This window comes from Manis javanica, chromosome 2 (genome assembly GCF_040802235.1).
Source record: "Manis javanica isolate MJ-LG chromosome 2, MJ_LKY, whole genome shotgun sequence".
Classification (NCBI taxonomy): domain Eukaryota; kingdom Metazoa; phylum Chordata; class Mammalia; order Pholidota; family Manidae; genus Manis; species Manis javanica.
Window position 1 is genome coordinate 65,538,286 of NC_133157.1, and position 202,604 is coordinate 65,740,889.

A 202,604-nucleotide genomic window follows, 5' to 3' on the forward strand; every position below is an offset into this window, starting at 1 on the left:
ACAGCACAGCAGCTTTTAAAGCTCCTTCCTGGAGCTGGCACGTTACTTTCACTAGTGTTTCATTGGCAAAGCAAGTCACGTGGTCAAGCCTAACTTCAAAAGTAGCCAGGTAGCTCCCAGAGAAAGAGCTGGGGTATCTGAGAACAGCCCGAGTATCTGGCTACTACCCGAGGTTGTGAGCGGACCACCACATGCATCCAGTGCAAAGCTGGGTGTTACCATTAAAAGAAATGGCAGGGCCAGGAGTTCCCAGTTCTGCATTCACTAACTGTTCCTACTAAGCTTCAAGGCTACAAAATCTACACCCTCTCTACCAAGGAGAACTTCCTTCATCAAACTTTTTCTTTTTTTTTTTAATTAAAAAAAGAGACTACAGTTAATATACACAGAGAAGAGTATACACATTGTGGGCATATAGCCTGATGAATTATCGCAAAGTAAACCTAACATGTAGTGACTCCAAGGCTAAAAGGCAGATCATTACCTGGGGCTCCCCAGCCCCTTAGTCATCGCCCCTCCCCCATCCACCCAATGGTAACATTCTCCTGACTTCCAGCGCCACACTTGAATTATTTTTTACACTCATTCATTCAACTACTATTTGTCAGCCAAGCACTGGAGCTCCTCAGTCCTGACAGGCAGTGTCACAGCCATGAAAACTGATCTTAGTGACTTCCTATTGGACAGCTGGCTTTTCTGGGGGAGACATGTTTTAGACGGGTTTTGGGGTGGCAGTGCGCCCTTCAAACTCTTAGGGACTCAACCTAAGTACTGACTATTGTCTTTATTACCTGTTTATTTAAGCACAGCCAGTGATTCGTAACAGAGCAAACAGATCACTGCCAGATTCTCTTTGCTTCCTGACACATGAGAAATGGGGGCCTGCCCACGTGGGACTGGGGTTCCTACAGCCAACCTTTACACAGTGTGGAGCAGCCCACACCACCGGTGGTGGAGAAGCACCTGCTCAGTATTTTCCCTTCCTCTCCATCACACACCCTTACCCTCTCATGTAGTTCTAGGGCTGGGAAAACTGGATCTTTCTGGGTTGGGGAATGGGACACAAGTTTTGGCTCCAATACAAGACTGGCGTTTCTGTGGCTCTCATTATCTGAAAATTAGGGAAATACTTCCCATCCCCATGCCTATTAAATCATCAAAGATCTTAAGGAGAGACAGTGGACAGCTGGTTCCTAGAATGCCATCTCTTCCTCCCAAATGTTCTCAAAATCAGAAACATCTATAAAAGCACGCACCCATAAAACACTGCATTTTGCTTTCCAGCTTCTCTACAGAATCCTTGCCAAAACTCAGGCCAGTTACCTCAGGGGCACCGTTCCAAGTGCTGGCTCTATCTTTCACACGTCAAGATCTGCTTGTATCTTCCCAACTGCCCCCCAACCCTCCAGGAAATAACCAGTGACTTTGGCAGAGAGGGAGTGCGAATGTGTGCGGCTTTAGGACACCCTGGCTGGCGGTCCAGCCACATCCTTTTGTGGTAATCATCTTCAGCAAAATGTACTTTAAATATATTTTTTATAATCAGCTGGCTTCTAAATTGCAGCCAGGCTGAATAAAAACAGAGTAACCATATGATTAGTAATTTGCTTATGGTAGAAAGTAGAATAGTCTTTGGCTAAGCCCCAGGGCTTAAAAAGAACTGTGCTTTCAGTAAAAAAGAAAACAGAAAACTGTCTTTATTTCAAAGCCAAAACAACAGGTCATGCCCTTTTCCCTGTACAATAGCAGTGCAGCTTCACGAAGAGAAGGAAAAAATTAAGGAAAATACTCCCAGGAGCTGTTTACCTGCTCAACTGCTGTTACTCATGTATGGAGCCCCCACCTCCTGTTCCCATAAGCACAGAAAAATGGATCCCTGGCAGCCATGGTTCCTGGCCTTCTAGAAGTAACTACTCCAGGGGATGCAGAAATGCCACTGAACATGGAGGAACACCACACAAAGACGATGTTGGCTCTCTATGTGTCAAACATAATAAAGACGAAATGTAACATTTCTTGTTTGGTTATGGCTTTCCCCACCCCGCCTAACTTGTTTGGCACAGAATGCACGGGTAGTGTCTCAGGATCCATGAGGAATAAAATTCTAAGTGTGGACCACAGGCCACACTGAGAAACACCTGGGATGCTTGTGAGTGAGGGATATTCCCAGACCTAAAGAATCGGCATCCTGGGGGTAGGGACCAGACGCAGCATTTCCACCAGCCCCTTTAGTCAGTTTGAATGCATGCTGCAGAGGGGAAACATCCTAATATAAAAAGCATAAAATCATCAAAAAAATAAAAATATCTGTTCACAGCAGGCTTCCCCCCCCCCCACCGCAACACACACACACACAAATGACCCATTAGCATTCAAAGAAAGGTTGTGGTTAGCCTACTCATTATTTCCTTCATAGGAATAACAGCAGTTTTCTTACCTGATTCCATCTGCGAGGGTTATCACACATCTGTGGCATTTCATTTGCTATGAAAGCCAGGGATACAATTCTCATTAGAGTATTGGCAGCTTACAGGTCACTTATTTTTGGGGACTAGTGGTAGATAGTATGTTCTTTCCTTCTGGTAACTTTCTCAAGAAGCAACACTCCCCAGAACCCCCACCCTCAGTAGGTGCAGGGGTTAGTCCATTGAGTCATAAGAGTGGCAGGACGAGTTGTCAGTTTGTACTTTCTTAACAAAAAATCTCAAAGTTCCCACTGCTCTACTTCATTCATCTTGGGGTGGACACTGGCCTTCAGCCTCTAATGTCCAGGCCAAGGGTGTCTGGAGAAGTGCTCTCTGTCACCTAAAGACAGCTTTCTCTTCCCACAAGCCTGAGAACAAAACCAGGGGCCTCCGACTCCTACACTGGCCTCACAGGGGGACCCTGCCCGGGTGTCCTGCCGCGAATGCCTGTATGGACCTGCACCTCAGCAAACTGCAGCCACCCCAAGGGGGACCAGCAGGTGATTCTTCTAGTGTGCCAAGATCCCAAGATAAGAAGCATTCTCATTGACCATGTTAGCAGAGTAAACAAGGCACCAGCCAGCATGTTAGCAGAAGTTAGATATGGATTGAATAAAACCTTGCTCCATGATAAGACAAGTATTTGTTTTCTCTTGCAAAATTGAGCACCAGACATCTGAAATGAAGCCCACAGATGGAAGAATTCATTTTCTCAGGCACTGACAGTATTAATGCCTTCCTTTCTCAGATGGAACAAAATTCCCAGGTCCACAAACCCCCTGAGATACAGCCTTCCTTGCTCAAAAGGCATGTTATGCCATTAAGGGCAGAACACTCACAGCCCCACTTCTCTTCTTCAAGCACAAACACTTCTCTGCTTTAATTTATTGTGCTACGTCAGGTCTGAAGGAACTTGGGCTGAATAACTATCTGAAGCAAAATTTAGCCCCAGCCCCAAAGCTAGCAGATCTGTCCTGGGAGGGAAAGAGACGCTCATGACTCTGAGTAGCTGTGACCTCACTGTCACAGTTCATGGAAGGAGACTGTTCTGCCATGTGGTACTGGGTGAGCATGTCACTGCTCCGAGCCAGCTGGAATTCCCAATGCGGCTTTTCCTAGCTGCTCCCAGTTCTTCTCTAAAACACTGAAACCTCTGTGCCTTTAAAACAGGTTCTCTGGTGCAAGCATTGTGATGACACATGGAAAAATCTTTGCTGTCTTTCTTGAGCTCAGTAAGGAAAGAATAAATGAAAGGAAGGAAGAAGAAGGAAAGAAAAAGAAGGGTTAAGAAAAGCCTCTGGTATTTCTCCAGGGCACCTGGCTCTCACAAACGGCTGGGGGTGAAATTAGCCACCAGCAACTGAGCCCAAACCCCTAGCTGGCATTCTGGCTGCCATGCTTTTCCACAGTAATGAGATGGACTCAATCCCCTCTGCTTTTTAAAAGGGACTTGAAAACAGGTGCTGCTGGGCCAACAGCACACTGAAATAAAAGGTCTGTTGGGCTTCATCTCCCCTTTCTTAGCACTACAGGTTGCAACCGGTTCACCCAGCACCTAAAGTAGGCTCAAGGACTAATCCTTCTGCACCTGAGAAGAGGTAACTCATTGGCTCCCCTTGGAGATTACCTGTGTGATGAACTGTTTGCCTAATAAGGTCTTAAATTTCAGAGTCTTGACGGGCACCCTGAGTACTGAGCAGAGCTGTGGGAACGGAGCTGTGCTCTCAGAAGCTGTTGTCTCTTGTCGGGGTGCAAGACCAGTGGACTGGGTGCTTCACCCTCCCTGTACGATCCGTCCATCGATTTTTGCTGCCACTGCTGTAATTCAATAGGATCAGGACAGACAGCTGTCAGAGATGAAGCAGGGACAAGCAAAAGGGCTTAATGAAATTTTATTTTGAAAATATGGCAAGAGTCTAAGGCACTTCAAACATTTAAATACATGTAAGACCAAAGTACATGTGACATGGTATAAAGGAATCCATAAATACGTGGAGAAAGCTACACTATGTTTCTCTAGAGGCAAATGTATGGCCAGTTCCTCTAACACAATGCAACCTTTATCATTAGATACAGAGTTGTGCAATTATTAATAAAAATATGGTAATGTTACTTATAGTTCTTCATGTCTTTAATTACTACAGAATATAAAAGTTGAAAATACTGTGTCAATTTTATGTAGATGCCTTTTATATAAAAAGTCATATAATACATCCACCTAGATAAAACCAACTGAAAAGAGTTCCTTTGTAAGCTTATAGTTTTTGAGAGTTCCATTTTTATTTTTAAACCAGAAACCTACCAACATAGGCCCAAGCTGCTGATGATCAAAGTCATCTCGACTTCCCTTAAAATAATAAAAACAAAAGAAAAAAAGCAACAAAATGATCCTGGAATGGAATTTTTGAAGAGCTTTCCAATGGTTCCACATTTAGTAGATATAAATACTTGGGGAAATTGTAAAAACACCATGCCAATGAGAATCTGACACTTCTTGGCAGCAGTTGGGGGTGGAGAGAAGGAATAGAAGTTGCTCAGGTCGGGTTACAATTTCCTACAACTGTACATAACGGAGCAGAGACTCAACAGCAACAGAGACTGGGGTAAATAAAGTGTGCTCTACACAGGGACGGTGGCCAGGAGGGGTTGGTGCACGCCAGTGGCTATCTCCTGCTAGCTCAGCTTCTGCTGTGCAGCTCCAGCCTTCAGCCTGGGGCTTTTGTGTTCTGTTTGCTGGTGAGCTCAGGCACAGTATGTATACATTCAGTATCTGTCACCCCAACAGGAACAATTAGCAGCTTCATGGTGGCATGTAAATAGACGGCTATTTGCACATAATCAGTCACATGAACCTCGGTGGGTGGGGCCAGGAGATGTCTTCCTTCCAAGCCTAGGGGTACCCTGGAGACCAGGAAAAGAAAAAAACTGGGGATTAATAAGTGACCTCAGGCAGATGTGCCCTCTGTGACATAGGGACTCCATCCATGACAGCTGACAAGCACCGGAGGGCCAGAGCAAGGAGAGCTGTAACACAGGGCACAGGTCCACCAGCAGGGGACACTTTGGAGCGAGCTGCACTCAGCTGTGCCCCGTCCAGATGGCCTGGGAAGTCAGCTTCCCACTAAGAGTGGACTCTGGCACCACAGGTTGCTACTCACTGTCTGCTTTAGGAAAAATGACAGGAATGATATGTACTCATAGGCTCAGGATGTGCCATTTGGATAATTCTGTCCAGAATAAACCCTTCAAGTGAGGGTGTGAGAGTGTCTGTCTCCTGAGGACAAGCAGGGGTCCAGCCTCTAGTGCTAACCATTAGCATTCTGTACTAGCTCCTGGCATTCTGGGTAGGGCAAAAATGATAAACTCTTAAGTTCCAGATTAAAACTTCCATTTTCAGAATCATCATGACACCTGCATCTCCTATCAATTCCCCGAGGAAGGGGGCCATCCCGTCTGGTGGACTTCAGCCTGCTCACAAATGCCAAACGACAACACTGACCGGTGACTGGGCCTTTGCGAAGTTGATGTGGGCATACAGGAGAACGGCGATGTCCTTGTGTCCTGCTTCCAGAGCTATCGAGAGTGCAGTGCTGCCATCCTTCAGACAAAAAGAACAAGCCAGGTTGGGGGTCTCAGACTTTCAGACAGCCCAAGGGTAGGAAAACAAAATACTCTCCAGTAATTGATAAGGTTCCCCAAATTTGCTCAGTCCTTTAGGAAACTTTTCCAGACTGCGAGGTGCTAAGCCCTAAGGATACAAGGATGGATGGAGCACAGTGCTCACCATAAAGAAACCATTGTCAAGAGGAGAATAACCCCATTTCCTCTGTCCTCGCCTCACAGTGGCGCTCATAGGTCTGCACACCTGGATCTCAACTATGCAAGCTGCCCAAGAACTCTTATGCAACCATTCTACCCACCAGCAGGGGACAGTAGGGGGAGTTGGGGTAGAAACATACTTTGTCTCCTCTTCTGAAAATTACCTATCAGCAGGCCAGTACCCTGCTATACGTTTTGATGCCTTGCCATTTGTCAAAGATCTCTTAACTTTACTCTTGGGGAGAGAGCTGATCCTACAGCCCCAATCCCCCCTGTAGAATGCCACGAGTTACATCCATGAGTACACACTGAATCCAGGCCTACGGAAATGTATTTTATGGAAATAGGAGGGGAAACACTAAATATAGGGAAGAAAAATTTCCAAGCAGATGTTTGCTTTCCATTAAATTTCAGGGATTTAGATGGATATAAAGGAGCATGAAGGGGATTCTAAACACAACTTATTTTCTGTCTCATCTTGGAATAAGGACTCCCTTCTGGTCACTGGTCCAATTCTGAATCTTGTGGTCCCTCCCTTCCACTCTGTGGATCCTGGGAGACACTTTTCTTCCGGAGGCCAGTTGGATGCTTCCTACTCCTTTAAGGGCAAGGAAACAATTTGCTGAGGTGCCCAAGACTTCTGCAAGTCCCTGTGGCTCTATGGCCTCTTATACCTGTGTCTACAGCTGTTCTTTGCTGAGTAGGAATAAAAGCCAACAGAAAGCAAAACACATGAAACACAAACTGTTCTTGAGGCAAGATAAGCTGGGACTCCCTCCGCTCTGGAGAAGCCAAGGGAACTGGGTGCGACCGCAGTGCCGGTGCTCCAGGCTGCTCTTTCTGCTGGCCTGGCTCCCGGGATCTGATGGCTAACGCAAAGGAGGACACTTTCCCTTTAACATTTCAGTGTTTCAAACTGATGGAAACTCTGGCCCAAACCTGTGCTTCACAGATAAACTTCCAGAACAGAACCAGCCCAGCCAAGCCCAGCCTCTGGGACCTCTGGACCTTTGAGCCACGTCACCACTCAAAGGTTAGTTCCCATGCCCCATGCCTTCACCTGTTTGTACTCCTCCACTTTGGACTGGTGACATCCAAAGCAGCAGCTTTCCTTAGAACGTTTCCCAGGCGAGGGGTTACCAGGGAATGGGGACAGCCTGGAACGGTGGGGAGAGCTTGAGTGATGATGAGAACAGGCCGAGCAGGAGTGGGGAGCTGAATGTAAAGAGGCTGAGACAGCTGGATACCTTGCTGATGGAAGCTCACATCTTCACTCTGATGGGCACTAAGAAGGGCACACTAACTTCACTTCATTTGGGTGGAAAAGCACTTCACTGTCTTAACTGGTTCTAGTCACCCAGGAACACCAGCTTGCAATGACTAGCAGTCCAGATTTCCAAATGGACCAGGAGGCCTGGTCCTCTCTCCCTAGTGGACTTGCCTACACTGAATTTGGTTCTTTAGTGTAAATCTGTTTATTCCCTTTAGTATGCTGATTCCTATACATGCCCATCACCTTCTTCCTATAGTGAATTTGGTGAGTAAGCCTATTAACCCTCTGTCTTTGGCAAACTGATGACGGGAGTATCAGTTTGCACACAGTAAATGTCACCAAGCTGGGCCGTGAAGGGAGGTGGCCAGGATGGCCACACAAATGGATGTGTAGGAGGTAAAAATAAGCCCCCAAATACTCCCTAAGAATTACAGGAATGGAACACTTGTTCTGGTGATCCACTTGTTCTGGTGATCCACGTTACACACGTCTGCAAAGACATGAGTCTCCTTAGAGAGAAGCCAGAAGGATCCAGGATGGTTTGCTCGCTCTCCCTTGCTGAGCAGCAAGAGCTCCCTCCCTTTGTTCCCACTGGCGCTTGGCAGGGCAGCGGCCCAGCGGGAGAAGGCTTACGTTGTCTTCCAGGTGGCCACTGCACCCTGGCTGGGCCAGCAGCAGCTTGACGATCTCCACGTGCCCGTGCTCACTGGCACACATGAGAGCGGTGGAACCCTCGTCATCCTGGAGGTTGACATCAGCCCCACAGGCCAGCAGGCCCTTCACCATGTCTATCCGCCCATGACTGACTGCCAACATGAGAGCCGTCTGTCCTGCCTGTGGAAAGAAATGACAGCTGCCTTCAGAAGTTCACCCTGGCAGGGTGTGGCCTGCAGTGGGGCTCTGCGGGGGAAAGGCAGGAGGGAGTGGGATGGCAGAGGGAGAAGTGGACGTAGAGTTATTTGGGACTGGGTGGTAGTCGGCATGGAGAAACTAGTTTCTTATGAGCTGTAAGCTATGTTCACAAAATAATGAGTCATTTTTTCCATTTAGCTTGGTGGGTCTATTGTCTCATTATAGCAAGGAGCTGGAATGTTCAGAAGATGGTTAAAAGTTAAACTGAACACATCTGGACTGGAGACACTGTGCCTGGAGACAGGAAGCAATGGTCACCAGCGAGATGGTGGGGACTCCCAGTCCCAGTCACCCAGATGCAGGCGGATGTAGAGTTCACATGCGTACTGCTCTCAACAGAGGAAATGCAAGGCAAAGGAGGGAGAAGTTCCTGATGTGATGTTTAAGCCCATTTCACTGGCGTGTTTGGCCACCAAGGCCTGCCTGGCAGCTGCATGGACATAGAGCCAGACCAGCGAGTGAGCGCTCAGTGGTGGGAAGTGTGGCATGCACACCCCGGCAGGCCACAGCAGCCTTAGCAAGAGAGAGTACAAACCCAGGGGACAAGCATGCTCACCTGGCTGGCTTTGGCATTCACGTCCCCACAGCCAAAGAGTTCTTCCACAACACGCATGTCCTTCTCTGCTTCAACAGCAGCCAGGGCGGCCAGCATGATGGGGGTGTACCCTGCCTTGTTCTGGTGATCCACGTTACACACGTCTGCAAAGACATGAGTCTGCTTAGAGAGAAGCCAGTTGTCCCCATGAACTCAAGGTATGCGGTTTGGAAGAGCCCAGTGAAACGGCCTCAGGTGCTCCAAGGCCCAGAGGGACTTGGAAGGGAATGTGAGAGACGTTTACATAGCAAACAAAAGGAAGAAATGATTTTTCTCTTTCATGAGACCAAAAGCAAGAGAAGTGAGAGCAAGCTTTCGTAACATTTGTTTGCAACCAGTGACTGTACTACAGCAGCTTGGAGCTCTGGCAGGTTGTTCTAAGTAATGGTTACTTTGAAGAATAAACAATAATGTGGGGTCTAGACATTAATGGGTGTTGAGGAAATTACTGTCTTGAAATAAAGAAGGCAGTGAGAAGTACAAATATAGAAAAAGGATTGGGAAAGGCTTGTGTACAGAACGCTGAATGTGGCGTTACCCACTTACAAGCCACTCCTCCGTCTGAGACCCTGAGGCCGCTCTGATTTGTCTGTGGCCCTTAGAAGCAGAATTCCAACCACATGATGCCTAGGCTCTTGGAATTGTGGCCTGAGAGCAAACACATTAAGTCGTCTAAGAAACTGCCAGAGACTAACAGACCCAATAAGCCAGACCTTTCTCCATTCCTGTAATTCTTAAGGAGTATTTGGGGGCTAAATTATTCTGCAGGCATTTTTAAATTCCTTCAGCTCTTTCCAATAAAATGAAAGGAATGGGAAGTGCAGGAAAGCAGCTTTTATGTGTGACCAAATATAGTTAAAATGCTTAGGATGTTTCCATCAGGAGGAGTGAGAAGATACCATGAACTTGAATTCTAAAACAACTGCATACTAGGAATGTAATGGCATTTACAAAAGTGCAAAATTTTTAATACAGAGAAGGAAAAAGGAAAGCACAGGCTGTGTGATGGAGAAGGGGGTGAGTAGACATGCTCTTTGAGGCCCTTCAGGATTTGTGACGCTCAGTTCTTCACAGAGGCTATAGGATCCCAGATTCACAAAGGAACTTTATGGAGCCACAATCTTAGCCTATAATGGTAAGCAGTAAAAAGTAAATCTAGACAAGTAACGAACCAGAGCTATCCAACAATGGAATTGAAACCATTCAATTTACCAAAATATCTCATCTGTGCACACTGCCCAAAGGTAGATTAAATTACTACTTTCAGGAGTAATTCTGAAATCTTATTTTTACCTTTCCTGGGTATTATCCACTTTTCTGTTTAAACAATACCGTGGGCCAACAGTATCACCAGCTCTGTTTATAGTCTGGGAAGTAGGAAGGCAAGGAAGCTTGGGGTTCCTTCCTCTAAGAGGGAAGCCCTCTTATCCTAACATGGCCCCTAAAGTGGGAACAAGCAACCTTAGAAGAGAAAAAAGGATAAATCTGTTTTGTTTCTTCTTAGCATTAATCCAGTATCCTCTGGACTGATACAGTAGAAATACTGGACAGTTGGGTCAAGAAACAGTACAGGAAAACTGGGCAATTTTATTGCATATTCTAAATTAGATGTTCATATGTTCATATCATGTTGTCATTAATTATACTGAGGTACTGTGAATACTGTATCAGTCACACATTACAAGTAAAAATATGTATTTCAAAAATAAAAATGATTTGGGACTATATGACTAATGGACTGCTCCATTTGAACAAAAAGTTGAAAGCTCACCATTTCTCCAGGGGACTCCTCTATGCCTCACCCCCTCACTTCATGTTTGATACATTCTCTGGCAATATTCTGGGATGGCCAATTCCAATTGTAAACAAGAATTTTTACTGCTCTCATTACTATGGCTCAATTATAATAATAACACTGTCTTTGTTCTGTGCAAAGTAAATTTTGGGAGGAATAGTGCTGAATCTACCCTAATAGGTCCCAGTGTCTTTGCTCAGTCCCCAACCTGACTAACTGCACACCTCTGCAAGGCATTCAGGTGGGGGTCATGGTGCAAGGACAAACAGAGCACCCCACAAATACCAGAGCTCTGATTCTGGGCCTGTGAGCAGCACTCTGCCTCCTGAGAATGAACCCGCTGAGCCTGCACAATTCAGCTCAGGAGGGAATGCGTTGCACTTATCACCATGGGTACGCCTTGCCTGAACACACTCACACTGCAGCAAGAGGATCCTCAAAACATTCCTTCAAAACAGATCCTGAGTGTCCGTCACCCAGTTTTGTTTAAGTTTCAAGCCTCCCACAAGTGACTCAAGAACAATATTCTTGCCCCATCGTGTGGAAAAGCATGACAAGGATTTTCGGATGGTCACAGCACAGATGAGAGGACCAAGCAGCTTCTCTGAGACGAGTCACAACCTGAGCACAGCTAGAGAAGGGACCGGACAGGCGGCGTACCAGCGTCCAGAAGCAGCTTCACAATCTCGAAGTTGGAGTGGGACACGCTGTAATGCAGGGCCGTGTTCCCGTTGCCGTCCGCCATGTTGATGATGTGACTGAGGATGTCCGGGGAGATGGCCGCAAAAGCGGCGATGTAGTCCCCCACCATCTCCGGGATGGCTGACTTCTGACTGGATACGCGGAACCACTCGTGCTGGAGAGTGTTCAGACAGAACCTCTGCCAAAACACCAAGTAAGCGGCCATTAGTTCTTCTATTTATAGACCTTTCCTTGAGGCCTAGCCGAAAGCCCAAGAAACCAGGCCTTTTATAGCCAAAGTGGACACAGACAGAATTCACTCTCTAAAGAACTAAGGAAACCCAGCGTCCTAAGAGAAGCCTCTAACTCCAAACTGGAACATCCCTCCTGATAAACATATTCCAACTTCTATAAAAGAGGAGACGTGGCACTGCACACGGTTCACACTCTGGCTCTGTGCCTTGTAAGCTGTATAGTCCTGGGGAAGATACTTCTTCTGTGCCTCCGCTTCCTCCTCTGCAAAATGGGGGTCATAAAAATCCTTTCACAGGGCTTCTGATGAGGACAACACGAGGCAGTATATGTACAACAGAAGGCCTGGCTCCATTTATTACTCAACTATTAATATGCAATTATCTTGGCCTTCCACATGATTTACACAGTAATCAAGACAAAAGACATCACTTAATTATGCTGCATTCTTCCTATCCAGACCAACGTTAACGCCACATCCCCACAACACTAGGCTGGGAGACCGTTAAGTATGCAGCCAAGCCAATTTCCACTCCAATCCCAATTCCAAATACAAATGTTCAACCATGGAAAAGGAATAAAAAGCAGTTCTGAGCCAAATTACATTTCTCATTCCGATCATCAGCCCCACTTGCCCTCCTGTAGGCTATGGACACATGAACATGGCATGTGTTTCATGGATGATCAGGCCAAACACGGACCTCATGAAGGTCAATGTAGACTGGGCACAGCCATCGCTAGTGATGGGGGGAAATACTTTTCCCATGAGCCATCTTTTATATGAGTTTACCATTCATTTGTGCTTTGCTTACTCTTTAAAGGCTTAAAAACATATCCAAAAAGATGGAAAGACTCTGCCAAAAGCATCATAGCCCAGTAAGTCCTCTTGCTATTGAACAGGAGGATTAGGATGGCAGAGCTTCCATCTCTTTATCTTCCTGCTACAGATTATTCAGTCCGAGCCCATTTAATCACATTTTGGGCCACTCTGTGAGAAGGGTCCTGGCCAGGAAAGGATTCATCTAATTTTTCCTTTTCTTCTGTTTACTCTGTTCACTCTTCTGCTCACACATTCAGATTTCTATTTCTTTGGAGTCCTCCCACAGAAGGAAGGGAAATTCTGTTATCTGGGTGTCAAACTCTATTACTGCTATATCTTTGGTGTTCCAATATATGTCCCTGGCATTGTGACCATTCACATGTCCACTACTTTTCATGGTACGGCACTTTAAATACTTCTTTGCTGAATGAATATTCAATTGACTAAAAGGTACTGGTCACAGAGTGTGTGCCTGCCAGTATGCTTGGCAATCTGAGGCTGCAGAAATGTGAAGTCCTCCCGGAAGATCACATAACCTAGTATTTTGAGAACGGTAAAAGAAAGAATATCATGGCTATAAAGCTGGGGTCTGAAAGCACCAGTTTTAAGTTAATGTTAAACCTAGTGGGAAGTATTAATGCCTGAGTGACATTTCATGGTTTTAATATTTGTGACTAACATGTAGACAGGCATTTAGTTTATAATGATGGAGTTCAACATGTAGTTCTATGACACCATGAGACCAGGAAAATTATTTAGTATTTCCTTCTATAAAAACGGCTGCCTTGCTCCTTTTGAGCATGCTAATTGAATGTCAAGACAGTTAGTTCTGATAAATTTAAGTTTCTATAGCAATATAAACAAATAGGAGAAGATAGCATAATTTAAAAAAAAGATGCCACAGAGTAAGGTACTATTATTCAGTTGGGATAAGTAAAACACAGATCAGAACTCAAGACAGGTATAATCTAGTCCCAGCACTAACTAGTAGCTGCCACCCTAGACAAGATTCATAATCTTTAGGGCCTCAGTTAAAGCAGGAAGGGCCAGATAGAGTGGCCTCAATGGGCTCACCCACCCACACATTTCTCACGCTTGTGACCACCGCAATTCTTCAGATTGTGTTTGTTGTACAAGAGGAAAACAATTTGCTCCTCTAGGGTTAGATAATTCCATAAGTCTCTTCTGGTCCTAAAATTTTGGTTTCATAACTATAGTTTTGTGTGACTTTCACATCAACTTTCTCCCTAGCTGCTAACTTAACTCAACGTAACACCTATTAAATCTACTGCTAATAGGCAAACATTCAAATGCACATTACTATAGAAAATAACACAAGAAGCTACATTTTCTCTATGGGGAAGTACAGCTGTCAATCAGAAGGTCTGTCTGAGCTGTGAAAGAAGCCACACATCCAAACTTCACCAGTGACAAGCAACACACTTAGCAAGGGCATCAGATTCCCTACCGCCACAGAAATATTTATCTTTGCGATGTTGTGCTGTTCACGCTCACTAAGACAACCACCAACCTCTTTGCTGTTTGCTTCTGAATCTCTCAACTGTGAGAAGATGACAAGTGCAGTTATGTCTATGTTTAAAAATAGTGGCCGCCTGCATTCCACACCAGAACATAATACGCAGTTTCATAATTGAAAGGAATGTTGACCTCAGCCCAGATAGGTTTCTTTTAAAGACATATGCTAACTTAAAAAAAATTGGGATTCTGCTCTCTGGAACACAAGGTTCTGTAAGCAGAGGCAAAATGTGCAGAATGATGACAACTGATGGCAATCAGTCCTCCTTCTCTGAGCAAGTATATGCCTCACAGATGCTCCAGCCCCGAGAAAAGTACAGGGTGGGGAAAGGGTGTCTAAAGTTGGGCCAGAGGGAAGTGTTCACAGGGTGGTCCAGTGAGCAGGGCAGCCTGATGCCTACTGTGCCCACACATGCTCAGAATAGCCCTGGGGGGTAAGCATGCAGACAACAGCGAGGAGCAGGCCTGAGACACCGTGCCACTGGTGTCCACTTGGGCACTTTGTACAGACAGGGTGCAATGTCTGGAAGTCAGACTCACCATATCCTTGCTGGTCAAAGCTTTGGGGTCATTTATATTATTTTTCAATAAGTTGCATGCAGACAACATCTTTTCACTTAATTCATACCTAATGGGAAAAAATAAAAGAGAGCTCATGACTGGCTACAAAAGGAAAGACACTCTTCCCTCAAACTCCATACCCCTTTGAAAGACCAGAGGCCTGTGTCACCCCTGGCAGCCAGGGCAGAGCAGGGCGCTTGCCTGGAGGTGGGCCAGGCATCCCTGGGCATCCGAGGACTGACACAGCATGCTGAGCCAACACCTCCAGCCAAAGCTCCGGTCTTGTCATGATACGCATATGCAATATGCGTTTGGTCTTTATGACCTTATGGAATAATATTTAAGATATTTTGCTCCTCTTGGTCGAAGGCCGTAAAAACGTTTTTACTCTTAAGGGTGGAAGCATCTGAATTACCACATACCCATTATACTGACCAGTAAACCACATATCTGAACTCACATTTGGTGACTCAGCAAGTGTTTGTTTAACCCACATGAAAATGTAAACTTCAAAAATCAGAGGACATATGGCAAATAAATTATATTTCAATAAAGCTGTTAAAAAAAGCAGATGATAAGATATTGAGCCATTTGAAAATACTTGGAAATAGAAACTAAAAACACTTACCTTGTGTTAATGTAGTTAAACTTTCCTTTGCCAAATTAAACAGAGGTACGTTTTCTGAAACGTCCTATTTATACTTCACACAGTGAAAAACCACAGTGAAATTTCCATCTGTTCTCTTGTCTTATAAGCATTGATTCCATATTTGCTAAAAATCTTTAAACTTCACTACATCTTTAGGTACATGCTTCAGCCAACCAGAGTGTTTGATATTTCAGTTGCTGTTTATAACATTCCCAAATCCATCCTTGTGGTATTCCCAATCACTTGGTGAGCAACAAAATACAGCCATGTGCCTGCCTACATCATCTTTATAGTAAGCATGATCTTTGAGGCAAAAAAAGTGTTCCTCTTACACGCAAAGATCCTGTAGTGACAGTAGTGATACCTTTACCAAGACAAATGGCTAATGACAAAATCTGAAACCTTAAAAGAAATGGGCTAGCCACAAAATATTCTAACATGCCTTTACATATAAGGTGGATTGTTTAACAAATGAAAACTTCAGTGGTGTGCAACAGTTCTGTGTATGGTAGCTGCACACATAAAGTTAAGTTAACAAATAGTTGAAGAAAATAAAGGTGAAGTGTTGTCAAGCCCTACTCTTTGCTATTGTAAGAGATCTGGGAGACCTGTTGCACTTGTATTTATCAGTATCATGACAAGATGTATGTACCTCTAAGGAACAGGTAAAGTTTAGCTTTCCACTGGGGATTAAAAAGACCAAATAGATACAATTGTAAAATCTCCTAACCGGCTAGTTCTACTGCCAAAGAACATTACTGTTGGGAGTGGGAAGGGGAGGGGAGGGGATTGTACCACACCTCTCTCTGATTTCCACCTTCTCAGGTTCACATTCTTGAACCTGCATTTCATCTTCCACCCTGGCGGACTCGAAACCTTCAATATTAATTGCCTGGTGGCCTTCCGCCACTCCCCGAGTGTCTCCGTCCTCCTCGTCCTCCTCCTCTTCCTCAGGAGGGCACTCAGTGACATCACACTCGTCATCTGACTCGGAAGAAGAGCTTTCATCTGAGCTGGAATCATCACTTGAGGTTGTTTCATACCTAGGTGGCAATTGGGAGTTCAGGAGATGCAAGGTGTGCCCATAAAGACCCAGTGACAGAAATGTTTATGAAGGGAAAGCTGCCAACTGACTGCAGAAATTTCACCAGTGGTCTCAGACCCTGCACTTAGAAGTTCGAAGTGAGGTCTGTTTAAAAGCCTGGTGAAGAACGAAAGAAAAACAAAAGCCTGGTGGTTTTAAATGGGTTCTGACTTAAAAGGGATAACTTGGGTTGCCAACTGGTATCATATACCACTGGTGGAAATTGGGGGGGTGGGGGAGGTGTGTGTGCGGATGTGCATGTATAGTGTAAACCAAAGCTGCTTTATGAAAATCAGGTCTGCAGTTGTTCATTTTTTCTTTCCTTTTTTCTTTCCCTTTCATTCTTCCTATTTTGCTCCATTAATTCTCCCAGTGTCAAGATGAACAGATTATGTAAGTAACCAGTAGTTCATCTGATACATGCCTTCCAAAACCTTCTGGGTCACATTACCCAATAAAACTTTAGAGATTTGGAAAATTGGCACTGTTAAGCTAAATCTTTGTGGTTCACTTTACTATAAATATTATCTCAACTAACCCTGCACTACTGCCTCCTTGTAGAGACCATGTATCCACTACTTTGATTCACTTGTAGGGGGACACACAAGCTTAGCTATTTCCCTGGGCCAATTAAGAGAAGGACTAAACAACAAAAACATTCTATTTAGAAAGCAAAGAACTGCTAACAAGACTAGGTGGTTATTCAGGGGAAAGACCCTCCAGTTTTGTTTGTAAACATGGAGAGCTAAGCAAAACAACCCATTCTGAACGCCCGGATGTACCAGTGGCCTATGGAGTGACACTTTCAGTCTCCGTTTCTGCTCTGATATAGGTAAGCATAAGTTGTCCAACAATGCAGGAAACCTGCTGCTTTTGCTGAGGGCTATTGTTTTCAGATCAGAGGTGAGATGTAAATTGCTCAGCATCATCAGGTATCTTTTAGAGACTGATGTATCCTTAAAGATATAAAGAAAAGGAGAGAAGAGAAGCCCAAATGCACCTTTCTGAGGAGGATGTCTTCCATCACCAAGACGTGCACATCCCAGACTAGGTACCTTTAAATATGACTCAAGTAGGCAGAAGGCATAGGAGACAGACAGACCATGTATGAATGCTAGTACCACCATTTTTCCTTACCCTCCATTGATGCCAACAAATTGAAGATTCTTTTTTGCTCCGTTTGAATCCCTGTTGCCATCTTTTTTCTTCATGATGGATTTCAGTGTACTTTCATTGTTGGTACATACTGCGAAAAAGTGAATCAAAGTGATCAAAATTAACATAACTCAGACCCCTTGAAGTGAAGTGGATAGACAATCTTTCTTTAGATACATTTGTTTTCTTTCTTATTCATGTAATACAGATCTTGGCAAGCCTATATGAGAAACTTGTGCAAAATCCACTGGAAAATTGTGTACATGCAAAGAAAATAATTCAAAGTCCCTCACATGGAAAAAAAAGTCCATTAGTACTTCCAGACAAAACAAAAAGAGTGACAACTAGCATTTGTATCAGGCTTTACTGTTTATAAAGTGATGTCATATCTCATTTGATCCTCAAAAACCATTTAAGCACTAAAATAGATTATTATTCTTTCCCTTCAGTTGAGATAACTGGGAAAAAATCTGTGTCTGCCAGAAGGTGAACAGTGAAATGCTATTTAAAATGTTTCATAATTCACAAAATCAGATGGATTTTAAGGGGATTGCACAGCGCTTTAGTCATCTTAATTTAAGGATATTCTAGGCCTATTTTCCTACAACTGTATAGCTGTTCTTCCAAGTCAATTTATGAGATGCACTGACATTAGACTGGAATGCTGGTAGGGCTGGTTCTAGAATCCTGCCACTGGGAAGGACTCTGAGCGCAGAGAGTTACCATAGAGGCCAGCGGCCATCTGGTCGTCGGTTAAGTTCACAGGAGGCAGTGTGCTTTCCTGCAAGGAGAAGGCATCCTGGCTGCCGACGGGCCTCCCCAGCGTGGTCCCCGCCTCTTGCTCATGCTGGGATGTCTGGGTGTTTAGTGGTCCTCCTGACTTAAGGCCTCCACACTTATGGGTGCATTCCAAAGTATTGCCTGTCAGCAAGAAGGATGTAGAAGTATATGACGCTGAGATCAAACAAAATGGACTGATTTTTTTGCTGCTGTTGCTGTTTAATATTTTTGCAATGCATCATTTTCTCAAGTGTTTCCCCGTGATTTCTTTTTGCACACATGGCACTACTATTGAAGCCACCCAAACTCTAGCCCCCAAGACCTTCTTGACTCTTAACTTTTCCCTTTATGACCACATCCGCGTCTGCCGGGACCTGTCATTCTAACTCTGCAAGGCCACTTCTCTGCTCTCCGCTCTGGCTTTACCACCTGGCCTTGGCTTAGGCCATGGGCATAGCAAGCTGACGGCCCTGCGCCCTTTGCCGTATTCGCCCTTGCATAGTGCTGCAGAACAAAACTCCCTCGGCTCAAATCCCATTCTTACTCAGCTACAGGAACCCTGAGCAAACCTAAAAGACCCCCCACTACTCAGGAAATGGAGTCCACACTGCTTAGCCCGATACTCTAGGTCATTCACAACCTGGCGCCAACTTACCACTTCCCCAACTTGGCTTCTCACTATGCCCACAATCCTTTCCCAGGTAGGATGGCATCCCAGCAGAGGCACCACCCCAGGGCTGAGTGGAGACCCTGACCTCCCTGGCCACTCTCCTTACTCGGCTTTCCTCCTTCTCCCACCTGCATGCTCCTTCTCGCCTTGCACACCGCCAGATCCTCAGCACTCCCCCTTGGTGAGCCTTACCGCATCTCCTCACTAAAAATGACCTTCCCTTCTCTGAACTCTCACTGCCCAGCTTTCAGACCCTAACTGGATCTGTAATATGAGGTACAGATGATCTGTGTGACTGCCTTAGACTCACTCTCTTCTATAAATACTCTGAGGGCATAAGAACGTTCTAATCATCTTTGTTTCTCTTACCACATCTACTAAATGGCTTGTGCACATGTTAGAAACTTAATACTTATTCACTGACTGAAGAAGAAAAATTGAACTAAGTGATATTACATAACTGATGTATATAGGTGTATCAGAACTTTCAATGTGGCTGACATGGAAGATGTTTACAACATATGGTTACATGAGAAAAGTAGATAATAAAATTCTATGTATGGTATGATCCTATGAAAGCATATTACTATACACACACACATATATAGAAAAGTTATCTGCAAGCAATGGTGATTTAACTTTTCCCTGTACTTGCTATGGTGACTATTAATGAACTGTGTTCAAAATCATTTTTACAAAAACAATAAAAATTTTTTTGACTAGCAATTTCATTTCTAGAAATTTTATCCTAAGGATATATGAAAATATGTAGAAGGATGTTCATTGTTTCCATGGCAAAAAGTTAAAAAAAAAAAAAAGGCAGATTTCACAGTTTGCTAATAAGAAATACCCTCTGGTATATTTATACAAGGGATTCCATGCAGCCATTAAAAATGCTGATAGGGGTGGATATTTATTAACATAGAAAGATTAAGAAAGATTAAAAAATGTACTGATGAGTTTGAAAATAGGGTATAAAATAGCATGGAGAAAATAGCCTGCCATAGTAAATAATTATATGTGTACACATTAGAGAAAGTCTGGAAGGATATATAACAAACCTGCATAACACTGCTTTTCTAATGCTAAGGAATTAAAGGTTATAATTTTTTTCTTTGTTGTGTTTCTATTATCTCCTTAATTATACATATAAACATAAGTCACTAATACAAATAAAAATTGTAGTCTATCCACAATGTCATGTGATAAGAATTTGATCACAACTTTGTCTTTTAAAGCTCTGAAATCGCTTAGAGCCTTTGAAGAAATTTAAGTACTGACTGTATTTTGAAGCAATCAGAAGAAAAAGAACTATGACAATTTCTAAAATGGTTCTCTTCAAACTCCACTGTTCATAAAAATCACCTGAGATATTTATTGAAATACAGATTCCCAGGTACTTGCTGCCAGAAAATTATCCCACAGATCTAGGATAGGGGCCCAGTGATGGACATTTTGACATCCCCCACTGACCCATCCACAAGTAATTCTGATACTGGTGGCTTAATTTGGAAGCTACTGGTTTAAAACAGCGACACCAATAAAAAAGGGTAGAAGGAGGCAAATGTTCAAAGTGAGGCATTCAAGATCAGCTACATTTTCATTTTCAGATATCCAAGCTAAGAATTCTGAAGGCCAGGGAGGTTCAGTGACTTGGTAGCCTGAGGCCACTGAGCTCAACTAGAACCCACATTTCCTAATTCTGTAAACAGAAGTTTGTACACTAATCAATAGCATAATCCCCCTCCTCTAGGGCAATAGGCATGGGAGCTCCCCGGGAGATTCCTTCACAAATCTGCCTCCCTCACCAAAACACATACAATACTGAACACAGTCCTCCAACTAAGTGCTTGTGTAATTCAGCGCAAAGTCACAGATATTCTGTTGAGACTAGCAAAACAAAAAGCATTAAATATTAAGCTAGTTCTCATTTGCTAATATCAGAGGGAATTTGTCACCTGTATTGCCAGAAGAGTATTTTTCTGATGATGTTGAAACTCTGGCTGCACTTAAATGGTGCATAAACAATTGTCTGAACTTGGTAAGGCCCCGTCCTCATCACACAGAAAAACACCTGCATCAGCATAAGACTCTGACAAAGGACTGCTGTCTTCAAGTAAAAAGAAAGGTGTGGCCAAGAAGGCCAGAAATAAAATGGCCAACAAAATCCAGTGGCCTCCACCCTGGCTGCCCTGCAGAATCACCTGAGCTGGGGGGGTGGAGGTGGGTGTGTGGAGGCTTTAAATAGAGATGCAAAACACTACCTGAAGGTGGGCCCAAGAATTGGTATTTTAAGAAGCAGAAGCACCCCCATCCCCCAAGTGATTCAAATGTGCAGCCAGGATTGAGAACCACTGAATTAAGTTAACCCCTATAAAACTGGACAGCTGAAAAGAAGTATTGAGAATTGTCTCTGATTTTAATCCATCAAATTGGACTGTGTGAATTTTTAGGAATTACTGGGGGTTTATTAATGGCACTGGACCAGTGATGATGGTAGACACCCATGACCAACAGTAAATGCAACCCAAACAACATGGGTAAAACAACAGAAGTGATCTCAAAACACCTTCAGAATTCTGCAATCTGGCCTACATGCTCAGAATCCCCACCAGGTGGCAGCGGTTTCTGAAGACACAACTGGGGGATCAGTGAACAGGGGAGGCTGGCAACCGTGTCAAGTCTTCAGTAGTTAACTCCAGCTTATAATGACCATATATGCAAATAAAGCATGAGCTTCATTTGAGGACATGACCAGATTAGTCATGACTGAAAGACAGCAAGTGTCAGAAATCTCAGTGTTCTGGAAAATAAGAACACCTTCAGAGTATGAATTCTAATTCTAAGGCAAACTGGGCATTTCACACATGGATAATTAGACCAGCTAAGGCAAACTATAATAAATAACATAAAGTAAAAATAGGTAACATAAAATGAAAAACTTTTTTACTTTCTTGACTTTTTTAAGACAAATAACTCAATGAAAATAGAGCTGGAGGAGTTTTTATAGCAATCACCTCATTTCCTCTAACATTTATCCACCTAAAATGGGACATAGTTGGTGTATGGCATTGTTTCTAAATTTATTAGGAAACTGAATTTAAAAGTATATTAAAACAGATTTTAAAAGTTGTCCTGTTCGCATATTCCAACTCTCCTGGCATGCTAACCCATATTCTTACTTCTATTACCAAGTGCTTTCTGAAAACACAACCACGAACACTGTTGCCAGCTAACTAGTTGTGTCACTGTGCCAAATTTTCTGCTAGACGTGATTTGGTTTTTAAAGAACATCTAGCTTACTTGTCAAGAATTAGGTCTGAAATTTCTTAATTTTTACAGAGTCTATTCAGTCATTTAGGTATTTTCCAAAGTATAAGAATTCAAAGGGATCTGAAATAATATGTCTAGTTTTTCCATACAGAAAAGGGCTTAGGCACAAATTCACCCTTTTCAGCCCAGAAATTGGTTTGGGGAACAGAAAGGAGAGATTATTCATGAAAGATCACCTTCTTTTTTTGGTACATATTACTTTTGGGGGGAAGTATGCCACTTTGATGGAGGAAAAAGGACTATCACTTTCTGTTTCAAGGCTCACCTCTCAGAACTCTGCCTGAATGCCAACGCACGTGGTCACCAAGCTACTTACACTGAGATCTTAAATGGTCAGAGCTGCAGTCTAATAATTTCTAGGCCATTTTAATATTTTTCCTGGGAATATGCTGGCAGCTGTCTTGAATGTATCTAAAAGTGGACACTTAGAAATTAAAATGCTAGAGTGGATTAATGATCCACATCTCATTGCACATTATCGGAAGACTTGGCCCAAAAAACCCACATTGACAGGCTGCATCAACTAACGCTGGATTAAGCAGATGTGCTCTTCCAGAGACAGCTAAGGACCTCCTCTCCCTAATCTCATTTCCTCCCTAGACCTCAGACGGCTTGACTGAGATGAATTCTTCAGGCACTTTCTATTTGCACTTTAGATGGAGGCTAACATACACTGCATCACTTGTCATTCCCATTTCCGGTATACATGTCTTGGCTTCCAACTGGATTGCAAATTCTTCAAGGTACAGACCACTTTATATTTCTGCATAGTATACACATTGCAGAAGGTGGACACTGAACACACAGCTATCAGTTGACCTGAACGGAGAACGGGACAGAGCAGACTTTAAATGCCTTTCCTGAGATATGCATGACCTGCTGCTTGGCAAAATAAACAGCTGTAGCTATTGTCTAATACCAACAACTCCCTTTATCATTTACAGGAACTCAAAGTCATTTCAGTCCTCGAAAACTACCGACCTCCATTCTTCAGCCAGAACTGAAGTGCATACTTCAGGATACATTCAGACAATACAAGTCAAAGTAAAGACACACCTTTTTCCAGAGTGCATATGTGTTTCACTAACACCCATTAAAAATGATAAAGCATCAGTTTAAAGGAGTAAGGTTTTCAGACAAGTGTCAACTGAAATCCTCACAAAGGTGGTGGACAGATTTTAAATCCTTGTAAGAGATTTCCCTCAGGGGTGAAGTGTTTTTTCCCATGGTGTGTACCAGATGTCCTACATCCTATAATTTCCATCTTTTTGAGGGTCATCTATTCGTCTTGATAATCTGATGAAAATTAAGCAGTTTCTTCATAAAAATTTCAGACACAAACTGTTTATGAAGCTATGGGCCCCAGATTAGGAAGCCTCACTCTACAGCTGTTTATTCCAACAGTATTTCCCTGAAATAAGGCTTGGGTGGGCCTTTTGGGTGATAATGGCAGTGAGTGGCAGCAGAAAAATCTATGAATTTTAGGAAAAAACTTCCCCACTCAAGTCTGATGGGCAGCCTGGTAAAGAACCACGTTTTTGGAATAATTCAGATGAAAAGGGCCCCAAGCAAGAAAAGCTCATCCAACCTGCTCATGACACAGAAAGACATGGCAGCAGAAACCCTCCTCTCTGAAGTGGTGCTGAGGGTTCTGGGCAGCCAGTGTCAGAAGGCAGCTCCTCGGAGTTCCCGGTGAGCGGGCCTTCCACCGTATCATGCCATTACATTATACACCACAAGGTCCCGGAAATGCTGTTTGAATTATCTGATGCTTTCACGGCATTTATTAAAAGACAATTGAGATAAAAAAAAAAAAAAACAAGTACTAGGATGAGTACATGGTATCTTAATCGAACTAAAAGAAAACTAACTAGAAACGGTATTTTGTAAGAACTTCACTTCCCTGCTTTTGCTTTGGCTTAGATCTCTGCCCACAAAATTGCTCTCACACTTATGGGAAAGACTTCACTTTCATAAATTTTTTAAGAAACCCAAGATAACTAAGAGTACAACTATGGAAGCTGGTTTAGAACGGAGTTCTTTTGTTGAATATGAGGAAATAATTTTCTGTAATTTGTGGAAGGCAGTTAAGTTTCATTGTTATAGATTGTTTTGTGTTTGCTCAGAGACAGTTTTCTGTTTTTATAGTATTTGTAACTGCAAGTCATTTATCTAGAATTTTCTCTGTCTTATTCTCTCTTTTTAGAGGCAACAAAGGGAAAAAAAAGCAAACCCACTCCTCAAACTAAAACAATCCAACTGATTTACAGGAACGATAAACATATTTTCCTAACGTTTCTATGAAAACAGAAACTATTTCTTTTTACCTTTTTAATCCATGAAAACTTATTCAATTTATTTTATGTTTTCCCATTTTTCAATATTTATCTTGATAAAATTGTTAGTTGGAGAGGCATAATAATTTGGGGAAAAAGGTAACAGCCAGCCAGAATTATGAAGATAAAAATTCGGATTAAAAACAAAAGACCATTTGTACAATTTTTGTTTGGCAGTTTTGTGTCTTCATTTCCATTTCTGGAAGTACTAACACTAATAACAGCAATGAGAGCTGCAGTTATTGAGCATTTATATTCTGCAGATGAACCCAAATGTTTTACTCATATTGACTCACTAAATCTTCAGTTCAACCCAGCAAAGGAACAAAGACAACTTGTCCTAGCAGCAGAGAAAAACTCTAAACCCAGAATGTCTGGCTTTGGAGTCCAAACTTAACTAACAACTTCTTTAAAGTACTCAGTTCATCTAACTGATAGTTTATATGCTCTTTTTAGTGATGTCAAGCTCAAATTCTCTATCATTTTTTGGGGGAAAGAAAGTCTGAAAGGAATACTTTTCTACACTCCACATGCCTTTGGTATAGAACTGTATCCCAGACTGTGTGAGAGCAATGTCCTGTCCTGGACAGTGTGTACAGTAAGCAAGCCATGGGACATTTTGACACACTTTCACTCTCCATAGCTTGCAGGTGCTGAGAATCCCTGCTTTACTTTGTCAAGCTGCTTTAATTTTCGGCCTATATAACAAAGACCAGATAACAAAAATGTAATGCCCTGGGTTGTGTTTCTAACTTAATTCCTTCTTCATTAGAACTTTATAGCAAAATATTTAAAACACAAATGTGGTGTCAATTACAGAAATACTTTCAAGTTGTTCTTGAGGGGGAGCTGCCACTATGATCAAGTAAGTGCTTATAAAAGTATTTACACTTCTGTTCATGAATGCTGTAAGTCTTGCAAATTTTAGCTGATTAATTAGGTGTTCATTTGCAGGGTCAGATCTAAACTGTGATGTCTGGAGTATCAGTGTGACTGGGAATAGACCAAAAACACCTGTAACATAGCCAGACAAAACCTTCTTCCTGGTCCTGATACTCAGGGTGTCAGGGAGATTACTCCAATGGTACAGCTGAGTATTTTAGGCAAGAATGTGAAACGGAAACTCCGCTTGGGGAGGAGGGAGGAAGGCTGGCAGGAAAATGCTCTTATAATGGAAGATCTACCGTACCATCTCTGTCTGGAGGTATTTATGAGCTTTATTTTGACTTCAACATCTGACATCACAATTTTTAAAAAGAAGTGGAAACAGACATATTTTTTGTTACTCAGACTTTGCTTCAGTCCACATATCATTCTACTCAAAACTGACTCCCCTGTACATTTACTAGACTCCTTTGATTCCAAAAGGCAAACATCCCACATCAGCTGTCATGTCACATTCATTTTTCCTTCCAAAATAAACTGTCTGTTTCACAGCATTTGCTAAAAACCAATATTCAGTTATTAATCAACAACTAATATTAATTTGGAAGTAGAAGCCTAGAAAGACATAAAAGTGATCTGTTTCAGTCTATTTTAGCAATATCCCTTTTGGTTATAAAGGGAAAGAAAGAATTTGAAATTTTTGTTAATGGTTTACTTACATATAAGTCTATACTGCACATTTTCACATAAAATTAAATTTAATGCACTCTATACAAATCATTTGAAGCATTTATATTCATTGTACATGTAGCATTTGGTCAGAGTAGACAACATGGTCTCACTAGCTTCCCAAACCTCACACTACAGTTCAGCATATCAGCAAAAGCAGCCACATTAGACAAGCTACTAGCGCCACCACCGGTGACAACAAAGGCCTGTGTCACTGCCTGCCAGTGACGGATACCCTGACAACCTCATAGGATGGGCACCCTTTGAATCCCCATTTTACAGAGGAGGTATAAGGAAGGGTGACTTTCCTTCCCCAGGCCGGGCTGGTTTGAGAGCTGGAGTGCTAGGAATGGATACAGGCCTAGGGTGCCGTCCCACACTCGCAGAGGCACATGCAGCTAAGAGCAAGGCACGCCGTGTTCGTGAGGCTCGCAGGGAAACGGCGTCTGTCATAACACCTCCCATGGGAATATCTCAATCATTAGCTTCAATTTTTAAAAAAAGCAGAATGAACAGGAATCCCAATGAAAAAAGGAAACAATGAAAAAGACAAAATGTGAGTACCTATCAGAATGACGAGTGGGAAAGCACTCCCTCTCTCAGAGTTCTGCTCATCAGCAGCCGTCCTGCACCACCCTGCCTCAAACAGCTCCCACCCGGGCCACCACCACTCACTCTTCCCATAACTGGGATTCTTTTCTTCACAGCACGTATCACCTCCTGACATGCGTTAGGTCTACTGTTCATTGCTTGTGCCCCCAGCTGGAATGTGAGCCCCATGAGGATAGGAGCCTATACCTCTGCTTGAAATAGAGCAGGAATTCAACCTTTATTTGCTGAGTAATAAATTAATGAAATCTCTCTCCCCTCATGAAAGTTTTAATTAAAAATATTTTATGCCAGCATTTTTTTTTTTATTGGTGATACCCTGGTAATTGTGGTTACAGTGTAAGACTTTTTTCAGGCCATCCTGTATTAAAGAACTAGAAAATGTTTTATCAAACCAGCAGCCCCAGAAGACAGCCCCAACACTACTTTGCTTTCCCTGTTCTGGCCCTAGTCCCCAGCCAGAGGGCCCTGAAACTATCAGACAATGAAATTCCGCAGAGTTGCTTACAGATTCGACTTTTGGTCTGCATCTGATTCATTACCACTCTACAGCCTTCACTGTGGTTCCAAAAAATGGTTCCGGCAGTTCAAAACAATCCTTACCTCTTGGGAATATGTCATCCTGACCCTTCCTCATCCCCAGGTCCCTCAGAGAGCCACCTACCTGCGAGTTTACCCAGACCCATTTTGTGAAAGTCAGGGTTCCTCAGCTCTTCAGTGCTTGCAGACTTCATGACAGAGTTGATTGAAGATAAGGTGCTGATAAGCTGCGAGTTCAAGGAGCCGATCTGTGAGTGAGGTTCCCCAAAAGCTTCTGCCAGTTCACTGTAGTTCTCAGCCAACAGCGTCTGCTGCTCTGCCAGCAGCTTCTGGACACGCTCAATGTAGTGATCCAAACCTGTCATCATCCCCAACGGGGCCTGCGCCTGGGGGCTCTCCATCAGCTGTCCCACAAGCTCATCCCCAACACCCACGCTCCTGCTGGCTGGCAGCCCCACGGCCAACTGGGGAGGACCACAAGCAATGGTCCTCATTTTGAGGCCCACCAGATAGTTGTCATTGATATTTATCTGCCCCACACCTGACTCTTTGGTCTTCACAGTCAACGGCCTGTCAAACCCAGAACTGCCAGAGAGCACGGTTCCGACTCCGATGGACCGCAGCTTGGCAGAGTTGATGTCCCTGACGCGGCCTTCTCCTATCGCCACCGTCCGCATCTCCACCGGCTGCGTGCTGGTCTGCTTGTCCGAGGTGCTGAGGCAAGTGTTGGTGCAGGATTCTGTAAGGGTGGCCATCTCAGTGTTGGTGAACTGGTCCACCTGGTCCGAAACTGTACTAGTGTGCTGGCTTGTGGTATGAGGCACGGCCATGACAGCAGCTTCCACCTGGCTCACAGCGTCTGTGTTCACACTCCGGGAGGTGTACTCCTGGGGAGAGCAGACAGTCACGTTGACAGAGCAATCTCCACAGCCGATCGATCGCACTTCTTTGAGATTCAGATTGGTCTTGAGGAGCGTCAGGTTGCTCACAGACTCCTCCGTATTGCTGCCTGTTTCACACACGCTGACTTCCACACCCACGCTCTTGTCACACGTCTCCATAGACCTCCCAGCACATTGGTCACGCATTTCCACCCTTTCTTTAACAACCCACCAGTTCATGGGCAGCTCAGGCCCCAGCACTTTATTCTCACAATTGGGCCGGCAGGAGATGCCTACGCTACTTGTTTGCACAGAGTTCCCAACACATGTGTCAACCATGTCCACATGACTGCCAACCATTTGGTCTCTCGTCTGCACCACTGCTTCCACCATCTTGCTGAAAACAAGGGGCTGGGCCATCATGGCTTTGTCAACCTTTTTCCTCGATCTAGCAGCCTGCAGCTCTTGTTTGAGCTTAGTCATCTCCTGGTCAAGGGTGGTTTCTTTAAGCTGCACTTCCAGACAGCAGATCTTCCTCTTCAAGGCTTCTATAGTCTGCTGTTGCAGCTCAATTTCTCTGTCAGCTTCAGTAGTCACTCCAAGCATGGTCTCTGTCACGCCGACTCCAGTATTCGTCATCTCAATGACTGTCCCTACAGCAGCGTCCTTACAGGACCTAGAGCCCCAGCGGCACACAACTATGTCGTCCACTCTCTCAGCGGCACCCACGGCCATGGACCGGCACTCTTGGGACTGACACCCCGCATGCTCCCTGAGCTCCAAGGAGGTCTCCCCACTGCTGTCCTGGATCTTCTGCTCCAGGGCCTGCATGTCTGCTGTGAGCTGCCGAAACTCCTTTATCCTCTGTGTGCTCTGCTCTACACTCTCCACCTCTTCCTCCTCATAGTCAATGTATAATTCCCCACCACTTCTCCAGACCCTGGAGAGCTGTTCCAGCTGGGACGCGTTCCCTGCGCTATAGGACCGCTCCCTCACACCACCGCACACATTGTTCTGGGATGCAGCTCTTTGGTTTTTCAGTTGTGAGGCCAACTGCCTTTTCTCCTCTTGCAAAACAGAGATCTTCACCTGGAGCACAGGGATGGTTCTCACCTGCTCCTCAAGCTCCTTCAGGCGTTTCAGGGCAATGGCCATCTGCTCACGGATTTGCTGCAGGTGCATGGGGCTCACATTGGTCACTGGAGTGGAGATCCCTGAGCTCAGGGGGCTGTGACGGATGGAGCTCCCCATGGAGGAAGTGGCAGCAGCTGGGGCGTAGCCACCATAATCCCCATTGCCTTGGTAACCATTCTGAAGCTGGTGCATGGCAGGATTGTGGTTTCCAGAACCCATCAAGGAGGAGAGAGAGCTTGTAGAGCCCATGCCTCCAAAGCTGGCCAGCCTGGGCCTCCGGAACTCACCCGGTGCCACCTGCATGGTGACTCTCTCCTGTTCCAGTCTCCTCCGGGTCTCCATCAGGGTCTTGGTGACATGAAGGTTGTGCTTTGGGAGTTGTGGTGAGGGTGGTGGCAGCTGTCGACTCTCTGGAACAGTAAGAAAAGTGGGTGAGGTCTCCAGAGGGGCGGGTGGCCTTGGGATTGGAGTTGATGTAACCTGGCTCCTGTTCACGAGGAAGCTGGGGCACTGCTTGTTGTCACCACTGCTGGAGGAGGAGAGGGATTCAGTGGAAGTCCATATACCTTGCTGACCTGGGGTGGCCCTCGTGTCTGGGCATGGCACACAAGGCTTCCGCCTCTTCTGGATGTTTAGTTTCTTGATGGTGTTTCCTTTCTGTATGTCATCCACATATTTGAGGAAATCTAAGTCTAGTTGATAACCATAGGGCGTCTCCACAAAATAAGGATCTTTCTGTTCCTTGTCATGATCTCCATTTGGAACATCTGTTTCTCCTGAAAGAGAAGAGAATATTATAGTGTCATGTGTATTATACATAAGGGCAAAAACCAATTTGTGTATGTTGCTGTGCAGCCAGCCAGTATGACTTAAGAGCTGGCAGGCCTATGTTCTAAACCTGGACCTATAATTTAACAGCCGAGTCAATGAATTAAAAAGCCTCTGGGAACTTCAGTTTTTCCCCTGAGCAAAAATGGAAATACAACTATTCAACTGGTAAGGTTGCTAAAAAATATTCTACAATAATGATTTTAAAGAGCCAAGCACATAGTTAAGTCCTTACTTAAAAACTTTATATTTTAAAAGAATGCATTAAAAGACTTGAAAGCATTTTCAAGTAGATCACTTCTTTTGTCATCTACAGTACATGGACATATAGAAAGCAGTCATTAAGACTCCCATTTTTATAAAGCTTAATATGAGGCACAAGAAGTGAAGTTTCAGAATAACAGACCGAGTCAGTGCAGATCCAGGAAGCCTGGGATGTGAGTTTTCTCAGCCACTTTGCTTTTACAGACTGACTGCGCAGCCTTTCAAACGGTGGCCAAGCATGCCCTGGTGCTTCCCCACCTCCACAAGATCACAGTTTGCCTTGACACTTTCCTTGCAGTGACAGCTGGGACATGAGGGACCATGAGTAATTAACTCCAGCAGCATGGGTGCAAGAATACAGTCAGAGGACAGCCTTCAGCTCTACTTTGTGTCTTCCATTAAAAAAAAAAAACAAAACCCCTGTCCCATCTAGAAGAAAAGTTTTCTCTTCTTTGACTTCTTTTGGACTAAACACTACCTCAAGAATGCCCTGGAATCAGTGATATAGCCAAAGAAATGCAAAGGAGGATGAAAATAATGGCAAACCTCTATCCGCCAGGCGCAGGATCACATGGCATTTGGTAAACGCAACTTCAGGCTAAACCAAACATTTAGAAAAGGAAACACAAGAACCTTTCAAGGCACAGACCTTGCTGCTGACTGAACTGTGCATTTTCATTAAAAAGCAAGGGCATTTTTGTTTGTTTAAACTGTAGGATTAAGTAATGTGTTTTCCTAGAATCATAATAACAAGCTCTGCATTTTTAGAGCCATGGAAAGGACCCAAAGGCAGTAAGTGAAAATACAAGCCACTTGTACGCTTACCCCTATCCTGGCTACAGACGCCTGCCGGTGGCTATCAAGGTCCAAGTACTTGCAGCAGTTTGGGGTGCCTGCCTGCCTTTCCCTGTCCCTATACTGCACAACGTTTACACCTGATAGTGTAAACCTTTTGCCTCAGTTTCCGCCCTTTCCTCCAAAATGCTGTAAAGTACAAAAGACTGCCAAGCGGAGGAATAAAACAGTTTTCTTCCTGTCTCGACTTAAAACAGTATTACATCGTTCCAGCTGTTAAAATTAAAGTACTAGGTTTCATTTTTAAAACACGTGGCGAAAGAATTCTGTCTGCAAGAGGGGCTCAGCACCATCACTTTCTAGCCCTTGGTGAGCTGAGGAAGAGCGCCTGTGTCCGGAAACTGGCGCTACTGTCCCTACAGCAGCGTCCTTACAGGAAAGTGTCTTTCCTTCTCTTCCCTTTTTAACTACACATGGAAACGCGCTCGCTCAAAATATGCTGCCGGACCTGTTTTCCAGTGCTGTCTGGAATGCCACAAGCAGGGAGAAACTGCAGGCTCGGGTGTCAGACAGAGTCAGGCGGATCTCACCGACCCAGGCGGCTCCTCCAAACGGGGCCGCTCGGGATCCGGCGGGGTCGCGGCCCCCAGCGCTCCTCCCGCCGCGGCCGGGGCACCAGCCGCGCAGAGGAGGCCCGGGCCGCCCGCCCGCCCGCACCCTTCCCCGGCTTCCTCCGGCCCGGAACCCTACCGCGCGCCCGCTGTGCTCCGCTGGGGCCGCCCGCCCCGCCGCCCCGCTCACCAGCTTGCTCGCAGCGCTCCCCGGCCCTGCCTCGGGAGCCCTGGCTCCTCACCCCATAAGGAAAGGAGGTCCGACCTTCGGGTAAACTTAGCCGGGCCACGCGCGAATACCATAGGCCGACTTTTCACCAATGAGCCTCCCTCCGCTTGGCGACACCACCCCCAGCGCACTCAGCTGTTAGGCATTCCCTGCTTTCTTAATGAAAACAGGAAACCGGGATCTTTTGAAAACGTGGGTTCTTCATTCCAGTGTTGCCAGGAGTAAAAAATAAAGCCAGCAATTTAAACATCTGCACAGAGAGCCTCTGTCTTTGCTGTGCCAGTCATTTCTCCATGAAAGAGTTTGTGTTCCTTGTGTGGAAACTAAGCAGCTTCGCCCTGGGTCACCTGGGGAAGTTGGAGGCACAGTCGGCCCTACTGCTCTGCAGGTTCTAAAAGTGCGCACCAGCCCCTTGGCTCCAGAGCACTGTAAGTGACTCTCCTCGGCACTTGGTCATAACCAGTAACAAGTCATTAACCTTTAGCATTAATCTCAACTGAGCCTGTGCCACTGATGATAGTTTCTTTTAAAAATTTCTTTTAAAAAATCCACCTTTTTTCCAGTTACAAAAGTAGTTCATGCTAAATTAAAAAAAAAAAAGGTCATGTGTACATGCCATTTAAAGAGGAAAAAAAGGCAATCACATCCCACCATCTAGTGGCAATTGCTAATATTTTGGTATAATTCCTAGGTTTTCCTATTTCTTAACATAGTTACTTTTCCCTCTCAAACATTTCAACAGAAAAGATTAATTTTTGTTTTAGGTATTTCTCTTCAAAAATGTGTTTTTAAAAATGCACTGATTTAACATCAGGACTTAGAACATGGCAAAACACATCACATTTTTAGGTGAACCATAACTGGCTCATCTTCAGTTATTTCTGAAGTCACAAAAGGCATGCTTCATGCTGAATTATCCTTAAATGAACTGTGTGGGCTTCTAAATCTAGGAATCAGGACAGGTTAGAATTTAACCATGTTAGGCCTGATTATTTCTTAATACTGCTTAAATCAGACTATCCTAAGGACTTGTAATCCAAATTTCATTCTCCAGCAACTAAAAATACAACGTGTGCTCCCAAGGTGTCATTTTTACAAACAACTGTCCCCAATAGGAATTGTTCTACAATTAAAGATATGTCATTTATCTCTTGCTTTCTAGCATACCTTTATATACATTAAGACAAATATGACACTTACAGGGCCCTGATTAGTTTTCCCAGCTTCTTCCATGTATTTCCAATATTTTATATACATATATCCAATTTTATTTCCAATATACATATGTATATATTTCATATATGAATATTTTAATATTTTTCATATACATATTATCTTATCTCTTTGTACTAGGCTATAAGTAACTTCATAGCAACAAATTTAATTCAAAAAATTTTCTTCATTGCTTCCCCTTCCTAGCCACACACATCAATTAACAAGATGCTGGGGGAAAAGTCAATGCTTAAAAATGTTTACTGAAGGAAGAACTGAATATACAGAATAATACCATAAACTTTGAAAAAAATCTTAATCCTCTTTAGACACAAGTTGCTTATTTGGCATTAGAGTTAAGGATAATTTATACATGGAGTTATTTCAGTAATTATCTTTAGGTTGTGGAATCATGGATGGTTTTTATGTTGTTCTTTATATTTTATAAATTTTTGTAACACATATGTATTTGTCTTTTAAAAAATACAAGAAGTCACTGTTTGGAAAGCAAGAGGAATGTATTGAAATAAACTCCAAGAAAGTTCCCTTGGAAAGGGCAGATGGAAGTTCATTTGAATGGGGCAGCCATGGCAAAGACAGCCAGCTGGTCCTCAATGTGTTATCCCATTCTTTCACATTAATAGAACTCCCTATGTTTAGCTAGATAAACATAAAGACTCTGTTTCTTCAGCTTCCTTTACCATTAGTATGCTCATAAGTAGAAATGCCATGTAGCAACTCCCCAGAACCACCCTTAAAAGACACAAGAATAGCTTTAACCTCCTCTTTTTTGTTCCTTCTCCATCCTACTGCCTGGAATGCTGATGTGATGACTAGAACCCTAGCTGTAATCTTGGACCATGAGTTCACAAATAGGGATGGAGGAACAATGTGGTAGAAGGAACATGGGTTTCTAAGAGCTTTGGAGATCACAGCTATTATATTACTCCTAGAAAGCCCACTTCTATGCTTTTGTGTGAAATAGAGTTAAACTTCTATTTTGATTAGCCATTCTATATTTTGGGTCTCTGTTGCTTGAAACTAAACTGAATTCTGATGGATATATCAGTCTCTTTCCCATATCTTCCCTTTCCCTCACAAAAAAATACCAGATCTTAAAAACAAGAAAAATGCTAAATTAATTGGGGAGATGCTATAATAAAATTTTTTTATTACAAAAATTTTTGTTAATTCAAGAATAATTAAGTGTAAAAACAATAAAAAAAAAGAATCAGTGAGATATAAGGAAACACAACTGCCTAAAAAGCTTTTTGGATTAACAGAGCTATGTTTGCTTATACATAGACTAAAACCACTGGCTGTATCTGCAAATGGAATCCTGAAAGTAACAGCTTCCAACTAAATATTCTGGAATCAGAGGGCTGTCCCTGGTGTTTACAAGAATTTTCTGAATGTCTGGAAATCCAGTGGTGGAGGCTGCTCTTCACACCACCTCTGCCTTCATTATATAGCATTTATTTAAAGTTTAATTGCATGCAGAAAATGGTCCTATTCAGTGGAAAGAGTAGGAGGAAGGATTTATAAGAAATAAAATGAGATATGGTCTAGCTGGGAGACAAATGCCAAGCACCCTAAACATAACATTAATTTAGATCAGTTACAAAGGCATATTATCAAGAACAATATGATAGTATGTGAATAAATGATCAAAACAGAATGGTATTAACCAGGAGGTGAGTTTAGAAGACAAGGGAAGTGATAACAGAGTAAAAAAGAAAGAGAGGTAGACAGTAAAGAGCCAGGGCAGAGCCTATTGGAGCAGTTTCAGGACAGATGAAGTTAGAGGGGTAACTGATTATAGTAGAGGCCACCAGATTTGGGTCCTGGACCCAGGGAATCTTGTCCATTGAGATTCTGGCCCTATACTTAGGGACTAAAAGGCATCAATGAAGATTGTCTTGACAACTGTGTATGGATTAGGCTGAGGTAGGGAAAGAGATTAAATTCGAGGGGGCTGGTTAAAATGTTATAATCTCCAACTATGATGGGAGAACCAAATAAATAATTTACTCATATATTCAACTTATATTTATAATCAATATTGATTTTAAAAAGCAATCTTAGTAATATCCATCCATCTACTTACCTACCTACCTACCTACCTATTTTCACTTACTGTTTAACAGGCACTGTTCTAGAGCTGGGGAAACAGTGTGAACAAGAGACAAGGGCCCCACTCTTACAAGGCTCACAGTCTAGTAGGGGAAGGGGTATGCATGGGAAACGAAACAACAAATAAAATTCAAGACACAAGTGAGGCAAAGAGGTGGAATCATCAGAATTTGTATCAGTGCATTCAGGTCAGGGGATGGGCGGCTAACAGTGGGGCACACGGCTTCTCATGTTGGCATCATCTCTGAGCTGACCTACTTCCTAGAAACCAAGGGGCTCCGAGTCCCTTTCCTCCCTTCTCTACCCCAGCCCAGTTTGTACAGACTTCCTTTTGGAGTAGCCAAATGCCAAATGTGACAGCATCAACTAGTAACAACCCTCCAATTCCAGAACAAATTCCCGAAGAGAAGTTGAAATCAACAACTGATGGTAATTCTCCTCTTGATTTATCTGTTTACCACCAGTAAAACCTGGGTCCATGAGAGGGACCCAATTTACGGCATCAAGAACAACTTAAAATTTTCTTGCATTTTTTTTCTACATTAAAGTGAAATGGAGATAGGGCTATTTCAAAAGTAAATTATTTTAGATTCACAAATATTGTATGATTTTAACATTTAAAGGAAACTAAATGTACTGTCTAGAAAATATTTGCTTTGGGAAGACATAAAAATTAACATACTTCCTTGAAAGTAGAAGATTAGAAGGTAGTAGTCAAAGTACTAACCTGCTAGTGGTGGTTCTCAACTGGGGGAGGGATTTTGACCCTGGGGACATTTGGCAATGCATAGGAACATTTTTGGCTGTCACAAATACTGACATCCAGTGGGTAGAGGCCTGGGATGATGCTAACCTTTCTACCAATGCACTTCAGTGCTCAACCAGCCACTGTGAAAAGAAAGCCTGGTTTGAACCGTCTGTCTAACGCTCCATTGCCATTTTTCAGTCTTGACTAAGCCTGTGTTAAGCTGCCAGGAGCTGAGCTCCTTCACTGCAGCAGGACAGTCCCATTCTCTCCAACAGAGAATTATCCAGTCCAGAATGCCTAGAGGCTAGCATCGAGGCTGAGAATGCCTGTGCTCAATTCAGTGAGCAGAGTAAAAAAAAATTCACATATAGCAATTGAAAACCTGGCCATACACATTGTGCTCTTCAAGTCTTCCGCTTCCCAGTGGGGCCACAATATCATGCTCAAGTGACAGGGCGTTAAACATGCTACTTTTGAGTACAAAAACACAAAACACTTTTCTACACACTCTACCAGAGCAAACTATTCTTTAATACGAGCAAAAAACTCTGGAGGTTTCTGAGTTAACGTGGCCTGGTGAACTTTTAAATGGGTCAAACTCTGATATTATTCCTTTATTAGTTAGGATACAAGGACTTCTATGTTCTGGTTTTATGGCTGCACACTCTAGGCCCAATTACTGACTAATGGGGCCATGAAAAATAATTACATCCATGTGCTACAACTTCCATACTCTTTCTGTGTTTTTCTTCACCAGATATTCTACTTGACTGTTGAAACTGAAGACCTTTGCTAATTCCCATAACTGTATTATCTCCACTCACATGAAGCATGAAGACTTTGCGTTTGAGCTGAGTCAGTCCCTGAGAAGCACGCAATTATCATAGATTCCTATATTTTAAAGTGGCAGAGTGCAAGTATCCTGCTGTTGGAAGCAGTCAAAAATTCCACATCAGCTAAGGCTGGGAGGCAGGAAGGAAAACCAGTAGGATGAGCACAGGGAGAGAGGTAAGTTCTCAGCAAGTTAATCACTCAGCATATGAAAGTGACTGAGCTAGCAAATCAACTCTCCTAGGCATGCAACAGTGGGATAAAGAAGGCAGCAAGTGGAACAGGGCCTTCTGAACAGGCTTAACAGGAAACTTCTCCTGATGACACTGCTAACATAAGACTTTCAAACCCGTGGCGCCTCCCTGTACCAAATCTATGTGAGAAACACTGTTAGAGAACACATGATCGAAAGGAAAACAATGTAAGTATTCCTCATTCTGTTTTACGTATGGCAGAGGAGACTCTCTCTTGCTTTTTTATTTACTGAAGAGTTAACTTTAAGCCTGTTGTTTTCCCCTCCAGTTAACAAATCTATCTGTTCTCCAAATGATGAGTATCCACAGGTGTGAGGACCGGCTCTTCAAAGGCTGAATCCCTGTTCCATGGAGTTTACACTACCCACCTCATTTCAACTGAACTTCTTTTCAGGTTGCAGCTGCTTTAAACAGCTACCCAATTGCTTAATGCAAATAAAAAAATGACAGCATTAAAGAAAGCAAAAGTGTATACCAGAAGTTCACAGGAAACACCAGGCCAACTGACACATCATATGTAGCATACCTGCAATGTTACAGGCTTGATTTGTTGATAAGGATATGTTATGACATGGTATTATTTTCATATCCATAACTCTTCATAATGTCTTTTGGCTTCTCCCCACTAAATCTTCATATTTCCTCTCACAGCTGAGCGCATCTCTGCTTTTTAACCTATGCCCACAGGCATTAACCTGCACGCTACCCCTCTGCCTTTCATTGTTCCCCATTACTACCCTCTCCATACTGGCTTCATATTCTACCCCCGGCCCCAACCCCGGGGATGCTGATCCAGGGTAGATGCATATATCAGACTAAAAGATGGATTTATTCTTTCATTCAGTAAATATTTCTTAAGTACCTAGCATGTGTCAAACACAGCTGGGGGCTATGCAAATCAGACATAGAGCCTGTCTGGGTAAACTTTCAAACTACAGGGGGAGACAAGCACATGGTTGCACAAATGAATGAACAATTGTGGCAAACACTTTGAAAGTAAAATACAGGCAGAATGCCAGGACACAGTAGGGACGCCACCTGAGCTCGGGGAGGGAGTGTTCCGCCACAGCGTTTGAGGAGTCCACCAGGCACAGTGAGGGTGTATGTTTGCAGGGAGATAGGGCTGGGAGAAATTCTGGGCAGAGGTACTGGCATATGCAAAACCAGCCACTTTTAGGAACTGAAAAGTGGGCTTTGCATGATAACAAGGGAAGTCCAAAGTGAGGCAGAGAGGGGACCAAGCCCCAAGGTCCTGGGAGTAGGTTTCTGATTCTTTTGTGCACTGGGAAGCTGCTGAAGGGTTCTAAACATGGGAGTGAAATGATCAGATTTGCACTTTAATAAGCTTGCCCTGGATGGACACTGGAGCCTGTACTCAGCTTCTCTTCAGCATCTGCCTTTAGGTTCTCCACGGACCGTTCTAAGTCCCCATGAATTGTTCTCTCCATATCATGAATTCCTTTGCATTGTATGAGTTTTATCTCCCTGAGTAGGTAATAAGTGCTACCACAGTGTCAAAACCACCAGAACTTAGAACCTGCATTTAAGAAGAACTTCCCAGGGCCTACACCTTCCTCTGAAATATTGAGGAGGAAAGTAAGAAGGCCTAACAAATATCAGCTACTCTGGGCTGAGCTGGAGACCAGGATCAGGCTATGGACTCATCCTCCGGAGCTCTATCCATGACCTCATTATGCTGTTAGAAAAGAAAATATTTTTTCTTTAAACAAATGGATGACTCACTGCAGAGAAAATGATAGGACTTCCTTTTCTGAAGGTCACTAAAGTATGATAAATCTAATCTGGGAGGGACAGGTGTGGCGTGAGTGAGGGTCAGATTTAGCTCAGTAAGATGCAGAGCACAGACTTGCTCTGTATGTGAAACTCTAGCATGTGAACAGCAGGGACCGAAAGGGTCTGGGAAGCAAAGACAATGGCGCGGGGAGCTGGCAAGTGTCTCTGAGGAGGAGGAGAGACAGGGCACCCTGCTAGTCTAAGTACTCCCAGCCCCAGTCCCACTTCCTCATCCACACTGGACCAGGGGCCCACTTACCTAACAGGCAAGGCTAAAGACAGAGGATAAGGCTGGGAGGGTGGGGAACGGGGGAACACAAACAAACCACTCTGAAAATTCAAGACTTCTACCCACTAGATATTCTCTGACAAGCTCAATTTCTGGTCAGCTTGCCTCTAGAGGCACCTGAGCATCACTCTCCGTCTGCTTGACAAGGATCTTGCTGTAGGTGACCCCTAGTGCCTGAGGTGCATACAACATCTAGAATGCAGATATCGTGGGCTGACTACTAGTTATTCTCAATTGTCAGCACACATCACATGAACTATTTAAAGACAGTGTTAGGAGTCTGTCTGGCTTAGAAACTCTTTTGGGCTCTCACTGTCCAAATCTGGGATAATTAGACCATCAAAATAATATGATTTATGATGGTAAGACATTATAATCCAGTGACTAACTCAGGTATCTATGAGTCCATAATGTTACAATAAATAAATACAGTAGAGTGTCAACTAATGAAGAAATTATGGAAGTAGATAATCATCATTTAACAACCCTTAGAACAGTGACCAATTCAGTCAGGAAGCAGCAATGGGCCCTAAGGCTTGTGGGCAGAGACTTCCTATCAAAGAATAGATATTGGTACAACGTCACAATACTGCCCCACCAAATACTTATCAATCACAAAGGGAAAAATGGTCACTCTGCAATGCAGAAAGCTAAAAGCCAGCCACCTGGACCAGGCCATCAAGGCCAGCATCACATGCCCCTGATGTCATGCTCTGAGAAGAGCACAGCATCATTTCTATTGTGTTCCTGTCAGAAGGCCTGGTGTGAGTCTGGGAACATTGATGGATCCTACCTGAGACATCCGATAGAAAGGAAATTCTCTCTTTTTAAAACTGTCAAGGTCATGAAAGAAAGGAAAGACTGAGTATTGTTCTAGATTGAACAAGATTAAAGAAACATGGTATATGGATGTTTGTACACATGCATATACACACACATGTACACATGCAGAAAGAGATGGAGAAAATTAGGTAAAATGTTACCTGTCAGGGAATTTGAATCTGGGTGAAGGAGGTAGAGTTATTTTACAAATTTTCTGTAAGTTTGAAATTATCTCAAAATAAATGATACAAATAGAAGACAGACATAGATGGTGATCAATAACCTTCTTTCCCTTGTGCCGTGCCTTTTGGGCTTATGAATGCAGGCATCCAGACACCAGGACCAAGGCCAAGACACCACTGTTGCTCATGTGCATGTAAGACAGCCTGTTTTTGTTTCTGTTTTTTAAATCAGAGGCTGATGCCTCTGATTTCTCCTATTACATATTCTTTGAGGAATTTCACACTTGTTTGCAGAATCCCTGGAAACTTGAAGAGCTTCTCAATTATTTATCTTGCAGACTGATGTGTCAAGAGCCCCATTATAGAGAGTAAAGTCTATAAGCTCCTTTCTGTGGCATTGAAGTCTTCAGCAATTTAGCCCCAATCCAGTGCCTCCCAGTTTCCTTCCAATCCTTAACCTACCAAACCTATCTGCTTTTGCCCATTCTGTTCCCTCTATCTGGCACATTCTTCCCAACCTCTTCTATCTGTCAGAATTAGCTGTGTTGTCCTGGTCTAACCCAAGACCCCATCCTTTGTAAAGTCTTCACTTATCCCCAGCTACTCTGTCATGGAAAGAACTGGCCACCTCTGCCCTCCATTCTCCTAAAAAGAGTTTGCCTATACATACTGCCCTGTGTCATGGTCAGCAGGCACATGCCTACCTCCCCCAACAGACCAAAGGTGTCTTGAGGGGCAGGAATCAAGTAGTATTTCTTTATCACTCCATGCTAGGCACATGGTATGCTCAATATTTACTGAAATGAAAAACCTCACATCCAGGCATCTACTGATTAATCAGTTATGGTAAAGTTAGAGATGTAATGATTAAAAAGCAGGCATTCTGGGGCCAGACTGCCTGGGTTTGAAGACTGGCTCTGATACTTTCCAACCATTGCAAGTTAGATTCTGTTCCAACTGTGTAATTGGGAAAATAATAGAGCTGGTTCACAGTGTTGTTGTGGACCATTTAGAATGATGCCTGCAGTCTGTTATTATTATTTACTATGATCGGATCACCCTCTGTTTTGTGGTGAAGCACACAGCCCTGGTGTCCAATGATCCAGCACACTGCCCTCCACCCTGCTTTTTCCTCTACTCTCCACGAAGCTAGGGTTTGAAGTGTGTAGCAGTGAGTTCACCAAAACCTTAAGGATTAAGTGGGATTTTGCTTCCTAGAGTGGATGAGGGCGTTGCTGGCTGGGCCCTAGGGGGGCTGTGCAAGTGTATATGCACGCATACTGGGTCGGGGGAGCAGAGTGGGTGTGTTTAGCTGTAGAGGGAGCCCTAGTCCATGATCAATTATGCATAGGAAGCAGGTAAAATATAAGTAGACAAATATATCCCAACCTTAAAATGTGTATGATGGCCATGTAAAAATATTTCCTTCTCATAGTAAGAGGACAAAGAAATGTATTAATTTTTCTGAACAATCTCTCTTCTATCTCTACTGAAGTCCTAAGAGTAAAGCATTCCTTAACATACTGTGCAGAGACATTTGCTTTAGAAACAGTGAACTTGCCTTCTCAGCAATATCCAGAAAGGCTTGCCCAAATTGGAGAAGGTATATTCTTTTTATTTTTCTTTTCATAAAACAAGGACAGCAGCTCCAAGTATTTCCTAGTTCATGGACAAGCAGTGGGCAGCATGAGTCTCGAACTGCACAGTACAGCGGCCAGGTTTCTATGCATAAAATGAGGGGGGTCGGTAGGACTCAGCAATTTCCAGGACTTTCTTTCAGACTCTGACCTTTTCACTATACTTCACACTGAATCTCATGATATCTCCTGCTATGTAAAGAAGTGAAGAAAGAAATTAATTGCAGCAGCTGTCAGACCAGATGAGCTCAGGCAGACAGTGCCCGTGGCCTTGCTCTCTGCCCAATTCATTCAGCAGCCCCTTTCCAGTTGCAACATGACAGCTGGCATAACCTAATGACCCCAAATGCAGCTTCCCTTTGCTGCATCATCAGTCCTACTCTGGGCCTGCCATTAGAGTCCAGAAGCCAGGCTGCAGGTGAGCGGCAGAGAGGGAGGAAAGTGGAATGGCATGAGCTGTGTCTTAATAAAGGGCACATTGTGCTCAGGAGGCATGTGATGTTGCAGCAGCCTTGAGGTTTACACAATGGCCTTCTCCTCTGGGATTCATGCCAACTGTAAGATGCAGCAACTCTGTACCCCAAATCTGTCTCCAAATAGCCAAGAGGCCACAGGCACCCCATGCTTGCTCTTCAGCCTCTGATTTCTAAATCTACTGTCTAATTTAAAGAAAGACTGCTGAAATGTAGCCTAAATTTGCTGGGTATAAACAGAAGAGAACTATCTTGGGGACTAACTGCTGTTTTCCAAACTTTTCTCAAAAATAACATGCTTCTAAGTGAAAATAAGAAATGTGCCAGTTCACAGGGCAATTTTGTGAAAAGCAGAGAAGTAACACAAGCTAGGACATTGGAACAGAAGGGGCTTTTCTAACAAAAATACAGTTTTGGGGGGTTTTCTTGGGGGAAAGAAGGGTGGGTGGGAAGGGTCTGAAATAATTGTGTGAATCCTAGCCCTTATTTTGGCTTATAGTGTTCATTTATGAAAAAGAAACCAGCTTTAAAGGCACATTGAGCAGCTCTCCATTAGAAAAATAGCAAAAACCAAATGACCAAAAAAGAGATTTAGCAACAAAAAAGGAAATTCTGGAACTCAAGTATACCATAAATTGAAAACGCAGACCTTAGCATATTTGTATGACTTTCCACTACCATGACAATGACAGCATTATGTTAAAGCTGCAGGTAAAGCTGAAATTGTCACTAGACAAAAAAGCAAGTACTGCACTATCCTTTTCAACCTATAATAAAAGCAAAGTATTATAAATAACATGCACAGCTTGAGTTTATATTTCACCACCCTTACCCAAACATCACTCTCTCTCCCTATTTTTCTTTTTTTGGGGCTTTCTTACTTACCCACCCAGAAACAGAATAACTGATTTTCAGCGAGCAGGAAGCCATGTCTCAGGCATATTTCCCTTGTCATTAAAGGGACTACACACATTAGCAGGCAGAGAGCCCAGGAGCTGCTGCAGAGAACTTATTTATGCCCATTTGGAATTTCCTGACTAACAGCCTGTAGGCCACGGGGTTTAATTCCAGGACTCTCTGTGTCACTGAGACAGCAAAAACTACCAAAGAATGGAACTGCTAGCAAGGATCTAAACAACAACAAAACTAGGTAAAGGCAGACCTTTCTCATGCCCCTTCCAATTTTTCAAACTACCCTCATATTCTTTAGACACAAAATGCTAACTTAGAAATGCAGCTATAAATGTGTTAATTCTAGGAAGAACTTAGATAGAAAGACAGCAAATGTTTCCAATTCTTCCCTCTGACTTATTAACTCTCTGCAACCCTCCAGGGCTGAAAAAGGCCCACAGTCTAATTTGAGCCATGGTACAGCAGCCCTCTTAGGAAGGAAATGATTTAGTCTTACACTGACCCCAGGCTGGGATGGAGGCAAGGGGTTCCTTTTTTGGTTTATTCTTATTGAATACAGCATGAGATTTAAAAGCTAAAAACACTCCCATTTGTAGACCACTGACTCAAACTTTTTTTTCCCCAAATTCCCTTAAATATTTTGTCCAAATTAGAGCATGACTTTGGAAGAAACAGAATTAGTTCCCAGACAAGTGCATTCTGACGTAGGGTGATAAACTTTTGTTTCTGTTTTAAATAGTAAGAATGATATGTCCCTCTAATGGTTTAAATTCATCACCTTGGGAAAAAAAAAAGGAAAAGGTTCTTTTAAAACTGTTCTTCACCTGTACTAAGTACATTGGGTAAATGTGACTCTAGTAGAACAACATTTACTGAACTCTGTCTATGGGGCAAACAAGCAAAGCCAGTTCAGAACAATAAGTCAGAGATTAACAGAGATTAGAAATGACTCTAAATGGCCTGCTTTGTGAAATTCAAACCGTAACAGCTACATGGAGAGAAGCAAAGTTTTATAAGCATCTGCTGATCTGCCTAGTCTGACTGGTTCATCTTCTAACCTGCACACACCTCCCTCCCTCCGTTTGCCTTCTCATTCCATCCTCTGGGTCTGCACCTGGCAGCTGGATGCATTAAAAATGATTATTTTGGGGACAGACATTTTCCATGTGAAGATACAAAGATCAAACTTTTTAAGATGATGTGAGACTCATCTGGGCTTGTGTTACACCAAATAAACTGATTCAAAGAGAAATAACAAACTAAGAAAAAATGTGCAAGTGCCAGATACTTTTAAATATATGGTTTAAATAATTCCAAATTATTTACCCAGCAACTACCAAATTATTTACTCAGCAACTACATTAGACAAGAGATTTGAGTTAGGCCTAATTTTTCCTTTGGACTTAAAACAAACCTCTTTATTGAGATATTTACACACCATAAAATTCACCCATTTTAAGTGTACAATTTGAGAGTTTCAGTGAATGTGTACAATTGTGCATCCATGACCATATCCAGTTTTAGAAAATATCCATCACCCTAAAAATTCCTTTGGACTTGTTTCATCATTTGCTTTTAACAGAGTAATTCTTGTCTCTGCACTTTTGAGAATATTCTGGCATTATTTAGTCACACTATTATATTCTAAACTAAGTTTTAATATGAAAAGTCTTGATCTTAAAAATTAAACTGAAGAAAACATCTGCTGCAATGTTTCTTAATCCTGCAAAAGAGTTTGCTGAATTTTTATTTCATAAATATTAAGTAAGAACTTAAATATTAAGTAATAAGCTTGTAAGATTATAGATTATTCTATAAAGCAGTGGGAAGCAATTACTTTGTAAGTGAGCTTCTATGAAAGTGAGGTCTAGCAGAAAAAGTCACTGTATGCACATACATGTCTAGTTCTTTATCAAGGATGACAAGGGTTGCGATGGGAGAAGAATGACAAGAGCTGCTTCTGCCTGGAAACTGTCAGTGACAAAGGGCCCCACTGTTAGGAGAAAGACACACCTATCTGCCTTTACTCTCTCTCTCTGTATGTATAAAAAAAGCAGCCAAACAAGATCTGGGAGGATGAAGCTACACTCTGGGCTTTTCCTCTGACAGGTGGGGACTAGCTAGAAAGGCGACTCCCAGGGAGAAGGGAAATGGACTGACTGTAGGGAGAAGACTTCTGCGATGCCAGCTGGCTGAGAGCACTCCAACATGGTCTTTATCCCCAGGCTGGGGGTTGCAAACCAGTGGATGTGAACCCACAGCTCGTCTGATGCTTACAGAACAGGGTTACTGCTTCAAGACATTTTCTCCAGAGGGCCTGACCCCCAGTCCAGGGATAAAACCAAAGCGAAATGAAGTGGTGAGTGGTACCAGGGAGTTACATTTTGGACATCTTGAGATGCATACTTCCTGACATACCCTGAACTTGCCATCCTCTCCCAGCATGCTCCTCTTCTTGTTACCCCTTTCTTACCACCTGTCTAGTCTCGCAGACATAGCACAAAGGCACCTGGCTTATCTGTCTCGCAATGGTCTCCTTGCCCCATCTTCCCTCACCATCCACTGTGCACACTTCCGGGCCACGCTGCTCCAAGTGTTTCATACTAGCATGAGCTCATCTGACCTTTGCAGTCACTCTCTACGGGCAGGAGGATTATCAGCATCTGACGGGTAAAGCTTATGCAGTCCCCACTGCTACTCCACGGCTCTCAAACTGCTACATTGTGCTGAAAACCACAGTTTTGGAAGCACCAGGAGGGCAAAGATAGGTAGATGGGGGAAGAGAGCTGGCATTTCTAAAGGTGAGGAGGAGAAAGAGTATGCTATTTCCATGCTTTTGCTGGTACCATTCCTTTGCCCTCTGATATGCCCCACAGATCTTCTCAGACCACATTCTTCTAGTTTGTGAGGACCACCTAACATATCAGTTCTGTCTGCAGTTGCTCCTCATCCTTCTAGCTACCAATTCCATCTAGGCTCTCAGAGCAACTTGCTTTCCCTCTGCTCCAATGTGCACACACAGCTAACACCTCTGCAAGCTTACAGGAGCTTTGTCCTCTCCACCCCAAGTACTGTCATGCCTCCAGCACTGCAGGTGCCCAGGAGCCAGTCAGTCAACTTAATTCCTTTGAGTGTTTGCTTCCCTTTAAAGTGCTGTATGAAAATATCAAGGACTCTGCACTCATGTCCTCATTTTACAGAGGAGGCAGGAGTCCAAGCCAGATTTTACCTTTGACATTCAAGGTTTAGGTGCTAAGGCTGGACCCTCCCAGAGCAGGCACCCCCCCCCCCAGCACAAGTTCTCAAACCCACTGCACAATCAAACCACCTGGAGCTGTTCTTAAAAATGCTGGGTGGCCCTTCACCCCCACCCCAGTGAATCAGAATCTCCTGGGGTGGAGCCAGGGGCATTAGTATTTTTAGAAGCTCCCCAGAGGACTCTGCAGCAGCCAGGGATGAAAACCTCAGCTTTCAACCAAGCAGAATCTGCAATTCAAAGCATGTTCTTCCTTTTGGTCAAAGGAAGGTGACAGCCAAATTGGGGGCAGCCCTTTAAGCAATTCAAGTGCTCTCAGGGTCCAGACCACAAATTCAAATCCCTTCAGTGCCCAGATGAGTAATGGAAAGGAAGGGGTTGAGAGGGAGCTGCGGTTAACCAGAGAGCACCTGTCCTCTCCAGCTGACTGTGGCCCTGTGGGGGTACATGCCCAGAGATGCCACATCTCCGGACTTTACAAGAGAAGCCGGAGAAAGTGGAATTTTTATATGAAGTCACCTGATTGAAAAAGTCTTGGCAGTTAATTCAAGTTAAAACAAAACCTTGGGTTGGTAAACAGAACATACTCCCAGGCCTCAGTGTGACACTGAGGAAGGACTTCACAGTACCCATTTGGGCGCCGGTGCTAATTCCTGTGTCCATCCCTTTCATTTTCCCATTGTCCAGGGGGCCAACTTTTTCTTTCTCACTTCAAACTGCAAGAGTCCTTGTTGGAACAAACTATACAACATCTTAGTAAAACCATTTTAGTTCTATTGCAAACTAATCTTATCGCTTATGTTTAAATTTGGCTCTTTTACAACTGAGATGTTTCATTTAAGAAATAAAGACAAAGACAACAGCCAAAACAGCAGCCCAGGCTCCCTACTGCCATTTCTCTCACAGGTAAACTTAACGTGCAAAAACCCATACCTGCAAGTATTTGTCTTAGAGACAGACTGAAAGCAGAATGCTCTGCTATCGCTCTCCTGGAAGGCCTGCTTATTTCTGCTGCATTTATGAGTTCCCCCCCTCCACAAGCCCCTAAGGAATTCAAATACCTTATGATACTACTTGACCCATCCTGTCCTCTCACACCTGTGAAACACCAAAAGCTGGGTGTCCAAGCTCACTGCAGGGAGGAGGGCATGCAGGTGTAGTCCTTGGCTCAGCACCATGGCTCTGTTCCCACCGCCATCACAGCCTAGGGGGGCTGACAGAGCTTAAAGGGGTTCAGGAGGGCAGGTCCAGCAAGAGCTTCCCGCTCTTCCTTGTCCTGGTAGGTGTGTACAGCATTGGGTGTTGGTGGAGGGCTCCTCCTCTTTCACATGCTTGGCTTAGAAGGATCTGATTCTAAAACTTAACATAAGTGGAGATTTCCCCAGAGTGGCCACCATCAACCTGAGGTGGGTGTGCCCCATGGGGAGGGGTGAGATTCTAGTCAGGAGAGTGAAATCAGGGAGAGGACGCTATGCATGACGCGCCTCTCTTAAAAGGCCAGGAAATCCTGTCTTAGATTAGACCAATCAGCCTAGTCATTAGACCTTACCCAGCAAAAAGCATTTCCCCAAACACGTTTAAGGCTTAACAACTGGAGTCATTTCTACATGGCAGGGTTGCGTTATAGTCTAGGTTGCCCCATGATAATTATGTTCATCAAATTTAAACAAAAGACTGTCTCACAATATATTTTCATCTGAGATTTAAAATCAACATTTAAAAAGGCCAAAGGACAAAATGAACTGGGCAGGGGATAAGGGAATTAAAACTTTATAGATTACTACAAAGATTATAAAGGCTATAAATAGTAATAGACAAGAGGGACAGTTTATTTCCTCCTAACAGGGGTGATAGATCTGTAGAAACCTTCCCCAGAAAACTATGGGAGAGAAGGAGAGTAGACCAATCAGCCATATTCCACCTTAGAGGTCACCAAGTGGGGTGCTTATCCAGTTTTAACCAGGGTACCACCCTGGTTAGGTAATAAGCCCAAAGCAAGGGAACCGGAGCCCCGCCTCCTCTCTCTCTCTGGCTGGGCTGCTGACCAGCAGAGAAAGGAGCGAAGAAAGGCCATGGGAACTAGAAAGAACCTTCCAGGGCCTCCTGAACAATCACTTTATACCTGGTCGCCTCTGCCTGGAGGCCGAGGCATTTCACAGAGAGCACCACTGTACGCCTGCATGTGACGGACAGAAAGCAGATAGTACAACACCCACTTAGCGGTGAGGTTAAAGGATGAAGAAAGCAAGTAAGCGTGCGTGACAGAGTGAAAGCCACCTGCTCATTCACGAAAAACAGCCAGGCGAACGGGCTAGGAGAAAACTGCCAAGGGTGCAACACGGGAGGACTGGCAACTGGCAGGGCACACCCAACCCCACAGATTCTTAAGCAGGCATGTGCCTGTGTTTTGTTCTGTATTAGTTGCCCAGCATTATGCCAGCACAAAGTAGGTGTGATGCAAATATTTGTTGATTCAACATTCAGCCTGTTGACTCTAAATATGAAGGAAGCCACAATGGGCATATCAAGATGATAATGACATGCCTCTTGCCTCTTAAGACCACAAAGCTTACAGATTACGAGGCACACAACCATAACTCTTAATTAAAAGGAGGTGATGGCAACTGTTTAACAGAATACAAGGCTCTCTAGGAGGAAAGAAGAGGAAGGGGTGAATTCCCACTGGGACTATCTGGGAACACTGGCTGAAGAGGTAAGAGAGGAAGCAGGACTTGAAGGATAAGAAGGGTTTATAGTAGTAGATGTGGGAAAACTTAAAGGTCAAGATAATAGTGCTTTGAACAAGGCCACTTAGAAGGGAAGGGAAGAGGGTATGATTGGACCAGAGAACAGCAACTGGGATGGTACAGAAGCCCCCACTTCTTTCACAACTTCCTGGACAGAGCTGGTCTACTCCCTGGAGCCATGGAGGGCTGGGAGGGCCCACCGTGATTCCTGTAGGCATCAAAACTGAAGGAACAGAAATAGACCATGATTTCTGTCAAAGTAAGGCCAAAAACAAAGGCTCAGAACCAAGAGAAGGGAATAATTATAGAGATTTAAGCTGGTGAGAGCTAAAATGTTTGGAACGACAGGAAAGAATAAAGGAGTATAGAAAGCTCAATGCTCCTTAATCTTGCCAGCCATCCTTAACAAAACAAAATCACAAAGTGGTGAGAATGAGCAATGGTCACAGGGGTTGGTCCATTACATAGAAAAGGAAAACAACTCCCCTTGTGCCAAATGTGCTTCTGTGCAGTCATTTAAAAGCAAGCTACTGAATTAATGAATTCATCGAATTGAAGCATTTCTACCAAGTTTTGCATCATTCCTTCTAGGAGACACAGAACTACACCCCGATTTAAATTCACCACTATCTGGAAAGTCTACTTTTTCATCACTGAAGTGTTCAGAGGACAGGAAACCAGCGAATTATATCCATAGAAAAAGCCCCAGCTCTAAGGTCCTTTACCTTTCTGGAAGATTTTGTCACACGCTTCTTCATTTAAGTCAGTACGCTGAGTGGTGTCAGTTCCGGGTGCTGACTGCTGGTGCCCAAGTAACACCTGTGCACCCCCTTCAGAGCACCCATAGCTCTGTCTGTGTGTGACACGGCACAGCCCAGAAGGCAGTGCTCAGGGCCTGCTGGGACTCCTTACAGGACAAGCTGACAGGTAACCAACCACAGGCTTATGATGTGATGTGACCATTTCCTCTCAGAAGGCCAAACGGCTGTCCCGGGGGCAGATTTGGAAGCTGTGTAAAGCACGGTGCTAATGGAAACATCGGGTGGCACAGGGCTTCAGTGTTTTGCAATTTTTTCCTGTAAGCCGCACTGTTGGAATGGTCTGACATGCAAACCGCTCCCTCCTCCCCTCCCGGCCTGCAGACTTCCCGGTCTCCGCCCTGGTGCGCTGCAGAATCCGGTATGTCATCAGGCTGATTCAGCCCCTGAAGAGGTGAAGCCCCAGTATATGCCACACAAGGGGCAGCAGGTGCTTCTCCCTCCTCTACCAGGTCATGAGCGGACAAGTCGGTCTTTGTCCTCACTGCTGGGGGGATACTTGCCAAATGGGCTGCCTCAAAATGCATTTCCATGGTGAGCCCCTGATTTGAATGAAACATCCCAGTGAATGAGGAATGCTGGGAAAAGAAGTAAATCAGCTGTACCTTGGTGGATATATGGGCTTAGACAAGGGACATACTGAGAACAGAGAAGCGTGGACTTTTCTTAGTTTAAGGTAAAAGGAAGTAAGTAAGACTAAGGTTTTAAAAGTATTCACCAGTTGGGCTTCTGAATTACCAGAAATATCACATCTTTCAACCTCTTTTGTATTTCTAGTCTTGGAATACTCTCCCCTTTTCCTTCCAGGACTCTTGGAGGTGCCTCCTGTAAAAGACAGCTGATGGAACAGAGAGAAAGGCCCTCAGAGAAGTGGGCAGGGCCAGGAAAATCCGGCCAGGCAGGCTGAATCAATGTTTTCATAAAATTATTTGCAAAGCTGTTGGGATTTATCAAACTAAACCAAATATTTTGAGACTAAATTCAGAAAATCACACAGCTATCTCTTGATCATACCTCACAGACATTATGTCCAAAATAGAAAAGATCCTTCAGAGAGAAAACATTCCAATTAAGTGAAATCATGAAAAAGGACCTAAAATAAACTTCATACTTGTAGCTATTATTAGCAAATTGCTTCCATAAACTTCCATAAAACTACTCTAGTACCACCTCCTTTAAATAAAGGGTTATATGGTGAAACTGTAACCATGCCCACAGCCTCCAGTCCAGCTGGGAGCAATGTCACAGATCACTCAGATCTGGCTTGTCACAAACAAGATGGGGTAAAAGTATAAAGATTTAACCTTCAGGAGAAGAACAATTCCCATGAATCCAACAATTTTTTCCTTGGCCCAGTTTCCCCTCATGTCTATAGTTCTGCTCTTCTATTTGGTGGTTAGAACGGCCTTCTGAAAATTATGAAATATTATTGAATCTGAATATTCAGCTGTGGCTTGCTCCTGGAAATGCCAGAATTAAAAATCTGGTCATGGTAAAAAAAAAAAAAATCCTTAAAATAGCTGCATGCTTATTCCTAAGTTGTGAGATCACTTATCCATATGTAAATACCAGCTGAGATCACTAATGAGATATATATACACACACACACACACAAATGGGCTGCATATTTAAAAACTTTTAGTTTTCAGGCTTCCTAATGAGCTGCAACGCAAAGGCAGAACCAGGCTTAGCTTCTCAAACTGAGCATACTTTTTCTAAAGCATATGGAAATGAGTAAAGCAGTTACAGCAGTTCACTCCACAAATATCCATCAGAGAAGCCAAGAGAGGGAAAAGAGAATCATAAAAAAAAAAAAAACTTTTTTGACTTATAATTTCTATAACTGTTTGAATAAATCTTACCAATTTAATTTCTGGGTTGGGTCTTCCTTGAAGCTTTTATTAGAGCAGTCTACTCAATGCAACTTTTAAATTATGTGGTCAGAAAAGAGCAAGAAATTACTTCCTCTGTGATTTCGAGAGGTATGCTAATATTTTTTCATGGCAGATCAAATCAAAGAGCCTTTTGTAGAAAAGGACCCCAAAGCAGAAAGATGTGAGCTTTAGTCACTCATTTTCCAAGCCCATACAAAACTTTCTCAGAAACTACACAAAGGAGATGAACAGGAATTACCTGGGACACAGGAAAAGGCCAATCTGGAAAAGGAAGCTGATGAGCTATACTTGTGATGGGCTCAGCCAGCCCACCCAAGTCCTTCAAGACAGAGGGGAAGTACATAACCGGAAATAAGGCCCATACTCACGACAGGAAGCCTGCGGGTGAGCAGGGCACAGAACATTCAAATCCCTGTAGGAAGGGCTGTTTTAATCCTTTGCCTCAGTATGCCATTTCAGAATGAAGGCAACAGCTCAAGTTCTTAACAGAGTCAATCTCCCTGTTGGGTTTTTATTTTGTGGTTTTTCTTTCTTGTTGGCACCCGCAGAACATCTGGGCAGACATCTCCAACCAAAGGGTACCTTTGTCCAGCACCCAGAACTAGCAGCAGCCCGAATTCTATCCTTTCCACACCCAAGTAGGCTGGTACTCGCTGCAAGATAAATCATCCTTCCTCGGCTTAACAGGAGGGCTAATCCCTGCCTGAAATCAGACACTTAACCCATTATGACTCGCTCAAGGTTTGGAGCAATACAGCTTATAAGGTGAAGCTGGCTAAAGGTTAAAACCGAAGCCTTGAGAGTTTGTAAACAGGCAAGGCCCAACAAGGGACTCACAGAATCTCTCCAGGGCTGGGTGAATTCTGGGGTTCAAATTAACCAGACAGGCAAGACTCAGAAACCCAGGGTCTCCTATTTGAGGTAGTCTTGGCATTTTAAGTTATGAAACTCAAATGTACCAACTTCTTACTTAAAAAATTAACTATCTTCTCAAACACCACTGCTGTAAGAAAATAATTTCATTTATAAATGCAAGTGTAAAATTAACCTTCAATAAACTAATAACTAAGTTTCATTTAAAGTTGAAATGCATGATCTAATTAAATACAATTATTAAACACATCAAATAAAGGATGAAATGGTATGCTGTACTATATACATACAAGGTATCAGAATATGTTAATTTGGCTCTATGAAATAATTCACTCTAAGAAAAAAATAATTTGTCAACATAACCCTTATGAGGGAAGACATTTGATTCGAAACCATTCTACTCTGAAGTTTCACTGTAGTTCTGAAATACATAGTGTCCTTGACCTGTCCAATAAGAACTTCACAGATACCACCACACTTCCGATTTTTAATATGTCAACAGAATGTCTTGAACAAAGGAAAAACACTCTCCATATTTAACTTCTGGCTTAGCCACTAACCAACTGTGTGAGCTGGGCACGTTGTATTCTGTCATCTGAAAACAGGGAAAGGAGGTTGGACAGGCAAAATCAAAAAGACTCCTTCTAGCTCTTACCTATGTTTTTATGTTAGGCAGCTTTGTTTTACCCTCTTAGCAACTCTGCTGATTAACACTGAACACACCACTTCTGAGAGAATGCAAAGCACAAAGAGGAACACACACTTAATTCTCTTGCAGACTGAATCGGGACATCCTGGAAGGTCATGGAGGATGCCCCCAAATTAAAGAACCCCAGTTTCTAAGCAGCTAACCCTCTGCCTTCGGAGTAACGCTATTGCAGGCAGGTCTCAGACTCACCAACTCTACTGTGCTCTGACTCTCTGTACAGATGGTCTCAGAAAACACCGGGTTGGTTCCAGCCAGACCAGTCAGTGCAAATAGGTCTTGCCCTGTAACTGACAAGCGGCACACAGTCCTGCTGTCAGGTTCACTACAGTGGGCTCAGAGTTCTGTTTGAGAACTGCCCCTGCCCAGAAAAAATATTTACCCAACCGGGACTGGGCTGCTCTGCGCTGCAGCATTCTAGCTGCTTGGCCATGAGACTCTGCCTCTGTCTGATCGACCGGGTCTTATCAGTGGCCTTTGTACCTCATTTAAGATCAACATGGAGACAAAGCCTGGAGCCAAGTAACTGACCAGGGTAACAATATTCTATGAACTGTATTAGGCTAATTTAAAATGACAACCAAATTTTTAATGTAGCTCAGTAAGTACCTTAAGTAAATATATATTTGTCAGGAAAAAAATATATATATTTAGGCTGCGAAAGAGAAACAGCAAGAGGGGGAAAAAACTATCAACTTGCAAAGGCAAGTATTAGCAAAAACAAAGATGGTGATGGCAGGCATATAAAGTCACTCCATGTGCAAAAAATTATATGAAGTTCTACAGAGTCACAATTAAATGTTATATAAATTAAAAAATAAGGTCAGTTGATAATGCCCATCTATTTGTTTAACTGATAGGTGCAGGACAATAACGTAGTTCTTGCCCCAAATTCAAAGCATCTGATGGCCAAGCACAATGGCTGAACAGCCGTTTGCTAGATCAGGCGCTCAAGACAGAGCAGAACAAGGACAGGGATTTCCCCTGACATCTGACCCACGCTTTACACCTTGAAAAGTGTTTTTAGGGCTACTGTTTTATTTTTTCCTTTCAGCAATCCTGTGAAGAAGGTAGAACAGGTATTATTATTTTCATCTGACAAGGAAGCCACTTGTTATTTGGCTTCTAAAGAAATTCTAACCTCTAATTAAAGTTTCACAGCACTAATTAGCATTCAGAAGGGTACCGTCAGTGCATCCAGTTTACAAACATCAACTGGAAATTTGGGAAAAAGTAGGCTGTCCTATCCCTAAACTATGGAAATACAGCAGCAATCTTCCCAACCAATGACCTTCATTCACCTCCTAGTTAGCTATAAGAAAAGGGAACAGTCCCAAGCAATTTGGAGTGATCCTTCCCCATCAGATTAGAAATGACATTAGGGTACCTTTTGTTATACCATAATAAAATGTTTTAAATTAATGGAAACAAAACTGGATGAAGGCTCTGGGGAAAAACAGACCACACTGTGACAAATGATTGATATCAGCAGTGAAGAAGAAGATGCAATCTGGAAGGGGTACGCTGGTAAGGTGGCCAGGCTTAGCAAATAAAAATAGAGGACACCCAGTAAAATTTGAATTTCAGATAAACAACAAATAATTTTTAGTATAAGTATGTCCTGAATTTTATCTGGATACTCTGTCCACAGGAGACCTCAACTTCCACCGGAATGTACACTCCTTGCAGGTGGGGGATTTTGCTTGCTTTGTTCATTGCTGTATCCTCAGGGCCCAGAAAAACACCTGGTATATTGTAGGCACTCAATATTATTTTCATGTACTAGTAAAGTTTATTTCTTACGCTAGGTGATATGTACATAGGTGCTTATTATATAAACTTTACGCATTACACATGTCTGAAATGTATCATAATAACTTTTACAAATTACATCATTAATTTTGTGCTCTTCTTTTCAAATCAGTACCTTTTATCCAATCTGACTGAAGGGACTCATTGGGGAGTCAGAGTATAAAGGGCCTTGTGAATGGCCTCTTATCCAGTTTAAACTCTAACCAGGGATGTGAATGTGGGGTAATCAGTCCTCAGATGTGTTTTGCAGCCAAGGGCACAGTTTGGCCAAATGGAGCTTTTCCCAGCTATCTTCTTTGCTTCTGTTTTATTCCTAAGCCCATGAAAAGTTTTCTTTTGTCAATGCACTGACCACTACACACAGTATTTCTCCTGTTCTATGGAGCTCAAAGCAGTGATTTTTTTAGGGCAGGGCATCCCTTTTAGGCATAACACACTTAGGGGAAGTATAGTTTAAGAAAACATACTGAACATTGTACTTTTTCTTTAGAAAAATAAGAAAACATGTAAGTTACTCCACATTTAAGACTTCTACTAAACTACTCAACTATTTATCTTTTTCTAATGGGAAAGATCAGTAACCAGCCCTTAGTAGTTGCCATAAAGCCCTCTTTATCCCATCTTTAAATGTTCTTAGGTAAATTATATTTAAAAATAGTATATGTATAACCAGCATACACTTTTGCATTGAGTTTGGCTCCAAAAAAAAGGCAGGTACTTCTTTTGTAATACAAGTGGGAAAAGAAAATGATTTAAAATAATGATTTTTATAAGTATCATCCCAATTATGAGAAATACATAAATTTAAAGACTATATGGAAAATGAGCAAAACAGCTATTTTTGGTGTTCTTGTTTTATGTTTTTTAGACAATACTAAACTTCTATATTTTAAAATCTTCTACAATGAGCATTATATGTACACACATGTATATATAGTATATACATATATGTACCTGTGTGTACATGTGTGTATAGTGTGTATACAAATATACACATGTATATAATATATATACACACTTACACACACATAAAATTAAACTAATTGTGCATGACTGATTTGCTAATCAGATTTGCTTACAGTCTAACAGAGGTTATGTGACCAGAATAAATGAAAACTCTCCCTTACCTAGTCCAGATACCTGTCTGCAGTAAGAATTCATACCCTGATACTCCAGAAATCACAAACCAGAGAGCTTTCCTTTGCTTCCAAGCTCAATGCCTGGATCTGTTAGGCAGGACAGTAGGGAGAGGAACAGAGGTTGCACATGGGTTATCAGACTTTAGGGACACAGAGAAAAGGGACACATCAGGCCAGGTCAAGCTGGAAAATGCATTAGGGGCAAATGGGGTAGGTATCTAAATCTTTGAAGACAGGATTCTGCCAGAGACGCCAGAGGGCTGAGGCCCTGACGCCCGGTAAGTCCAGGTCCCCCTCCCTCTGAGTGAGGGCAGGAGGGGAAGGGAGATCATGGCATCACAGGGGCTGAAACCACCCAACCCACAACACTCAAGAAACTGCACAGTCTTTCCAGCTCTTCTCTCATCAGGTGTTTCACTAAAGAAACAACCCTGATGTTTCGTACTGTCCTTAGGGAAGTCACTCCTTCTCTGCAATGTCCCAGGGGGTGGCAGAGGCGGTGACGCTGACAAGAGCACAATCTCCCAGAAGCACTGTGAGCAGCCTGTGTGGGAGAGCAGGCAAGGCCTCCTGGGCACCACGGTACAGTGTCCCTTAAACATGAGATAATGTCATTCGCTGACAGCAGTCTTGAACATAAACTATGAAAGTCCCAAGAAGCTGGGTGACAGAAATGACAAGCAATGAATGGACAGAGGAAGATCAGTTGTTCCAGATGAAACAGTTGACTTCACCTGGGTTTGGTGTGGGGCAAGCTATGGCATTCTCGCCAGAGGGGCTGCTTGCAGCTGGGGTCGCTGGAACTGAAAATCATGTATGTGTATGTGTTGTATATGTCTACTCAGAGGTCTCTTCCTCCTGCCCTGGTATTTAAAAGTGCTCTACAGCTTACATAGCACTTGTAAGTATGTTTCCGGTGCTTTCATTGGTTCAAACCCTGCAGGTGGATATATTTACTGATGTTTTACAAATGGAGAAATAGTCCTGCCTCATACTTCATGGATAGCGCTGGATGTGGGACCCGAATGCAGGTCTCCTCACTCTATTCCCTCCTCCAGTGCTCAGAGCCAGAGGGACTCAGGTGCTCCGTAAGAATGGCCACATACACAATTACTGCTCCTGTACATGCAGCTCAGGGCCTCAGCCCTCTGGCCTCTCTGGCAGAATCCTGGTAATGCACAAGAGGGAGGAACACCTGGTGTACTGTTTTGAAGAGGCGGTCATATCTTTCCATATACTGTCTCTTATGAGGCTTTTCTCTGTATTTGTTCTATAAATTTCTTCCAAATCTTGGACTAGATGTGCAAACTATATAGGTCTCTAATATATCCAAACTAAGACTGAGAATACAAGTCTTTGTGGTTCATAATATGGCTTGCTTCATATTCCTCTCTTTAGAGAAAATGCCCTTTTCATCCCTCATGTTGCAAACAGAGCTGCTTGGGAGTAGGTGCTACGAATTGTTTTTCAGCATCCAAACTCATGTCCTCTCCCATCATTCGATTCTTCATAAAGAAGTGCAAGAGGAGTATACACATGATACTTGGATCGGCTTTCAGGATTTCACGTTCATCTTTCAACACTCCAATGGAACTGATGTGGGTGATAATTTACCTAACCAACTTCTGTATATAAAGACCAATGATAAAAGCAAATCCTCTCAGAGATGAAAAAACAAAACACAACTTAGACAGAAAATTGCTTTGAAATCCCAGTTATCTAAGCAACATGCCTTTGTCTAAACATTTTTTTAAAAATAAGAAATCAGTTTGCACAAAGACATACACTTACACACACACATGCACATGCACACACTCCAGAGCACAGTTACCTGAGGCACAGCCGTTAACCTTTGTGATGTGAGCCATGCTGGCTTGAACCCAATGACAGATCCAGAAAGGTTTGGGAAGTCATGCAAATTTTATGCATCGAGTTCCCAAATGCATTCAACCTGCAACAGTAAAGAGAGCTCCATCAAAATGCATCGTTTAAAAATATGTACACTAAACCTTTGACTTCTAATTACAAAGATGACTGTTAATGAGGAGAGCATAACAGAATAAGGGAGACAGCCTCTGGATCAAAGTGGTGGCTGCCCTGAATCTGGCCACGAGGTGTTCAGAGATGACCAGCCAGATGCACCCCTGGACATAACAAGCCGGGCTCTAGACAGAACACTTCCATGGGGGCTAACACTGGTTCTCCAGCAATGTAATTTCTTTAGGAAGTTAGCCCTCAAATGCAAATGATCTGCACATGTGTATCATTCTGTAGCACTTTCCACACTATTTTTGGTTTTTAAAGTTATCTTCCTTTCCAAATGTTGGTTCAACAGTTTCATTTACTTGAATGCAATTTCAAAGCAGTTGCTGCACCAAATATTCACATTTTTTAGAACACTGAATTCATGAGAACTTTTTGAAATATATCAAGTCTTTCACTTACCCAGTCTTCTAAAACATAAATTGATCGAGTCAGTCCCCCTCTTAAAAAAAAACCCTCAGGAGCTCCCATTGTCTTGTTTGATGCACTTCAAGTGACATAGCACAGCACATAGTTTTGAAACATTAGGATTTGTGTTGGGCAGCACACTTCTTATTTTATATTGATTCTCTACTTACACGTGAACTGAGATTGCTACAAGATCTATTATAGTCACAAAATTTAACACAAACAAAAAACAAAAAACAAAAACAGAAAAAGAGCACTGCTCCAAACTTTGCTTTTTCAGAATGAGCCTTTTGAAAAATGCTGGCAAGGGAAGCAAATACTGGCGCAGATAGAAGCAGTCCCCTTCCAGTGTGCCCAAATACTAATGGCAGACTCACAAAACCTAAAGAATTTGAGCTTAACAGTTTCCAAGCTGAGAATTAAAGTGTTAATTCAGAAACCCACATGGTCTCACAACAACAGGAGAATGTGAAAATAATAACATATCCCTACATACTGGATTCTAATACAGCCACTGAAGTCATTTAAGATCTGTTAATCATAGGTAGCTAAATTATTTTACAAAATTAATTTGCACAGTTAGGTAAGTTAATACTGAATCATTGAATAAAATACTCAAAGTACATTGATTAAAAAACTGTGTTCTATCATAAACTGAATTTGTTAGAAATATGTGCACATATTTACACATTTATTTAAAACAATTAGAAGTAAATACACCAAAATGTTGATTGTGGTTGCTGTTAGGTGATGTAATTATGGATGATTTTAGCTCCTTTATTACTTTCGTAATAATAATTATTAAAAAAAGAAACATTAGGTACTTCCTGTCAACTCTGGCTTTATTTACTTTAAAGTGCATTGGAGAAAGAAAAAAGCATTTAAAAACTGTTATGCAAAAGGAAACTCAGACCACAGACATGGAGATTGTAAGAGGTCAGAAATATAAGTAAATAAAAAGGAAGGAAGAGGAAATGGCTGACTGCTTTGATCACACAAGGTGAGAATTTCTTGGTACAGAGCTACTGAAATTTCCTTCACTGTTTGAATGGATTTGCACTGCAGTTCAAAGGGAATTACAGTGGAAGCACCTCTGTGCAAACGGTGAAGGACGGGGTGTTTCACAGACTGCTACTGGCAGGCGCGCTCCTTTGCACGGCATTTCCCAGCTCTGGGGACTACCGGTGAGCTCACCCGCAGAGACTGGCTGCTCAGCCTTCCACCTAGGCCACTAAGCTCCCTGTTGGTGCCCAGTTTCTGGGCTCTAATCTCTCTCTGAACAGAAGCTGGTTCAGGCCCACAGCATTGAGTGTGGACAGCAATGACCTCTGTGCACAGACATTGCTGGCTGATCAACAGGCAGGCTTTAGGGGGACAGTGAGCATTATTTTTAGGAATGACTATATATGTCTGACAAATATGTAGATTTGTTAAAAAAAAAAAGGTGGGGATCAGGAAGACTGAAGGAGGAGTGGGGAGATGAAGGGGCAAAGGAAAGGAGCCCAGCTTCTAGAATTACTCAGCAATTATCTTTTTAAAAGCCAACAACAAAATTTGTTAAGCAAAGACCTTTACTAGCACCTTTCTACCCCTTTATTTCTGTACATTTGCTTCATAATGGCTTGTAAATACCACCATTTAAACTCTTGAGGGCAAACAGAAGGCAAGAAGAAACAAGCTGCAGGTGTTACCGGTGGGTGGGTGAGGTATGTGTCAAGGTATTTGGATGGAGATGTGCCCAGAATCTTCCAGTCAAGCTTCATAAACTTTGGTCCAAGGTCCTCTCCTGTTACTGAACTGCTTTCACCTGGCAGAAGATCTTTATCTCAGATCCAATTTGGTCTGTCCCACCCTCTCCCAAATTGAACAATAAAATCAAAATGAGGAAGAAACCTAAAATTAGGAACTACAAGCATATCACTGGTAAAACAACAAGACATGCTTGTCACTGGGTGTGGATCCTGGCAGTGTCTGTGCAAAAACAACCATTTTATATTGTGTACTCATGTTCCCCAGTTATTGTGCATGCCTGACAGGTGGCCTGAAAGTGTGAGAACTCAGTCTTTCTAATGATATGTGGATTCTCATGTCAGTGCATTGTCTAAACCAGCAAAGGCTTGGCCACGATCCATTCTTTTACTGATCAATAAACTACTGCTTTTCTGCCTCAGAGAAGACTGCAAACCAGTAAATCTTAAGTGGTACAATGGTCACTTAGCTCTGCTCCCTATGAAAAAGCACTTCTTTAAAAGGATTTAGGGAAATGCATCAATAGAGAAAATTAAGAATTTGTCTCCACTCTATTTCAAGGGACTGATTTGCATTGAAGAAGGTTTTAGTGGTTTGCCAAGTATGGTGCAGAGACTAATGTAGACCCTGAAAGAATTAACTCCATGAATACTTTGCATTCTCTTAATAGGAAACATGTGGAAAAGAACTCTCTACATCTTCTCTAAGAATGCATCAATGAAAACAAAGAGATTAAATTGAGATTTGATATATACTCCAGGTGACCACTGCCAACCAATCAAACACCACTGCCCTGGTTAGGACCAAGATGATGGTGAAGGCATCAGTGATGACAATGCTAGTGACACTCAGTGATACTGGAGTTCTCATCACTATGAGTGACTGGTATCTGAAGTGTCATCTGCTCAAAGGCACACCACTATCTTCAGTACCACTAAATTAAAAAAGATGTTGCTAAACAGTGATAAAATGCATTCTAAAAATTACATTATTTGTAAGATGCATCCCATCCTCATTCCAAGTAAAACGTGAAAATTGTGCACCTTTAGAAATGGTGTAATTATGTTATGCTCAAGTCACTTTGTAAAGCACTTAACAGCTGTTGCCTTATTTAGACTTCATGACAACTTTATGAAGTACTAAAATCCTCTCTCCCCACTTTACAGATAGGAAAGTGAGGCCCAGGGAGGTTTAGAACTTGCTGAGGACCCACTTAGTGACAGAGCTGCATGTGGAGCTAAGCAATTCCGCCTAAGAGCTCAGGCTCCAGCCCCTGTGGTGTGTGTCAGAGTGAGGGCACTGCCCCTTTAACAAATAGGAGCTTACAGCACAGTGGGGTCCCTTCCAAGGTAGTCACCTGAGGGATGGACATGCTTATGGCAGGGATGCTTTGCTGAGATTCCTTTTAGACAGAAAGTTATGCTTTAGAAATGTATGTAATATTGTTTATAAAACAATTACATTTCCAACTTTATTCCTTGAGATTATATGTTTAAGAGCTTGAAAAGGCACTTACGTGATGCATGGGAAGTGTCTTGGTACCTAGTCATTACACTCTTCTGGACTCCACGTGATTATCAACTTTGTTCCTTAGACTTTGCTATAAATGTCATTTGACTCTTTCAAAAAACTGAATACTTTTTCAACTGAAAAATATTTGCCAACACTGAGGATAGGTGGGAGGCTCTCAGTGGAATCACAAGAATTTAAAACCTGGATAGAATTAGGGCAGTATAATTGGGACAAGAACCTTGCTGCACAAAATGACATTTATGAAAGGGGAGACAATCATTTTGATGTGGAAGTTCTAAAATGTCTTTTGTAACATGTTACAGCATTTTTCCTTCACTTAATAAAATTAAGGAAGCCATATAAATAACTTTACCTAAAACCTGAAAAGACAGAACATGCAAAAAATAATCAGTATTTACTGTTTCACAATCCTAACCTAACTGTTGTTACCACCTGAGACTATTTCTTTTCAAGTACTATTTGGCTATATTTTAATTACCTTAACATGTTTTAAAGACCTACAACATCCTATAATTTGTGCCAGCTACTATTTTGTTTCTATTTTGGACACATAAGATAAACTAAAGCACTGTGCCACTCCCAGAAGTTCATGCACTTGTGCTGGAAGCAGAGACACAATTAAAGAAGAAAGCCCAAGCACAGCAGTGTGTACACAGTTCAGTGGATAGTGAGGTGGTGAGGTGGTCTTACTTTGCCCAAAAAGGGTCAGAGTGGCCAAAAAAAGTATTCATAAGAGACCACTTGGCCTATGTCTAAAAGGATGAATGAGTGCTTTTCACGGGGAGAAAGCTGGAAGGGCATTCTAGGCAGAAGGAACAGCACAAGCAAAGGCAGGAGACAAAGTGCATGGCAAGTAATGCTGTGGCTAGAGTACCATCTGCTTCTGTGAGGACTCAGCCATAAATGAACTGCCTGAGACAAAGATGACATAAAGACACTGCTGCTAACCAGAAATCTAAAAAAAACCAAACTGAAACACACACACAGACACCCTGGTAGAAAATGGATAGCTCATTTATTTTGTTAAATAAGTCAGCAGTTCAGTCATCCAAAAAACTACTTGAGCTATTATACACTATGATTGTCCACATATTTCTGTCAAGTGTTTAATTAAAAGTATGTCTGAGTGCAAGTTCTGCTTACAGTTCATCATCAGATTATCTTCTGATGGTTTCTGATACTGGCTCCTACCAAAGGAATTATGGGGAAGCATTAAAAAGTTGTTGGGTTTTTTGCAACCAAATTACCTAATTATGACCCAACCCCATTTAGCCTCTTCAAATACAGCAGGCAGTTTTCTTGGTATTGGGTGGGTATAGGTGGAGGGAAATAATTATCAATCAAGATCTAAATTAGAATCCTACTGGGATACTGGCTTTCACTTATAAGGTAGAAAAAAGTTCGGGTTTTGTCCATGAGAGACATATTATGCCATGTTTGTTCAAATAGCTCTATTTGCAACCTTATTCTTTGGAGAAGAAGATTTGGGAGGCTGGAGGAAGTACTTACATCACAGGAACAAGTTAAAATGCAGGTAATAAAGAGAAAATATGGAAGAAGCATCAGTAAATAAATTCATTCGTTTAACGAGTGCCTTTGATGTACCAGGCACTGCTTTTGGCACTGGGGATAGAGCAGTGACAAAGCAGATGCCCAATCACCCCCTTTCCCCAAAATAATCTAACTAGAGATCTGTGCTTTAGCCCAAAGATAATTTATGCTCTCAGTGTGCTTAACAGATTAGCTGTACTAAATCCAATTCCCTACCTATCTTTTCTGCCTTATTTTAAATGAGTTCCCCTGTTAAGATCTGCCTCCTTGTGCACCAAAGTGGGTAGGGTGTGTCCAGCCCTCCCACAGACCCTCCCTGCCCATCCATATGCCCTCTTCACCAGGAAAGTACATCAGTATCCTTCCAACAGTGTGCAGAGGGCAATGGTGCTGACAAACAGGTTAAACTCATCGCAGAGCCTGCAAATACTTTCAGAGGCTTGCAGTGGCTCTGCTCCAGCTGGGTTGCTGGAACCCACACAGCTTCCTGAACACTGAGAGAGAATCGGTGCTGGCAAATTTTCTTTCCAGGAAATTTTTCTGGAAAATGAGAGTTTATCAGATCATAACAACCTAACCTGAAAACTAGCTGCTCGTCTGCAAAAAAGACTGGAGAAGAGCTGACAAATGAAAATTAGGATATGGAAGCATTGCTTTTTTAAACGTCACCACCCTTACATTTTTTGCTGATTTCTGAGGAAATTAATTTGGTGGCTCATAGAGGCTCATGAAATAGTATTTATTAACTTGCTTTCATTCATCTTCAAAGGACTTAGGGAAAACAGACCACAGCAGAGACCTAAACCTTGATTTTATAAATATGTCCATATTAGTGATCCCTTGCACTTCCTCAGCAAGCTGTCAACTGGTGGTGGTTCATGAGTTAAAATGTTATCGCTTTCAACTATTCAAATACTAAAAAAACAAATGTAACAGCCCAGATGTGAGAATTGATTTAGTGCAGTGTGGAAGGCTTCTGTCCACGTCCTACTTGTTTAAAATGTGCACTTCTCATTCACTTACTGCTGTAGCAAACATTTTTCCTTTAATGCCTGTGGGATTGGATTCTTACATGATATTTTCTGTGATTATTCTTAAAACCAATCAACACTGTTACTGACAAGTGTAAGGGTTCTAGGGAATGTGACTAAGAGGGGATCATAAAACATCCTTAGGTTCCTAACCCTCACTGAGGTCTCAGAGTGTGGTTCCCAGACCACCAGCTTGATTTTCTGGGAACTTCTTAGAAGTGTAAATTCTCAGGCCATCCCACACCGAGTGAATCCTGAACTGCGGTGCCGCCTGCTGTTTGCATTATAATAAACTCCCCAGGTGACTCTGATGCTGGCCAGAGGTTCTCAAAGCTGCTGCTTAAATGATGGACTAATTGGGAAAAAATTAAGTCCTAAAGCTCCAAGAGCCAGGAATGTCCTCTGATCTTAAGAAAATGGTACCAAGTAACTTAGAATACCTCCCCTAGGAAGACGGACTTTTTTTCCATCCAGTTATTCAAAAAATATTGATTGGGTACTCAGCATGTAACAGGCACACTGCTGGCCACTAAAGTGATGCACAAAATGGAATCTGTTCTGCCTTCTTGGGGCTTTTGGCAGGAATCACATCCACATACCAGCAAATCATTAACAAATTACACTAAAATGCCATAGCATTTAGCTAAAGAAAGGACAGGTGAGAATAATGGAGGCCAAAGGTTTTAGGATTCAAAGTTGAGGCTATGGAGACGGATGGGAATGGGTGGTCCATCCAGAGCAAAGGCATCTCTAGGGAAAGGACACTGATGCTGAGATTTGGGGATGGGTAGGAGGTAAATGGGAGAGTGTGGGAGAGGAGAATGGCCCAGGGAACAGACCAACACAATGCACCACACAATTTTCCACAATGGCATGTAAAACAACTCAATAAAGGAATAAATTTCTTTTCAAAAAATGGTGCTGCAGCAGTTGACCATATATTGGTAAAATAATGAACCCTGATCATAACTTTTCACCTTAAACAAAAACTAATTTGAAATGAATTATAATCTTGACTGTGGAACCACAACAACAACAAAAATAAAACTACAGAATTTTTAGAAGAAAACAGAAGATCTTGAAGGCCAAGGGCTTGGAGAAGAGTTCTACACAGGACACCTATAAAAATGAGTAAAGGAACCCTCATTTAAAACAGTCAGAAAACCTGAAGGGGGAGCTCTCATGCACGCCCGTACTACCATTGAAGCTGCATAACCAGCAAAAAAGGGAGATAATTCTTATCTTGACAAGGGAGGGCATTTTTCACATGGGGATTTTATCACCTCCCAGCTCCAGCACCAAGACTGTAACCAGCCAATGAGAAACCACCACAACCTCAAACTCCTGTTTTTCTCCAACTGAACTTTTATTCAAAACAACACTCCCTCTCTCCCAATTTCCTCCTGAAACTTGGTAAAAACTGACCTCCCTTTTGTCTCTTCAGACTTGTCTATGGTTTGCCATAGTTTGCTTTGTCCTGAATTGCAATTCCTCTACTATTCCCAAATAAACTCACTTTGCTAGTAAAATCCCTGGCTATTTATTTTTGAGATTGGCATGCCAAAAGACATGAAAATACAAATTGATGAAGTGGTCTTCATCAAAAAATCAAAATGGTCCAAAGGCTCTGGAGCAGTAAAAAAGCTTTGTGCATTTGAACAACTGAGTTTATTAAGAGGGAGAGAAAGAGCTTGGGCTGAGAGGTGAGGGGAGTTGAGTCTAGATTATGAGATTTCCTGGGCCTTGTTGGCCATAGTAAGGAGAACAGGTTTCATTCTAAGTGCAAAGTAACATCACTGACGGCTTTAAAGCCCAAGAGTAACAAAATAAACAATCTGATGTCTAAGTATTTTGCTTAGGCCTCTCACTATCCTTACGGAGAGGTAGGTGGGGCTTCTTTAGTTATATTATCGTGGGGAAAGGACACTGGGCGCTCCAGGAATGCTTTACTCAGACTTCACATAGAGAATTTCACTTTGAAGATATAACCAGCACTTTGATTTTACTTTTGATTTTTAAAAATTTTATTTTCTACTCTTTCCAGCAGAAAAGCTTAGCTATGCTAAACAGAAATTTCCCAGATGTTCTTGTGTTTTCCCCAGAACAAATTCCTGCTCATTTAAGAGAAACTTAAAAGAGGTCAAGTGCCTAAGCTCAGGAGATAGTTTACAATTTGCTGCCTGACAAGAGTTCCCAAAATGTTAAACTGTGTTGTCAGTATAGTATACACACTGCAATTGAAAACTGTTATGGGAAAAGCTGGAACCAGAAACTGAATCCAGAGAATTAAAAAGGCAGAACTAGCATCTACTGTGTTCCAGCCACCTTCAAGTTCAAGTTGTCTTTAACATAAGATACAAGCTCTTCTAGCTAATCTTGAATGTTGTTTTCCTTTAATTGAAATAAATCTCACTTAAGCTTTTCTCTTTTTTATGTAGGAGACTCAGAACATTCTCTGCTTTTCTATTGTCAGGGGCTTTCCTGCTGGGACAAGCACACTGTTTTCGTGACTTAGCAAAAGTACGGCTCAAGTTCATCTGCCCATGTAAGGCGGGCAAGCACCAGGGTGCAGTGTGTGGGTGGGGGTGTTGGCATCTGCCATGGAGATTTTATTTAAAAATAGGAAATGACTAAAAATCCTTGTTTCCTGCCAACATCCCATCCACTGTGAAATGCTTTAGATAATAGTACAGATACAGCCTGACCAATGACAGGCATGCCCAGGAGGGAGAGCCTTGTTCCCTGGTCATCATGGGAAGCGAGGACCCCTGGGGCCATTCCCACCAATTTCAAATGGTCAGAGGCCACAGGCATAGCTTCCGAGGGCCAATTCACATGTTGTCAATCACCTCACATGTTGTCAATCACCCAACACTTCCACCACTTTCAGCTTGGAAATGCAGCAGCCTGAGGAATCCAGGCTCCCTGCAAGTCGGCAGGGGGACTTAAAGCCCTTCCTCCTCACCCAGAGGCACCCTTCTTCCTTACCCTGCTTCTCTGGTTTCCCCTTTGAAAAGACTCTGACAGCAATGTCTCAACTGACCACACTAGGAAAACTGTCAGAAACTGGAACCTGCCAGAGAAAAGGCTTCAGCCCTAACCCCGCACAGAAAGGGTGGGCTCAAGCCAAACACGTAGGCTAAAACTATGTCCCAAGAAGCTGGCTCCAAGCGTGTGCAATCTGACAGCTCTACAGAGCCAAAGGCCATCAGCTCCCCAAATGAGGGCCCTGGGCCATTACTGAACATTGAACCTCCTGAGCACTAATAGCTAATGTGCAGGCTCTTGGGCAGTGTGGAAGCTGGAAGTCATGATCTCCACACTCAGACAGGGAACACTGAGATGGAGAATTAGGGGGGAGGAAGGGTCTGCTAGTATATTTGTAGTATATTTGTATTGTACTAAAGCAAAATTAACCCCCGAATGTTTGTCTGAAACTACAGGTATAGGATAGAAGCATAAACAAAAATTTCTAGCCATCGGGAGGAAGGTAAACGTTCATTAATAGCAAAGTATCTGTTATTTCTAATTTAAGGTATCTGACATCTCAATGATACTTATATTCAATCTACACTGTTTTTAAATAATATTAAAACTATGTGTTAATAGGCATTTACATATGTTAACACCTTCTATGCCCTTTGCTACTCAAAGTGTGGAAGCCAGGCCAATAGCAGGGGCATCTCCTTGACTCATTAAAAAGCAGAATCTTGGGCCTCACAGCATACATACTGAGTCAGGATCTGCACCCTAATGAGAGGCCCAGGTGACTCATCCACACAGTGAAGTGTGAGAGGCACTGACTTAGCCTATTTTTCCCATCAGGCCTTATGCTTCCGAACCAGTTACCTTCCATCCTGACTGACCCACAGTAGTGGGTGGGTCACAACTTGGCCAATCTATGGAATTACTGTCCAGGCCCCACGATGGACCAGTTAAATTGCTCTCTGGGGATGGAACCAGGCAGAAGTATTTTTAAAAGCCCCCCAGGAGAGTTGAATGTGTTATGCTAGAGACTATTACTCTATCCCAGTGGTTCTCAAAGTGTGGTGCCGGACTGGCAGCCTCACCATCATCAGGGAACTTGCTAGAAATTCACATTTCTTTCTTGCTTCCCTCCTTCCCTCCCTTCCTGTCTGGTCTCTCCCCCTCTCCCTCTCCTTTCCTTCCTCTCTCTCCTTCCCTTCCTCCTATTTCTCTCACAAACACACAGTGACTATACTTATAAAAAGGGAAGGCAATAAAACTCCAGAAGTTGTCAAAAAGCAGGCATTCTGGTATCTCTTTTGCACAATATATTTGACACTTGGAAAAAATATATTTGTGTTTTCAAAGGATGGCCTAAAATTCACTTAAAAATGAAGATGAAGCCAGGAAGATATACTTCTAGGGGCTAAGGGAGTCACAGGACGAAAGCATGCAATGGATGAGGAGACTGGTTTTGGGTGGTAAATATATTCTACTGTCCCATGGTGATTTGAGGGGTTTACCCAACATCAGTAGTGTTTCCCCAAATCTGACAATACAGCATCCCAGGATACTCCCCAGAGCTTTTGGTTCAGTGAGTCTGACATAGAGTTGAAAACTGCCTTTTTCACACTCATCCCTAAGTGATTCTTGTTATCAGAGAAACTGGGAAAACACACTGCCTCACAGGACCTCTTATTCCCTCGGTCACTTTTTCTCAAAGGTGGGCCTGACCAACAGCGTCAGTATCCTCTGAGAACTTACTAGAAATGCATATTTGTGGGCCCCACCCTGGCTCTTCGGGTGGGCCTATAGGTCACTGAGAAGACAAGTCCTGCCGCTGATTTGACAACTACTGCACTCGGTCGTTTTCAAAACTCTTACAAATCTTTTAAATGGAAACTACCTGCTTGTAGTCAAACACCTTGCTTATGGTGAAAAGCGCAAAGAGATGCTGGCCTCACCCTGTGCCTTGGCCTGGGTCTTTCTTAGGGAAAGGATTGTCCTCTCCCAAGGAACAGGATGAAGACACCGTGCTAAGACAGTCCTTGGCTGTCACTGTCAGTTATTCAGGAGGACAGGAACAGAGTTAAGCACGCTGCCAAAGTAAAAGCACTTGTGCTAGGGTGGTGGGAGTGTTAAAAAATACCACAAACTTTTACTTTTGTTGGAAAGGCAATATAACAGCAATAAGAAACAAAGAAAATACTGCCTAATGTGACACGTTGATCTTAGTTCCTCTCTTCTCTCTCTTTCCACACTGGGTTTCTCAAGGAACACTGGCCACAAAGGTGTGAAAAGAGACTCACAGCTCCATTATGCCCAAGTGCAAGAGAACTACTTGGAAACTTGGGGCACGTAAGATAACATTTACAGCACATAGACAGGTTTCAGAGGGTTCTAGAAACCCCCAAAGTCAAATGCAAAGCTTTGTGGTTTTTAGAAAACACGTACTGTTTAACAAGAGGTTTGCTGCCTTTATTAGGTATCCAGGAGAGGCCCGGACCCAAGGCAAGTCCAGATCTCTTTATTTCCACATATTTCACTATAAACAGATCTGTACAAAAAAGACCTAACAATTTATGTTCTAAGATATGAAAGAAAATCTATTCCCTTACCTGGAAACCTCTTTTCCCCTGGCCTTAAAAGTTGCTGTGAGAATAGGCACTTATCCACAACAGCAGAGAGTGTGGTAAGCAAGGTAGCGGCCCCAGACCGGGCCTGAGAGCCACGTTTTCATTTTGACTTGGCCTTGAACCACCTCCAGGACGCTAGGAAAGTTACTTAAATGCTCTGAGCCTTCAATTCTTTGTGGCAGGACTAGCACAGCCCTAATGACCCTTCCAGGCCTGACAGACATTCTGTCTGCTCCTCTAAATCCCAGGTTCCCCTGGGTCAATGTTGCAAAATAAAGTAAGACTGTGACCCTGTGGGACACTGTGTATGGGTCAGCAGGACATGAGGCTTGCCTCACAAGCCCTGAAGGCCCTGGCAGTTCCTCCTGGCACAGCAAGGACCACTCAGAGAAGTACCAGCTCAACACCGAAGAGACGCTCAGCAGCGAGGCCCTGGCCCTCCCCTACTCTGTCCCAGAGTGGCTGCCTTTTCCCCACCCCTTCCAAATGAAGTTATCTTTTCTTCTTCCATGTAACAGTACTGAACACTCGACATTCAACAATGAAGAAAAGTGTAAGAGAGAAAATGAAAAATCAGCTATATTCTACTATTATCAGTATATCCCACTAATCAGTACATTCTGTTACTATCAACATTTTGGTGTGTAGCTTCCCAATTCTTCCTTGGGCCTATATACATGTGTGTGTATATATATATATATATTTTTTCCCCAAATATGTTTTTTTTCCAGTTCTTCTATTAATTTCTGAGCAGTTTTTTAAATTAATACATTACAATCTGTTTATCCATTCACCTGTTAGGGACAACTGGTTTCCAGTTTTGGACTATTATAAATATATCTACCATGAATATTCTCACATAAATCTTTCTGGAAACATATGTTTAAATACTTAAGGGTAGAACTGCTGGATCACAGAGAACTTATGTTTAACTTTGTAAGAAACACCCAAACTCTTTTCCAAAGTGGTCATAGCATTTTACATTCTTGCTAGCACTGTCGTGAGAGTTGGAGTTGTCATACATCCTTACCACCACTTGGTGTTGTCAGTCATGGCTGATCATCTCATTGCCATTTTGATTTGCATTGTCCTGATCCCTAATGCTACAGAGCATCTTTTCATGTGCTTTGTAGCCAACAGATATCTTATTTTGTGATGAGTTTGGAAATCTTTTGCTCATTTCTTACTGGGTCATTTGTCTTTTTACTATTGAATTACAGAAATTCTTTATATATTTTAGGTAAGAGTCCTTTGTTAGATTTACAACAGTTAAACACTGTAAATACTTCTAGCAGGCTGTTGCTTGCCTTTTCATTTTCTTGATGATTTTTGAAGAACAGAAGTTTAAAATTTTATAAAGATCAACATACCAGATTTGTTCTTTTATGGTTAGAGGTTTGGTGTCTTGTGAAAGAAATCTTGCTTGTCCCCAAGATGCAAAGATGTTATTTTCTGTTTTCTTCTAGAAGCTTTGTAGTTTTAGCTTTTTCTTCAGGTCTATGCTTTACCTCAAATTAATTTTGAGGCAGGAGTTGAAGTTCATTTTTCTCCATATGAATAGCCAACTGCTTCTCCATATGAATACTTTATTTCTTTTAACATTTACTATGCCACCTTTCAAAAACCTATCTCTCTCCTTTTTAATGGGTGCAGAATGTTCCCTTTCATATTTATGCCATACTTTATTTGACCTTCATTATTGAATAGTTAGATTATTTCCATTTTTTTCATATTAAAAGCACTGTACAAACATACTTTCACATACAGTTTTGTGTACTTGCCCAATAATTTGCTATGGATCAATTCCACAAAGTAGATTTATGAGATGAAAAGATACATCCTGTACATTCTGACAGGTAACATCAGGATGCCCTACAGGAAGGTACCAATTTAAACTCTGCCCAAAACCATGTGAGGGGTCCCATGAAACTGGATCCCAGGCCTAAGGTTATTGCTTTTAATACAGTAAACATAGCCTTCAAAACAGTACATCAAAAATCTCTCTGTATAATGTGTTTCCATTAAATTTGAATTTAATAGAACATTTCAGTTGTCCGACACAGGACTTGATGTTTATTCTTCATCCTTGGCTCAGAGCAATTTATATTTTATAAAACTTTACTCCTGTATACAATATCAACATTGTCTCTGAGGGTAAATTAATAGAAAATTTTTAATTCTCTTTTCCAGCAGTCTAAGAATGAGAAATCCTTGACTGACGTAGAATGCTTCATTACCCATAATGTTATATCTGCTTGATGTGGAACCAATTAGTCAGAACAAAGAGATGAATAAATTCCAGACTTCTGTCCTAAGACTGCAGAGGTCACTGTGTTGAGAGAACACACTTAGTCAAATACATATAGTTGGGTCCAAATTACCTTCTGGAACAGACATGTCTTTATCCTCTCAAAGAGGTATCTAATACACACACATAATCCCCTAATAAGCAGATGCTTGGGTAAAATGTTGGTAAACCACAGAATAAAGTTCTAGCTATTGCTGCCACTGTGAAGCCAGATTCCTTAAATTACTATCATGTAAGCAAAAATTAATACAGCCAACTATGGATTGTATATAACACAATTTTTTGAAGCTATGAAACAAAGATATGTTTTAAAGGAAGAGAGCTAGGAAATAGGGGAAAATACAAAATGTATATATATTAATACACAGATATTTTGGAGGTGCCCTCATAGGAATAAAACCACATTCTTAGAGATATAAAAATGTATTATGTGCGGTGCTGTGTGATCATAAATCTCTTGTTGCTCCGCTTTAACAATCCACAGGGCCCTGAAAACCATCTGGCTCCAAATCCTTCTTTTGTAGATGTGGACATTTTGTGAAATAACAGAATATAGTCCCACAAACTAGTGAGTGGTGGTCCTGTGTCTTTATTTATAGGTATGAAGAGAGGAAGGCACAGCTTCTCTCCTATGATGGAAACAGGAGGGAGTGGAACTTTCCTTTCTCAATTTCTTCTAAGTTCCTATTTATTTTCTTAGTCTTCTGCCCCCCACTCCTTTCTTCATAGCTCTTAGCTGATGCAAAAGTATCCCGTTGCTGGAATTCCAAGTCCATGAAATGTATATTTCTTTATTCTTTTCATTAGTGGGAACACTGGGCCTCTGAAGGGGATACCTTAAGATTTTTAGAGGCTGGGAACAGTATTTGAGCCCTCACTGGACAGTGCCTCCTGCTCCAGTCCCTCAATAAAACGCGGACCCTCCTGACGGCCGAGGGTTCCCTTTGTGTCAGGCTCGCTTCCCTGTGGTGCACCACTGACATCCAGAGTTGGAGCCCACCAAAGCACACGTTTTCTGACAGCTCACTATTCAAGGTGGGGCCCATGGTCCAGCAGCACTGGCGTCCCCAAAGCTGGTCAGAAGGCTTGAGCCCCCCATTCCAGACCTACTGCATCAGAATCTGCACTTTAACAAGAGCACCACACCGCGTGTGAGAAGTGCTGTCTAACAGAAACCTTTACACTACTTCCTGCTTCTCTGGAAAGTAAAATGGGGCCAGCAGGAAAATGACCAGGATTTCTCTTCATATTTTTGACCTTCCATTTTCACTTTGCAAAATTTAAATCACACACACTTCTTTAGGGCTCATGAGCACAGAGGCCTACCCCAAACTCCAATGTATCTGTCAGCAGAGGAAGGCAGAGTTAGGCACTTGCTTTTAACCAAGCCTAATTGGCATTGGAATGTTTTCCCAATGCCTTATTATGAAAATATTGGGATTGCTGACAAGAAAACAGTACAGTATCCTCTTGACCTTTATACAAATTTCACATTTAATGCTCAGGTGAAGGGACAATTTCATTCCATTATACTGGGGGTTTTAAGCAGGCACACCAAGTGGCACTTTAAGAATTTTCTTGCAGAATTTTCGCTCTCTAAGCTTTTGTACCTTCCAGTCCTGCCTTCTCACTCGGAGGGGGGAGAAGGGCATGGCAGCATGGTGCAATGCAAGCCCACCCCTCTTAGCTGCAATCTTTCTCCCCTCCCTCCCCTTGACATGCACCACCCCCTGTGCAGGCAGGGAAGGGGTGAGAGATGTGTTTTACACCTCCCTTGGTTGGCTGCCATGGGTGAACAATGGCCAGAAACAGGATCAATACCATCTTAATGCTCACACTGAATGAAAAGCTTGACGAGTCTTTAAAAAGGAATGTCAGCCTTCAAGCTCCAACAAGCCTTGATAGAATTAAAATTGTTGAAGTGCCAAAGCTGCTGTTCTGAACCAGGGTGGACAAGCACATGTTTTGGTCTTAACAGCTCAATAGGAAGCCTGCTGTGATGTGCATGATAGCAGACACTATTGACTTCAATCTGTGAGCTGCATTCCAGAACATCATTGGACCAAACGCACACTGCATAAGTCAGTTCAGTGCCTGGGGTCAGTTATCACAGATCTTTAAATTCCACTAAACTGTGGCCTTCTTGTTCCATTTTTTAAAAAAATACCTTGAGCCAGGGTGACTGTATATATAACTTATGATCCAAACTGGGACACATTTGAGAGTGCTAAAATGCTGACTGGATGGGATGTTGGGACAATAGGCATAAACTGAGACTGTCCCAGCAAAAATGGGACATATAAACACCCTCCCTTTAAAGAACTCATAGAAAAATGGGAGAAGGACAGGAATACCAATAGATAGAAACACTGGGAGATTGCTGTAAAGACACTCTAGAAACCAACTATGAAATAGGCATCTTATAGATATCCCAGTGCCATGAGGCTTAATACATTCTTAATAATGAGATATGATAAAATGCACTATGATGTTAAGAAAGCTGATAGTAATGTGTGATATTAACCAAGGTTGTGTTATTCTCAAGGTCATCATGTCTTAGCATCAATGCCACTAAAACGATTTTGAGAAGGAAAGCCTCGTAATAATACCATCTCAAACATTCTCCTAGGAACTGCATTCAACACAGAGGTATACTGGTTCCCTTTACCCTGTCTCATAACTGGATTATCTATATGGTTTCAGGATAAAAAGGCTCTCACCTTCTATTTTAAACCAAACATGACAACAGGCATGCCCACACTGTACAATAAGGCAGTGTTTTCACATGCATTATCTTAGCTAAGATTCAAAACCGCTTTGTGAAACACTCTCCCCCTGTAACAGATAAGGAGACTAACACTCAGAGAAGCGAGCTCCCCTGGCACATGACCCTGTGGCAGCACTTACTGACCTTCATTCCCCACATGCCACCCTTCCCCGGGGCTTTACGCTTTGCAAGTGCCATGATTATGTCACCATAGTTTTCTGGGTATCTAGCACTCACAGCACAATGGCCAATATTCAAAATTATCTTTAATTAATTAAAATTAATTTTGAATGAGTGAATAAATTTCATAAGAAAAGAAATTGGTGCCTTTTCTGTTCCTGTCTGTGTTCTCATTTCATGACCCAGAGAAGGAAAATTTCATAGATACGGAGTGTTTTCTTAAAATACTGAGATGCTGCTATTAAAGGAAGATGAAGGAAACATGGAATTTACTACTATGTGGCTAATTCGGCTGGAAGGAGAAGGAAAACCCAGAAATGGCAGTGTCTAATAGAGAGATTAGTAGGTGGGGTGCAGATGAAAGCAGAAGGTTGAAAGGAATGAGACCAGAGAAAGCCTTTCATTTCCCACCTGATTTCCTGGGACTTCAACGATAGCTCTAGGAAAAACACTTTCCCCAAACTACCCACTGGAGGTCTGGGATTGGGGCTAGTACTTCATGTCTGATACATATATGTGTGGGTCAGAAGAACCGAAGCTGTTCAGTGCCTTCTTTAGTATTTGTTCTTTTGAGTCAACAAGGAAAAAAATAGCTCGGAATGCTTCATGAGATTGCGGTGAGAGCTTTTGCTCCTAACATTTCCCTCTCAGTGCTTCTCCTCACTTGACACCAGGGGTGCCTACATCTATATTAGGAATGTTCTCTCCAAGACCACTGCCTGAAAGCAAACTGGAATGGTTTGGAAAAAAGGAAGAAAGAAAATGAATGGGGATTAAATACGTATTTACTTGGGAAAGAGTGCAGACACTAAAAAACGACACTTGTTTTCTGTAGTTTTCATTAGTTTGAGACCTGACCAGTGCCAAAGATAAACAGTTACACGGATTAAGTTCATGGAATGGCAGAAAAAAAAAAACACAAAGAGATAATAAAGTGACAGTCTTCTTAAAGTTAAACTTCTGTAATTGCTTATTTCTCATACTTCATCAATAAAATAAAAGCACAATATGTGTACTTATTTACAATGCCAAGAAATATTATAAAACATCATTATGTGAGAATGACATATGTGTGCAGAACTTAGTTGTTTAGCTGCTCTGTATGGAACACTAATGAGAACAGAAAATAATCAAATAAGTAGATAAACTATCCAAAAAACAATATCCATGAACGTAGCTTATACAGAAACCCTAAATCCATACCCAAATTACTCTTCTTTCACATATTTAAGAAGGTCTATTAAATTAGGTTGTTTGCCTCCCTCTCATACCCCCATAGCCCTGGTCAGATGATGAGGCCATAGGGACTGCTTCTGAAAGTCATAGTAACTCAAAGGCAAATTCCTGTAACAAGGGAAGGGATTTTTAAATGATGTTTAAAGAGCAGAAATGTTGGAGCAAACAGCTCTTTAAGCTGTACAGTTCTTAGAGACATTATTATTCCAGCATGATACTATAATTATGAGGACAGTGACAGACCTAAGAGAAGCTCAAGTTATATTCAATATATTTTTTAAGGAAGTCTGTACATATTTAATCCATCTCAGAACATTTTCACAAAATGGTTCAAGTGAGAGACGGACAAAGAACACATACTTAGAGGGGCAAATTCTGTGCCATTTGGAAAGCTCAGCTGTCCAGAATGGTTTATTCTCTGATGGACAAAAAGAACCTACATTTTTACTACAATTCATTTTTAAATATTTAAAAAATATTTCCCATAGTGCCTGGTGATATGCATAATTTCCAAAGATCTTTATTGTGACTGTTAAAATAGGTATCCTAAATAAACTTAGAAAAAACATAAAAGTAAAACAAAAGGCCCAGCAATTAATTATTAGGTGTCTGCCCTACCCTGAATTGTTAGCCCCTGGGGTCTACCATCACACTTTAATCCTCTTGCTGTTCCTGCACACAGTCTAGTCTAGTGCTTAGCACATGGTAAGCATTCAGTAAGTGCTTATTGAAATAAATATTGAATTTTGTGCCAAGCCATATCATTAAGGTCAAAAATATAATTTGTGGTCAAATCATGAAAGACTTTAGCCCTCTGCCTTGTTTTTGTTGCATAGACCAATCTGTGTATATTAAGTTTACACATTAGGAATTTCCTTTCTTAAAAATGCGTCCTTATTTCATTGATTATTAATGTAAAGCCTAATTCTTAAACTCCTAAAAATTTCAGGGTAAACTCCTAAAAATTTCAGGGTAAAAAAAAAAAATTCTTTTTTACCCAAATTAATAGTAACTGATGTTTCACAAAACAGCAGCACAGATCATAGATACTTATCATCTTGTTTGAAACCATAGTGTCCACCCTGATTTACAACCTGTGCACTGTTTAGCTGCTTTCCCAGAGGACAGCAGAGATTCTGTCTACAGGCCCACCAAGGCCAGGATCCACTGAACTTCTGTTCCATAACAGAGGGTATAAAAGACTTGCTTTATCACAGACACTGCATGGAGAAGACCCAAAGAGATCACAGTAGGGAATGATGCATGCTCTATGTAAGAACACACCGCAGACGCACTAGAATATACATTTCCCACATGCAAAACAAACCAAAGCTAAGTCTAGTTCATTTATGTGAAAAATCCTTCGCTTTTAAACCAAATTCTCATGGGAGAAGCCCCCTAAATTTGGACCAAAATTTTGAGTGAATAATAAATTAAACAAAACATATTTTGAAAAAGATCTTACTCTGCAAAATAAGCATTCATAAAGCTGATTAATACTCAAAGTTGTTTTTAAATAGCAAAGAAAAGACCTGAAAACAATCACAGTAAAAGTTAGTCATCAAAAAGACATTTAAAGACAGTGGCTTTGAAACGCTTATTAAAGTTATGGACCTAATCACCAGAAAATGCAGCTATATATAGACACACACACACACACCCCTGCATGAGATCTCAAAGGGAGATGTTGTCACCCCCCCCCCCAACAGATTCATGGCTCAAAACTTCTGTTTTGAAGTATAAGATCTTTTCAAACTATGATCTGCTCAGATGCTTAAAAATGACCTTCCCTTTGCTATTTTTGTTTCCAAAATAGGCTTTCCTCTTATTTGGTGTTGTTTATAAAATGGTTCCTAACATATTAAATTTGGGACTATAAAATAGGAGACAAAAAGAGACATTTACTCAGTTGTAAACATGCATCCAAAAAAAAAGATCTTGGAGAACACCAGGAATACACTTACCTTCGCCATCCCTTCGACATGGGCTTATGGGGAGGAAAGGCTGCCAAGGAGAGGTGCAAAAATTAAACTCAAAATACTGAAAGGAGGCACTGATTCTCTTCCTGTTATAACAGAAGCTTGCCAGATGGAAGACAGAGAAGAAAGGTGACGAGTACCTATTTACTGTGAGTGTCAAAGACGGCTTTAAAAATTCAAATAAATTTCAAATAAGAATTATCTGCCACAAAAGTTGTGATCTAGCTTTGCATTTTTCTCTCCCTCAAAAATGGTGAATTCTTTTAGCTGACCACTCATGGAAATGCAAACCATCTCTCAGTTCTGGGGGCTGGGTGTATCCATGAACCAGGAATTTTGGGAAGGAAATTCACAAAAGTTAAATTTAGGTACTACTAAGATTAGCAAAATCAAACACCTGTTCAAAACCAGACCTGCCCCTAAACTGCACTCTCCTCTTTCCAGTTTTTAGTTTCCCCAAATGTAAGTCAACTCAGAGAGGTTGATGTGAAAATTATGCCTTCTTAAAGTTCCAGAGGATAAGGAATTTGCCTATTACCGTCAGAGGGAAAGGCCATTCTCTCCCACTACCTTTGCCCACTGCAAATGAGGTGGCTGAGGAGGCCTCTGTTTCCAGTTCCCTAGGTCTAGGTTTCTATGCTTTCAAATTCTCTGGAATCCCAATGCCTAAACACCCCGACCACCACTCCACTCACGATGGTGGCAGTAACGATCATACATATAGCCATTTCACAAAACAAACGCATCTCTTGGAAAGGATATAAAGGGTACTGAGAAAAAGGGAGGATTACCAGGATGGCTCTATTTTACTTCCGATGACCACAGTAAACATGAATAAGGTGGTTCTCACACAGGAGATGAGTAGGTTAAAGACTTTCACTTGTTTATCTGATAAAGACAGAGTCTACACACACATGCCTGGACTACCTCTAAACATATCTAACTGCATTAATTATCACCTCCATGGGGAACCTGGTTCCTTACAGCTGAATTTCTCACCACAGCAGGGCTTTTCCCCTCACAGGGTTACATTGTTTCAGGCTTAAAGTATCATTGGTGGTAAACAGAAAACTAGGTTGGGTTCTCAGTATGACTGTGCAACATCTTTTGAAAAACTGACATAAAAAATGAACATTGTCTTTTAATATGTCATTGCAACACAGGCAAACATTTAAAAATGAGGATGTGTGTCCCAAAGGGGAATTTCCTTTAAAACAGACTTCGCCTAACTGAGCAGTTAGGATTAAGTTGCATGGTTAAGAGTCTTATATTTCAGAAAGCCTAGTACGGGTTGGGTCCATCACTGAGGTGTGGAGTTATTCTAAAATGCAGCTGCATACAGTGAGAACTAGAGACTTACCTAGAGTCTGAAACACACACACACACACACACACACACACACACACACACACACACACACACACACACACACACACACACACACACACACACACACACACACACACACGGCAGAAGGGTGTGACACTATTTAGTAGAATTGTCCCAGATCAAATTTGAATATGGAAAGAAGATGGGCTCTTGAAAAACTAATTACTGCCAATGTTAAGAATAACTGAGACAATGTTATTAACAGGTAGGTGTATATTTAAGTAAAATTGACTGAAATGTAATCCTAGCTAAAGTTTAATGTTTAGCATCCAATCTGTGGGGGAAAAGGCCTCTGAGAATGTTTTTATGGGACTCCTTAAGGAATGTAGGACTTTCACTGAGGTATGGTTTTTTTAAGTACTATGCATTTTACAAAGCTTCAAAATCATTAACCTTAAGCTGAACGCATTAAAATACAGAAAAAATAAACATCAAATCAATTTGTTCAGCCTTACATTAAAAGGAATGTACTGCCCCTAAATTTGGTCATTGTTCTGTCCCTTTTTCTATTTGTTCCTGGCAGTGGCACAAATTGGGTGGCAGAGAGAAGAATCTCTCCACGAAGGTGTCAGAAAATTTCAGTACTCACGTGATTCAAGGAATGGACAGGAGAGAACTGTAAGAAACCAAGCACTTCTTCAACAGCAGAAGCCCAATTCAGCAAGTTTATGCAAGACAACAAAGGCAACCTCTCTCAAAAGAACAGACAACTGAAAGTTTGCCCAGAACCTGGGAGGAAAGAACCAACATATCCTTTGCCAAATATACTGCTGCTGATGGACACGACAGATAGGGACAGGTTACGGAGCTCATAATGTGAGCGCCAATGGTCAGGACATGTTTATGAGACTCGGTTTATAATGCTTATTCTGAACAAACCAGAATATCGCTGACAAAGCAAAGAGGGTCAAGTTAGATGCCTTCCTGAAATGTAAGGCTGTGGCCAAGGAGCAAAACCTCAGGGAAGGTGCACGAAGGGAGAAAGCAGAGGTGGCTCATGTGGCCTGAGTGAGACTTCAGCCAAGGAGGCTTTCTTGGTACCACAGGTAAGACAAGCAGCAGCAGAGGCATCTTCGAGTGAATGCACTGCCCGTGCCTGCTTGGTGAGTCCTGTTTGCAACTAGCCTCTGACACAGAGGGTGGGTTGATTTGCAGTTCGTGTTGTTACACCGAACATGCCAGGGTTCTAGACAGTGAGAGAACAAGATATCTTTCTTCATGATACTGGTCTGTCAAAAGAACTGCAGGCACAGGGAGATTTTATGATATTTCCTGGAAGTATTAAGATGTTTAAGAAGTTGGTGAAAAGCCTTAGATAATTACAGTGTACGTGGACAAAGAACCACACAGTTCACTTCATGGATGAGCAATGTCTTAATCTGCCACTGATGATAGCCAACACGTAACTAAATAACTTTCCTCCCAACGACTGCTGCATCTACACCTTAACCGCTATCTTGGATAAGAACCCCTGGATCTTCAGTTTCAGCATCCCCAGCAGCTACTGCTGCTTCCCAAGCTAGGATACAGAATGGTATGTATCTGTATGTGACCTGGATGTGATGCTTGGTCCTTTTGCAGCTATTCTGCCACCATGCAGGGCAATTCTAAGACACAGTGGCTCATGGTGGAAGGCAGAATAGAATGACAGTAAGAACTGGGGTCTTTCATGATATTGAGCCCCACATGAGAACAGATGGTCCCTGACTTACAATGGTTCAACTTGTGATTTCCTTACTCTACGATGATGCAGAAGTGATATGCATTCAGTAGAAACCCTACTTTGAAGTTTGATCTTTACCCAGGCCAGGGATATGCAGTATGATGCTCTCTTGTGATGCTGGGCAAAGGCAGTGAGCTGACAGCTCCCAGTCAGCCACGAGATCATGATACCCATTCTGTACCCATACGATGATTCTGTTTTTCACTTTCAGTATAGTATTCAATAAATTACAGGAGATATCAACATGTTATTATAAGATAGGCTTTGCATTAGATGATTTTTGCCCCATTACAGGCCAATGTAAGTGTTCTGAGCGTGTTTAAGGTAGGCTAGGCTAAGCTATGATGCTTGTGGTTTAGGAATATTAAATTCATTTTTGACTTACGGTATATGCATTTTAGGATGGGGTTATCAGGACATAACCCCACTGGAAGTTGAAGAAGATCTGTACACCAATTCCTGGGTTGTTTCTCATATCTACAAGACAGGGGTTCTCAAAGTATGGTCCCCAGATGAGCAACATCACCTTCACTAGGGAACTTAACAGAATGACAGTGAGAACTGGGATCTTACCACATATGCTCAAGCCTCACCCCAGACTTGTTGAATAGAAATCTTACGGTTAGGGTCCACCAATCTGTGTTTCAGTTAAGTAGCTCTGTGATCTAATGCACTCCAAAATTTAAGAACCACTGCTGTAGGAAACACTATATGTGACATCAGGTATCCACCACCATTAGTCACAATCAAACGAATGCCAAACCACACAAAATGGGTTAAGTACATACCATTCTGCCCTCCATTTTCTAAACAAAGTATTATCACAGATGAAGAAAGGCAAGAGAGACAAAGGAATATTCAATAAATTCTCAAACAAAAGCTTTCGCTTCATTATTGTGTAGAAATAAAAAGGATATTGGTAAGTGTCTGAAGAAAACAGAAGACCTAGGAAGAGCAGACCTAAGGATGAATTGGGCTGAGAGAAAGACCACTATTCCAATTAACCAAGATCCTCTTTTTTTTTCTGGTGAAAGTGAAACTGAGTTGTTGGAGGAGTGGAATAAAGAACAAATTGCCAAAATAAAAGGTGGGGGGTGGGGGTGCACATAACTGGATGACATAAAGACTAGACAAAATATTCCTGAAAGGTGCAAAGGTTTGAACAAGGGACTAGAGACAGGCTGCAGAAGCCTGAAGTGGTTTGGCAAAGGCTCTGAGGGAGGGGTTGGCTTTCTGGCCTTTAAGGGAAGGTGGAAGGTTGATTAAGCACTTAAAGAACAGAACGCACAGCAAGCAGGAAGCTGACAAGCAATGTTCAGCACCTGGGCAAAACTACTCTGTTGATGGAAAATGCCTGGGGCTCCATGACATCCTGTAGTACCCTGAATGCTGGGGCAGAAGGGAACTGTGCAGGTGCTTACAGTCTTGGCAGGGAAGGAAAAAAAGGAGATATTTAGATACTGAACACAGAGAAATAAGCATATAGCTAATGTGATTAATGTGCTAATGATGAGAAACTGTAAGATATGGCACTGATCTGGACAAGAACCCAAAGAAGTTTGAAACTATTCTGATAATTTTCACCAAGAAGCATTTTGCATATGGATATCTAAGAGCAAAGTAATCAACCTGGCTGCCCATTAACATCTCCTGGAGAATTCTTAAAATCCCATTTTATAAAAACAGACTAGGCCCTACCCCAGACCAATTGACATAGAATCTTTGAATATGATGCTTGGATATGCATATTTTTAAGGAGCTCCTCCAATCATTCTGATGTAGAGTGAGGACTGAGAATCCCTGGGGAATAGAGAGAGGCATAGACACGCCTCAGGGACCTCAGTATCCAGCTGGAGAGATATGACCTTCACAGGTGCCACATGAGCAGAACAGAGGAAAGGCAAGGGAAGTTCCATGGAGCAGAGGGGACCTGGATGAGGACTTGGGGGTGCCTAGGATTTGGAGAGGCTGAGAAGTGGTTTGGTGGTAGGCAGGTACAAGGCTCTGTACAGCCACCATGTGGAGGAAGCATACACACAGGGGAGGAGAGAAACCCTGCAGTCCTGATGGTTGACTGTCTAGCTCTGTTCTGTCCAGGTTGGTTACCATAGTAACCTCATTTTCCTAGCCAGTAAACTAGCTTAGGAAATGACATGTGGCTCAATTCAATGAGGTGTAAAGAGACATTCTTTAGGGTGCTTCTGGGAGAAGTTCCCTTACTCTTAAAAGAGACAGACAATGCCTGTCTGAGTGTCAGCCATCCTGCCACCAGCAGATGGTAGACAGGAGAGCAGAGTGACAGTAACAACCTGAGCCCCTGGTGGTATCACTGAGCCACTGAGTCAGTCAACCTCAAAAGTTGCTCTCTGGACTTATGTAAAAGATGAATCTCTTTCACTGCATAAGGTCATTTGAGTTGAGATTCTCTTGGGCTTTTAGTTGCACCTGAGATATTTTCAAACAGTATGACTGGAAAGATGAGTTGAAATGAATCTTTAAGGGCTCATAAACTGGGTTCAGCAACCTGGATTTTTATGCTTGTGCAAAGAGACTTTATTAATTAGGAGTCTTATAAATAAGAGTGACATTGTTGATAGTAACCTGATGGGAGGGAAACGAGTTGGGTTACTTATTAATAGTCCATAAAATGTTTCATTCCCTCCCTAGTTTTCTTATGGGCAGTAAAAGTGAGTGTAGAAGTCAAGGTTGGGCAGAAAATGGTACAAAAGCTCATAAGATGTGGAGGGAAACAGCCAACTTTCTCAGCCAGTTTGTTTTGCTAAAATACTCACTTTCATGATCTTCTTTGAGGTGCTCAGGCACCTTCCTGGTGATGATCAGTTAGAAACTAAACCGACAATATTGCTCATTGGAATGGAAATGTCCCTCTCCCTCTTCATACACAAAGACAGTCAATGTGCAGCCACAGAATTAACTTTACAAGCCTCATCCAAAAGGAAGACATTGCCCTGTGACCTGAAGGTTGCTAAACCTGCACTTGAAAGCAAAAGTTATAAAAATATACAAGCTGTTTTATTTTACACGAAACCTCCACTGGCACCAGTTACAATGAATGTAGTAAGTAATTATCTTCTCCATGTTGCCAGTAATTATCTTCTCTAGCCAGTTTTTAAAATATTTCCTAGTCGACTTTTGATTAACAGTACAATTACTAAACCATTGATCCCTTTTAACCTCTTCTCTTAAAACCCCAAGGTAAACAACAATCATCAAGACAAATAATGACATTCTATGGATGTATCTTCCCAGAAAGCAAAATCTAGGGGGATGGATTTTCAGTAATATTCTTGGCTAAGAAAAGCTAGTTGCCAATATGTGATGTTATAGGAAAATATGAAATCTGACTTTAACAGGAGTTCTTGGCTTGACCAACTAGTCATCCTTAAATTGAGGGCCAAATATCACCTCCTTTATAGTCAACTCTTTAGGAGACTATTAAGGGCTAGAAACAGTGTGCATCCTAGGGAGATGGATGGGACACAGTGTAACAGAAGGGGAGTCATGACATAATATAATGTAACTGTACATTAAATACTTACCCTATTAGTGTGAGCAGAGAGCTACAGAAACATAGAGAAGGGGTAGATATTCCAAGCTGGATGTGGGAAAAGGTTATTAGAGTATTTCATCCTTGAACTGATTCTTAAAGGTGAGTGTGTGGGCTCTGAAGGCAAGGATGTGTAGTAGACGTCAAAGCAGACATACAACAGACGCACAAGCAAGAAGAGACCATGGGATGGGGTGTGTGCCAGGGAACTGTGGGGAATTAAATATTCATGGAGTGGATGACGAAGGGCTTAGTATGTCAAGCCTTGGAGTTTGGATTTTATCTGGAGAGCAATGGAAGTCACCTGAGCTCAAAAGCCACAGGATGGGCTTTGTTTTAGGAATTCCCACTGCTCTGGCTGGAGTGTGGAAAATTACTTGACCTGTAGAGGAGGAATGCGGAAGCAAGGAGACTCCTCAGGAGCTGTTGCATTGTGGAAGTGTAAAGCGACAAGAGGCAGGTCTGGGCTGGAGCCTAGCGGCGTGGGATGGTTGAGCCCAAGGGTAGAGCTGCCAGTCCTGAGAAGGGCAAAAAGTCTTGAATCTCAGGGTGGCAAACCGTGGAGACCATGAGCTCTTCTGGTTAAGGTTGCCCAGGAGGAAGCCCAGGAACCATAAAGCATTTCAGTTTTGGGTGAGCCACATAACTTGCATAAAAAATTCTGTTTGATGTGCACAAACTGTACTGCATAGTTAATCTCTTTCCAACTCATAAATTCATGCTTTTCTTCTCAAAAGCAAAGCAGTAAGAAAACATTTATGAGTGGGTGGGATGAGAAACATATTAACACTAAACAGAAGCAAGAACAACAAAAAAAGATATGTATCACTCCAAGACCTGCTTACACCAAGCCAGGTAGTCCCATCAACCAGTCATACCCTGACTTGGCCTTTTTTTTTCTTTTTTTGAAGCAGAGTGTAAGTTTTATTTGGTTACTTAAAGAGAGAAGTGCAGCAGGCAGCCTCAGCAAGGAGAGGCGCCCTGAAAGGTTGGAGAGAGAAAGTTTAAGATTAAAAGGTTACACACTTAGAAAGTGCGGACAACATCAGAGAGAGGAGCCAGACTTGGCCTTTTTGTTAGAAATCCCTCAACAACCAGATTTAGACTAAGCTTTCTGTAGCCTCTCACTTCCCTTTTCTCACCTCCCTCCTGAAACTTGTTTATGCTTTCAATTGTTACCTTTTATTCGCACCATTAGTCCCTTTGTTGTTAAAATGAGCAGTCATTTTCCACTAACAGATGAGCCAGTATTTACGAAGTGCCTAGTACAGTACCTGACATAGAGGACACTCTGTAAGTGTTACTGTTTTTGTCTGCTGTTTACAGCACTTCCCCTCCCTGAACATAGGCCTTGGGAGTCCAGCAGTCCAATTCTCCTCTCTACTTTGTTATACACATTCTCTCTACAGACGCATAGGAGGTATTGTACCTCCAACATGTTTGTACTCTAGATCACAAGGATGAAAAACCTTAACTGAGTGAGCACTGAGCAGCTATTCAGGATCTTCCCTGGGAGAAGGGAGAATCAGGTATCATTTGTTACTCATATTTGCTTCAGAGACCAATGCAGTATCTCTCAGGACATGTGTATGGATATTTATAATTTCTTTGCCTGTTATGTGCCCAACAGGAGGTATGAGAATGTTTTTACTAAATCAGAATATGTCATCGCTTTTCCTAGCAACTCATGTGAGCAGATGGCAAATGACTATTTTTATGACTTGTTTCTCTATTTCATGTAGAAATATTTATTAACATTGTATTTCTGTCGCATGTGTGCAACCAGCAAGAAACCATGTTAGGCAGCTTCCAGGAAGGCTGGGAGAAGGGAGAATGAATGATGATCCACTCTGGCTTTTGTCTTGCAGGTGAGCAAGCCTCAGCCCAAGGGATGGGGAGCAAAGAACACCCACTTATTCCCCTGAAGCCAAAAAATGCTAAGCTCTTAAGACAACATCAACAGCCATCCAGAGTGACTCTGCACCAAACACCACATTTCATCCAATTTGAGCTGTCACCATCACAAGATGGACATTATTTTATGTACCACTGAGAAAGCAAAGGCATCCCAGTCAGGGAGTCAAACAGGGGAGCCCCACATGAAACTGGGACACCAACAAGCCACTGAGAAATAAGCCTATCATGCAGAAAGGGACGGCAAGGAGGCTCTGGAACTGGTGCGTGGTGTGGGGAAATCTCCCCTGAGGAGGTGAACCTTAGGCAGTACTCTGTGGGTATGCATTCCGAATTTTAACCACCAGAAAGACCCAAACACCCTGTAGGTAGGGACTCTAAACCCTGGTCTTAGCCCAATAGTACCCCTGGTGATGGGCAGGGTCAAACTCCTGAAAAGAGGTGGACTTCAATGACGACTGTAAGGTATATCCTTATTTCAGACATGTTAATGCATAAAAATATGTGCATCTGGGAATCGATGTAGAACCCTCACCCACTGTGGGGAGCATCTTGGGACAGGCTCTGCAGCTGAGAATACCAAAACAAGAAAGAGGGAAGAAGAAACCCAAGTCCAAAAGGAAGACAGGGGTCCAACAGGCAACCAACTGCAGGAGATGACAGCAGAGGGGAGACAGGCAGGGCAGCCAGGGGCAGGTCCTGACAAGCAAGCTGGGGCTTGGGAATAAGCCTCTGTCCACTTAGTCTTCTGGCTTCAGGAGCCAGGAGAGAAGGTCTTTCAGCTTTTATTCTTCATCAATAAAACCAGAAAATACCTTCCCTTGGATTACTGAAGAAATGAAATAAGCAACTAAATCCTAAAAATATTTTGTATACTACAAAAGCACTGTGGCCCTAAAATATCATACTCATTATTCTTGCGATAAATATTTTGAATGCTTCTTTCATCAGATCCTGCGTTTTCTTATTTTCTTTTTGAAACTTTCATTTAGTAGAGGACTGTGCATAAATCAGGCACTTTGTAAGTCCATATTAAGTGAATAAGTAATTAATGCTGATATCTGGCCCCAGTCCTACTCAGCCCTAAACCTTGGGGGCTGGTTACCCCCCCACTGCTGAAAACAGAAAGAGGAGGACAAACCAAACCATCAGTTCAGGGCACGATGTATTTATGCCTGAACAAGTATACATTACCACACATCCATTCTTGGGCTCCCACAAACTAACACCTCAAACAAAGCTAAAATACTGGCTGGGAAGACAGAATATTTTCACAGCAACAGACTGAAGGCAGATTCCAGGAGGCAACTTAATAACACGACTGGACAGGAGAGAAGACAGGCAGCTCTGAGATAGAAGGGATCATTTGATGATAGCTGTTCACCTCCGTATCATCCAAGAGTCCCCTGGGGAGAAGAGACCGATGTCTGCATCTGGAATACCCTGGCATTTCCTGGTCAAGCTTATTAACCAGGATCCACAAGGAAGGGAGGTCCTGGCCAAGGCATATGCTTGACTTGGGAGGAAGACAAGGTACTCCTAGGCTACGTGTGAGAAACTGGGTTTCCATTTCCAACCTGAGTGGTCGTGGGTACCCTAAGGGGGCTGTGGTTTAGGGAGAAGGATAGGAGAGAGCAGAAACTTGTTATCCAGGCTCTGTCCTCATCTATTACATGAGCCCAGCTGGACGTGCCCATAAAATGAAGAGCAGGACAGGATGAGCTAAGGCGCCATCTATACCTCACATGTCATGCTTTTAGGTATTTAAGGATGACAGGACTGAAGGAACAGTAGTACTCTGTGCTGTTTATTCTCTGTTGCCCATCCCCCTTTTTGGGTGGGAATAAGGGGTGGATCCTAAGGAAAGAACAAACCAAATAAGTAAATATGAAAAAAGACAAAAATAACTAGAAAAGAAATTTTTCAGAACAGAAAAAGAAATTAAGCTGGAAAGAGAGACTGGAACACACTGATACGCACACACACACTGTGGACATTAAAGAGCAAGTCCAGAAGCTTGAATGCAACGCCAGAAGTTTCTCAAGTAATTTAAGTGTGGGCTTAAAAGAGACTCAGGATGTAAAGGATAATTTGGGGCCATAGGAAGTGGTTAAAATTGGGAAATGAATTGAGTGGTGGGAGATATGAGCAGTCCAGAAATAGGGTCAGATTCTCAGGGTCTTATACATAGTGTCACACACATATAAGACACACTCAGGAGACTGATCATTTTAAAACATGAGTCTATGTTTGTCCAAGGAGGCCTGAAACTTCTTCCGATTTTATTTTATTCTGAACACTTATTTCCAGTAACTCCATTTCACGATATTTCTATGGGGGCTATTTTAGTCAACAAACCAGGAAAAGGGGGAGACCTGTCCAAAACACTAATTTTTAAAGAGTAATCAGACAACCTCAAGTTCTGGTCTTTTCTAGAAACTCCTTGCAGAAGCAGATATAAAGAAATAAAGTACTGTTACAATGGGTAACTATCAGAAGACCCAACCCACATGTTTCCGGCTTGAAAGAGAAAAAACAAACTTTGGAGGCTGGAGCTTTGCTCAGTAAAGAAAAATCTTTGGGGGCAACTTGGAAGCAAGGTTTATTTCACCTCAGTCAGGCTGTCAGCCAGCATTTTTGTTGGACCTAAATTCTTAAAGATTTAAATGTTTCCTGTTCTCAATTGTTGGCTTACAGCTAAATCTTAACAGTTCTTATCTGGGGGCCCTACTTGATAAGGACTTAGGAAAATGTACTAAAAAAATGTTCACACAAAGCTTTCTCAGGACAGTAGTGGTCTTTTCAGGATGTAAAGGATAATTTGGGGCCATAGGAAATCTGGCCGTTACTGCTGATGTGCAGGAATTTGCTGCCCCACAAGAGATACCTCTGTGGGCCTGTGGGCTCTGCCCTGGACATTAGCAATCCCAAATGCCCTACACTCTTCGTAGCACCTTTCAGATCCCACAGCGTCTTACAAATAACAATTTCTGAGATCTTCACATTAGGCTCCATTGCCATCTTGTAATTTAGAAATTAAGGAATAAAAAGGTTTTTAAAAAAAGTTAAATAGTTTGCTCAAGGGCATAAAGTAAATCCATGTCAAGATTGAAGCTTTAATCTGAAGACTGTCTGGATGCCCACTCCTTGATTTGTACTTGGAGACAGGCTCTCTTGGGCAGTTTGGTAAGGAAATTGTATTTGTTTTCTTTTGTTTCTAAGGTGCATTTGTAAAGGAGGTATTGGTTTCTTGTTGTTTTATGCTTTTCAGATGCTTCTATGCAACTCTCCAGGAACATACTAGACTCATTTGAAATTTCAGTAATTACTTGCATTTATTGTTTGCTGCCATTGGATTTCAAACTTCTTCCAAACGAGGACCCATGCTTTACTTAGCCCTGCTGCTGTCTTTCACCACACTTAGAGCACAGCCCCAGCACCCAGAGCCTGAGAGCAGCATGCAGCGGTGAAATAGCTTCATGATGACTTGCTTCTTTTTGCTCCAAGGGATGGCTTTTTCAGAGATTGAAAAACAAGTCATCAATTCCAAAAAACTTACTCAGGCTACAGGTATTCCTCAACTGGCTCATACGAGACTACTCCCTATCTCCTTCTTTTCACCCTTTGTGACGTCCCATGACACAGCAGAAGAGCAAAAGCTCTAAAAGCAGACTGTATCTAGAAGCTTAAAGAAGGGCTGCAAACAGTTTTAATGAAAAATAAACTTCATAGTAGAAAAGATGAAAATGAGAACATTTCGAGCCTGAAAATCATGACTCAGCATTTCTTTGACCATCCTGCAAGTTCTGCGTTCTCTCTGTCTCTCCCTTTCCCAAAAAGCAGCTTACATACAGGCCACCAAGGATGGAGAGCAGTGGGTCATGAGCCCAAAGACCCCAGTAAACAGTATGAATTCTGCTGATAAGAATCTATGAAAAACTAATCATCTGAACTTGTGTATCTTCTGATAGCGAAGAAAGTGTGAACAGGATCCATGGGTGCATGGATTCCAACTAAGTTTGCCACAATGTGTGACTGACAGAGCCTTAGTATAGGAAGAGCTCCTGGGGAGCTGGGCAGCTTTAAGATGCACACAGGCTTTATGCTGGGCAGTCCTGATGTGATTCTCAGCTCTGCCACTAGTTGGCTTGAGACTGCAAGTGTAGTTTTAAACTCTGAGGTTTCCTGATCTGCAAAACAGTAAGTAACTAAAAGCATACTTTGCAAGGGGATGATAAAATGTGAAGTCACATGTATAGCACCAAGCACACAGGGGATGTCCAGTGAATGACAGGGGCTTGCACCCAAGCAAAAGCTTGGCCCTCCTAGAGCATTTACAAAGCCAGGTGATAGTCCACCCCTCTGCCTCCTCCTCTGGCCTGTGTGAGCTCTTGGAGGGCATAGTCCAGACACCTGACCCAGTTCCCAAATCAGGAGACTGGGATTCATTAGGTCCAGGGTGAAGCCTGGACACGGATATTTAAAGAATTAAATCCAACTCATTGGAGATTCTGATGATGTACAGTCAAGGTTTAGACCCACTAACCTAACCCAATAATCCCTGAGCTGTTTAGGACTAAAGCAGCAAGACGTTACTCAACAAATGGATTCCTGTTTCCATTTGGGGAAGAGGGAACAATCAGTTATTAGGCTATTTTACTGGGTACAGAATTGTGCAAAGGCCAGTTACATGCTGACCAGATTCCACAGAAGTTTAGGCATGAAGGGGAAAAAAAGGATAAACCTAGAAAATCTCTTCCAAAAATCCTTCTAAACTTCTTTTGTGGCTCTCCCTACAAACAGTAAAGGGGCTATTTGCTCTGTTAGCTTCAGGAGCTTTGAAATGGTTAAAAAGCAAATGAACCCAGCAGATTAGTTTTTAGGTGTAATCGGCCTGTTTTATCTTGTCATTTCTTCTCATTACAGATTTCCTAGGGCAGCTTTTGGGTGTGTGCCCCCCACCCTTGCTCCCCATGTGGCTTAAGCAACACCACAGATCTCCAGGGCAGACCAAAGCCCCCTGGCTGAGCTTTCAGATTTCTTCATTCCCATGTCTGGACTGTATCCCCTCCTCTGGCAAGGGCACAGCCCACATGTGAAGGTCAATAGCAAGATGCCACAGTGGGAAGGAAGGGGGGGAAGCAAACAGACAGGGTAGACTGTGGGATTTGAGCTGCACTTGTGTTAGGCTCTGCTTAGGAAAGGAGAAGGTGGCCCATGGTCTGAGAAAAAAAAAAGAAATGAGCTCTAGCTGGAGGACATCTATTAGTCACAGGAATGAAAGAAATGGATGACTTTTCCTCTCTAACTGCCTAGAACTGCTGTTCCTTAAAGATTTAAGAAGAGAGCAGATTTACCAGCAGGATTGAGGTCTAAGGCTTTGAAGTCTTTTTGTTTTTTTCTTCCAATAATGGTCCACATAGTCAGAAATCTCTGTGTGGACTCAGACTGTTGTGTGTCATGATGACTGGAGATTTTCCACATATGCTAAGTCAGTATTACACAGAACCCAAATCTGACTCAAGTGCACAGGGAGGCTTTGCTCACACTTATTATATAGTCAGTAATGCTTCATAAAGCTCAAGTTTAATGAGACAATTTTAGCAGAGCTGATATCAATAGTTCAAAATTATTAATTTATCTGTTTGCAATTACTAACCATTCAGCTTGCTAATATGTTGCTGATCGCTGTCAGTTTTTCAATTACTCTTATCAGATGAGATCCAGGAGTAAAATTCTAAGCCAAATATATTAAGTTCCCTAAATGGTCTGGTAGACTCCAGGTGAGCAGCCTGAAAACAGAGGAGAGACTGACTTAAATACCTTGGATTTCTGATGTTGGCATTCTGAAAATATTCTGGCAATTTCGACCTTAAATGAGGATTTAGATAGACCAGATGAGAGAAAACAAGTAGAGAATCTGACACAAGAGGCTTAACTCTGATAAATCAAATGATGATTAATTTCCAGTCTGAAATTTGATCAATTCAATTAGGAAACTGGTACTCTATATTTAGGGTGAGAGCAAAATTGTCAATTGGGCTCTAGTCACTAAAAAAAGAAACACTATTTTTTCTGAACCTTGTATTGCTAATTCTACTCTATCCCAAAATTTAAATTTAAAAAAATGTTTTGCTTTTCTTGCAAGAAAATTACTTTGTTGCTTCACCTTGGCCAATGAAATCAGATTTCAGGTGGTGTGTTGTTTGAAAGTTAGTCCTATTCCAAGACAGGGTGGGAAAGGATGTGGTTAATGACACTGCATAATAGCACAAGAGCATTTCAGAAGACACCAGTACTGCCCAGTCTCCTGGCCTGCCTAGCCCTGAAGCAGACAAAGGGGAGTACAGCAGAACTCAAACCAGCTAAATATACTTAGAAAAATAATCTCACCTGAAGAAAATACTGTTTATAATATTTTGAAATTATAGCAAATAACTTGCATTTTAGTAATTGCCATTTTAACATGGGATTATATTGTACATAAAACCCTTGAAAATTACAGTAAAGCTGACTTGCAGAAATCTGTGTTCTGTGGTCTGTATGCATCCCATCAACTGAAGGCAAAGTTACTTGTGGATCGTCAAGTATCCTATTCCGCTTTGTCCCCAGCTGAATGCTGGAAAGCTAGTACAATAATATACAGCAGCTCGTTTGATTCTGAAAGAATGGCAGATTGAGCTATTCTGAATTAATGTCAGCTCTTCCTAGTGTAAATACTATTTGTCAAGTTTAAAGCAATAGGGCCAATCCAAATCTGATGATATGCAAAGGGTCAATTATGTCTAGCCCCCAGTCCAAGGAAGAAATGTTGACTTCAGGCTACCTAGCTCTCTCCTGCACCATCTTCCACCCAAAGAGATCAGTTAGATTAATCCCTGCGACGCCTCTAAGGACTACTGTATGGCTTGAAAAACAACATTCATAAAATTGATTCTCGAGGCATAGGCCTCCAACCCCCAAATTCAAAAGTATTATCAATCTCCCCTAATCTTTTGAGACAAGTGTTGAATCTGAAGAAAAAAACCGAAGATTCAGCTCTACAAAGATTTCACTAACCTGGGTAAGTGTTTCTTTAAAAAGAGAGCCTTGTACTTTATGTCAATTTTTTTCTCCTAAAGGTGCTGTGGATTTTTATCAAAAGATAACAAATGTAAAGTCCAGAAAATGTTAAGACCATGTTTAAAAAACACTGTAAGTCACAATAAGCAAAGTTTGGTCATTAATTCCCAATTTCTCCTCTTCAACAAGCTTATTCTCTGTTTTAAGGTGGCAGGGAAAATTGTTCAAACTACTAGAAGCAGACCGTATTTGGGATAACAGGGTGGAGCCAATTTTGCCTCCGGACAGACATGAGTTGTGAGGAGCCAGAAGTGAAAAGGCTGCCTCCCCACCCATTGCGGACAGGCTTTCCCAGTGAACCAAAGTATGTGTTCCCAGATGACAAATTTGGGTGTTGGGGTTGGTGATTTTTTTCTTTAATTGAGCAAGATCTATCTGTCATCATCATTTATAAGATTATTTCATGAATGTCTACTGTGTGTGTGAAACAGTGAATTAGGAGCCTAGGAGTAAATATGATTTTTTAAAACCTGCAGTCTTCGCTTAAAAAGAATTATGTGCTGATGAATATTTTGACAACGCTTGTTTCTTGCATCAAAAATGTGATCTGGACCTGAGAACCTGCTACCTTTCTCAGTTGAATACCACAATTTTATGCCCCCTGGGGTCGAGATCTGTCTATGTTTTTCTCAGGAATATTGTTCTTTACCCAAAGGAAGCAGGATTCCACAGACAGCATTAGCAGGAATAATCTTGAGGGGGCTGTGTTGTGTACAGGGTGGATGACGGCAGGAGGCAGGTGGGCCAAACTTACTTCTTTGATAACTGCCCACTATAAGCTTGGCATCCGGAGGGTGGTTCCATAAATACCAGTGACTGACAACAGCCAGGATTCATTTCTTCCTCCACTCTGCCCACACCCTCTTTCTCTAAGATATTCTGTTCTATAAATGTTTTCTTTTTGACAAAAGTGCTAAGTCTCAAGTGGAGCCTACTTCTAGGAGAAACCTGAGCAGGAAAGTGGAAAGCAGAACAGGCAGCTCAAAGTGCACATAGGTATGTGTCAGGGGCTGGCCTGCCGATCTGCAGTTCTGCCAGAGAACATAGGCACAGAATGTCAGCCTATCTGCCTAAGCTCGCAGTGGGAAAAATTCATCCTGGGGAGCAATTTTTCCTACCAGCTATTTTGCTTGTGCCTCTCCCCACAGCCAGATGAAAGAAGAGTAGCCAGCTGGCTCCTTATCACCGTGCAGTAGCTGTACAGGTGGTACTGGGCTCTGCCTGACAGGCTGGCTTCCCGCCAAGAGCAAAAGTAACTTCTCACACTGAACAGATAAACTCGCACGAGCAAGGACTGCCAGTTTTGAGAAAATTCATAAGGAAATAAAACCCAGGATATTAGACACTTATCATCCCCTCATTCCTTCTTCCTGATCCTTTTCCCCAACTGGTTCCATTTACCTTTTGAGGACAAAAGACATGTCTGATTTTGAAAAATGAATGTTTAACAGTAAAGCCAACAAGTAACAGTTATAGAATACAAATTGTTCGGCCACCTCAATACAATTAGACACAATAAAATAACTTTAAAGATAGCTCAAATATATCATGAACTTTTTCTTATACTTTATTAGATATAATAGTAGATTCCTTGCATGAATGAGAAACAAAACACTCAACCTAACTGACCTGCCATTCACTGGTGGGACTATATTGTGGAAAATGGAAAGAAACTACTCTCTCTTGGGATAGTAAGACTTTCTAGGGTGGAAATTGCATTTTTAGACATGTGGTAGTTTCATCGCTCCTTCTCCTACTCCAGGAGGAATTACCTATCTCCACCTGGTAGGACTCAAGAGTGGCTACATGATTTGCAATGCATGTTATTACTTTCAGGAGGAAATTTGAAGAGCTACCAGGGAACTTCACCTTGCTGTTCTCATCTTCCTCTGCTCTGAAGCTTAACAATTACATAGGCAGGGGCTGTTCCATCAACAGGCCAAGGTCTGTGCTGAACAGAGACATGACTGATGCACAATGCATGGGTGTAGAAATCAGCTTTTGTTTTGAAAGCCACTAGATTTGGGGTCACATAGAGTAACTACTATCTTGACTGATACTGAGTATCTTACACACCTACTATCACTTAATAAATACTTAATAAGGCTTGGCTGGATGGGTGGATGATAGGAAGTATTCAGAAATTGAGTGGTGAAACTTGGTAGCTATCAATTGAATATACATCAAGTATTTCTTTTCAGGTTGTGGAGACAGGGAATCTTTTGGTTAAATGACCCGCTTGCAGAAGCGGCAAGCAAAGGTTTTGTACACTAAAATAAATCTGGGTTATGCAGTTTGACAGCAATGTGAGCAGCATTTGAAGTGTCTAGTCTAACGATCAGCACAAGATTGGCCACCTTTAACCCTGCTCCAGACATGAGCAGAGAGACTATCAACTAGCCCCTTAAAAGTCACTGAATAAATGCCAAAATGGCTTCACTTTAGTCCCCATGGATATATCCTACAATAAGGTAGTTCTAGGGGCTGGACCAGAGTTAAAAACTTAGTAACCCAAACAGGTCACCCTGATTACCTAAACCTTCAGATTCCATCTTGATGATTGGATCCTTTAATATTAAACAGCATTTTATTGCATTTCAGTCGGGGGTGTGGTGCTAGGCTGATGCTGGATGGCAAGGTAACATGGGTGTGATATTTATAGACATCCTGGCCACTCCTTATTATGAGAGACGTTGTGCCTGAAGAGGCTTTTCGGGCAGGCAAACAGCACAAACTCAAGGGCAGAAAGTGTGTTATCAGCCGTCACTGCCTCTAGCGCCTGACACCCAGGACCAAGGCAGGCCAGCGCACCCCCACCCAGACTCCGCAGAGGTCCTCCCTCCTCTCTCCCTACTCCCGAGTCATCTGTTAGAGCCAAATGCCTCTGGGGACCCCATCTATCACTATCTTCCATCTTTAGACATCAGAGGTAAGATAGAAAATTTGCTCCTCCTGTCTTGGACATACTTCATAGTGGCCTATCTTACACCCAGGGCTGGTTTTAACGGCATGCATGCAAAGAGCACCCAGGGAAGTACACTGGGCACACGCCCACCAGTCAAGTCTTTACCAAGAGGACTAGTCAAGTCTTCACTATGGACTAGCCCTGTGCTTGGCACAATGACAGCATTTAGGACTCCTAAAGTCCAGGACTTAAGCTAAGGGGCATTCTTAGTCCAGTTGATGAAAAAAGACAAAGACAAAGAAAATAAGATTGCTTCTTCTCAGCTGGCACTATTTAGATACGAAAAGCATATCTAAATGTGGGTGCGCACACCATCACTCAAGAGCAGGTAAGAGAACATAGGCAAGGCTCCCCACGACTCAATTAAACTTCTAAGGGAGGAAAAAAGGGATGTCTAGCAAAAAGGGAGAAAATATGATGGTCTGATGGACTAAAAGCAAAGATTAGAATTCATCCCTAAGTTATTCATATATTAAGTTTCAATTAAAATGCAAAAAAAGATACTTTACAGTTCTCAAGAAAATGATATTAAAATTCACATAAGAAAATAAGCGGTTGTAACTTTAAAAAGAGGAGGGGAAGCAGGGTGGAGGAGATGAGACGATCTGCACATCATGTGTAGGCTAAATAGAAAGACAATAAGGAATACAGGAAAAAGTACACCATGAGGTTATATAGAAAGTATGCCATAAAACCGTCTGTTGACAATTTCATACTATGCAAACATTGTGCTTATGTAGAATTAATCAGAAACACAACCCATGAATAAAAACAAATGGATAGAAGTTTAAGGTGATGAGGTTGTGGTTGTATTTTACAATATGAAGTTATTAATGTGTATTTGTCATGCCCTCTAAATTTCACAGGTTCCCTTACTTACACCAAAACCTCCAGCCCAGCAGTTCTCAACCCTGGACAGTAACGCCTCCCTCCTTCGCCCCATCCATTGACACATGGAAATGTATGTGTTATTGGTAGTGCTGATGACGAGGGGCACTTTTGGCAGTTATTGGACAAGGACCAGGGATGCAGAATGCGTTGCAACATGTGGGACAGTCCCACATAATGAAGAGAAATCCTATTGACAACACCCAGGAGCGCTCCTGTTAAGAAATGGTGACGAGGCACCAGTTAAAGATAAATTTTTCTGACTTCTCACATGCTACCCAAGACTCACTATAAAAATCCTAAAATTCAAAAAAATACCATTCATTTTATACCATTATGATTTTAAAGTAAATGAAACTTTTTCGTTAAAAAGAAAGGACTGAAAAAGAATGTAGTCTCTCCTCAATGATGAAAATGAATAGAAGATTTTTACATTAATAGAGAAAAATCACCTTATTTCCTGAGATAGATTATATTGCTTTGACATTAAGTATAATAAATGAGCAAACACTAGGGTCTACAAATCATCTCCACTTATTAAACATATTTTTGCACCCTACACAGCTGGTCCCAGAACTGTTGTCAGTAACTTCGACCCTGTGGCAGCTAAAGATTCAAGCTGGAAGCGGCTGGAAAGTGCAGCTGCTGGCATGCGCAAATGCTCAGCTCTTGTGATCTGCCCCTTGTGAAAATGTCCCCTCTGTGCCACCCAGACATGCTTGCAGCTACTATGACAGACCTCCTCCCAGGCACTGAAGAAAAGGGGTAGAGAAAAATGGGGAAATTCTCTTCCATGTGGCATGTAAAAATGAGATCCTGTATGTTCAATTAAATGGTTTCTCTACTTTCCAGTACTCAGGTCATGATCATACTCAACGTCCCAAAAGGCTGTTGGTACTGCCATCTAGTGAACACAGTCCTTGTTACACCAGAAAGTCACAAAAATTAATTAAAGAGCTCATGGGCCCATCTTTCTCAGGTGTAGTTCAGGAATTGTAGCAAGTATCCTCTTTTTAATCTCTTTTGAAGTATCACTTATTTTGCATTGAGAAGAGGTAAAAAGATACTAAAAGAAAGTTTGTAGTCTGTGTATTATTATTCTTTGTAATTAAACTTTAAAAATCAGCACAATAGTGCCTACAGGCAAATTCTATTTTCCCATTAAGACGGAAGTTCTGCTCTAGCCCTGGCCAGGACTGTTACAGCTGTACTTAACACTGGCGTGCTGCTGATCGCACAGTCCACTTCACCTGCGTGGTGAGCACTTGAGATTTTCCCAAATAACTAGCACACTGGATTTTAAAGACCCTGTGAACTCTGAATCTAGTCACGATTCTCTCTTTGTCTTGGCTGCTCTTGAGAGAGCACTGAGCCAAATCAGGGGCCTGATTTTTGTAATATGCTGCCAGCATATCATAAAACCTTACACAACACATGCCATCTCCATCTTTACTCATTTCCTCTTCTTGCTATTTCCCTCCAATATCCTCATCCACTGCTTTTAAAATTTATTTTGTATACCCTTTAAGCCTTTATTCTGAAACAAGATTGGGTACATATAAACAAAGTCCATCACTGTTATTTGTTGTTATGCGTGTCTGATGCTGCCATAGGGATGGTGATCCTGTGCCCCTAGCATGGGGGTTGGGGGGAGCAGAGGTCACAGGCCCTGGTGATTCCTGCCGTATGTGACTCTCAGGGTTCCCTCTGCACTTGCTAGCTCTTATTAACAGAATGCTGTGGTCTAAAACTGGGGTTCACCCTAGTGCCATCACCAGAGGTACCACTCACTTAATAATTGTTATCTTCTTCATGTCCCAGGACATCTGAGGATGGAGGTTAAAGTCATCCTCAAGACTTCAGGCTAAATTCCTGCAGCTTCTTCAACTGAAGGGACTGCTGCTTTATTTCCCATCCCACAAATCCACTGTCTCCTTGTTTTTACACGTGAGGTTTGTCCCATTCCTACATGTATCCCAAATCACAGTTTTTTAAATATAAAAGTTTTTTTTTAACATAAAGGTTCATTCAGAGGAAGAATATAGACTGTTATAGCAACAGGACAAAGATGATCATACTGAAATCCCAAAGGCTCTCCCTTCTGCCTCAAGAAACAGAGGACAAATAGGAGCTCTTACCACCACCTTGGCACACCTCATGCTTATCTGGTAAGTCCTGCCTACATACTGCTGGACTGCATTCAGTCAGTGCTGCTTAGTTAATGACCTGCAGTAAGAGTTCATCACTGGGACACCTCAGACATGGTATCATAATTCCCTTTCTCTGTATTTTCTCCAAAATATGAACTGCCCAAAGCACAAAGCAACGAATAATTTTCTGATGGTGAAATGGAGTGTAGGAAGTATGAATGGGTTAGTGTGGAAGGTATTATAGGTAATATATGTGTTCATTATACCAAAAAAGAAGTTTTTATTTCAGAAAACCTTATTTTTATATGTGTGGCCATGTGAACACTAAAGTTAGATGGCCAGAGGGATGAAGATAACTGAAATAATACTGAGATGAACTATCAAAAATGCCTAGGAAATTAAACTATGGTGTCATCTGAAGGTCAGAGAATTAGTATCCAAGGTTCTGAACTTTAGACATACTCCTATCAATGGGATAAATATTCTAGTATCTCAAAGAGTGAAGTGAAGCATAACTTTCTCAGTAGCTTCTTTGTTTGGGATTCAGCATGTGTTCAGGGACAGACAGGGGTTTTTATTCCCATTTTAGTCACCACTTGAGGTCTCCACCTCTTCCCATCTGTGTTCTAGACAGAATTTTGGAGATAAGCTTAGACACTCAATTTACAAATTGGAAACTAACACAGTCAGTGAGGAACTTGGCCTGGTAAGCAGGACCCTCAGTGACAACTATATGTGACTTATTAAAAGATTCCCTAGTTTGCCTATTATTTTCACAGGCAGAAAGCTGTGGCCTGGGCCCAATACTAGCAAATGCAATTCTGGGGACTGGCAGCTGACATTTCTAAAGGCCAAAAACCCATCATGCAGGTCAAGCCAACCTTCCCTTCGGATGAGAGATGGAGGCAGGACAAGCAGGCAGAATGAAAGGTAGCCTAACTATACTTTAGCCAGCAGGCAAACAGTGAGCGCATAGGACGCAGAAGGTGTCCCCTTTCAGAGGCAAGTAATTCAAAGCAACTCAGAACAACAACCAAGTCAGAGAAAAACCCTGCATTATTCTCCTAGAGGCTCCTGGAGGAAATTAACATATTCATAAACAGCAGTTTTAAATATGGCTTCTTTCCCTTTGTTTATCCACAATTCCTAGAAAAGTGTGAAACGAACATGAACGCAATTTCTGCCTATGAGTCTAGAAGGTGAAATCAGGTGTCAAAGATAAAGACAATGTGTCATGGACTTACATCCAGAAGCATGTCCTCTCCCTAGCACACCTGAACTGCCTCCCTCACCCTCTTAGCTTTCCCAGTCAGGTCACCACTCCAGGGCCTGGAATACACAATTACTCTCTTATCTACAAGCACTCTTCAATGACCCTTAGACCCGGCAAAGCTGAGGCCTGCTGGTTCCAGCCAGCTCTTGGTCAGAGCCAAGGGGGCATGGATCTCACTCAACACTACCTGATACAGGATACTGCACTTTACCAAATCAGCAGTTACAGAAAGCCAACAGTGGGTACCTCTACATCTTGTTCAAGGAGGAACTATGCATTCCTTTTTTAAACTCATGCAGATAAACCAGTACTTCATTTCACTTTTCTAATACAGAGTTCACAGTCGCCTCTTCTGTATCATTCACTCATCAGAACTATGTTTTCTCATTCTATACAATCTTTGCTTAAATCAAGCCTTATAATCATGGTTCACTTTAGAGATAGGACTGAGACCCCATGGAGAATTTTAATATTTAGTTTACATACTTCTATACCATTCTAATTTATTAGGATGATTATGTATTACTTTTACAATCTAGAAAGTCTTTGAGAAATAGAAACTCTCTAACCACATCAAAACCTGTTCATACCTTTGACCCAGTTTTTCTTACGAATTTATCCCAAGGAAATAATTTATCGCAGCCAGAAGATTTCACTGCAATACTGTCTAGAGTAGCGAAGAATTAGACACAATCTACATTTTTTAACATTAGAAAAATGATTTATAGATTATGGTACATTAATGCAATTGCATATCATTTGTCATTATTATTGTAAAGGTTTTATAAATGAGTGGAAAACTGGGCACTTTAAGTAGTATTCCAAATACATCACATAAGTAAAATATAAACTAAAATACATAAGAAAGATGAAAATGTGTTATATTAGAGTGATAGAATTCATAGGTAATCTGAAGATATTTTGTTCATTTTTCTTACAAATAAATACAAAATACTTCCTGACCAGTAATCTCAGGAAAACTAATTTTGCAATAGTTCCAAACTAAGATACTGACCTACCCCTCCTTTATTTAGGGTTAACTTTATTGGGATTTAGATGCTTTCCTGGATTTTACTGAAGTCCACTAACAGAAATGAAAGAAGTACCAGTTGGGTGAAAAGGTAGCCATAGCAGGATCAATGTCTGCTGAATCTCCTTAAAATGGACTTGAGGTAACAATCAAAAGTTTAGGGAATTCTCCAAGTATTTACAAATAAATCTATTTGATTTATATGCTATAAACTTATCGAAGTACTTTCTTAATTAAAAGACTGAATGGCATTATAGTAATACCACCACAGTGAACAATGTAGTGACATGGTAAATTTACTCCAGGCCAGGACAAACTGCTATGTATGCGGGCAGTCTTGTTTGCTTATTTGCTTTGTTTCAACTAACTTTCTCAAGGGGCAGAAGTCAAGTGTTCTTCGCTTTGGGTTTTCAGAGCATAAGGACTTTCAATGATCTTACAGAGGCTCAAGTTCCAACCGGTAGCTGGGCAAGGAAGCCCAGCAGGAGGCCAGCAGCGACCCAGAAAGGGCACAACAAATGTGAGTGTGTACTCCTGTGTTATTTCCCAAGCTTGCATCCAAGAAAATGCTGTTATTGAAGCAATGTGTATGAATGCATCCATTATCCCACTCAAAGTCTTTCTTAACACTGGCTTGGTTCACCTCCCTTGGAGACTAACTGGACCATCAACTGGGGTGGAGGCTCTTAAATAACCTTATGAGTTGGCTTCATTTACACTGCTTCTCAGGTGCGGTTCAAGAGGCACACCCTAAAAACTGATAACTTTCACTGATAAACTCACAGGAGGCTGGCCCTCCTGTCAAGCCCGTTTACCCCCTTGGCTTGAGGAAGGAGGCTAACCAAACCCGCCAGGACAATGGCTGCACTGTTCCTGAAGTAGAGACAGTGGCCAGAGCCCACCTTCGTAAACTTCCACTCCCTTGACAGTGCCCATGTGCAAGTGCCCTTGACATAACTGTCACCATCTCATGTGCTCCATGACACTTTTCTATATAACTAGATAACTCTGGTCAATAGGGATATTTACAAAACTATTTCTTTTAGGTCTTTAAGAGAATACATAAATATTAACAAAAGAGAACTCATCTACTGTCATGTAAAACATGATACACATCAAATTATTGTACAATTCTGAAAGCTTTCTTTCCTTCAAAGAGTCCATTGTATTGGACAAATCACACACACACACATACAAACACACACACACACAGATATTTTAAAGGAAAAACTCCTGTTACACTACAGACACCAGGTAAGGGAGGCACGAACATGAAGGAGGGTGCTACAGTGCTCCCAGAGATCAGCATGCCCATTTCAGTGTTTTTCCTTTGCCTACAATTCCCTGCCACCCTACCATAATATTCTCTCGCAGCACAGCCAGTTAGGAGAACATGGAAAGGAAGAAGTTAGAGGTTCTTACAGCCCTGGAAGAAATTTTTTCTAGAATTCTACTTCTGGTTGAAGAAAACAAAGCTGGCCCTCGTGGACACGGGTGAGACAAGTATGTGCAGCTGATCCTAGGCTGGGTGGAATCAGGAATCTGTGCAAGAACCAACAAGCCCAAAGAGAGGTCCCATGGCTAACAGACTTAACCATGTTTTCAAATGGATTATGGTATGTCAAATTAAACCTTAGCCCTATTCTGACCAGCCCAACAGCAGGCAAAGGAATGAAAGACGGTAAAAGAGGGTGCCATTTACTAATGACCAGCCGAACACCAGCTTTAAAAATAACCCATGAAAATCTTAAAATTGGAATTTAAGTTCCTGCCCCGAAGTTTTCCCTGGGCATAAAACACTCAAAAATAAAAATCTGAGTAGACAACCACACTTCCCCAGTTTCTTACTAGTTTTTAAAACAACTGTCTCATCCCATCGATTCCACTAGAATGTAAACTCCTTGAGGACAGGGGCTTTGCTTCTGTTCACTGTTGTTTTCACAACAGTGAGAACAGGGTCTGGCACACAGCAGGTGCTCAATGTGTATTTGTTGAGAGGATGAATACACATCAGGACCTCATTAATTCCAGTACTCCTTTTCAGCTGCAGTGGCCAAATAAAAGCTGTGACTTATTGTTGCCTCTTTTACTTTCAATTTTTTGTATTTTTATATTATAAATATATATTTAAATAAAATACACTATAAATAAAATTCAATGCCATATGTGGGGGGAAAACTCCATGGTTTTTCTCCCCCTATAATCCTTTAAAGAGGAGAACATGCTTATAGTAATTTCACAGAATTAACTGAGTGGTGACACCCAGAAGCAGAAACTCGGGATGTGACAGAGCTTGTTTAACCACCACCGACGCTAATGGGAAGGGAGTCAGGACACACGGCCACCTAAGGACACAGGCATGGTGCTCCCCACAGATGGCATCTCACTACCATCTCTCCCTTATCCTTAAAAAAATTCTCACCAGGTGTTCATCCACTTACAAAGCCACACTGGCACACCATTCTGGGCACCAAGGTGCTGTTGAGAAAGCTGCTCATTTCCCCACATTCACCATTGGAAGGCGTCCTCTGTCTCCTCTTTTCCCCTGTCTTTATGCTCAATATAGCAGGCCTGGACCATCCCACTCACTTTCTGGGTAAATCTGATCCTGCTTGGTTTTGTTTTGTTTTGTTTTAACTCAGCATTTTTCTATGGCATGGCACTCACTCACAGCTATTCACTATTTGATCTCTCTCCACTTTCCAGCTGCAAAGAGTTTATAGAAAAGTGTGTGTGTGTGTGTGTGTAGAAAAGTGTGTGTGTGTGTGTGTGTGTGTGTGTGTGTGGTTTTTCCCCCTAGTGTTCATGTTCTCTACTCCTTTATGCCTTTGCCCAGGCTGATCACTTCACCTACCGTGGGAGAGCTTCACTAGCTTTTCCTCCCTTGCTTTAGGACCAAGTGTAGGCATTTCCTCTTCTAGTAAGTCTTCCCTAGGGCCCCTATCCATGATAGATGTTCCTTCTCTGGTTCCGTAGTACCCTACACATAACTTCAAAGAGTTTACCATACAGTTGAGGTTTGTTTTTATAGTTATGGTTGTTTATTTTGGTTCTTTCTTCAATTAATTCATTAGTTTCTGTAGGGAGGATGGAGTCCCCTATCACTGTACTCCAGCACTGGTCCACGTAGCACATAATACTACCCCCAAAGGGCTTGGTCCAGGCATGAGTAACTGAATGGGCTACAGTTTGCTTGTACATATGATGCTGGTGACATCCTGATTTTATGGGAAATGGATGTCTCAAGGCCCCCCCTTTCATGACCTGGAAATTAGATGTTAAGTCTCCCTTATAAGACTGGTCTAAAGAATCACTGATAGGGAAGATCAAAAAGTGACTGGCAAATAGGAGGAAAGCCTTTAGTAACATACTTTCAATGAAGCAGCTCTTTGGCAAAGTTTTTATCATACACTTGTACTACATACTCTTCCCCTAATATATTTAGGACATATTCTTAGAGCAGGATATTTTCTGTAAAATGTATTTTAGACTCTTTAGCAGATGGCTCCAAATTGCTCCAGATCATAATACTCTGAAATTGCTTACTCACTCTTGGGAGTTCAGTTTCCCTGTATTTGCTGTTCTTACTACTACTTATTCCTCAAGACGCAGAACCAAATGTCACTCCCAGAAACCTTCCTTTATCACACTAGACAGAAAGCATCCCTCACCTCCTCATGCCTACAGCACTGTGTGTCTCATTCATCTCTGTATCATCCACCACAGTCTGATGTCATGCCTCGCACATATACTGGCAGACGGTCAACAATTACTGTAGCCAAGAATGGCCCTTCCTGTATATCCCTGACTTATTTATAATAGAGAAACACTAGAAACAGACTGAAGACCCAACACTGGGGGGACAGCTTAGCAAGAATCTTGGCACACAACACAATTGCATATCATGTTCCTAACAAAGATGACCATTATACAACTTCTGCCCATTTACCGACACGTTCACATAAAATAGTGCTGGGTAGAAAACACATGAAAACAAAATAAACCCTGGCCCCAGCTCCTTAAAATTCCTAGATGTGCATTTAAAAGGTAATTTGGAGTTAATTAAACTTGACATGATTAGCATTTTTAAGCTTATATTCATATTATCATTGACACCCATCTAATATTCTCCTGTATTTAATATGCAGCCAGAAGAGCCTTACTAATTTAGAAATCATGAAAAAAGCATCCCCAATGACCAATGGCTGGGAATCATCTTACATATGTTAATGTAATATTGTTAAGCCCAATTTTTCAAAAATGGACTTAGAGAAGCTTTACTAACTATTCCATACCTGCTTTAAAACACACCCTATCTGAAACAAAATCGAACCAAGTCATACAAAAAGCCTACCCTCCAAGCTGGCCTCTGTACCCCTGGGTTTGCTGAGAATGACAGATTCAGTGGATGGGAGTGTTTGGCCAACCCAAGGAGCGTAAACAAATGGAAGAGGAAGGGATGAGAACAGAGAGGGGTGGAGGGAGGGAGGTTCTGTCTCCTACGTGTGCCCAGGTCCTGGGGCCTTCCCTCACAGTACCTGCAGCAAGGAGGGCAGCATTCACCCTCCCTCCATGAACCTGAATATCTCATTGCACCACAGTCACCAGGCCCAAATGCCCTAAAACAAGCACATTCTAATGACAAGATAAAATACCATGTCAAAATGTATCCAACTTAAGGGAAGTAGACTCGAGTGTGTTCTACTTATGCCAATTCCCCCAAATTTTTAAGAGTCTGCAAATGGCAAAGACTTAAAAATGGCACATATTTGATTATAGGAACCTTTTTCCTGTGATTTCATTTTTTCCTTAGGTGTGATTTCTAGTCACTTCCTATCACCAACAAAAACAGACCAGGACTAACCGCTTCTTCCCAATATAGCTATTTCTTCAATAGTTTGTTACAGGACAAGAGCTTTCTCTGAAAGATTATCTATAAGTGGGTGGATCTGTTACTTGCCTCTGAGGCATGTACAGTAAATACAGAATGCTCCGACAGTTTTCAATTTCATAGTATAAGCACCACTTAGATGTAAGTTACATGATTATTTTATATTCAGATCTAATAGCCAAATAGTCTTTTAGCTTTTAAGTTATTCGACATTGCTGTGTTTATGATCTCCACCTTTCTCTTCTCAGCCTAAGGGACCTTTCAGACTATGTGACTGGATATCTCCTTCAAGTCCTAAATCATCCATCACAACAAAACCCTTTTACATCTTAAGCCTAACAACTATGACCCCACTTTTCCAGAACTTGTGAGGCAGGTTTTTAATTATATGTTGGATGAAAATCCATCCTCCTCCTTTTCTCAAGACTTCCTTCTTCCAAAGAAGATCTCCTCATGAAGCAGCACAATCAAAAGCTCACATCTTAGAGATTTAGGAGGGCCAAACAGAAGAGGGTTTAAAGGTAGGGCTTTTTATCTATCCCCAGTAAGTTTCCCCATTGCATCAGTTTGCTGGGCTTCCTGAATCCAAACTCTGTACAGTGTGTCTGGGTACAGAGTGAAGCCAGGGGCATTCAAACTAAAGGTCACGGAAGTTACAACCGACTCATGTTTACAGTCCACATACTGTCATGTTTAGCACTTTATTTTCTTTGCCACTAGATAGGAACATTCCACAGCCTGATTTTCACTCACAGGAAAGCAAGAAAGTCTAAGAGAGAAGTCATATTCAGCTTCACAAAAGGAAATGATTGTACCATCTGGGAGCAATTACCTCTCCTCATTTCTAATATTTTACATTTAGGAACCAAAGCCCTCACAATAGCTGAACCACCCCCCAAAAAAACTAACAATAAAATTTATTTTAAAAAGACTGAAATATTTCAAAATTTTAAAAATAATTTTAAAGAAAGGCAATTCTAAAGGCATTCTCATCCTTACTGACAAGTGTACAGTCACAGGATGCTATATGGAATGAACACTGAACTTAGGTAAAAATTCACACAGTTCTCTGGTCTTCTAGCTGAGCAATCTTGGATGAGTCATTTAACTCCCCAAGTTCTGTTTCTAAAAACACTGGAAGGTTTCTTTAAGGATCAAATGAGATGGCATTGCAAATGGTCCAACACAATATCTGGCACACAGTGTCCATTCAGTAAATAGTTAATATTAGCATCATCATCATCTTCATGTACCATATCTCCAAGAAAGGTATGGAATAAAGAACCAGAACAAAGAGAGCAATACTTGTTGGTGCCTTGAATGTTAGCTCTAACTTTTGCCTTAGACACTAACATATCCATGACCCCCAAGTCAAGATTCTATAGGATGAGAAGGCTTTTTGCTGAAATCAAGAACTGACACCCTATCTGCCTCCTCAATTGTGACTTAATGAAAAAAAAAAAAAAGGATCAAGCATAGTACGCTGAAAGTAATTTGGGGATTTTTTTAAAGAAAAAGTTAAACAAGGGCATTTGTTCTCTTAATTCATAATAGGACACATATTATTACTTCTTACTATAATAAATAAAATATTCCTCTGTTATAGAAAAAGTAAAAGGTAAAGAAGATGATGGATGTAGGAACTATTAACAGTAAAGAAATACTAAATGTAAATGCGATGTCTCTCTGCATACCTAGAGTTACAAGCACCAGGAATGCGTTAACACTACTAACCTTTATACTGGATGCAAGCACAACAAGATGTTCTCAGTAAATTCCTCTGACTGAGTGACCACACAATGATTAGTTATCAAAGCTACCTTAAGCTCTTCAAGATCTCTTATCCAGCAAAGATAATTTATGCATTTATAGGTCAGAGTCAGGCAGGCATATTTTCAAAACATAGTAACACCAGGCTTTATTTGGCAGCTGGAGTACCTAACCCCACTCCCTAATTATGGTATACCAGGGGTGGGAAGAATATGGACATTTCTTATAAAATGCCCAAGTCAAGAGGAAAATGTCCTTGGAGAAGATTCATCATTTAAAATTCTGTACAAACCCACTCCTCTTCCATCTGTATTTTGAAAGAGGAGCAAGAAACTTTGTCCATATATAAGAAACAGGTGGTTAAGACCCAAGAATGATTTTTGAAATAGAGCAAAACACACAGGAAGAACATTACCACTATAGATGAATACACTTTGTAACTATTAAACTCCCACCAATCACATATGGAACATGCATTGACTTACTACTTCATTTTCACAGAAACTTACAGCCAGAAGAGTTAAGATATAATATAGGAATATGAAAAATTACAGAGGAAAAAGGGAATTGCACCAGAATCTCATCTAGGCAAGATTTTACAAGAATTAAAAGCAGTGGTCAAAAGAAATTACTCTGGATATCCAAGGAAAAGAGGCCTGCAATGCTTCTAAGTAATAAAAGTATTTTAATCAATGGCCTCTGACTGTAACACTTCATAAAGTTATACAGACATATCTTATCAAAAATTTTGTGCCACATAGTATCTATACAAAAATAATTAATTTTTAAAAATAAATCAGGATAATTAAACTGGACTTAGTAAATACTCTAATAGGAATACCAGTAGTATTTATCTTCTATAACTAACAGAGCACCAAAAGTTATTCTTATTCTTTTAAAATATGGAATGGATTAAAAATGAGTTAAAAATCCATGAAAAGTTATCAGAGGAACTGGTATCTGAATGCTAACCCTAGTTTTCAATGTGAAAACGTTTTGCCACAAAAAGTTAACCCATTTCATTTATAGTTAAAATACCCATTTGTCCACAGGTCTCTTTACAAACACTTATTTAATAACCCACTATTAAGTGGCCTGATCAAAATGACTCACCATCTATCAGAGTCAAGAGCAAGTTTCAGGCCTACTACACTCATGCTCACAGGGAAGAGCTCAATTTAAAACTGATGGAAGATAGAAGAAGTGACACCCCCACTGCACTGTGCACACCCAACTACTGATAGTGGTTTCTAAACACCATTCTTCAATTAAAGGACCCCAGGCTCCTTGAAGAAGTGACTGATTCTAGTGCTAAGACAAGGAAAATAGAAGAAAACCCTGAAACATCTGCAGGTGCTACAAAGTAAAGAAATACTTGAAAAAGGACAGGGACATGTCAGAGGACATTGGGGACAATCTGAAGAACATGTCAAAGGACAATGGGGCCAATCCCCATGCCCAAAGCTGGAACAATTTGAGCAACAAAATAATAAGGATAGTACTAGATTAGAACCTTTAGAGTAAAATAACTATCCATGATGCCATATTGATACATGTATGAAAGGACAGTGCTTCCTTATAGAAGAATTCTGATAAATAAATAAATGTATAATGAAAAAGGGAGATAAAAAAATTGTTTGACAAATAGTACAGTAATAATTACTGCAGGCAGTATCTACCAATGAATGCTAAAATCAGTGGATGAAAGCTTGAGGAGAAATAGGATATTAGCATAGACTCAATGTTTCTGCCCCCAAGAATTTATTAATTACAATGGGACAAACATCACTTTATAGTGGAGAAACCCAGAAGATACTATCTGAATCAAGTGATCAAGGTTAGCATCACAAGTAACACAAAAAATTGACCTCAAGCAACTACTCCACGAAAAACACACATAGCTACTTTTGTGGTATTCTTCCCCAAAATGCATAACTGTGGTTATCTTTATTCCTCACTTCCATTTGACTTTCTTTTCTTTGGGCATTTTTCCAAAGCATCTTCTTTATGTTTTACTTAGCTAACCATGAAAGGTATAGAAAAGGGTGAGACATGAGACTCAGACACAGAATATCAGAGTGACCACCCCCCAAAATAAAAATGGTCTGCCTTCTGGAGGTTAGCTAAACTTTTCAGTTAGTCTTGACCAAAACAAAGTCTTGAACTTTAGAACATGTTAGCAAATTCCCTAGCTGGTCTTTCTTGGATGATGCCAAAAAAGAGAACACTGGGTGTTGACAGAATCTGTCAACAAGTATCTCATATTTTGGAATAGCTGCCAGCAATGGGTGCTGGGATAATGAAGGATGTGTCAGGAGTGGGGTGGGGTGTGCAGAGGGCAAAAGAGAGCAAAGCCCAGGGAGAGCATATGCATTACTAGCTGCCTCCTCACCTAGCAATATGAAGTTGGACAAATAATGCATTTAAAAACACCTTGTTTACATAGCTCAGGAACATACCCAAAAGGATTTTCTTATTTACATTCTATTTAGGTTATTGTTACCACATTGTATGGAAATAAAGAGGGTTAGACACATCCTTCTTTTCTCCTTTTTTCCCAAGCATTTAACTACCCATTGTGGTGTCCTTAGATAATAGTGAGTAGAATCTATGCCCAGAGCAAATAGGCACTTACAGAAAACAAAAACAAAAAAAAGGTCTTCCCGTCTGTCAAAATAGATGCATGTGTGTAATATGTGAATATCTTTTGCCTCAGCAATTCTTATAGTAAAACCTTAAAGACATTCTCAATTGTATACATTGATATAGGTCCACTATTGTTAAGTGTTGCATTGTTCATAATAGAAAAAACTGAAAACACACTAAATGTTCATTAAAAGAAAATCCTTATAGTACATCTGTCCAACAGTGGATATAGGTCCACTATTGTTAAGTGTTGCATTGTTCATAATAGAAAAAACTGAAAACACACTAAATGTTCATTAAAAGAAAATCCTTATAGTACATCTGTCCAACAGGGTACTCTGCAGCATTTAAGAGGAGTAATGTAAATCTAGATGTATTAACAAAGCAAGTTATTTATAATCTATATACTTAAGCAAAAATGAGTAATTAGTTAAAGTGTAGACAAGTGTATAAGTCTATTCAGAGGAAAAAAGTTTATTTGCATGCATATGTATATAAAATATATGGAAAGATGTATATCTAACTTAACTAGGAGCCACTCTAAGGACTATTTGGAGGGACAGTGGGGTTCTTATCTGATTTTTTTAAAAGCCAGTAAGATTTTTTAAACTTGTAACTTAAAAAAAATGAAAACAAAATATAGACAGTTGTGTTTTTATATACTGGGAATGAACAATACAATCTGTAAGAAACCCAAGGAACAATTCCATTCACAAATGTATCAAAAGAATATGTAAAAATAAATTTAGCAAAGGAGGCAAAAGACAGGTGCACTGAAAACTACAAGACTGCTGAAAGAAATTAAATAAGAAATAAATGGGAAGATACCTGTGTTCATGAATTAGAAGACTAATATTATTAAGATGGCAAGACTACTAAAAATCATCTATAGATTCAATGAAATCCCTATCAAAATTTTAAAAACCTTTTTTTGCGTAAGTGGAAAACCTGATTGTTAAATTCACATGAAAGTGCAGGGAGCTCTGAATAGTCAATGCAACACCGAAAAACAACAAAGGACTCACAGTTCCCAACTGCCAGCTAACTACAAAGCCAGAGTAATCAAAATAGTGTAGTTCTGGCATAAGGATAAACATACATACTAATGGAACAGAATTAAGAGTACAGAAATAAATCCTCACATATACAACCATTTGATTTTTAAAATGGGTACAAAGATAGTTTGTTCAATGGGGAAAAAACAGTCTTTTCAATAAATGGTGCTCAGACAACTAGATATCCACATACAGAAGATTGAAGTTGGGCTCCTATCTCATGTTATATGAAAAATTAAATCAAAATGGATTAATATACTAAATATAACAGACTAAAGCACACAATTCTTAGAAGGAAACATAGGGGTAAATCTCCCTGACTTTGCATTAAGCAGCAATGAATTCCTACATATGATACCAAAAGCATGAGCAACAAAAGAAAAAAATAGATCCCTTGTTCTTCATCAAAATGAAATTTGTACACCAAGGAACATTATGGAGAAAGTGAAAAGGCAAACTAAAGAGTGGGAGAAAATATTTGCAAACGATGTATCTCACAAAGGTCTGGTATCATGTCTAGAATATATAAAGAACTCTTCAACTCAACAACAAAAAGACAACCCAATTTAAAAAATGGGCAAAGAATTTGAAAAGACATTTCACCGAAGAAGATAGGGCCCATAAGCAGACAAAAAGATTGATCAACATCATTAGTCATTATGGAAATGCAAATGAAATCACAATAAAATACTTTATATTCATAAGGAAGGCTGTGATAAAGTAAAAGAAAGGACAAATAACAAGTTTTGTCAAGGATGTGGGAAATTTGGAACCTTTGTGCACTGATGTTGGGAATGTAAACAGTTTGGCAGTTTCTCAAAAAAGTTAAATAGAAATATCATATGAATTAAATAGCAATTCTATCTCTAGGTATATGTTTAAAAGAATTGTAAACAGGGACTCAAATACTTACATGTCCATGTTCACAACCATATTATTCACAATAATCAAAAGGTGGAAAAGACCCAAATGTCCACCGATGGATGAATGGGTAAACAAACTGTGGCGTGTCTGTACCACAGACTATTATTATTCAGCCATATGCTACATGCATGAACCTTGCAAACATGCCAGAAAATGAAATGTGAAAGAAGCCAAATACAGAAGGTCACATACCATATGACTCCATTCATATGAGATATCCAGAATCAGTAGGTTCACAGAGCAGAAAGATTAGTGGTTGCCAGAAGCTGAGGGAAGAGGGAGCAGGAGTTCCTGCTCAGTGGGTACAGGGTTTTGGGGTAATGAAAGTGCTTTGGAACTAGATAAAGGTGGCAGCTGTAGGATACTGTGAATGTACTAAATGCCGTTGAAGTGTTTATTTTTAAATTGCTTACCTTTATGCTGCGTGAATTTCATCTCACTGAGGATGAACACAATTAAAAGGAAATAATATGAGACCAAAACACCAACCCCTCACTGGGTTACTTAACCATGGAATAGTGAGACAGAGGTACCAGTGTGGGCAGGCATTTTCTGCATTCAGATGCCTAAGAATACTCTGGTGGGATAAAGAACTGTCACCAGGGACTCTAAATAAGCTCTGGCTCCAGGGCAGCAAAATGATCGACTGTCTGAGAAATAGTCCAGGGTAAGGGCTGAGAGGACACCCAGTCCTGGCTGTCTTCAGTCCCTCCATCCACATTTAATCTACAGGAATAGACACCCAAAGAAGTCCCACACCCTCCATTACCAACGGGGAAACACCCATGGCTGCTTCCATGACCCTGCTTACAGGACCCTGGGAAGGGACTTAACTGATGTGGTATAAAAGCTGTTTGTTACCATTTTACCAGCCTCTAGCCTCTAGAAATGAACATTCTCCTATTCTCTCAGCACAAATCTGCTCATGGGCCATCCATCCAGAAGCACACCCTAAAGTGCTGCAGGATCCTTTGCAGTTTATTCTTCAGTTCTGGTTTGCTTTTTTATGGTTAAGTCAGGGGGGTGGGGTGTGCCCACAAAAGTGGTAAGTCTCCTCTTCCCAGTACTGTCATGCCAATAGAAATTCACGCCAGGGAAGGCACTATCCTTAGAGCCACTTATTTTCTGGGTCACACACATTAACTCTTGGTTCATCCTTCTCCAAAAAGGTACAACTGCCTTTTAATCTAAGCTATTTGCTTTGGCCATTTCAGTGTGACTATTAGGAAACAGGTGGACTTCAAATCAAAAGGCAGGTTTCCAAAACTTCTTAAATCAAACTGTTCCTGTAATAAGAAAAGATGACATGAAGAACTTATATGTCTTTGTTAATCCTCTTGATTAACAGGACATTGTCAATACAAAGTGGGTAACCCAAAAAAATTTCTTTTCTATGTTAGATGAAGCTGGAATAAGAAGGACCAGGAATTTTAATTTTTCAGTTTTTAATGTTGGCTTTTTTCAAAATTCTCCTAATTTTAAGTGCCATTATTAAGCATTACTACTTGTATTTTAAAAATTCTAGAAACTAACAATTCAAACACTGTTCAGTATTTTTGAGTACTCAAAAATATCTATACTTGTAGATCTGAGTTTAATGGAATAAAAGAATGGTCATGAATTCTCTACTTCACTGGGTCTGAAGACATTTTATAAAACATAAATGATCTCAAGCTTATCAACAATTTAAAAGTCTAAAGAGTTTCTGCTTCATTTTAATCCTTGGCAGGGCTGGTTCCCATCAGTTCCTCAAGGGTTCTTGAAATGAGAACTCTGTGTTAAGGTAGAGGATTTAGGGATTTACAAAGTCAAAAAGAAATCATAACTCCTACATTTTTAATCATCCATCCTCCTGGTGTATGATTTACCCCGTAATTCCCACAAGAAAATGAAGAAAGTTTTGAGGAACGAGTTATTCTCAATGTAAATCTTCAGTCAGCCTCTGTCAATCATGTTAGCCTTTTCCCCTGGTTAGCCTTCCTCCACCTTCTGCCTGAAAACTACACTACAATTTAATTGCTTTGTGACTTCACATTTTATTAAGAGGCAGAAAAACATAAAGAGCTAAAACAAGGAGATCAGCCCATTGCCGTAAATTGTCCCCTTAAGCAATGAAACTCACCTCTCTAGTGTAATAAGGTGGGCACTGTGAAAACCCCAACAAGTGCAATTCTCCCTAAGTCCAGAGCCCCCATCACTTACAGAAACCCTCACAGTTCTCTGGACTGCAGTGCCATAGATCAGGGGCAGCCAACTGTATGCTTCTAATGCCCCTGTGAAGGGCACAGCTCAGGGAGTCACTCTGCTCTCCCCCCTACTCCCCCCTACTCCACCCCACATTCATCTTCCATTCTCATGGAACCAAAAAAAAAAAAAAAAGAGAGCATGATGAGAGACAAAGTTGTTAAATATTTTATAACCTGACAGCACCCCATCTGCCATCCTGTTTCCCCAGAAATCAAACTACTTGTCATATAATACAATGAAAACATTTTCACTAAATGTGCGCCCTCATGAATTAGAATTTCTCCTTTCCCACTCAACTGTCTTCCCTCTTAAGTCCCTATCCTTCCTCTGTAGTGAAACAGAAATCTTTACCAGATTGTACCACATTCCAGAATGTGCCTGAGCCCCTGCCCTCTGGAAGATTACATCCAGTGATTTGCGCAAACTAAGCAGAGCCTGGTGTTTAAAGCCCTGGGAAAATAACAGTTAGTAATTTCTCTTAGATGCTGCCAGCCAGAAAACAAAGGCTTAAGTGTTTCAAAAGCCGATTGATGTGTATAAGAAAGTGATTTCATGGCATTGTTCAGAAAAAGAAATCAAGAGCCAATTATTTTTCTATATACATGCTTTATGGTTTGATTATATGACAACAGATATGTTTTATTTTTGTCATTAGTTTCAATTTTAAAAGTTAAAATATGGAAAAGAATGACCAGTATTTCCAAACCAAAAATTAGAATACATGGCCTGCCAAGCCCTCATTTAAATGCAGGAGGCAGTTAAAGAAAAGTAATTTGGTCATTGGAATGTTGTAGTTTCCAGGTTTCAATAGTTTTTTTTACAAATAGGAGTCAGAATATCTAAAACAAGATTGCCTAAAATATCTAGCCAGCTTAGTGACATTAGCTAATGAACAAATGGAACAAGTCCCTAAATTGGTAACATTATGCCTTTTTTCCTCATGGAAGGTAAGTCACAGGAGCTGACCCCAGGAGCGTCTTCATGGGTACTAGGCCAGCAAACACATGAAGACTTTGGCTCAAGTCGATGAACAGTTTCTGCATTTACCTTTTGCAAAAAGGACAGAAAAACAAACAAAAGAAACAAAAACAGTGCCAGAGTCCCTAAGGACTATAATTTGGGTTGGAGCTTTCTTTAAACAAATTACAAAAATTGCATTTGGCTGCGTATTTGGGAAAAAAAATAACTTTCATTCATATTTCAATTCATACTTTAAACTAAGTTTCATGCAGATGAAATACTTAAAAATGTGAAACAAAATCATAAAACCACAATAATAAAATGTAGGTGAATTTGTGTGCAATCTTATGCTTGGAGATGGTGATACTCATTCATTCATTCTACAAATATTCTATGCTAAGCACCAGAGACCTAGCTGTGGACCACACAGACAAAGCCCCTAGTCCCTGTGGAGTTATAGACCACAGGGGGGAAACAGAAAAAAGTAAATAAAAGTAATTACATATTGGTAAGTGCTCAGAGGGGAAAAACACAGGATATGAATGAGATAGAGAATACCGGAGGGAATGACTCATGTTGGACAGGACGGCACTCTCTGGGGCACAAGGTAAGCTGAAGCCTGGAAGATGACAGAGGTACCAGTTAACCACTGATGGGCTCTTCTGTGTACAGAGGGGTCATCTGAGAGCTTTGCATACATTAACCCACTTAAGCCTCCCAGCAACAGAGAGAAGTACTATTGATGATGAGGAAGAGGAAAAGTAACTTGCCCAAGGACATAGGCCTAGTGAAAGGGGAAGCCTGTTCCAGAGCTCTCTCAGAACTGCCTGTGAACAAGGAGTAAGCCACAGAAATGTGTGTGGCCACGTGTGTGTGTGTGCATATGTGTGTGCGTGTGTGTGGATGCATACACATGCACAGCACATGTTCCAAATAAAGGAACAGCGCCTGCAGAATCCCAGGACCAGGAGAGAGGGTGGCATGTTTCGGGAATTGAATGGAGGCCAGGGGAGCTGGAACGCAGTGTTCAAGAAACAATGACAGCAGGAAAAGCCCATTCACACCGGCCCTCATAGTCAATGTACATTGATTGCTTTTAATTGTAAGCAAAATATCTAAGAAAAAAATCTGAATCATAAAATTAAAATGCTGACTTGCTAAACTGTCTAGTAAAGGAGGTCATAGGCAGGAGACTCAGTGAAGAGTAGAGTTGAATCGGAAAATGCTATGGGAGACGTTTAGCATGGGCGTTTGGAAGCGTCAGCTAGTCTAACTCATTTTACAGACTAAGGAACCATCTACCATCCCCCACTTCACTTACCCATTGCCTGACTATCAGCACAGCTAACAAAGGTTTCTAGAACCAAAAAAGAACTATTGCTTCTTGTTTCTCTACTTATTAGAAAACCCTGCACCCCCAACTGGAGGGTGTAAATGTGGTCACTGCAGTAGTAAAGTTCTGAGCGAGGGGATCTCAGGACTGCAGACGGCCTGACAGCCACCCCACACAAGGGCTACTATAAATAGTTCCCCTCTCTCAAATCCAAAACCCCAAACCCACCACTCCAAATCTCAACAAATATTTTCTTCTTTCTGTGTTCAGGAGTTATATTCAGGCCCTAAGTTTGAGTCCGTTTAAATATTCCTTTCTACCACAAAGCACCTGAGTCTCTATCCTCCATTTCTTCCCTCCCTCCTTTCTCCCCCGCACCAAGATGAAGCCCCCTCCCTCATCTCCTCAGCAACCCTGTGGGCCCTGCACTCTCCCTAGGTTCCCCACCTTTTTATGATCTCTCTTCTACAGCTTCCTTCCCCCATCCCCCCAACTGGGTCCCTGCCTCCCTTTCAATTATGTCCATTTCCTTATTCCAACTCTGCTGCCTTCGCCCAGGAGACATCTCATTTGCTACTCCATTTCCCAGTACATCTGTAGAGCTGGGTATCTACACCTGCCCCTCCTCAGCTTAGCACTATGTCAGCAAGCACCGAGGGCAAGGGCCTACAGTCAGAGGCTTAGCGTACACGCCCAGCTCTGCCACTGACCACTTCCATGGCCTGAAGTGGCCCAGTCACTTCATTCCCCCAAGTCAATTTCCTCCTCTGTAAAACGAGGTTAATAATAGCTGTTTCGGAGAGACTGAGATTCTGGCCGCTTGGGGAAAGCAGGGATCCATATCCAGCTGCTATGGGACAAAGAAAGGGCAGGTGGTCTGACAGACTTCCTAACAAGGATGCCCTTAGCAGGAGGGCTGCTAAAGGGGCAAGGATTGCACAGAGCATACTGCTCAGGAGAAAGGACAGGTAGACAAAATTGTCCAGGTGCACTCTGCCCAGCAGGTTGAGAGCTTTCACGATTTTCAGGTGCTCCAGCTCTCTGGCTGGCTACACAGCAGCTCCAGGGAACCCTCCGTGATAGGCAGCCTACTGTGCCTTTCACCCAGCCAGCCCCACCTGGCTTGCAAACCAGCAAACCCTACCCTGGTGTTAGGCCAGCCAGAGGGAAGATCTGTCTACAGTAACTGCAAACGCAAGGCATAGAGGCTTATGCCTCTGTGCTTGGCCCACTGGTTCAGGCAGTGGAGACAGGCATAGTGGCTGGGAAGCAGAAAAAAGCTCGTTCCTACCCCCCCCACCCCGCCCGACACCAATACCAGTCCCCTGTGACCCCCGACATTGCTCCATTGGCTGAGCATTTCCAAAGAGTAGAGCTTCTGGACACTAGAGGGCGCCATATACAAATATGAAACACCAAAGGAACCTGGTTCAGAGTAAAATTAATATAACTCCTGAGAAAGATGGCATGGACCTCATGACTCTTCCTGAAAGGGAGTTCAAAATAAAAATCACTAACATGCTAACAGAGGTACAGAAAGATATTCAAGAACACAGAAATGAATTCCAGTCAGAGAGCCAATCATTGAAGACCACAATGGAGGGGATTAAAAGCAGATTGGATACGGTGAAGATGATAAATGAAATAGAAACTAGACAAGAGGAATAAAAAGAGGCTGAGGCACAGGGAGAAAAAAGGATCTCTATGAATGAAAGAATATTGAGAGAACTGTGTGACCAATCCAAATGGAACAATATTCGCATTATGGGTACCAGAAGAAGAAGAAGAGAGAAAGGGATAGAAAGTGTCTTTGTATATGCACATAAATGAGCACTATGCCATCATTTAAAATGATGTTATAGAAAAAAAGAAATAAGCACTTTGTTAAGGGAAGGAAGTATGTAAAAAAAGCCCAGTATGGGCTTTGGTATCAAATTGGTTCAACTCCTGAGTGGGTTTACCAGCTGTGTGAGCATGGGCAAGTCATTTAATTTCTATGAGCCTCAATTTTCTTATGTTTGTATGAGGAGAAGAAAAGTCACAATTTACAGGGTTCTGAGAATTAATAAATTAATGTATGTAAAGGGCTTGGTACAGAGCCTGGCATAGAACAAGCATGTGATAAATGTTACTCATTTGCAACAATCCAGCAAATCAACACACACATATCATTAGATATTTGTAATACAAATAATATTAAAACAAATATTACAAATAATGCAGAAGTTTAACACTGCTTGTCTCTGCAAGTGGAATAACAAATTTCTTTTCTTTTGAATTCTCTGTATTTGTATACTTTCTTTACCTGAACAAAGCCAGCAGTATATTAATATTTAAGTATCTCCATTTTTTCCCCAATGGCCTTAATAATACTCCTCTTAATCTATTAAGTTTCTCTAGTGTAATCTACTCTATACATATTGGGTTTATGGAAATAGGGGACTTCTACTGATTTAATCTGAAGAGTAATACATTTTCCCTTTTATTCTTCAGAGTCAGTCAGCTTGCTCATATTTCATCCCATAAAAGTCTTTTCTGCAGTCTTATACATTTGCAGATTAAGAGCCCTCTGAAGGGATTACTAGAGCATAAAAGGTAGGAGGAAAAAATGGACTCAATTCTCTGAAAAGCAAAGTTAAAGGCGGCAAACAGGACAACTTCATGATAGTTATACGGAAAAAAGTATACCTTACCTAAATCATGTAAGGCCAGAAATTACTGCAATAAATATATCAACTCCATGGACAATTTCCTAGTGTGGTCAAAAGATGGAAGTAATTCAATAATTGGTCAGCAGTCCATCCAGTACTGTGACAATCACTCTGAAAGAAAAAAAGAATCTCGTTGAGGGAAATGTTATGGAGCAATACTCCTTTCTAGGCTGGAGACCATAGAAGAGGGGAATAAATTACCAGAGACAGCTATGGAGTGCAGAAACCAAAGCACAGTCAACCCATGTCCCTGTCAGGCACAGAAGGGGCAGGCCAGTGTAAGAGGGAATCTAGGATACCAGGCAAACGGGAGTTACCCTGTGCGTTAGATAAAGCTAGTCGTTTGCTCTAGGGGTATCTCAGCACCACTTTAAAGGAAAGGGCTGGTTCCCCACAGCCTTTCCCCTTCAACTCCATTACTGTTCTCTGTGTTTTTGTCAATACATTCATAAGTCAGTTCATGAAACCCATCAATTTTTAATTTTGATATCTCTTGTCATTTCAGAATCAAACTGCTCCATAGTGGTCTTTCTCTTAAAATTAGCTCCAGGAAAGGTTTTCTCTGTAAATGACAGTTCCCTGGGATTAACAGCTCGACATTATTTTTAAGTCATCCCTCTCCATCATCTTCCCACACTGAGATGGGTCTGCTGTCACCTTCTCTTGAACCTCTACTGCTCTCTGCTCGTACATTCCTATGCCCCCACTACACCAAATTCTCTGGTGCCCTACGACAGCAGCCTCTGCAGACCACCTGTCCACTCTCTCTTGCACAGCAACTGCTTTCATCTTAGTATCTGTGTAACCTTGAACAGTTCCCTGTCTCCTGGGTCTCTGTTTTCTTGACTATAAAATGAAGAACTGATTTCAATGTTCTTCATCCCCACTGTGCTTTGAAGTCAGACATTCCTGGGCTTGAATACTGGTGCAGGCACTCTGAGAAACTTAGACTGAGCTATGTTTCCTCAAAACTCAGTTTGCTGAATTTAAAATGAGAATTCTGACATTTAGCCTAACATTGCTGCAAGAATAACAACTGTGAGATCTTGCACCTGAAACACAGAAGATGATCAAAAGAATCAGTTACCTCCACCCTTATAGGATACCTCCAACTCTAAAGTTTTCTGGTTTTCTAATTTCCAAATCCAGCATTCTCTCCCATCTATATCCATGGTGGTGGTAATGTTCTCTTCCATCAAATGTAAACTCCTCTGCTGACTTTCAGGTTATTCTACTTTATCTTATTGTCTTCCAGTTTCCAACAAAACACTTCAGTCCTGGTCAGATAAGTCTTGTCATGTTCCAAAGGACACACACTCTTACACCCTGTCTTTACACCTATCATTCCCCAAGCAAAACATAGCTTTTCTTATTCCCCCTGTCAAGGTCCAGCTTGAGTCCTTGGCCTGAGCAATGCCTACCTTCCAGACAACATAAATAACCATCACACGGGTTCTTAATGCTATTGTTCACTGTTTCGTGTTTACTGAGCTTAGTTGTCCAGCTTGAAAGGGACTATTCTGATGGTTTTAAGTCACTTTCACCTCACAGTGGACCACAGTAGGGTTTTTACAAACCTGATGTTGTTTGCATGAGCTCTGCAAATGGCTTTTGAAATTTATAAGCCTCTGTGCCTTGAGTGATGATTCTTTTATTAACTCCAATATTTTTATTTGTGTGGAGAGGCTCACACAAGGAGCTTATTCTATCAAAGAGCAGATCATTCAAACAATCTAGGGGGGACTTCTCATGGAGCCAGGAGTTCTTAAGTACATCCAATGTCTGTAGACTTTGTGTCAGAGTGAACATGTTCTGATTTCAAAAACCACTTTTGACCGAATCCCCTACAGTAGCAGGGATGACTCACAGTGGGGAAAGATGACTGGCTGCTGGGCTTTTCCCTCAAGAAAGGTGGTCATTGAAGATCCAGAACTCAGTGAGGGTTCTAAGGGGGAACGAGCAGAAAACCCAGTGAAGGAACAAGGGAGATAGAGTAAGAGCTGATGGAGACACAAAGGGACTGGTTACAGGAGAGCATGACTCTGAGGGTGGAGAGGCAGACTACCCCCAGAAAGTCAGCGACGCCAAAGGTTGGGCATGGGATTAACAAGATGTCACTGGATTCAACAATTAGTAAGGGGGTCATTGGTGACCCCTGAAGATGGCTTTTGGTAGGACTGGCATGGACTGCAGACTGTAGGGGATTGATGAAAAACAAGGACAAATGGAGACAAGCAGAGAATACCCTGTCAAGAACTGTAGTTATTGGCCAAAAGGTTTGTGCTGGTCATTTTTCTACCTTGAAGTTTACCCGACCCATCAGCTCCCACCCCTTTGCTCTCTCACTCCTTTGCTCCTGCCTCTCCACAGACACAGAGCTTGACTATGAAACGGACAGACTGCAAACACTTCCATCCTCCCTCTCCCAACACCACCTTTGAACACCTGGTTTTGGTTCCCTAAGAAACCTTACAGAACTATTCAACAACTGTACACTATCATGTCTGAACATCTAAGCTGTGTTTTCCTGATTTAGGTAAATGACACTCATTCATTTAACAGAGGAAAACAGACTCAGACACTAAAATGTGTCAGATCAGCAGAACAAAGTACACATTCAGTTAGATACTTTATGACCACCTTTGTGTAACCTGTGTGATTTATGCTGAATTGCTAAAAAGGTAACTTTAAACATTGTTTTCCCTGCAAACTAGTGCTTTTCTTTACTGTAAGTTTTAAAAAATCAAATACGAATAAAGAAAAAAGTTGTAGTACTACCAGCATGTTTTGATTCTACTTCCACCTTGGTATGCAAGCATAGCATATTTATAAACATGATACACAAATGTGTATGCATATACAATTTTTTTTTATCGAAAGTGAATCATATGGCAGCATTTAAAACCTGCTTTCCCCATTTATTCTGATGGAAGCGTTGTGTCACTTAATAGTCTCCTATACCTTTAATGTCTGTACAATAATCAATTTTAATATCTAATATCAAATGTAATAAATTCTCTTGAAGTATTTAAGTCACTTCCAATTTTTGGTTATACAGATAATGCTGAGATGAGTATCCTCAAATGCATCACTAATTATTTCCTAGGGATAACATTAGGGGTCAAATGTATGGAAACTACATGGATTTGATATTGTTGGTAACTTGCCCTACAGAATGACTGACCCAGTCTGTGCTCCAGTGGTCTATGAGTGGTAACATGAGTGGTATACTTATCCATGCTTCCTCTAAAACTGGGTAGGAGTATTTTTTTTAATTGTCCTGTTCTGTAGATTTAAAAAGTTCACTTCCATTAGCATATCTGAGGTTGAGCATTTTTAGCTTTTTTGCTCTTCTTGTGTATGTCCTTTATTTTTCTGCTAGACTGTTCATCTTATTCATTGGTAGTACCTCTTCATCTATCAAGGGCATTAGTTAACTTGATACCCTAATAATGAAGAGAGGATGGTATAGTAACTAAGAACCTCTGGCTGCAAGGAATAAAACCAATTCAAGCTTATTAGGGCCAGAGGGGATCCTTATATAAGGATCCTAAGAGGTATAAGGATATCCTTAAGGATACCTCTGTACCCTTGTATAAGGGTACATGAACTTTGTTCTACATGTTGCAAGTGGTTTCCCTCAATTTTTATTTTATCTCTAAAATGGGAACACTAGTACTTCCCTGATCTGTTTTAAGGGTTAAGGAAAAAGCAGGAAAATTCATGAGTGGAAGTAATCACTGTTAAAAAATTGCTGTCTCTTACTAAGGAGCCTCATTCTTTCCATCCTTACAATGAGCCTATTTAATTAGGCAGGTTTCATTTTCCTTGATAGATAAAATGTAATAGGCATCTACAGTTAGTGAAGTTATAATTTGTTATGCGACAAATAATCTCAGTATTGATCCTAAAAAAGATATAACAGTATTACTCCCAGCTGTGTTTTTAGTAACATTTCTTTCTTAATGGTAATCCCAGGGACTACTCCAATCTCTCTGCCAACAGTAAACCAGGTTACCAGTTTCTGTATCATCCGTTCTTTTAAGTTTTGCATTAGTAATCTCTCTTCTCATTCTGTGACCTTACTATTTAGTGCCATTCTGGTAAACAAATCAATATTTCTGTTTAGGAACCAAAGCTACTTATCCATCACTATGGACTCAACCCCTCTTCTGTCCCCACCCCAGAGGTACTTTACTTTGCAACATTTCAAGTACTCTTAAAGGTTCTTCAGCATTTTCCCTTTAGTAAAATGACGTCTATGGTAACAGTATACACCTGAACCTATGCTTTTGCTAGGGGTGAAGCAGCGCCGTGCTGCATAAATATTTAATGTACAGCTTGTACTGAAATTCTAGATGATGAGGTAGTCACAGATCCTCCATCAAATGCTACTTGCCCAAGACAGCATATTTTGATTAATGTTCTGTGCAAGCTTTGCATCTTCTATAGGGGTCTCCTTGATTTAATCCTAGATATATCCCCCCAAAGGTTTTTACTTTTTCACTCGTTAGTTGTGCTGCGGGCAAGACAGCACCTAAAATAATGGCAAAGGATGGTAGCTGATTGCTGAGACTGGCTGCATTCACAATTAGCTCGTCACTGAGAATCCTGAGGGTGAAAGTACACAGTGTGTGTGAGGCAAGCAGCTGAGATTCTTTGCAGGAATAGTAACAGAACTAAATCATCCATTGTCAGAAAAGGGAAAACGAAACCTCTCCCCATATTTTTATGAATTCACTGAAGATTTATAGAAAACGCTTAGGAATTTGAAAGCTTCTTTTCTGGCATAAACAACTTTGCAGACTGGCCTTGGAAACAGCCAACCAACAACAAATGCCTCTATTTTGTTTGGGGGGAGGACAGCCCACAGACCAGTAGTCATGAAGAAGAGCAGGCAATGCTCCCAGCTGGGATCTGACCACGGGCGGCCACTGCTGGCTGGCTGCAGAGGAGGCAGAGCCCACGGCACTGCCCGGCTGCAGCAAGCACCAGCACAGTGCCGGACTCCGCCGCAGGAGGCTTTCTCAGCCTGTTTTCTCTCTGGACTTCCCTCATTCACAAGGGTAGAGGGCTTTGGCTTCCCTGCTGCAGGGAGGCTGTGCTCAGGCTTTCCCAAAGAGAAAAGGGCTTGAGATGAGAGCAATAACCCCCAGACTGACAGAAGATTCTTGGAGGAGGGAGAGGGTGAGAACTGAAGCAACAGAGGCCACACCTGCTCCTGGGACACCCTCTCAGACATGCCGGAACCCCAAGGGAATGGCAAGATGCTGAGCTTGGACTCCTCCTGTGACGAAGTGTCCTCCCAGCCTCAGATACAGCCAGGAGCACCAGGGACCAGTGGGAACAGATGACCCAGGGGGCCTTCCTGACCCCCTGACCTGCAGTGAGGAGCTGGAACTTTGGCACAACCTTGGGAGGGTAGTGTGGGAAGGAGACCTAAGGTTAACTAGGGTTAACCTTGGTTAACCTAACAGAGGTTAACCTTTCTACTACCCCAGTGGAGAAGCCGAATTCATTTAGAAAAATACAGTTTTTTGCCCCCCCTGCATTTGTGGACTAAGATTCATCCCCAATTCATATTAACAACAGAATAAGCTAATGAACTAATGAAAGAACAGTTATTTTCGAGTAACCTAGAAAATGTTCCGACAAGGTTATTTCACTTCACTGGTTTCCATCAGGGGACCAGAATGTTATTCAGAATAAAGAATGCTTTTAGAAAAGAGACTCATGACATTTTTGTATCATGCAGGCATTTCACCAAGAACTTCAGCCTAGCTCTTTACCACTATTTAAAGTGTCTGCACTGGCAGAGACAGGTGTCACTGGAGGCATTAGCTGCCGACAGCCATGAGGCCTCAAGGGGTGGGAAATTCATTACATGACCCTGACTCACAATCTGGCCCAAGGTTTTCAGGTCCAACATCTGAATTTTCTTTGGCGCCAAAGATGATTCCTCCCCCCAGAGTGTGGGGTTAATGGGTAACCCACAGCGACATGTTACAGGTATGCACAGGGGAATGCTTTTGTCCCCTCTACGCGAACTACTCCCTTCTCTGGAATTTTCTGACCCAGCAGGGGTCAGAGGCAGACCTCCCGTTCTGCCTCCCAGTGCACACTCCTCACCCAGACTTGGCTCACGGGACCACAGAAAGACATCACACCCAAGCTGGGCAGGACGCTTCTCTCCTAGGCTTTGAAGGTGGCTGAGGAGCTGCTCCAGATGCAGGTGGACCTGTGACATGGCCCTGAGGCCACAAGGCAGTCAGAGGTGGTCTGCAGGAAGGTGAGGGGAGGCTGACAGCAGCAGGCATGACACACAGTCCTTCAGTTCCCTGGGCTTTCCTGTCTGTGGTTCTCAGCGTCCTCTGCAGACCTGGCTTCAGGGCTTCAGTATCTGGAGAAAACCCTCAAGCTGCCTTTGTTTCTCACAGCCACATTCCCAGATGAGTACCACCCTCTCCCTGGTTCTACGGGATCAAGCAGGGCTGTGCTGCACACGCACGGAATCCGACCAGCAGGAAGAGGACACAACAGGTGTGGAGAGGGAAGGAGCGAGGTGCCCTCTGGGCCCTCCACTGGCACGTCTCCCAGGGACCAGGCCTCCCCTGCCCATCTCCACCTCAGTGCTGCTTGGTGTTCTCCTTTAGTGACATTTCATATGTATCTATGTTCAGACCAGCATCTAGTCCATTTCTCCCATTTTCAGTTGCAGACATTTTATTAAACGAAGACACAGCAGGAAATCTCCAGGAGTTCCGAGTACTCAGATCCCAGTGCCCACCCCTTGCATAGGTTTATCACCAGAAAGACGGAATTTTTAGCATAGCCTGGGGCCTGCATTTCAGCAAAAAGTTAAATATTATACCGAGGTGGGAGAAAATACCTAGAGTAATACCAGTTTTCTCACAGAAGGGGTAGGGTCTGGAATAATCTGTCCTATAAAGATCCAAGTACAATTTCTGTATATGGTAAAGAACAGTCCAATTAGGTGATTGGTAATTTATTTTCAGTTGTCATACTTGATTTTTCCTTAAAAACTGGCTTTGATGTTGTAACAATGTATAAATCTGGGTGTTTACAAATCTATGTATATATTCTTTAAAAAAAAAAAGCAGTGAGATATGTTCTTAAACTGTATATACTGTCCCAGGAGAAAAAAAAATTAAAGTAGATGTAAATTTCCCCTGCTATCCAAAAGTTCACTTTATACCACTTTGTTTTCACAAAAGACCTGCAGTAGCACCTGTTTTCACCAACTGACAGAAATGGGAAGAGGATTTCTTCTTTTTTGAAATGGTAATTGCTTCTTTGCCTTACTCCATTTTGGCCTGTGAAAGGTTTCATAGAACACTCTACTTTGGGATAGTGGGTAAAAACCTGTATATTTAATTTTTAAAATTCTGAAGAGAGGATCAAGAAAGAAACTTTTATAATATGAACCAGTCAGAAATGAAATAGTTAACTGGCCATGTAAGCCATACTGTTAATAAACACAGTTTCTTACACTCTATGGCTTGGCAAAGTCCAAAAATAGAAGTCACACTTGTGGGAGTGCATGAGAAACAAGGGGCACTCAGCCGTCCAAGCCATACGCCTTCCTAGTTATCTAGATGGAGAGAGTAGGAAGAGTATTTCCATTTAAAGCAAAGAATACAAAAGGTGATGTGCTTTTTTTAATGGTCAGAGCAGAGGGTGCTATCCTCTGATGGGGATACCACTTGGCTCAGATCTGCCCTTGACACCATAGCCCCGGGACAGAAGGCTCTACACCCGCCAGTGTTTTTCTCTCTCCTCTCCTGGTTCTCCGTGGAAGAAGTGACCTCATCTGGGGATGAGGTGGCAGGAGGCCTCCCCGCTTGGCCTGAGTGAGGGAAGGCCGTGCAAGCAGGTAAGGACCAGCAGTCAGGGCTCTCTACCAGAGGCTCTGAAAGCTGCCATACTAAGCTTCAATGTGCTCTCATCCCCAAAGTTTAAATGGGAAACATTTTTACTTTCCCAGAAAATTACAATAAAAGTTTCCATTAAACAATCAAACCTTTACTCCTCATGCCTAAAACCAGTTGTTCTCAAATATTAGCATAGATCAAAATCACCCTGGGGACTCATTAAGGCCCAGATTGCTAGGCCCACTCTCAGAGTTCCTGATGCAGAAGGTCTGGGGTCGGGCCTCACAGTGTGCATTTCTAATAAATTCCCAGTCGCTGCTGCTGGGGTTGGGGAAGGGGAGGAGCACCGTTTGAGAAAAGCTGCCTTAAACAGAGAAGTGAGCTCTCTAGGAGATGGTAAGATCTGTGATAATAATATGGATATTCATTCCACAGACGTTCACCAAGCACCTTACCTTAGGTAGAGGGCATCCAATGCTGTAAAGGACGGCAGAGTTCCTCATCCCTTCTCATACATGCCTGAAGTAAAATTACCGTTCCAGGAAGAAGCATCAAGTTTATTAAGAAACTCCCTGTATCTCCAACACAAGCTGCATGCCCTGATCGATGCATAGCCCCCAAAGTGAAATGGAATCTCAACTCCCAGCGATTATCAAAGACCCAAAGCAAATGGCCAAGACTGCTCTTGAGACTAAGATTATGACTAGAAAATGATGAAGTACCCATGAGGCACAAGGGGCATACTAACGGCACACACATGACCAAATCCAGGAGACCTCAAGGAAAGCCAGGCACAGCACCTGGCATGGAGAGGCAACCTGGGGATGAGCAGCTCCTCTTCTGCTCCCTTACCTATCTTCTCTGTACCTTGAGAAGTCAGGTTCTGGGGCCCTATTAGGGTGCCATGCTGGGGCCTCCAAGGAGGCTGCTCCTCTGCATCCTACCCTGCCTGCACCCGGACCCTGGGGGTGCATCACCTCAGCAACCTTGAGCATTTGAACTATATCAATAATTACAGGAAGATTATATTAAGCAAGGGGTTCTCAAACTTTAATATGCATCACAAGTAAATGGAGGGCTTTTTAAAAACACAAACTACTAGATTCATATCTCCAGTGTTTAACTTAATAGGTCTGGGGTAAGGTCTAAAAACTTAAATTTCTAACAAGTTCTCAGATGATGCAAATGTTGCTGGTCCAAGGACCATACTTTGAGAATCACTACTTCAGGTTATTCCGTGCAATTAACGAAAACACTGTCTTCTCTATTCTCTAATTATTTGATTACATAAAACAGAAATCTCTTTTGTAATGGACTAAGAATGTGGCTCTTGTCACTGACTGTGTGACTTATCTCAGGCAGGTACTGTACTTCCTCTGTGCTCTAACTTTCCATACATAGAGACGACCCACCTCTAGAGTTGAAGGTTATTACTCTGTGATTTTAAAGAAGTTACCAAGTGGAAGCTGCTGCCTTGTCTTCTAGATCGCTGTAGACTGCTTAAACTGAAATAATGTGTAATATTTAAGACAAGTGCCTGATACTCCTCCTTCACTACACAAGATGGGAGAAATCTTTATCTCTGAAAAACATAAAGCCTAGCAAATGTAAGCCTTTTCAAAACTCAGAATAGTCTGAGAAGATGCTTGTAATTCTTCCTCATGAAAACAAAATGACTTGAATCAAGTTCATTGTGTGTGTAAAGACAAAGCAAGTACTCACAGGTGTCAATTTTAAATATATATACACTTAAAAAAGAGTATACTGTCAATCAAGAATTACAAAATATAAAGGCTTTGTCCCTGTGGAGAATAGGGTGGTATGGGAGCTCATTTCAGTATTAACAATCAAATAAATGCCAGACTTCTCTCTCTGGAAGAAAAAGCCGGTTTTCCCAGATTGCCCCAGTCAACTGGGTCACACAGTAAATATTTTACATGCCAAGGAAATGTTCTCCCAATCCTCACTAATTATCAGTGCCCTGAGGCTGGTATTTCAGCACAAACAGAGCTGGCGCCCTGCCCACTCACCATCCTACTGATCCTTACCTTTATGGAATGTTACAGGCACAGAACCTCTGCCACCTTTCCCAAGAGATGGGTAGGTCTGAGGTGGGCCTTTCAAGTATTTGCAGCCCAAGGGCTATATGAGATGATAGTAGGCATGCATCAGTGATTCCTACTTCTGCAGGACAGGATGACTCCTTCCACTCTAGACACACCCAGGTGACCTGCAAACACCCTGGAAGCAGACAGCAGCAGTGGAGGGGCACAGCCTATTACTCCCCTCGGCCTGGCCCCTGTGAGCAGCACCAGGCCTCCTGATCTGCGCTCTAATTAAGCTATCTGCAATTACAAAATCAAGAGGTGCATTGTTCATCTGCAGTTAACCCAGTGTACTATTAAACATTTTTCAAGTGTGTACGTGTCTCCGTTACTTTGTAACGTAGAAGGCGGACCTTCCTCCATCAGTCACTCTTAACCACAAGGAGGTAATTGCTCTGTTTTTTTTTTTCACTCAGGATTTTTAAAGCAGACATTTTAGGGGAGAAGGATGAGTTAAAGAACACTATCAACCAGTTTAACATTTTCTTTAAAATAAAAACAGCTCAATGCCTTTGACTTCTATAATCCCTACTCTTCCCACCTTGCTTTCTCACTGATAATGACTTATGTTACTTCTGGGCTTAAAAACAAAAGGTTCTGATTTTTATTCATTAGACACATTTAGAGATGAGAAAAGCAGCAACTTTAATTTATTGATCTACATTCACAAATTACCTTTCATGCTTTGACTGTAAGGACTGTCCTTTACCAAAGGTAAAGGCAGGAACTCATTTAGGACATTAAGACAGCGCCTGACCTGATGGTGCAGCATATATCATGAATTCTCAGACCCTCTTCCCCTTTCCAGTAATTAAAATTTATACCAGCTCAAAAATTTCTCTCAAAACATGCTAGAAAGAAAAGATAATTTCCCACTGAGCCTAACCTTTACTATATCGGGACCTATTTTAGGGTAACGTTTGACAAGATTACAAAGGATGAGAAAGCAAGTCCTAGCAAGATCTGCCATTTGATACTTCACCTTGTTCTAGCCCAGAAATCTGATTTGTTCTGAAATCAAAATTTCAGAAATTTTCTAATATAAAGACAGAAACATCATTCTTCCAGAAATAGCCATTGTCATCTCATCAGTTAAAATGTTCCAATGCAAAGGATTCCCACTGCCATATTAAAAATTCCTGCTTGATTTGTGACAAAGGAGCCAAAACTATATAATAGGAAAATATATAAGATATGTAAGAGTCTCTTCAATAAGTGGTGTTGGGGGAACTGGACAGCCACGTGCAAAAGAATGAAAGGCGACCCCTATCTTACACCATACACAAAAGTAAACTCAAAATGGATTATTAAACACCAAATCTAAGACCTGAAGCCATATAATTCCTGGAAGGAAACACAGGTGGTAAGCTCCTTGACATAGGTCTTGGTGATGTTTTTTTAATCTGACACCAAAAGCAAAGGCAACATAAGCAAAAATATATAAGTGGAACTACGTCAAACTGAAAAACATCTGCACAGCACAAGAACCCATCAACAAAATGAAGAGGTAACCTACTGAATGAGAGAATATATTTGCAAATGATGTATCTGATAAGGGGCTAAAATCCAAAATATATAAAGAACTCATAAAACTCAATACCAACAAAATAAATGTATAAAATAGGAAGATCTGAATAGACATTTTTCCAAAGAAGACATACAGATGGCCAACAGGTACATGAAACGATGCTCCACATCACAGTGAGGTATCACCTCATACCTGCCAGAATGGCTATTATTAAAAATACAAAAAATAACAAATCATGGGTGAGAATGTAGTGGAAGGGAACCCTTGTTTGCACTGTTAGTGGGAAGGTAAACTGGTGAAGCCTCTATGGGAAACAGTATGGAGGTTCCTCAAAAAATTGAAAACAGAAATACCATATAAGCAGGCAACTTAACTTCTGAGTATTTATCTAAGGAAAACAAAAACATCAATTCAAATAGATATATGCACCCCCTTGTTCATTGCAGCATTGCTTATAATAGCCAAGATATGGAAACAACCTAAGTGTCTATTGATGGATGAACAGATAACGAAATTGCCTTTTAAACAAAAGTAATTGCCTTTAATTTTTCTGATGTAAGTGCCTGGGGACTAGACATCTTCACTGTTTTCTTGGTAAAATGTGTTCTGTTTTAAAAATATTTCTTGATTTAAAAGTGAAGCATGCCTATTTCCTTACCTATTAAAACAAAAACAGCAACCTGTCTTGTTCAACAACATGTGATCTCATTTCCTAAATGTCAACAAGCAATACATTCCTAAGGTTCTAAATTTTATATTTTTCCCATGTAGGTGCTTGTAATTTTCATTTAACAAGGTTTCTAATATTAGAACAATTCCATTAACGTGTGTTACCAAAGGAACACTATGTAATGCCTGCATTACCACAACCTCTAGCAATTGTCAGCAGTCCTATGGGACACTTTTCTCTGGCTCTGGCGTATACATAGCTGTATCAAGTGTCACTGTTTGCCTTGGCGATAATGCCTTTTCTATGGAGAAGACACATGACACCACCCTATCACACAAACACCCCACAGCTGAGATGGTCTGGGATGGCTCATGCAGCTGGCTGGAGGAGCACTAGAACCATCCGTCCCATCCCTAGGGTCCCCATCTACTGGGAAACAGGCATCACACACCACCACAGGAGTGGCCATTGCTCACATTTAAAAAAAAACAATTTGGCAAAATGTATCAAGAGTCTTTAGAGTGGTTATAGTTATGATATACACACACACACACGTTTATAATTTTTAACCCAATCACTTCATTTCTAATAATATACATTAAAGAAATGATGTTTAAAAAAAATCCCACAGATTTAGGCACAAATACATTCATTGTTCCATTATTATAACAGCAAAATGTCAGAAACTTATTTTATTACTAAGCTATTATGCAGACATTTTACATGTTCATGAAGTCTTATGAAGAACTAAGCCAATGAGTATTAAAGAACAATTAAATTCACATGAAAAACAATTTAGTCACCATCTAGTTTATATATATATATTCTAAAAGCTTGCAAAAAGTACCTATTTTCATATGCACAGTATACATGACAATTAATGTAAGTTAATGGAAGCAGGTGATTTTAAAAAATAAATGAAGTCTCCAATGCTCAGTTTTCATAATAAATAGTGTGAAACAGGATGTGCCCAGATTTTATCAACAGCATTAAGAAAATTATTTCTGCCTGTTATGATGATGAAAGTTCCTCTCACAGATTAACTTTGTGGTCAGAACATCATAGGGACAGGGCCTAGGTCACAGATGGGATTTCTAGTGATGTGAGCCTTGATTTCTTTCCATACTACAGGCTCTACACCCAGCTGGGCCCACTGACTTGTAATAGTGCAGCCAGGTGGTGAGACTCAGTGATCTCAAAACTGCTAACCATGCTAGGAAAACACATCAAGGCTTCGTGTTCAGGGCATGCTAAGGACACCATGTTTTCATGGTAATTAAAATACAGGTACAGATTTCTTAAATTAAGTCTAAGTTAACTCTACAGTGATGCATTTTTTTTCCAAATGTCTATACATAATTTACTATATACATTTATGGTATGATTATATAAACCAAAGAATTCAATAAATTCTGCAAAGTAGCAATGATAGACCATACTCCAAGCTCAGATCAAAGCAAAACCTCACAGAAATAAAAGGCATTTAAACAAAAAAGCCCAATAAATGAAGAAACTATTCTCCTAAATAATTACTGTTTCAAAGAAACAGAAATCCTAATATGAGAATGTTTTGAAAAAAAATAGACTTGGGGTGGCGACAAAAACAAAGAAATAATTAAAAACAGAAACCCTGCAGCTTTTGTAGGAGCTAGTCAAGGTGAACAATGAAAATGATGCAAGCCCTAAGTAATTAAAATAAGTGAACTACACATCCGAATGAAGAAAAACACTCAACTCCATTTATTAGAAAAAATACTACAAAATATTTCAGCCACAACGAATGCATTAAGACAGAAAAAAAATGATACATATAAGAGGTTGTTTTAAAAAAATCTCAAGGAGGTAATTCTCTTGTAAGTCTACATAAAAGTGAATACAGTTAGAAAGAAGAAAAGTGCTATGACAGACTTGGGGGAGCATAAGAGAATGAGGAGTAATACAGAAATACTAAATTATGCTTTCCAAAACAGAGGTGACATCATGGAGGAGCTGCAGGAAGACAGCAGGCCAGTGAGTCAAGCAGTTGAAACAGTTGGGTGCCAGAAAGATGGAGGAGAGACCTCTGCCCTCAACAGCCTTCTGATGTCCCAAGTTCCAAGCAGAACTAGTCCAAGATAGAGACTGTAACTTAATAAAGTCACACTGGAACCACCCATCCCCCCCAGGGGGGCAGGTCTATATGGAGATGCCATTACACCCTGCCATGGGGGTGGACATTGGTCCCATTTTTTAAAGGGATCAATTGGGCAAAATGTATCAAGGGTTACATTTTTTAAAATAAACGTGACTTCTGACCCTATTGATTTGCTTCTAATAATACACACTAAGAAAATATTTAATAAAAACCTACAAATTTAGAAACAAATACATTTACTGCCCCACTGTTATAACACCAAAAGTCAGAAACTTAATTATTTAATTATTATGCAGATATTAACAAGTTTATGGATTCTATTAACATAAGAAAATATTTATTTTATAAAAAGTAAAAACTGGGTATGAAGTTAAAAAGATTATACAAAAATATATACAAGTGGCTGAACGGAAGTACACCAACATATTAATAGTGTTTGTCCTTGGTCTTAAAACAGTTTTGGAAGACTGAATTTTAAAACCTCTGAGGCTTAAATGTGCTGAGAATGGGTAAGATAATGCATGTTAAAGAGCTTACTACCATCTGGCATACAGTTGGTAAAGAAAAATTGTGGTATCATTAGGCAGGATCACCTTCTACCTCCTATTAGACTAGTCTGTGACTTTAGTTCACAGCTTCTGAGTTTTGTCTTCCTCTCTGTAAAGCGGGAATAATCACAGTTACCTAATAGGGGCATGAAGATTAAATAAAAGAAAGAATGCAAAGGTGCTATATAGGCTTAAGCACTTAAGAAATGTTCTCTCTCTCCCTTTCCCTTTTTCTCTCTGGCTCTCTCTCTCTCTTTGGAAGACTATAAATTTTGTTCATGCTGGACAATTTTAAGCCAGTTTAAAAATTAATTCTAAATTCAGTACCTCTTGGCCATTTAAAGTTATAGAACATATGCAACCTTCTACACTTCAGGAACATACTCAGATGAGAAGGTCTGACTCTGACAAGCTCATGAATTGCTCCAGGTGCCCAAAGTCTTTAAAATGGGCCAGGCTTGCACTGAAGTTGCACAGGGAAGGCACCCGCAGACTGCTACTTTTCCAAAGGAATCATTCCCATGGATACATAAATAGATTTCACAGTCCCAAACATGTGCTTCATCTATACAGCACTTCCAAACTAGGAAATGTTACACAAGTTTCCCTTGTTGGCTCCAATATGCAGAAGGGACTTAGAAGAAACAAGTCATGTTTTGCACAAGAAATCTTTAAACCCCTGTCTGCACGAAGCTGCAGGAGAGCAAACATGAAGCCTTTCCTTCCTTCCCACTGCAAGGAGTGTGAGTTAAGATGAAGCTGCTACTATTTTCTCCCAGTAATAACTAAACAAGAAAGGTGGCGGTGGCAGGGGTGGAGATCTTCACGGGAATAAATGATCTCCAGCTCTCTGGCTTATTTAATTACAAAAACTTTCCTTAATATGCCTAGTGGTCTTTAAAAGAATATAGGCATGGATGGGCAGAGGCAAAACAGAGGACTTTGGTGTCTCTTCTGCACTCACAGACATGTATCTGTACACGGGTGAGGCCAGGCCTGTTCAGTGAAGCTGTCCCACCCATACTCCTTGCTGCCTGAGCACCCATGTTTGTGCCACTGTTTCCCACTTGCCCCAGCCACCTGTGGGGAACAGAGTGACTCTCCAAAAGAAGCCAAAAACAATGCTGTCAAAGAGACTCCCATGAGTTGAGCTGATATAAGGTCAAATTCATAAATGACAGCCTGACCCCAAGAATTTGAATTAAGCATAGAGAATAAGCAGTTAGCAGTGAGTGCACCTGATGAAAGGGCGCTAGGAGGTGGGAGAGGAGCCAGGAAGATTCAGGGCTGGGGGCAGCCCTAGATAATGAGGAGGCCCAAATCAGGAGTGAGTAGAAATAAGCATATATAGTGCCTTGTAGATTTTAACTAGTGTTAATATGAAGCCATCATGGTTGTCAATATATTTTAAAACACTGCTTTTCAGCTTCCTTGTATTAACATTGTGTGATTTATATATATATATATATAAAATCAGTATAAAATGATCTGAGTACTTATCCTCAAACTAGACATGTATATGTATATAACTTATAAGTATCTATTTGGAGGACATGTACTCAAACTGTTTCACACGAATGGGGAATTTAAAAAGTTTAGAGACTTCTGACATAGAAAGCGATTTTATTATATTGGGAGACAGAGGTGAGCAGTTAGGATGCCAAAAAATGAGTAAAACATAGACCCTGTCCTCTGGGATCTCAGGGACCATAATGTGTTATATGTAAGTCAAAAAGAGAATCTGCCATTTTCACCAGGTCTCCAACAAATATTTGTTTGCACCCATGAGTACCCTGTACTGCCCTAGATGTTTTATATCACTTTCTATTAATCAAACGAGCTACCAGGGCTGAACTGATTTGAGATTCTGATTTAAACAAAACAAAAGGTACCTCTCCCTAGCAAAGCACACAGAAACATAATTCTGTATTTCGTTTCACTGATATTTCTCCCCTAAACTCCAAGGATAAGACACTGATGATTCTACTGCCTATGTGAAAATATAGAAACATATATATATATATATAACCATGTAACCCTAAACTAAAAGATTTTATGTTTAAACAATGCAAAGCACTTAGAGGTCTATTCATAGGCTTGTATTTTCAATAATATATTATTAGTGGCAATGAGAGAAATCCCATCAGAAATAAAACAGCACATCTATTCTCAAACACAATGCACAGAACTGACACAGACAGAATATCACTCCACTTACACAATGGCTATTCAGAACTCTTAGTTAATGCAATAGTCACAGTTTAAGATGAAACACAATGCACAAAGAACACAAATATAGACAAAGTTGCCATGTTAGGGATGTGGATAACAGAATTCGCTTCCTGGCAACAAAGACTTCAGTGAGTGCTATATGTAAATGGTTTAGAAATAAAAATAAAGTCTGATAAAATATTTCATCAGTTTGCTCTTAAATGGTTTTATGCAACAGAGCTACAGTAGACAGGTTTGCTTCGTCTTTTCTCTTAACCAACCAAATAAAGTACTTGATATAATCCCTTTTTCATGTTTCAACATTGCCAGCCATTGCTTCTCAGGGCCAAGCTGCAGCCTGCGAAATGCCTCCTTTCACTGGCTGATTTCTACAGTGCTTTTAGATTGCAGAAATCTGCATTAATTCCCATTCAGACTCTTTAACAATTAGTTTACTACAACAGAATGACTGACACAGTAAGACTGAAACATGACATCTCTAGATAAAATAATCACCTGGATGCATGTAAAAACTTCCACAACATTTTTCAAAGGATATTAGTCCAAATACAAAATACTGTCAGAATCCCTTCTACATGATCTGGGACTTGGGGTAACCCAACTTCTTTAATGGGTTGAGTTCTAACAGTAAGGCAGTTTGGTGGGAAGTACCCAAAGCCTTAAAGAACAAAACAGAAAAAGGACTAACTTTGGGTCAGCGATTCCCCTTTTGAGAATTTGTTTAAGGAAATAAATAACTTAAGAAGAACCTAGTGATGGGAATATCTCAAAGATGTTCATTGTAGTGTTGTTACTTGTGATATTGTTAAGAAATAGGAAACAATCAAAATGACTAATGTTTTGATAAAATAAGAGTGCATTCATATAATGGAATGCTCTGCAGCTATTAGAAATGATAATATAGATGTATATATAATAACATCAAATGATGCACACACTGTATTAGGTGAAAAAAGCAATCACTAAATACTATACATAATTATCTCCATTGTCTGTATGTATACACAGAAAAAAAATCTTGTATTGATACAGAAAAGCACATGTTCTTAGGTCTAACCACAAGTTTCACTTCTGTCCCTGAAGCTGAGAAATAAGTTTGCTCTCCTTTCTCCCCAATAGCTTTTCAACTATTCCTGGATAGTTTCTAGTCCATGTGCCTCCCTGGTTTGCCCTCTTAAAATAGAGAGCTCCACACTGAAAGCAAGAGACACTCGGACGCAGGCTGACCAAGGCAGAAAACAATGGGATGACTACGGCCGTTGTTCTGAATACTGAGATAATCATGCTGCTGGAGATGGCCAACTATGTCAAATGACTGGCTAAAACCTTAAATCTTTTTAATAAGAACTTGTACTGACCCAGGTCTCCCCATTCCACAAACACACACTTTTTTTCTTTATCCTACATATAAGGAAGTTGCCTACAGTAGAGTTTACTTGCATATATTTGCTCATGTAGACTGCCTTCAGCTTTTGGAGGCTTTTTCTACTTTGATTTCAGACATCTACAGTTGCTTAGCTTCCCTTCCAACACCACGATCGATATAAATTTGATCCACCCAGCTTTATCAAAGACCACTTTCTTAAACTTGAACACCATGTCATTTTGGAAGGGCTACTCAAATCATTTTATTTTATGAATTTAAACCACTCTGATATTAAAACAAATTTGGGTAAGTTAAAATATAAAATATGAAGTGGATTCACCTTTGTGCAAAAACAAGAAACTCCAAAGACATTTAGCTCCTGGTTATGCTTCCCACATCTCCCTATAGCCCCTGCCTTCAATTAACTCTGCAACTTTCACGCTTCCACACCCTCCAAAAACAAGTATAAACTTTCTTCTCCTTTAATGGTACCTTGATGGAAAAATGAGAATAGCACTGGCAAGAGAGGAAGTTGCACAAAATTAAATGGTTCATCGGCCTTCAACACATCTAAGCATCTTACAATTAAGTTCATATTTTCCAGTTTATCCATAAAGGGATTCTAAGAAACTTAGCCGAACACTTGGTTTTATACTCAAACTCTCTCTTTTATTAAATAATTGATTTAAAAAAGAAATGAGGTTCATTTAAGGCTTGTCCTTGGGACCTGTGCCAACTTCTTGGAATCATTGACTCTTTCCTAAGGAATCACAAACCATCCCTTCTTCCCTTTATTCCATTCCAAGATTACTTCACACCTGTTCTTTAGAAGGCACTGAACCGCGTCTATGAGAGATAAAACAAGGAGTTATCAGAAGCTTATGTTCTAGGAGGGAGAGAGAGGTGACACACAAGCAAAGAACACCAACACAAGATAAAAATGCTTCAACAAAGTTCTGGAATAGGGAAGCACTGGCTTGCAGGCGGGAATGGCTCCATCTGGTTGGACCACAGTATGCGTGAAGGGTAGCAGGGAAGGTAAGGACAGGGTACATGGTAGATAGCCACAAACATATTTAAATGGAAGAAGACTCTAGTTTTGCTAGGGAATCACCTTTCTGGGCCATAGTTGGAAAATTTTACCATTTCCTATTTCAGAAAATTAAAATGTTTTCAATTTCTAAAAATCACCTGTCTTTTCACTCTTTTTGGTCTTTCTTCTGTTCTCCAAGATTGTCAGAAGTTCACAAATCAGAAAATATTATGTCCTTATACTATTGATAGCATTTTTAAGTTTACAAAGCATTTTCAAATGGGTTACCACTGGGTAAGACTTTCAAGTGTCCTAAGATATGATGAAAATGGTCCTGGACTGGGCCTACGTATTTGGTCAACTCCCTCTACCATGGCATCCACCTACTTTTATCTACATTTATTTCGCTCTTTCCAATTAAAAATCATTTCCAAGAAATTCTAAATGGCCACTACCCTTTGAAAAATACATAGGTCCTCATCACTAACAGATTATGTATTTGCAAACTGGCCTGCTCATTAAAATTTGTTTGTAACCCCAAAAATCAATACTCAAGGTCATTCATGGACACGTGCAGAGTGGTGATATAGTTGAGTCACTCCAAGTACAAATTCCCAGCTGAGGTCAGCCAAGGTGATGCTCTGCGTTCTTGTTTCAGCTCTCACGCTGTAAACAAGTGTCCTTTTCACAATCATTTACCTTCACTTCTGTTGCATTTCTGTGTTTTGTTGGCAATTTTGTTTTTTAAAAGATAAATAAAAATAAGGAAAACTAAGGTGATTCCCAGACATAGCGCCAAAGTGTGGTGTATGGTTCCTAAGTGCAAGAAGGCTTGACGTGCCTTCCAGGGAAAATCTGTGCATTAGTTAAGTTTCATACAGTACTGGTGGCCCCAAGCTCAGTGTTAGTGAATCAATGATACATACAGTGACCCCTGAACAACACAGGTTTGAACAATATGGGTCCACTTAAAGACAAATACTTTTTCAATAAAAATTTTTCAATAAAATATTCCCTCATATGCACTGAGGGAAGGGACACACAACAACTAGCTATGATAAATCTGTGAAATTAATTATGTAGCCAATTAATTTTTAATATTCTACCTGTTTAATCTAAACAAAGAGCTAGGGCTTGTGTATAGGTAGGTGTGAAAGCTTAGACTGCAATAGGGTTATTAGAAAATCTTTTGGAGGTTTCTGACAATTTGAAAAAACATTTTCTTTTCTCTAGCTCACTTTTGGTAAAAATACAGTATAACATACACATATAACATACAAATTCTGTGTTAACTGACTGCTTTTTTTATTGGTAAGGTTTCCAGTCAACAGTAGGCTATTACCAGTTAAATTTTAGAGAAATCAAAAGTTATATACAGAGTTTTGACTGCCTGGGGTGGAGGAGTTGGTGCCCCAAGTCCCAGAAACTCACAACATGGCCATGTGTTGACTGGTTGGTGAAAATGTTATGACCAACCAGCTCACAGGAATTTTTTATTCCCTTAGGAACAGTGGTTCAGTATTCACTAACTCAGTGCTCACAGTACTTTACAGAATATAACTAATGCAAATAATGAGAACAGACTTTGTAATGGGGGAGAGAGAGGTTTCCTCTCAATTTTTCCTTTATTTCCTACTTATTTGCTACAACTGGGTATAAAGAACTCCAAGTCCTTTGCCTATCTTTCCTTACTATTCTCTGACTCAGGACCCTTTAAAATTTTTCCTCTATCCTTTTCAAAGGGTGTTGGCACATTCTAGACTTGGCCTTCACCTCCTTTCACAGCACCTGGCTAATCCTCTGTTGGCACCTTTGTACCCAGACATCCCAACCATCTTTTGTACAGGTTCCTTTCAAAACAGAGCTCTTACGACAATTCCTGGCTGGCCTCAGTGACTTCTCGGGCTGTCTCCTCTACTCTTCCTTGCCCGAGCCTTAGGTCACTTTCCCAAGCAGTCTTCTACATTAGAATCTCTGGCCGTGAGATCCTATCTACATTTTTGCTAATTGCTTGAAACTCATTTTTTCGGTAGCCACTGCCAAAAATCCCCTGCCTTCACTCAGGGCTGACATGGACATTTTCCCCACTGCCGTGCAAGCAGCTTTTAGAGACACACCTGGTAGGCTTCCGAACCTTCACATTCCCTTTCCCTTTCCCTTTTAAAAACATTTTTATTATGGAAAACTTCAAATATATATAAAAGTTGAAGGAATAATGGATCCAATATACCCATTTTGAGATCTTTTTCATGCATTCCCCATCCCTTTCTTGCTTTACTTTTTGCAGGAATATCTTAAAGCAAAACCAAGACCATGACTCTTTTCACCCATAAGAACGTCAGTGGGCCTTTGTAACTGAGAAGGACACTACTTTTTAACATAATCACATGCCCAAAGATCTTGTCAAATCAAATATTTCATATTCCAGTACAAGTCTGGACACAGCACATCTGAATTTCTTAAGCCCTCCTAACCCAGCCTATGTGATTTAACTTCCAGCCGAACAGGAATCTTAAACTTTTAAGTTATTGCAGTTAATTCTCAGACACTGAAAGACGAAGAGGAGAAATCCAGCAAAGTCTTTGGCACTGAGATATGTTAGAGTAAAGACAATCCCCAGGTTACACAAATTAGAATTAATATTCTACTCAACTGGTTTCTGAATCCTGATTTATCTTTACTTGAAGCATTTAACTGAGCAGTGTGGGCATTCTGTCATACATGAGCAGAGTGGACACAGAGCTGACAATGGGGACATCTGGAAGTCATGTGTCTTGTGTATATGGTATGGAGGAAGGAGAAGTAGGTGACCCCATGGCTTTCCCAGTAGTAGGGATGGCTCCAGAGTCACTGTACCACTCTCGAACCCATGGACATCAGGATGCCATCCTGCTTTGGATTGTGGACATGGTCTGAGACTAGAAAATGGCTTTCTCAGGGACTAGCGGCTGGCCCATCTAGTTTCATTAGCCCTTGTTACTGTCCCTAATGCTAGTGATTCTTAGAGTGGGGTCCCCAGACCAGCCACTGCATCACCTGGAAACCTGTCAAAAATATAAATTCTCAGACCAATCCCAGACCTCCCAAATCAGACAGTCTAGTCTGGGCAAGGGGCCCAGCAATCTGTGTTTCAAAATTAGCCCTAGGGGGATTCAGACTGGCATTAAAGTGGGAGAATCACTGATATAAATGATATTTTTAAAGTGATCATTCATTGAGATTGCCATTGTATTTGGGTTTTAATTTCCATTAAACCCACTGAGTAGTTTATTGATCATGTGATACTCCTATTAAAGTAAATTCAAACAGAAGGAAGCATTGAATTTATTGAAAGTTCAGTGTAAGAGAGTGATGAATGTGAAAGGCAGCAATTAACTTCCCTTTCTCTCATATGTGGTCTCTGGAACAGAATCATTATGACAGTTAATGAGAAAACTTCATTACATTGCTCGGATTTACTTGATCTCCTATCTTACACTGGTTCTCAGTATTTGAGGTCACTCCCAACAAGGACCTAAAACAAACTCAGCCAGGAAAGCAGACCTGCATGGGGCTGAAGGCAGGGACCCCAAGAGGGCCTGAGTTCACTTCTCAGCTCTGAGCTTTGACAGCTTTCTTCTCACATGGCTTATTGATCTTTTAATTATAACAGAAAATGTCTTTTAATATTAAGGTGTCAACTGCCAAAAGGAAGGGGAGTATTCATTTGAATGAATTGTCAGAAACTTGCCACCTGGATGCTCTTGAAAAACTGATTTAGCTATGTTAAGCCTTAGTTTCCCCAAATGCAAAACAAAAAATTACAGTACAAGCTTCATCATAGGGAAGTCATGAGAATCAGAGATCTAAAGCATATTGCCTGTTATAAAAGGGCTCTCAATGAATGACAGTAATTGTTTCATTATTGACTAACAGTACTATTCAATTTTAAATACTTCTGAACATAGTTCAGTCTCTAGAAAGTAAAAGTTGCAAACATCTAAGTCGCTTTCTACAGAAAAGCACCTGATGAATGATTCTTTAAGGTGACAAAACTACAACTGCATTCGTTTCTAACAAAGGATCCCCTGATATAAAAATAATCTGCCATAAAAGCAGTGTATACAATATCTAACCGCAAATACCCTGAGCAACAGAAAATATTTCAAAATATTTTTTTGAAGGTCCTTAAGCTTTCACAGAGGGAAAGGCCAAGGCAGAGTACGGACTTGAGCAGTTTAGCCAAAAATATGATTTAATGAATTCAAGAAATTACATTTTGGCAAGGCTGAGGTAGGAGGCTGGAAAAATTCCAATTTTCTGCTGGTTCATTCAAATGAGTACTCCTCTTCCTTTCTGCAGCCAATAACATAATATTAAAACATACTTTATGTTATAATTAAAAGATCAATAAGCCATGTGGAAAGAAGGCCATCAATTAAGAATTGTTACAGTATGTTTTGGGTTGACTTGAACATCATTCCTGGATATTGTTTAACAAACTCTTAGGAGACAAAGCTTTTATCTACATATAGACCTGGATTTGAGCCCTAGCTTAGCCATTCTTCCAGCTAACTGATCCTAGGCAAGTCCTGGAGCTTCCTAATTCATCTTTCTGTTTCTACTTTTGTCCTCCTCCTGTACCTTCTACAGCAGTCACAGGATCCTAATCTATTCCTTAAACAGGCTAAAGCCCCCTTCCTACCTCAGGGCCTTTGCACACAGTGTTCCACCACTGTTGCCCCCTCAGGGCATCTACTCTCAACCTTCACCTAGCCAATTCTAGCAGTCCTTCAGGTCTCAAATCACTTCTAGGGAAAGCTGTCCCAGTCTAGGCTAGATTAGATCCTCCTGTTATATCCTCCCTTTACTTATTTTTGGTAACTTTTGTCTCAGTTATAATTGCATTGCTCTTTTGTAATTTTCTGTTAAATGTTAGTCTGCATAATCAGACAGCAAGCTCCATATAGGCAGGGATCGATCATGTCTGTTCACTGCTGTAGCACAGGATCTAGATCACAGGTTAATAGCAATCATTATAAACAGTTCTGCAAACCAGATTAACCACCAAACTTCACAGGGTTAAGAGGTAATACAGTTTTGCACCAGCTGTGTTTTCAGACATGCAATATTGTCAGATAAGAAAATAAATTCTTTAAATATTTCTCTGGTTTCCAAAAGCAGAATCAGGTAAAAGCTGAAAAATAACTTTGGACCCACAGTTAAAACAACCATTTATATTCAGATTAAAAATTCTGAGAATCACCCTTATGAAACCAAATAACCTGGCATTAAATAGCACCATGGGTAATGACTGTGTCCCCCATCTAGGCAATCTGGATAAGGGAAGCAGGCAAATTTGACTGTTTTCTTTTTGCTCCCATGGCTGCCTCCATTCTCATCTTACCTTTTGCCTTTACTGTAACTGGGAAAAGCCCTGGGGGAGGGAAAGAAGCTTCCAGGTCCCCTGATCACAGTCATTACAGGAACCCCACATGCGGGAGTAACCATGAATTGCCATCCCCCTTCCTGTCATATCCTTCACCCATCTCCTGCAGTTGCCCATGTCAGCTTTCCTCCCTGGCTCCTCGTCCTTGTCTAGCTTTCCCTTAGTCTCTCCCACTCAACTTCTCCCAAGACGTGAGACTGTGACTCGGCGGAAATGGGCGGACTCAAAACCTCCTGGAGCCACATTATCTTGAAGAAACTACAACACACATGGTAGGAAATTAATTTGGAGTCTGGGAAAAGGGGAAGAGGTAAAGTAAGTCAAAAGATAGATAGTTCAGGGAAAGAATGGAAAAAGAAACTGGGTAAAAACCAAATGGTTATGGAGAAAAAGCTGCTGAGTCTTTTCTTATGATTAACTCTCTCCCTCCCACAACCCCAAAACCAAGAGTTGAGTCCTTGCCTCTCACTTCTGAAGGAATTTAATCTGATAAAGAAGTCCAGGTTACTTACTGTCAGTGGTGTTTTGAAAAGATGGCTTTTCTGTTCTTGTTGCTCAGCCCAAAGGAATATACTGCTAAGATATATTACTTAATATACTGTTAAGATGGGCAATCAGGCTTGTGTGTGGATGTGGTGAGAGACAGGTAGGTTGCACCGAATTATTAAATAATGAGTGCTTTTTGGTAATAAACACTTGAATGGCTATCATAAAACCCAACAATCAGAGCTTTCTTTAGATTATAAATACCTAAAACAACACTAAAAATTTTGACCTCAGGGGGAACCTACCACAGATTTATATAATCTGCTTATTTTATGTAAGTCTGCTTATTTATGCCACCTGCAGTGTGACTTTTTTTGCAAACAGGAACTTATTATACTATCTGCACCAACCCAGTGATACTGAGACTTCTGATATTCCAGACATGCCCACCTCACTCCGAAAGGCCTTAGAGCGATGTGGAGAGAGAAGACTAAAGCCCTCTCAGGAGGTCCTCCCCAGGGAACTTTCTGACCCCGGGGCTTTGTGTGTGCAATCCCCCAACCCCAGTTAAGGATTATTTTGCCCTCCAGAAGCTAACAGAAGATGAAAGCAATCCCAGAAAGCTCGCTTCCTCCAGACAGACAATAGGCAGCCACCTGCTCAGGGATTTGTTCACCAGCTACCGAGTTCCTATGTCATGGAGTCACAGCTACTTGCACCCTAGAGGACAAGGGGGAGAAGGAAACAAAGGAGCCAGGTGGCCCAGGCCGAGGGGGCAGTGGGGGGCAACTCTCTCACACACCCCCTGTGCGGCCAGGGGCTTGTGGAAGCGAGGTTGCTCCCCATCTCCAGCTGTGTGCTGAGCCAGCTGTTTGAGCTCCAATAGTAAAAGGAAGGAAAAGAGTCTTCTTTAAGGACTGCCTGCTCTTTTTTTCCTAAGGAACAAAAACTGCTCAACAGGGAGCAGAGCACGCCTTGCGACCCTGAAGAGCTTTCCTCTGTCAGTTTAGCTCCATCCTACCATGAACTCCTTAGCAATTCTCCACTCTCTCTAGGTTTTGGAATAAGAGGCCTGGAAGAACTATCAGAGTAAGAGAGAGGAAGAAATAAAATCAGAAAAAAAGTTAAAAATTCACATAGGCTTCATTCCCCTGTTTCCCCGAGGAATACGTGGAAAAAGGCAAGAAACTTCTTTGGAATTACTGGAGGAATTAAAGTGGAAAAAATTTTACATGCTCTCATTTGCAATTTCATGCAATATATAGCTCTTTAATCAGACTAAGAAATTCCTGTCATTTATATGTTTACACTCACCTTCCCCTTATTTTTGATGCATAAATATAACATGGTCATTATAAAACATCTTAAATTCCTAATTTTAAAAAACCTATTTAAGTGATTACTGTCATTTCAAAAGAACCTTACCATTGCTAACATTTTAGTATATTCCTTCGCATTTGTTTCTGTGCAATCATGGACATAAACATACATGGTGAATTACTGAGGGAGACATTTGTTTACAAAATATTCCTCATACCATACCTATTGGATTTTTTTCATAAAAGCTGTGAATATCTGTTTGGTCAAATATCACAGATTTGTTTGCATTCTCTTTTCAGACATCCTTGGCAAATACCCATGCTGTTTACTGTTGAAGTAGCCCTGCAAAGGAAATGGGGCCTCTCTATGTGCTGCTGAAGGTTTAACAGCCTCGAAGTACCAAACTGATGTAAAGCAATCACAAAATCACGACTCCTCCCTGTATCACTGACAAACCTTTAGAAACCCCTCCTGAGTTAATAACTAAAATAACACTAAGAAAGGAGTTTGGATCCTCTCCTAGATAATCTTCTTCTGCTGGTAGTCTGAAGTGGGAAAAACCTTTAAAAATCCTTTTCACTGAGGGCTTGTAATATGGTTTAGAATGAATGTTAAGATTATGATGGTTAAGGATGATGGTAATTACTTTCTCTTAATTATTTACCCAGAAAAAATATTCTTTCCTCAAGGAATTATCATAAAGAATTTTTAGGATACATAATCAAAGAATTTGGCCAAACCAAAAGACAAATAAGAAATAGTTTTCTCAACTACAGATACCCATATGCTACTGTAGTTACAAAGAAAGATTATGAATTTCATAGTAGGGAGAACTCTGACAACAGATAAATGTTTATCAATATTTCCCACTCTCTGGATTAGGGAAAAGTTTAAAAGTGTGAGATGATCTCAAGCTCTTTTGTAACTATATGATCAAAGACTTTGCCGTAATTGGAAATAAGATTTTAAATCAATATTCATTAGCCTAAAATGTCCTGTTTCCTGCCCACCACCACTTTTCCCTTTCAGCATGGACTAGCTCACTGCAGAAAGTTAAAAGCTACACTGTATTTTACTATTTTATGGGGTTATAGACTGAGTTAGGCTGAGGTAGGGTGTACATACACAGATACACAAAAGGCATGCTTACACCCGTCATATAGTGGTACTCACCATGCAGGAAGAGAATTCTTATCATCAGCCCTATATTTTCAAACTATATGAAAGACAATTTAATAGAAAGGGACCTAAAATACATCTCTCTATATAGCAATTAATTCAGAACGAATATGTCCACAACCAGGGAATGTCTCACGTTCACCGTGGCCAGCAGGTCATTTTAACCCATCTCTGCAGCTATCACCATTTTACAATTAAGACATTTCCTGTTCTGAACCCACACATTCTCACTGTCTTGTACACTCTTTTCCAAAACTTAATATTAAGCTTGTTTTCATTCTTTCAAGGGCTTTAGATTTGCCTACTGTTGAAGGGTAAAATATTCCTGAAAACAGAACAGGCAACTTTTCTCTTCAAACTTACCCAGGACTCCACATGGCTGTTCTGTGAATTCAAGTGCCTCCCCACTGATGGTATGTTACAATAAATTTTCTTGTTCATTGGACCCAAGACACTGTCGGCCTCACGTTAGAGGGGTTCACAAAATTTAGACAGCAACCTTTTGTACCGTGCAAAACACAGATCATCAAATGAGCAGCCAGCGTGTCCCAGGCACTCTCCTCTGCTGCAATTTGAGAAGCCTGAAAAAGGACACCCAGAGAGGGAGCTGCTCATTAATTCTCCTCCTCACCGGCCCCCAGTGTTTCAAACAACTGATCTGGGAACACAGTTTTGACATTGTTGAGATAATGACTTGATTTGTTCCTGACATGCTGGGAGAGCCGCTGCAACTCTATCTGGTGAGAACCATTTGTACTCCTGACTTCCCAAAGTCGGAAGCAAGGCTTGCTTCCAAAGAAAAGGAATACTTCCTGTCTTTTTTCCAAGCCCGAGAGTCAAGGGGCTGACTGACTGTGCATTAAAAGCCTTATCAACCTGACACTGAGTTATGGGCCGCTGTAGATGAGCCAAAGCAATGTCCATCTCTTGGTATTCAAAATAGAATTTCCTGACCGATGGCATTAAAATACAGATGCCTTACAATGTGCCCAGAAATGGAAACTAGGACACAAGACTACCTTGCGTTACAGTACTTGGTGGCGGTGGGTAGGGGGTGGGGGGGTGGTGGGGAGGTGAAAATGGCTACAGGAGAATGAACAGTTGAAAAGCTACAACCCAATAATTAAGAGTTATATGGCAGAGAGGTGGGGAAACAAGACAAAAACGGCCCCAGATGAAATCGTGGCAGAGCATGCAAAGACACTGTTCTCAGGTCCGCCTTCAGCTTCCCTCCCATACCCTCCTCTTCACAGAGACCTTGAAAGGATCACCCACACCAAGGTTTCTCAGTCTGTGCACAACTGCCTTTCCAGGCTGTGCGTTTCTCCACTGTGGGGGCATCCTGGACATAGTAGGGTGCAGCATCCCTGACCTCCACCCATAAGATGATAGTACTACACACTCCTTGCTTCAGTTGTGACAACCTACTATGTAATCAGACATTGCCAAATATCCCCTGGGTAGAGGGGGCAAAACTGTCCCAGAGAACTGCTGATCTACCCAAAGCCACCCGGCATGGTGGGTTGTGGGGTGTGGTCTGCACACCAAACAAGGGCACCAGCTGAGGTGGCAATGGAGCCGAAGTCTCACCCGTGATCCACTCCCAAGTCACAGGCCACCCACAGGCGACACACTTGCTTCAGTGTCCTCAAAGGGCCACACCAGCCGCCAGCAGAGCACTGCATCCACACTTCCTGTCGCTCTCTCCTCGGGCCCTGGCCATTCCTCCACCCTCTGCTCTGTGCCCAGCAACCCTCCAGCCCCAGAAACTGTTCTTGCTGCCAAGTGCACCAGATCTGACCCAATTCTCATGGCCCCACAGGATCAGACACCAGTAACTAGTCCCTCCTTGACATGCACTCTAGCGGGTTTCCTCTGACCTCTGGCCATCCCTCATCATCTCCTTTGCAGGCTGCTCTTCAGGGTTCAGACCTACGCCCTCCTCTCCCACTCCAGGCCTTACCCTGAGCTTGTGACCTTGTTACTTCACAGTCACGATGACCACTCACATGGGGGAGACTTGCAGAACTCAACTCACTGTGCTCACTCTTCAGATGCACATTTCCAGCCGACATTTCCTTTGATGTCCCGCAGACTCCACAACTCAATCTGTCCAACCGATCGTCATCCTCCCCATCCAGCCTCCCAGGTGTCCTTGCCCTGAGTAGCAGCTGGGCCTCCCAGAAACCCAGGATCTGTGGTGACTCTTCCCTCTGCCCACTCAGTCAGCTTGCAGAGACCCTACTCCTCACCTGCTCTCTGGCCCCAAGGCCCCTGCCCAGGCTGTTCTCTCACCTGGGCTGCACTCCAGGTGCCCTGGACTCAGGCCATCCTCACATCCCTGTGCTGGAGGGAATTTCCCAATCTGCATTCCTAATGACATCGCTCACCAGCTTAAAACTCTTCAAAGATTTCCCACCACCCTCAAGATAAAGTTTAAAATTTCTTAACATGGTTTACCAAGCCCTTTGTGACCTTACCCTAATATCCCTATGCCCGACTCCACCCTCTAGTCTGAAACGACAGACTTAACTCTCTGGTTCTGAACAGAGGATGCTCTCCATCCTCTGTCTGGAAGAGCCTCTTCCCCAAATCTACCACTTCACCCAGCTAACTCCACATCACCTGGCAGGTTTTAGCTTACACTTCTCTGACCCATACCCTACTAGTGTTCCCAGTATAATGTCTCCATAAGGCCTGCACTTTCCCTGCCAGAGCACTTACTATTTGCCGGATTCTCCAACTAAATATGCTACTTCTCCTTTCCACCACCCATCAACTTCACCCCCTTACTCCTCCTCAGCTAACTACTAATCTCAAATTTGTTACATCTCAGCATCAGTAGTAAGTATTAGTACCAGGACTGTAGAATGCCCCTCTCTGCACCAGATGCTGAAGTGACATTGAGACATAAACGGGACATGAAACTAGCCCTCAAGAAAAATATCAAGGCGGGGAAGTTAGGTAAACTGAAATGCCACGCGTACTAAGCAATTCATCTACAAATGCTAATTATGAGGGCAGCCTGAGAAAATGGCTTGTTAGGAGATGTGAAATCGAGGCTGAGTGGAGACAACCTGGAAGCTCCACGTGGAGGATCTGGACTCAGATTTTGAAGGCAGTGAGGGGCACATCAACAGGCTCAGAAATTTACTAGAGAAATGTCACAATTTTTAATGATTAACTGCTTCTTCAACCCACTGGAGTCGTCATGCTTTTTCAAGTGAAAATTCTGTAAATGGTCCCCTGCTAGTTTTCCGGGGGCCCAGACAACATGACGTGGAACAGTCACTCTTGTGGCACGAGAACTACGAGTCACAAGGTCTGTGCTGACACTCCCTCCATGAAAGGACAGGTAGCAATGGGTCCAAGGCCTGGGGTTTTTCAAACATCAATTTTCTTGAAGTAGATACAATTAGAAAGAAATACTAATAAATGGGGTGGGTGAAAAGTTAGCTTCATGTTACATCTCATTGCATGTTTGTACATGACATTTAAAAAGGGGAAGATTTTCAACCAACAAACTTTACAGGTATTGTTTATGAAGTACTTACTGTACCAGAAGTCTTAAAATATGCCCTCAGTTGATTCTGACAGCCATCCTCTGAGCAGAGCAGTATGATGTCCATTTTACAAATGGGAAACTCAAAGCTCTGATCCAGACAGACAGAATTCTTTGCCAAGTCTGACTCCGGACCCTGTTATAAACTGACTCTCAAACAAGTAACTGGCCAAGAAATAGCTTTTGCCAAATATTACCTAACTGCTGAAACCCACTTGTTTGAAGGAACTTCTGCAGGTATCTGTAATTATGTCAGGAATGTTCTAACTTGAACTAGCTGCTATCAATTTAGCTTTAAAAATAGCTCTGGCTGAAAGCACACGTGCCTCTTAAGTACTTCAGATTGTTTTGTCAATCATAGTTACCTTTACTGAAAAGCTGTAAGATTTTTTCTTCTTCCTGGAGAGCTGAGAACAATCCCAGAATGCTTAAAATGTCTGCCTCTCCTTTATATGCAACTTTTTACCAAAAAAAAAAGGTTGTTTGGGGGATGGTGGGGTGTGTCCTAGGCCCCTGGAACTCTGTGCATGATCTCATAACCAGTTGTCTGGGAAAAGAAGACACTGAGCAGTCATCACTTGTCAAACACTTCTCAACACCATCAATCATCCTAAATGAGGCACTACTATTACTTCCATTTTGCATATAAGATAGTAGAAGCTGAGAGAAGTCCAAGCTCTTCCCACAGGAAAGCCTGTGTTCCTTCTGCTCTCCACCCCATGCTGACTCTGCCGGGCGCTGTCAGGGCTGCCTCCAGAGCTCTGCGCCAGGACCAGAAAGGGCCACTACCTCAACGAGGGGGAGGCAGTGCAGGGAATCGACCCAAGAGTCAATGTTTTAGCTACTAAGGGCAAAATGCCATGCTAAGTGAGAAAATAAGTGGAACAGACCCTCAGAGAATTACATCTATGTGCTGTGTAAAAGACATCTCTACATAAGTGGAAAATAGAAAACAGTCCCTCTAAGGGTTTCTCAGCCTCAGCACTACTGTCAGTTTGGGCCAGATTGTGGTCCCGGGGACTGTTCTGCTCCCTGTAGGATGTTTAGCAGCCTCCCCAGCCTCAAACCACTAGATGCTGGCAGCACCCTCCCTGGAATCATTAGTGATCACAAGTGTCTTCAGATGTTGCCAAATGCCCCCGAGGAGCCCAAACCCCACGTGTCCCCAAAGCCCCTTGAGAACCACTGCCCTAAAGGAGCCAGGTGCTGATATACAGAAATCGCTGGTTATTTCTGGGCTTTATCTGGGTGAAAGTTTTCAGGGTTCTTTTTCAACATATTAGGACATGAATCAATCAAATGTAGAATTATAATCTTAAAAGAAAAAAGCACCCCCTCCCCCAACATACTCATTCTTCAAGGACATTAGTAGCACTTGAGACAATGTTTACATTCTCCCAGACCTGGGGTTTGTTGAAAAATTAATTTACCCCATCCATGCTTTGATCTTTCAGTAAATTATTTCCTGAGACGAGATTTAACTTGGTAGGGCTCTACGGGCTAACCAGCTGTCAGAGTAGAACTGGCATCAAATTCCAGGTGGTAAATTCCAGGGGGTAAGCGGAGAGGGGGCTTCCCAACCCCCCAGAGGGGACCCTGCTCAGTAACACACCAAATGCCACAGAGGAGTTCAATATTCCCCCCCCACACACACACACAAAAAAAAAAACAGAGGTTAAAACTATAATGCAGCTTAGCTTTGTGTTCAAAGGAGAAAGAGCCTTTTAGGAGGTGGGTCAGTTTTAAATAGCAGCACTAGTATTTCTGTTATGAAAGGTTTTTGTTGCTTTAGTTTTATTTCTTTATTTTACTATGAGGAGGAGAGTCACAACCCAAGTGATCTCCTCGCGCCTTATGCTTACAAGAAAAGGGAAAGAGGAAGCTTCCAGTCTCCCAACAGCTCTTCTTCATCTCACACCTGTCCTGCAAGGTCTATGTTACCAACCAGATGGAATAGATGAGCCTTGAATCAAATGCCTGTTGCACGTGCTTTGACCTACAGGAATGTTGGTTGCAAGAAACCATGTGCTTGACCTACAGGAATGTTGGTTGCAAATGAAGACCAGAGAGTTAATTTTACTATGTATTTATACCTCACCTGTGTGGTAGGCAGAATAATGCACCCCACCACCAAAAGATGCCCATGTTCTAATTCTCAAACCTATGAGTATGTTTGGTTACATGGCAGAAAGGTTTTGGAGACATGATTAAGGTGAAGGATCTCCGCAGTGAGGAGATTCACCTGGGTTACCCAGGTGAAGCCAATACAGTCACATGATTCCTTGAAAGCAGAGATCCTCTCCCTGGCTGTGGTCAGAGAGAGCAATGGGATGACAGAGGATGCAGCAGGAGAAATTTGAAGCATAAAAGAGACTCAACTCACCGTTGGCAGCTCTGAAGATGGAGGATGGGGTCCTCCAAAGAGCCAAAGAATGCAGGGGCCTCTAAAGCTGGAATAAGGAGGAAATGGATTCTCAAGAGGCAGAACCAGCCCTGCCCACCCCTTGATTTGATTCCTGTGAGTCCTGTGTTGACTTTCTGACCCACAGAGCTGTAAGATAGTACATTTGTGTTGTTTTAAGCTTTCAATTTGTGGATTTGTTATAGTGGGAACAGAACACACACACAGATTTTGGTCCATACAAGTGGGGTTCCACTGTAACAAATGCCAAGAAGTGTGGAAGTGGCGTTGGACCTGGGCAGGGGAGCAGAGTGTGAAAGAAATTTTAGATGGCCTTGAAAAGACCTGTTAGTAGACACGGGTGCCGAGGACTGCTAGAGAGGCTCAGGAGGGAGTGAAGAGCATGGCAAAGAAATCATAAATTACCTTAGGATATACCTAAATTGTCAAGAGCAGAGGAAAGCTCAGATACTACCATGCTGCCGCGTGCTATGCACCAGGGAAAGTAAAGCCCCAAGGTGGGGAAAAGCCCCTGACGAACCAGAGGGACAAGCTGCTGCCCAGCAGCATTACTGTTCAGTGAGTCTCACTTCACAGGCGTAAGGCTGCTGTCCTTGGGAAGCTACTTCCGAGCCACGTGGCCCGCGGCAGACAACCTTTCTGAACTGCACTTGGGGATGATCATAGGCCCCACCTCACAGAACTGTGACAAGGATTAAATGAAGTCATGCATGGAAAGCCTAGCACGGTGCCTAATACAGAGCAGACACCCAAAAATGTGCACTATTTTTTTCTGACCTCATCTAGAGGGAAAATGATGGGACAGGAGTATGTCCTTCCCTTCGCCCACAAGAAAGCCCTGGATGAGTCTTCCCTAGGGAAGATTTAGGGCCTCAGCATAAAAGAAGGAAACAAAGCAAACTTGGATGTTCAGGAAGCCAGTGCTACATAAATCAAAGGCAAGGTCTGGGGACTCAGTGGGGCCATTCCAAAACACAATGAACAGATGGACTGAGACATGAGGAAGCTGCCCAAGGCAGTAGGGAAAGACAAAAAGAGGTTGAGTTGTTTCTCTGGGTGACTCTATTGCTGGACACTTGCCAACTGCAGTTTGAGAACATTGGACAGAGCTACTGTGCCACTCTCGGTGCCAAGTTGGACAGGAAGTGATATGGCTGGGTCCCACGGCCAAGAAGCCAGCAGGAGGGGGCAAAGGGGTATCCTCAAAGAAAGACATCATTTTAAATTCTCCACAGCCTGGCTGTCTACCTCAGCCTCCCCTCTCCCCCGCCTCCACCCATCTCCATCCACGGATTTATAATACACAAGGAAAATGAAAAGACCACAGTTGTTCCACATGGGCAAGGCACAGCAAAACTTCACAGAAACTTATATAATTTTCTACTTAGGAAGAAGGACAGTTGTTTTTCCTATTATAAAGTCTTTTGAGCTTTAGTATTTTCATAAGGTTTCTGGGAGAAGATACCAAGGGGAAGAAAAAAGATATGAAAAGCATTTGAAGATCCTTTCTGTCTCTTTACATCTGTACCCTTGACTGTAAATTACAGTAGTTCATTCTCCTGAATTAACAGTGTCAGCCAGCAGGCTACCACATAACAAGGCAGGGGGAATTCACCGTAGGAATGCATTCAGATAAAACCAAGTAGTGAAGAATTAAATCTTCTCTGCCAGTATGTTTATAAGGCATATATGTCTTGCCAACACAATCAGCATTTTCTGCTGTAGACATGCATTTTCCCCCTTTCTTTCAAGCAACTCTCCTGGTGCCTGTGGAGAAGACACATCTTACATTACTTTCTGTTGATAGTAAAGCCCACAGCCTCCCCAGCAATGTGACTGAAGCACAGATTTTTACAAGTCAAGCACATGTACCCACTGAGCACAATAATGCTTTCAAAAAAAGAACAAGTTTCAAAAGCCCTCCCAACAATCCCATTGTTTTGAATTCACAAGCTGGAAAAATGTACATTTCTGCATTACATTTTCTGAATTTCTACAAGCTGGGTACATCTAAATGTTCATTCTTTATACTCCCACTATTTATTACTCGGTGCCCTTTCCAAGTAAACCCAGAGAGGCAGATGCATGTGACAACAGAATTGTATTGCATCTCTGCCCACCCCTTTTCTCTGCTCCTCATGCTGCCAACCTCTGCTAACCCCAAGGGATAACAAAGCAGAGTGGTAAAGAGGTGAGGTGACTTATATTCTTCACCTTATCGCAACCCAGATCTGTAGAATGTGGGAGTGCCAGCTAGTGAATCTTCAGATCCTCCTAAAAGTATGGTGTGAGCCCTTAGTAATTTTGTTGTGCTTTTCATAAACATGGGAAAGGGGAGGTATGGCTTGGAGACAGTTAGATAATGAACTTAGCTACTGAAAAAAAATTCCAGTGTACTTTTCAGAGAGGAAAACAACATAATGGGTAAGAACAGTTCAGAATTCACATGACCTTTGCATCTGCCTCACTCACTTTATCAGGAACTAGAAATGCCTCCCAGTTTTGATGGACGGGACTGGAAGAACCAGCCTCTGTTAGCCCTGACTTCCCACCAGGCAGTGTTTGCCTTCTGCCAAGATGGCCCACACACCAAATGCAATCCTGTGAAAACTGTTCAGGATTCAAATAAACAATTTAGATTCGGAAGATCTTGAGAGTGTGTTAGAAAATAAAAACATATATGTATGTACAAAACTTTCCATTTTATATGCCTTTTGCAGGGGCACAAGAGTTTCCCTATATTAAGTACTGAGCCTGTGCCAGACATGTTAAATGCTTTTGCATTATTGATCTGTTCCTTAGGAAGGACCCAGGAACAAACTGTCTCAGTGCTCATTCCTCACATGAAGAAACAGAGGCTTGTAGAGTTCAAACAACATGCCCAGAGTCACAAACTGGCAGACCTAAACTCTGAACCCAAAGTCACGCTTTTAACTCAGGATTAACATCTATGACATGCTGTGAGTAGCAATGGATTTTAAAAACTGCTCTGACTCCTCCAAATTGCCCTGAGGGTTCAACAAATTTTACCGACAAAATTAATGATTATCTTCTTTTCTCAACAACCTTTGTTCCTGCATATGAAAACCTCACACACCCAGCTTTGCCTCAGACTGGCAGTAAGTCACAACATCTCCCTGGCATTGGCTTCAAAGCAATGCAAATATTCAAAGTGCTTTCCTCTTCAAAGAGTCACTCTTCCAGCAGCACAACATCCAACTCCAAAACTGTTGTGACCAGCAACTGCATGGTGCCAGATGCAGTATCTAGGGCAAGTTACCCAGCCTCCACCACGGCTACCTCCCTGCTCCCTCCTGCAGCTGTGTACACAAGGTTTATTAGGCCAAAACACCAGTTTTGCTTTCTGGCAAAGAGATAAGAAAAACATAGTTAATTGAGTTGCTACTGTTAGTAAGGAAGTCTCTTACTAACTCCAGAAATCTGAAAGGGCATTTCTTCATAATAACCTGAGGCAGTTTTATACACTTGTAGTCAAAACCAGTGATTAAGTCTGCATTTTAATCCCAGGCTTAACCAGCAAACTGCATGCTCATGCCAAGTACCTTGGTGAAGACTTTCAAATAAGAAAATTTAGCTTCTGATAAAGAAGGTGTGGTACATATATACAATGGAATATTATTCAGCCATAAGAAGAAAACAAATCCTACCGTTTGCAACAACATGGATGGAGCTAGAGGGTATTATGCTCAGTGAAATAAGCCAGGTGGAGAAAGACAAGTATCAAATGATTTCACTCATATGTGGAGTATAAGAACAAAGAAAAACTGAAGGAACAAAATAGCAGCAGATTCACAGAACCCAAGAATGTACTAACAATTACCAAAAGGAACGGGTCTGAGGAGGGTGGGTGGGAAGGGAGGGATAAGGGAGAAAAGGGGGCATTACAATTAAAATATAATGTAGCCTGGGGGGTCACAGGGAAGGCAGTATATACAGAGAAGATAGGTAGTGACTCTATAGCATGTTACTACACTGCTGGACAGTGACTGTAATGGGGTATGCGGTGGGGACTTGATAATAGGGGGAATCTAGTAACCATAATGTTGTTCAAGTAATTGTACATTAATGATACCAAAATTAAAAAAGAAAAAAGAAAATTTAGCTTCTGAATATCACCTCCATATCCAGGCATTAAAACATCAGAAAGCAGAATGATGGTTGGTAAAGGGGAAATGGGGAGTTAAGTGTTTAATGGGTGCTGAGTTTCTGTTTGGAAAGATGAAAAAATTCTTACGCAGGATGGTGGTGATGGTCGCAGAACAATGCACATGCTCTCAATACCACTGAATTGTACACTCACAGTTAAAATGGTAAAATAAACAAAAAAACAGAGTAAATGCATTCAAGTAAATGCTTCTTGTTTTGAAACCTGTCACTCACAGGGAAATAAAGGCACAGCACCTTTTAAATTGATCACTGAGACATCTCGGGCCCCCTGCGGGCACTACAGGAAAGACTTTAAACGTGAGTGAATCCGCTTGAATTACCTTTTCCTCTGTATGCACTGTGCGTTCCGTGGAGCAGGAGTGTCCCCAGAGCTCTCCGTGGAGAGAACCGGCCACACAGGTTCAAGGGCCCACCCGTTATTCCACCATCTCATCGTATAGGCTGAATGTTTGTGTCCCCCAGAAATCCACATGCTGCAGCCCTGACCTTCACTGTGGCGGCACCTGGAGGGGGGTGCCTTTGGCTGGGGATCAGGCTCAGGCGGGCCACGAGGGGAAAGCCCACAGCCAGATTAGCCCCCTCCTAAGGAGGAGCCCCTCCTGTCTCTACCGCCCGGCACAGCAGGGGAGGAGCCGTCCACAGCCGGGGAGCAGGCTCTCAGCAGAGCCGGAGCACGCAGGTGGAAAAATGTACATTTCTGCATTACATTTTCTGAATTTCTACAAGCCGGGTACATCTAGCTGGGCCTTCCCAGCCTCCACAACTGGGAGAACTGCAGACTTTTATTAAGCACCCCCACCTACCCCTCTGCCTGTGGTGGTTTTGTCAGAGCGGCCCGAGCTGACCAACACAAGCTCACTCACACCGGAACTATGTTTGTCCTCATACGCAGTCAATGTTTCTAAGTTTCCAAAACGGCTCACTCACGAGCATGCATTTGGGGCTGTATAGTTGAGGCGAGCATATAGACAGGTTCTCTTCTTTCTCGGTGTCAGATTGTAACATGGCAATCTGACTCACACACACACACACACACACACACAGAAGTGGCGACTGTCTTTTCCACTTCACAGGCTATTTCAGAATAACACTGAAGAGGGCTGCCAAGAGGCGGCCAAGGCTGGGAATGCAGCGGTCCCACGCAGGCTCTGTCTTCCTGTCGACAAATAAAGCCTCGTAACGGAAGCAAAATCACTGATGCCGCTGCACAACAGCTGACTACTGACACTATACTTCATCACCTGAGAAAGCACTAGGAGTTGCATCTCAAAGCACTCTGAGCCCCTACCATCAAGACTCCTTATCTCTCAAACGTATTTATTGACCTATTTAATCATTTTTTCCCCTTCCTCAAGGCTAAATGTTCTGATTTGTAAGCCAATCTTGATCCTAAAAGTGAATGATTAAGTACTTCTTTTCACTGTTTTGGCATCTTGTTTCCTCCTCATTGGAAAATAATAAATGTAAACCTTGAGTTAGAAAACCCTGACCTTTACCAACCTAGGTCAGGGTGCTTTTTTTTTGAGTTACATAGAATTCTGACTGGTTTCCTTTAAATTCTGCATATATCGTTTTTAACTGTCACTGCAAAATTAGTGGTTAACATCAACACCAACAAAAATAAAATAAAATAAAAAACAATTATCCCCAATATAAAAACGTGTTAGAAAGTCTTTATTAGAATAGTGTACAATTAAAACACAAACAGCTAGGTAGATCAACAGACCAGAAAAGCCAAGAAATGGAAAGACAAACATGTTAAGATTTAGTACATAATAAAGGTGGCATTTTCAATCAAAGCAGATAAATGGATTCAAATAAATGGTTGGGCAAACAAGGAGCCATCTGAAAAAAGGTAAACTGGGATCCTTACTAAAATAAATTCAAGACAGATGAATAACTTAAAAATAAAAACTGAAACCAAAGAAGTACCAGAAGAAACCCTGGGCAATTAAAAAATAATAAATTTTAGAGTGGGGAAGGGCCTTTTTTCTTGATGGCATTAAATTAAAAGGCTTCAATATAGGCAGCTGATAGATATGTCTACATGAAAATGCAATCTAAGTCAAATGAACAATAAATTAGAAACAATTATTATCACAAATAAAGGGCTTGTTTCCCTATACATAATATGACACAACTTGATAACAGCCCAATAGCAAAGGATAGAATAGTTCACAAAAAGGTAAATACAGCTGGCGCTTATGGACTCCTGAAAAGATGCTCAACCTCCTAAAAGAAATGCAAATTAAAATTACATGAGGTACTATTTTTTACTTATCAGATCAGCAAAGATTAAGAAGTTTCATAACATACCTTGTTAGCAAGGATGTAGAGAAACAGGTACTTTCATACCTTGCTGGTGAGAGTATATATATATATTAGCACAGCTTCTATGGAAGACATTTGGGGCAATATCTGGTCTAAGTACAAATGAACATATCCTTTCACCCGGTATTCATATTTAGGATTTTATCACATGTGAGCAAAACAGTGTATGTACAAAGTTATGCCTATAGCATTGTTGCATATAGCAAAATCAATAGGAAACTGATTCAACAAAATATGGAGTATCTGTAAAAAAATACTATGATGCTTAGTACTTTTCAAACTGTAAAAATATAGGAAAAACTGTACCTGTGTAGATGACTCCCAAGACATAGGCTTACATGAAAAAAAGCAAAGTGCATAACAATATGGAAAGTATGTCATTACTTTTGATTTAAAAGAAGAGGATAATATGATAATATATGCATACACACTTTTTATATTTGGAAGGAAGAACACTGATTCCTCTGAGGAGAGAATATGATGGTTGGTGATGGGGGGGCTTTTTATTTTATTCTTTTATATCTTTTAAACTTGAGATATGTATAATCTGTTTGAAGGTTATTTTCTGATTTAGCAAAATGGTTGTTAAATATAGCTGAAGAAATTCACCAGAAAATGGAACAGAAAGACAAAGACCTATAAAATGGAAGAGAAAAAGGTAAGAAAATAAGAGGATTGCTTCAGAAGGACCAACATTTGAAAACAGGAATTCAGTCAAGAGAAAGGAAAGTTATCAAAGATAATTTGAGAACTTTTCCAATAACTAAAAACAAGTTTCTAGATTGGAAAGACCACTCTGTCCAGAAAAATCAATGAAAACATCAACCAGAATACCTGAGACTAAGAAAAGATACTAAAAGTTTTTAAAGAAAAGAAGTGGGGGAAGTTCCAGCTTTCATAACATGCTGGTATTTTAGGGAGGAATCTTTTCAAAGTTCTGAGGGAAAAGGATTTTCAACCTAGAATTATATACTTAACTAAATTGTCAAGAGTGGGCAGACAGGGACAGTGCAGACATGCCAAATCTCAAGAAATGTCTCCCAAGTAATCTTTCTCAGAAACTGCTGACCTCTACCAATACAACAGACCAAGAGAATCCACAAGGAGAGATGGTACCCTAAGATCCAGGGAAAAGAAATGATGGGCATCTCTAGGTTGATGGGGACACTTCATAAGGGATGCCTTCTAGAGGAAAAGATCAAGCAGATACCTACCCTGATGGTTTCAAACATAGAGATGGGAAGGTTAGGGGTGAATCAGTGATAGGTACATAAAGTTAACAGAACAGTTACTAACTCTGGGTGAGAACAAGTTGTATGAGGAAGGAAATATTCAAACAATATGTCTCAGCTGTGAATTATTTTCATAGTCACAATAATATAGACATATCTTAATCACATAAAAAATTATTTACATTAAGGATATCTGAGACACGAGTGTTGGGAGATGTTGTAAGAGTTACAGTCTCATTTTCCACAGTAGAAAACAGTAAATAATATCCAAACTTGAATTTAAAGAATGAAAAAATAACAGTCTAAGGATGTTTTCTCAAAATACTTCCATTTCACATGTCTACACTAATTGAATATCAGCATATTCTAAAGTTCAACATTAGAAGAAAGATAAGTCATTTAATAAGTAGTTACTCCTAAGGGGAAGAAATCAGGGAAGGAAAAATGAGGCAGAGAGCTACTGTTTTCATTTCCAGGCCTTGGAGAACTTGACTTTTTAAAGGATAGAAACACACATACATAAAATATTGTTAACATTTTTCATAGAGCCAATATCCAAGGTTTCATACATGAGAATCAATGATGGGCTAATGTGCACTGCCACAAAAATAAAACCATATTCCAAAGCATCCAAGAACTGTCTGGTTTTTGGTCTACTGCTACTGGTTCTGACCACCAACTCATACCTGTAAGCTGGGGACACAGGCATCACCCTGCTGACCCTGTCCTTGGAGAAATATTCCCAACACAATGCCACCATGGCCACGTTTCTCAAAGAGTTAAGAATTTTTCAGATTTTTCTCATTAACTTGTAATTTTTATAATTTTAATGACTAAGATCACAAAATAAAATCAGGCTCCCAGTATTTTTGTGTTTTCTAACACCTCATTCTTGTGAGAGGTAGAGTTAGGGGTATGTGTGCGTTTGCATACAGAACTTAATTGAAAGCAGCACATACAGGAAACTAAACCAATTTGTAAGAACCAAATGGCTTTAGGTAATCAGATTTTAAAAACAAACTAAAACTATGGATGCTTTAGTGACAAACTTGATTTGCTTAAAAGTATTGTGATTTCACTGCTAAATCCCCATTTCCAGGTCTAATGGATGAGCAGCAGCCGTGGAGCAGCGAAAATGGCTTACTCTCCTAGATCACAGTGCTAATGTCACCACATGCCTGCTTAAATAAAAGTACACACTTACAAAAAAAAAAGTACAACACTTAGTCATTAACTCAAATTTGGGCAACTCAAAAAATATGAAATTCTACAGATTTTTGTAGGCATCTATGTGATAGAACTTGCTAAGATTGCCCAAATTCCAAAGCGAGTTCTCCGAAAATTTCAAGCAAAGTTGAAGCTCCAGGGAGAGATTTAAGCCTATGGCTTTGGAGACCCCCTAAAACTAGCCCTAGTATCTGAAAGCACATGCTAGGACATCAGCTCTTATGTGTCCAGACTGAACATACCACCATTAGTTTAATCCTTTTGGGTTTTAGACAACAATTCCTTTTTTGAGCTGCAGCAAGAATTTCTTCAAAGAATACGCTATCAGCAAGTAGGGTCCTTGGGTTTAAGAATCAAGTATTTAGGATTAAGAATAATAGTTTACAAACATATTAATACTTGCATAACTGTAATTCAAGCAAATAAAAGCCTACAGAGAGACCAGCATACCCAAAATTGCTGTTTCAGAGCACTGAACAAACAAGTAAGTTGTAAACTACCTGAAACAATGTGCTGACCTGTCTGAAATGCAGCAGAAAAGCAGCTGGAAGCTGACATAAGCAAGTCTCTTTAATAAACTGCTTCTCCTTTGTGGACTGGATCTGAATTCTTACTCACCACTTACTCCTAAAGTTTACTTGAAAAGTCTCACAATAAAAGGCATAGTTATTATCAAAAAATAAACCTAAAGAACCACAGAACTTTTCATCCTATGAAAGCTGGGAGAAGACAAAAGGAGAGAAGAGTTATATTATTTTATCTGCATATTGAAGTACAACTGAGCATAAAACTTAATTCCTGGCATCCTGGTAGCTGGAGCAGGAAAGGAAATGATGAATATACAATTTTTATAAGTGGGAAGAAAAAGCCCCTGTTCATCACAGAAATAAATGTTTTTTCCTAATAGTTGAACTGAAACATATATTTCCTCATATGAGGGATTTTGAATGGTAGAGTAATTCCTCATCAGCAGTTCATTCGATATAAATACCTACCAAGTGCCTTCAATGTTTCCAGGCTCTGTTCTAGAACTTGGGACATGTCAGCCAGCAAACCAGATGAAAATCCCTGCTGTGGGGAAGTCTATATACTCTACTACGGTAGACAGATAATTAACAGAATAGGTGAATTATATAATATGTGATTATGCTATGGGAAATATGGAAAGGCAGGGCAGGGGAGGGGGGATGAGGAGAGGCAGGAGAAAGCAAATTATAATTCTGAACAGACAGTCAAGATACTGAGATGGTGACATCTGAGCAAGGACCAGCAACAGGCAGGCAGAGACATGGGAAGAGCATCCTGGCAGAGGAAGCAGCCAGTGCAAAGGTCCCCATAGGGAGCATGCAGGCAGGCTGAGGCAGAGCAAGGGGCCTGGACAGCCAAGCGAGGGACAGGACAGCACAGAAGAGGGGAAGTTAGTGAGTCATGAGGGACCAGGTCAGGGAAGCCACGGAGTTCACTGTGAAAACTTTTCCTTTTATGCAAGCAGGGAGCGAACAGAATGTTTGCACGGAGAAGTGCCACAATGTGACTTTTGTTTCTGAAGGTCATTGTTTAGAATGGACTGCAAGGGCAGAGCAAGTGACTGGTTATGTGGCTACTGCAATAATCCAGGTGAGAGAGGATGGTGGCGGGAAACAGGGAGGAGGAGGCAGATTGGGATATATTCCTAAAGTAGAGTCAGCAGGATACATTAATGGATTGGAGATGGAGATGAGAGAAAGGAGAGTGAAGATAAACAGAGAGTTCCGGGGTGTTGCCATCCAATCAAGATAGGGAAGACTGATGGAAGAACACATTTGGGCAAACCAGGAATTTGGTTTCGACCATGCTGAATGTGAGGTGACTGTCAGACATCCAGGCGGGGATATGAGGTAGCTGGAGTAGAGGAAAGAAGTCAGAGCCGGAGGAATAAATGTGAGGAGAACCTGCATAACTATAGCAGCTAAAGCCACGAGATTGGACAAGGTCACCAGGGGAGCCCATGTTCTCAGAAAAGATCAAGGACAGAGCCCTAGGGCCCTCCAAAAATCAAGGAGATGAAGAGCCAGCAGTTTCAAAACTGAGACAGAATGGCCAGTGAGCAAGGAGGGGAACCAGCAAGGGCCAAAAAATTTTAGTATGATCATGCTTTATATTATCCATCAGTATCAGAAAAAGGCATCAAGTTAAAGTCCAGGAAAGGCACTTCTTTGGGGAGCAAAAGCACATCAGTCCGAGTGTTCAGCTTTTGGTCAGTTTGGGCTTGATTACCATGAGCTGCCAGCTCCAGGGGAGGGGCCTGAAGGACAAGCCAGCGCAGGTCAGGGGCTGGAGGGCAGACAGACGGCGAGCGCCACTAGCCCAGGAGCATATTAGAGTCTGGACAGTCAGCTGGCTTAGATGTCGAAGTATCTCACTGAGAAATACCAACTCCAAACTCAAGAGTTAGTGTGCACTCCCTTACCAATCCACCCTGCATAAGCACCTGTTACACCATTCGCCTTCTGCCAGTCTTCCTTTTCTGAGTCCTGGGCGTGGAAGGCAACCCCACAGCACACCAGGAGCCCCTTCCTCAGAAGCTAAAGGACTCAGCAGAGTCTCTTGCCCTGAGACTGAGTACATGGGACAGAGACCCAGTAATACACTGTGCATGCACAGCTGCTTGTGAGAACAATGAAGGAGACAGCACAGAATGAAGTGGTACCTAGTTCACTCTCTCTTTCTGTGCTTCATATGAGAAGGACCCTCTTATAAATTTTAAATGCACCAAGTAAACATAATATATGTATTTATATCCAACCTTGCTCCAAAAAGGGCTTCAGGCAATGCTCAAAACTAAAGTGAACTATATACACCTTAATTTTTAATACAAAAAATATTAAATCCAGAACAAGCGAAAATATAATGGAATAGTAAATGACGCCCAAACTAGTTAGGAAAAATGACTACCGTGAATTTCTACATGGTAGTTTAACAGGATATAAATTTCACCAAAGCAGTAAGGAAATCATAATCTCTTACAAGATTTGCTTTGCTCAATAAATCAAATGTTTTCCCAAGAAATGCCCCAGCATCTTCTGATATTGATGCATAGAGCAACTTATCTAATGAGTCTTCAAAAAAGGCTGCTGGGAGACATGAAAGGGATCACAATGTGTGAGTTTCCTGCGACTGTTCTTTAAACTATTTCCTACCCCTCAACAATGTAGGCTGAGGACATAATACATACTAATTCAATAAAAGAAATTAGAGGGAAAAGGAAGTGCAACAGTGCAGGTACCCAACATTTTGATGAAACCAGTGTGTAAAATCCTTGAGAATTTCATGAATGAACACTATTTCTCAAAAAAAGTTTTCATTAAGAGTTGGGGCAAGTCAAGTGCTCAGGAAGATCCCAAAGTGCAGCATTCTGTTACCAATTGAGGGTTAGTCCACCTACCTTAAAAGTTGACCAATTATAGTTAGTAATACTATATTGTATCTTTGAAAGTTCCTAGTAGAGTAGATCTTGGAAGTTCTTATCACAAGAAAGAAATTGTCACTATATGTGGTGATAGTTGTTAACTAAAGTTATTGGGGTAATCATTTTACAATATATGCAGTTGACCCTTGAACAATGCAGGGGTTAGAGACACCAACCCCCAGTGCAGTGGAAAAATCTTCATGTAACTACTGACTCCTCAGAAACTTAACTACTAGTAGTCTCTTATTGACTGAACACCTTACTGATACATAAACAGTCAACACACACATATTTTCTAGGTATATGTATTATCTACTGTATTGTTACAATGAAATAAACTAGAGGAAAGAAAACATTTTTCAAATTGTCACAAATCTCCAAAAATAAATATTCACCAATACATTTTCTAATATATTTATTTGAAAAAACTCTGCATATAGATGGATCCATGCAATTCAAACATGTGTTGTTCAAGGGCCAACTGTACAAATATCAAATCACATCATACACCTGAAATTAATAAAATGTTGTATATCTCATTTTTTAAAGAAGTCAACAAAGCAGAAGAAATTTCTGCATTCCTGTAAAAATTACAGAACTATGCAAGACTCTTAGCTAAATAGATGGCCCCCACTTTATATAAAAGGATATGAGTGTGAACCTGTAGAAATGGTCAAGATGCCCCCCAACAACAGAAAGAGTTATGAATCTCCCCAGCATGTAGAGGACGAATAACCAACCATGGCAGTGAAGTTCTATACCTCACAGTAAGTACAATTGTAATCTGCCATCCTTCCTCAAAGGATTATGATTTTGTACTTTTTAAATGACAAGGCAAGTTCCCCAGTTAGGGTATTTGCAACAACTTAGCAATTTCACTTTTGAAAGAGAAATACCAGGGCAGATTTACTAGGCACTAATAAATTTTAGTTTTGCCAATGGGCTCTATCTCAGCTCTCCTCTTTCAGCACCATCTGCCCTTAATTGGTTGCTGAAACCCTATTAACTCAGGCAATTAAACAAAAGACAACAGACCAATAAGATAGCAGTAACACATGGAAAATCAAAATGTAAAAGTCAAGAGATTAAGAAGAGTAATTTCTTGGTTGACATATAGATCTAGACCCTTGAGAAAAAAATGAATGGAAAGTTACCAAATTGTGGGTACATCTCTCCAACTCATAAAAGATTAATCAGTCCTGTACAAAAACTAGATGCCATCTTCCATATCTAGGCAGAGTTCTGAAGCATAACTTTCAAAACAAACCCTGAAATACAGATTTAATCAGTTATGAAAACTGTTTCTGAATCAGCATACAGGCCATTAAACCTCTTTGAATTAAATATTGTTTCCCATTGTGGTAGATTATGTTGTTTCAATTATTGGCTGCCCTCTCTATAAAAGGATTAGACGTCCCATTGTCATGTGACTTAGTGTCTCCTGATGGAAGAATTCATGAATTACACTTCCCTAGCCCACTGTTGGTAGGTTTAGCCAATGTGGCTTGCAGAAGTGAAACACAAGCAGAAGCATTAATAACCATGAACAGATTGGTCATTTTCTCTCTTACCCTTTAAGATGAGATCATGTCCCAAACTTGGAGGGCTCGTTCAGGCTGGATCTAGAGTAAAGAACACCCTTGGAGCAGAGCCATAACTGTCATGTAATGTGAACAAGAAATTAAAATATGTTGTTTTAAGTCACTGAACATCACCTAGTCTGAGCTGAGATGACCCATCACTTCATTTTTAAAAATGTTTTAAAATCAATGGAATAATGCATGCCTAATGAAGGTGGAAAGGCACATAGGTCTTACTGACAGTGAATTTTCAAGATAACCATATGCATGACAAGTATAATAAACTGAAAATAACACCTGCCTTTTTGTAATTAAAGTTTTTGCCTTAAGTGCTTTAGGGGGAGCGGGGGAAACTCCAGTGACTTGATTGACAGACCTTTAAAAGACCTTGTTGAGAACAATGGTAGGTTCCAGGAAGATAAGGTTCAAAAGCTCACCCTTCTACAGTTATGTAATTAATCTCTAACTGATGGGGGATAAAACAAGGATCAAGGTTATAAACTTAACTGGCCTACCAATGTTGTAGCAAAATAAGGAAATGTAATTGCCTGGGACTTCGACGGGCTGTAGAAATCACATCCAAAAAACACCAGGTTCATTTTAGCACTTTAGCATTAGTCCCTGCTGGCAAGCTTCCCAATATAAGATCTGATGATGCAAGTACTTTTTCAAATGACCAATTAAAACAGAACCAGAGACCCCAGATTCAGGACTGAATCTGGATGAAAATGACTACATCTCTCAAATTGATTTTCTAGAAGCCAAAGAAAAACAGTGCTCAAAATTAAGATTCCTCTCATAGCTACTCTGATGAAAATATACATTCATTCACTTAAAAACTTCATTTCTGAAGGAAAAATATTCAATACCACCTCTTCCAAATTTGTGATGGAGTCTTGGCTAGCTGGAAATCCAGAGAAACTCAGAATACTTCCTAGGACTAAGCTGACCCAAATGAACAGGCAAGAGAGAATGTTATACTCTGCCTTGAAAAGTCCTGAATCTGGGGTCTCTGGTTCTCTCCACCAGGGTTAGCAAGTCCATAATAGGTATCAGGTAGGTTATTTGCAAAGCTGAATTCAAATCAAGTTAGTAACAATATTTCCTGCAATTGGATACAAAGTTATATCCAGAAGGTATGAATCTTTATGCATGTGGGAAATTATTCTATAATCCCCAAATGTTACAAGGCTACCTTCCCAAGGCTAGTTTGTGGTGGATCTTTTGATAAAAACAAAGCTCAGGGAGATGCTTGAAGAAATCAAGGTCAAGCTGCTGGGCTGTCCTGTTTGGAAGCAAACATGAGAGAGTCTGATTTGGTTGTGAGGGAATAAAGAATTTCCTGGGGACTCAGTTCCCTGTTCCAAATAGTGGCTGGAAATGATGGGAGGAAGCAGACATTCATTAAGTGAGTATGTGGTAGGATGGCAACCATTTTCTTCCCACACACACTTCCCTTTCAGAAAGATCCAGCCATTCTTAGCCTTGGCCGCTCTGTATCTCCTACATGATCCCAGCCTCTCTGCTCACAGCCACCTGGACTACACAATGGCTCCTATTCTCCATGGTGAACAAGGAGGCTTGGGCTAAGCCGGTCAGTGAACTGTATGCCATGGAGAAGAAATCGGGCTTGAAATGGGGGTCTTGATAAGCAAGGGCTGGGATGCTATTTTCTACTACATGCAAGCTGAAGCAGAGAGAAGTGGTCTCTAGAGAAAAGCCAAAAAATAGTGCAAACGCAGAAGACAAGATACCATGAGTATCTTGTCTCAGAAATCACAGTTTCAGACCCCAACTCCCCAGTTCCCAGGATGAGGCTGGGCTATCATTCTCTTGGGTTTCACTGAATTCCTTCCAAGAAATTCCTTATTGTTGATGCTGGTTTGTTTAAGCCAGTATTAATGGAGTTTCTCTCTTTTGCAGCCAATAAGCCTTACTGGTTTATTAAAATTTTTTATTTAAATGTTTAACAAATTTTTTTTAAAGAATAACACACATATAATAAAAGATACCAATTTTACTTATCATGATGAATTCTTACAAATGATGTCTCCATGTCATCAGCAATGGGGTCAAATAAAGAGAACATCGTTAGGACCCAGAAATGCCCATACTCCCTTCCCAGTCAATATATCCCCAGTACCACTCCCTGCCCTGTTTTTTTGTCACCATGGTTACTTCTGCCTCTTTCTGAGCTCTGAACAAATGAAATCATACAATATGTACACTTGTTCCCAACTTCTTTTACTCAACAAAGTATCTATGAGATTCATCATGTTGTTCTGTGTAGTGGTAATTTGTTCTCTTTTATCGCATTGTAGTACTTCATTACATAACTGTATCACAATTTACCCATTCATGGACATTTGGATCATTTCCATACGTTTCTATCATTCTATTATGAACATGCATGTAAATACTCTGGTGCACATATGCACTCATTCCTGTTGGACATATATATATATACATATCTATGAATATAATTACTGAGTCATAGAATATGTTCAACTTTATAGATAAATACAAATAGTTTCCCAAAGTGTTTAAACCAATTACACTTCCACTAGCAATGTATGAGAGTTTGAGCTTTTATCTCCATTAATATTTGGTTATCAGGGTTGGGGTGGGTTGGGTTTGTAATTTTTAGCTATTTGGGTAGGCATCTCTTGGTATTTTATACTTTTAATTTGCATTTTCCTGATGACTGATGACACTGAATGCCCTTTTACTCATTTTTGAAATTAGGTTTTCTGTTTTTCTTGTTGATTTGTAGATGCTCTTTACATATTCAGGACAAGTTCATTGTTGGATATTCATATGACAAGTATCTTCTACTTTGTGACTTGCCTTTACACTCTTAATTTGTACTACTGAATGAAAGTTCTTCATTTTAACGGATATAAGAACAGACAAAACAGTACATGAGAGGTGCAGACCCAATTTGTTGTGTCTATGTAGCCACTGATTTAAGTTAACTAGTTAATTGAAAGGAACCCAGCCTTTGCATAGGCCTTGGGCTGTAAAGACAATGTTACTAACTTCACTCTCCCAAAGCCTCCTCAGATACAAGGAATCACCAATTTAACAATATCATGATGTAGTTTATCAAATGTATTTATACACTATGCTCTGGAAACATTGTGGTGTTTGGTGAATGGTTTGCACTACCAGCCCTTAAAAGTCCCACAACAAGCTTCCAGCACAGCAGAGCATAACCAGCAGTTCTGCAAAGCATTTCCCAGAAGAGGTATTCAGAGCACTTGGGGTCCCAATACATATCTCATCTCTCCCCATCCCAGGGACCCCAGGGACAAGTACTCCAACCTTAACCACCAACAGCAATCGCCAGGAAACCCATTATCCTAACTACCAGTCAGTTTCCTTGGCTGGGGCAGCAGGAGAAGCAAGAAGCTTCTCAGAGTGATCCAGATTTCAACAAAGCTCTGTAAACTTACACACCAATTACTCCTTGACCTTCTCAGCAACTCTGCACAGTATCTCTTGTTATCCCCATGTGACAGATAAACACAATTTCGCTCAGCCAAAACCGTGGGAGAGTTTGCAGAGAAGGGAGAACGGTGGTGGCCCTTTATGGAGTTGGGGTATCCTACTGGGTCCCAGGTCCTCTACCTTTTACTTGTACCCAGGGTACTACCTCCTTGATCCATGGGTGCTCTCTGGGATCACAACCCTTTCTCTTCTCCTCTGGCCATAAGGAAACAAGACAGGTTTTTTGTGATATTTTGTTTTGTCTGGGAGTTTTATAGTCAGGAAATACTGTATCTTAGGTACCTCCTTTAACCTCCCTCCTTCTCCACCGCTTACACAATGTACACTTAAATGTGATGGCATGATGGTATGAATATTCCTCTTCATGCACACAGATGCAAAGAAAACATGGCCTGGCAGGAAGCAGCAGAGTTGAGACTTTACAGCCCAAACTTCTAACCACTACCCTATCAGGTCACTTCAATTTGACCAGTCTAAAAATAAAGGTAAAAACGGGGAAGAAATGGGAAAGGAAAGGCTGCCTTAGGTCAGCTTGAGGGTCAAGGAGAGTACAGGAGATGCTCCGGATGAAGAGTTTCCATGGATTGGACAGTCCAGCCCAGCCGGAGACCCATGCTAATATGCAGAGATCAACATGCGGGTAACAGATTTTCATCAGGACTCAAAGCAGCTAAACCAGAAAGCACAGTTATTGGGTCAAACTGGATGTGAATCCAGAGGTTCGTAACACTTTTTCTTTGAAAGAAAAAGTTTCCAAGTAAATGATTCATCAACTAGATAAACTTCAATTGCCTTTCAGCAATATTTTCTCTTAGCAAAGTTGACAGAGCAGGGAAGAGTGACAGTTTTTTTCCCACTGTACACTTTATTTAATTGTTCTGGGCTGGCTAACAGTCCTCAACGTCTCCTTACTCATTCTTTACCTCAAGAGGTGAACTGCTGGCACCCTTCCCAATACCAGGCGGAGCTGAGTCCTGACACAGTAGCCCTCTGTTTCTGAGTGAGATACTTTGGTTCTCCAGAAGGTGTCAAAAAGCTTCAGGAACACCTGGGATATTTCACTGAGGGAAAACAAAGGCCTTCCATTTAGGTTTTCCCTGATTCCCATGAGTATCTCAACAGTAGCCTTTTGTTTCCTGAGGTTGCTTAAATAAACCTAAAAGACAAACAAAAAGAAACAGTTTTCTTTCTCTGCTGGCCTAAATACTGATTAAAACTCTCCTGAGGAAACAGAGTCCACTGGATTTGGGGAGAGTAACTTATAGTGCCCTCATAGCTCCAAATTCCCAAACACACAAGGAAGGGGTATGTGGAGAGGAGTGGTGGTGAACAAAACAGATCCAGAGACCTGACAGGTTGGGGGTCAAATCTCATAGGACAAATCTCCTTATAAGCAAAATGTTTAAACTTTAGCTGATGGAAGTATAGAATTCCGGATCACCTAAAGGATAAGTGACCACCCAGTGGGTACCTAAGCCACTGATAATTGATGAATCCGTACCTTCAGGCAAGATGTGGCAGCCTTAATGTATTAGTGATATAATTATGCATATTCACTCAACAAATTTTTTTAATGTCTATGAAGCATAATGCAGTCATTCCCCTTCCACCTCGCCACTCCATAAAAAGTCCCTGCTCTTCCCTCCAGCCAGTGCCTGCCACCCACATCACTGTCATTCCCAGCGTTATGAAAAATGCTCAGATCCCACTCTAGTGCCACTGCTCCCCTTTCCTCCCCCACAACGGAAACATATCAGAGCACAACTAAGTTCACGCGACTTCATTAGAGGGCTAATCTTGAATTTCCTCAACTTAAAAAAATTAAAACAATATCCAAAAACTTTCATAGCAGTAAACAATTACAATTGCTTCTCCCAGTTAGTGAAAATGTACCAGGGCTAAGAAACTGAAATGTAGTAAGTAAGCTTCAATCACTTCTCTCCCAACTTTGATAGGGATTCAGTAAACTCTCCTCCCACTCCTGAATTATAACTTTTAAGGAAGATCAAAGTGTGGTATCTCTGGAGGCAGAGAAATCTTATTCTGACCTCAAGGTCAGAAGCCTAGATTCTCCAAAGACCCTTTAGGTTATGCCACCCAGGATTTAATCTTGCCATCAACAGGCCAAACAGTACCCACTAATACTTAAAGGTATTTAAGACCAGTAGTGTCTATCCCTTGATCAGCAATACCCCTAATAATATTTACGGGAAAATGCAACAGGAGCACTGAATTAGGACAAAGCTAGGTTGTCTACAAGAGACATGCAAGCCTTAAAAAGAAACAGTTGAGAAGATAACATAAGTGCCCTAAATAGAAGCTGAAGGATGAAATTTCAAAAGGCAGACAGGAAATAAAACAAACTCCAAATCATATGTTAAGCCTCATTGAAACTACTTGTTTCATTTTCTAAGAAACAGCAAAAACTTTTAGCCCTGCTGCTGAAGCCGTCACAATATCCAGCTTACTCCTGTGTTGACAACCCTTTCTTTTTTTCCTTTAAAAAATTATGCACTGAGAACTCAAATTTTCTTTTACAGTTTCATGTGGAAATTTAATTCCCGGCCAACTGCAAAACATGACTCAAATTTCCCAAAAAGCCTGACACAGGGAATGACAAAAATTAAGAGATTGATTAAACAAATCAGAAAAGTTGAAAGAGCAAGACAGCCTGAGCAAAATTTCAGTATTCAAATATACTAAATACCTTAATTCTCAGAACCAGTAAAGTTCATTCATAAACTCCTGTTCTTTAAACTTTTATTAGCAAATCTCTTGAGATGCATCTCCCACCAAATTAAAACCCCCATAAGAAATGAATTTTATAGGATGGAGAAACAGAAAAGCTAGACTAGTTGACACATTAATATAAAGTTTCAACATAAATTCTTTAACTGGCCGAGCTTTTCCATCTCATTATACAATAAAATATATGCTATAAAATAAAAAGAATATGAGCCCTTTCTGGGGTGCTCATCTTCATTAGTCTGGGGAATTCAATAACAAACATTTACCTAGTTAGCTAAAATAAAATAACAGAGAATGACAAGCACTGGCAAGAATATGGAGCAACTAGAACTCACGCACCACTGTTGGGAGTATAAATTTATAAAACCACTTTGACAGTTTCTACTACAGCTGAACTATGGGACCTAACAATGCCACTCCTAGACACATATCTAACAGAAATGTATACTGATGTTCACAAGAAGACATGCACAAGCTTGTTCATGACAACATTGTACATACTGGCCCAAAACTAGAAGCAACCCAATTTGTATACCTCCAGTAGGACAGGTAAACAGTGGTATATTCACACAATGGAATACAATAAAGCTATGAAAATGAGCAACCCATAGATACATAAAAGAACATGGATCAGTCTTACAAATACAATGTGGGGTGAGCGAAGCCAGACACAAAAGAGTACACACACTGCTCTGTGATTCTACATATATAAAGTTCAAAGACTGACAAAGTAATCTATGACATTAGAAGGATACCTTTTGGTAAGAGTAGTGGGTGGAAGGCAGTATGACAAAGCTTGGGTCCATGGGTTTATTTGTGAGGAAGAGAGATATGGGGGTACTTGGCAGAAAAGTGGGTCAATAGCATCACATAATGGGGACCATCCCAGCCTTAAAAAGGGCTAATGTCAAGCAGTTATTTTTGTAATTGCTTATAGCAGGAAAGAGCAGCACTGTGAAGAGTGGGGGGTGGGCATGAAGGATGGATGATGGATGAATTTAAGCTTGATTTCTACCTTTGCTCTAATTATTTTTTCATATTTTCCTCAAGGTCAAAGGGTGAACCAGTCAGAATTACCAACAGAAACCAGACAAATTTAGCCAAAAATGTAATGCAGATATCAATAAATTTATATTCTTGCCTCTAATCAAACAAAAAATTACATAGTATCCAAAGAAGTTTTATCTGCAATATGCGATAAGTGTAAATCAACCAGAACAGAGCATCTTGTGCTTCTCAGAGGATAATTATAAAACAGGATTAGTATGTCTTCTGAGAGCTAAACTAAGCCCCATTGCTCAATTCCATTAACTAAATGAACTGAAAAAAAAAAAAAAAAAACCTCCCAACAGGGCTACAGGCTTCCTGACACAGAAATACATACCTGTTTCCAATTAACTGATTGCTTCTGTAATGAAAAAAGCATGAGGACACTTATTCCCGACAGGTTTTTCTGATGTATATATCCATACACAAATACCCAACTCAACAGTGTATCTGTTTTAAGATTCTTCTTCAGCGAGAGTATCATTTGCTTCCAGCATCCATACTTTAAATGCAAAGCTCAAGGATGAAAAGGCCAAACAGGTATCTGAGTTTAAAAGCCAAAGAAAGAAAATTAAAATGACTGGATTTCATCACCTGCTATGCTCACACAGAGTACATGCTCACAAGCTGGAGTGCTTTAATGAGGGCCTCGTTGTCAGGCCTTCCCCATTCAAGACAGCTCTGTTGTCTTCCTCCACTGCCCCTCCCAAACACACACACTCCAACAAAGCCAAGCGTTCCATCTCTCCACGGCTTTGTCAAATGTGAAATGCTTTATTTAAAATTATAAAGTAAAGGAAAAAAGAGAACTAAAAATAGTACGAGAAAAACAATAGGGTATCTAGTAAAATTGAGAGCTACAGGGAGAGAGAGAGAAGATCAGTGGGAGGTAATAGAAATTTCCCTTCTTCCTTAGCAGGTAGTTAACAGATATTGCCAAGTTTATGAGGTCAAGCATGGACTGTGACAACTTAAAAAGAAGGCTGCAAATTCTTTGATGATCTTCCCATCCAGTGACAGGTCTATGTCCCCTCCCCTTGAGTCTGGGTGGGCTTTGTGAATGATCCAGCCTAACTTCTGAGGTTAGATCATAAAAGACCCTGAAGATTTCAGCTGGTTCACCTGAATAACTCATAGCTCAAAGCAGTTTGTGTCCACCTTAAAAGTGTTTTGGATGAGATTTGGGTAAAGCAGATTGCTCTCCATAATGTGGGTGGGTCTCATCCACTCAGTTGATGGCCAGAATAGAACAAAAAGATTGGCCTCCCTGAGCAGGCTGCCTTTGGTCTTCCCCTTCACCATTGGCTTTCCTGGTCTCCAGTCTGCTGGCCCACACTGCAAATTTTGGAATCAACAGCTTCTAAAATCACATGAGCCAATTCCTTGTAATAAATCTTTTTCTGGGAATATATACACACTCCACTGGTTCTGTTTCTCTAAAGAACCCTGATTACTACCTGGGGAAAGCCGGTGGCCATGCAAGTAGCCTGACTATGTGGGACCACCACACTGAGGTCACCATGTGTTGGTGCTCTGGCCAACAGTCAACACCAAGCCTGACCCTCCAGCCTCCCCTGCCAAAGTATGCAGCACAGAACAAGTCTTCCTGGACCCTCCAGACCAGCCCACTCACCAGCGAGGTGCTATGCAGGGACCTCAATCAACACTGCAAAGCACAAAGGCAGCCAAACCCTGCTGAATCCCTGACCCACAGAACCCATAATACCCTGAAACAATTGTTTAAGCCACTCACTTTGGTTTGTTCAATGATAACCACCAAAACTAAAAAATAGTTAACAATTATCACACCTGAGAAGAGACTGTAGCTGAGCTGGGATCAGAGGAGTGATGGGTGTTTTTTCATCTTGACCCCTTCTTTTTTGTTTGCATTATTTTATGTATGAATATTACTTTAGAAATGTAAACAAAACATGTTTAGCACTTAACTTATTGGGTAGCAGGAGTCTTTTAAGTGCTCTCTATGTGTTTTAACTCATTTAAAATCCTCACAATAACCCCACGAGGGGGGTTGCTTTTAAATCCCCTTATTATAGACAGGAAATCAAGAGGTTTGGTAACTGTGCCAAAGGTCACACAGCAAGCAGCAGAATGTATTTCCAAACTAGTTCGTCTGGGTCCAGAGCTACAACATTTTCACAAATATCACCACGCTGGCCCAGCAGTAACCAGCCACTGGAAAAAGGGTACAATCTCAAATTGCTATTCACTTGGGTCTCCAAGCATGTGACTGACCACACTATATGTGCCAAGCCCTGCTGGACCACCTTTCTTCCTCAAAAGGAATGCCCTAACCTGCAATGCTTTAATCTCTACCTGCAACACAATTTTTGAAGACCCAATCTCCCTAAATATCACTAAAATCTCTCAGCAGTTTCTCCATACCCTACATTTCCAGAATGAGCCATTTATATCAGATACTCTCATCCTTCTGCACCCTATTGCAAATTCCATACCTTTGCATTTCCTCACTTGCTCTGAACTCTGTAAGGGGCTTAGTCTCTGACTTCCCCAACAGGGCCTTGCATAAAACAGAAATGTAACTGTTATTCATTAGAGCTCACTGATACTGGTTTATTCCAAATGAAAGCTTGTGGAGCAGCCTTCACCTGGGAGAGATTTTTACTGAATTTTATTTGAAAGTGAAAGGGAGGAGTTAAGAGTATAACTAGGCAAAGAAACAGCCCCCTGCACGGTATCCTCTGGAAACGGTTCATGCAAACCAGAAGATCCTGACTTGAAGGCGCAAAACAGGTTTTTTTCCTGTTTTTATATTAGTTTGTTTATTTTCACTGTCTTCCAGAAAAAGAATGGTAAGGAAAACACTATCATCAATATTGTCCAGAGTAGCCTGTGCACTGTTAATCTCTCTTCCTGAAATGTCTCAGTAGTCCCTTTTCTTCAGAGATACCTGCAACCTAGCAAATTTCCAAAGATCCCCTAAACCTCATCTTAAGTCTTACTTTTTAAAGAAGCCAATACTACTATCCAGGCAAGAAAGACCTCTTTTAACTCAAACCTTCTATATCTGTTAAGTGAACTAAACACTCCTTTGTCACATGTAAGTTTCTGCTTACCTGGTATTTTAAGTTTTATATATAATTTCTGGATAGTCAACAGCCTAATGGTATGACTCCTCTCCTAGCTCAGAACCTTTGCAAAAAGTATCGTATAAAGAAAAACAGTGATGGGTAAATAATATTACAACAACAGTTCTGCTTACCTATTTATAAAAAAGATTATCAGGGTCAACCTCACCATTATTTTGAGAATTGCAATTTAAACAAATGAGACACCTTTTTGTAGGTAACATATTACCCATTTAATGATTTCTTTAAGCAACTGTGTACTAGATGCAAGGACAACTCCAGTCTGCCAGTAATATTTAACAATAAGGATCCAGAGCCATAAAACGGGAAGTCTCTAGTTTATGAAATAATCTAAAAGGGGGGAAAACTATATGCATAAAGATTATTCCTGAAACAATATATACTAGTGAAACTCTAAAAAATTAACACACATTTCCAGCAATGGATTAAGTGAAAACATGTGCTTGGGAATGTGGATGCATGCAGGACTTAGAAAGTTGTGGAGACTGAAGCAGTATTTAGATAGATAGTTAAGACATAAACAAAATATAAAATTGAATACTAAGATTATGACACCATAAAAATATGAACAGACATTGAAAAACACTGCAGGTGAACACAACAGAAAGAATCAGTTTGCTGAATGGAATAAACATGGTTACCTTTCGTCCATTTGCAAAACTCTCTTAAGGATTATACTGCTTCTGCAATTTAAAAAAGATAGCTGAGAACTCTCTTCATTCACTGCTGGTAGAAGTATGAAACACACAACCACTTTGAAATCTGTTTGGTACTGTCTTCTAAACTGAACACTTGATTAGAACTGAGCAGTTCTACTCCTGAGTACATACCCTAAACAAATGTGTGTATGTGTATCAAGACATGTACTAGAATGCTCAAAGTCATACTATTCACCATAGGCAAAGTTTAGAGACACAAATGCCCATCAACCCTAGAATGGTTTAATTGGCATATAGGCACAGAGGACTACTGCACAGCAATGATAATGACTGAACCACGGCCACATGCAACAACATAGCCACATCTCATGAACATAATTTGGAGAGAAAGAACCCAGATACAAAAAAAACATACTGTATGATCTCCGTATATAGAGCATGAAAACAGGCAAAACTAATCTATTGCTGGGGCAGTGGTTACCCTTGGGGAGAAAGAGTGACTGGAAAACATTATGAGGAATCTTCTGAAATATGGCAACATTCTGTTTCTTGATCTCAGTGCTAGTTATAAGTTTATGTCCGCTTGGTGAAAATCCATCATGTTGTACACTTAAGATTTACATGTATGTTATAGTTCAACTCTAAAAATTACTTTAAAATAAAAATATGGCATAAGCCAAGCCATTCATGCAGCAATTGGCAGAAAATACCCTGTAACCAACTTGCCTCCTTTGTTTGACTGGAGGGCAGAGTGGTGGTGGTGGTTGTATAATTTGGATGGCTTCAACTCTACCCACTAAAATATGATGTTTAAAGCATGCACAAATAATCCAACAAGTGCCCAAGCGAAGTGTTTGTAGTTTTTCATTGAGATCCCCTTCTGAATGGGCTCCCACTTACGGACCTCCACTTCTACCAGCACTGCCCCTCTCAGACTTTCTCCTGCTCCCCTCTCTAATTTCTCGAGTCCTCCAACTAGACTTCACCCATCCTCTTTCTCCTCCCAGAGCAGGAGTTCCTGCATGAGCACATTGGTTCACAAGACTATTTGCCAGCACGTGCCCATACTCACAAAATGAACCGAAGTATTGACTCTATGGATTCTAGTGGCCATCTGCCTGTTTCTTTCCTTGGGGCCTGTTTGATCTAAAAACAGAACTGTTTTTAAACCTTCCGTCCTTGGTTTTCTCTAATACTCCCCTCAAACACACACACACACACACACACTCAAAACAGAATTCCCTTTTGCTGAGGTAGAACATCAATTAATGATTTGTGGATGTGGCAAATCTAGAGTGCAGAGAGCACCCTGTGCCATATGGGGATGAAATGCATTCCTACTTCGTGCATCTTTAAAGGAGGCAATTTTATTCCTCCACTGGCTGCTTCTCCTCCATCCTCACTAGAGGACAGTCCTTACTTCATTTTTCTTCCACCGCTTCAGCAGCAGCACCTTTCCCCAAACTGAAAAAAACTGAAGTTAATTATCACTCAGCTTTCTCATTCAATCTCTATCTTGGGAAAACTTCGGCTGTAAATGAAGGAGTGGGAGGCTGGGGGAAGGGGAAATAGGGCGTGACTACTAATGGGTATGGGGTTTCTTTTCTGGACTGTTCAAAATGTTCTGGGATTAGATAGTAGTGATGACTGCATAGCTTTTGAATATACTAAAAACCAATGAAATGTACACTTTAAAAGGATAAATTAATGGCATGTTTATTATATCTCAATTTTTTTAAACAAATATGTTTAGAAAAAAAGTGGGAAATTCAACTTTTTAATAAAGTTAGATGAAAGGAACAAACTAGTAAAGATAACAGCTAAGTACCACCTACAATCAAGCTGAATAAACTCATGAATTAAAAAAGAGGAAACAGGCCCTGATTTCCTTCCAGTTCAGAGAGGGTGGGGGAGAGGGTGGGATGAAGATGGGGTAAAAAACTGCACAATTACAGATCTGGACTATTAATCTTCCTTAGTAGTCTCAGGGCTCTCGTGACGTATTTCATTCATTAATACGAGACAAACCTCCGTGGAGAGCTGTACGGAGGGCGAGCGCTGGGGGACGCCATAGATTATTTTTAACTAACTCAGCCAAAATCTTCACCAAGTGACCCTGGTGCAGCATAGCCCTTGCTGACCGGCAGGATCCACCAAGAGCTGCCTCTGAAAGTTCCAAGGGCGACCCAAGTGGAGGTGGCTGCAGTGGTCGTGGGATTCCCTGCACATTTGCCCAAGTGGCATGGTAGTGGGGGGCGTTCAGGGATCGCGTCCGCCACGGGCACTCACGTCCTCTCTCCACCTGACGCCGCGGGCTCTCCACAAGTCCGCGCTGTCCCCTCCAGGCGCGGCGGATCGCGGAGGCCCAGCGCTCCCACGCCCCTTCCTCCACCTCCCGGCCCCTCCAGCCCCGGCCAGAGCCATCTCGGAGTGGACACAGGGCGTCCCGAGGCCACCTGCTGCTCAGCACGGAGAGATAAAGGGGTCAACCGCCACTCCCTCGCTGCGGAGCGGCGCCGAGAACTTCACCGCATGCCTCCTCGGAGAGGGTCTCGCACCCCATCCTGGACTAATAGAGGGCCCGGGGGTGCCTAAGGGCGGTGCGCCCGCACCCTCCCGTCGCCCGGTTCGGACTTTCCCGCTGCCCGGACCCAGGCGCCCTGGCCTCGCCTTCCAGACCGTCCCGAGCCGCCGCCGCAGCGCGCGCCAGTCCGAGCAACCTCTAGGACCCCGTCCCTAGGCCCGCCCTGAGGCCCCCGGGGCAACCCGGGAAAGCGGGAGCCCGCGGGGGCTGCCCTCCGCCACGCCACGGCCACTGTGCGCCGCGCAAGTTGCCTGGCTGGGCGCGGGGGCCGGCCCGGGGCAGGGGTCGGAGCCCGGGCGCCCCCGCGCTGGGGAGAAGGGCGGTGCGCCGCGCCCGGCCCCACTCACCTCCAGGCGCTCCTCCCAACCTGCCCCGCCGGGCCCGCCGCTCCCAAACTCAGCCGAGGCGCCAGCACTTCGCAGGAGGGGGCGGAGCGGAGAGGGAGGAGCCGGCCCCGGCTGGCAAGCGCCAGAATTAAACCCCGAAAACGGGCTGGGCCGGCAGCCACTGCAGGGGCGAAGAAGTCGGCGGAGACTGGCAAGCTTCAGACACTGACTGGGAAACGCCCGAGGCTGCGTCCCGGAGCCGGGGGGGAGGGAGTCCCAAGCGGCTCCCGAGAACTCAAGGAACCCCCGCTCTTCGCCGCGCTTCTTTGTACCCCGAGGCCAGCCGGCGGGCGGGCGCCAGTGCGCCTGCGCGCTTTCGCCACTCCGCCGAGCCTTGAGGTACCTTCGCGCACCTCCGCCGCCTCGCCCCGGCCTGGCGGGCTGGCTTCTGCACCGAGGAACCATGCGGAGGAGCCGCTTCGTCCCCTCGCCCTCCCCCTGCCCAAGTGTGTTTACTTCCCACCGCCCCAGGGCAAAAAACCCAGACCCCAGGGCAACTTGCATCCGTTCAGGTCTATCCTGTCTGACCAGGAGAGGCACCAGGACCGGGTAGGCTGGCACCCTCGCCTAGCGTCTTTTTACTGTCCCCACCCTCCACACCACTAGGAAATCACTCTGCGGCTGTGGGTTTGTTTTTTGGCCCCTGGTGAGACAGGACTCCGGAGTCTGCAGGTGCCAGAGCAGGATCGTCACTGGGGCAGCCAGAAACCTTCTACTGTTCCCTGGACTGGCCTTGTTTCCTCCGTGCGTTTGCCCCTGCTCAGCTGAGGGACAGACTCGTGGAAGGGAGAGTATGCGCGTCCAAAGGGTGTTCGCGGGACGCCAGAGAAGACGCAGCGCCGGCATCGGGAGCTGAGAACCCACTTAGGAAGTCAGACACTCCATTCAGAGCATTCCCCGTGGGTGCATGAGAGATGGGTAGGAATGAGAGGCTGTGACTTGAATCTTCTTACAAATTCAATGTTGTTTGAATAAACCGAGCAAGAGCTTGGCGACAGGGCGGGAGGACTGACTTTACAAAAACCAAGTATTACCAAGACAAAAAATACCATTAATGCCAGTTCTCCCATCACCGATTTTCTTAAGGGGGTGGGGGCGTGTCCTCACTGACCCTTCCAGAGCGACACGCCCAGCGCGTCCTTACACTTCTCACAATATTCTTGCAAGTGCGTTCAAGTGAAAAGTCACCAAACCTAACAAGGTGAAATGCTGGCCTCTGGGGAGTAGAGGCTGTGAAATTGATGCTTCCCTACTTGTTTACGGCAAAGCACACCTGCAAATGCCTGAAACTGATGACCCCCGCCTGTTAAGAGGACAGGCAAAGGACAGCTCAAAGGTACCTAGGGACATGAAATCTCATGTCTAGTCTCAGCCCCTTTGCAACTCAGGGGGTAACAGTATGCAAACCTGTTTCTTCCTTATGGACCTCAATTTCTTCATCTGTAGAACAGTGTATGTGGATTCACTGTATCTACTCTACCCGCCCCCTGCCGCCGCCATGTCTACGATTCTATAAAAAGAATACTTATTTCCAAGGTGATGGGAGGGCATGGTGAGGAGGATTTGTGAAATACACAAAGTGCCCCCCACCCCTTTATTTCTCCTTCCTTTCATTTGGTCAGTAAACACTTACTTCATAGGTCCTCAGAAGGAAGCAAATTAATCAGAAGTATGGGAGATTCTGAATTTTTAGTGGATTTGTATTTGAAATTTCACTTCATTTTTAGTCATTTTTCTATTGGTACAATTCACATACCATAAAGTTTATTCTTAAAATGTATAATTCAGTGATTTTCTAAAATATATTCATTAAGTTATGCAACCATCACCATTATCTAATGCCAGAATATTTTCATCATTCCAATTAGAAACCCCAGTTCTCCCCCACTATATTATATTTTACTCCCCCATTATATTTCATATAAATATAAATATACAATGTGTGGCCTTTAGGGCTGCCTTCTTAACCCTGACATAATATTTGCAAGGTTCATCCATCTGAAGCATGTATCAGTAATTCACTCCTTTTTACAGCTGAATAATATTCCATCGGGATTGCTTCCACTTTTTGGCTCTTAAGAATAATGCTGCTATGAACATTCATATACAAGTTTTTGTGTAAATGTGTTTACATTTCTCTTGGGTGTATTCCTAGGAATATAATTTCTTGGTTATATGGAAGCTTTATGATTAGCTTTTTAGGGAACAAACTTTTCCAAGTGGTTGTACTATTTTACATTTCCATGTTGAGGATTCTCCAGATCTTTGCCAACAGTTGTTACTATACTATTTTCAATTATATATATCCTATAATTGGTATGAAGTGGTATCTCGGGATTTTAATGTGCTGTTCCCTAATGACTAATGATATTGAGAATCTTTTCATATCCTTATTGACTGCTTGTATATCTTCTTTGGGTAAATTTCTATTCAAATCCTTTGCCTGTCTTTAAATTGAGTTATGTATCTTTTTACTGTTAAGTTGTAAGAGGTCTTTATTTATATCTAATAATTAATACTAGTCCTTTATCTGATATATAATTTGTGAATATTTTCTCCCATTCTATGAGTTGTCTTTTCACTTTTTAATAGTATCCTTTGATGCCCATGTTCTTAATTTGATGGTCATATATATTATAAGATACCACATGTTTTTCAGACTATAAAAGTAATGCATACCGATTATAAGAGTGAAACTTTGAAAAAATGTTTTTAATAATATAAAATAATCACTTATGGCTCTTACCTGGATGTATCCACTGTTAAGATTACAACAAAATTTTTTTCAGGCCCTTTTAAATGCACATTACTTATTTAGTTGGTATCATGTAGTACTACTGTACACTTGGTGTTGTAACAATAACAATGACTGTCTTACTGGTGGCATCCAAAGTTCAGAACCTTCTCCTCTCCCTCCTTTACAGTGAAAAACAATTTGCCTTGTACCTATTACCTTAGGATTCAGTTAAGCTAATCTAGTACATTCATAATAAACATGACTATACATTGTAATGCTTTGCAGTTAAAGAGCAACTGCCCTGGTTCCAAGATATACCTCATCCGCCCATTTGCATGGTGGACCTTCCTGTAATGCCCGTTATTCATCTGCCATATACTAAGAACTGTGTGTAAATAGCAGCAGCCAATTCCTAACCTCCCTGAGCCCTGAATTCCTTGTCTGCAAAATGTAAATAATTTCTACCAAGTTAGAGGAAGGGTCAAACTTCATAGGGGCCTTGGGTATGCGCAGGCAGGAACCAGGCGCCCTGAGGGTACCTCATAGGGCTCGAGGCAGCAAGGAGGTGCATCAGGGAGGAGTGCAGAAGATACCCAGGCAATAGGTCACCAAAGTCATACCAGAGCTTTGGGACAGGTGGACTTGACAGGCCTCTGGAAGTAATTTTTTTCCCCATACCCTTCTTCATTTGCCTTTTTTTTTTTTCACAATCTTGCGTACCACAGTTATCATTGAGGATTTTTTTAGTTTTTGTCATTCTCAAATCTTTTACAGAGATGTGAGGGAAGGGGTTTTATCTATCTTCATGCCAGAGCATTAAAGGGGAGACATAGTAGCAAGAATGTGTGCGTGCCTGTGCCTGTGAGAGCGAGTGCATGTGCAAGCCTGGGCACCGCGCATCTCCCTCAGAGGACAGGCAAACGGGGCAGAGCGCCCTGTGCAGTGGAGTCTGTGGCGTCCCCACCTGCAGACCCTTTCCACCACCGGCTGTGGGGGGTCTAGATTTACTAAGAAAACTGTTCTCTCACCCTTGCCAAAGGTCCTCATGCCCCTAAGAAATCTTCTTTCTAAGGAACATTTATTAATATTACAAAACCCTAGTCTGGGACTCACAATCTGGAAGACATACCGACTGGCAGTGACTCTGCTATTTCCTCTTCTAAAACAGTGCTTCTGCCTCCCTGGGAGGAAAAATCTTAAATAGAGAAGCGGAAGGGAACAGACCATCCAGCCAGCTTCTCCTGTCTACATCCCAAAGCACATCACTCAGATTTTACTAGTTGGTTTGCCACATAGTTGTAAGCAGTACAAAGCTTAGGAAATGATGTAAAACTAATCCACTTGCTGACTGTGCAGAAAACACATAAGACAGAGCATTACCTAAATCTAGAAAGAAAAGAGGGCCTAACTTATTTCATCCTATAATATGATAGCCCCACACTCCTGGTTCCTGTAAACAACTGTTTGAAATCTAAAGGACACATTGATTCATTTGCTTTAGTTATTTAAAAAAGTAATTTAGGGTTCAGTTTACGTTAAGCTGAAACCCTGAATGAATACATTTTATGTGTTCCTGAGCCCCAGTTCAGGAAATTTGGTAAAAGAGTAATATTTTTATTCATAAGCATTATGCTCATTATATTATTGTTACTATTATAAAATATTTATAGAGTATTCAAAAGGTGTATGACATTCTCCTAGGTTCCTAAGTGGAGGGATTATGTGTACAAGCCTGTCCCTGAAGATTCACTGCATTTAAAACATTTATTTAACGAATATTTACTGAGAGCTCACTGTGCCCAAAGCAACCTATACATTATATATCACATGTTGTATAGTCTATACTAGGTGGGTATTACAACCTACATATTAGGCAGTTTTACAAACTACGTGTTAGGAAATTATACAAGCTACCTATTAGGGTGTTATACAACTTACAAGTTATAACATTATAAACCTAGTGTTAGGTTGTTACACAACATACATATTACATACAACCTATATAAAATATGCATTTTATTGATAGTTGTATAGTCAGTGTGAATGAGTGTAGAAGAAGACCTAGTAGGTTTGTTGGACCAATAAATAGAATTAGTGACATAAGTATTACGGTTCAAGTCTGTCCTTTGTGGTTATGGATGGCTATTATTTGTTTCGGTATCAATTGAATTAACTATTGCTAAACACAGATTAGATAGTCATTAATTAGTCAACTAGGTGTGGAAAGTAAGATACTTGGGAACAGTAAGTGTTCTTATTAAATTAAAATAACAGTAAGTGTTCTTATTGCCACCATAGTGAAAGGAGCTAATAAATTTTCATTCATTTTGTTTCTCAAGGGCAGAATATTTTTGTGTTTTATCTGGTTTTAGCTCTGGCTTGAGGGGTAGAAGTGTTTTGAGACTTTTAGTTGAAACATAATAAATAGTGTTATAATCATTGAGATGATAGTAATGAACCATGTTGGTGTATCCAGTTGTGGCATGTCATTAGAGAGAGGGGTTTGAACTCTGAATCTTTAACTTAAAAGGTTGATGCTATCAGCTTCTTATTGGTAATACCTTAAAAATAAAGATCACTTTTTAAAATATTTTAGTGGAACTAATTCAAGGACAATTAGTATGAAACTGTGGTTTGACCTGCAGATCTGAACATTGTCATAGTATAAACCTGTTGCGTGGACGTCAGCATAGTTTGCATTAGTTATCTGGGAATAGCATCTGTCTTTAGATTCAAGGAAGGAATGGCTCATGAATGCAAGACTTCAGACAGAGAAAGACAAACACCACAGGATTTCACTTACATATGGAATCTAAGTGAAACAAATGAACAAAACAGAAATAGTCTCATAAACACAGAGAAGAGACTGGTGGTGGCCATTGGGAAGAGGGTTGGAAGGTGAGCAAAAGAGTTAAAGTGGATAAAGAGGCATTAGGGAATATAGTCAGTAATAATGTAGTATCTTTGTATGATGACAGATGGTAACTACATCTATCATGGTGAGCATTTAGTAATGTATATAATCGTTGAATCACTACACTGTGCAGATGAAACCAACAGAATATTGTATGTTGACTACATTTCATTAAAAAATAGGTAACTATTGCCGTTGGCCACTATTACTTAATGCCATCTTCCTCTCCCTGTTCTCTTTTCCCATAGCACTTACCACTATCCATAGTCTATGTATTTCATTTATTTATGCTTATATTTCTCCCCCTATTCCAGAACATGAGGCAAGGATATGGGTCTATTTTGTTCACTGACCCCTGTTTTATTCACTAGGATCCCTGGCACTTAAAATAGTCTAGCTACATAATGCATGCTCAACAATAAAGTTAGTAATAAATTGAATGCTGGGTAAACATTGAAATAACAGTAGGGGTTTGAAATATGTAGTTGATAACTGAGTGGCTCAGTTGAAAATTTAACAGTCAATTTATTTTCCAACCATACATCTTCAAATTTGATAATGAAATCATCTAAAGATTTTGGTCCAAATAGATACTTCTAGAGAGAATTGTTGCCATGTGTGTTTACTTTTTAACCAGAGGGGAGGTATTAGAAATTTCCAGAAATAACAAAAGCTCTTGAAACAGAAGATGCTTTTAGCCTGAAAGAGAGATAATCTAGGTCAGGATGGAAATATTTCCATTGTCCAAGTAATAGTCTGCAGAGTGAGCCTATAAAACCTGGACAAATATTTACCTTTGACATTGAAAAAGTCAGTTAGGCAAATGACATTTCATAATGAATGAAATGAAATAACTTCCTTTATTTATTCTGGATAATCTAATAATTTTTAGTTATGCTTTATTCCCCCAGACATAGAGGTATTGTTTGATAAAAGGTCAGCATTCAGCCTAACTTTTTCCAGGTATACATAGAAATATTAACTATAATCTTGATCATTTCAGAATGCTAATTTACTAGTTGATTGTGTATTCAGTAAAGGTCTTATTGATACTGAGTTCTTTTCTTCAAATCAACTAAAACATCAACTATAGTAATAGCTATACTTTATTAGATACATGCCAAGTTCTAGCCATCATACCTATATTATCTCTAATATTTTTAGCAACTTTACACATGGATATTGTAATTACCAAGCCCAGGGAGGTCAGGCAATTTGTTAAAATCACACAATCAAGGCAGAGACTCAAACCAAGATTAACTGTCTGATTCCCAAATCTGGGTTAGTTTCAAGGTGCCACTCTCTGGCCCTAACCATTAGCCCAACCAGTAGCCTTTACCTAATTATCTTCATATAAGGTGCAACAACCAAATATTGCAAGGTACATATTTACACTAAATTTTTTTCAGTGTTTATCTGAAATTCAAATTTAACTGGATGTCTTATATTTCTCTTTGCTAAGTCTGGCAACTCTATGTGAAAGGAATCTTGGGAATTGTCAAATTTGGTGGTTCTCAGCTAGAGACGCTTGGCAAAATGATTTGGGGGCTTTTTAAGAATACATATATACAGGATCATCTGATATTACCTGGGGATTCTGGAGTGGATCCTGGCTAAGGAATTTCAAAAAGTTTTATTCGTTTATTAGAAAATATATTTATTGAGTACCTACACCATGCCAAGTACTTTTCTATGCTTTGGGGGAAAAGCAAGAAGCAAATTAAAAAGTCTGCCTTTGGGGATCTTCCCAGGTGATTCCTAAATTCACTGTAATTAAGAAACAATGGGTCAAGTGCCTTACCTCCTAGTCCAGTACTTTAAAATAAAAAAACTCTTCTGACCATATGTCCTCAATTTTCCAGAAATCTCCCTTTTTAGTATTCCATTATTCCTAAAATTATAATCTTTGATTTGCAAAATCCAGAAGCTATGTCATTCTTAAAATAATACATATAGTACTGTGTGAGGAGAGCCTTGTAACTCTAACAGCAAGATTATAGATGTCAACATACAGCAGAAATAGAGAATGCTGACCCCAAACGAAAGTGGCAGTCCTTCACTCCCCACAGAGGATGTGTGCAGCATTTTTCATATGCCTCGACTCATACTTTCTCCCAGGAATCCTGTGGATGGGACAGGAAAGATAATATTGCAACTGCCCTTTACAGTGGGGTAACAGATTAGCTCACATATCCAAGTTCAAACAACTCATAAGTGGTGGAAGCAAGACTCAAATCCAGGTGCTCTCTCTCCAAGAGTTGGAATAAAATAATGTGAGGGTGTGTAGAAATTTTAGCTTGTTTGTTTTCTTCCTCTTCCAGCATGAAGAAGCCTGCTGGCCCTTGTGAGGCACTAACCCCCTGCTCCAAAGCCTCCCCATCTCCAGCAGCTCCTTTCCCCTCTCCTCCCACCATGCTGGACAGTGTGAAGGCAGACAGCTGGTTGCAGAAAAAACCTCCATCAAAATACACACAAGGTACCTAGACACCATTCCCCACTCTGCCCCCATATTTGCAGAGATTCACAGAGTAGATGAAGTAGTCAGTCCTATGAAACAGAAAATCACAGGCCCAAAATGGAATCCCTTATGTTAAGGCCCCACATCAGCAAACCAAGACTTAATACCTAACCTAACTGCAGTTTCAACCCCCCCCCACCCCCCAGGAATATAACTTAACCAATCAACGTGGAATTTCCTGGTCAGCACTAGGAAATTCACAGATAGACTCCTTCCGTTCTCCTTAGGAGAGTGACCTTGCCTAAATCAATGCATTCCTTGATAGTAATTTCTATTTTTTTTTTGCTCCCTCTCTGCCCTTAAAAACCTCTTTTTTAAAATGGACAGAGCTCCTTTCTATTTGCTAGATGGGATGCTGCCTGATTTATGAAAAGTTTCTAAAGACGATTGTATCTTCAAATTTACTGTTGAACTTTTGTTACTTAACAGCACTGAGTTTGTAGAGTTGCACTGGATTTTTTCCTTAGAAGATGAGTATGAAACCATGCAGGCTCCTGGACACAGAAACCTGGAGATGAGAGCTTGGGAAAGGGGGGCCTAGGTTTGATGGGGAAGAAGTTGACTTCTTGTCAAATTGTTATGAATCTCCAAGGAAGTCACACCCTTTATTAGGGAGTGAAATGCAAATTCCACAAGAATTTTAAAAATAAAACTGGGAGAGGCTGCTGATGTCTATGCCCTAGCCTCTCGTGGGTACTGGGCCTCCTTCTCCAGGGAGGGATCACCAGTGGAGGGTTTGGGAGCCTGAATCTAACCCACCTCCATCACTGGACAATGGAGCAGACCTGCCCAGGTTCCACCAGCAGTTCCTCCAGTCCACACTCCTGCCCACCAGCACATTCACACCACCTTTTTCTAGTATCTATTGCTCCCTTTTGCTTAGTGCTCACAGTGCCCTGTTGGTGATCCATCGATTTCAACAGCGGCATTAAAACTTAGAACAAAGTTTTGTTGCCCGGGGGATCCCAGTCAGTCTATAGTATTGGTACAGACCCCTAATAGTTAGAAAACAAACACACTTGAGGTATCTGCAGGAGCAGCCTCCTAAAGTGTTCTCCCTGCTGACAATCTCCACCCTACCCCACAACATCACACATCCACGAGCATAAGGTTCTGAAGGACCATGTCGCTCTCCTACGTAAAAATAAATTCACTCTCTGGTGTAAAAATAAGTCTTCCATGGTTAAAAACAACAGTTACTCACCTGATAATCTCTATCCAACCACATGGCTTAGGTAAGGATCAGCTGCGACAATGTGTGTGAAACTGTTGAATATAGTATGTTACATTCATTTCAGAATTTCTGAAGACTTTTACATGTCTGACAATTTCAAGAACTCAGAGAAGACAGATTTATGACTTTTAATATGTGCATTTTTTGTTTCTATAAGCAGGGTGTTAAATTCCAGCTCTTACACTTTCTTGTCAGTTGACTGATGTGAAATGTAAAATTTAATATTGAATTATAATTACTCTATCATTAAATATAATTAAAATTAACAAAGAGTACTCACCTAGTTTTTCATCACCAGAAGGCACAAAAATAAGACATTTGTTACAACTAGTCCTTACTTGCATGTACTGAGAAGGACAGAACAAAGTATGAAACACTAAAGTTTATGATTCCTTGAAATTAGCTAGATAAAATTGTTTTACATAATCAAAGAGCCTATGGAATATGGAAAACACCTGAGTTTGGCTTGCTTTTTATTTTATAATGAATATAAGTCCAGAAAAAGGCAGTTCCTCTGAGTGACAGATCAACAGTACTCTGAAGCTGATGTTAAGTTCACTTTAATTTCTGAGAGCCAGTAGCGAGCACTGGCTAAGAGCATAGCCTCTGAGCCAGGATGCCTGCCTCCAAATGCTGTCTCTGCTACTCACAAGTTGTATGACCTCGGTTAAGTTACTTACCCTCTTTAGCCCGCAGTTTCCTCATCTCAAAATAGGAATAATAATAGTATCTACCTATAGGGTGGTTGTGAAGATTAAGTGAGTTGTTAATTGCAAAATACTTAGAATAAGGTATTTTAAACATCTTATAAAATCACCATTCGGTGATGATGATTTGAGGAAGAAATACAGAATCAAATTCAGGTTAACACAGAGCCAAGGACTTGATTGGATTCTCTACATATCACGGTTAAGCAATTTACCTCTGCAGGGCTGAATCTTCCTTTGTAAAATGGCTCTATGGTCAAGTGTAAAATAATTCTATAATTACAACAGATCTGAAGATGGACCTTCCTATCTAAATATACAACTAATTAGAGTCTGATCAATAATTTCTGGAGTCTGTTCAGATTCTTCCCAGTTGCAAGAGATGGAAAACACCAAGTCAAACTGGCTTAAGACAAAAGGAACTTCTTGGTTCATGGAACTGAAAAGTCCAGGGGATGCACTGGCTTAACCTGAATCTCAACCAGTGACCTCAGGACTCTGTTTGTCTCCAGGAGGTTCCCCTCCCCTCACTTATGGCTTCATTCTCAGGTTCTAGGTGATGGCATCTTGTAGCTCCATGCTCTTATCATCATTACTGCAGCCAAAAGGAGTGTGGTGTCCCTCCCAACCCCTCTGCTAAAGTCTTCTTATGACTACAAATGGGCTGGAGAGATATTTTTGGGATTATGGGAATGTTGTAAAATCAGATTGTTGTGATGGTTACTTTGTAAATTTACTAAAAATCATTGAATTGTACACTTTAAAAGGGTGAATTTTAAGGCATGTAAATTAGACCTTAATAAAACACTTAAAAACAGAATTTCCTTTTATCTCTTTGGCTCTGATAGGGTTACACACCCATTTCTGGACCTATCACTGCATCAGAGGAAAATGATACTCCGGTTGGCTGGACCTGAACTCTGCCTCCACCCCCTGGAGACATGGGATTAAGTCAGTTTCATCCAAAGCACAGGGACTGAGTTGGGAGAGGATGGTTTGCCAGGTGAAAATTGGATTAATGGATTTTGCTCCCAAGGACCAAAGTTGATCTAAGACCAGCGCAGGCTTCCAGGGCAACTCTGAACTCAAACTTGGGCCTGTCATGGGCCAAACAACTGTTATATGCCTGCCTTGTGAGGCCTAACTTTTGTTTTCTTGGTGTCTCCATGGCAAATGCCAGGTGGAAGGAACCACAGGCTGGATTCTTATTCTCAGAAACATGGACAGTGACCATCACCCAGATAAACCCACAGAGTCCTTCTGTCCACATCATTTTCTGCTTTGTTGACTGAGTTGGGCGCAGCCCAGCACTCACTGGGGCCCAGGGCAGGCCAGAGACACGAGAGGAGCCTGTGTGACCTCCCTGCACCCCACACAGAAGCCATCTGCCCCATGCTCCCTGAGAACAAACCTGAAACAAATCCTCCACCTTTATTCTGCTGTCATTTTACACCCTTTATCTCACCTCTCACTATCTCTTTCAAACTTGATTCTCAGTGCTTGTGACTGTCGGTCCAATGGAGGGATGAGGTAATGGATTAGAAGGAACTGTATAGCTCTAGGTTACCTGATTTTTCCAGGGCACAGGGATAGATAGTGCAGGAAGCTCAACTTCCTTGGTTGAAGAAAGGCAAAATCAAACAAAACGGACATATCCGGAGTGCTGAGTGCAGGCTCTGTGCTGAGTGCCCGACATTGGTTGTTCTTTTAATCTTCATAACAATCTTAAAGGGTGGATCATCTTATCCACACATACAGGCAGGGAAACTGGCTCAGAGAAGTGAATTAAGGCAGCAGAGCTAGTTTGAGGCAGAGCTGGGCTTGGAGCAGGGGCTGTCTGTCTGTAAGGATGGATGTTTTAACCTCTAGCTGCCTGTTTGCCTCTAACAAGTCTAGATATGGTCTGCAGACCCCTCCACTGTCATGGTCTTCTGATGGCTTAACCTGAATCTCAACCAGTGATCTCAGGACTCTGTTTGTCTCCAGGAGGTTCCCCTCCCCTCCTCTCAGCTCACCTGTGCAGAAGCAGTGAGGAGTCTCTGAGCTGGTTCTATAAAGCTGAAGGTGCAGCTTCTGGGGGTGCACATGGACACCCACCTGAAGCATATGCACACAGATGGATCTGTTTGGCCAAAAGCCATGTTGTTGGGGGTAGCTTAATGATAGGTAGCTGTTTTTAGTAAACTTGAGTGGCCTTCATGGAGCATCTTCTTTCCAATTCACTCCTGAATTCAGCACACCTTTCGGCACCAGCCCAGTTACTTCATACCTGTATGTTAGCCTCTGACTCCCTAAGGTGTTTGCTTTTACATCTCTGCAAGAGCTGGCAAGTTAACAGAAGGGCTTCTCCAGCCCCCTCTTCTACCCTGGGGTGTCAGGAGACCTAAGTGTAAAACAGGAAGAATATATTGTCTCATATAACCCATGGCATATTTGCATGAGAAACTATAAATTTCACTATCATTATGGATTAAAGAGGTTTTTAGAAGTAGGACCAAGGGCCTAACCATCATTGCATACTACTTTTTTCATCTAACTTTATCCAATTCTCATGTCAGTCCTATAAAGCACACACTTCTATAATTTCCATTCTACAGACAAGAAAAATAAGGCTCATGAAGGTGCTACAATGGACCTATAGTTACAGAAATCAGATCGCAAGCCCTCGCTCTCAACCACTATTTACAGCCCATGTTTTCAACCCTCCCTGCACATTAGGATCTCCTGGGGAGACCTGATAGGCTACCAAGGTCTGACTCAAACCCAAACCAGTAAAATCTGAATCTCAAGGGCTAGGGTGTCACTGATGGTAGAGGTTGTATTTAAGTGGCCCACATCATCCTAATGGAGTAGGAACACCAAGCTATTTGAAGAGCAGGTGACACAAATTCACACATCAAATGATGCTTTGTTTGGGAGGTGGGGATGCTTATATCAGATGATAAGCCAGCAGATACCTCTCGGCAGTGGAGTGTAAGTACACATCCACAGGAACAGTGCGGTGACATGAAGTAGGATTGTGCAATGGTTAATGGCTGTGGTCAGGTCCTAGAGAAAGAAGATTTGGGTTCGAATCTGTACCCCTCTCTGAGTGTACAACTTTGAGCATGCTATTTTACCCATCTGAGCCTCAGTTCACTCATCACCAAAGATGGGGTAATAGTGGACTCCCTTAGAGATTGTCAGGAGGCATATGAGGGTGTGTGTACTGAGCTCTGCACAGATTTCAGTACCTTTGAGCAATTAGCCACTGTTAGCTACTGATGGCAATTAGCATGACCACCAAGCACATGCTACAAATAACAGGTAGTTTCAAAGAAAGTTTAAATTCTGAAAAGGGTTCCTGCCTCATTTCTGATCATCATGCTTTTAGAATTACCCTCTTCACTCGAAAACTGAATTTGCCTGCCTTGGTTTAGCATGAATGGTAACTGTCCCAGAGGTGGTGACTGGCAGCCTGTTGATTAGCCTGCAGAAAGGCAGTGGGGAGGAGCTGCAGAGCAGGCCATAAAAGGGGGAGCTCTAGGGGCTCCAACTGCAGGTGGTGGGGCCCTGCTAGAGAAGCTGGGGCCCCAGCCTTCAGTTCCCAGTAAGGAAGAAGTCGGAGGCTGAAGAGAAGCAGGACCCAGGCTCAGAACAGAAGGGTGACAGGAAGCCAGTTTTAGGGTCTGGAGAAGAAGCTCGGAGCTCTTCTCCAGACCCTAAGGCTCTCCCCCTACTCATACCCCACCTTCTGGCCTTTTTTGGGGGGGGGGATGTACTGTTCTTACCACTTGACAACTTTACTCTCCATTTATCAAAATATTGCTTACTCTTTTAAGCCCAAGTCAAGCCCAAGATGGATGTTAGCAGTGCCTCCTCTGAGTGGCTCTAGGCGTTTATATATTTTTGCTTGTCATTCTGAATTGACCTTTGTATGAACATATGTTGTTTAAAAATATGTTTTAGTTCTTAGAGGATGGAGACCACATTTTATACTTCTAGACAACCTCACCTCTTAGCTTACCACAAAGCTTAACACAAGTGTTTAGTTCTTAGTAGATAAAAGTGCATTATTTCTACATACAACATCAAAGAACCCAGAAGTCAAAGAAGGCTTAAGGACCCTTTACTGCAGGAGTGGCAAACTGTCCTCTTGATCCACAGGCCAAATCCTGCAGAGATGCTTTATTTGGCTGGGCCGGTGCTTTTTTTTTTAATATTGAGTTTGAATACCTTTAAGTGGGGTGGGCTTGTCCAGACCTCAGGTTTCAATGGACCTCCCAGTGGCTTAGCATAGCACAGAATTTATCTGCCTGACCCCTGAAGGTATTTGAGTCTGTGAGCTCTCATTTGAGTCCAGCTCCCAATTCTTGGATCTTTCCCACAAGACCTATAATTCGTGACTGTCCTGCCATTGCTTCTGGAAATAGAGAGCTTGAAAGGAAGTGTGTTCCTCTGGTGGAAAGTTCTGACAATAAGAGTTCTTCCTGAATGAGAATTGTATCTTAGATTTGTCATGGGAAATGAACCTGCTACAAATTAACAACTTTAAATCTTCTCGGTAGCTCATTGTTTATTGCTGAATGCTTTTCCCAGTCCCATGCATTCCATCACAGGGTTCCATTGCAGGCTATCTCAAAGGACACCCTTTTAGATTTATTTTCCAGCTTGTTCTTTAGGAAAAAGACAGGTAGCTTAGAAACACAGAAGACTTTGTTCTACAACTACAGTCATCTGAAAATGACCTTGGAAAATCTTTCTCTTCAGTCTTGTAGAATATTGACTGCAAGTGTCCATCCAAGCTTTTATAATTAAAAGTGAACTTTCTCAATCATCTTGGAACCATCTTCTGTCTGCCTAGCATATGGGACCACAGGTGTTGAGTGTGTGTGTTACAGCAGCCTCCCAGAAGGCTCAGTTTTGAGGATAGGATGGATCTAGTAGACCTTATCTCATATCACCCCATTCGGCCTAGACATTTTCACGGCTTTGTGCTGAACAGAAGTTAGCTCATGCCTGAATGCACAGGAATGCAACCCCAGCAATTATTTACCAGATGGAATGTGGTTTTCTGTGTTTCTCTGTCTTAAGGGAACTCTGTCAAAGTTTTTGGTTCTAGTTTTGATGGAGTGGATTGTAGACCTGTTATAACCTGAGTAGAGGAAAAAAATCCCATATTTTTTTGTTTTCAGGAAAAATAATCTCCATATGAAGGGCCATCTGGAGACCTGGGTGTATAATAAATCACTGTGAACACCAATTATACTTACTGGGAGCCCAGTTATTTTCTTGCAAGTAGAGACATGAGGCTGTGGCATTGGCTTCTAAAAACAATGCTGTCATGAGCTTCCTTCTGGGAGAGCCAACGGCCAGGAGGACCAGGCTGTTAGTCTGAGAGGGAGCCGCTCTAGTGGGGGAATGGAAGACCACTTGGGTTTTCCCTTCTTCAGCTGGAGTCCTCACAAAAATCTAATCTTTTTATCCTATGTTGTTTTTCTTATATACTTTTAGAAAGTACTGTCCTTTGCAATTTGCACTGATCCACTGGTCATAAAATGCAGGTTTTCAAGTCAATGTCAGTATCTGAACCACCTTTAATGAAACATCCAACTCCCTTTTCCTCCCCTTCTGCATTTGGAAAATGTAACAAATGGACATGTACCTAATGTGGCTAACCTCCTGGCACAAAGGTGGTCAATTAACATGAACTCCCTTCTCCTGTAAGTAAAAAAAAAAAAAATCTCAAAGAAGAGGAAGTGTACATGCAAATAATTTAAAACACATAATTTCAAAGGCAAAATAGGTACCATCTAAATGTTGAACAATAGGCTGTTTAAACCAATTACGTGTTCTAGATATTACCCTTTTATTATCAGATTCCTTTCTCCCCATTTCTGAGTAGAAATTCAATTTAGAAAGGGCCACTCTTATCTATTTTTTGTCCTTACAGGATGGATGCATGACCTCATCTAAGTCAAAGGCCTTCCCTTAGATATTTCTGTTGAAAAGACTTTGCCTTCCCTCTTTTGGTGGGGAGTTATATAATTGACCCTTGACCCCCACACTTACAGGGGGCATAGCTCCCAATATGTGGAGAAGTCCTGGGGAGGAATGAGCAGTGAGGAGCTCTGGTGACATCAGTCCCTGGCCCCCAAAACTTGAGTCCTCAGGGCTGCCTGGTTCTTGGAGTTCAGTGAGCAATCCTAATACTTTTCCAGTGGATTCCCCTTTTCCTTAAGCTAGTTGGCCTGGGCTTTATGTCATTTGTAACTGCAAGAGTTTTGAGTGACAACTTATGCATCTGTTAACACTGATAATTTGGAAGATAACATATCATCACGGAAAAGTGATTTTAATGAATGTTATATACAGCACCAAATAAAGTTATATGAATGCTATGTGTTGCAGCTATATAAAATAATCATGCATATGCAAAGCCAGTGGAAAAGAACTACCTTAAATAGGTAATGGATGATTAGCATGGTAGAATTATGGGCGATTCTTTTTCCTTCATATAATGGGGCCAAAAATTTATCAAATTACATTCACTATACAAGTAAATGTGTCTTATTTGTTTGTCTATAACCGACCAAATCTTCCTTAATGGCTTCCATATCATTGACAATTAACTATATCTTAGTCTCTTTAGATAGGAAAAAAGTTTTGGTTTAAAGTGTTGTTTTGTTTTTGTTTTCCTTTTAAGGTAAATAGCAAATCTTGTAGTATCTCCTGCCTTCCTTTCCAAGAAGGTGTCTTGGTGGCACACACAGGTGTGTGACCTCGTGGCAACAGGAGAGAGCGAGTTTTTGGTTTATACACCTATGATCAGAGTTGATGCTATGGACCGACTGTGTCTTCCCAGGTTCGTATGTTGAACCCTTTACCCCCGATCTTGTGGTATTTGGAGATGGTTAGGAAATTAGAGCTCAATGACCTTAGGAGGGTGGGAATAATCCCACTTATATTGGGCTTGGTGGCTTCTTAGAGGAGCTGCTCTCTCTCTCTCTCTCTCTCTCTCTCTCTCTCTCTCTGTGGGCACACAGCAAGGAGCTGGCCATCTGTAAGCCAGGAAGAGACCTCTCACCAGGAACCAAATTGGCTGGTACTTTGATCTTGGACTTCTGAGCTTCTAGAACTCTGAGAAAAAAAATGTTTATAGTGTAAGCCACCCAGTCTATGGCATTTTGTTTGGGCAGCCTGATCTGATTAAGATGTTGCTGATGCTGGCAATGTCTCTGGACAGGCGGCTGACTACACTGTTGACATATGCTTGAGGAAACGGTGGCTTTTTCTGGTTCAGTCAGGACTCAAGGGTCTTTCCTTCTGACTTGCTCCTAGTTCCCACCTTGATTTTGGGGCCCTGCAGACCCCTCTGTGACTCAACTCCATCCCTTATCTGGTCACTGACAGGCTGGACAGCCCATCTCTCGCCAGAGCAGCCTCTCAACTCAGCTGCACCCACCCTCAAAGACATGGAGATGCATTGGTCCCTCCTGTGCCACCCAGGGCAGAGGGGGAGAGCTCAGAAGGACTCAGGCAGACCCTCTGGTAAGCAAGCTGTGTGGTTTTTGTTTTACTTGTCACTGATCCTTTATTGAAACATCTTCCTTTGTAGTTCTTAGCTACCTGGACATTCCATGCACTGCTGATGTCATCTATGATGTCATGAGGTGGCGGCCATCAATGGCCCCAGGGTCTCTTTAACAGTTCTAGAGATTTCTGGCTAAATATTGGTGCTGCACCTGTCTGGCAGTGTTGACAAGCCCATCAAAAGTTCTATTTCCACTGTGCTATTTCCCCCAGGCTTTCTGCTTCTTTTTTGTCTGAGTGATCCTGTGGGGGCTTTGATGATCAGGGCAGAGCAGAAGGTACCACCTTACCACCTGAATCTGACCTGTCTTTTCTGAATGATCAGTTTCCCTGTAATCCTTAGACCCTTCCAGTCACCTGTTGCCTTGGCAATATCATTACCTAACTTTTTGGAGATAGACTTGAGGGGCCAATCTTGGGGGCTAGTGGCATTGACTTCCCTGCTGGTGCACCTCAGGTTTAGGGCTGATTTCACTGGGGCTGAACTTGTTAGGATGGCACAGGCAACTGGTGTGTGTGTGATGAATCTGGATGCAGGATGGCTTGATGCCAAAAGGCCTGTGTTGTATTTTATTCTCCTTCACTGCTACCTGTTGGCAGGGGCCACTTGTGTGCAGGTCCTTTGGTTGAGTCTCAAATGAGCACTGGGACACAGATTTCCTGTCCTTTCAGTTTCCTTTCCCTCTGTTTATCTACCACCCATGATCTCAGCCTTGAATGGAGAAGCTAGGACACACAACTCATTTTCCCACTCCAACCTGTCTTCTCCTGGCACTTTTACAGTGTGTAAAGGAAAAACATCCCATCTTTTCTGTTAACAAGGACGCCCCTTAGGTCAAATCTCAGTTTTTGTCTATCAGTGGCTTTTGTCTATCAGGAGCTCAGGTCCACTATTCTGACCCTTGGTATGTTAATGGGAGTGATAGGAATTTTAAAAAATCCTTTTCTCTTTCCACAGCCTCTGGCTTAAAGACTATCTGTCTAGAAACTCAAATTTGCAAGTTGAAAGCTAAGCCTATGCTTTTTTTTCTTTTTACATTCCTGCTATAAAAATCTCAATCCTCCCTGAGGCATAGAGATACCTCAAGCTGATCAGGGAAAAGTCATTCATAAAATATAAAAGAGAATAATATATTTAATATATTATCCTTATTACATTTTTTTCAGACTTCCGTTTCTCACCTATCACCCAAACTCCCTGACTACCCCTGCCCCATTGCAAAGTGGAGCAGTGATAGTAATTATTGT

At 41.6% G+C, this 202,604-nt stretch overlaps 1 protein-coding gene across 6 annotated transcripts; it reads right to left on the reverse strand.

The window, feature by feature from the left end:
* Positions 1–4,341: 4,341 nt before the first annotated feature.
* Positions 4,342–183,775, reverse strand: KANK1 (KN motif and ankyrin repeat domains 1). Of its 6 annotated transcripts, XM_036991128.2 has the most exons (13): positions 183,636–183,775; positions 121,684–121,812; positions 58,586–58,705; positions 27,604–30,270; positions 18,321–18,518; positions 17,580–17,688; positions 16,159–16,401; positions 14,689–14,776; positions 11,520–11,739; positions 9,026–9,168; positions 8,191–8,391; positions 5,965–6,063; positions 4,342–5,366 (listed from the first exon to the last, which is right to left on the reverse strand). In XM_036991128.2, exons 3-13 carry the CDS (start codon positions 58,620–58,622, stop codon positions 5,304–5,306), a joined length of 4,068 nt encoding a protein of 1,355 aa, XP_036847023.2. In that variant the 5' UTR covers positions 58,623–58,705; positions 121,684–121,812; positions 183,636–183,775; the 3' UTR covers positions 4,342–5,303. The 6 variants fall into 6 exon arrangements, with proteins under 6 accessions (XP_036847023.2, XP_017529820.3, XP_036847027.2 ...); XM_017674331.3 differs by lacking the exons at positions 58,586–58,705; positions 121,684–121,812; positions 183,636–183,775 and adding an exon at positions 50,237–50,390; XM_036991132.2 differs by lacking the exons at positions 58,586–58,705; positions 121,684–121,812; positions 183,636–183,775 and adding an exon at positions 32,132–32,228.
* Positions 183,776–202,604: the final 18,829 nt, after the last annotated feature.

What these genes read in the sequence shown, in the direction of transcription:
- KANK1 (XM_036991128.2), bottom strand. Translation starts at nt 58,622, where the DNA reads ATGGCTCACATCACAAAGGTTAACGGCTGTGCCTCAG. An exon ending in GAAGCTGCTTCTGGACGCTG is followed by an intron (nt 9,169 to 11,519) that starts GTACGCCGCCTG and finishes ATGTCTTTGCAG; the next exon opens with ACGTGTGTAACGTGGATCAC. An exon ending in GTGGCCACCTGGAAGACAAC is followed by an intron (nt 6,064 to 8,190) that starts GTAAGCCTTCTC and finishes TTTTGTCTGAAG; the next exon opens with GATGGCAGCACTGCACTCTC.